The following is a 288,358-nucleotide window of genomic DNA, read 5'->3' as shown; positions in this document are numbered from 1 at the left end:
CTAGCACTACCTTTTAAAGGTCCAGTCCACCAAGCAGAGAGACACTGGACAGTGTTGTGTGATATTTTGATTGTGTTCTGACAAACAAAGTTTGCTTGGAGTCAGAGGGAGGAGCTAGCCACTAGCTGACCATAGAGGTTTGGAGGACTGTAGGGAGAGGAGACAGGAAATGGTAAGGTGGGGCTGAGAGAGGACCTTGGCCCTTTTGGTTGGAAGAACCAGAGAGGTAGGAAGTGACTGTGACTGCTCCCCTGCTTGCCGGATTTTTCAGGTTTTTACCCCAATGTCTGACTCCTGATTTTCTTAATTGATAAGATTAATTAGAATAATGCTTGAGGATAGCTTGCCTTTGGCCAATGACTTTAACAAGCTCCTTGGTTGGGTTATATGTCTATTTTTCTTCCTTAGCTTATTCCTGGAACCAATGGCTCACCACTCAAATGACTTCTACTTAGCACCTAACTGTATCCTAACAGCCAACCTCATTGAGCACTAACTGGGCTAGACATTTTAAAAGATCATCTCACTATTTATCACATAGATCCTATGGATTAGCTACACTTTCTGTCAATATTTTGTAGTAAAGAAACTGAAACAAAAATTGATGCACCTGTCCCAAAGTATACACATGATGTTTACAGTGATTTAAGCCAGGACTTTGAGCATCCTAAGCAAGCTCCCTAGCAATTAGCGGTGTCCAAAATCCAGATACAGATAATTAGAAATGTTCTCTTCTGAACCATCCTCAGTCTGTCTCCAGATTTACTCAGCCCAAACTCCTACTGGCAAGTGACCAAGGAACTGCACATGGCTCAGACTTGTGGTCAAAACTGCTCAGTTCGCCCATTTGATTTTATTAGCAGACTTTTATAACTGTGGTAGACTCCTGTTTTTAATACTCTTCAGTGGTCTCTCACAATTCTCAACTCTCCTAGTCATTGCTGGTCCCACTCAGACTCCTGACCAGCTTCTCATCTCTTCAATCCATAAATGCTGGATCATGTGGAACTCAATCCTTCACTTCATGTCTGTTCTTTCCCACACACTCTCTTGGAGAGTTTATCCATGCTCAGAGTTTGACTGTTTTGTGCCTTTTCAAAAATTCATTTTTAATCATTAAAAGCCTAACTGTGTCCTTTGTCCATTTCCAGTTTCCCACTAAGGTGCCAGAGCCATTTAACTGTGAAACCATGGACCAAGTTAAATCAGCTTGATTCAAAATCCTTCAGCACATGTGAGAGATTTAAAGAAATAGCTTGGTATTCTTCATAAACCAGCAGCCTCCACAAATGTGCAACAAATGTTTATGACATGAAAGATCCCTGAACACATTCTTCTCAGTTTATGGAGCTACTCTTCTAACTTCCACCTGCTCCACAGATTCCACACCGACAACTCAGTGATGGTTAATATCGATTGTTGAAATCCATAGAACCACAGAGATTAGCTATAGACTAAGGGACTAGGGGATACAGATCTCCTAAGGTCAGGGAAATAGAATAGATAGTTATGAATGGGTAGTACAGGGACTAGAATGGGAGGATCAAGTGGGGAGGGGGAGGGAGAAAGGGGACAAGGAAGGGAATATGGGGAGAGACAGCTAAAATTAAGGGTCATTTGAGGGGTAGTATGGAAACAACCAAATACAGTAGATAGAAGCTTCCAAAAAATATATACATATATGAATGTGATCTAAAGGAAATCACCAAATAATGGAGGAGATAGTCCCAGCTGGACATCTCATAATCAAATTAAGTTTCTAGTATCAAGAATTAGTTACATCCAATTGATTTGTTGGCCAAAGGAGTTCCATGGGGACCCCCAAAGAGCCTGGGCTGTTGCCGAGTACTCTCCACAAACTGACAACAAGACCTTTTGCTGAAGACAACACTTACAGAACTCACTGGATGTGGAGAAGTTGAGCTAGTGCCTACATAGAACCTTCACCCCTGTGGCTAGTATATTTGGTACAGGAAACTATTCTGCATGCTACCAAAGGAGAAATGTAAACACCAACCCAACTACAAACCATTTAATATACAATGATGTCTTACCTAGAAAATATGCTAGGGCAATGGTGGCACAGGCTTGTGGGAGTGATCAACCAATATCTGATTTGATTTAAGGCCCACTCCATGAGATGGAACACATACCAACACTGCTTGGATAACCAAGAACCTGAGACTAGATAGCCCATGGACTCAAGATAAAACAAACACTACTCTTGTACTAAAAAGAACATAGCAATAAAATGACTCCTAATGACATTCTGCTATATTCATAGATCAGTGCCCTTGCTCAATCACCATCAGAGAAGCTTCCTCCTATAGCAGATGCAAAGAAACACAGAGACACACAGACAGACATTATACAGAGTCAGAGATCTTGGGACACTCCATTGAAACCTTCCCCTCAGGGCTCAGGGAACCCTGTGGAAGAAGTGGCAGGAAGACTGTAAGAGCCAGAGGGGATAGAGGACCCCAAAGACCTCTAAATCAACAGGGTTGATGCATGCATGGACTCACAGAGACTGAGGAGCGTAAACGGGACCTTTATGGGTCATTTGGATGTATATTTGCTTCTAGTTTAATGTTTCTATGGGATTCCTGAGTGTACGAATAAGAAAATCTTCAACTCTATTTTTGTGCCTTTTCTTGGGTACTTTTCCTTCTATTGGCTTGTTCTGTATTATATATTATATTACATTATATTATTATTATATTATTATCCCATGGAAGCCTGTTTGTTTTCTAATGAGACAGAAATAAAGTGGGTCCAGATGGGAGGGGAGGGAGGGAGGAACTGAGGGGAGTAGAGGGGGAGGAAAGTGTAATCAGAATATATTATGTGAGAGAAAAATGTGTTTTCAATAAAAGGAAAAACTGTGGCATAGTATACAACACAGAAAAATCTACCATTTAATCCTATTTGAGTGGACATCTCGGTTACATCAAGTGTACTCACAGTGTATGTGATCATCACTATAGTCCCTTTCTAGAGATCTTCAGTGGTCTCACACAGCATGTCTGTACCACTGCATAGACAAATTTCTAAACAGTCTTATTAATAGAAAACATGGAGCCAGATGTAGGGGTGAGAACTTGAGAGAGATCAGAGGAATAGGAACAGAAACATGCTGTTCCTCACCTCACCAAATCCACAGCTTCCAAAAGCAAGATACTTCCTGTCTATCCATGCCTGTATGCCTTGCTGTTCTGCCATCTGATTTGCTCTTTCTGCCAGCTACATCACTTCCCCTTCCTGCTCAGCTCTGTCACTTCCTGTCTATCTGTACAGAACTCCAGACCTCCATGGTTAACTAGCATTGGAATTTAAAGCATGTGCCACCACACCTGGTTCTGTTCCCAGTGTAGCCTTGAACTCACATAGATCCAGACAGATCCCTGCCTCCCAAGTGATAGGATTAAAGGCTAACATTGCATGACTTTTGTGTTTACTTATAATGGCTGGCTTTTTCCTCTGATCTCCAGGCAAGCTTTATTTATTAGAGCACAAATAAAATATCACCACCACCACTAAACAACAGATCTCCACTTTCTTCTCTCCAGCTCCTGCAACCTCCATCCTACTTCCTATCTATATGAATTTGCTTATTCTAAGTGCCTCACATAAGAGTATGACAGTGTTTTAAATTCTTGCATTAAATTGTAATTTTAATATTCTAAAGAAGAACATAGCCAGGCGTTGGTGGCGCACGCCTTTAATCCCAGCACTCGGGAGGCAGAGCCAGGAGGATCTCTGTGAGTTCGAGGCCAGCCTGGGCTACCAAGTGAGTTTCAGGAAAGGCGCAAAGCTACACAGAGAAACCCTGTCTCGAAAAAAAACCAAAAAAAAAAAAAAAAAAAAAAAAAAAAGAAGAAGAACATAGAAGGGAAATTATTAAAAAGGAGGAAAGGAAAGGACGTTTCAGGGAAGAAGTGGAAATAAAAGCTAGAAGAGGTACACCGTGTTTTCAGAGGAGGAAAACAGAAGTTTGGGACACACACACACACACACACACACACACACACACACAAACCTAAACAGAAGGAAATCAAACACAAACAAGCATACTGGTGGAGACTCCCTCCCTTGCTGCCCCCGATGTGGCAACATGTGTTTTTATCAACAATATTTCAGTATTTTACATTTTGTATTTTCCAGGATGGAAGGCTTGCACATCTTTTATTAATATTTTCATTAGCATACAAAGTAATGGGTTTCATTGTGACATTTTTATATGTACATATCATTATACTTCACTCTTATTGCCCATCTCCATTGCCCTCCCCACCCCACCCCCTTTTCTTAATGGTCCTCTTCTGCTCCCGAGTTAATTTTCCTTCCTGCTTTCAAGCCCTACTCCATTTCCCTCCTCCATTCCCCTCTTTCTCTTCTGTCATAGTTCCCTATTGACTTTAATGTCTTTTGCACATTTATGTAAATTGAAATGTAGACTTCACCTACGAGAAAATGCATGCAATATTTGTCTTTCTTAGTACCATTTAGTTCACTAACTATAAGTATCCCCAGGGATTCCCATTTTCCTGCAAGTTAAATTATTTCATTCTTCTATGTGGCTGAATAAAACTCCATTGTTTATATATACAAAATATTGTTGATTTGATATCCTTTAGAATCACTTAGGAGCCAAAAACTCTAGACCATGTCTGTTAAAGGGGTTTTAGACTGGATTAATTGAGGCAGGAAGACTATCCTAAATGAAGGAAACACCATTTCTTTGTCTGGGGTACTAGAAAGAATAAAAAGGAGGCAGAAACTAAACACCAGCATTCATCACTCCCTGCATCCTGACCACTGATGTAATGTGACCAACGCCTCAAGCTCCTGTTGCCATGGCTTTCTTACCATGATGAACTGCACCCTGGGATTGTGAGCTACTTAGGTTACTTTGTCAGGTACTTGAAAAATTTCATTGTCAGGCAATGAAAAAGTAACTAAAATGTTCTTTCATTTCCATGCCAAGGACCACCTGAAATTCTTCTCTCACTCCTGTGACCTCATTCAAGTTTAAATGAAACATGTTCAATAGATTCACAACTGGGTGAATGGGTCTTGCTCTCAGGAAATCCATGATGCACAATATTAAATCATAACCTATAAATGTTCTTGGGATCCTGTTCTAGTTTGCTTCTATGTTGATGTGATAAAACACTGACCAAAAGTAACTTGGGGGAAAAAGGGGTTTATCTGTCTTACAGTCTAGTCATAGTCCATTATCAGGAGAAGCTAAGGCAGGAACTGAAACAGACCAGGAATGCTGCTTAGTGGTGTGTTTGTTCTAGCTTGTTCAGTTACCTTTCTCATATAGCCCAGACCCACCTGCCCAGAGATGGCACTACCCACAGTGGGCTGGGTTCTTCTACATCAATTACCAGCTAAGAAAATGCCCCAACAGACGTGCTCCCAGGCAAGTTCAATAGAGGCAATTCCTTAATTGAGGCTCCCTCTTCCTAGGTGTGTCAAGTTGACAACTGAAGCTATGATAGGTGGTGTGTAGGGTGTTTTAACAAACTAAAGGCATATGTGGGAACACAAATATTTGCATCACAACTGTGAATTGAAACTCCAATTTAAGTTATAATTCATTTTATTATAGCATATTAAGAATGAGTTTTAGAATCATTTTTCAAAGCGTGCTCAGAGGCAAGTCATTATTCTCTAGCTCCCTGCAAGCAAGCAGTCTAGTTCTCAAAGCTCACACAGGTCCTCTTAATGGAATTGTTTGCCTCCAAACACCGGAAATGTAAAAGGCACTAGCATCAGTGAAGATGAAAAGTCAATTTCACATCACAGCAAGAAAGTCATTTTCCAAGAAGTTACACAAGTCAGCAAATAGCAATCCTCAAGCCTTTGGCACTAGCCTTGTCCAGGGAAATAACTCTTGAATTTAAAGAGGGAAACAGCCTAGAGAAATTGGGATGAAGTCACCTGTCTAGACATTGACGAGCCCAGTGACAAAACGTTGAAGCTAAGTTCTCAAGCTGCACAAGGTTAACAAAAATGTCTGTAAAGATTGCACACGGCAGAACACAGAATGTCGTGACTTTTCCAAAATGCATAAAAATTTGTCAATTATAAGCTAGTGAGCTTGACTTCCCCCATAAAAATTCTCAGATGGAAATGAGAAACTGGTTTGTGAGCCTGATATCAAATATTATTTGTCAAATGATCTGTGTCTCAGGCTTGCCGATGTCAATGAACTTACTACAGCTTGACATGTGTCCGACGGGGCTACACGGTAGAAATGTGAAAATTCCACAGTAGAGAGCTGCAGTGAACGAAGGCTTCCTTTCCCTCTACCCTTCTCAGCTATGTGGTTTTCCCAGTACTGACCTACCTTAGAATCCATCAACAGCTTATAGCTTAGTCTAGCCAATCCATGGAGGCCAGAAATCCCCAGAAACAGAAGGGGCTTTGGTTGGATTTGATCATATGACAAGTCCTCCTAGTGAATTCAATACCAGGACATTTGCTGGAGCCACTGGGAAGGAAGGTCTGTCTTATCTCTGTAATTGCCACAATAACCTGGAGTTGGCTGCCTCAGTAGGAAGAAGCAACTGCAGGTGGATAAAGATAACCTGTTGACAGACAGAACTGAGAGATGGGGCAAGAGGTCCTGGGATTTGACACTGCCCTAACTCAACGTAAATCTATTACAGCTCTTTGCAATGAGATAGTAAATTCTCATTTTTGTCAGCCTGGTTGGACTGACATCCTGGCTAGTGTCCTTGTCACTCTCTCTGTTCTCTGAACATCACTCTCCCCTTGGAATTGAGTCATCAGGGTCTTCAACCTGGCCTTGGAACAAGCTTGCTCTTTCTTTCTTAAGCAGAAGTTAAGCAGCAAGAGTTCAAACACCTGATGACTTCACTCTACAAAGTGATGATCCCACTCTAGATCCCTGTTTTAATAACTGGGTTTTGCTTTGTTCTTGTAAATACAGTCTCTGGTTATATGGACAACGTTACTGCCTCAATCTCTGGTGCTTAAACTGTTGGCTTCAAGAAACTTCCATACAGACACAACCCAGCCAGTCATCTATGGGTCTAACTTGCCTAGGTTTGTACCCATAAGAGAGATTCATTAAGTGTCCACACAATGTAATATCAACCTAATTATTTGTAGAGCTGTTAGTGTCCTGTCCAGAGTCCTTACCAGTTGGTGCATTCATCCCTATCTGTGAGCATTGGTTGCAGCTGACTAAAGGATGTTCAACTGTGAGAATATAGTCCTCTCAAGACCTCTGGAGACTATAATTGCCTCATGTCAGTGAGCAGCTCAGAGACAATGACTGATGGCAGTATTCTTATTTCAGGTAAGACAAGGTCACATGCAATTCACACCCAGGAGCATGTGGTAAAACTAGGCTGAAATCAGGCTTGCCCAAAATTCTACCTTTCTCTCCAATCTTCTTTCCTTGGTGTCCCCTTTTTCTCACCCTAATGGGTCCCTCTTTGAGGAGATAATTCAAAAATCAGTTCACATTGACTTTGTAGATTCACTCTATGACACAGACTAAATAATATTTCTTAATACCGCCATTATGCAGAGCAGGGAGCACCTGCATCATATGCCCTGCCCAGGAGAATTGTAGACATTGATATTGGATGCTATTCCCATGGTTGAGGATAGGAAAAGGGAGCCATTGCAAAGTAAGCTGGGAGAGGAAAAGCCCAGATCTGTGAAGCAGGAACACTGAATGGACAAGAATGGTTGGGAAGCTGAGAGAAAAATAGTTCAATTCATTCACTATTTTCACCTTCAATACATGCTCATCTAGAATGTCATGGCTGGCCATCACTGCAGGATATATCAGAATCTGATTTCCTCATGTGATCCTCATGTCTGGGTTCCAGAAGTTCACACTGGTAAGCCAGTGGCAGGCTGAATATATACGGAGGGAAAGGATTGCACAGTATTAACTCAACAAAAAAGAGAAAGGAAAAATAATCAGCCCCAATGTGTTTTCATTCTCTGGAATGTTCCTACAGAGAAGGAATTTCAGGTGGGGACTAATTCCTAAGTAGAATCGAGTGACAAAAGCTTTAAAAGGGATGAGATAAATGAAGGTTGCATAGATAGCAGATTCAACCAATTGGAAGACTCCTAGATACATTTTTTGATCACTGTAATAGATAATCTGACCTATTAGTCACAGGAGTATTAAAGGAGTATTTCTCAGAAGCTAAGAATAAGACAGAAATGGTGTGATTGTGGCTAGGGCCTCAACCAAAGTGCCTAAGATATCACCAGAAAACTCCCAAGTTTATGTTTGTTCCTTTTGAATTTGTTCAAAATGAACATTCCTATACAAATAGGTATACTCCTTTGCCTTGGAAATGATAAAGAGTAGATCCTTGGAGCTGTGGCAGTCAAATAATTCTCAGAAAACAGACTGTTCAGAGGAAAGGCTATCTTCCTTATGCCTACAGTGGAAACTATGATAAAGTGGCTGCTTCTTTAAGAGGTGACCTTTTTCACAGCAACTCCATACTTCTGGGGGCTGAAGCCTCCCTCTGGCCCTAATTTGATGATGAGAGTTTTTGTTATAGCCAAACACCAAAATACCAAACACTGAACACCACTGGTAAAAAAAAAAAAAATTCAGTAAACATAAGGGGAACACGTAGTTTCAAAAATGGCATACAGTAGAGAAAGCCCAGGACAGTTTTATTGTACTTGATACCTGCTCATTGTCTACTATAGTAAAGTAAATGTTGGAAAGACACTTCAGTAAACAAACTTTATCCTTCCCTAGTCATTTACTCTTGCAGATTTACTATCTGCAAAATAGTGCTGATAGTAGCCACCATGCTTTGCTTCATAAGATTACATCAAATAATAAAATTGACATGAGACATTTTGGTTTAGGGGCGGTGTATTTTTTAAATTCCTGGGTACCATGAAAATATGCCTCTAAAAGGAGCCCCCCATATACTGAGATGTTAATTGGTTGAAAATGAAAGGAAAGTCCAAATAGTAGCATCCACATACTGCCAATAATACAAGAGACAAAGGAGATGTTCACTATGAGAGAGCACATTAACCTATGGCCATCGCTTTTTACTGTGTGCTTTGCACACTCTGCTCTAAGCTTGGGAGAATCCGTTTTCTGAGGAAGCAGATGGATGTTGGTGGATATGTGACCTGCCCACAGCAATTACACAGTTTTATGGAGCTTTAAATCATCCCAAAGATAAAAATCAAAAACAAAGTTTTGGAGCTTGTCAAAAGTAGTCTAATTAAAGCTGCAAATGTGCAAAGGAGCTAATGTGTTTCTAAGTGAGATAACTCAGTAACTGTTGGCTGCAAGGCATGCTGGGATCTTGTTGACATGGGTGGGTGAGGAGAATAAAATTGACATTTTGAAATGAGAGATGAGAAACTTGAGATTCTTGGTGAAGCAGTAAACAATGTAGGGGACTAGTTGGATGTGTCTTAGCTGGGCCTGGCTATCATAAGCAATAAAGTCTAAGATTATTGTGGGAGAGAAACCTTTGTCATTAAAGAACTTGTCTGCTAAGCATGAAGACCTAAATTTGATCCCCAGAGTTTATTAAAAAGCAAACAAATAAAAATGAGTATAGTGGCACATGCTTGTAATCCCAGTTCTGGAGAGGTAGAGACAGATTTCTGAAGACTACAGGAAAGTCAGCCTTCCCATCTGCAAGTTCCAGGCCAGTGCGAAACCTTGTCTTAAAAAAAAAAAAATGGACAGAAACAATAGTCAAGGTTGTCTTCCAGCCTCCACATAGACAAACATATGAACCAACATAAAAATCCAACCTAAATGAACATACTCATGTACACACACACAAACACACACACACACACACACACACAAAGTCTGAGGTTAAGGGCAAGGAAATGGAAGGTAATAGGTAATTCCAGAAAGGTGAAAAATCCTGACTATCATTGCTGTCAGAGGTTCTGAAACATCAGTGAACAAAGCTAAATCTCAGTAACCTGGAAACCAAACAGAAAGACAAAACACAAACAAGACATTGTGATGCTGTAACAATAATGGACATAGTTTATGGACCCCTCTATTCTGTGATATACATTGTGCTAGGTACTATTTGATACTATTACCTGCTAGTGGACTCTAACACAACCTTATATGCCAGCTCCCTGTCTACATCTCTAACTTTATTTATGTAAACACCTATGGAACAAACACCACATGTCAGAAATATTGTTGATAATTTTACATTAATTGCCTCATGAGTCATTTGATCACAAGCTTGATTTTTAGAACTTGCTCTACAGCCCTCTTAGCAACAGATTATTGGAGTAATCATTTTACTCAAATTGCTCTGATAATGCTTTTCCTTTGAATTTTGGTCTCATCTATTATCCCCACATCATCTTACATCTTAAAAAGAGAAGATATTAATGGGCCCATGGTGACCAAGAAGTAGCTGCATCTGCCTTCAGTAAGAATATTCAACACACATGCGGAGAGAAATAAGAAGTACAGGAAGAACATTCTTGATTTCATTTTTACAAATACTGGTTGGGGTTCTAATTAGGAGACGGACTGTCTATGTCCTGACATTAGTTTAGAATTCTTCAATAACTGTCCATCACCTCCCATAAGCCCTCTACAATCTACACAAGTGAATCTCTCTCACTTCATCTGGAGCCATGACCTCTGCTTGGTCTGTTTCAGAAACATGCACTTTCATTCCAAATTGCCAAGAAGTGTTTCTTCTCAGAGACATTGAATTAGTTTTGCTCCCAGTTGGAACAATCATCTCCCACATTTCCAGGTGGCTCAATCTTATTTCAAATAATACCTGTTATACAGCCCTTCCTGTCCTGATAGTATAACATAGCTTAACTGTATCCCTAGTATTGGCTATAAAAATAATCTTGCTTTTCTGTGGCATTCACACGCATCATCATCTTATTAATGGAGAATCTATGGGTTTGCACCTATATGTACTCTCTCTCTGTATCTCTCTCTCACACACAAATTGAACAAACTTCTCTCTCTTTCTAAAAATCAAAAAACAGAAGTAGAGCCGGGCAGTGGTAGCGCATGTCTTTAATCCCAGCACTTAGGAAGCAGAGCCAGGTGGATCTCAGTGAGTTCGAGGCTAGCCTGGTCTACAGAGCAAGATTTAAGATAGGCACCAAAACTACACAGAGAAACCCTGTCTCAGGAAAAAAAAAAAGAGAGGTAGAAGCATTTGTTTAGTGTTATTCCTCATGACCTAGAGTAGTTCTATGTGAACCCTGAGGGAAGTGGATGTTTACAGACTGGCTGTCCTTTGTTATTAGAAGTACCTTGGGGACCTTGGGGAAATCATTCATTTTCTGTACTTCTGTTTCTTTATCCATAAATATTAAGAACTCCAGCAAACAACCATATCTAGCTTTAAAATAGCATGCTTCCATGAAGCTAGTCCTTTGGTGGGTACTATAATAAAGAGAAATTACCCTGTGATCACTTTTTAAATGACAATCCCTCATACAAACACTAAAGTTACAAAATCTAAGGTCAAAGTTGATCAGCGAGAGCCCAGTTGAGTGTTTAGTCTGGGCAGACATGAAACCCTTTCATTCACTGCCTAACCAATTCAGGGGTTTTCTAGAATGTCCTTCCTGTCTACAGCCTTACATTTCATCATAAAATTCATATATCTGTATGATCTTCTTTTCAATTATCTCTGCTAGCCAGCTATATGGAGAGAAGGCAGCTAAGTTTATCAAACATAAATGATGGTCTGATGGTCTCAGCTCTTGGTGCCATGGCTCAGCAGCTTTCTGAGGTAAAGAGGATTAAAGTTTTCTCATAGGAAGACAATTTATCCTCTACTATCCTTTCCAAACAGTGAGTGGGACTTCCAGAGAAAATAACCATCAACACCCCAGTCCTCCCCAACACTTGCAGAGGCAGTATTAAAGATTAATGGACATTGCCGAAACTGCCCTGACCTTTCCTGTATGTTTCCTCATGCAATCTGCTTATTCTCTTTAAATCCAGTTTTCTAATACTGCACTGGAAATTATTTTTCTTGCAGCAGCTTGAAAGTATTTCTTCACTGCCTTCTTGTCTCTGTGTTACTGTGGGGATGTCTAAACCAAGACAACTTGCGTTCAGTGGTGTGATGGATGGGTGACGTACTTCTTCATTTGGAAGCTGTGAAAAAAAGAAACACATCCCACGGTGTAAGACTTCAGGACCTACAAGACAGTGAAGGACTCTATTCCCTCCTTCTCCATTTTCTTGTAATCTTGAGTAGTTATTTGAATTCACTGTAGTTCAGCATCCTCATGTGTAAAGTGGAGATAATAAGAACTCCAGTTGCTAGGACTTTGTAAGAGCTAATATACTCAGCCTATGAAGCACTTCAGACAGTGCCTGCCAGATACCAGAGCTGGGTAAATGTTGTCTGTGATCATCTTTGTATTTCCGTCTGTCCGTCTCTGTCTCTGTGCCTCCATGTCTTTGTGTCTCTATCTCTGTGTGTTTGTCTCTGTCTCTCTATCTCTGTCTCTCTGTGTGTGTCTGTCTCTGTGTGTGTATCTGTGTGTCTCTATGTCTCCCTCTCTCTCTGATAGACTTAAATTTTGCTTCGACTTGTAAAAATGTCTTTTTCTTTATCCAACATGCCTTATAGTCAATGAAGTCTTTCAACTAAGATTTCTTTTAAATCATTGTCTAAGCCCAGAAAATTTCAAGCCATTATTGCTTCATCTTTTGTCTTCCTATTTATTTTTGCATTTTCTTTCAGAGATGCAGCATAACACTACAAACATTTCTCCAACCCTGTATTCCCTTCTAATGCCTTCTGGGAGAGTCCCTCCAGCTGGCCTTCCAGCTAATTTGTCCTTAAACTATAGGCATTCTGCTCAGTCATCCGTTTATTGTTCTTTATTTTCACATCATATTTTCCAACCATGCATTTCAATTTGATTCTGTTTTATTAACTTCTTGCTCTTGCCTCCCATCACCAGTGTCCTCTTTCATCTTTGCAGGAAAATGTATCGTGCTTATTTTGAATTTATGACCTGTCTATGCCATTAATTTTTATTCTTATATGAGAGCCAAATCTCAGATTCTTGTCTTTCTTTTACAGCGACTGTGTCCCTCAAATATGTGGTTTGTCTTTCTGGTGACATTATTATTTTGCACTGCAGGATTTTAATAGTGTCAGATACTAGTTCATGTCACTCACAGTAAAAGTGCTTCCCACTTGGTGACAGTAACCACTGCAATGGGTAAACATACAACGTCAGTGTACTTTGCAGTACCGAATTGTGAATATCACCATCCTTTTCTGTGTCGGTCACTGTGCCTCCTCCTAGCATCATCTCTCTTCACAGAGACTACAATCCCAAGTTACCACAGGTCTAAGTTGTTGAAATCCAAAGAAAAATCTCTGCAAGTGATCTGTGAACATAGACACACCACATATCATTTCTGAAGTCATATATTCTGGCTGGGGAAAGAGAGGGGTATATAATTGCCCTGAATACAAAATTTATATTTTGTATTAATATACTTTTTTATAATTATATTTTATTCTGTAATAGAGGAGTCCAAAATCCCAAGGAGTTGTCTCCTCTCTCTCTCTCTCTCTCTCTCTCTCTCTCTCTCTCTCTCTCTCTCTATATATATATATATATATATATATATATATATATATATATATATATATCTTCAATAAGCCATTTCACATTTAATTAAGTCAGGGATTTCTGGGCTGATGAGGGCTGTGGTAATACCCGGTCATTCCATGGCCATGGAGCCACTGTTGCACATTGTATGATGTGAAAAGTGTTCCTTGGTCAGAAGCAATGGTGTGTGTAATAGCATGGCTGCACGTAAGGTCAATCTTAAGTGGAAGGATGGTGGTGCAAGCACTAGCATGAGCAATAAAAGACAATCTAAACTGAGAATGATAGTCTATTTGGACGAAAATAGACCTTGATGATGGAAGAAGTCCAATATAACCAGCATAGCAGCTAGTGGCTGACTGAGACCTCAGAGAATGGTACGGTATCAGAAGCACACTGCTCTGTTTACGTGGCAAAGTGGGTAGCTTATGACAGGGTAAGCCTGGTCATTCTTTTTGGGTTTTTTTTATTGTTGTTGTTGTTTTGGTTTTTTGAAACAGGGTTTCTCCATGTAGTTTTGGTGCCTGTCCTGGATCTCGCTCTGTAGACCAGGCTGGCCTTGCCTGGCTCTGCCTCCTGAGTGCTGGGATTAAAGGTGTGCGCTGCTGCTGCTGCTGCTGCTGCTGCTGCTGCCGCCACCACCGGGTTTAAGCCTGGTCATCCTTAATAGTAGCAGGTCAGATGCTAAGCCACTAGATCAAGGAGAAAGAAGCAATACAGCAGGAGTTGGTATTAAAGTAGTGTTAAATGCTCAGTACATTACTGAGGGCTCAGCCCATAAAGGCAGGCCTCCATTTTCTATAAAGCCCCAGCAACAAGCCTCTGCTCATCTCACAGGAAAAAAAATTACTTGAAGAAGATGGAAATATGTTTATTTCCAAGGTCTTGAAAATCTGAACAGTGATTTTTCTGCCATTGCTGTCTGGAGCTATCATACATTCTCCCTACTTCCATGGACCCCACCAGAACCAGGAATCAGATGGATTAGGAGACCCCAGAGATAGAGAAAATTGCCCTGTGACCAGAACTTGCTGCAGTTTTCTCTTGCTCTTTTTCCAGGTAAAAGAACTATGTACAGCCTTTCTGTCACATCCTAAATATGCTGTTTTTACTCCAGTCCTTCCCAAACTCTGACTCTTAGAATCTTTCTGCTCCACCTTCCATAATGATTCCTAAGCTCTGGGAGAAAGGGTTGTGATGTGGACGTCATTATGGCTGACACTTATTCTCTGTTCTTTCACCAGTTTTGAGCTTCTGCATTAAGTTCTGTCCACTGCACAAAGAAACTTCTTTAATGAAGTCTGAGAGTTGCACTAATCTATGGATATATGCAATATTAATATGCCAACCTTAGAGGCAATATCTCAACATTCTCAAAAACACTGAGCACCTAGAAACCTCACTGAAGAAGAAAGACTTAAATTTTGGTAGACTTTGTCTTCTACCCTGTAATTCATGTGTATCCTTTTAAGTTATCCAAAGTGCTTACTCCTGTCTCATCAGCTATGGCCAGCACAATGTCAACAACCTACCAAACCAGTGGTATATTTTATGAGATGTCAAGATCATCAAAAGCCCTGTAAGTTGTGCAATAACCAGAAGCAAGAGACTTGTGGCCTCTTAGCACACCTGTGGTGGGTTCATGCTGGGCCTGCAAGCTGCTGCCCATGGTCTTGAAAATTGATATGAAAAAAAAAGGTCATGTCAGTGGCTACATAATATATGATATGTTGTCATATTGACTCCTCCAGTTAAGATGGTACTTGGGACAGCGATGACAACCAAATCCCAATCTGATTAGCTCATGGATGTTCTCTAGTATCCATCTGACTTTTGAAAAGACCAAGCTGGAGAATTGAAGGAGACAGTGATAAAGATCACCATGTCTGTGGCTTTCAAAAGACTTTGATGGTGACATGGAACTCTGAAAATCTCTCCAGTAATGAGGCATTGCTCTGGTTACAATCTCGGCAGAATAAGGGTAAAAGTCCCAGGATCTCTACTCAGCCCCTCCTACCAGAAAGAACCTCACACCTTGGGTCCAAGATCAGCAAATGTATTCTTTAAGTTGCTGAGTGTAACTATTCCAGGCACACTAAGTAACTGAGCAAAACAATGGGGCAGGTCTTTGGAACAATGAGCTCACTGTGAGGTGGATATGAGCTAAGACTTTATCACCTGACCACTAAACACTTATTTTGACAGATGGCATTTGGGGGTTACCTTAAATGAAAACAGCATAAAGATATCTGAAGATTGAGAACAGAAAATCCCTCTATGACCAAGGTCACCAGGGCTGCCTGGGCACCAGGGAGCATTGCTGCATAGAGCTGATTGACAAAACATTGATATAGCTAGAGCTCCAAGTGCATAGGGAGGTCCTTATTAACTCTGCAAGGCTTAGATTTTTTCATTAACATTAGCATAGGTTTAAAACCCTGTTTGTCACTCTGTTAATGTGGTGGCCAACTAATATAACTGTTCTGCTTCGTCACTTCAGGTGACAGGGGGGCCTGATGGGAGCATCACACCCAATATCAACCATAAGTCAGTTGCTATTTGACAAACACCTGTTGTGACCCCTAAGGAGTTTACAGTGGCGCAAACACCCTACAGACCCACAATTACAATAAGGTAGTGATGTCTCTGGCTAGGGTAGATGTGGCTGCTTCACGAGTGTAGGGGTCACAGATGGCTTCTTCATAATCCTGCATTGCAATCTCTTTTCACATTGATCTCTCAGGCTGAAAATCAATTGCTAACTCAAGCTTTCAATAATCACGGCACAATGCTATTATAGCAGCTATTTTGGGAATGCAAGATTAAACTCAGAGATTTGCTCACAGACCATTTCTTTGTGCTCCACACAAAGAACTCTGGCCAGCAATCAAAGAACTGGCTCTTCCTTTCCTCTATATCCCAAGGATCTTCCTCTAACCTTAACTTCTAGCATAGACTCCAAAACTCTAGTGGGCTTGCTGAGCTCCTGGATCTAAGGTCCATAGACACAGGAAAGACTAGGGAAGAACAGATCAAGGCACACTATGACCCTGAAGAGTTGTACAAGGTTTAACGTTCACTAACAAAATCATTAACAGAGTGTTTAAAGGGTGTCCAATAATGAGAAATTGGCATGATACAAGATTCATGTTATGGGCATAGACTTCAGACCCTAGAAATGTCAGTGATAGGCAACCATAGAACACGATTTTCCCTAGAGAAGCTAAAAGTGAATATGGACACGTGCACGCCCACAAGTTACTGACAATCTAGAACTGAAGCAAAAGCATGGTTTGTGATGATTCTGCCATCTAGATGTGAATCTCCCGAGGCTTAGTGCAAGGATGTAAAACAGGAATCAGCCACCTCTGCTGATGATGGAGGAGTGAAGGAGTATGGTATTGGGAGTAGGTTCTCCCTCCCATTTGGCTCCTTCCTACAGGAACCTATTTTGTCTGGTGACTGAGATCCAGGTTGTTCTGCTAGATCATTCTGCTGGGGATATCCCTGTACCTCCAAGCATATTTGACTAGGAGCCCTTTAATATCTGATAAATATTTATTACCATCCTCTAAAATGAATGCTCCAAGAAAATATGTGGAGGAGCATGGCTTTTTGGGTATTTTCACATAATTGAGCACTTAATAAGCATAAACCTGTATTGATCACTAATGTCTTCAATTAATCAGGCATGGATTAATTGCTGAGGAGCCACTAGAAAGAAAAACACAACTATGCAGAACTGTGCCTATGTATAGAAATAATGAGACTGTCTCCTTCATAGGGAACCTGGAAACAATGATTACAATCTTTCTTAAGATGATGCTGGCCAGTGCAACTGGCTATAAGATAATCTTGGCAACATTGAAGGCTATAAAGAGTCCTAGCAGAGTCACTACATACTTACTGGAGCCCACCATAACCTCTCACCTGATTCATCTCATATTCACTAATCCATTATCCTTACCACCACCAAGAGTAATTGTTCTAAAGAATATGCCACATCATAATTTAATTCCTGTAGTATCTCTTCATCTTCTGATTCCCTGCCAACCCATAAAAGATACTTCACAAGCCTAGCCTCTCAAGTCCCCAGGAAGGAGGTTTTGCCTGAGTCAAATAAAGCTCATTGTCATACACACCTTGAACTTAATATGTCCTTACAAATATCCACATCCTTGTAAAGCCCACATGACCCAGCTTCTCCCTTTTCAAATCTCAGCTGATGTCTGTTCTTTGTGGGTTAGCTGGCTAGGTCAGATACCACTGCTCTGCTCCTGCAATGCATTGTGAGGCTTATGCTCAGCTCCTCTAATGATGCTCTCCATCCTGAAGAGGGTGTGAGCTCCTCAGCTAGCACTGAGAAAACTATGGCATCGTTGAAAGACATTGAATTTCTGGGACTAAACCAGCAAGCTGTATACAAGTCAAACCCAGGAGCCCAGGAAGTAGAGAGATCTGCCGTGGAATCCCAGCACAGCTAATGGCTAAGAGAGAGAGGTGTTGGCTAGTGCCTGAAGTAGTCTGAGTCTTAATTTTCTCATTTGCAAAGTAGAAATGAAAATATCCACCTTTTTTGGTTGCTGTGTCATGTGAAAAGTAGAATGGCATAAAAAGCATGTCATGCACAGAATGGCATAAGCAAAGCATGCCATGCACCTCAGCCACCATCCCACTAGTGAGACACAGATGCAAGAAAGAGCCACCCCAGTCTGGAACCACCACCTGCGCATAGCCTGACTCTGGGAGAGGTGTGCTACCGCTGTGGTGTCTGGAAGGCTCCAGAACATCCCATCTCTGGTGAATGTGCAAGTTGATGGACTGATATTTGCAATGACCAGCACATGTAGCAGGATTTCTCAGATTGCCAGCCCCCAAATGATGACACAGAGGCTTATTATTAGTTATGAATGCTCGGCCTTAGTTTGTCCCACTAGCTCTTATAATTTAATTTAACCTGTTTTTCTTCATCTACATTTTCCTCTGGACTTTTTACCTTTCTTTCGTTCTTTATGCCCTACTTTCCTGCTTCCTTCATGTCTGATGACTGGTGGCTGGCTGGCTGGCCCCAGGCGTCTCCCTCTCTTTCTCCCCCATTCTCTCTTGAGCTTAGATTCCTCTTGCTACTTATTCTCTCTGTCCACCAGCCCCACCTATCCCTCTACTGCCTAACTATTGGCCATTCAGCTTTTGATTCGACCCATCAGGTGCCTTAGTCAAGCAAGGTAAAACAAATGTAACACATCTTTACATAGTTAAACAATTATTCTATTCCATAACAAGCACAGAGCAATGTGAAGGAATTGCCTTTGAGATCTCATGGGCCTCTCACAAGAAACTGAAATGCACCTTTATGTTAAGGAAGGGAGTACTTCACCCACTGACATTGATGGGCTTTTACTCTGGTGTGAACTCAGCAAGACAAAATTGGGGAAGTTCATGCTCCACAGACAAATGGTTGTTCTGAAGTAGGACATCCCAAAGCATTTCTAGAGCTCAAGTGACAAATGATGATGCCATCTGCAAATGCTTAGAAGACAATGGGACCACATGAAGTCCCATTTGAAACAGAAGTGTGATTCCTCCATATCTAACCTTTACTAAATGCTCCATGAGCCATTTATTGGTATTTTAAGGACTATGAAATAAACAAATGTGATTGAGACATACTGGGCAGTTCAGAAAGGATATTCCAGTTGGCTTGGAATAGAATGCAGCACTTTACTACACCAGGGGTTTCTTTGAAAAGGGCTTTCAAAGCACTTCCGTACATTTAGCAAGATGAATAGACGTCTATGGAAACAGCTCCATAGTTCTACTTAAAGTGGGAAGTCATTTCTTGAATGCCCATTACAAAATAATTTCACAACTTGATTTGACCACTCATTAATTCATTGAATTAGGAAAAAGAGAAATCATTAAGCAGGCTCTGCACATGAGGAAACCATCTGTCATACTGCTAGATGGTGTGGCAAAATCTGTGGCATAGCCTATTAATTGATCATGACACAGAGGGAAGGGACAGAGCCTTCACTCGGGGCAGGCATGGGGTGAGTGCATCGTATCATTCTTGCTGTGCACATCAGTTGTGCGTCACAGCCACTTCGGAGGCAGACAGAATGAAACTCACTCCACAAAGGTGAAAAGTAGGGTCCCAGGAGTTAAGTCAACTGCTCAAGAAGGTGGCACACAGGGCAGGTGGCAGATGACAGTTTGAGCAATAAATTAGTCTTCAGAGAGGATCGCCACTCTCCAATGCGGAAAGGGAGGCACAACCCAGTCTGGATCCCTTTCTGCACCTGGATGTGTGTGCACCTGAATGAATTACAGAGTGAATAACTGCTGTGCCCTGGAAAAGCATGGGCCCTCATCTCACTGTCCCGGTGTTTGATTGTAACTCAAGAGACTAGGGAACCTGAGCTCCCAGAGGCTAGTGGAGTTAAAAGTGAACGGAGGCATCATGGCCTCCAGCATGAACACTGAGTTGGCAGATCAGCTTCCCAGAACAAAATTTAATTTACTCCTTTCTTCCTTCGCTTGATGCTCAGAAAATTGTGCCCTTTCTCTAAAAACTGCCTGAGGGAATAAATACAATTAATTTCTTGATTAAAATTATTAAATCAAGTGCCATGTGCAATAAAGACATGGAAGAAGGGAAAATGCACAGTAAAAATTGGATGAGTGGCTCTCTCATGTTCCATCTGAAGAGATCACAGTGGAGTCAGAAGGCCAAAGAAAGGCCAGACAGGGCCACAGCCAGATGGTCAAAGAGTGGAATTTGGGATGTAGCCTCTGTTGGGAGAAAGTAATAAGAATTCCAAAGTCTTAATGTCCAGATAGATACAAAATCTAGATCCGCCCACTACTAACTGCAATGTCAGCAAGCCACCTGTTTGTCTTTCCTTTCTTCCTCCCTTTCTTTTCTTTGTAAACTTTTATTTCAGTAAATATTTACTGATAACTTACCATGTGCCACCTCCTTGCAAACGCTGGAAGAGATTCATGAGCAACAGTCCATGCCAGAATCGGTAGGCACACATCTGAAGCAGAAATAGCAGATGAATGCAACATTACATCCCTGGTAAGCTTAGTGAAGAATCAAAACACCAATAAGGTGTATCAATGAAGTATCTGGTGCAGGCATTAAGGTAATGGAATGTTGACATAAGCTGAGATTCAAGAAACAATAGCAGTTAACCTGAGCATGACCATAAGAAAAACCATTGCAGGCAGAGGTAACAGGTCAGGCAAATGCTTGCCTCCAGAGGCAGCATGATGCTTCCTTGACCTTTGGGAGAAATAAAGAATGCCAGTGTGCCTGACCTAGAGATGTGCATAGGAGAATGGTACATGACAAGGCTGGGGGCAAGTACAGCAGGATGCCTTGGCATGTGCTAAGAACATAAGCTTTCTAATCCTAAAATTATGATTCAGTTAAAACTCCTGCTTCCAGAATGGGTGCAAAGGCTGCAGAGGTGAGCAGACATGGATGGGGGAGGCTGAAAAGATATCACAGCCTCAGATCCCAAACAAGCCTGTAAAAACACACTTTCTAAGGCTGACAGCCCCTCTGTGTAGTGTCAAACTTTTCGTCTAAAATGCATTGGGATCACCTTCACAAACCACAGCAGAGATTTCACCAAGAAGCACACAGAAGATGTACTTGTAGGAAGCACTCGGCCTGTGCAGCAGTTAGCAGTGAAGAGAGGCTTTGCCATGTCATAGAACAGCTGGACAGAGTAACACTGGCTGTCTTCCTCAGCACCAAAAGCCAGATGATCATGCACGCACCACACACAGCACCCACTCTCTGGGGAAAATCCTCAGCACAGCCTGGAGTTCAGTTCTGATCTTCTTCCCTGCATGCATGCCTTGTGAATTGCTAGTCTATGGGGGGTTTAAAACTCAAGCCTTCAGTCTCCCACTGATCACTACTGTGAAGGAGAGCAACACACAGGGCCTATAAATACAGCGTGAGAAAAGAAAGAAGGAAAGACTCAGGAAAGCCAAGGATGGACAAGATTTATTTGTGACCCCCCCACCACCTACCCACACCCACCCACCCCCACCACACACACACACACACACACACACACACACACACACACACACACACAAAGCCATTATTGGTCACAAAGGTTCATGTTCCTGTGATGCAGCTTCTCCGACTTCATTCACTGTCAGAATCACATAGGAGTTTGGTGAAAACTCAGAGAGCCGAGGCTCACTATCCAGTTAACCCAAGCCTGCGCGCCTTGTGAGCTGTTGCAGAGTCAGGCTTGGTGTGATCCCGGCTCTAGAGAAGCAGAGACAGGTGGATTGTTGAGGCTTGCTGGCCAGACAATGGAGCTTACTGGATGAGTTCAGATCAGTGAGGAACTATCTTTATAAACATCCAAGTAGACAGAGACGGAGTAATGACAGCTGGGCTTGTTCTCAGGTCTCCACCTGCAGTTGTGCATACATGCATATGAGTACATACATACACACACACACACACACACACACACACGCACACACACGTACACGCCACACTCACACCATACACAAACATGCATGCACACACACATACCATACACACACCACACATACACACCATACACACACACGCTTGCACACATGCTACATACACACACACCATACACACATACAACACACACACCATACATACACACACCCCACACACACATGCATGCACACCACACACACACACACACACACACACCACCACCACCACCACCACCACACACACATACACACACACAATCATGAGCAAAGACTGAAGAGCCTCCATTTAGGAGAATCCAACTTTTTCTGGGAGTGGCATGGGCTCAGAAGCACATCAGCTGGAGGAGGCAGGATCGGAGGCAACAGAGTTCTCAGATGCTGTGACCCCAGTTCTCCTGGGGTGCACCTGCTCCCTTCCAGCTGGCTGAGCACAGATCCCTTGTCTCCTCTGTGTTTATTTTGGTGATTTCACTTTAAAATGAGCCTAGTAGGGAAAAGCACCACATAAAACACAGCCAAAAAAAGGTCACAGGCTTCTGCCTATGGACTCGCTTCTGCCTGACTACTTCCCATGGAGACACACATGAGGTCTGGATGAGCCAGAGAGCCAGGCTTCCCAGGGAGCTAGAACTACCTGAGGACAAGAAGAGCGAGGACAGGCTACTTACTCTGCTTCTCCAGACCCCAGGAAGCCCAGGCCACCCACTGCTTCAGTACCTTCCATGTTAGGGGAGACCCTTACACTCATCAGCAGCCCCTGCAGGAGCACCCACTTGCACCCCTCTGTCTTCCATAATGAACAAGCAATCATTTGTACCCTCACACCCATCACCCATCCTTGGGGGTTATGTTTCTGCACTCAGCAGGGGGGAAAGGGAAAGTCAGGAAGCCGCACCACTCTGAGACTACCTCCAGCCTGTTCAGAGCTCAGCAGTGTAGAAAGCAATTCCCATGAACATTTCACAAAAGCCATAGAGAATCACATTATTTTATATATGCCTCAAATTTTATATAATACATATACATGTATATATCTCTATATCTATATCTATATATACATACATTAAATGAAGTTACTGTTTTAGTTGGGGTTTCAATTGCTATGAAGAGACACCACGACAATAGCAACTTTTATAAAGGAAAACATTTAATTGGGGTTGGCTTAGAGTTTCAGAAGTTTAGTCCATTGTCATCATGGTGGGACATGGCAGCATGCAAGCAGACATGGTGCTGGAGAAGGAGCTGAGAGTTCTACATCTTGATACACAGGCAACAGGAAATGAACTGTATCCACACTGAGCATAGCTTAAGCAAAGAAGTACTCAAAGCCCACCCCCACAGTGACACACTTCTTCTACCAAGGCCACACCTACTCCAACCAAGCCATATCTCCTAATAGTGCCACTTCCTGTGAACTTATAGGGGCCAATTACATTCAGACTACCACAGTTACATACCATGAAGTTGTACCACTCACTTATGGTGATAATGCTCCTCTTAAGAACCATAGACTATCTAACAAAACCCTAGTATCAGGCATGAGAAACCTCTTTTCTAGTTGTTGGTTAGGGGAGCCCAAGAAACCCCCAAAACAATATAGGTTATTGATGCTGCCTTTGTTTGCTTCCCAGAATTGGAACGTAAGTCCCAAAAGGAGACTTGAGGACATCACACACTTTGGACACAATACTTGGAGGACATGATCTGGAACTGACCTGGAACCCTCCTTTCTGTAAACTAACTCTCATAGTTCTAGAAGATGCCAAGACAAAAATCCAATCAATAGTTCTAACCAGCTATAATGTGTATGAACAGCAACAACGGACAACATGGTAAGATATCCCCAAAGGTGCAATAGTGGCACTTATGTCTTGGGGCAACCAACAATTGTTTAATTGGGCTTGGGGCCCTCTCAGTAGGAGGGGATTCATGCCTGGTACTGTAATCCTAGCTACATACTCATAACTAATGAAGTCATGGGACCTTGAGGAGAACCTACTACTGCAACTTTTTTTAAGCCAGCATAACTCCCAACTACATTCTAAATAGTTACCTTTATATTCATAGATCAGTAGTAGCTCTTATCTATCATTAAATAGTTTTGTTTTTTTTACAGCAGACAGAGACCATTACAGAAAGCCACAGCTGTTCAAAATACAGAGAACAACTGACTGTGGGGTGCCCAGCTCTAATTGATACATCAACAACACAATCCATACACCTAAGACTCGGGGAACAACACAGAAGAGAGGATGGAAAAATGGTAAGAGCCATAGGACCAAGATGTCTGCAGTGAGACTATGTCTTCTATATATAGAGAAGCATCACCATGAAGTCTCAACAACATGATAGCTTAAACAAGACCTGAACAACACCACCAGTTGCTATTATATTAATGGAGGACATCTCACAAGGCACCACCTTTCGATGAAGAACTACAGGCAGCTAACAACTTCTGAGAAAGGGACAATCAGTCTCCCCCTAGAGATGAACCCCTAAGTAGTTAGATCAAGTGGTCAGCTCTAAAAACATGCAAACAGCACTAAAAGGACTTAGCAAGTTGTATTTATATGTATGTATGCATGTAACAATAAAAATTAAATAAAAAGATAAAAATACACACAAAAGAAAGAAATGCTTCATGAAAGTAGGAGAGTTTGGAGATAGAGAAAGGGGTATAGTTGGAGGGGAGCCAGACATGAAAATAGGAGACTGAAGAATATCAAAGTATATTATATACATCCCTGAAATGTCATAATGAAACCCATTGTTTTAAATAACTAATAAATGATAATAAAATGAAAACAAAACCCATCTCTCAGAGTAAGGAAGGAACACTTCAGTCAAGTTAAATGTTCCAAAGCCACACAGCTAGCTATGAAGTCATGCTAGCCAGACTTCAAAGCCCAGGCTCTCTCCAGAATGTTCTACCACTTGATGCTTCCCCTTTGAGAATTTTCCAGGGATCCTCAACATTGTGGTGTGACCAAGCCCAAGCACCTGTGACTGAGTTCCCAGACAGATACACAGTAGAGGTAATGTCAGAGGACAGAAATCCAGCTTGAGGTCCACACTTCCTCCACCAGCTCAGGCCACAGAGAGCCTCCCACTGTCTTAAATCTTTAGCTAGCACTTGTGCTGTGGGAAGTTCTGTATGCTGTGAATGTGTTGCTCTGATTGGTTAATAAATAAAGTACTGATTGTCCAGTAGCCAGGCAGGAAGTATAGGCGGGACAAAAAGAGAGGAGAATTCTGGGAAGTGGAAGGCTGAGTCAGGAGACACTGCCAGCTGCCACCATGAGAAACGATGTAATGTACCAGTAAGCCACAAGCCATGTGGCAACTTATAGATTAATAGAAATGGGTTAATTTAAGATGTAAGAACTAGATAACAAGAAGCCTGCCACAGCCATACAGTTTGTAAGTAATATAAGTTTCTGTGTGTTTAATCGGGTCTGAGTGGCTGTGGGAGCCGAGTGGACACAGGAATACTCCAGCTACACACTTGGACCAAAGCCTACCTCTGCCCCTTACCAAATGGGGAATACTGGTCCAGTGGTTTGAATTCTGCTACTGGTTCTTCATCTGTGTGTGGGAGGTCAGTATAGGTGCTCATCTCATAGGGATAATATAAGACTTTGGCAAGGACTGAAATTGCCATGTGTTCTTGATGGGACATATTACCTCCAAGGGGCTTGACTCTTGAAAGGTGAAAAATATGACAGTATAATAATCTGTGGCATAGCAAAGCTAAATCCTGTTCAACCAAGTTGTATCTCTTACTAATTAATGTGTTTCATTAGGAAGAAATGAAATCTAAACTGAATTTTTCTCCTTAAAGGAACAATAACAACATAAAGATTGGAAAACCTACAATAAGGCTTAGCTCTTAGCCCTTAGCCCTCAGCACTCACCTGCCATGTACCTCAGCTCCGCAGATCGGCACCATCCCCAACGCAACACGAGGACCCCTGCAGATGTGGATGCTGTCCCTGGTGCCCCACATGCCAAGGCTCCTCCCCACTTTTGACCCTGTGGTCTCCTTGTTTATCTTTCACATTTCAACTTCCATCCCACTGCTCTATCTGTGAAATCCTGCTCTACCCTCCTAGGAGGAAGCAATCTCTTTTTCAAAGCCTGCTGATTATGCCTCTATTAAAGCAGTAATTCAATTTATGCCCTGATGGAGTGAGTTGTTTACATAGATGACTGTGAAACGGGAAGATATTAAATTGCGTTCCCCTCCCCCGCATGGCACCAGCACTTCTGTATTGCAGGGAGGAAGTTGGCCTGCGGTGCTAGCCTTGGGACTCTAGGATGCGCTGGCTCTGAGAGAAGGAAAAGAGGGCAAGAAAATCCAGTGGCCCTTGCTTATAGAGTCCCTCCTCTCCTTCTTCGATTGGACTCCTGAAGCTCGGCCTGGTGCCCGGCTGTGGATCTCTGCAACTGCTTCCATCAGTAACTGGATGAAGGCTCTATGACGACAGTTAGGGTATTCACTAATCTGGTTACAGTTAGGGTATTCACTAATCTGGTTACCGGAGGAGACCAGTTCAGGCACCCTCTTGACTATGGAAAACCATACAGAGACGACCAGCCACACTAGTGGAAACCCATGAACTGTGTACCAATAGTGTGGAGCCCCCATGGGACTGGACTAGGCCCTCTGGAGATGCGAGATAGTTGTTTAGCTTGAATTGTTTGTGGGGCCCCCAAGCAGAGGATAGGGTTCGACCCTGGTACATGAGTGGGCTTTTTGGAGCCCAGTGCCTAAGATATGACACCTTATGCAGCCTTGGTGCTGGGGGAAGGGCTTGGACTTGCCTCAACTGAATGTACCAGGCTCTGCTGACTCCCTATGGGAGACCTTGACTTGGAGGAAGTGGGAACAGGGGGTGAGTTGAGGGGGAGGCTGTGGGGTGGGAAGAGGGAGGGGGGATCTTTGGTTGGTATGTAAAATGAATAGAAAAATTTCTTAATAATAATTTTTTTAAAAAAAGAAAGAAAAGAAAATCCAGTGGTTGTGATGCTTGACAACAGTGACTAGAGCTAAACTCCCAGCAGAAAGTCTAGGGGGACAGAAAGCAGATCCATGGATGTCTAGAACTGTGGGGGTGTTTGGGGAAGTAGGGGATTCATAGCCAATGGGGTTGATGGAACTGTTCTAAAAAAAACTTGCAGTTAAACCTATCTAATTGTATATGTCTCCTGGGTGAAATGTCATCTCTAATTCAAAAGTTTGTTTACATTACAAAAGAAAGTATTGTGCCCAAAGAGCAGAGGAGAACAGGCAGGAGGTGGCATTATGCCTGTGAGAGCTTTGAGGAGGGCCACAGATGTTTGGGGAACAGTGGCACCTATCTGAGATTAATGCAAGAGAGATGGTGACAATCCTGCCATTTGCTGGTTTTTTGTTTTGTTTTGTTTTGTTTTTCCTGAGACAGGGTTTCTCTGTGTAGTTTTGGTGCCTGTCCTGGATTTTGCTCTGCAGACCAGGCTGGCCTCAAACTCACAGAGATCCATCAGGCTCTGGCATGCACTACCACCACCTGGCTTTTGCTGGGTTTTATAAGTGTGTTAGCTCTTCTAAAAGAGATTCAAAAGCTTGAACACCAACTACCATGGCCTGGATGAAGAGTCAAAACAAGGCGTGTGTTTGTTGATCTTCACTGTGAACCTGAAGGGCTTTAGAATCACGTAGACAAACACCTTCTCGTGTCTGTGCCAGCACTTCCAGAGGGGTTTATCTGAGAAGACCCACTCTGGATGTGGGTTACACTGACCCATGAGCTGAGGTCTTAGACCGAATAAAGAGAAGGCTGGCCGAGGACCAGCATTCATCTCTCTCTACTTCTTGATGTGGGAACAGTGTGACTATCTGCTTCCTGCCCCTGCCACCATGCCTCCTTGGCTGTGATAATGAACAGCTCGCTAATCTTAATCCAAAATAAGCCCTACCTTCCCTAAAATGCCTTTGTCAGGTGCTTCGTTACACCAGTGAGAAAAGTCATTAATACAGGCCACATGTGGCAAGTTCAAAGCTGCAGGAGTTAAATTCTAAATGGCCCACAGAAAAGACAGACTATTCTAGTTCATGTGCCACCAGCGTCCGTGTGTGTGTGTGTGTGTGTGTGTGTGTGTGTGTGTGTGTGTTTGGAATTTTACAGCTTGAATCCTGTCTTCAATTCTGTACCTTCCTGGCCACATTATACAGTCCATCCAGACCTCAGTAATCTCCTCTTTGAAATACTGTTGAAAATATTGCAGAGAAATGATAGAAAATTTCTTGCAGTATGTCAGACATGCCACAAATGTCCAGGAAATGATTCAGCTAAATTTTAGTAATAAATAACAACAAATGTTAGTATAGAGTTCATAGGTACCAGGTACTCTGCTAGACACCTAAGATACAAGCTTGTAATGCATGTGTCATGGTAACAATCCCTAAAAGGAAAGTAATACCACTACTACTAATCACTTGATTACTAATAACTCAACAGTCTGTAGTTAATGACACAGCTGAGAGCTAAATGCAGGCCCCACTGAACTTTGTACCATGCTGCTCATGCAGAGTGAGTAGGAGGTGGGAGAAAATCATCAGTTAGGAGCATGCGCTTTTAAGAAGAAAAGGAAAGAAAGCCTAAGATTTTTGTTTATTCAATGCACATTTATCAAGAATATTCTCTATGGCAGGCACAGGGCCTGAACATGAAAAGAAAAGGGATGCATTTTCCTGATACTTGTTATCTCTAGAAACTGCTAACCACAAAAGACAAGGGAAGAGGTCCTAATGTTGCACTGAAGCCAGCTCACACAAGCTCCCAAAAGCCAATTAACATATTTTCTGAAATTATGCATGCTGGCTGTTAAACCCGGTCATTATTGAAATTAAATTGCATAAACATATGACAAATTATATGAAAAACAAAGATACAAAATACTGAAAACTTGCCACATCCCGATTAGTCTACAATGTCTATGTTCTTGAGGTACTTGGCTCGGTATGGTACCTGTGGGATGAGAATACCACACAGTGGGCACTGCTGTATTTCTACCCTGCCCCACATCCAGAGTATCACAACCTGCTCTAGCTGAGGGGACATTTTCACTCAGGAATCTGCCAGCTCTACAAAGGATCACTTGGATTATGGTTTTACTGACTGTCCAGATTTAAGAAAGTGATGGAGAAAATGTCAGAGATGCAGAGTAAATGTGAAAGGCATCTTGTCTCTTTCCCCTAATATTGCAAGTGGCATAAAAAAAGCTAATCAAATTATCTGCTATTTAAAAATTCCTGACTCAGCAAAGAAGGCACTCACTACCCCCTCTTAAAAATGAGCAAAGTTCTGACACACAGCTTTATTTGTTTTGCATTCATCTTGCTCTTTGGTGAAAGCCATCAACCCATATCCATAGTGAAGCTGTACAATTCTCAGTTGCAGCTACAGGTTTCTTACAGATACCAGAAGACATTGGTTGAACCTTATGTAAGATTCCATTGACTATATGGCACAGATAATAATGAATATTGTATGTTTTATTATCATCTATAAATTATGTGCCCCCATTCTTTACATAATTAAAGCTTATAATAAGCTCATTGAGTGTACATGTGCCCCGACCTTCATTTTTCCTACACAAGGCAAATACAAAAAAAAAATTCAAATTCTCTGCCTCTTCCCATATCCAAGTCTTCAACGATGTGATTCTCCATGTTCTCCATCTAGCATTGTGGCTTCCATCAGTCAGAAGAATGTAATAGAAGGTCAGAGTGTCAGTTCTGAACCTGGACGTCAAGAAGCCTCATACCACCCACTCTCTCTCTTTTTCCAGCCTTACCCATCCTGGTTGACATGAGATAGAATGTGACACTTTGAACAAAGGCAAATCAACACTGTGGCCCAAGTTGAAGGTCAGGCATGTGAGAGTCCAGCCAATAGCCACCTAATCACATTTCAACTCCCCACATACCTGTGAGTGAGCCAGTCAGCTGACCTGTGTGACACATAACTACAACCGTGTGTTGTTGTATGCTATCAAGACTAATTTATGATTTCTTAGTACTCATGCTTAGAACTCTAAATTAGACCTGGTACATTGTAAATTCTATACTAGACAAGTTCCCCTCAAGTTTACAATTTGCATTTTAGCAACCATTAATTGGCCGGATACAAACTTCAAATCCTGTCTTCTCTCCAATAGCCACTAGTGAAATGTCTACCCCCTTCTTACCATTTTATCTGAACAACTTGTAATTTGCCCTAAGCTTAAATAAGTTGTGCCAGAGATTTGGAAAGAATTTATTCACAGAACTTGAGCCAGCTCCTTGTACAGCTCTCATTTGTAAGTTTTTTTTTCCCCATCGCTGTAGAGACATGATAATCATTTCAGTCCAGTCATCTTGATCCCTTAACCAGTAAGAGATACTTGGAGTAGCTCTTTAAATATTTAATCATCCTGATGCTCAAGATTGGAACCTGACCTGAAGGGCAAAGTTGTAGGAAGGAGAGATGCTCAGGTTTGATTTTCTTCTTCCAGGTTTCTGGGCTCTCCGTTCTACCTGTTTTATCCCTATATGAAGTTCACTTTTATTTTACTTTAATATTTTGTCCAGAGATTGTAATTATTTTTGACTCCATGGCCACCAGAAGCAAACTTTCAGCTGCAGGTAGCTGTGACCTCTTCACAGAACCTTGGCCTTTTCTCTCATGGTAACCTCAGCTCAAATAATCAAACTCCCAAACGTCAGCGAAGGACCACTGGCGGTCTCTACTGTTTGCTTAACTGAGGGGCTGAATCAATGAACTGTGCTGAGTGACAAATGTTAGGATCTCAGGAACTGATTGGTACAACTGTAACATGGCTCTAATCGACATATTATTGACTGTTGTCCAGCCTGGTGCTGTAGTAAATGTCTATGGAGACTGGCTGAAGGAGCCAGAGGCTGGCGATCTACAAGGGTTATACACTTCTGCTCAGAATCAGATTGGGAAAACCTCTCCCCACCCACAGGAAGTTGGCACTACGCGAATGTCATTATAGGCTCTGGGAAAGTTCACAGACCTTGCAGCAGGGCTGAAGGCGCCATTAAGAAATATTGTTACCTAGAGCCTCTGGGTACTAGAAGATATGTTCCTACAGGGAAAGCATTCTAGTACATTTGATTAGGACTATAGGACAAGACAATTTATCATCTGAAACAAGGCACTTCTGAGAATTAAGAAGATCCTAGCATAATTTATCCTAGGAAAAACAGTATAGAAATGTTATTGTCCCAAGCAAACTGGCATGTTTTAAACATTGAGTGGTGTTCGGCATGCCTGTTCTTCTACACACATTTGACGGGTAATTTATTCCTTGTGCCCTGTAAGTAATAAAGTCATGGGTGGCACAGTAGTCTCTAACTATCCTGTGTACATGTAAGAAAGTTTTGTTCAAAGGCTTGGATAGCCTGGAATGGTGGCCACAAGCACTGGGAGAAGTAAGAGCTGGAAATGAACACAGTGATCCCAGTTTAAAGCTGGCTGGTAAAGAGAGGCATAACCAAATGTTAGTGTCAATGGATCTAGGAAAATGAGGGCTTGATTCAGATAGAAGCTGACGTCCTGTGAATGTTGAGTGGAACAAGGCTGATGCTGTACAATGGCAATTCCAGAAACTGTGGTATTCTAATTGCTGTAATTCGTCCATTCAACAAACACGTGTTGAGCAAAGTGTGAAGCATACAGAGGCAGCTTGGCGGTACCCGTTTTTTGAGATCAGGGCCTCATCTAAGGCCCTAGAATATCATGAACCAGTCAGAAGTCAGAGCCCCACAGAAGTTGCTAAAGTTCAGCTCTTTAAGCAGAAAACTGACAAATAAACAGGAACTGGGAAAAACCTGGGTTATAATAAAAAATGTGCAGGGTAACTATAGAAAGCATGTGCAGATACAATAGAAAGCATATGTGGCCATAATAGAAAGCACACACAATCACTGCAGAAATCGTGCAAGGTACTAGAGCCCGCCCAAGGCTTCCTTTGCTATCTCACAGTTTTGTTTTGATTTTCCCTGAAGGCCAAACCTCATTAATTCTGAGGGTCCAGAACCTTTGTCTCAGGCTCTGACTTCACAGTCACCACTCAGAGAACATCACAGAAGAGCTGGAACAAGGATTGTAAGACCCCAAGGACACAGCTACATGTTAGTGTCTGAATGGGACCAAGATGCTCCATGAATTCCCAACAATATGGTTGCCTTCACAAGACCTGCCCAAACCACACCAGTTGACATGCCAACATGGATAAAAGAAAATTTGGCAAGGCTTCGCCCTAGGTGAAGAACAGCAGGTAGTCAATGGCTGCTGAGGGAGAGAGAACCAGTTTTGTCTATTTTGTTTGTTTGTTTGTTTGTTGTTTTGGTGTGTGTGGGGTCATTAATTGAAGTAGGGGTTGTTGGGGGGACACAGGAGGAATTAGAGAGGGGAGGTTGGAATGATACAAATGTACTGTACTCATGTGTGAAATCCTCAAAAAAATGAAGAAAAAAGAAAAATGAATTATCCGCAATGGCCCACTAGTTTCTCAGCTCCTGACTACTAATCTTGTCTTGAGTGATTAATTAGATGATTTGGACAAACCAGTTATCCCTATCTAGAGAGCAATTGCATTTTACTGAATAACATTGAAAAGGAAAAGGGCTTCAGCACCCAAAAGAACCTCATTGCTGCTAAGGCTTGGCTTAGAGTCTTCCCTCTCTACTGGAGCAAATGTTGGAGCCACAATCCTTAGCTTAAATGTGTGGTCATTGATTTGCTCTAAAAACAAGAATAGGGCAGGTATGATGATGCCTACCTAATCAAAAGCTCTTGAATGGAAAGGCTGTGGTGACCTCTGCATACAGAGTCTTGAATTATGATGAAAAAAGAACCACCTGGACAGGCACTCCCACTGTACCAGGAGCTTTCACACAGCTATGGCCAAAATACTTGAGTGTAGACGAATATCTAAATGGTCTTATTAAATAAAAAAACACAGAGCCAAATATAGGGGTGAAAGCTTTAGAGAAAGATCAGGGAAATATGGGAAGCCACATCTAACCTTACCTCACCAACTCGGCAGCTTCCAAATGCGAGTTACTTCCTGTCTACCCACACCTTTATTGCCTTGCTGTTCTGCCCTCTCATTGGCTCTCTTAGCCCAGCTACCTTACTTCCTCTTCCTACACAGCTCTGTCACTTTCTGTCTATCTGTACAGACCTCCAGGTCTCTGGTTGGTACAGGGATTAAAGGCGTGTGTCACCATGCTTGGCTCTGTTCCCTAGTGTGGCCTTGAACACACAGAGATCCTGCCTGATAAGTGATAGGATTAAGGGTATGTGCTACCACTGCCTGACTTCTTTGTTTACTTATAATGGTTAGCTATTTCCTCTGATCTCCAGGCAAACTTTATTTATGAAAGCACAAATAAAATATCACATTTCAGCACAAATAAAATATCGCCACACTTGAGAGAACAATTTAAAGGAAGGAGAATTCGCTGTGGTTCTCCTGCTTAGTGATTCACTCCATCATGATATTGAGGGTCAGGTGGAGCAGCTCACACCATGGCACACAGGAAGCAGACAAATGGGAAGAAGCAGGGTATGTTGATGCCCCTAAGGTATACTACCAATAACGCCATCTTATTATGAACCCATCGTATTAATTTATTCATTAGGCCCGAGCTTCCTCGCACTAATGGAAAACACCATGTCCTCAGAGACACACTCAGAAGTGTACTCTTCAAATCTAGGTCACTCTCAATCAAGTTGATAATTAAAATTAACTATCACGTCCACCTTCTTTAGGCTGACAAGAAAGATGCTACACTCTCCAACCAAAGACCCAACCAACATAGCCTAGGGCTTTCTTTTCTCACATTTGTTCACTTGACCAAGTCCTGGTTACCTCTAAATTGCAATACCATCACTGACCCCTTAAGTAAGCTCATCCAACTTCTTAGTATGATCCAGGTGTGTTATTATTGTGCTCTACACCCCTACTTTAACCCAGGAGAGCTTGTCCCATTCAATGTCTTAGTCTTTGAGCCTGGACCCAGAGTGGTCTCAATTCTGGGGCTTGGAGAATGGCAGGCACATAGGGCTTAGTGAACAGGTGCTACAAAGCAGGATTCCATGCTGGTGGGTTGGAGTACCCTGCTCACAGCATCGCTGCCTTTGGGAGAAAACAGAAACATGCTCATTCCATTTGGAGCTCATTATAACAGTAAAGTTTCTCAAATAACATAAAGGAGTTGATTCTGAGTGCATAACTTCAAGAAGGCATCCTAGCTAGCTTAATTATAAACCCAATACTGACATGCTCACAGGACAGGCATTGCTCTTAGTGCTCAGAGTGACATGGTATCTGAGAGGAGAAAGGCATCAACATGGGGACCCTAGATCTGGTTCCATGAACCCTCCCACCAATATCTGCACCATCCATCCACCAATCAGACCCAGTGAAATAGCAAAGGCATTATCCAGCTAGTGTGAGTTGATGCTGAGGCCCAGCCTGGATTTACAGTGACACACATTGATTTTGGCTCTTGGAGGGTGTCAGCTCACTGTAAATTAGAAGAGTTATCTGCAGGAGCTGCAGAGATAAGTGGCTTTGCACATAAATACCTTTCTTTTCTTTTTTTTAAACAAAGAATGCTAATGTGCTGAGAATATTCCCAGGGAGAGAATTTAGGGAACTCCTTGTGACCTACTCTGGACAGCATATAGGGACAGCCAAGGGTGGCCTGAATGTATCCAGCTCTGGGGCTTCCAGCTCTTGGAACTTTGCTCTCCTCCCTATTCCTTGCCTACTATAATCTAAGGGATGGTATATTAGCCCTGTGCATGTTTCTTTGCTTTAAAGGAACCACTCATTAACTTATCATATCTGGACTGAAGATCTGGGACGCTGACCTCAGGAATAAGGACTGTAAGCAGACAGAGGTGAATGCATGGAGCTCAATGACAGAGAACCTAGCCAAAATTAATGGTATGTCATCAGGGATAATCCGTGCTCTGATGAAAGTAAACTGGCTGATGTGAAAGATACTGTCAGGTTCAAAGCTACTCAAACAAGGCAATCAGGGAAGACTTCTTGGACAGTAACATCTAAGTAGAGTGCTACCTGAAGATGACAGTGAGATACTGTCACAAGGAAGTGGGAAGAGGGCACTCTAAGAATTCAGGGAAGAAGTTGAATCAATGCAGAAACAGGAGTAAGACAAAGGTGGCTGATACGAAATGAGATAGGAAGAGAGAGTGGGGTTGGATCCCCTGTGTGGTGATATATCGTGTACCCTAATAAAATTGGCCTGAAGATCAGAAGACAGAACAAGCCACTAGATGCCAGGGAGTGGTGGCACACACCTTTAATCCTAGCACTCTGGAGGCAGAGATCCATTTGGATCTCTGTGAGTTCAAAGCCACCCTGAAGCACATGAGATTGACTCAGTCTAGGAGAGAAAACAGAGCCAGGCAGTGGTGGCACACACCTTTAATCCCAATACTGAGAAGCACACATGCCTTTAATCCCAGGAAGTGATGGCTAGGCGGAGAAAGGTATTTAAGGCTTGAGGAGACAGGAACTAAAGGCTTTTCATCAGAAGCATCCCTTTCAATTAGAGGCTTTTCAGGCTGAGGAGTCCTAGAGGTAAGAGGTAGCTGTGGCTCATTCCTTTGTGTCTCTGATCTTTCAGCAATTACCCAATATCAGGCAATGGATTTTATTATTATTATTATTATTATTATTATTATTATTATTATTATTATTATTGTCACCATTTAGGAATTTGCATTAGACCCCTGAGTCAGTGGAGAAGTTTAGATTTGGTCATAAGCTTTGGGGAAAGCCATCAAGTGGTTTTAAGGAGAGAAGTGACTTCTCTAAAATCACAGATGGCTCTGGTGCTCCTGGGGATTGGATCGGAAGGGCCCACAGCAGAAGAGGAAGAAGCATCTGGAGAGCTACCGTAATCATCAAGGAAGAAGCAAGGGTGGCATGCTGAGAGGAAGTGGAGGTGGCAGGAAGTAGATATAAATTGAGCTTCAATCTGAAGGACTGTCAGTCCTAAGTGCTGAGATACCCAGGCAGCCATGCTTCCCTGGGCTATTTCTCAAGTCATTGACAGCCACTTAGAAAGAATTCAGCAGCAGGCCACTCCACCACCTGGAGGCCTTGTCCTCAGACTTCTGGGCTCCTTGCCACTTCTGGGTGGAGTTTTCTGGACCCTGAGCTGCTGCAGCACCGGAGCACCTTGGCTCAGGCACTGGATCTGCATTCACACAGAATCCAAAATGCTTCGTAGAAAAGACCAACTAACTCACAGTCCCATGTGTCAAATGAATGCCTTGTTTGAAATTCTTCCCCTCAGGGTCTTGTCCTTTTGTCTGGTTATCTTCTTATTCTGCCTCCTTTTAAATTTTCGAAAGGAAAATTCTTCTTACGTTCTATGCGACATCCTTATTTAAAAGCTAATGTGTTTTGGATCCATGTGGGTTTGCTATTTACTTTCACTATTTGGCAAAATGATGTTAGACTTTAGACTGATTGGTCCCAACTGAATTGATTGGCTTGAACACTGGAAAGACTGCTATTGCTCTGAGTTGAGGATGGGCTGAATCATGGTTTGGATACAAAATGCTCCCCACAGGTTCATGTGCTTGAACAAGTTGGTCCCCAGATGGCAGTCCCATTTTTAGACTTTGTGGAACCTTTAAGAGGTGGCTAGTTGGAAGAAGGGTGCCAGGATATAGACATTAAGAGCTATAGCCAAATTCCTCATTCAGCCCAGTTTCTCTCTCTGCTTCTTAATCCCCCGGATATGAGTATGAGCAAGCAGCCCGAGCTTCCTATAGCTGTGGACTGAGCCAGTTCAGCGGTATGTGAAATCATGAACCCAAAAAAAAAAAAAAAAAAAAACAAACCCAAAAACCAAAAAAACTACTTCCTTCCTCGAGCTTCTTTTTATTGGGCATTTTGGCACAGCAATGAGATAAGGAATTGATACAGATTCAGAGTAGAATATCATAGACATCACATGTGGTCTTCAAATGCAGGCTCATTCCTACCTCATTTGTGCCCCCATTCCCTTCTCCTGGAAGTGACAACCCCATCACATCCTTTCTGATTAGTTCTACTGAGGACTCCCAAGCATATCTTGTATGAAACTGTGGCAAACATTGTTTGTTATTTCCTTGGTACCTGACTAGTTTGATTATTGGAGAAGGTTGTTCTCCCTCAGCTCCTGAGGTGAGTGATGATGGCCTTAAGCCTTACACAGCAACACATCCCCTTCACAGTGATTGGTTGAGCAAAGCCAACGAAAGAGGAACAGAAATCAGTCAAGGGTCTTCCAGAAAGATTTTCTTCATCCATAAAAAGAGATGTCAATTAGGAGGCACTCCTTTTTTTTCTCTATTGGATTTCTGGTCATGGGTGCCTGGATTAGGGTGTTCTTGCAAGATAATTTGATCAAAACAACAAAGTGAGATATCAAGGACAAAAATAAAGGAACCAAGTTAACAGACACTGGGCAATTCTAGGTCCACGCTTCTTTCTTCATATGAAATAAGAATGTTCTCTTTCCTGTAGTAGATTTTGAACTCTGTCTTTTGTATCTCCAAATCTCCAGACAGACCCTGTTCAGAGCTGCACCCACCAACAAACAGCCTATTCCCAAGCCAGACGGTCTCCACCATGTCAGGCCAAACAGGTCTGCTGCTACCAGGCAGGACCAGGAGAACTAAGTCAAAGTTGCCAAAGGAAACACTTTGATGAAACCTGGGCAAGAGAGGAAGATGATGGGCCTGGATGATGATCACTGTAGATGGAATCAGGGAAAGAAAGGGGTTCTACCTGAGTTATGGAGCCTGTATGAAGGAGCCATGTGAGGAGAGGAGGGTGCGAACTCTATAAATCCCCGGCGTTGGGGTGGGGAAGGCGTCACCACCAGTGTTAGGCTAACAGGAAGAGACAAATGGAATTATCAACAAAGAGAACTGTGGGGCATGGAGAAACCCCCAAGAAAGTGTGATAGATGGAGACTGGCAACCTGGTGGATAGTTACTACTCGAAAGCCTAACAAAGTACAAGGAAGAGTTGGCTGATGGCATTGGGAGTCTTTTAGTCTGGGAAGACATAAAGAAGTAGCAATTCATACCAGATGAGAGGGCATCCACAGACCAAGAAAGGATTCCACCCAAGTCCAGCCTGCTGAACCAATGAGTTTTGGGGGATTACCTACGGTAGCATGAGTGACCAAAAGGCAGCTATATCACAAGGATTCCCTTGGGCAAACTCATCACATGCCACCACATGCTATGAGTTGCCATGTGGCATCATGAGCTCATGATGCTGCCATACCCGGCAGAGAACACTTTGGGTTGTAGGTTCCTGGGTTCAACATAAACTCTTATTCACTCTGGGAAAGCCAAGCCTCTACTTCTCAGGAGTCTCATGGGCCAGAACTAATCAGAACTACATTGTCTATCATTTCACATGTTTTCCATCAATCCTGTCATCCAATTACATGTCACAGTCACCCATCAGGCCAGATCCCTTTGTCCAATTTCAGATAAGGAAATATCCCAAACTAACAATGGTAAGTAACTTGAAGCTTTCATTCTGTGCCAGGCCGTTGCCATGCACACTGAACTTCATGTTCACTACTGCCTTACAGTTTCCTGAGTGCTTCCAGGTGAGGGCATGAGCAACAGATCAATCAGTTCACAATGGTCAGGACCATGTGCCTGGAAGGAGGGACATTTTAGAGACCTTCAATGGATGCATGAGTGGAGGGCTACTATTTGAGCCCAGGGTAGCCAGCTACAGAACACATGTTCTGGTTCCACTATAGAGACAGCATCAGGGACTCACACCCGTGTTCTCAGATCCTAGGAAATGTGTCTACTCTCCCTGCAGCCCAGATAAAGAACCTGACCAAAGTAATTCATCCTGTAGAGGAGGGGGCAAAGGGAAGCTCTTCTCTCTGGTCAGCAGTTATGGAAGGATGTCAGAGAGTAAGGTTAGAGGCAGGCAGGGGTCATAATCCAGAGTCCTCTCCTTTCTCATCCCTATGCATGTCATGGTTCCTGAAGGGGAACTGTGAAAATCTAGAGGGGCATGGGAAATGCTCAGAACAATAAGGTAAGTGGTCACCTCTCCAAAAGAAGCTCAGTGCCATGAAGCTCATGACAAACTTCATCAGAATAGGACAGGAATCTGTGATCAGCACTCTACATAGATTCCCCACCTGCCTTGTCATCATAGGCTCAAAAGACATTACACACTGGAAGCTGGCCCAGGAAAGGAGAGGCTGGAAGGGGAGGGGTCTGAGTCTTACACATGTTACACTAGAGGGGCAGAATAGATAATGAAGAGATGCATTTAAACCATATAATGCAAGATACTCTGTTAACCGACAACTCAGAAGTCCAATGCCTTGTACCTCATAGGGTGTGGGCTAGAGAGGAGGTTAGAAGCAGTCACAGAGGGCACGTTCCCTTACATATCTAAGTCTAGTCTCATTTGTCTACTTGTGATGGTATCTCAGCAGCTAAGTGCTCTCCATGATTATACTATAAAAGCCACAATGTAGGAAATAGTGCTGAGGTCAGATGGGGTTTAAGACATGTTTCCCTCCAAGTGCAGGATCTGCCACTGAAAGAGGAATACCCCTGTTCGGAAGGTAAGCGTCAGTAGGAGGGGAGGGCTGGATCCACCAAGACCTTATGAATAAGGTGACCTTATGAAAAGAAAATAGAGTTGTAAGTGGAGAGAACCTGGAGGCCAGGAAAGCTGGACAGACCTGGTGACCACAGTGTCTATCTCTTGGAAATGTATCAGCATATTGAAGACAGAAGGAGAGCAGGTATGTATGAGACCCAACCTCAAATTGGAAATTTTCAGTTTCTGGTGTTCCATCTACAGGGACATCCCTACATTCATGAGAACTTTCTATAATGTTCATCTACAGAACAGACTGTTCCTTCCATTGCTGGTTTATTTGGTTGAGGATGGGGGCTGTCTGAGAAACAAAAGAAACAAAACCAATCTGTTTTCTCTTCCTGTTCTGTTTTACCAACAGCACAGCATATCAAGAGATCAGAGTTGTGAATGTAATTCTTGGCACAGAGGCAGTGAGATTAAAGGCTACATTTCAAGCTCTGGAAAACCTTGATGCCAGACAGCTCCAGGTACAGGGACTGGCAAGAGGCAGGCAGACATTAGCCAAGGGGCAAAGCTTGTCCTTCAGGCATTGAGAATAGCTGGAAGTAAGATGCATGGCACAGAAATGATGGAGAGGTGGGAAAGAGCCATTCTATCCCATCGGAGTGCAGGGCAGCTAAGAACCCAATACAGACAGTGCCTGTCTTATCCCTGGAGATGATTAAGAGGAAATGCAAGTCATCTTGGTACCACTCCCATCTTCAGCCAAATGCAGCTTTTATTATCACAGTGCAAAGAAGAGTCAGGAGCTGAATGGTGCTGAACTCAATGGCTGGGCTCCATGTGTGTTTTGCAGCCATCCATTAATATTCATGTTGTGACTAAATGACCCGAGTTCAGCATCCTCCCACACTCCCTGCTTCCAGCACCTGGTCCCTACTGTGACCTCTTGGAAGGGTGCCAGTCTGTCCTCCTCTCTGCCTGGAACCAAAAGTGACTGCCTACCTCGTCATGCAGCGCCTGACAGGCTCATGACAGATACCGACACCCTGCATCAAGCCTTTCCTTCCATCCATCCAAAATCAAATGAGCTACAATGTGACAATTTATCCTCCCTCCCATTGTCCTCCCGGGGCTGGTTCTGCCTCAGGGGAGGAGGGACAGCTGGAGCCATCCCCTGGGATACAGAGAGATTGGCTCCTGCCCTGCCTAGAGCAGCCTTGTCATCTCCCTAGGATAGCTTTCAGTGGAGCCCAGGTGCTGTGATGTGCAGGGTGTACCATAAGAACAATGGGTACATGTGTGTCGTTCCCATCTTCCAACCCCTATTCTTAGGACAGTTTGTCCCACTAAACTCTGGGCAGACTTCCCACCCCTTGGGTGAAAAGAGGTACAGCACATATACCCTGTCTCTGTTGCATTCTTCTCAAATGGCAACTGGCACACTGGCACTCTGGCACTCTGGCACTCTGGCATGGTGGTGGCCATGTGGTCCCCATGGGGCAGAGTGTAGAGACCTGATCTCTGACCCTACTGTGCAGTGGATAAGGTGACTCAGCCTAAGGGAAGCCTGTCTTGTCCGCACTCATTTCATGATAGGACTTAAAAACTCAGAGCAGCGTACAACTTATAAAGCTCAGACCACAAGGTGGTGAGATGGGTGTGCTACAGAAGATCTCATGAAAAGGTCAGGGAATACAGTGGGCAGTACATATCAGACCAGGTCTCATAAATTATTTTAATGCCTTCATCTTTTCTCTATTTAACTACATGGGAAATGTAGGTCACACACACACACACACACACACACACACACACACACACACACATACATATATATCAAGCTAGGTGCTGTGCTAGCTTGAGTAGTGAGCAAAACAGAGCCCTCTTGGTCTCTACAGTCTATTCATGTGACAATTACACTATAGAGAGACAGGTAAAAAGGTAAGGGCAGGCAGAGGTAAAGGTTGATGGAAATAGAGGCAGCAAGAGGTGGTCAGCATTGCTATTCTGCTACAGAGTGATCAGAGATAACCTGTGGTCAAAGAGTGTCTCCAGGAGCAAGACAGCTTCAGGATTCTGTGCTCCTCAGAAAGAGGTGAGCCACGAGACAGTGTTGGATGGAGAAGCCATCCGACCTGGTTGGGCTTTCACAGGCCCCTTTGACTGCTGCATTGAGATGACTGGCAAAGGACAAGGCAAAAACAGAGAAGCCTAACAGCTAAGGGAATAATGCTAAGGGATAGGGCTAAGGAAATAGCGCTAAGGGAATAGGGCTAAGGGAATAGCAAGGTGATGTTGGCAGCTGTGAAGATGTAGTGATACCTCTGCAGGGTTTGCAAAGGGCTGAGTGATGGAGACTACAGAATGTCTTTCTGGACAGAACCATACTCTCCTATATTATGGACGAATAGTACTATATTATGGAAGACCAATACTCCAGCTCACCACCTGTGGCTCACTCCCACTGAAGAAGTAAGGGGAGCAAGCCCTTGGTCCTAGTGAAGGTGACAAACTTGGGCATGGGTGAGATGTTATTTCATTCTTCCTGGCAGAGAATGTGAAGAAGACAAGGATATTAAACCTTCCTATCCTGGCAGCAGTCAGCCAACCCTGGAGTACAACACTCTAGGAGGCCTCACCTTGACCCTGTGAGCAGAACTGCCAGACTTGCTCCACAGACCAGGCACATGGACAAGCTAGACAACTCCAGTGAGCAGGCGCCCCAGGTCCAGAGTCCTGGCAGTAGTGAAGGCACACACCTATACCAGGGCTGTTGGACTCCTAACCACTTCCTTTCCCACCAAGACATTTCTATGCTTCCCTTTCTTGGCCTTGTGTAGAAGGGCCTGTCTACCACCAATCAGCAGCCTCAGCTTTCCCAGGGGAACAGACAGTCTCCTCTGCTCTTCCTTCCTGGCTTCTTCTTCCCTCAGGTTTGAGTCTTGAGCAGGAATGACTGAATGAAAATTCATATTGGTAAGTAAAGCCACTTATAAACTGTTTGTACTTAATGCATTGAAAATAAACCCACCCAACTTACAAAAGATAGAATTCTCAAGAACTTTGTGTGTCCTTCTTTATTCTTTACTTTCTGAGTTGCCTACAACTTCTAGGAGAAAGGACCTGTCCTTAAGCTGCATGGTGATGAGTTCAGATGGACCACAGATTCACATGCCAGGACAGCGAGCAGAGTGAACAACAGTTCTCCCACCAAGCTGTACTGCTCCCAGGAGTCACAGGGAACAGAACATTCATGAGGGATAATTAAAACATAATCCAGCGTTGCGAGGAGAATTAAAATGTGTTCCAATCTTCAAAGTGTGCAGATCTCAGGCTTCTGCATTTGGAACGTTTCAAAGCATCCTGGAATCTATCTTCATTTGGTGCCCAAGCTCTGGAGAAAGATGATAAACAGGCCTGCAGCGAGACAGCCAATTAACAAGCCAGGGTTTGTAGAAAAACAGGCAGGCTTCTCCCTCTTTCCTGTGCATGTGTCAAACTATCTGGAGTGTGTGGGTGTATGGCGTGTGTTTGGTATATGATGTGATGTGTGTATACATTTTGTGTGATGTGTGGTCTATGTGCATGGTCTATGTGTGGTCTATGTGCATGGTCTATGTGCATGGTGTGGCATGTGTTCTGGGAGAGGAGTGCATGGGTATTGTGTACATAGTGTGTGTTTTAACTATGATATTCAGGCCTGACATGGAACCCACCCGCTTGAAATCAGAGCGAGTATGAGTGCTTGAATGAGGTTGTAACAAGATTGTGCCCATGACAATTCTGCCTGGATGGGCATGGCAAGTGTCATGAGGTGCCCTGGGCTGCATAGGAGGCACACATGGCTCCTTTTCTCCTCAAGGATATAGACAGTCAACAGTCAGTGGAGGAAGAGAGACTGTCAAGTGCTGCAGCTCCCCACACGCCTCACCATTGCTTCTGTAACCCCAGTAAACCCACGGAGTCGCGGTGTTAGACTTGGCTGGAACTGTTTCTTTGTTCCAGCTTCACTGCCTCATTAGGGGTGAATAGAAATTTGTTTATGTCTCCCCAGGAAAAACCACACAACCTGACGTTACATGGCTTTGTGCAGTGTGGACATATCTGTGGGGTGTGTGACATCAGTGGACGTAACTAGATTATAATGTTTTGTATTTTTGATGTGTGGAGCGTGGTGTTTGTGATGAGGTGTGTGTTTTCTAGGTAGTGTGCATAGGGGGCATGGCAGGACATATATATAGAAGGGGGTCGAGGCATTATATGTGAAGTGCATATGGGTGTTTTATATGTGTGGTACACAGCATGTGTACAAGTGCTGTGTGTAGGGTTTGTGGGGATGGAGTAAAGTTGTGGGTGTGCACTGTGATGTTTTTTTTTGTGTATGTGAATGTGGACTATACTCATTATTTAATTGGGTGTGTGTTCAGTGTGGGGGTAGGTCATGGTGTGGTATGTATGGTGTGAAGATAGAGTGTGTATGTGCAGTATTGGTGTAGTATGGCTGTGGTATGGAATCCTGACCACTCTGAGAGCTCTCCTTCCCAGTTGCTTTCCTCTCTTTCCACTTTTCTGCTCCAGAGCACTCATCATCCAACATGTTTTTTCTTTCCACTGCAGCTCTAGTGTGTGAGTTCTGTGAGGCTTATGAAAGATCTTATGCACAGCTGACTGGGAATATTTCTTGTACCAGTGGGTCCTCCATAATTACTTATGAATTGATTGGATGAATGATGAACACCAAGCCATACTCAGCAGATGGCTCTTGAGAATGGGATAGGGCTGTCCTGGAAGGTAGCCCAGAAAACCCATAGCTTATCTACATGGTTTTGGTGCTCACCATGTGAGGTCTTTGTGAACAGCTTGTGAAGTTATACATCAACAAGCATTTAGAGAGAAACCATCATAGTTCATCGGGATGGGCTCCATGTGGTTGTGTTGTGGAACTCGTGGCAATCAAATTGGGGTGATGGAGAACGTGAGATGGGGGGAGAACAGTAAGATGGTTTCCAGCAGAGGGAATAACACAATTAGAGGCCATGTCAAGGTTAAACCCCTAAGAGCCTCACAAAGAGACCCAGGGACCACTGAGCAAGAAGTCAGGCTGTGTGGAACCCTCTCACATGCTCCATGGCAATGCTACCCAGACAACCAGGCCATGCAGACCTCAGGAACTCGTGACAAAAGCAGAGTCACAAGTCTATACACTGCTTCCCTGTTTCCTTCATCAGGGAACTCAGAACACAAAACAAACCCCACTGTGCCCAGAGAGAAAGGCAGTGCTTACATTCTAGCCTAGAACAGTTTCCTCTCAATATGAGGAAACCAGTTTATTCTCCAAGATGAGTAACCCTGCTCAGGCTCCTCTCCAAGTCCACCTTAAGTCATGGGGCAAGGAAGAAGAGGGCTGTGAAGGATGGTGTCTAGTGATGAAGGGAGGGAAGAGACAGACTTGGACTTTCTGCATGTAGGGCCAGTGCAGTACTTCTTGACATGCCAGGAGACACCAAGTCCTAAATTTCCTAGGCATTCTACTCTCCCCTTCTCTCCCATCTCCTTCCTCCTTCTTTCTTTTCCCCTTGGGCATGGGGTGGTTCTTTTCTTATGTTCTTCTGCTCTGCACCCTTGCTGACCACAGGTCTCTGTGCATGTCATGTCCTTCATCTAGCTCAATCATCGACTACCTCTTCAAGGGGGTGCCTTTGGACTACTCAGCATCCTGAGAACATTTCAACTCACTTTCCAGGACAAGTTGGGCTCCTTGTTTGCACCCCTATAACCCTTGATACCTTGTATGCAGCACTTGGCTTTGCCATTTCCCAGCAATCCATCTGCCCTGAAAATCTAGAGTTAGGTGGAGGCTTATCTCCTGTGCATGCTGAAGCTTCAGGACAGAAGGGGTTCTTGGTAAATCCTGCAAGGGGCTGTATGTGCTTGTCTGGATAGGAGGGTATGCCACCCCCAGACTCAGGGAGCAGGCAATGCCTTATCTTTGGAAAACCACTACTGCACAGCTAGGAGAAGACAAGGTCGGGGTCCTTTGTGCCAGTGATAGGAAGGAGATAGCCCCAGCAGACCAGAGTCAGGGAAGGTTTCCAGGAGAAAGGCTTTGCAGTGGTGCAGGACACCTGATGTGGGAACACACCCCTGGTTGGAGTCGAATCTGAAGCCTGAGTCATGATTCATCCTCCACTCCAATGGCACCAGAGGTTGAATGGATCTATTGGTGAGCACCAGACACGGACTAACTGGGCTCAGGGCAGCAACACAGGGCCTGGAATTTAGCATATTTCTCCACTTCCTTCAAGAGGGACAGCTGAGCCAAACAGAGCCCCCATCCCTGGCTGGGGCGGAAAGAATTAATTGCATTTTGCATGCTCAAGGAAGATCATCCAACTTAATTAAGATTGGCCCATCAAGGGAACATCCATCAGCGACTGGTGAAGCAGGGAGGGAGGGAAGCTTAGCGGGGAGAGAGGAAGGAAACAGTGGGGAGAAGCAGCTGTATGGAGGAAGAATCCTCCATGGCAGGGTGTCCTAGAGGGGCACGGACCCCCAAATCTGTGATCACGAGCAGCAGGGAACAGGGGTGCCTCTTCATCCACAGACAGTGCCTCCACCTCACCTTGTTTCAATCACTGAGTCCTTCTCATGTTCCAGCACTTTAATTAAAGGATATTCTCCTTTCAATGCTGTCTTATTTTTCTCAGAGCACCGTTAAAGGAATTAGAAACCACTAAAGCAGATATGACTAACTCTTCCGAACAATAAGGAGTCATCAGGGTGACTGTCTACCCCGCTTTCCTGTACCTCAAGCAGGAAATGGAGACCTAAGGGGGAACCCTCAGGGGTCTAGGCAGCTCCAGATTACAGGGCTTCCCTCGCATCCATCAAGCAGGAAGGGCTGCCATCTTCAACCAATGGCACCAGTGTGTTCCTCTTGAAAATAACACGTGTGCGAAAACTGGGTTAGGTTTTGACCGTAAAAGTGCTTGGCTGTTGGAAATAAAAATGAAACATAAATATATCCCTGTAGACCCAAGTGCCTAGGAACAGGGTCAGTCAACTATGGTCTGTAGGTTGAAGCTGGGCCATCTCATATTTTTATGAATAAAGTTTTATTGGAATGCAATTGCACTTACTCCTGCATTCGGCCATTTTCACAATAGAATCGCACAGGAGAGGAGTTGCAGCAAAGACTGTGTTGCTTACAGAATTTAACATTCATCTAGTTCCTTACAGAAAAGCATTTGTTGACCTCTATAGGGCTCCAGTAACTGATGACTCCATCAGGAATCCTGCCAGGTCTAGAAGACCCAAAATACTATCTTAGAGCAGACCAGATGAACACACCAACTAGCAAGCATACATGGATATATAGCAATAGCCTGTATACTAGTTGGTAAGTTTTACAATACTGCTATACTTTATCATTGCCTTGGCCCAACAGAATGAGAAAAAAAAATCATCATTTGCGAGCAAGCTAACTAAGGTCTATGAGGTAAAGTAACATGCCTCAGGCTACAAAGTTGTGACCTGTGAAGAGGATCCTCACTCTGCCTCAGCCTCCATGCCAGCCATGTTCTCTGACCCAAACTGTTGCCTTTCTCTAGACACAATCCAAAGCAAATGCCATCCTGAAGTGTTGAAAGCTACGTGCAGAGACCCTGTGGTACCAACTTCTTACTGTGGCAGGGAAACTGAGGCCCAACGAGATGAGACTTTCAGGGTCACTTAGAGACCATGGAATAGTTGGGGTAAAGATTCAAGCCTTCTGGCTTGAATTCTTAGTCCATCCCAGTAGGGTGGCCTTCAGTATTCACAGTGGGATTCATTAAGCATGCTCTCTGAGTCATATGAGGCCATAGAAAGATGTGAGATCTTATCTCCATCTATATGACAGCCACAGATGCCCGACTGCTTCCATTTTCCAGAGGAAGACACTGAAGCCTAGCAATCCAAAGGCATGTGTCCCAGGGCTCACTGCCAGGAAAGCTAAGGCAGGAATGAAAGACATCTTGGATCGCAAATGGCTTTCTTCCACACCACGCTGCAGGGTAAAACGGACTTGCCATGGAGGCAAAGAAGGGTCCCATATCCCTCACTCTGCAGCACACTCCAGAGGTTCTCCACACTTGCTGTCTGCAGACACCAGCTTGGGGTCAGCTTGGACCAAAAAGGGGAAGCCCAACTCCCCCTAGTGGTGGTTCATTGCCTTAGCTGATAGCATGCCTCCTTTTTCATTCTCTCTCTGACAACATTCCCCTCCAGATTGCATCTGCAGATAGATGCTAGAGGAGTATGGAAGGGGAGCTGGAACTGGACACACAAGTGTGAAAATCATCGCTTGGTTCTACACTGCCACAGCTCATGCATGCTGCAACTGGGAAGTCGGTGCCATGACTAGAAGGTAGCATACGCAGACTCGACAAATATTCTCACTGTCAGCGGGAAGAAAACTGAGGCACAGACAACTTAAAACTTGCCTAAAGCTGTACAGCTTTAGATCAAAGATCCTTAACTTAGGGACCATGATGACCCCCTGCAAGCACAGTCCCATTTGCGTGTATGCACTTTCCTGGCAGCAGGTCTGTGCCTTTCATCAGGACTCCCAAAGGACTGGCTCACTGCTCAGGTGTGTGAGGGGACTTCTTGGCAGAGGTGCCAGCACACTGGCTGCCACAAGTGGGATGTTCTTCCCTTCCGTCAGCCTGTAACACCCCTCATGGATAGAGGGGCATGATGGTGGGTACAAATTTCACCTTCAGCTCATCCAGAACCCTGTCCTCTGGAGAGCAGCTTAAGACATTGTCTAGGTGAACTGGATGTGGAGAGCAGAGTACACACTGCGTTCTGATCATCTTTCTGGCCAGCCTCCCATAGATAAGGGCTGGGTGCAAGTACAAGACACTTAACGCTCTTCCCACCCAAGGGTTTCTGATTCACAGCCTCCTACTCACACAAGTTCGCCTACCTGAAATTACTTTCACTAAATGTGTACAGTTCGAGAGTATAAAACAGTCACTGAGGGAGCCAGATCATTTGGAGTGTTCCCTTCTGTGGACAGCAGTCCCTCTGGGTATCACATGATCAGCTCCTATGAGAACGGAAGTCTGGCACTGGAGAACATAAAAGCATGGAGGGAACAACAGCCTTAGGTTTGCGAATATTCCAATAAAACTGTTGCTCACTGCAAAGAAACAAGGCACTTTGGGGTTAGTAGTGACATCTTACAGGGTCAGGAACAGACATCCAGATCAACAGTGTCTACGGCTCTGGATGTTTTCCTTCTGGAGGCTCCTGATGCCCAATGTATACCAAAGGAAGAACAGCTGTACCTCTGTGGAGCCCCACAGTGGGAAGGTCTGGTCCCTGCAGCGGGGGGGGGGGGGGGGGGGGGGCTTTCTAAAGCCCTCTTCCAAGTCTCCCTTGTCCTGTTCTGACAAAAGGTGGTAAGGTCAGCAGCAGCAAGAACTAAAGGCAGCATGAGAACGAAATGGCAGGGACAAGGCTTCCCCAGACCCTCACTGGGATGCACAGCTCTTCAATGGGTCCAAAGGGGGACATCTGCACACACGCTGATCTTGTGTCTGCTGTCCTCTGAGCCTGCTTGCACACACAGAACACACTTGGATGCGATGTGTTCATTCACATTTCCCTCACATGGTCTCTCATCTCTATACGTGTGTGTGTGTGTGTGTGTGTGTGTGTGTGTGTGTGTGTGTGTGTGGTGAGAGATGTGACGTGATGAACTTTCCATGTACTCTCATCTCTGGAACTGGTTTGGTAGTGTAACAGCTCACTGCTGTGATTGAATTCCAGCTTGAAATCCTGACTCTTAAAGTGATACTATTAGGACGTGGTGATAAGGCCATAAAGCCTGTGCCCACATGGACAGTGAGGGCCAGTGTTCTCTAGAAAAGACTTAAAAGGAGCCTATTCATCCTCTTGCCACGAAGGACACAATTTGAAGGTACTACCTATGAAAGTGGGGGCTTTATGTCATCAAATGGGTTAGCTTTCTGTCACTATAGCACAATACTTGAGATAAGAGCTCGGAAGGTTTATTTGGCTCCCAGCTTTGTGTGTGTGTGTGTGTGTGTGTGTGTGTGTGGCGGGGGGTGTTCCAGCACCTGATGAATTGGCCCGTGGCTTTGTGCCTGTGGTGAGACAGTACATCATGGTAAGAGCACAGAGCACAGGAAAATTGTGTATGTCATGGTTGGGGAGAAAAACAGAAAGCAAGGAGTAAGTTGGGTAGTTTCCTCACTAGGGGCCCCTTGAGAGGTGGCTCACCCTTACCAGCCCCCTCAGGGTAGGGCTACTGTCCAAGTGTCTGTGCCTTTCAGATATGACTGAAAGCACTTAGGAGAGAGGTGTGGGCAGAAGAATCAAGACCAAGAGCTGTGTGGCAAGCACGACTGTCCTGGACCCAGTTCCCCCAGGCGACTCTGGCCTGTCACAGCCTCCTCTGTCCCCATAGACCTTACTTTTCTCTTTTGTCTGTTTTGTGGTAGTTTAATATACCAAACTGTCGTTGCCTTCTTAGCCTGCAGGAAGTGTAACAACTGTTATCTACCACAAGCCACCGAAGCTTTAAATTACGGCCAGAATGGTGACAGTGATAGACGAGCACTTTTTTAAATCAAACCCAAACATGTCCTTGTCATGGCGAAGAAGGGGGCTGGGTTTACTCCAAAATAATTTACTTAGAAAATTTTGTGGTACATGGTAAGTTAAGTTCCCTCAGAAGAGCCCCCTCCTTTTTTTTCTTCTCCAGCAAAAGTATTAGTTGATCGATTCCCAAAGACATCCCTGTAGGACTTAAAATTATTACCATTTGGGAAAGACTGATGTAGCACTAGGGTGCTTCCAGGGATGGCATGGACAATTCACTGGGAACTTTTCAAAGGGACATGGCAGGGAGAGGGCTTAGCACCACATGGTCTTTTTGCTCCAGCCTTTTTGAAAGACAGATCCAAATAGCAAGGAGAAAGTCGTCAGCCACAAAAGCTAATGAATTTTAAATAGCTGGTACAAGAGAAATTAATTTGCTAAATTAGTCTTGTAGATACAGGTTGAAAAAATGAGTCACTGTCACCTCCAAGCATGAAATGCAGATCAATGCAGCTCAGAGTCCTCAGCCAGGTGGGAGACCATGTCCACCGCTAAGCAGGGTTGCCCTCTGCCCAACACTTGCTGAGCACATCAAGCATTACTCAGTGGGTTTCCTCTGTTCTTTTTAAAAATTATTTTTTTGAAATTAAAATATAGTTATGTAATTTTCCCCTTTCCCTTCCTCTCTCCAATCTTTCCCAGGTATGCCCCATTTGTTCTCTCTGAAATTCATGGTCCCTATTTCCTTAATTGTGTTCATGTTATTGTTGTTGTTGTGCGTGTTTCTAAATATACAAATGTAACCGGCTCAGTTCATATAATGCTGCTTGTATGTATATGATTTTAGGGCTGACCACTCGTTAACAGAGAAGCAATTTGGGAGCTCTTCCCTGGAGACTATTCCTCATGCTCTCATTCTATGGACATCTTTGTCTGCACACCATGTGAGGAAGCAAGCACACCCACCCTTCCCAGTGCCATCACGAGGACTGACCTCAGGATAGTGAGCATCTCACAGGCTGGCATGCAACAGGAGCTGTGTGTGCCTCAGGACACTCTCTAGTTCATCACCCCTAAGCACCAATGAGGGAGTGAAAGGGCTCGCCCAACCAAAGTCATATGCCTGCTGAGAAGGGAAATTGGGCTGTGCCTGTCTGGCCCAAACGCCAGCTTAGGTGGGCCTGGCAAACAAGTCCTGGCTGCGGAGTGACAGGCAGTGTAGATGACATCAGAAGAGTTTTGGGGCATCTGAGAACAGAGCTAGTAGCTTCCAGGCTTGCCCAACACTACACTGTTCCTGTGGCCCAGTCCCAGGTACCACAGACAGTCTTGACTGATTTGTCTGCGTCTGGTCTCAGACTGGTCATGGGCTTCTTCTCTTCTTCCACTGGCTCTTGTTCACACTCATTATGAGCACCATGTAGCAGATTCAGACTCGGAGTAATTTCTCGGTTCTAGCATTCCCCATCACTAAAATTCTACTGCTGGCCCCAATTCACTGGGCTGCTGCTGAGACAAAGCCCAGCTGTGCCACTGGCACCGGTGAGCACCATGGAAGCACCTATGGTCTGACCTTACAGAGTCACAGGAAGTGGGCAGACAAAATGCCGTAACGCATCAAGATCTGGCCAAGCACACAGCTAACAGAAAAGGAAGCCTGAAGGCAGGGTCCAGTCAGCCTTCCAAAGTTATTTATTTTTATTTAATGTCCATTGGTGTTTTGTCTGCATGTATGTCTGTGTGAGGGTGTCAGACGCCCTGGAACGAGTTACAGACAGGTGTGAGTTGCCATGTGGGTGCTGGGAATTGAAACCAGGTCCTCTACAAGAGCAGTCGGTGTGCTTAACTGCTAAGCCATCTCTCCAGCCCCCGTACTTATATCTTAAACAGACATAAAATACAAGTTGGGCCAAAAAACTATCTAACACAGCCATGGTGGTGAGGAGGTCCAAAGGGAGAGGTAGGAAAAAGCTGTATTTTATTACCACTGGCATGTTCCACCTGTCTTACAAAATCAGTCCAGGAAGGAAGTTGTGAGGCATCCACCCTTCTGTCCTTCCTGGATGTCCACAAAGATATAGACAGCCGGGAACACCAAGACCTCAGTGTTTCTACCCGGCCAGCACTGTGGAAAGTCTGCTTGGAATGGGGGTGGGGGGGTGGGGGGGTGGCTCCTACAGCATGGAATGCCCCAGAGCCTCCTGTTACATCCACATCTCTCTCTTTCTCATCAAACCCTTCTCAGGGAAGAGCTGAAGGATGTCTGATATTCCTCCTATCCCTAGGAATATAAACAACAATGGATGCTTCCTGTGTGAGCCAAGGTCTCTGCCTTGGTCAAAGCCTCTCAAGGTTCAGCAGCCACTTGAGTCTGTCCGTAATCATAGAGCTTGGCAATCATCCTCGTTCAGAGGTAACTGAACCTGGTGGACAGCTCTAGTAACTTGCTGAGGACACTTGTGAGGTGACAGGATCAGAGTGGGGACAGATTCTCTGCCTCCACTTTGGTCGCTGGCCATATCTAGAGACCTTGTTTGGACAGGAGGCTCCTAGAACATTGGCTGACCCTGCCACCTCAGTCTATCAAATGGCCAACTCCAGTCTCTTCAGGGAACTCCCCCCACTTCGTGGAGCTGGTTTATGGATAATCTTTCCCACCTTCCCTTTGCAGCTACCCCCACTCTGGATCAAAGTGGAAATTTTCTTTGTCCACTGTCCAGTGTACACCGGGTGACAGGGGTCAGCCCAGCTGCTCTCCCACCATAACCCCACAGCAAGGCTCATGGCTCTTTCACAGGCCACTGCTTCTAACTAACTCATGCAAACAGAGGGTCCTTTGTTCCTCTGAGGCCAGGCCTCTCTCATCTGCTGGTGCCAAGACATTGTTTGACCTCCTGCTGAAGCGCTAGAGGGTCCTGTGGGGTGAGGTGAGAGGTACCAGGATGCCAGCAGGAAGTGCCACTGTCTGTGTATCTGTCTCTGCACCCCTGTACACAGCTCCACTGGGAAGAGGGGACTTGGGTGGAGGGAGTGCAAACTACCCCCTAAGAAGGATGAGGAATAGGCACAAAAGGCTTTTATTTCCCCCACCTCCCTGAATGAGAGGTGAAGAGAGAAAATGCATTTATTTTAAAAGCATACAGAATTCCAAGCTGGGCCCTTGTGATAGAGGAGTGAGGGGTCAGTCATTTGTTCCCAGCGCTCCTGCACTGAGGAAGGTGGGGCTCAGTGGAGCTCTTGGATGGTCCCTCCCTCCCTACCCAGTGGTTAACTTCAAATACGTAAGGCCACTTGCTGTGTGGTGTCTGTCTCCCTTTCACAGACAGCACAGAGGGCCCAGAGGAGGAGGAGCACCTGGGGTGAGGCTGGGGGGCAAAGGGCTGGGGCGGTAACCAAAGAAGATGCTGATGGGGATGGGATTCTCTGGATCCTGAAGCAAGGAAGGGGCAGGGCAGGACAGTTGATGTAAAAGTCTTCCGGAAACAGAGGATGCTGGGACAGGGGTGTGATTTGTGCTGAGGATGGGGGTTCTGTATTGCTGGTGATGCACTGGCCTTGCTCACACAAGGACAGTGTAGAGAACACCATCTGGGCCAGTAGGCAAGGTTAGGTGGTCCCCAGTGCCCACAAAGTCAAGGCTGCTGAAGGAGACGAGGGTCCTCTAGAGTTCTGGGGCCGGCTGCTCCCCAACCTGCTCCTCCACGGGCTGAACAGCCTCTTGTACATACACGATGAACTCTGAGGCCTCCCCGCCTTGTGTGTACACGGTCACTGTCTCAATGCCCTCCACGTCATCAGAGGACACCACCAGATGGTGCTGCTCGGCTAGCTCCACGGAGGCCTGCTGCAGAGTCTCCTGGATCATGACAGTGTGGTTGGAACTGGGCTCCTCATCGGTGACCTGGGAGGGAAAGAGAAAGGTGACACAGGTCCAACAGTAATGTCGGGATCACAAAGGTGGCATTGGAAGCTGCACACAATCCTCTCATCAATGCTGCATTGACTTGGGCCCTTTCCATGGAAGAGGAGAATGAGACTCCGTGACATGTAGTGACATGGTCAGGGTCTTTTCCATGATGCAAATGGAAGAATCCACACCCCAAATCCAAACTCCCATCCTGATGTCAAGCTGCCTCCTCTGACTTCCACAAGGTGTGGAGCCACTAAAGCATGGTGGTTAGAAGGCACCATGGGGTTCCTGAGTGCACAAACACTCAATATAGGGTAAAAGGCTCCTAAAAATATATAGCTGGTTCATTTGATGTTGACAAAGTGGCTAGGTTCTTCCTGGACTCTCCATTTTTACCACTCTGGGAATCGTACTTTGACTGCTACAGTTCCCAAAGGCTGTCTATCAGTGTGGATGCCTGTCCATTCTTTGGAGGCCTGCCAATAGATACATGCTGCTACAGAGCTGAGCAGGGGTGGCCAAGGAGCACTGACAGAGGAGAGAACCAGCTGACTCCTACAGCCAGGACTTTCTCGGTAGCTCTAAGATGGCAGAGTCCAGTTAAGGCTAAGTTCTTACCAATGCTAAGGTATCATGTCTCTGACCATCAGCTCTGGGCTGTTTTAAATTTAATACTAACTATCTTTAACCTAAGAAGAGGAATAGGAGACAAATTTAGGAAGAGTTGAGAGCCTGGATTGTAACTAAGGGAAGGACTGCAAAACAAGCCAGGGGCTGGTGGGTACGCCCACTGGCCCATGGGGGATGTTGGAGTAGCTATCCTTTCTGGGGTCTGAGTGGCAAGGGGGTGTGCCCTGCACTGCACTGAGAAGGTGTGAATGTCAGCTCCAGGACTTCTGGGAAGCTTGGGCAAGACCCTCTACAACCTTTGGCCTACCTTTCAGTGAAAGAGGAACCAGCATGTCCACCTCAGGACACCACCGAGGGAATCATATGTTGTAGAAAATTATTTTAACTATGTAAAGATGTGTTACATTTGTTTATGCTGAGAAGTATTATTTTAACTGTGTAAAGGTATGTTACTTTTGTCTATACTGCATTTGTTTAATGATATAAGGATGTGATTAATTATGTGAAGATGTGTTGCATCAGTATCACCTTGCCTGCCTAAGCAACTTGATTGGCCTAATAAAAAGCTGAATGGCCAATAGCAGGGCAGAGAAAGGCTAGGCAGGGCTGGCAGGCAGAGAGAATAAATAGGAGGGGAAATCTAAGCTCAAGAGGAGGGAGAGGAGAATGAGAGGCACACACCAGGGCAAGAGGCCAGGCAGCCACTAGTGAGGCAGCAGACACGAGAAGCCGTGAAGGTAAAATACACAGAAGAAAGAAGAGCAAGAAACCCCTCAGCAAGAGATAGATAAAGAGAAACAGGTTAATTTAAGTTAAAAGAGCTACCCAGAAATGTGCCTAAGCTAGGCCAAGCACTCAAAACTAATAAGTCTCTGTGTCATGATTCGGGAGCTGGTTGGTGGCCCCATAGAAAAAAGCTTATTGTACATTTTGGCATTCCATTGTGGGGCCCACGTTTCCACATAGGACCTGAGAAAGCTGGGGGGCAGGGGGAGGAAAAGAAAAGAAAAAAACAAAAAGAAAAACAAAAAATGGATATGGCTCCTTTCAGAGTCTCTGCCATGCAGCAAGCCCTTGGGCAGCCAGTACACTAAGTAGAAACAAAAGGCTAAGTAAAAAAGTCAACTTCTTAGAGCTGGTGTGATTGAACTCAGTTCCTGGTTAGACACAACTTGGGACCAGGCCAGGAGCTTAAGGCTCAGCTCTCACAGACCCGAGGAGGGGGCAGAACCAGCTACCAAAGCTGCAGCAGTTTAAGATTTTGCTCATGCAGACAGGAAAGGCAACTGTTTACAAAGCGGGCACTACCTAGCACCACTGTCTTCTGAATAATTCATTTCTTCATCCATTTAAGAAAACATTTTCTTCAATACCTTCTGATGGCCTGTACTGACTGCCTGTCATTTGACAAAACTGTTACTTTTACCGATAGACATAAACCATGGGAGGGTAGGGACAGTGTCTGTCTTGTCACAGTGATTTCCCAAGATCCAAGGTCAATGCACGGAACAGAGCAAGTGTCCAATAGTTGTTAAATGATGGTCTACTGGATCCCGGGTGCTGTGATGTGTGGTAAGATAGCACCACAAGGAGATGAGAATGGATGGGGGCGGCACAAAACAAGTCATGACCACATCACAGATGACTTCTGGGTCCCATGCAGGTGTGGGGTGCGTTTCCAGGAGGGTGGGGACAGGGAAAAGGACACCCAGGAGATGAGGAAAACTTGCTAAGGCAGTCACACAAGCTCCCACTCATGACACTTCAGACTCTTCTGGCTTGTGACCGACAGCACCATAGTGGCCTCCTGCCCATCCATGACTCTAGCTTGGAGGGTCTCAGCTCAGCCCCTTAATTACTGAAGTCGACTGAGCAGGAACAAGTAGGGCAGGTTCAGTTCCTAGAGACTCAGGGGAAAAGAAACCTGTGCGGGGAGTCTGGGCATTCTGATCACAGATACTAAAAGGAGACTGGGAGAATTCAGAAGCTGCAAAGCTATTCTGAGGGAAAACTATCTAGCCGTTTCTTTATTTTTATTTATTCAAATAAACCAAAACACTATTCCCCTTCTTTTACTGTTTATATCCATTTTGTTTATCTTGGAAGATGCACCAGGAACCAAGACTGTAGAAGTAAATACCGACTTCTGTCACTTTGAAAGACAGTACCTGACAGGAGATTGGGAAGGGGGAAGGATCATGCTAAAAATCTCTTCCCTTACCTGTTGGTAAATTACAGAGGAAGGAAGGGACGGGTGATAAACACTAAGGTCCTCAGGACTGCACTTATGTAAAAAAGACAGCATGCTCCAGGTAAGTGTGACAGGATCATGTATCACGACATAGTGAGATCACGTGATACACAGGGCTGTGCACAGGACGGCAGTGTGATGCCTGGGGAAAAGGGCAGCTGCGGTCTAAAGCAATGTCTACAATGAGCTCTGAAGATCTAAGAGCCTTAGCCATCAACACATAGACGGAGCCTCTATTTCACAGGGCAAGGCAGAGGTTTCTGAGAAGGCCAGGCCTCACCCCATCTAAACTTCCCCTCTTACCACCTTGCTGAACATTTACATCGATTTATCTGCTACCTTTTGTAAGTGTTAAAGTCCTCTTAACTCTTAGAGAGCTCTCTCTCTCCATCTGTTTATCTTCTTCAGTTTCCAGCCCCAGGTTGGTTTTGTCCAGCAATACCAGTACTATATTCATACATTGATTCTCATGCACAGTACATCACATTTGGTTGGATTAAGTCACCAGACAAGGTGGTGGATGATGCTGACTGTGCATTTCCCTGAAGTCCTAGCACAGACACGTGTTTGGTCAGCACAGGTCAAGCTCACTTGGGGCTCCCTGAGTTCACCTGCTGCCTGTTGGTGTACCTGCCGCACACACTCAGCTCCATAACGAGCCGGGGGAAAGGAAGGCTTTACAAAAGGGGCTCGTGAGCCTTTCTCGGTGTGTGCTCCTCAAGCATTCTAAGAGTCACCTGACCTATGGGCTCTTCTGCCATTGCTGTAAGCCATGCACTTCCTGCCCTGTTCCCAGAGAAGTTAACAGCTGCCAGTGTCAGCGGTTTACTGCATACTCTCCCAAGCCTCACCCCAACTGCTCATACATACTATCTGTTCCCTCTTCACAAATGGGGTCATGAAGCTCCTGGGGGTCCAGGGACCTCTAAGGTCGAGCAGTTCACAAGTAGCAAAAGCTGGACCTGGTCTGTATGAATGAGTCTAGAGCTCTTCCTCGGCTGGCGCAGCGTGGCAGTGACTAATGGTATCACATGTCACAGATTGATAGGATAGAATTATTGCTCCTTAGCCACCCGAGGCAGACAAAGGTTGGCTGTACAGCTCTAACCATTCTCTTTGTTCAAAATGATCACTCTAGCAGCTTAATCTATTAGCACAGGCTTAAAATTGTGCTCTGCAGCAGAAATAATATAGGTTTCACAGTGTCATTACCCCCTGAGATGGATACTCCATTTTCCTCAAATGCTGTATCTAACATGTCCTTCAGCTAAATTATTAGCAGCACAGATAGCTTAATAGAAAACCGTAACCCACAGGACTATACAGATTATTCACTAAATCAGGTCCTGCGTTCTGTCTCAAGTGTTTTAGGATCAGGACTGAAGCCTGCTAATGCCCCACACTTGGCGGCTCTCTTGATGCTGGAGAGCAGCTTCCTGTGGGGACCCTGTCTGTTCACCTTCATCTCATGGTCCACTCTGCAGCATGGATGGGGATTCTGCGGGATGCCATGTCATCCAGGGCCTTCTAATCACTTCATGGTCTATTTCCATATTCCTCACCTGTTTTTTCTTCTCCCCCTTCTTCAGCTCCTTTCTATATTTTTTCTTTTCTTTTTTTTTTTTTTTTTTTTTTTTTTTTTTTTTTTTTTTTTTTTTTTTGGCTGTTCAAGACAGGTGTAGCTTTGCGCCTTTTCTGGAACTCACCCAGGCTGGCCTCGAACTCACATAGATTCGCCTGACTCTGCCTCCCGAGTGCTGGGATAAAGGGGTGCACCACCACTGTCCGGCTCTTTCTATACTTTCAATCCATCCTCACAAGTTTAAATGTTCTCTTTCCCAACTTCCAAGAAAGTCCTAGAAATCCCTCCTGCTCACAGATCCTCAAGGAAGAAGCACCACGTCACTCCCTCAGGCCTCCATGGACCTGAATGGGTTTTGTGTTACAATCCACCTCCAAGTTCTCCTTGTAGACCTGTAGCATCTGGTGAGAACAGCAATACTTGCTGTGCAGATGCTAGCTTAAACAGCAGTGTTTGTCCTGATGATCTAGCAGTCACTCCTGCAACACCCAAAGGAACTTCGCACCAAGCCTCAGAGGGTGTGGGACTCAGGGAAGATGAAAAGCAGGGCCCTCCCTACCACAGCCATGGATGGTCCAGTGCATGATAAGGCTACATCCAGGGCCCTGGGCTTCTGGTACTTAAAATAACACAAGATTGAGCCAAGTGAGCAACAGTGTGTTGGGACCACTGCACAGCCTCTTCCTGAGTCTCCTATCAGTTTCTTGGGCTGGACTGAAGCACAATCTCATTACTGTCTCTTTGATAAGAATACACTGAGAGGCTCCTCTGCCAGAGTGTTTCATGCCTCAAGGTCATAAACAGGGAGCAGAACCATCCTTCAGAGCATGGTCCCATGGACTGGGCACACTCCACCTTACATCCTCAGCACCCAACACTGGCCAGGAGAAAAATGTGAGGAGGCACCTTGTCCAACAAAATACCACAGAAAAGCGGCAGTCCATGGGAAGCCTGCAGAGTACTTCTTCCTCAAGGCAGCTCTTGACCTTCAGCTCACAGCCCCCAACACTTTCTGAGTCTCAACCTGAGCACATGTCCTTCTGTTTGAGACTGCAGCAACCACAACCTCCTGGGACATCAAAACAACCCAGAGACTCAGCCAAGGACACGGAAATATGATAAACAAAGATAATTAAGGGAAGACAAAGCTGTAGCTCACGGCTGAATCTCACAGAGGCGGCGATGAGGAAAGGAGGAAATGTTCTTACTAGCTGCCACTGAAAGGAGCACTCTCTAAAGCTACCAGGGAACAGAATGAACAGGACACAGCTGCAGCACACCTTCACCCAGACATCTCCAAACCGTCTGCAAACAACTCCCTGGCACCAGATGCCCACACACCTGTGCGGGGCTCCTGGCCACATCCTCATCAACCATCTACTAAAACAAGTTTGAGCTCAGTTCCAATGGGCATTGAACTGCCAGTCTTCAGACAGGGAAAGCTGGATCCAGCGTGGCACATAAATAAATGATGGTTAAGGGAAGATGAACATTGATCAGTTGCCCACAATGAAAAGAAACCAGAAGCATAGAGTGGGAAGGCCTTAAGCGTGTGACAATCGCCTTGTCACATATATCGTTTACCACTGAATGAACACAACCAGCAGCACCCTGCCATTACATGCTGCCCATGTGCCCAAGCCCGAGGGCCCTTGCAGGCTTGCAAGCAGACAAGTGGTTTCACTTCAAGGGTCATCGTTGGAGGGTCTTGTCAGGATAGGGACTCTCATGTATGCCTTTCAAGAGACACAAGGTCAAGTCCACCATCGTGTCCGTCACTGTTGCTGCCATTACCAGGAAATCACACAACTTCAGGCATCCTTCACACTGCAAATCCATTTTAAATAACCTGAGCCAGGTTCCTTTTTATTAAACCATGCCTTGGAGAACAGCTCTCTCTAGATGTCATTAGTGTCCAGGGTAAGGAAGGCACCTAGGGCTGCAGCTCAGCCAATGAACAAAGCCACTACTTACTCTCTCCTCTCTGGCACTCCTGTTGCTCAGGACTGGTGCTCAAAACCGGCTGGGAACTCTGTGATAGGGAGACGGTCACAGGGCTCAGAATGTCAGCAGGAGGACTAACCATGCTCAAGACAATTCACAGAGCATCATGAATGGGCATCACGGGCAGGGCTATTAATGAGACCAGGCACAGATGACACAAGAATCCAAGAGTCAAACTCTCATGTGTGGGGTGTGTGTGTGTGTGTGTGTGTGTGTGTGTGTGTATGGTGGTGGTGGTGGGGTGACTCTATGTGAGAAAATATGGGAAGAAAGATGGATTTACACACATGTACATGAATATATATATATACATATATGGAATTGTGTATATGTGTGCCTGTGCTAGCTCATTTTATGTCAACTTGACATAAACTATAGTCATCTGAGAAGGGGAAACCTCAATTAAGAAAATGCCTTCAGATTTGGCTGTAAGCAGACAAGCCTGTTGGGCATTTCCTTAATTAGGGATGGATGGCAAAGGGCCCAGCCCATTGTGGGCATGGCCACCCCAGGCTGGTGGTCCTGGATTCTATAAGAAAGCAGGCTGAAGCAAGCAACGAGGAACAAGTCAGTAAGCAGCATTCTTCCATGGCCTCTGTTTCAGCTCCTGTTTCGAGATTCCTGCCCTGCCTGAGTTCTTGTCCTGCTGTCCTTCAATGATTCCCCTCACACTTTGTGGACAGGGGTGGCTCACCTGAGCTGATGAGGTCCTCAGCTAGACAGAGGTCATCCATCATTTAAAGCCAAGAACTGAGCCTCCAGTGCCATGGTCTCTCTAGTGAATATCCTTTACTAGTCACAGCAACCACATCACGGAGCCTAGGTTCCCCTTTGGAACTGGCAAGGTCCTTTCTGTCCTGGCCCTTTCCTCTCCCCCCCCTCCACACTCAGCTCTGGTACACACACACACACATTTACTTGTCTCCAAACATCCACCCATATTGTTCTTCTCGCCTCCCTTACCCATTCCCCAAAGATTCTATTTTGACTTTGGGAGCTCCAATCTGTGTCCTGTCTTCTAAGAAGTCTCCAGGCTTCTTCAATTTATGTTTCCATATAATCTTGTATTAATACTGACCAGGTTTTCACTCAATGGGGTCACAGCATTGATTGAACTATCTCTGAGAAACACAGCATATGTTGCTACCCCTATCTGCCAGAGCCCAGGCTCACCTAGCAAATGGTGAAGAGCAACTCAGTTTCTTGAATGGGTCATGGAACATGCTGCCTAGGGAATGTGCTCAGCTTCTCCAAAGAGCACCAAATAAGGCCCAGTTTATTATAAGAGATAAAGGAAGGGGCCTTGGCCAAGAGAGCATCTCTGCACTGAGATCTCAGAGGAATCAAAGAGCAGTACTTAGACAGTCCATGTACCAAACTCCTCAGTTGGAGATGGGATTTCTAGGGACAACTATGGCTCTCATTTCCAAGGATGCCCACAGCACAGAATGCTGTTAATAGAACCTCAGGGTTTTCTTGGCTACTCTCCTAGCAACATCAACGGATGGGCAAGCTGTCAAGTCTGCCGAGTTCTGAAGTGACCAAGGAGCCAGAGAGCAAGAAAGCTTCCAAGTCAGAGTCATGTCTAGAGGGACAGGCTAGCACTGGGCTGCTGGGGGGGGGGGGTGTCACTCTCTGAACCTGGGCCTGTAACATACTAACAATTGTTCGTAAGACAAATAAAGAATGACCTTGGTGCCGACACACCTGTAAATGGTGAAGCAGATAATGAATGCACTGTTTATGACAAGTCATCCACTTTCCACATTTCTCCCGGGTGGAATTCCCATATGTCACAGGTAGCTTATAGGCCTCTTTCTGTTGGAGTATTAATACATGCCAAATACTCTCCTGACAGAGCCACAAGTCCAGACTGGTCCCTGCTGGTACTAGATTTGTCCTACAGCAGGGCACTGGGAGGTTTGATCTTGGACGGTCAGGGTGGAGTAAAGCAGAAGGGAAGCAGTCTGTGGTCAGGAATCCTGGAAATGATGACCCTGGTCTGGAATACCAAGGAGGGCAGGGGTCTGAAGAACGGTGAGAAGTACAGAGCGGTGGGAAAATAAGCAGGCAGGGGAACATAGCCCCCTGGCAGGCCTGGCAGGCCACTTACAATCTCACACAGTTCAGTACAAACGGAGCGGAGTGCCAGGGAAAGAAATGGACAAAGGGGGAAATGACCAGACAGCACACCAGGACACCAGAGCATTAAGAAGACCCTTACAGGGATCTTCATGGTATTAAAATTAGTGGGTGCCTCTCTCCAACAGACAGAAGAGACACTTAATCAGATTAGGATCTACTCCTGCTATGTTCAGAGTGTGATGAAGAACAGGAGACAGGAAAAGGCTAGAGGTCAGTGACAGGCTAGAATTCATGAAAGGCAAATGGGGCCGCAATGCACAAATGGGTATGGGAGGGAGGAGGCCACGGTGAATGTTTCTCCATTGTCCAACTCCATTTCTTCCCCACCCACTCCAGTCAGGCTCCCATGGCCTGCCCGGGACCTCCACCCTCTTTGTTTTCCTCAGTCTGCATCCTATCCAGATGCTGGCAGAACCGGATCTCCCTGGTCTCTTTTCTCTGACCCTTTCCTCACTGGGTCCTCTATTAGCTCTCATTTCCTTCTACCAATGTCCCTCTCGGTCTTTACTGTCCCTTTCTTCTCCTCTAGACATGGTGCTGTGGTGCCCAGCACCCAGCTTGTGAATGGGCTCTGTCCCCATCTATCCTATATCTTCTTGGTCCCATGACTTCAGATACTGTCTTTAGGCTCAGGAACCTCCCATGTATACGTCTAGTCCAGACATCTCACATGAAATCCAAATATGACAGCTTATTCCTTACTAGACACATCCATTTGGATGTCAACTAGTCACTTGGAATCTAAGAGAGTAGAAACTGTCCTATGCACTTCCCAAATATAGGTGCTTTTCCTCTCTCATTAGCACAGTGCTCAGGGTGTATACACTGGCCCCAGACCTCACCTTTTCCCAGTCTTGCTGGAAGCTGGTGTACCCATGGTGGACTCTGCTCCAATGGCAAGAAAGCAACTTAAAACAACTCAGATCCATCATCCTTCTACACTGGAGCTCAGAGGTCTGGAGTTGGTCTCAGTGAGCTGACAACCACATATCAACACTTCCTTGGGTTCTCAAGGCCACCTAGCCTGTTTGGCTCGAAGTTTCAGATTTTGGATTGTGGGGGAGGGGTGTCTTTCTCATGATATCATCTCTCACGCTCTGGCCTCATTCTCCATCCCTCTTACACAGGTTAAGGACAAGATGGCCAGCTGCCCATCTTAAATTTAGTCATGTTAGCATTGTTTTTAAGTAGAAGCAGACACACACATACAGGTTCTGTATCTATGGGGAAATTATTATTCTGTTGACCTCTGTATCTCTGTGTAGTTGTGGCTGAGAACTTCTCACTGTTTTATGATGAATGAGTCAATTTACTTTGCCTTGGTATAGTTAGAACACTAGACTGTTTTTGTTTCTTTTTGTCATGTATGTATGGGTATCTGGGGTAGTAAAATTGATGTGTGAAAGCATCTACTATTCAATGAGAGTTCTAGATCCATGGGCTAGTGACCCTGTGAGCTGTCAATCCCCTGCCCTCCTAGCAGCCCGCTAGATCTGCTGGTCACTAGGCAGCTCTGCTTGTCACCAGAAGAACCAACAGCCTGGGGCTGATGTCCTCAGAGCCACTCTCTTATCATCACCTCACTCCTGCCTGACTTATGTCCCGGTGCCCAGTTGTTCCTACATACTCTTCAAGACAGGAGGAAAAGACGGGATGAACGATTTCATCCAAAGAGCTAGCTAGCATCTTCTAAGGTCCTTCATCTCCAAAATGCCCTGACTCCCAGGACAGTCAGAACTATTTCCCAGACAGAACCCGACAGAACCAAACGGCAAGAATGAGAAAGAATCCTGCAGTTATCCTTGTATGTGGTATACATTTCATGTACATTTCAGCTGTGGAAAGGAGCACACCCCTCCAGCAGTTAGGTTTTTCCCACTGCTTGTGTTATCACTACGCCATTTCTTCCCCCGTACTCTCAGAAGAGAGGTAGATCTGTTTCAAGGGAGTCACAGCAGGCACATTCCCAGTCACAACCTGGCTTAGGAGTGAGGTCCCATGCATTGGAAACAGAGAAATTATAAATGCAATCCCAAATTTATTGAGGCAAGAGAAAGGATAAATGCATGGGCTCTGTGGGAAAACATCATAAATTTCTAACTCTAGAACTATATATTTATATACAAGAACTAAATGGGGTGATGCTATCTGCAAGAAACTTGTAGAAATACCAAAAATATTCACAGGCAGGAAGAAGCCATTCCAGGCGTCACTGAAGATTGAAAGCCTTTTAAAAGGGAAAGAATGCAAGGATCGGGGAAGGTCGTGACTCAGCCTACACCAGGCAACCATCTTTCATGGGGGAGATGGCACATTACCTCTGCTGTTTGCCATTTTTCTCTTGATTGTATGCAGGCAGCTGATACTTCTTTTTTCTGGGAACACATATCTCAGCTCTAGTCCCAAGGCAAGTTGGCGCAGCCGCTCACTAACATATGTTCCCAGTCCCTACAGTAATCTCCAAGGTCTGAGATGCTGGACCTCATGGTGAGTATGGAACCACAATTGTATCCTGTCTGTGGAGCACAGGGCTGGCAGCTCTGATGCAGAGGATGTCATTTCTTACACAAGTTTGTCAACTCAGGTTTCCTGACCCAATCTGAATGGGAAGGGCCAATTGTCTTTTGAGAAAGAGTTTGCTCAAAGGAAGAGAAAATGGTAGGCAGGCTTCTTGGCCTCTGAGTCATAAGGTAAGGACCAACGGTTTCCATATGAACAGATCAACTTACTGCATAGTGAACAGAAGTTTCATTAACTAGACATCTCACCCTTCTCTATGTTTTGGGACTCTACGTCCCATTTAGTCTACCCTGAACAATCATTTGCTTGAGAGGGAAAAAAAAGGAGACCCATGTCTGGTAAACTATAAGCAATAGGGAGAGCAGCATGGTGTCTCAGAGAGAGTAAATGAAGAACAAGACTCACAGTTGAGTGCCATTCCTTTAGGAGAAAGAGCACACATCTGGTCCCATCCCCAAAAGTTAGGCTTCCAACACGTGACTCAACCCTGTACACCTGGCACATGCCTCTCTACAGGATGAGTACACGGTACCTGCTTCACAATGGGTGCCCAATAAATACTGAAATGTGCTAGCAGAGTGCACCAGGCGATACTTAAAGGCCCCACTGAAACAGATAATAGAGTGGTCACAGTCAGGGGGAGAGGCTTGTGCCTTTTTGCTAACTGACCATCTTTTCATATGTAGACAACCTTACCAAACCTATCATGTTGCTCTCCTTTCTGCTCAGTACATTCAAGAGTGCACATGACAGCCAGGCCCCTCTCACAGGGCCTCTCCAAGTTAAAGATTCCATACATACAGCCCAGGAAGTCTCTGCCTGTAACAGCAACCCTTAGCAATGGTTTCATACATCTCTGCACATTCCTCAAGAGAAAAGATCTCTGCCCTACCCACCTAAACTTCCAGGGTCTTCCAAACTCTGTCCTTTCTCATTGCCCACCATTTTCTCAACCTGGTGGCTAGGGGCCAGAAGAAGGCCTTGACCAAGATTGTCCCTGACTTTTGTTTCACATCCTGAGGATGCTTCTCTGTCAGCAGGTGTATCAGTTACTTTTCTGTTGTTGTGATAACACATCATGGCGAAGAGCCACTCAAGAAATAGTTTCTTTTGGCTCCCATTCACCAAATGCACAGTCCCACCTCTCGGCTATTTCTAGTAGAGAAGAGTACTCTAGGTCTTAGATCAATGTGCCCTCTTGCTCACATTCCCCTACCCACTCCTTTTTACTTTGGTTTATTCCCCTCAGCATTGGTCACATCAAATCAGCCTCTTCTTATCTTGGGCTGCCCTAACAAAGCATATTAGACCAAGTGGCTTATGAACAGTAGGAGTATAGTTTTCTCAGTTCTAAGAAATGTGATTATCAATGTCCCAATATGGCTGGGGTCTAGGGAGGACTCTGTTCACCACACAGTGCTGACTTCATGTAATTTTAGGGGTAAAGGAGTGTGAACTAGTTTTTGGGCCTCATTGAATGACATTTGTCTCATTCATGAGTATTCCATCTCTATGAACCGGTCTCTTCCCAAAGCCCTACTTTCTAATGCCATGATCACATTTGGGGTGAAAATGTAACATATGCATTCTGAGAGATACAAATATTCATTCTATAATGGCCTCTCTCAGGGAGGGCTGACTTTGTGGAAATAACTCAAATTGACTCAGCATGAGATTGTACAGGGGCCCACAGGCATGTGTTAATTTAGGTAATGTAATTGTTTATCTTCCAGGATGAGCCACACAACAAGCTCTCCTAAGAAAAAGGTGGGACTTGAGAGGTAGCTCTGGGATAGCACACTTGCCTAGCCTGGGCTAGGCTCTTGGATCAATACCTAACACAACAAAAGATAAAAAGGAAAAAGTGTCCCTTTTATCATTTTACCTTTCTGGAATCCCAGTATGGAGCCTAGATAATGCTTGCTGCCTGCTGAACAGAATCATCTAAAGAGAAGCATTCACTGTTGATCTCCACACGAATCGTAAGGAGTGAAGGAGCTATGCTGTGTCTATAGTGCCAAGGGCAAAGATACTGCAGTCTTAACATACACTAGCACAGGGCCAACTGTTTCATTTACATAATCTATTCAATGGCCCCACTGGGGAGATTCTATTATTTTAACATATTACAGAGAAGGAAACTGAACTTCAATGAGAAGTACTTTGTCCAAGGTCATGGGCTATGAAGTGACAGATCTGAGGTTCAAATCAAGCAGTTTAGACCTCCCGTCTAGGCTGCACTGATGGTTGTACCAAGGGAGACCTATCCACTGTGCAACCCCCTAGGTTGACACCCATGTCATAGACTTTGTGGGAGGCATGCCTTTGTATTTTACATATAGCAAGGCACCCACAGCCTGCCTGGAGATAAGGCTGCTCCGTGAAGGCACTATAGCCCGGTTAGCTCAGTACCCTTGGGTCTGAGCTCACATTCATGATTACAAATACTTCGATGTCTGGGAAACGTACTAGGCCCTGAGTCGCCTGCTTGACAACCCAGGAGACCAAACCTCCACCTACCCTTATAAATCTTCAGTGTGGTAAGAACTAGCAGGCACACAACCATACTAGGTTATGGTTTGGACAAAGTCTCTAAGAACTTGGTAGGGGAGAGGATCCTGTTGCCTTCCTACACTTCACTACCGCCCAGAAAGGGAGGATAGCTTCTTGCCGGGTGGGTCTTCTTGTAGGGAGACCGCCACTCTCCTTCTCTCTTGTTAGAGTTATGGGACAGGGATAGAGAGAAAAACAAAGGCTCTTCCATCCTGAAGCTCTTCCCTGGAGAAGAAGGAAGTCCACAAGCACCTGTAGACTATTCTCTGACCTAACCCTATATGGCAGAGTACTGTAGAGGTCTGATGTTAGCATGGGGTATTTGGTTCTCATTTGACTACTCAGTGACTGTATCCATCATCCATATTGCCTAAGAAATTAACAGAAAGGTGGTAGCTTAAAACAATCCCAGCCCCTCTGTTTCAAATTGTACAGGTGACTGTCACTAAGTGGAGATGTTCTGTGCTTTATGGATCATAGATCTGATTAGGCCTCATGGACCGAACTTCCTTCTTTAGAATTTACAATGTCACCTAATAAAAAGAAGTAGGATCACTCACATTCTCAGGCTCTAGAGGACAGCACCTTGTGGATCAGGAGGCCTACTAAGGGCTTACTGAAAGCTCACTGCCAAGAGGAGGCCAGGACATGCCTATACCCAGGGGCCATGCCTACATCTGATGCACAAGCCTCAAGGTGGGAATCAGTTCTACAGAAGAGGAAGAGAAGGCACCCAAATAGGATGGTGCACACTAAGCAAGGAATGGGGAATGGGGGCATGAGGGCAGGTGGCCATGGGGTCAGCAGGAGCACAGTGAGGGTCCACTCTAAGTTGATGGGCAGTCAGTCCTAGGTTATTAGAAGAGTTATAAGAGTTGGAGAGGTGCCGAGTCTAACTCAGAAGGTCTGTGGCAAGACCAGTGACTACAAATCTAATAATGCCAATGCAACAAGCCCTGGAGAGCACATTTTGAAGAGTGAGGACAGATAAAGACAGCAGCTATAGACCAAGGGAGTTTTTAAGGTGTCTTGTACAGGTGGAACTTGAAGAACATGCTGGTAGGTGACATACAGAGAGTAAGAGAAGCAAGGTGGTTCCCAGGCTCCAAAATAAAAGCCCAAGAGACACGTTCACTGGCTAGAGAACTAGAGAAGAGGAGGAAGGGGTAAGAAGTAGATGGTTTCCACTGAGGAGAACTCCTATGGCCAGGAGGGAAGCTACCAGCTCAGTGGGAATGTGGAGCAAGGGCTAACTCAGAGTTGTACCATGCGGGGACAAATCCAAGGAAGGCCACACCACATCTTATCTCTTGTTTCCTCCTTTCAGGGTAGAACAGCTCTGGCCTTAGCCCTACACGTGAAATAGACTGAGTGACTTCAACCACCCACATGCTTTCCCAGAGTGAAGTTGCAGAGAGGAAAGATGGAACTGAACAAAACTCATCAGCAGGACTGAGGATGAGGAGCAGGAAATAGTATCACACAAACTGGAATGAATGGCAGTATCAAAACTTGAGTAGGACCCTGTAGCTTGTAGGGGACAACAGTAGGAAAATTGGGGCTGAGAAAAAGGAAGAAAGAGGCGATTCTCAGTGGACGGCATCCTCAGCTCTAAAGGTAGGATATGTGGGGGACTGGCACCACAATGAAAAAACTGAAGCCTTTATTTGATTTCTGCAGACTGCGTCTCATATATCCAGAAATGTATCACAGGACTTATTTTTACTTCTAAGATCCACAAAGAAATGGACTTTTCAGCATCTACCAAGGCATGAGAGGGCTCAGCAAGTAATAAAAGAGCTTTGAGAGGAAGTCATTTGGAATATCAGCCATCTGATATTATGCCAGGGGCAGAACGCTCTGAAAGAAATTTCATTCAGGAAGGAGAAAAAGAAAAAGTTGAAAAGGCTGGGGGAGAGCTAAGGAGGGTCTACAGAGGACAAAGGCAGTACTAAATGACAAGGGAGGGTAAGATGCAGAGTGCTCTTCTGTCTCTCCATATTCCTGCTTAAGTCCATGGGTCAGCAACAGAAGAACAAATGCTCTGTAGAGAAGGTGCAGCAGGAGTGTGTCCTGGGAGGCGACCTGCTTGAATACTAGGAACAGGACAGAATCGAAGTTGGCAGGGGCTTGTGATCAAGTCAATTTTATGGCAAAGTTTCTGAGGCAGGGTCCAAAGCCGATCAACCAACACAAACCAAAACCTGAGGTGAGAAGTCTGTCACAGAGAGGGCTATGATGGCCTGAGGTGAGAAGTCTGTCACAGAGAGAGCTATGAGGGCCTGAGGTGAGAAGTCTGTCACAGAGAGGGCTATGAGGGCCTGAGGTGAGAAGTCTGTCACAGAGAGGGCTATGATGGCCTGAGGTGAGAAGTCTGTCACAGAGAGAACCCCCCCCACACACACACACAAATATACACGTGCATGTTTCCTTAACCTGCTATGAAGAATCCCTTAGACGAACCACAGCAATGACAGAAGCCATGATGGACTGAGAGTCACACAACTGAGACACCACGTTTCTGTTCGCTGTGGTACACACGGCAGACCAACATGAAGTCAACCCAGCCTAGGAAGGGGAAAAGGAAAAGAGAGCAGACCCAGGCCTGCTAGGTCTTTATCTTCCATCTCTAGGCCTTGAACCTCAGAGGAAACTGTTTCCAATATATATCAAAAAGTGCCCTGCACAAACAAAACCATGAAATCTCATTATTTCCTGGTATTTGCACTTAAAGGGACAACACACAAAAGGAAAGTGGGTGGGCCTTGCTTAGCTTGTTCTGAGGTCAAGAGGAGAGACCTCACCTTGGGCCACCTTAAGGCACTTCAGTGGGCAGATAGCCTCTATACTGTGTTGGGTTCTCAGGTCAGGCTGCATGACATGTAATTATAATAGGAGAGAAGAGAATGATTTCTTTAAAACAGTCACAGGAATAGACTTTGAAGCTTCATCTAAAGCCTTTCCCATATGCCTCAAGCCTCATTTGGCTACAGTCTCACGTCATGTTCAACTTCATAAGGCAGGGGAAGAAGCCAGGCTGGCTCTCTTTGCAAGAGCCTTCCGGAGCACCAGGCTCTCAGGCCAGGGGCTGCACTTGGAAGGGCCTCTGCAGGGCAGCTTCTCTTCGCACACACAGGCCAGATAGATGGTGACGGCAGGCTCAGCACGCTTGAAAACTGGGGATTCGTTACTTTTAATTATTGCTATTCTGTGGAAGGTCTCCAAAGACTCATGCCATGAAGACTTGGTCCACGGGGAGGCACTGGTGGAAGAAAGGGGAACCTTTGGGAAATAGGGCCTTGCAGGAGGAAGTAAGATCATGGAGGCAGGTCCTGAAATGGACTATTTGGATCCCCAGCCCCTCCCTCTCTCATGTTGTGTCTCAAGTGCCACGAGGTGAGCAGCTTTGCTTCATCATGCACTTTTGGCCCAAGTGGTGTGGCTAAAACTACACAGAGTCAAACCTTTGAAACCATGAGTCACCATAAATACCACCTTATAAGTACCATGTAGAAAGCAGGAAATGGTGGTGCATACCTGGAATCCCAGTGCTGGGGGTGGATACAAGAGGATCCCAGGGCCTGGCTGGTCAACCAGTCAAGCCAATCACAGAATTTAGATTTGGTGAGTGACCCAGTCTCAAAAAGGTGGAGAGTGATGGAGGAACACATTCAGTATCTACCTCTAGCCTCCATAGATTCATGCATGGGCACACCCACCCACACAAACACACATGCATGCACATACATAGACCATACACACATAAAAAAATGAATGCATAAAAAAACGTAGAATCCACTTGGGCCCCATATAATATGCACATAAAACAGACAATTCTGTTTTAAAATGCAGCCAATCAATATTCTTCATAAAAAGAATATATAGATGATAATAAGCTACAACTTCTGAATTCTCCAACATTTACATGTATGAACCAAGCAAAGTCCTCCCAATACTGCCCTAGTTAGACCCTGTACCAGTTAGTACCAGACCTTCTTCAAGATTCCACATATCAGGATACAAGTGAGAAGTTCCCGAAGATATACAGAAACAATCTGGAGTCTGCAACCTAGCAAACACCAAGTAAAAAGCTGGAATGTATATTTTCAATCAGGACAATGCAGACATAAGCATCCATCTTTCTGGTATCCGACTTCTGTCTAAGACCTGGAGGGAAACTTCACTGTGGAGGAAGAGTTTCAGGACATACACTCCTGTAGCAGGAATCTCAAAAGTTCTTATTAATAAAATCAAACCTGAGGCCAGTTATTGGGGTGAACACTGGAGGATCAGAGAGACAGAACAAGCCACAGCTAACCTCACGTGGCCAACTTCTCAGCTGGTCTTGTTTCCTCAGACTGGAAGCTTCTGTGTCCTCATATCCGAATGGCTCTCAGCTGAACTGTGCTCCTCAAAACCTAAAAGCTTAACCAGCCAAATGCTTAACCAGCCAAATGCTTAACCAGCCAAATGCTTAACCAGCCAAATGCTTCTAGTTTCTGGTCCTCACGCCTTATATACCTTTCTGCTTTCTGCCATCACTCCCTGGTATTAAAGGCTCGTTTTCTGGTATTAAAGGCGTGAGTTACCATGCTTGGCTGTATCCTTGAACAGATGGATTTCTGCCTCTGGAATGCTAGGATTAAAGGCGTGTACTACCACTGCCTATCCTAAGTATCTAGTGGCTTTTCTGTTCTCTGACCCCAGATAAGTTTATTAGGGTACACAATATTTGGGGGAACACAATACCACCACACACTCCACTACACGGCACGTCTTGTCTATGGATCAAGAAATCGGTGTTACATCACCAGGGAGGCTACCTGGAAAACAGGACCCCAAGAAGGACACAGGGATCGCCTAATGACAGAGAAATGGATTGAGATCTACATGAACAGCTTGGACATGAGTGGGGGTAGTGAAGGGCGAGGGTCGAGGGAAAGAGAGCTTGGGTGAGCGGGAGATCCCAGCTGGATCAACAACAGAGAGGGAGAACAAGGAATAGGAGACCATGGTAAATGAAGAGCACATGAGAATAGGAAGAAACAAAGTGCTAGAGAGGCCCACAGAAATCCACAAAGATACACCCACAACAGACTGCTGGCAATGGTCGAGAGACAGTCCGAACTGACCTACTCTGGTGATGGGATGGCCAAACACCCTAATTGTCGAGCTAGAAACCTCATCCAACTACTGAGGGATCTGGATGCAGAGATCCATGACTAGGCCCCGGGTGGATCTCTGGGAGTCCAATTAGTGAGAATGAGGAGGGTTTATATGAGCGAGAATTGTTGAGACCAAGGTTGGATAAAGCACAGAGACAAATAGCCAAATGAACGGAAACACATGAAATATGAACCAATGACTGAGGGGTCACCAACTGGATCAGGCCCTCTGAGTGGGTGAGACAGTTGATTGGCCTGATCTGTTTGGGAGGCATCCAGGCAGTGGGACCGGGTCCTGTGCTCATTGCATGAGTCGGCTGTTTGAAACCTGGGGCCTATGCGGGGTCCCTTGGCTCGGCCTGGGAGGAGGGGACTGGACCTGCCTGGACTAAGTCTACCAGGTTGATCTCAGTCTGTGGGGAAGGCTTTGCCCTGGAGGAGATTGGAGTGGGGAGCAGGCTGGGGGGATGGTGAGGGGGGCGGGAGGGGGGAGAACAAGGGAATCTGTGGCTGATATGTAGAACTGAATTGTATTGCAAAATAAAAATTAAAAAAAAAAAAAAAGAAATCGGTGTTAAACCAGAAGTTCCTATTGCCCCAGAGAGCTTCATGGCATGAACTTTTCATGCTTTGCATCATATACTGAGTACCTACTGTAGAGTACAGTCATAGAGACAACAGTGAGATCTCCACTCTTAACTTCAAAGGCAGGGAGCCTGGACACACGACTCAGGAGAGCATACATGACAGCCATTCTAAGAACTGTCTTCGTTAGTGTAAAGAAAACTTACTTCTTCCCCTTGAAGTCACATGGCTCATGTTTCGTTCTTATCTGCAGTACTAACTTCACAATAAAGTTTGGGTATCACTAGTAGCCCACACCTCTTCCAAGTTTCTCCTCAAATTTCAGAGACATCTTCCCCAACAACCCTTCGTCACAACAGCCTTCAGCCCCATGATGTAAACGTTGGCTCTGTGTTTATTCACCATTTTCTTCGTGGCATACCACTTTATTCCTGTTTGATTCCTTTCCACAGACAGTAGCCACCCTTGAGGGCAGGCATTGGTTCCTTCCTGGAACTCCAGCACCACAAAACTGACTGACAACAGCAAGTGCTCACTAAACACCCAGTGACTCATAAAAGAGCACATAGCCACGCCAACTTCTATAATCTATATTTAAACTGTCTTCAGGAACTTGAACTTGAAGTAGATAGTTTTCTGGTTCTGGTGTGCTTACTGGCTTTGTTTTCTGCCTTTAAAAGTAGCTGTGTAAACTAGTTCCAATCTTTGAAACCCTGAAGCAGGTACTAAAGAGACAGGTACAAGTAAACAGATGAAACTCTGATTACCACATGTGTTATATTCTAACAGACTGGCGAAGTCTCTACTGAGGACAGGGGAGGAAGGGAGTCAAGCACCATGAACTTGGTAGAAAACTTTTTCTTTCCAAACTTATCATTTTCTTCCTTCCCTGTATGGGTCTAAAGCAATGATGTTTCTTTTAAAAGGACAGTCCATGAAGAAATGCTCCTGGGCATCTCTGGCTATTCCCACACTTCCTCCTAGTTTACTTCCTGGTAGGTTCTCATTATGTTTATTTGCATTCTATGATTCTCTGAAAGGAAATTAAGAGTCTCCTGGGTGTTTCTAAAATATCCTAACCTTTCTCCAACACATCTGCACAAACAGAGCCACTGAAGATACGATCCCTTAATAATCCAAGGAGACGAGACCAACTTCATTTCAAATTCTACCTTAGGCAAGCTAAAGTTCTGAAAACAAAAGGGGGAAGATGGGCAATGGTTTGAAGAGAGAAATACTTCTGAGCAGAGGGACCTCACCTGTTTCACAACAGTTACTGTCCCAGGAGCCATAGCAACCACCGAGGCCACAGCAGTGGCATCGTGGGTCTCCGAACCCAACTCAATGATCTGCTGCAGGATGTTCACAGCTGTGGGGTCAAGTCGATCACCTACAGGAAAGAAGCGAAAGGACGCCATTAAGCTCTGCACTGAATGGCATCTAATGCCAACTGGCCCCTAGATGGGAAGACTATGGGGTGATGCCTATTCCAGACAGTTCATGGGTTCTCAGAAATAACTAACTCAGACAGAGAAATAACTTGTTTGGTACTTCATAGTTTACTAAACATTTCCTACAAGAAGTTTTCAAGGCCTGACTGGAACCATAAGGGATGGCATGATCATATGATCCCCATTTTTTTTTTTTTTTTGATGTGTCAGTCACTTGGGTATGAAAAGCAGGGATTTGCCTCAGGTCACTGGGGCAATGGCATCCCAAACATTCAACTAAAACCCAGATGAACTGAATCTTGATGTTATACAAACTGCCCTTCAGTGTCACAGCTGAGGATTACCAGATGACACGTTCAAATGCAGAACTGGCTCCTTCTGAGGTTAGAGGGTCAGGGAAAGCATGCCAAGTGGCAGGCAGAACACCCAAAAATGCCTTACTTATCTAGCCAGTGGGCTTGTGAACTACAAACCAATTTAAGCCTGCTTTCATTTTAATCTTGTCAAAAGACAGGGGCCCACACCATCAGGGCAGCAGCTTGGCATACCCTTCCTGCTCTCTCTCACCATCTGCTGCCCATCTGTAATCCTCCTGAGCACACCCTCACCCAGATCACTAACTCACTACAATGGAAATTACTGTTTGGTCTCTGTGCTTCATCATGTCATGAAGTCTTTGCCAATGTTTACACCCTCACAGGCAAGCTTTCTGCAGGCCACGAGCCAACATGAATCAACCAGTAAGAGACTGGGGAAAGAGACTCTGACATGATTAGTGTAGTGGGTAGAACATGGCCGAAGATGGAGGGGGTGACCTATATATACTCACAATATACCAACAGCATCCCCCTTTCCCACAATACACCTGTACCTGGGAGATGACTCAGATGTGCCTGCTGCTAACCACTCTAAATTCCAAAGACTAAAATGTTTACTTTGGTGAGTCACTGAGGTTAGATTTTAATTTCTCCTCCACTCCCTCCCTCCCTGATCATTACCCAGCCCAACCATTAGTCAGCCAGGAGCTACGGTTCCCACTGGGAATACGGATGAAATATAATCTCCCTCACCCCCCTCCCCTGTCCTTCTTGGGCTGACAGGCTGCTGAGACTGATGTGTAAGCAAATCATCATAACACATGGTATTGGAGGGCAGTTAGGGGACAGAATAGGAAAGTCTAGTGGGATCCCAGCAGATGACATGCAATCTAAGTGCTGAAGGTGGGGGTGAGCTAGGCAGAAAAGTTCCATGATGGGGGCCACACCATATTCCAGGGCATACTGGAGTATACAGATGAGAAATGCAACCTATGCTGATACCTGCAGAATCTGGCCTGGACAACACAGCCTAGAGGCAGGAAGCAAGACAAGTGGGCAGCCGGCAGGGAAAGTAGAAGGTCTGGTCTGCTGAGCTACAAAGGTGGAGCAGTATCTGAAGCTCCATGGGAAGACACTGGTGGGCACATGGGCTTGTGCTCGTGGACTCTCTAAGGAGAGAGACACTAGTGGAAAAATGGGCATACGCTCATGGATTCTCCAAGGAAAGACACTGGTAGGCAAGTAGGCATGTGCGCACGGACGCTCCATGGGAAGACATTGGTGGGCACATGGGCATATGTTCATGGGAGATGAAGACATCATTGACCATTGAGACAGAAACCCAAATTCAAATAAGGACTCAGCTGGGAGTCTTGCCTCACAGCGTGGCCTTGACTCTGCAGAAGTGGAGGTGCTGTGGCCCCCGGTTCTCTCTAGCCTGTCAGGAAGCAGTAGTTAATTGCTTGGAAATGGATGCCCACAGGAGTTGGGATGGAGCTTTCTTAAGACTGGAAATTAAGGATTTCAAGTCAGGACAGGAGCAGTTTCCTCCGCTTATCCCAGTACTATTTGTTCTCACCTAATGCTTTCCCATTAATCCTGCTTACTTGTTTCAGCGTCCCATATGCATGTGCTCCGGCATTTCCAGAGCTGTGGGAAAACGGCTTCCAAGTACAGTGCTCAGTTTGTAAACTGATCAAAAATACAAGATCATCACATTTGATTTAAAAATATGATCTGACTTTTTGGAAACAATGGAGACAGATAAGTGAGCCTGAGCATGTATATATATATATATATATATATATATATATATATATATATATATATATATATATATACATATAAACCTAGTCACAGTTATCACCTACCTGGACACTCTGGACCCTGGGATAAGCCCTATAGAATAGATGGCCATGAGGAAGTATGAGGCAGTGGTAGGGACTGCCCGAGGAAAGACAGGAGAACCAGACTCCAATTCTGCTACCTAAGTGGAAGACTCTCACCAGCTATGCGCAGTGGACAGCCACCTTCACATCAGTTAAGTAAGAATGTCAAGGCTACCCCCAAAGAAAGCTGCTCTGGAACTAAGTGTGATCCACGTAGGCCCCACTCTGTCTGGGTTTATTCTGAAGCATTTACGGAGACAGACATCCTGATTTGTTCATTACGTAATAAGCAGCAGCTCTGAAGTGAGGAAGGAAGCCAGGTGTGCCCTCACCATTGTCGGAGGTGTATCTCAAGTCCTGAAGGGCAGCCACCGCGGCCTGTGTCCCCTGAACATCTTCTTCAGCTTCGGTGATGTAGAGGTACTGGGTGGAAGGCTCCTCTGGAGTCTCTGTTGCCGGCTAAAGAAAAACATCATGTCTCAGCATCCTTCCAAGAGATTAACAGCAACCTCCAAATTCCAGAATGAGATAAACACATACAGAAGAATAGAACTTCACATCCCACTGGCATAGCTCTCCTGAAAAGCCATCTGCTCCGATACATGCATTTCCAAAGAGAACATTTTCTCTGGAGGGTCAAGACTTTATCAAGCCGCTTTGAGTGGAAGCCTGCTGCTCCTCATGCTCTCGGTACAAAGTGAAGCATGCTGTTCACAATGAACACATTTGAGTGTGTACTTCTACAGGCTTCTGTCTCCTCCCACTGCTACCAACACTGTCTTTAATCTGCCCCTTACATGGAGGCCTCTGGCCATGCCGCTAACAGAGGCAAAGGAACAGCCATGGGAGAAAGTAGAAAACACTGCATTGTTACTTAGCATGTAAAGCACGCACAGATCCTACCACACAGTAAGAGCCCACTGAACCATAGGTATCAACACCCATCGAATTATTACACAAAGACTATGGAAGGACATTCTGCAATATCAAGTGATAGCTGAGGGTAGAAGGGGCTGTAGTGATGTTCAAAGGGATCTCCTACCTCAAGGGGAGAAGCAGAGAGAGCACACAGTCACAGGATGAGTATTAATAAAGATATCTTTCTGAGAAGGAACACAACCAATACTGTAAGGTGTGGGCCATGAATCTCATCAATAAAGAACAAAAGGAAGACTTTGGCCAAAGTTTATAGGAGTCAACGTTATGCTCTATCAACATCCATCAGTCACTGACACAGAGTTTCAGAGGAGCATGTAACTGTCCTTTCACAGACAACTGGCCAAACTCAGTTAGGTTATGCCTGCCTGACATAAAGGAGACACCTAATAAATATCCAATGAATGCAGAAATTAATAAAAAAAAAAAAAAGACCATTTCTCCTTTAGAGTAGTATTAAGCAGTATACCAGGCAACTGTGGATCCATGTGTCTTAGCTTGTGAAAGAGCTGCTCTTCTGGGGGACCTACGTATCAGTGACATTTAGTAATGTTTCTTCTGTGCATTCCTAGGAGATAAGTGACAACTCAAACTGCCAGGAAGCCAGTGTGCTATTCTACTGGTGGCCACCCTATGCCCAGCTCCCTCGCTGCTTAACTGCCTAACACAGAGAGGCAAGGGCCTATTTTTGTGTGTACTATTTCAAGAGGGTCATAGCTCTGCTAATAGTTTTAGAATCTGCTGGAGGTAACTGACTGAGATGGGATGGTTTTCCGGCATGAATTAGTATTCCAATGACTGTTTCTTTAGACAGCAAATTCTGTAGTCCAAACTTGAGAGTTCAGGAGAATAATCATGTCACCATCTATGGTGATGGGACACTGAGGCTGCCATCACCACCACTACCACCACAAAGGGCTTATCTGTCACACACAAACTCCAGCATTTTAACAGTATTCCCCCTCTCAGCTTTCCAATCTACCAGCCTACTTTATGGCTGGAAACACTAAGGCTACAATGAGTCAAGAGTGGCTCAAGGTCTAACAGCTTATAGAAGCAGAGACAAGTTCAAAACCTGTCACAACAAACCTCACTCTTTTTCAGTCTTAATTTATAAAAAAAAAAAAAAAAAAAGTTTCAAATACGTAAGTAAAAAGAGAGGTATTATAAAGTCCCACATACTTGTCACTCAATTGCTGGATTTAAACAATTTTCAACTCATGATCAGTTGTTTCACATATGGCCCCACATCCTCCACGACTTGCTCTTGGATTTGTGTGAGTGTGTGTGTGCACATACGTGCATGTGGGCACGTGTGCATGCCATAGTGCACCTTTTGAGGTCAGAGGACAATTTTGCAAAGTTGGTTCTTTCCTTCCCCTTTATATGGGTTCCAGGGATCCAACTACAGAAAATGAATTACACATTGTGCCATCTTGCTGTGGCTCTACCCCTGGCAGCTTTAAAGCAAGTCAGAACCATTGTTACCTCCACAAGTATTACAAATGATGTTAGATGTGGAGTTTTCCATGTGTGGGTAGTACACTGATATTCAAAAGCTTTTGGAATTGACAGCATTGTGGATTCTGAATTTTTTTGTTTTAATTAGGGATTTTCATCATATAGATGATACTGATAATGCTGCTGCTACTGCTGCTGCTACTGCTGCTGCTGCTGAAGATGATGATAACAACAGTAAACCACAGAAATTCCTAGTGATTTTTGACTCCCAAGTTGGCACTAAGGCTCCATCTAGCTTTGGCCTCTGCTTATTGTAACATCTTCCAACAGTAAAAACACAGTTCCCTTTATAAACAGAACATTGCCACACTTGCTCAATTATAATCCACACAGGAAATAGTTTCAGAGCTTAAGCATAGTACTGTGATAAGCGCTTTCACCAGACTGCAGCACTCACCAGCTCTTTGTCTTTGGCCTTAAAGTATCCGGCAATATACTGTTTCCATAGTTACTTGTTTCTGAGTTTAGTGGAAACCCTCTAGTATTTCCAAATGAAACCAGACACTGGCTTATGGCCAAGACACAGACATTTTTGTCATCTTAAGGAGCACCCACTAAGTTCTTCTAAAGGTGTATAATAGGTGAGCAACGCTTCCTGTCAAAAGCCTTTTTGCATCTATGGCAATGATTCCATTTTTCCCCTAGTTCATGGTGAGCTATATAAGGATATGTTCTAATATGGAGTCATGATTTCCTTACATTCCAAAGTAGTTTCCACATTGCCACAGTGTTTCATTGTTTTCATGTGCTATGAATTGTTTCAAAGACCTTATTCCTGCCCGGTTATAAGGAGGTATGCTGTGAGTCCACATGTCAGCTGGAGGTGACTGTGACTGCCAGAGAGTGATAACCTGGGCAGTATCTAGAAACAGCTGACTGTCTCACTGAGGTCCAGAGAGGCAGGGTGATGCTACTGCTTGGCACCTGGTAGGAAAATGCCAAAAATGTAGCTAAACTTCCTATAAGGTCCAGGATAGCCCTCCACAACAAAGAATTATGCAGATCAAAACATCAACAGTGCTGAGCTTGAAAAGCTCTGCTTTGAGTGACTGCAATCTGTCCATGATAGTGGCATCTGGTATTTGAAAATATGGGTGGCTATTGGCTATTGTAATGGTGACAGATTCAAATTTCTGAGAGAAGTAGACAGTGGGTAGGACCAGGAGCATTTGGTAGAGGAAAAGAAGGACCAGGAGCCAGGAAATGGGGCCTTTCCAGTTCTCTCAGTGAAGACAGCAACAGGCCATTTGCCTTCCACTCTGTTGGGTAAAAACATCTAAAAATGGGTTTGTGAGCTGGAGAAGGCAAGACACTGACAGAAAAGCCCAAATTCAAGCCGGAATAAGCTTCACATAGGTGGCTGAGATCTCACTCAGAGTGACCCAGAGCTGTGATCTGAAGTGGCTGCAGATTTCCATGGAACACATCCAGTGCTCTCCAAGGCAGACTGTGCCCAGCACCTGGGCTCACCTGACTTGTCACCTGTGTTTTGACATGTTGAAATCATACCACACTTAAAGTGTTACCTCCAATTTGGGGTCTCCATCAATCTCCACTACCTTCAAGCCATGCTTGTTCTTTAAGTGCCTGTTGTACTCCCATTTGGTGCCGTACACAAAGCTGCAAACAGGACACTTCAGGCCACCTGCAAGCACAGACAGGTAAAAAAAAAGTGTTTAGAGACAGTAAGCACGCTGCTGGGTCTCCTTCTGTCCAAATGTGTGGGATCTACAAAGTGCCTTATTTAGTCTCCAGCACCTACAGTCACTCAAGCTTACCACAGCACTGAAATAAAACAGCAACGGTAAAGCAGCTTTTAGGGTAGAGATTCGAGAACTTAATATACTTTTCTTATTTATTGAATAGGCCTTTGCAGAGAGCCTAATACCTGCTTGATATTTTAAATGCCAGGGAGAAACGAGGAATATAATCCCCTTGACCAACTGGATTGTGGCTAAAATCAATCTTTCATGTTGTTATCTGTAAATAACATTTTTTAAAGTCACTGAAGAGCAGTGATTGATTTGTCAATCTCCTTTGCCTCCAAATGCTTCAAATCAGATGCTCAGTTCTCAACTGCCTTCCCAGAGAAGCTAAGTCACGAGTATAAATTCTCCTGTGGGTTTCCCAGGAAAGAATAAATTAAAAGGCTGGTCACATCCTGAAGTGTCACTCTTTATTGAACCAATTATATTTTGCACATGTTCCAGGAAGTGTTTAGATGCCTTAATTGGGATAATGTAAAACTCAAGGTAGAGAAAAACAAAACACTAAGGTCACAGAAGAGACTCTTTCTAAAATGCTATCAGAAGCAGCACTACATTGGAGACCGGACACTAATCTCTTAGCAAAAGATGCCAGCTCTAGCCAGAGGAGCCCGAAAGCAGTCCTGGCATTAGGTGATCAGCACTCCAGACCAGAGTTGGGCCTCCACATGGGGCTGGGCCCAGACAGTGGGTGTCCTCACCAAAGTTCCCCTGCTGGAGTTTTTGCAGCCAGCTGACTATGCAGTTCCAGCAGCTCATGCCCCAGTGGGGAGCTGTTGGGTCTCACTTTCTCTTGCTCCATGTTTTCCCTATGGATAGCCTTTCCTCCCTAATATCATCCATAGACTGCATCCTGAGAGCAATGAAACTCAACATTAACTTCATAAGGAAGGCTTGCTCCTCCCCTCCTCTTTAACCAGTTCTCTCTGTGTCAAACAGAACGCAGAGAGAACTAGTTAAAGAGTTTGAAAGTCACAATGTTCATTTAATACTATCTTGCTTGCTCTTTGAATCCTGCCTCCTTCCGTGGCAAGCTGTTCCCCTGCCCAGTCCCACGGCTGCCACAGCACATGTCCGAATCAGTTACTAAGCAAATGAACACTTTCTGTTTTCCTCCTATAACAATACCAATAGCCGTTAACAGTCACATATAACTACTCTCCAAGTGCACATGTCAAATACCACAGGCATAAGCTACACTCACTCTCCAAAAGTACTGGCATGATTACCTCATTTTAAACAGAGGCTTTGGACTATGAAGTAGTATTTGCCTTAAGCCAAGACTGTAACCAGCTTGAGTTCGGTGCAGTAAACAATAGTGATCACAATTTCCATCAAATTCTTCCTGGGCAGTATGATGCACTCACTCTCAAGATCTCTTTGACTCAAACACCTGGGCCAGTTTCTTACCTTTATTCTCAATCCTGAAGCCTCACGAACAATCATTTTCACATCCCTGATATGAACATCAAGTGATGCCCAAAGCCGCCCATTTCTCCAGTGCCTCTGTGAGCTGAGCGAATCACAGGGATGCTTATGTTTAGGCAGCCAGAAGCTGAACTGAGGAGTATGTCTTAGGCTATTATCTTCATTTATTTATTGCGCATTCCTAGGAATTCTGTCCAGATGTTGAGTTTGACTGAATAACTTTTGTTAGAGCTGGGCAATCTCAGGGGCATGCACTACTCAAATCCATCCTCGTTCACATGCAGCTCCAATGCATGCCCTCTCCTGAACCAATTGCATGTCAGTGGACTCTGCACAGAGCATTGCCTACAGCTGGAGTTTCTTGTCTACTGCAGAACTGGAAGCTAATAGTACTTCCCTTCCCACCTTTCGCTCACTGCTCCCCAGTCTCCTGATCCTGGGTATGTTTAAGAGCATAAAGCAGAAGCAAGACGGAGGAGAGACAAAGCCAGGTGACACTAGTCACCATCAGAAAGATCGGAAAGAAATGGACATCAAATTCTTAAGTTACAAAACATCCTACAAAATAAAAAAGGCAAAGTGAATGGCTATTTTCAGAATCTCAAAGACACTATTCTTTTATAGACAAGATCAAATGCATTGTTGTTTCTTAGTCAGGAGCATAAGTAAACTTCCTTTTAACCTCCCATGGTGGTTTGATTGAGAAATGTTCCCATAGGCTTGGGTATTGGAATACCTCATCACCCAGTTGGTGGTGCTGTTTGGAGAGGTTAGGGAACTCTTAGGATGTGAAGCCTTGCTGGAGGAAGTGCATCATTGGGGGCCAGCTTTGCAAATGTACAGCCCTGTCCCACTTTCACTTCTCAGCTTCCTGCCTGTAGTTGAGAATGTGATTTCTCAGTTTCCTGCTCCAGCCACCTGCTGCCATGCCTCTCCCACCATTATGTATGCTCCCTCTAAAACTGTAAGCCAAAATAAACTCTTTCTTCTGTAAGTTGCTCTTGGTTGTGGTGTCTTATCACAGCAACATAAAGGGAACTAATATACATTCCCTGTTATCATGTACTAGTCATCTACCCTGATGTCTTTCCTCATGAGCATCTTTGCAAAACCTCTCTCAGAGAGTCATGTCTTCCACCTTTGCTCATGGCTAGACCAATCCTGCTTCTCCATGAAAGAGTTAAACACAGCAACAACCAACAGCAAACTTCCTGAGGTCAAATGGAGGCTTCACAGTGAAACTAGAATACTGTTTTAGGGAAACTAATTCAGGGAGAAAAAACAACCTCATATTATGTTTAAATTGTACTTAATATGATAATGCCCGGCATTAATTAAAACTTCAATCTTTGCCATAGCAACTTTAATTAAAGAACAACAAATAGAAATATGTAATCTCACCTGAATGTATAACTATGCCATTTAATTGACATCAGAGCAGAGAGAAATAATTTCTCTTAATTAATTAATTTCTTAGTGTGCACAGTGAAGGTCAACAGAAGGCCTGGTGAGCTACTCACAACCCTGGCATTAAGTGCTCGGTAAAGTTGCAAATGGCCAACCACAATTTCCTCATATGGACTGCTTAACCAAAAGAAAAGGTAGGGGGTTCAGGAACAACTTTAAAAGCTCACCATGGCAGCCTTTCTCTTTACAGACTGTAACCTATTGGAAATCTAGAGGATTTCCAGGCATTAAAACATTTGCCCTTCTTTGTGGTTCCTGATGTTATGGAAGACTCCATTTCATGTTCAATAACATCAGTCTGGGAACAGCACAGAACATGAGGCAGGCAGGCAGATCATACTTGTGTGAGCCTGGTGAACCTCCTTACACTCTTAAAGTCTGAGCTTTCTCTTCTACTAAGGTAAAGACAGCAGTCCTCATATCCTCATTGTAGCTACAGCACAACAGGCAGAATATAGGGTCCCCAAAATGGATACATGAACCCTTGGAACATGTGAACACATAGCTTGCATGGGAAAGGGACTTGGCAGATGTGATTCAGCTAAGGACTCTATGATGAAGATCATTCCGGAACATGGAATGTATCTAATATAATCAAAGGGAAGACTGTCATCATAATGGCATGATAGGAGAAAAACTCCTCTGACCATTCTTGGCTTCAAAGGTAGAAGGGCGGCCCATGGGGTAACTTCTAGAAGCTGGACAAGGTCAGAAAGCAGATATTTCCCTCACAGATGTAGATTTATTAACATCTCTATTTTAGCTTAGTGAGCCTCAGTGTGCATATCTGAACTTTGTAAAGTAACAAATCTGCATAGGTTTAAGTCATTTGCTATAGTGGCTTTGGGAAACTAGTACAGGCACTCAGGGACTGGAGCAGAAGCATTAAGGAACGTGGATACTGAATAGTTTAAATTCACAAGATGAGTAAGTGAAATGTGGACACCAGTTCTTGTGGATATTCTCATTTCCTGTTGAATAAGAAAGTGTTACCCCTAGTGACCTAAAGTGCTGTTAGATCACACCTGGCCATAGGACTCAGGGTTATCTGAATCCTGTGTCAAACCCTAGCCTCTCTTCCCATAGGATCCTTGAGAATAACAGCATAGGAGAACGACAGCAGAGGAAAACAAGCCTATTTTATCATTAGCTGGCTGATATCCTGGACTCTAATGAGGAGTCCCTGGGTAAATACATCTCAGGTAAGGTCTTCTCCACTTCTCTCTGGGCCCTGACCATTGGGAAGGGCTGAGCAAAAGAAACAGGTCGCATAGTCAACCTTGAGCCAAATTAGTGACTAGCCTTGGGAATGAAGATAAGAGGGGAAAAAAAGAGCACCTCCCATGAGACTTCAAAAGTGAAATCTAATCAATATCGCAGTGTGAGACCACGCCTGCTCCTCGCCCTCATCCCCCTCTTCTGGTTCACCAAATACTGAATCAGGAGACTGGATTAGCCTGGTCACGTCGTCATTGCCCTCTGCCAGCTTCTAATTTGAAAACAGGTGAATAAGCATACCAAACTTTAGGACTATATCATAGGAAAAATTAACCCATTCAATAATAATCAATAATAAGGCATACCATCACACCACTAGAAGCCTCTACCAACAACTCATTGAATCTTGATTTTAGATATTTTAAACATGTCCATAAATTAAATTGATGACTTTTGAGCTACTTCACAGTTTCTGGATTTTCTGCTACACTATTTCCTGAGATTAGCATGAATAATATGATATGCATGTGCTCCCATGGATACAGATTTACATTTTCCTAATTCAGTAGTTCAAAATAACAAAGACTTCAGCAGAAGCCAAAAATGAAGCCTTCGTGACATACCTCCTGTCATTTCTCCTCTGGTCGTGACTATCTATTGTCACTTCAGGGACTCTCAAACAGGGGCTCCACAGAAGGCTCAGCCACTGTGAGAAGCAGCTGATGGTACTCCCAGACAGGACCTTCTCTCATGTGGAAGGGAAGAATCCTTTAGCCACACCATCAGAACATGAGGCCCTGAAAGGAGCTGCCTAGTCCCAGTGCTACTGAACAAACGAGACAAGCAGGTTCCAACTCAGGAAGGAATGCCAATGAGTGCCACCATAAAGTCACCTAGTTTAGTACAGAGTTTCAGTGGCTAGCATTGGGCTGGCCATACAGAAGAGGCTGAAAAGACATGTGCATGAGGAAACATGTAGACAAATGTCATAGCTTAGGGTTTTCATCAAGCATTTACTTCACGTCAGGAAATAGCTGGAAGTACTAGAGAATAAGATCTAATTTTTGCAACTACTGTTGAGGGCAGGTATTAGCTTCCCCTGTGATGATTCTGAATGCAAGATCAAGTTCAGGGAAGATAAGTACCTGGTCCAAAGGCCACGATGTGCAGAGACCCCAGTTCAGGTCTGTGTGGCCCCCAACCCTGTGCGTGTTCCAGAGAATCTAAAGAAATCTGACAGGGTACTTTGTGGTACTGGGAAAGTGACCTTTGCTAAGTCCCATCTTCATCATATCACACACCACTTAGAAAGGAGTTATGACTTCATGAAGCCTGGCACCAAAGCACCTTACACACCTCAGTGCCTATGACTGCTAACCTAGCTCTCAAGCAAGCTTTAATCAGGCATTGGTGAAGGGGCAGGAGTAGGGGGGCTTGCTAAGTATGTCTTCCTTAAACAGCACAATATATACATTTGTATAGGAGAATGCTTCAAATCCATATTGATGATCAAGTGATGACTTAGAGAAATCTACCCTCAGAATATGAGATGCACATACATTACAAGCCAGGAATAAACTGCTTCATGTAATGCTTAGGAGAAGTCTAATGTCTAAATAGTACCAAAGTAATGAAGACACATTTAGGTGTCTGCTTCTTCAACAAGGCCCTAGAATGGGACTGGGAGGTGGGGATGGAGACACATGAAAGAAAATGATCAAGCACTGATCTTCAAAGCTTAAATATGAAACCCAGGTCCTGTTAGAAAATGCCAATTGATTAGAAAGTGAACAGAAAACTTGGGGCATAAAACAGTTCAAGTTCAGCACAGTTTTGGCAAGGCAGTGATGAAAGTCTAAAAGCAGTGATAGCTTCATCAATCAGATCCATGGGCCTGTCCCACCAGCCACACTGAACATCTATTTTCTGCCAATCAAATCCAAGAGTGTGAAGGATGTGAAAACTAAGCCCCAGCTTCCCATTCATTATTTACGGTGACTCTAAGTCAAATCCATTCTCCCTCATGACTCCTGGACATGACGAATGTCGTAAAAAAAATAATGCAGTGGTGGCTAGTGGTGCAACTCAATGGGAAGGCGCTGGCCTAGCATGTGCAGGGCCTTGAGTTCCATCCTCAGCACAGAAAAGGAAGACCCCAAGCAATGGTCCCAGAAGTTTTAAATATTTTCAGGGGGAAAAAAGCAAATCTAGGAATGAAATGGTCTTTTGTGCCCGATGCCCCTGAACAGCATCCTCTCTACCCTCATGGATGATGGTGCTCTGTAGTCAAGGAATCCAACAAGGACAGGCTAGGTGACTGCCTAAGACAGCGCAGCTCAGGGAGAGGAAACCCAGACTTGAGCCAAGACCCTCCCCCTCTGCTGCACCATCCTGCTCCTGGCATCATCAAACTTCTCCTGAAGAAAACAAACAGCCCATTTTCCCTCTTGCACTCTGATAAATTCCTGATGGATAGCTCGGAAAGGATCCTGAGAGTCTTAGCTGCTCATCTATTCCTGTTCTGCTCTGTCACTGAATGCTGCTGGATATAGACAATCCATTTGTGTTACATGGAGATGCATCTCTAGGCAACCCAGCAAGGGATGCTTTGTGCTGAATCAGAAAAGTAAGTATCCCTGGCTGCAACACAGCTCTCGGTCCTCCATCGGGTAGCCAGACAGGTTTGTAAAACCTCCCTCAGCTCCACAGAGTCACCAGCTAATAAGAAGCGGTGACTAAAGCTACTCACTGCAGTCAGTCCTAGCTGAATTATTAGAATGGAGACATAAAGACAGCCATATTTCTCTGTGTGGTAACAGCACGTGTGTTATGCCCTCTTCGGTGGTAATGTGTGGTTATGTATTTTCAATAAAACCTCAAAAAGAAAAACTCTGAAATTTTTCAATATTTACAGGGGTTTTCATTAATTCTCAATAAATGTTCAAATTATTTTTCAGGATAGCTAAAGTACCTGTGTACTCAAAATATGTTTTTCTATAAATCTCCCCCCAAAGTTCAACTACTAAATATATCTATAGTAGCACTGGTTACAATTTTATTTTTAAATCTAATTAAAATATAATTACATCATTTTCCCTTCCCACTCTTTCCCTCCTACCTGCCCCATGTCTAGCCCCCTCCCTGGAGTTCATGGGGTCTTTAACATCAAGGAAGGGAGGGTATAAAGACTGTAAGAGCCAAAGGACCATGAAGTGTTCTGTGAGATCATACCTTCTAGATATGCTACAGAAGCTACACCCATGAAATCTCAACAACATGGCTTCAGACCCAAGACCTAAACAATTCCACCACCAGCTGACATCCCAAGATAGATGGGGGGAAATCTCACAGGGCCCAACGCATGGATGAAGAGCTAAAAGCAATTAACAACTCCTGAGAAAGGGAAAATTAGTCTTCCATGGAGAAGATCCCCCTAATTGATTATCCAATACCAAGTAGTCAACCCTAGAAACATACTCTAGAAACAATACCAAGTAGTCAATCCTAGTAACACTGAATGACTCTGCAGGTTACATTTATGCTTATTCTTTTATGTGTATATGTACTAGTAATAGTTAAAAAGAGAAAAAAAACCTTAGAAACTCCATATTTTTCAGCAACAGAACTTTTAAGCTCTTACATGCAATGCTGTATTACCAACAGCCCTCAGGAGTTATAATTACAAAGTCAAAGACTGTAGCAAAGAACAACAAAAATGTTCTTGTCGATAACACTGAATGAAGACAATAAGGCCTAAAATTTCTACCCTGCAAACAGTATGTGCAAACCAAGAGTAGACAACAGTATTGGTGAATACTGTTGCAGGTATCAGAGACTGAAACTTTTACCATACCCTTTTAGAGCACGACATTACAGGTGCAATTCTGACTCGTGCCTTCTGGTGAATAATGAGGGTGGCGATGACATACCAACAGAGAGGAAGAACTAGCATGATGCCAGGTCTGTGGGTTAGAACTGAGCTGTTAGCGTCTAGCAGTGCTTCTCAGCAGGCCTGGGCCCCTCACCTACCTTGCTGGATGAGTGCTTCGGCCGCAAGCTCCCCGCTGCCCACGTTGGCATACTCCTCGTTGGGGTGCTTCCTGTTGTAATGTCGTTTCAGAGATCCAGAGATGTTACACGAGTAATGACAATGGGCACAGCGGAAAGGCTGGGGGACAAGGAACAGAAATGGTGAGCCTCTGCCAACTTCCCCAAGTGTGCCTCCAGGTGAGTGTATGACACCAGCATATCTGCAAATGAGTGGGCCCAGTAGACCCTGTCGCTGGGGAATGGCTCGTCCCAGTTAGGGTTTCTAGTGCTGTGATAAAATACCATGACCAAAAGCAACTCAGGAGGAAAGGACTTATTGTAACTCACACGCCCTGGTCACAGTACATCTGGAAGGAAAGTCGGACAGGAACTCAAAGTAGGAACCTGGAGGCAGGAGCTGAAGCAGAGGCCATACAGAAGTGCTGCTTACTAGTGTATTCCCTATGGCTTGCTCAGCCTGCTTTCTTATACTATTCAGGACCATCACCCAGGGTGACACTGCCTCCTGTGGGATGAGTCCACCTACATCGGTCATTAATCAAGAAAATATACCACAAGCTTGCCCACAGGCCAATCTGGCAGGGGCATTTTCTCAACTGAGGTTCCCTCTTCCCACATGACTCTAGCTTATGTCAAGCTGACATCAAAACTAACCAACACATCCTGCTTCCATGCAGCCCCAAGTGGCCAGGGTAAGGTAGGTCCCAGGGATGCCACTAAACAAAACTGCACTCAGTTTTGTTTTTTTTAATGGATGTCATTAAAAGCAGTTCCTGTTACAACCTAATCCTTGATACTCTTGTTCCTTTGTCTAAACAACTTCCTTAGTGACAGTTCTCTGTCAGAATCTGTAACAACGCACAGTGCCAGGCTGTGGGGACGTGTAGCTGGCAAGAGCCACTGCAGCCTGACCTAGGCCAGAGGAAACACTTGCAGAATAAAGTCACAAATAGATCCACAGCCTTGTCTGGCCCCCTTGCATACTGCTTCTGGGAACTCAATGCAAGGAAGGGAAGGAGCACCCATCAGGTACCCTTAGGAAGACCTATGTATATGTACTAGTAATAGTTAAAAAGAGAAAAAAAACCTTAGAAACCCCATATTTTTCAGCAACAGAACTTTTAAGCTCTTACATGCAATGCTGTATTACCAACAGCCCTCAGGAGTTATAATTACAAAGTCAAAGACTGTAGCAAAGAACAACAAAAATGTTCTTGTCGATAACACTGAATGAAGACAATAAGGCCTAAAAAAAAGCTATGTACCTGAATCACTGCCATATGCTAGGCTCTTTCTCATACCAAAGTGTCCTCCTGTGTCACGGTGCCATGTAGCTCAGAGTGGCAGGAATCCTGTTTGGCATTTGGGCCCATCTATCAACACCAGCTTTCTGTCAAGGCAGTAAAAAGCAGCTCATGGGCTGTGGTGATGTGTTCCCCAAAATATTGTGCACCCTAATAAACTTATCTGGTTTCAGAGAACAGAACAGCCACTAGATATAGAGGCCAGAAAATGGTGGCACACACGCCTTTAATCCTAGCATTCCAGAGGCAGAGATCCGTCTGGATCTCTGTGAGTTCAAAGCCACACTGGAAACAGCCAGGTGTGGTAACAAGAGCCTTTAATCCCAGAAGTAATGGCAGAAAGCAGAAAGGTATATAAGGCATGAAAACCAGGAACTAGAGCTGGTTAAGCTTTTAGCCGCAGTTCAGCTGAGATTCATTCTGGATGAAGACTCAGAGACTTCCAGTCTGAGAAAACAGGATCAGCTGAGGAATTGGCAAGGTGAGGTAGCTGTGGCTTATTCTGCTTCTCTGATCTTCCAGCGTTCACCCCACTACCTGGTCCCAGGTTTGTTTTATTAATAAGTCCTTCTAAGATTCTTGCTACAATGGGCCCCCAAGATGACCTCAGTACTCTGGATGTTGCAGGAGGTGCTCAGATGAAGCATGTTTAACCTCACAGGTGGAACTCACCTGCAATGGAACCTCAGACAAGTAGCAAAATGTCTCTGAGCTCTTTCTTCATCAGAAACCTGAGGATAGTAGCTACCTTGTTAAGCCATGCTCTGGATGAAAGGGTGGAACACAACCAACAGCTGAGACACTGCGCTGAGAGCTCCCTATGATCTCCATCAGCAATTTTACAACAACTCTTGCACTCACAGAGGCTGACACATCACTGTGTCTATTATGACCACCTGGACTCTGTGACTGACAAATGCATCCATCTTTTCACCATTACTATGCAGAGGCACTAAAGCAGTAACAGCAATGACTGAGCATGGAGAGAACCAACCAGCAGGGGGGATGCCCTCCCTGACCCGAAGCTTCCACAGCCTCCAGCAATGGCTTCTAGTCTTCCCACAGAGAGGCAGAGCAGAGAGCCAGATGGGTAAACACAAGGAAGCCCTTTGCCTAAGTCTTCTCTCTCCTTACTGTATACCCAACACTCCTTCAAAGCAGCTTCTGCCCATGCCTTCCACTCCTCCCCTTCCCACTTAGGGCTCTATCATCTCCCGGGAAAACAGTTCCCAAAGGTTTGGCCAACACCGTCTTGTCAGACCCCATGTCCCATATCTGTCAGATGGTGCCACCTCCCCGTATAAAAGGACACGGCAGCACTGCTATTGCCAGCTTTTGCTGATGGCCTCAGCACTAACTGACAAGATCGGCTGTTCAGCCCTGATATTCAGAGTTGACTCTCTCTAAGGCACTGTCTTGAGGCCTGTTATGTCTGTCTGCTCTGGTTTCCATGATCATTTTTATACCATTGACGGCTGGATGTGAACATTCGGTATGACCCCTCCTCTCTTTCCCCAGGTAGGACTATCTAACTGCCTTCTAGTTTTCTCCACAGGGAAATGCTGCAAGCATAACTCCAAGCAACTTCAGATTCATATCGTGCTGCATAATCTGCTGATCATTCAGACAAAAAAGCTGGCTTTTTACCACTCAATCACTTCTGTTACCTAGCCCCAGAATCCGCCCCTGCCCCTCTCCGCATGTCACGCCAGTGGAGAGAAGGATGCCATTTCAACTGTATTGATTTTAGCACTGGAGATTGACACCTAGGTTTAACTGCATTGTTGCCTTGCACTGTTAGGTAAGCACTCTGCCACTGAACAATGTCTCCTGCCCAAATCCTCTTAAGAGAAATGTTGGGAGCTGGAAAGATGGCTCAGAGGTTAACAGCACTGGCTGTTCTTCCAGAGGTCCTGAGTTCAATTCCCAGCAGCCACATGGTGGCTCACAACCATCTATAATGAGATCGGGTGCCATCTTCAGGCAGATCACTGTATATATAATAAATAAATAAATGAGAGAGAGAGAGAGAGAGAGAGAGAGAGAGAGAGAGAGAGAGAGAGAGAGAGAGAGAGAGAAATGTCATACCTCAGGAAGGCCCAGGAATTTATTATTTTTCTACAAAAGAAAGACAAAGAAGCTTCAGGAAGTCCCCAGAGAACATCTACATCAAAAGCATCCTAGGACACAAAATATTTAGTGCTGTTCTATGCAGAGCTATATTTTTGCAATCAGTCCTTCACAGAACCCTTGTGGTTTGGACCACAGGCCTGGAACAATGGCAAAACTTGTAGGGGTTTCTCATCTATCCACCACACACACAGGGGCAAAAGGACTACACTACCAATAAAGGACTATTACAAAGTTAAAAGCCACACCACAGTCTAGTGCTTTCCTCTCTAAATAAGCAAACATTATGAATTTAATACTTTTGGAATGCTAGCATTTACACAGACATCAAAAAAAGAAACGGAGAATGTTATACTGCCCACATGGGGTGGTCAGCAAGTAACAGCCGAGAAAGAGAGGGGCAATCAAAGTAAGAAATGGTCCTACAAGCCAAATTCAGACAGTGGAGCCAAGTCCATCCTTCATGTGGCAAAGCAGATAAATTGCCACATGAGAATTTCAAAGCCTTTTAGTTCCCATGCAGACTCCTGCGAAGAATTTCTAATGAGAAGAAAAATGGCAAACAGGTATGCCACGAGGAAAGAGAAGGTACAGATGAGGCCAAACGAGAGCTCAGTCCCCAAGCGACAGATTTTTAGCCACATGTCAATTCTTGCCATTGGAAGGCTCAGGGGAGCACTCTGACAAACCCTCCCATGTAGAATGCGGTATCGGGCCAATGGATACTGTGAGCTCAGCACTAGGTTCAGCAGATGTCTTTCTGGTGAACTGTTCTGGGGCTTGAAAGATAATGACTCCTTTTCCTGGGCTCGACTCTGTTCCCTAAACCTTTTCCATCATTCCATGAAATCCCCTGCTGGGGTCCTCTGTCCTAAACTACATTCACTGAGCCACACCTGGACCTTTCTGGCAAACCAAGTTCTAAGTTGAGAAGCCTTGGTAGTGTCAATCGGAGAACTCTCCAGCAGCTATGGCAGGTGAGAAGGCAGGCGAACCATAGCTAACCCACTCTGGTTGTGTTACTGATTCAGATCTTAAAATTCATATCCGAAGCATGGATTTGCTGACCTCCTACTGTGAGTGAGACACTGTTCTCTGACCTGAAGATCCCATGATGAATGAAGGCAGGCTTGTAATTCCCTGAATATATATGAGTTTCCAAAGATTAAATGCTACCTAGGCAAACTAAATCATAAAACTTGGTTCATACACCAGATACTCTCAAATAGCAAATGGCACTGGACCTCATAAGGGAAGTTATTTATTCTGAACCTTCAGAACAGAATCCAGCCAAGAGTTAGGGAGACATAACTCATGGCATCCACATAGTTCACTTGGAAGAAAGCCTAAAGTTCTTACTGAGGTTCAAGAGAAAGGGAATAGAAAAAAGACAGGGAGCTGTCAGCCATAGCTTCTGTTCAGGAGCACTGGAGTTATTTAACCAGCTTTCTGAGCTCTAACATCATAACTAAGCTGTTTCATCTAATATTTCCTGAGCTACCATCTGTTGGGTAGTCAGGCTTTTCATGGACTCACTCTTCTAAGTCTCACAATTTTATACGGGTACAACTATTGTTCCCATTTTACTGATAAGAAAATGGAGGCACAGAGTGATTTAGGAACTTGTCCAAAGCCTCATAGTCTCCTAGTCTGCACTGTTTTGGAGCCCCAGGCAGAGCTAATCACAAGGAAATGATTTAGTTTTTCACTGGCCATCTGGGCATCTAACCTCCTCACAGCTCTTCTCGGGGGGATTACAGGCTGGCCTTCTAAGATATCATAGATACGGGCCAGCCCAGAGTTAACCATTAACCCATAACAACCATCAACTAACAGCCATGGTAGACTTGGAAAGACTAAGGCCACTGCTGATTTTCACTGTGGTGCACAAGTATGAGCATGTGCCTGCACGCACACATACTCACACACCAACTGTTAATGTGTGCTCTGTGGAAACACTAATGTTAGGCTTTAGGAGCGAGCATTAGGTGTCAAGCAAGAGAGTGACAGCCCCATGTGGGCAGTAAAGAATATCAGTGTCTTTCTTGATGCCTGTGCAAATGCTAGCATTCCAAAAATAATAACTTCATATTTGCTTAGAGAGGAAAGCACTAGAATATGATGTGGTTTTTAACTCCATCAAACTCCTGTGTTTGAACTGTAGACATTTTGTTCACATTTTATTGCTCTGGAAACTAAACAGAGGATGGACTGAAAGAAACAAGAGTGAGGCATGAACCAATCATCCTTTGCTTCAGTGGTATAGGCAGCAGGCACTGAGGGCCACAGTGAGTCAGGGGAACAAATACCCATGCAAGAATGTGAGCAGCTAGAGAGAAGAAGGGACGTCAGATGGACCCAATTGTTGAGATGGTGTGTGGGAAGAAAGAGGCTAAAAGCCTCAAGTAAAGGGGTCATCTAGATCACAGAACAGAAAGAAATGATACCAGTCTTATGGGGGTAAAAGTAGGAAGTCTAGACCACCAGCCCCCCCAAAACCAGAGATGAGTAGAGCCATAAATCTTTTTTTTTTTTTTTTTTTTTTTTTGGTTTTTCGAGACAGCGTTTCTCTGTGTAGCTTTGCGCCTCTCCTGCAACTCACTTGGTAGCCCAGGCTGGCCTCGAACTCACAGAGATCCGCCTGGCTCTGCCTCCCGAGTGCTGGGATTAAAGGCGTGCGCCACCACCGCCCGGCTAGAGCCATAAATCTTAAACACAAAAAACTCCTGTGGTATAGTTGTCTATCTGGGCATGGGAACTTGGAAGATGCTCTATGACTGAATGTGGCTGTAGCAAGAGACCTGGCAGTTCTGTATACACTGGTGGCCCAGAGTGATGGACAGGAAGGAGGGCTGCAGAGAGGGCACTCAGGCAGAGGAATCAGAAGCTTCTGGAGTTGTAGGGTCCAAGGCCGCTGTCCTCAGAGTGGGAGAGACGGTAGCGTCAAGTACACCGAGAATCCCAATTAGAAATGGCCTTACCAGTGTCCACAGGCCAGACACAGAGAGAACAGCTCTGGTGAGCTCACTGAAGAGTTCACTAACAGGGTGAAAACAAAAAGCTGAGTTCAGCAAGCTGCTGGGGTGACACGGGGCAGGAGTGAGTTCTGGGTCACGGGCCAATTCTCAGAAGATATCTACTCTTGACCCACAGTGCAGGCTGAAAAAAAGGTGCAATTGAATTTGTAAGGCAGTGGCTCCCTAAGTTCATGGATTTTTTATCAGAAAAAGTCTCATCAGTGCAAACAAGTACTACATTCCAGTTTCGGGTGTGTCCCCAAAGGCTCAGAGACCCAAATGTGAACCTCCCCTATGAGATGGACCTTTCCATGCAGAGGATGACAGTATCAGATGACTCTAGTGTGGGAAATCTGGGGATGTGGAGCACAATTTTATAAGCCTAAGTGTGATATCCTGGGTGAGATAGACCTAGAAAATTAAAACAGAAGATAAACCACTTACTTGATTGACATCCTGGTAAACACAGGAAAAGAAAATGTTGCTGTAGCAACCTGTACCAAGTGGACTAGTTGGTGGAAGATAGGTATTAGATGCAGCATTATTAGACCGCAAGTACCTTCACACCGGAATGATGGCATTATCATTGTTACATCAAGCAAGAGTAAGTACATGAAGTCAAACCATGAATGAACCAGAAACTAAGAGGTGCGCTCAGATATCGGATCCACCACTAGTCAACCATGACAACTCCAGTTGTTTTTGGGGGGAGGGGAGTGCATATGCCCACTCTCAAGTGTGTCCATATTCATTGGTATGGTGTGCGGGTGGAGGTCAGAGGTCAACCTCAGGTGTTGCTCCTCAGGAGCCACCATCTTGTTTTGTTTCTCATTGGCCTGGAGGTCACTACTTGAGCTAGAGATCCACAGATTTCCACCTCCCCACTACTGGGATTACAAACTCACACCTCCACACCCTGCCTAGCTTTACTCTCCTCCCCAACACTTTTAATTCCCTAATAAACCTCTGCTCACCTGCCAAGGTTGCAAAGAGGTCACAAAAACAGAACAGGACTGTAATTTGAGAAGTACAAAATTCAAAAGGTCTCAGGACGTTTGTGCTTAATCAGTTGCACAACACTGTCAGGCCTTTATAGTCACAAGCTCCATTTCTGGGGATTCAATCAAGAATCCAAAGTTCTTTTAAATTCTCAAAATTCTTTTAGGTTCTCAAAATGTGTCTGTTCTGAGCATGTGCAGATGTCTATAACAACTATTTTAATTGTAACATTGCTTTCGGTATGGAAAGTTAATCTGGAGACAAAGTATTTGTAATGCGCCTCAGTCATGTGCATACCCTAGGCCATCTTACAGAAAGGACTTGAGCATATGCAAATGCTGGTGTCTGTGGGGAATTGTGGAAGCAAGCTCCTCACATGCTGAGGCTGAACTATGCCTACATTTACCAACTTGGTCATCTGAGACTTGAAAAACCTCCTGGTAGATAGCCCTACCAACTCTCCATGAGAACATCCCTTCCCTTTCCACCCTAGAGAAGACCTCCTCTTCCTATAGCAGAGAGGCCTGTCTGCAGCCTGAGGCATGCAAAGCAAGGTCCACCCCCTCACCAAGCACCATGATCCTCCCACCATCGACAAAGGCTTCAAAGTATCCCTCCCACATCACCACAACTGCACTATCTCTGTACACACTGACGGTGACTCATGCCTGTGGCACACTCCTATAAACAGGAGTAAAGAGTTTGCTATTTTCCTGGTGCTGAGGGTCGAACCAATGAGGTACACCACAAGCCACTGAAGACATTTCCTTAGTGCTGCATTTTAAGTGAGTTAGCAAAGTGATCGGCAGTCAGAGAACAGCCGGTACACTTCTTTTTGATGGTGGGATAATCAGACCACAGAAGTTGTTTTCAAAGGTCACAGCACCTTCACAGTCTATTTAGCCATCAACTACGTTCAGCTTTGTCATGGAGACACCCAATTAAACATCCATCTTTTGTCTACAATCATACTTTTACGTTGATGAAAATATGCCTAGTACTAAACGATGCCAGAGAAGAGAGAGCCTGGCTCTTACAGGCTCCAGATTATACTCAAGCTTCGTGTGCTGACCAGGAGAAGCCACTTTGCCAGGACCTCTCCACAGTGCCCAGCAAGGAATCTCAGAGCTCAGATTTACATACAGCCAGTCACTAGGTAGTCTCCATCTCCCCCACAGCCAGCGGAGGCAAGAGAACAGTAGGAAGTAGGAAGAAACTAGGGAGATGCAAAGGGAAAAGAACAGATAAATTACTTCAGTGTGTGTGGGAGAGAGGGAGAGAGGGACTGTGAGAGAGGGGGGGGGGGAAGAGAGAGAGAGAATGGTAATATATCAGGCTCAGGGCCAGATCCGCTGTAAAATATATAATCAACTGAGGTAAAATATCCTTTCTAATAATGTGAGACCAAAATGAGCCATCTTAGAAATAAGACCAAAATGCTTTCACCCTAAAACTAAGGCCTAAGATTTCTCCTTTTAGGAATAGGCCATTAGTTACTGAAACCAGTCAGTCTAGATTCCAGAAACCAGGAAGTGTAAAAGTACAGAGTCACAAGGTAGTCACAAGGTAGTCACGAGGTAATGACTGCCTGAGTATGGAATGTCCTCTCCCTGGTTTCCAGGGTAACTGACCACAGAAATGTCCCCTGAGGGCAGCCAATGAGAAATGGTGGCGGGCAACCACCCCCTTAGAAGTAAGATTAAGCCATGATTTCTAGAAAGCCCCTAGAAGCGAGCCAATCAGAATTGTATCTGTACTAGCACCCCTAAATGATGTAACCTTGTGATTTTTCCCTTTAAAAACTGAGGTTGCAGAGAGGTGGGCACTTCCTCCAGCCTCCACTGCATTGGATGTATTGGACGAAGTCCCTGCCTAGGCTTGTACTGCTTTTGGATATCTAGAATTAAACCTTGCTTTTGCATTCCAGCATGCTCGTCTTTGGTGGTCTCTCTGGGGGTCGCGATCTGGGCACAACAAATAAAATGCTTATATATGTGCATAAACAAGCTATCACTTGCCCAGTGTTATGTTAGGAAGCAGAGGTAAGATTACAGCAGAGTTAGATCCATCGGGTCATTGCCACACCTACAGACGGCTTTTGCTCCCATACCTAGTTCTCTCCTCATTATCTGAGCTACCCTCTCCGCAGACTCTATACTTGGATTTATGAGATGTTTTACCACTGTGGTGACCTCAGGAGGTAATCCCTACTGCTACAGGAACATGCTCTTTGCATAAGCTTGAAGACCTGAACACATAAAGGACCACTCATACAATCCACATGTATACAATCCACGGCAAGAGATACTTTCCATGTACTTGCTTGGCCTCACAACAATCTTGTAAACTGGAAATGCTTGCTTGCTTGCTTGCTTGCTTGCTTGCTTGCTTCCTTCCTTCCTTTTCCTTCCTTCCTTCCTTCCTTCCCTTCCCACCTTCCTTCCTTTCTTTTCATTTAGACAGTTAACTGAATTTAACAATGATTATGTGACCTGCCTAAAGTAACACAGGAGGAAACAGATGCAAGAGCAAATGCTGACATAGACACATGTTGAGCTAAATCCAAAACCTTTGACCAAGTTCAAGTACAGCAATGAATTCAACTAAACATGCCCAAGGAATTTAGAGCACATATTCCTTGTACAGCCAAAACTACCTACAGGCAAGGAAAAAGAATGATGCTAGAATAATGTAAGAGTTTAAAAGATAATAAGAACAAAAAGACATTTGATGATGGTATATAGCTTTAATACCAGCAATCAGGAAGCTGAGGCAGGAGCATCATGATTTTGGGGCAAAACTGGGCTACACAGCAAGTCTCTTAAAACAAAACAATAACACACACACACACACACACACACACACACACACACACACACAAACGAGAGAGAGAGAGAGAGAGAGAGAGAGAGAGAGAGAGAGAGAGAGAGAGAGAGAGATATCTGTGTAAAGCCTGAGAAAAGCCTCTGAAGCCAATGCAGGCCCAAGTCTAAGCTGTATCATTTCATCACCAGGGAAAGCCTCTTGACCTTTTTTATGCCTCTCTTTTCTCATCTATCAAATGGATATAACATTGGCTCCTGCAAGGATGGAGTAAGATACTATAAATACAGCATATGACACATGATAAGTATTTCCTGTGTGAGCTGTCACCACCACTGTTATTTTCGAAGTCAACATGTTATAGAAGAAAATGACAGAAAAGAAATAGGAAATTAACAGCCGCAGCAAGAGAACAGTTTCACAGCAGTTACACAGATAGAACGGAGCCTCGTTTTTGTTGCATCAGGAAACACTGAAATGTCAAGAAGACAGCCACATTTTTACCTGTTCTAGCAAGACTGTGCAGAGCACAATTCATGATGTCCTACTGATTTCTTCAACTGCCTGCTCCCAATCAGAAATGACAAGCCCACAGCTACCAGGAAAGAAGCCCTGCAGAAATAGCGATGGGAGCAGAGAACGCAGCAGCAGGCACAGAGCAGAAGAGGAAGGAAGCCAGGATGGAGGTGGAATATACTGCTCAAGGATCTCAAAGTCCCTGCTAAAGACCCAACAAGGCCTTGGCCAAGGTGGGCTCCACCAACACTGAGCAAGTAGTTATGGTAAACAAGAGCTGGTGGCAGGACCGTGGAGTACCTGACCTTCTGTGTCCTTGTGCCCCCTTAGAGCTATGGATCAGGAGATGGTTCCCACCATCTCCTGTGAGCCATGGAACTTGGGCATTTTCCTCTAACCCCTGATGTGTTAGTTTCCTCCTCTGAAATCTGGAGGTTAAAAAATACTGTCAGACTGACTGAGTTCCAGGACCCAGAGGCTGGATGGCCCAAAGACCTAAGATAGAACCAAACACAAGAGAAAAAAAAAATGTCAATGTAATGATGCCTACCGATACTCTGCTATACTCACAGATTAGTGCCTACCCCAATTGTCATCAGAGAGGCTTCATCCAGCAACTGATGGAAACAGACGCAGACCCACAGCCAAACATTAGGCCAGGTCCAGGGAATCCTACTGAAAAGAGGGAAGAAGGATTGTACGAGCAGAGGGGTCAAGGAAATCAGAAGAAAACCCTCAGAATCAACTAACCTGGGCTGATAGGAACTCAGAGTCTGAATCGACAACCAGGGAGCCTGCATGGGATAGGACAGACCTGGGCCTTCTACATGTATGTGACAGTTGTGTAGCTTGGTTTACTTGTGGGACTCCTGACAGTGGGAGCAGGGGATATCTCCAACTCTCTTGCTGGCGTTTGGGGCCCTAGTCCTCATACTGGGTTGCCTTGCCCAGCCTTAATACAAGGGGAGTACTTAGTCTTACTGCAATTTGATATGTCATGTTTTGTTGATATCCATGGGAGACCTGCCCCTTTCTGAACAGAAACGGAGGAGGAGTGGATTGGAGAGGGTGGGCAGAAAGGAGGTAGGAGAGGGAATGGGAGGAGAGGAGGGAGGAGAAACTGTGGTCGAGATGTAAAATAAATAAATTTAATTAAAAAAAAACATAATGAAAAAAGAACAAAAAACTGTCAAAACACAGTTACTGTAAAAAGGCCAGGGAGTTTATTTGCCTGACAGTGCTGCTAAGTGCTCCAGGACCCCCCTCCATCACCACTGCCAGGCTGAGATGGCAGTGTGCTCCAGGACCCCCCTCCATCACCACTGCCAGGCTGAGATGGCAGTGTGATCCAGGACCCCTCTCCATCACCACTGCCAGCTGAGATGGCAGTGTGTTCCAGGACCCCCCTCCATCACCATTGCCAGGCTGAGATGGCAGTGTGCTCCAGGACCCCCCTCCATCACCACTGCCAGGCTGAGATGGCAGTGTGCTCCAGGACCCCCCTCCATCACCATTGCCGGGCTGAGATGGCAGTGTGCTCCAGGACCCCCCTCCATCACCATTGCCGGGCTGAGATGGCAGTGTGCTCCAGGACCCCCCCCCCCATCACCACTGCCGGGCTGAGATGGCAGTGTGCTCCAGGACCCCTCTCCATCACCACTGCCAGGCTGAGATGGCAGTGTGCTCCAGGACCCCCCTCCATCACCACTGCCAGGCTGAGATGGTAGTGTGCTCCAGGACCCTTCTCCATCACCACTGCCAGGCTGAGATGGCAGTGTGCTCCAGGACCCCTCTCCATCACCACTGCCAGGCTGAGATGGCAGTATTCAAATCCATGCCTGTCTATGCTCTTGTTCCATCCCGAGTTCTGATGGCAAGTGATGACTGCAGAAACTGGGGTGTTCTCCCTGGACCCCAGCTCTCCCAGACACACTTCTTTTAGAGTCTTGCTCCATGAGCTCAGCGATCATCCCCTCCTATCTCCCAACTGCTTTACTGAAATGACTCCCTGCTGTGGCTTTCACTATCCTGTACTATGACACACACTTTGCCTCTTACTCTCCCCATGAAAACATGCACTCCAAGGAGCTGAGTTCCTTTTGGCTATTTTCCAGTGTATGGACCTGATAGCACCAAGGACAGCACCCAAGGAAAGGAGAGAAGGCACTGACTGTACCTGTGACACATGAGCACTCCCTCCAGCCTACTTCTGCACTCCGAAGATACATTAGTCACCCAGGATCCTTTTTTTTTTTTTTTTTTCCAGAGCTGAGGACCAAACCCAGGGCCTTGGGCTTGCTAGGCAAGCGCTCTACCACTGAGCTAAATCCCCAACCCTGTCACCCGGGATTCTTGTAGGCATACGAAAAAAAATAAAATGGAATATAATATACCAAGAGATTAAGTAAGTACAACTCGGGTTATATTTACTTTAATTTTTTCTTCTTACATTGCTTCATTTCCCTGCTTTCTACAACTGAACGCATTGTCACGTAATCAGAAATATGTAGACATTATGTTAAATAGATTAACCAATCAAGACAGAAAACAGACCCAGACCCAGAGCTAAACTTCTGCAGCAGAGTGTCCAGAAGGGAAGAGGAGTTTAGACAGTCAGTGAGAGCCAGGTAAGAAATCTGACCCGCACCTGTACAGCACAAACCACCCTATTGCCCAGACTCCTTGCTCCTTCTGCATTGGACCTCCTGAGAATAATCTTTTCACACCATATATACCTCTGCTCAAGCTGTGGCTCCCTCTGCCCTCTGGGGGGATGGGGGAATGTGCTTTCTTTGCAGGCCTGCCTGTTCCATGTCTGTCCACAGCCTTGCCTGTACTACTCTCCACGGTCACCCCCAGTCACTGGGGTGGTTCAGTCACATCCTATCCTTCCTTACTACTGTCACTTTGACCTGATTCTCACGTACCATGTCCTGGGCCACACCCCTAACTGCTTCTCACCCATCATTCTCTTTATAAGTCCCCCCACTTTCTCCTGCTCAGTGGCTCCTGAGTCTGAGGAAGCCTACAGAGAGGTGGGCAGGCACAGCCTCAGATGACCTCCTCAGAGTTTCCTGTGATAAAGCAGTCACTGCATCTGGTGGGCAAGGCATGTATAAAGCCCCACATGACCTTGAGGCATGTGCTGTGAGAGCTGGGTGGATATGAGACAGGTGCACAATAGCTCACTCCATGCAGTATCACCCTGCAGCTCCACTCACATCTTTGAGTGTTCCTTCTTTTCTAAAGACACTCCACCTCACCCTGCTCTACCTTGTTAAACTCTAAGACAACTTCACGGGCCTGGGCAGATAGAACTGTCCCTCTGAGGTACCTCATGATCTACTTTGTAGGTATCTCTGTCATTCTGACCTTGCTCCTTTCTGCTTGAGCTGTCTAGGCCATATTATGTGGGTTTTTTTCTTAATATTCTCATTAATCAATTGATCCTAATACCACGTGACATGGAAGAAAAGAAAGGGATGTGATATCTTATATGCTATGTCTCTATGACAAAAAGCTGAAGCCATGTGAATGAAGAAGCCCAAAATGAATTCAGTGCTGACCCACTCACTACAGGCAAAGCATCAAACATCATCCACAAAGCATGGTTCATAGGATCTCGTTCTCTAAAGGCATTTCCCATCCCTACCGAAGTGAATGATTTCACTTACGCTGTGAAAGATTATGCTGTCACACTTCACAGATTTAAGCCAAAATTGATTGTTCCAGTATTTTTTTCATCCGTAAGTTACTAATAGTACACGTGCTATCTTGTGCCTGATATTGGACAGATTCATCACATATGTTCACACTCACTCCTTGAGCATGTTAACTCACCATATGACATGTCAAAAAACCTCCCAACTTTTCTCAGAAGAACCAGTTTCCTTCTCACTAGGAACCCCTGCAATCAGCATGTCCACCTGCCCCTACCCTAGGCCTCCAACTTTCTGCTAGCAGAGTCCACATCAGGACACCTATGTTTCTCTGCAGCCAGGGTTGGAGGGACTCAGCAGCCAGGCACCTGTCACGGTCTGTTAATGATTCATGTGATGCCCAGCCAACCAGCCTAAAATCAGTACCCTAAAACCTAAGAACCCATTTTAAATGTCTTCTTGAAAGTCATTAAAGACCTATAAAGACATTGTAAAGTGGAAGTCATAGAATGAGAGACTGAATTTACAACATATAACCAAAAACTGACGCACAGTTTTAAAATAAATAAGAAAAATGAAGAAACAGTTGAGCTGTTATTTACTAGGGAAGATGTAAGGAAGGCAGGGAGGGAGAGGAGGAAGAAAACTCATGGCCATGACAGCCATGGAAATGAAAGTGTACAGAGATCACAGCATGCCTAGCAGGGCAATGAAAAACTCTTCACACCAAACTACGGGCTGACATGGGCATCTATGCATTGCTACTGCTGCTGCTGCTGCTGCTGCTGCTGTTCCTGCTGCTGCTGCACACTTCTGCAACCACTCTGGAGTGCAACCAGGGATCACCTAATGAAGTTGCAGATCCCACAGCCAGCACACCCTGTGCATGTGTCACCCAGAGGAGCTGGAGGACACAGGCATCAGAGAACATGTGCTGACAGCTCATAAGAGCAGAGCTCATTACAGTCACAAACAGAAGAACCTGATCACTTCTGGGATACCCAACCAATATAAACACACACCCTAGGTTCACATACCAGAGTATAATGACATACAAGGAAAGTTCTGCTAGGCTTCAGAAACCTTTCCAGCTCTCTAGAAAGAGCAAGTTCTCCTCCTCACTGGGGTCTGTCACCCGGGAAAGTGGGAACAAAACCTGCATAGCTGTAGAGCAACTTCGATCAACATGTCCACCTTGACCCCCAACCCCCAGGCCTACAACCCTTTCCCAGAGTCCACATCAGAGCTTAATCATTTATGCTTCTGTATTGGCCAGGGCCGAACTCGGCAGCCAAAGGACTTGGCAACTGCAAAGAAATGAGAGGATTAGAACCAGGAGCAAGAACCCTGTTCTGTCTCATCAATATGCAGCTGAATAAAGAAGCAAAACTCAAAACAAACATTCCAAATGGCATGGACATTTATGTGGCATAAAAGCTGAACTGAAACTGTCTAGGGTGATGGAGGAGAATAATTGGGGGATGAGATAAAGGAAGCAGGGTGTGGAGGGAATAGGCTCCATGTACAATGTATACCTCTGTGAAACTTTTGAAAAAATGAATTATGCAACTGACTCTCACTGATGGCCCAGATGGATATCTTTGGTGCAAAAGGCCTCATCTAAAGCAAAAGAACACATGGCATCCCTTTTACCTGAAAACCTGCACTTGGACCACCCTGTTTATGTTTAAGTGAACAGAAGAGGAGATGAAGGGGACTCAAATCCACTGATGATAACAAAGAAAGCAGTCAGAGTGGCCACTAAGTCCCTCTTGCCTGCCTGCCACCTAGGGTGAAAAACATAATATGCACATTTTACAGATGAAGAAAGTAGAGGCTGCTGCAGAGGGTTCTCAGACAGTCACCATCAAACCAGGCTTTGACCTAGGGCCAGACTCCAAACCTCAGGCACCACTCCTCCTCTCCCCCACCCCACAACTGATACACAGATCAATCAAGGCTACTGCAAATAACTGTGACTTCAGCAACAATGTCTCCTGCTGCTGCATCAGCTGGGTGACTTCAGCAACCTTCCCACTCTAGTGTGCTTCATTTTACAGATGATTCTGGGTTTCAAAGGACAGCATCAATGTGATATCATTCTACAACGGCATTTCTAACACCTGGAGTGCTGGTGGCACAATCAGCCATTTCTTTCCCTTCCCTTCCCATTCCCACCTTGGTGACCCGGCTCTGTACAGCCCCTGTCTGGACTGCCTGTTAACCACCAGCATGCTCCCACTGACTCCAGACTGCAGATCAGACAAGATTAACACTGCTGCAAAACTGAAGATTGACAAGGAACTACATTTTCCTCGATTTCCAAAGAATACACCAGAATGGATTAGACATGTGCCTTCCACAGGAATCTCCTTTAATATTCCTTAACGCGATACAATGATGAAACAAGGCTTACAGGGCCCAACCAAAGAAAACAACTTTACAGATATCTAATTCCCTCTCTGCTGAAAAGCAGGCCCTTGCCTCATGCTATACTCCCTCTCTGGGCCTTGGCACTAACCAGGGCCTGCCTCACTGAAGCTAGGAGCAAGGCAAGTGCACAGCATCTCCCCTCCAAAGCACTCCCATATGCTACATCCACTTTTAATCTTGCAGGTCTCACTACTGTGAGAAGGACAAACCTAGGGCTCAAGCCTACACAGGAAAGGAGAATGAACCCAGCAATACAATAGAAGGTGTGTGGGATCCTGGCCCTTTGTGGTTCTGAGCTCTTAAAGCAGCTCAAAATCCCACACTCCACCTAGAAGCCTGCCAGGAAGAATCTATCAGCCTACAGACCTGTAACTAGGGCTAGAAATACAGTTTATCTGGCAGAGTGCTTGGCTATCATGGACAGAACCCTGGCTTCCATGCCGAGCACCACATAAACTGGGCATGATGCCCAGTACTTGTAATTCCATTACTCAGATGGTGGATGCAGGAGGATTAGGAGTTCAAGGTCATCCTCATCTATGTAACAAGTTTGAGACCAGCCAGGCCTAGGTGAGACCCTGTGTAAAAAAAATAATAATAAAAGATGAGCAGACAGTGTACCCATCATTCCCTACAAAGTGCTGCCTGAGTGTAGCAAGCAGAACAAAAAGTAAGCCCAATGCCTCACAGAACTTACGTCTTAGCATCAAAAGAAGTGACTATAGTATTTACCAGATGTCATTAAACCTACAGAAACACAGCATGAAGGTTGAGGCCTGAAGGAGATGAGACCAATGTGGCCCTCTGGAAGTATAACAGAGCAAGAGTGAGGCACAGGGACAAGCTGAGCAAGGGGGTGGGGACAGGTCACGTGGCTGCCCTGGGTCTGCCTAGAGCAGTGGAGGCTGAGGTTGAGGGGCTGGTAGCTGGTTGGCTGGTATTTGCAGCCATGGGGGAATCCACATTTTCCCTGTGAATACCGCACACACCGACACGTATACAGTTGTGATAGCACACAGAGCTTCAGAGAAGAAAGACAAGAAAAGAGCAGCAAGAGGGCAGAAGCAGACAGATGTAGCTTAAGTTTTCCTGCCTGGCCCACAGTCAGGGCAAATCTCTCTCACCTGCCAGTCCCACAGCCGCTCAGACCCGACCAAGTAAACACAGAGACTTATATTGTTTATAAACTGTATGGCCGTGGCAGGCTTCTTGCTAACTGTTCTTACAGCTTAAATTAATCCATTTCTATAAATCTATACCTTGCCAAGTAGCTCGTGGCTTACCAGCATCTTCACATGCTGTTTCTCATCGTGGAGGCTGGCAGTGTCTCTCTGACTCAGCCTTCCACTTCCCAGCCTTATTCTCCTCCTTGTCCTGCCTATACTTCCTGCCTGGCCACCGGCCAATCAGTGATTTATTTATTGACCAATCAGCAACACACTTGACATACAGACCATCCCACAGCAGACAGACACGGAGAGACATGCACATTACAGCGAGAAGCACAGGAAGGCCGGAGGTTTTCCCGGACTCTTGTTCCTGGTGACTAGCCTTCAGAGATATTTGTACCAAAGATGTCTAAGTAGCTCTGAGGCTCACAGGATACAGGCATGAATGAAAATGCAATTCCTTCCTTACAATGCAGGCAGATTTGGCATGGTAGAAGTTTTGTTGCTGCTGTTTTGTTTTCTTTCCTAGACATTCTGAAAGTTGGGAGTCTCAAAGACAAGTTTACCAAGCCAGGGGTGAAAAGTTGTTCTAATTTTCCTGTCTCTTTTAAGAATTCCATCATTCAAAGGTGGGACTCAGGTCTACCCAGGGTCAATTGTGGCAGGAACAAAACCAATCCCAGGGTAAAGATCCAAAGAACAAGAGTCAGATCTTCATATCAATTAAAAAGCACAGAGCTAGCTCAGTTTTCAAATAAGGCCAGAGACAAATTACACAATTTAAAAGAATAAATATTTTAAGGCCACGGGTACCACAAGTTCAAAGACAGCTTATCTTGAGGCAATTAACTCATCATGATAAGTAACAGTAAATCAATCCACACTAATTGCATTTGGTGCAAGAGCTTAGAAGAATCTTTAGCGTTGGCTGGTTATTGATTTTATTCTATTATTATTATTGTTATTATTTTGGTAATCACTTGTGAGGTCAAAAATGCAATGTTTCAAGAGAATATACTGCATACTCATAGATGGATAGGACTTTAATTTAACCGAAGACTATCCAGTTCCCATTTTTCCAGAGATGCTTTAAAGATCTAAAGCACAACGTAACTGAAGATGACACAGACGATCTTTAGCACAGGCTCGGTAGCTGGAGGCCAGTTAACAAGGGGCCCATGTGCCACCCAGGTGCACACCTCCCTTCTTCCTCCCACACCCTTCCCCACACTCATAGGAAATACGAGAAACAAATGTAGTACCAGAGCCCTGACTGTCCTTCAAATTCAGAACAGAAACGCAAAACAGAAACTGCCACAAAACCCCACATTAGTCCTACCTGCTGCCCATGAGTTCTGTGGTTTCCACTTACTTGGTAAGAGTTCTGGCTGCTAATTTGTACTCAGTCAGCATTCTGGGCTTGAACTTTGATAACTAAACATACACCCATGGGTGTACATCATCAAGGCAGTGAGTGGGAAAAGGACAAAGGGGTAAAAAGTCACCAAGCTCTGAAGGCATAGACTAACGGATGGAGTCATTATGTCAAAAGACATTGATCAAAACCCAAGTACCATTCCTTGAAAACTGTAGTCTTCCTAACTCATGCCCCTTTACTCAATTCTGGGCCTTGGTCTTCTGATCTATAACATGGAGATATTAATACTTGCCTAGAAGGGTTATCAGGGCAAAGTAAAGTATGCATATAAAACACTTTACATAGCAATGCCCGACAACTGGCATTGTGGGATCACTTGGGGGTACTAGTAACTGGAATTGCTTACAAATGTTTGTCTTCCATTCTAGTTACTGGAGATTATCTTCAATTCCAATCCCTTTGTCACAGGGGTTAGAAGGAAAGCCAGGAATAAACTATTTACATAACAACCTCCAAGGCTGACTTCATCCTAAATACTATCTCTGTCCAGTTTTGAATATCTGTTCTCATGTATTGTATGCTCACACACCCTTTACCTTCTCCAAGCATACCTCACTGCAGCTTGCTGTGATCATATTACAAAGGCCTTTGGCACTTATTTCGCTATCAGAATACAAGAGATTATGATACAGGTGCTTAGCAACTGCTTTTGCTAAAGGGAGTTAGTTGGCTCTGCAACTTGGACCTACAAGGTAATTGTTTGTAAATGCAGGATGAAAGCCTGACATTCCTGCCTTTGTTGTTCCTATCTGTCTCCTTTACTTTGGATGAAAACAGGTAAGTCATTATCCTTAAACTTTCTTCTTGAGTCACCTTAGATTCCTAAATGAGGAACTTCATAGGGCAGACCCTTTCCCATTAAGGGCAACTGTCCATGAGGCTGAGGTCACACCACAGAGCAAAGTAACCCTCTCCTGAGAGGCAACTGGCCTCTCAAGCAATAAGGGCTTCTTTGACCACCTTGTGCAGCACATCCAGAACATCCAGAGACAAGGATTAGCGGGAACACATCTGGACCAGGATTGCTTAATTATGCAAACCACATATGCTCCAATTCTCCCCACATATAAACATACAATTCATATCACTATACCACTGATGGGCTTGTGGACATTGAACCCTTGTTGTTCCTCTACTGAGTACTGCTCAAATTCCCTCTGACTTGTGGTTACCATCATGCTCCAGGTTTCTAAAAATATGAATTTTAATCAATAGAATAATATAATCTTAACTCAGCTGAAATAAAACTTTAAAAAAATGCAGTTGGAACAATTGTTGTGCTGGTCTTCTGAGTTCCCACAGCTCCTAGGCATAACTTTTTCCTAATACTCCACACAATGGCTATTATTTTTAATGCACATTTGGCTCTGCAGGGACCTATGAAACTGGCAGACAGAGGCCTGACTTCAGCCTAGAAGCCTGTGCACCCAGCACAGTGCCTGACAGAGAAGTGCCTGGTACCCAGATCATATCACTTACTTTGAATCAAATGATTCAATAAAAACTAGATTCTTTAGTTGTTCCTACTTTGTCTCTGAAAATTCTGGTTGTTGAGTTGTGGTATGATATACTCCATATGGAAGAGTTGGAAAAAGCTTGTCAATGACAATGAGTTTAGAGATCAAGGTCTCCTGTACCTCTATTCAGTTTTGTGACAATGCTGTGGCCAGGCAAATTTCAACTGCAATAACGCAAAAGACTCATGGCACTGGCTGTCAAGGATTCAACCTCTTTTAACACATATCAAATATAAATTTGACAGTGTGTTGTCGAGGTGATGGGTCAATTCTCAACCTCAGCTATATCTAAGAGCTCTCTGGCCCCCAAAAGGGAAGGACCAATGGCTAAGAAGGTCACATGCTGTGTCAGAAACAAAGGGAGCTAAATAAAGATGGCTCAGCATTCAGCCACCCTGAACAGTTTCCAAAAGGTACATATTTCAAAAGTGCTGATCTCAGACTGAATTTTTCTTTGCAGACTTGCACAACTCACACACCACTTTTTTTAAAACTTATGCTCCAGAGGCCAGGAGACTCCTGATGTCCTTGAAGCTCTATAGAGGGTAGAGCTAATGTGCAAAGTCTCTCCGATGCTGAGCCCTTGTGACATGTATCAGTGTGATGAAAAGCACTTGTGGGCAGCAGTGATGAGGAGAGAATGGCAGGGAAATACAGAGCATGATGACCCTTGCCAGGAAGCAGATTTGGAAAGCATGCCCAGTGGGTCTAGCAGGAAGGGGCGGGGCTGATGAGAAGGGCATGACTAGACGTTCACAAGAATGCCATATGGAAAACACACCTGGTAAAAGGTTCTCTCCGCCAAGTGGTATATTTATACGTTTGTGTTAGAGGACACCATTAAGGAAACTGTCACATCCGTGGAACATGTGACTATAACTCTAAGAACAGACGGAGCCCGCCTGAGATACCAAGAATGTTGAGCAATGGAACCATGATAGAAGAGAGTGTGCACAGTCAAGGTAAGTTCACCGTGACAAGGAAGATGGCAGAGAAAGGATGGAAACCAACATCTGAGAACCACGTGGTAAGTCCTTTTCACTTAGTTTCTTACTAGTGTCAATGGGTACAGAGGTAGCCAAGGTACTGCTTCTATTCCTAAGCAACAGGTAACTTAGAAAAAGGTTAAGGGACTTGCCCAAGATCACCCAGCAGTGACAGGTCTGGATTCTAAGACAGTTTAAAGCACATGAGGGCAGGCCTTGCTGTAAGACACAGGGCTTTCCTCCAACTGCACACTAGTGCTTCTCCCATGGGTGCATGTGAGGGGACATGACTCCAGGTCCTCCCTGCCCTACCTGTGGGTAACACAGTGTAGACAAAAATCTTTTCCAAAAAAAGCCACTAGAGCACGCTGTGGGTGACCTTGTGTCTGTCACTTCTGCCTGCAGCTGGCACTGCCTCAATCACCCTCCTTTCAGGGGAAATTACTGTGTGTCTAGCATGAGTGGGGGAGGGCCAACATGAACATGCAGTGGCCAGCCACTCTGTGAAGACCTGTCAAGCTGACAGCCTCATGCTTAGAGATCCAGCAGCCTAGTGATGTCCAGGAGTGTTGGTGCTCAAGAGCTTTGCCTCACTGGAAGCAAAGTCCTGACTGTGCTCCCAGAACATGTGAAGATGCTGATCTTAGTATTCCAGCATGTTAGCAGTTGCACTAACCATAAATGACTGGGCACTCTAGTTAAGACATTGTGATTGTCCGACTGGTTACACACAGGCTTCCATGGCTAGCACGCATGCCACGTAGGTGGACGCACACAGAAACAAATGTAGTGTAGGAGGTCTACAGGAATGTGCTCCAAACGGAACGGTTTTTCCTCCCAAAGCTCCAAACCCACTGTAGTGGCTTCGGAGCCCTGCAAGCTTCTACATCAGAACCATGTGGGAAAGCGCCAAGGTCAAGGTCAATGGCTGGGCTCTGGTTCACTGAGAGCACCCCTAGGGCTAGAAATTCACTCTCTACCCATTTCCACGATCCAATAATGATTACAGTGCTGACTACAGAGAAGCCAAATTGGTGTGGAAAGTGGAAATGAGCCTTAGAGAGAGCTCCTGGCGCCCCTTATGGAGAGAGAAAGCTGGTGCCCTCTCCAGCCTTCTGCACAACTATGGTCAGAGTGGACAGCTATGCAGAGTCATTCCATCCTATTTCCTCACAGCAGTCTCTGAAATAATCACATCATTGCTGAAAGTTTTCAAAGAGGGAAACAGTGGCTCACATGAACAAAGGAGCCCACAAGTGTCCACTAGATGGCAAGTAGTGGCACCAACGGAGTGGCCCTCATCTGCTCAATGCAGGTGACAATTCATACAACAAAGAAAAGAGCATCAGTGTCTAGAAATAAATTTTAAAAAATTATGAGAATATTAGAGTAAGTGCTTTATAAACAGAATTAAATCCAAACAAAAAGAATATGGGCATGATCAGCTGGTTTACACCCCTTCCTTTGGTTCTATTGTGAAACTGGACTCATTTTCAAGAGATACAGGAGGAAAAATAGAGCCAGCATCCTTTGATCACCCACCAGGTGCCATGTACTGGATGCCCTGCTCATAAAATTATACTGCTTTTAATATCTCCAACACCAGGAGACATATCACCATCAGCATTTTACAGGTAATAAGATTAACATAAAGAAGTTAAACGACACAACCTACAAATGGCATTGCTGGGAACTAACTCAACCTCTACCTGGTTCTAAAGCCTGCAGTTTCTAGGCTACCTCATTGTTCCGGGGTTTTCAAATACCAAAGGCAGTTCACCATCACGCATACAGGACAGCACAAAGACTAGAGACATACTCATACTCCGCTTTGATGTTAGTTTCGAAGCCCTCTTTTTTTTCTTATAGTGTTGTGGTTTTTGCTTACATATATCAAAGAGGTAACCCTTTTAACTCACATGGCTCAAAAATCAGGCATAGGTTGGGGAAATGGCTCCATGGACAAAGAGCTCCCCAGGCAGGTGTGAGGTCCAGAGCTTATATCCTCAGAACCCATGCAAAAGCCAGGTGGGCATGAACGATGATCTGCAATCTAAGTGCACAGGAGGCAGAGACAAGGATTCTTAGAGCAAGCTAGCCAGCCAAAACAGTAAGCTCCGGGTTCAGCAAAAGATCCTGCTTCAATATATAAGGGAAAGAGTATTTGAAGAAGACACTCAATGTCAGCTTTTGGTCTCTACTGATGTACTGTATGCCTGCACATGTACACATATATGAAGCCTGCATATATGTGCCCCACACATGCGAACATGCATATGTGTACACTCACCACACATGTCACTATAACCCTGTCTTTCCATGTACTCAGTCTGTATTCTCGCCCTCCCCAGTAGATAATGTGCCCGTTTATTTTGTGTATATTTTTACAGAAGCTTGAAAGTAAACATAAGAAATACAGTTTTATCATTTTTAATCTTCCTTTTGCAGTTTCTTATACAGATTAAACATCTTTCTATAGAAATGAGCAGAGAGATATTTTTAACTCTTTTGAAGCTACAGATTATTCTGCTGTTGTTTGATGATTTTTCACTTAATCCTTACGGTATACATGGATCTATTACCTATTTCTATTAGATAATCCTACAGTTACATTTCATATATCTGGAAGGATCTATGCACTAGAAAAATTCTGACAAGTGACTATTTTATATCATCTGTCACACACTTGCAGTGGTAACAGATTCTGCTGTATTCATCTCCTTGGGGCACGCACCATTTTCATTCCCATCAACAGCATATGAACAGGGTTATTCCCTCATGGCCTGCAGTGGGATGTGTACTTGAACTCTGATGTGAGTGAAAAATGACCTCAGCATGGTTTTGCTGATTTTTTTTTAATCGATGAAGCTGAACATTTATCATGTACCCAAGTTATTCCCTTGTTTGCGGCTAATTCTTTTTACATATACTTGCCTATGAGAAAAGTCTTCATAACAATAAGAGATAAATTTTAAAAAATACTATATGAAAACAATTTTAGCTGCTCAGAATTTTCCTTGAATTTTAAAATAATCTTAAAATTCCATTCTGTGGCTTTGATAACCCAAAAGCATGCTAAGAGAAATCTCTGTTTCCTTGAATGAGTACGCTAATCTATCAAGCTAGGAAATAATTCAAGGAAAGATGGAGAAAGGCTCAACTCAGCTACAATGGTAGATCTGAGCAACCATTTGTATATGTGGCTATAATTCATGCTTAACTAGACTTTGCTATGACACCCATCTAGTCATCTCCTTTCAGTTGCCCCTCAATCCTCTCTTCCCCTCATCTCCTGCACACCTAGAGCAGCACCACCCTCCACATCCCCCACATCTCTCATAAGAAAAAATACGGCACAGCCAAATTTTCAGAACTAGAAATCAGACCCAACATTACAGGATGCAGGATCAAAGGGAATCCAGCATCTAATTCTCAAACTTGGTATGCAATGATAGATATGATACCACCAAAATGAAGATCTTCTTTAGATGAAAAGACAAGACTTTGTTTAAAAAAGAGTGCATTTGAACTACAATCAAAGCCTGCCTGGAAAAATATACTCACTTGTCTAACACTGGCACAGATGTCGTGGAACTAACCATTACTGATTATATTGTGCAGCCGGACACAAAGAATAGCCCATTATTTAAGCCCTCCAGCTCAGTGGGTGCCCATCACTTCCAAGTGTCTTCTCTAGCACTCCTCTAAGGTCAACAGTGTTGACTGCTGTGGGAAGTAGAGGAAGCCCTCTACTTGTAAGAAGTGGTTAAGTCCTGAGTGAAGGAGTACTGTTGACATGAACACAACCATGTCAAGGACCCCAGTGTCTCAGATCCATAGGAATAGCAAAACCTTCCCCAGGTCAGGCTCAGGGAAATGTCAAAGCCTTCCCCTGGTCCATGTGTGGATGTTGACAGAGTGTGCAGGCAATACGGACTGTAACTTTCTCTTCCTAGGTGTTTACAGCCTGAGACTGCTCCCCTACAGAGACCACCCCCCCTGCACAGATTAGCTAAATCTGCCTCCTTGTTCAGTTCAGATGTATATAAATATACCCATCTCCTCGATTCAGATTTAGAAAATAAAAACACTATGTTTCGGAACTTCTGGTGTTTTCCTGTATCAATCCAGCTTTTCTGTATGGGTGCCCATTTCGTCATTCCCTCTTGCCCCATTTAGGTCAATCCCCAAACCCTGCAAGGCTGAGGCAGACTATGCCGTTGGGAATGCATTTTGATTGCATCTACTGTCTGTAATTTCTCAGTGTGATGAGCTGGGCTCTGAACTTCATCACCCATTAGATTTTAGGAGATATGAAATGCTTCCTGCATGAAGATGTCCACTATGCAGTTATTTATAACGGCCCAAACTGGGAGCAAGCAAAGGACTCAATTATGAGGGGAAGATCAAATAAAGCATGGAACTCAATACTTCTGCTGCAGTCACAAGGAGTTTGCAAGTCTATTTTCATGAAGTGTGAAATGACTGAAAATATTGAGGGGAAAGGCAATGCTTTTCTAACTGCATAAAGGGTCTTTGGCCCTGCCTTCAGCTAGGATGCTCCTCTACCCTGCCTTCAGCTAGGGGGCTCCTCTACCCTGCCTTCAGCTAGGATGCTCCTCTACCCTGCCTTCAGCTAGGATGCTCCTCTACCCTGCCTTCAGCTAGGGGGCTCCTCTACCCTGCCTTCAGCTAGGGGGCTCCTCTACCCTGCCTTCAGCTAGGGGGCTCCTCTACCCTGCCTTCAGCTAGGAGACTCCTCTACCCTGCCTTCAGCTAGGGGGCTCCTCTACCCTGCCTTCAGCTAGGGGGCTCCTCTACCCTGCCTTCAGCTAGGGGGCTCCTCTACCCTGCCTTCAGCTCCGACTCACACGTGGAGCATTTTCAGCAAACCACCAAGCCACTGAGCTATGTCATGGAACCCAACAAAGCTTTGTCAGTGCTAAAGCTGACGCAGTGACTTCCATTAAAAAAAAATCTCATTTACTGTTGGACTGCAAGCTCATCTTAAAAAAAAAAAAAAATGCATCAAAAGCATTCTTGATTCTATGAAGAAAGGAATTTACAAGCATTCTCAAATCTTATTTAGTGAACACTAAATAAATACATAAATAGAAAATATGCCATTTTAAAAAACAATCCAGGAATCTGTCTTATTTCAGTGTTTCCTGCCATAAGTCATACACGGTAAATTATTAAATCTACCTAAGGAAAAGCAAATTGTTTTCATTTTGCAAACCGGCTGCACAAGTTCCGTAATATCTGCCTGAGGATCCCAGGCCAAACAGAACACCAGTGAAGATGAGAAAGCTGAATGTTTAGCAGCATTGGCAGGTGAAACGTCCTTGCATACTGTGCATTTTCTGGTCTCCAGAGAAAAGCACCTCCATAGGCAGAAGTGAGAGGAAAAAATGTGGGGGAATATGAATGGCAGAACAGTGTCCCTCCCAAGACACCCATGTCCTAATCCATGAAAGTTGAAAAGGAAATAAGGCCATAGGATTAGACTGGGGATTAGCTTTCCTAGAATGCACGAGGCCTGGGTCCATCCCTGTCACTGAAGAAAACACAGTAACAACCAAAAACTAAAGGACAGGAATGAAGACAAAGGTCACTAATCACCTGACCATAGGCTAAGGGCTTTACCTGGGTTATAAGAGTATCATCACAGAGGCCTTTAAATATTTTATTATTTGAAACAAGGTGTCATACATCCCAAGATGGTCTTGAACTTGCTACATAGTCAAAGTTGACCTTGAACTCTGAACCTCTTGTGTCCAACTCCTGAGTGTTGGGATCACAGACATGTGCCACCATTTCAAATTTACATGGTGGGGACTGAAATAGAGAGTATGCTAGGCAAGCGTTCTATCACCTGAGCCACATCCTCAGCACACACAAGGTGTTCTCTCTCTCTCTCTCTCTCTCTCTCTCTCTCTCTCTCTCTCTCTCTCTCTCTCTCTCTCTCTCTGTGTGTGTGTGTGTGTGTGTGTGTGTGTGTGTGTACACATGTGGTGTGTGTATACATGCTTGTATACCCCTGCACATGTGGCCATGAGGGCACGTGAAGAGCAGAGGCTACTGCCATGCAGGTAATCTTCAATCTCCACCTTACGCTCTGAGAAAGGATTTCTCACTGAACCCAGAACTCGCTCTCTGACTTAGCTAAGGCTGGCAGGCATCCACATCCAGTGATCTGCCTGTCTCCACCTCCCCAGTGCTGTGTTTCCAGACATGCTTTATCCAGCTTTTCATGTGACTGCTGGGGAGTAAACTCGGGTGTTCATGGTTGTTCAACAGCCATCTCTCCAACATCATCCCCTCCCCAGACCCCAAAAGAAAGTCAGAGAAGATATGAAGGGACACAGTCTGTTGCTGGCCTTGAAACAGAGGAAGAATTACAAGCCAGGGACTGCAAGGGACTCCAGCAGTGGAGGAAGACCAGGGCGTGGCCTTCAACACTGGCCTTGCCAACATTCTCTTTTGATCTTAGTGGAGGCCATGCTAGACTTCTGAGTTATAAAATATGTATGTTGTTTTGACACAACATGGTGGCAATCCATTTTAGCAAGAGGAAACCGACACAGGGGTGAGAGGGGAGAAGATAGAAGAGGAATTGCTGTCTGGATGAGAGTGGCTGGTGGAGAACAATTCCATATTGCTGTATGAGCTAACTGAGAAATCTCACTTAGACAGACTGGCACAGGAAAGTTACGGGTCAGACAGGAAGGCTGGCTGTGGTGTTCCTCAACCTGTGAGAGCTTCATTCTCAGCTGTGGTACTACTTGATAAAGAGGATCCAGAATCTACTGGAAGCCTAAGGGGGACCAGCCATGGCTCAGGGACCAGCTCACGGCAGCAACACCAGGCCCTGCACTGGATGCCAAGGGCACCACAGAGGAAATAGGTGGTAACCACCGGTGGGGATGTTTAACAGGATGAATCCCACATTCATCCCCGACGCATCTACACCACAGTCCAGTCTTAGAAAAACGAGGATTTAGTTCAGGGCTAAAGGCTGCTTCAGCTGTTCCTGGTTAAGACAAGCTGAAAACCAAGGGTGAATGCAAAGCCCCCAGAGACTGCAGCAGCTAGAAGAACTACCCGTACGGGGCCTAATTTCTCACCTACAAAGACAGATGCTGGCTGCTTTGATGCACTGTGTGCTCTAGCATGGTGAATGCATGACTACAAGCGTCAACTGCTGATGAAACACCTTTGTGCACTGTGAGATGAGAAATGAAGTCCCCCCCATTTCAATTATATAAAACACAGGCATAGAATGGAAGACCTAAAAGATGCAGTCACGTGATGCTCCAGGTGATACATGGGTTCCACCTTAGCAACTCATGTTTACTGCAGACCCAGGATCAACTCCCTGAAAACAGTTTGCATGACGGTAGCTTTTCCAACTCCTCCCTTCTCCCCAAAGTCACTGAGAAAGACACAGCATGAACGGCATGGAACAAACCGGGGAGGATGTGGTTTAAGTGCCGGCTCCTTCGGTTTCTGGTTGCTCAGTGTACGTCCACCTTCAATCACATGAAGAGAAGTCCTAGGAACCCTCACAAGCTGTTCTAAGCACAGGATGAGGTTGCTGCTGGTGAAGGTTCTTCTCACCTCACCAACGACAGACACAGTCAATGTGATTACAGCAGCTGCCATCACACTGTATGTCAGAAAAGACTAGGGCTGATCAGCTACACTGTGAGGATCGGGTTCCTCATGCAATAAACAGGAGCAGCATATGTACTGTGGGAGGTCCAAGATGATAGGCGTGCACCTTGTTACACAAAGCCAGTACCTGAGACGTTCAGTCAGTGGGAGCTGTAAGTGTGGTGACCAACACCACTTCAGTATTAAATAATTCTATGGAATTTTACAGTAGGCATTTTCAAAAAACGTTTTAGAGCAACATAGTCAGGAATCTTAAAGATTCCATTACCCTGTGTACATACCAACAGAAATAGCATTGTCAAGAGTCAGGCTGCTTGAAGTGATACACAGAGTTTTGACTGAAAAGCATACTGGGTCACCTTTCCTCTTCTCCATAATTACATGAGAGACTGGTTAAGTACATACCACCACACACATTAAAGAAACATCACATACAAGTATTAGGAAAAGATAGAGAGACGCCATCCTCCAAGCTTGACCACATGCTAGGCGCTGCAGAGGGTACACCAGAGCACTCTCCCACTCTCCCATACATAAAAGGCCTGCTGGGTAGGCTTCATCACACCCGTTTGACCAGGCAATGCACCTGCAGGAGCCCAAGATCTGAAGGCATGGATACACGCCCCTAAACCTGGACTTTTCCTCCCAGCTCACCCCAGTTCAGAGTGGTAAATGCATGCCTTGTCTTCTGTCTGCATCCTCTAACACTGTTCCTTGAATTGGTCTCTAAAGCATAAAGAAAGACTATGCTTCTGGAAAGAAGGAGCACAAAATCGACTCCACCCATGACAGTCTGGAAAGCAAAGGCTGAAAGTGGCGTGTGTCCAGCTGGAATTCCCACGGCCACCTCCCAGGCCCCTTACCTTGAAGGAGGCATGCTGCTCCATGTGCCGCAGCAGCTGTGGCTTCTGGGCTGCTGTGTAGTCGCACACTGTGCACTTGAACTGTTTCCCTGGAAAGAAGCGGAGGACAAGGTGAGCGATGCCAGGCTGGCAGCTCCTGCATGTCATGGGGCCAGTACACAGAGGTGGCCCTTGCCAGGAGGAAGAGTAGATTCTCAGAGGGGATCAAGAGCAAGTATGATCAGTTGTCAGCAAGTAGGAGCAGGAAGGAGCCCACCACTGAAGGAAGAGAGGGGCCAGCTTCACCCAGGAAAGCTCTGAGTGGTAACTAACATTGGAGCACACTTCTACAGGAAGAGAAAAGGTATGGCCAGCCACCTAGAGAGAGAAGGGCACTGAGGAAAAAACAGAGGTGTTCAAGAGAGACAGAGATAGAGACAGAGACGGAGAGACACTGATCAGCAAAATGGGCCACAGCATGGTCAGAAACATGAAACAGCAGCATCTTCCTTCTGGAACCAGAAGTATTCAGTCTACAGGAAGTTCAGAGCTAACCTGAAGAAGAGGGAAGCCAGAACATTGAGGATCCAGGGCATCTCAATGAAGATGAGGTCCTGAGCATCAGAGGAATCTACAGAAAGATGCTCTACATGGAGAAAGATCACTGTGCAAACCTCCCATGCTGTGGGAGAGCCAACAGCATGCCTTCAGCAGTGCCACAGACAACTTCAGAGAAGATCATTGCCTTAGCAATGTATAAATATTCAACAATCGGGTGAATGGGTGTACATTTCAAAACAAAGAAATGGATACGAGGAACACATTACACTTCTCCGGATGAGAATAAACAAAATCTCCATTTGCCATCACACAAATATGTAACCAAACAGAAGTATGACCTACTATCTGCAGTAGTAAATGGTCCTAATAGTGCCAGCATTATGGGAACATAGCTACTGCCCCTGCAGTGTGGATCCCAAGAAATCCTTGCTCCTCTGGAAAGCGCCACACTGCTACTTCAGACCAGACAGGTAAGACTCTCTGTAGCTGCATCCCTATATTTCCCTGCTCTGCAACCCTGAAGTCAAAGCAAACCGGGGAAAGGCACAAGTGACCTTGACTCCTGTTCTTACAAAGGTAACCACTAGGTCGGGCCAATGACAGATGCTGTTCCTGGTTTTACTAGATGATTCTACTATCTGAGATTCTGTTGACATTCTATGACCTGAAAACCTTATTCTTTGGTACGACATCACTACCACCTTTGTATGTGTCTCTGACTAGTCACTGAGTATCTGGGTGACAGTACTCATGTCCATCATTCTCTATAAACTGATGCCCCACAGCCCACATTCTGACGCATCTGGCCCACATTCTGATGCATCATTGCACATGACTGTTCTCCACAGTTCTGGCACACACTTGATGTCCAAATCTACACCTCTGACTCAGTCCTCTTCCCTCAACCCAACATTTGAGAAGTCACCTATTGTCTTAGTCACTGTTCTAGTGCTGTGAAGAGACACCATGACTAAGGCAACTCTTATAAAGGAAAGCATTTAATTGGATGTGGCTTACAGTTTCAGAGCTTTAGTCCATTAACATGATGGTGGGGAGCACTGTGGTGTGCAGGCAGACATGGTGCTGGAGAAGTAGCTGAGAGTTCTATATCTGGACCCATAGGCAGCAGGAAGAGAGAGCAAAAAGACCTGGCATGGGCTTTTGAAACCTTAAAGCCCAGTCCTAGTGACACACTCCAACTAGGCCACACCTAATTCTCTTCAAATAGTACCCTTCCCTGAGGACTATGCATTCAAATATATAAATACTTGTTCAAATCACCACATTCCATTCCCTGGACACCATAGGCTTGTAGCAATATCATAATACAAAAATGCATTCGCAACAACTTCAAAAGTCCCCATCGTCTTTCACAGTCTCAATACACCTTCAAAGTCCAAAGTCCCTTCTGAGACTCATGGAAATCTAACTGTAATCCCCTGTAAAATCAAAATAAAAAGGAAGATCACATACTTCCAATATACAATGCCACAGGATATATATTACTATTCCAAAAAGGAGGTAAAGGAGCACAGTAAAGAAATGCTATAACACCAAAGCAAGAACGAAAACCACCAGGACAATCTACAAATTCTGCATCTCCATATCCAATGTCAGAACACTCTTCAGATCTCCAACTATTGCCAGCTTTGTTGACTGCAACCCACTTCTCTCTCTTGGGCTGGTTCCATTCCCTGTTAGCAGCTGTCTTTGGCAGGTACCCCACACCTCTGGCATCTCCAACATCTTGGGGTCTCCAACACAATCCAGGATTCACTCTCACAGCTTCACATAATGGCCTCTCTGGGCTTCCATGCAAGAACACTGCTGACATACAGCTGGCCTCAGTAGCTTTCCCTAGCCATGGTAGGAGGTGGGGGTAAGATTCAACAACCCTTTTCTTGTGTCCTTGACTCTAAAGACAGAACTACATGGCCAAAGCTGCCAAGTACTGCTGCTTGCTAGGGATGGAACTTGGTCCCCTCATTCAAATACATTTTTTATCAGCTTTCTGTTTTGATGGTTTCCTTCACTGCTTAAGCTTTTCCATAATTCTTTTTCACTTGCTGGAAGCTTAGCTGGATAGGGTCTTGCCCTGAGTTCACTGCCCCCTTTATTCCATCAGCATTAGGCTTCTCTTTAAATTTTTCACCTCCTTAAGCACTGGACTTGGCTCCAATGTTACATTTCCTGCTACTCCTTTTCTCCTTAAACTAAATATTTTGTATTTTCCCTTGCTCAGCTTCCTTGTTTTCATTATATATCTGCATAAGTATGATCACTAATGACTACACAACACAGTCAATATGAGTCTCACTTGAAATCTCTGTCAACGTCATTCATCAAAAACTCCTCAATTTAGCCTCAGGCAGACTTTTGGACAAGGGCAGAAAGCACCACATTCTTCACAAAAAAAATCACAAGAACAATCTCCAGGCCACTTGCTAATCTTCTTCCCCTCTGAAACCTCTTGAGCTGAGCCTTCATAATTTACACTGCTCTCAGCATGACTGTCTTCCATGTTCCTACTGGGATGACCCATTATGCCCCACTTAAAGCGTTCAACTGCTTTCTTAATCCAAAGTTCCAAAGTCCACATTCTACCAATAAGCAGCATGGTCAGGCCTAGTATAGCAATACCCCAGTCCCCGGCACCAACTTCTGTCTTAGGTGCTGTTCTATTACTGTGAAGAGACACCATAACTCTTATAAAAAAAAAAAAAAGCATTTAATTGGGGTTTTCTTACAGTTTCAGAAGTTTAGTCCACTATTCTCATTACGGAGAGCATGGTGGCATGAAGGGATACATAATGCTGGAGAAGTAGCTGAGAGTTCTACATCTGTATCTGCAAGAGAGTGACACTGGGCCTGGCATGGGCTTTTGATACCTCAAAGCCCACCCCCACTGACACACTTCCTACAACAAAGCCACACCTCTTAATCCCTTTCAAATAGTACCACTCCCTGATGACTAGACATTCAAATACATGAGCCTTTGGGAGCCATTCTTATTCAAACTACCATAACCATCTACTGGACTGACCACTTACCTGCCCCAGTGTCCTAAGCTGGACTAATTATCATCCTCAGCAAGTGGGTTCCATGTCTAGACATCCCAGCATTACCCATGTCACCCAAATCTAATGCCTGGTAGTTTCTTCAGATCTATGAACTTACATGTTGTGGTTTGGATGTGAAGTGCCCCCACAGACATACACATTCAAACATTTAACCCCCAACTGGTGGTGCTGTTTTAGAAGGTTACAGAATATTTGAAAGGTAGGGCTTAGCCATACGAAGTGGGGTCATACATGGAGGTTTGCACCTGGACTCTACTTCCTGTCTAGACTTTGCTTCCAGATCAACCCAGATGTGAACAGACTTCTTCTACCAAAGCCACAGGCCACTCCCACCACCACATCACTCCTTCCACCCACACCTTACAAAACATCATTTCACTGCAGTTCGCCTCCCGCTCTGCTCACTGTAACTGCCTGCTCACAAGCTAGGCTGCAATCACCTGCCATGTCTCTTTCATCTTAGCAACCCAGTGTCCGAGTGTATACATACTTGAACATATTTTGTGAATCTTATTAAGTGGAAATAGGCAAGAAACAAATAAGAAAGCTTTTATATTTTACACAGGCAACACCCCTGATGAGAGCAGCAAAAAGAAAACAAATGGTTCAAGAATATTAATGCTAGGTTATACCTCTCTTGATATGTACGAACTCTAAATCCTAGATTCATTCTCTCTCTCTCTCTCTCTCTCTTTCTCTCTCCCTCTCTCTCTCTCTCTCTCTGTGTGTGTGTGTGTGTGTGTGTGTGTGTGTGTGTGTGTGTGTGTGAGAGAGAGAGAGAGAGAGAGAGAGAGAGAGAGAGAGAGAGGAACCTCTATGCATCTGTGTATGTCATGTACATCTGGGTTCCCAGAGAGGATGGAAGAAGGAAGCAGATCAGGTAGACCTGGAACTGGAGTTCCAGGTAGTCATGCACCAATCAGTGTGGCTGCTGGAAACCAAACCGTTCCTTTAAAAGAGCAAGCAAGTGCTTTTAACTTTTGAGCCGTCTTTCCACCCTGATTTTACTAAATCTTAAAGTCCAAACTATAGAGATATTTTTACTTGTAAAGTATGCAAGCTACAGCTAGAGAATAACTAAAATGTTTTCTTAAATACATTGTCAACTTTTTCTCAAACATACAGCCACATAGTTCTACACATCACCAGCATAACCTCAGCCATGCATATCTTTCCACTAACCTATGACTCACGTGACTACATCAGCATGGCGCCAGTAGCAGAAGAAAATGCTTAGATTCTTTACTAACATACTGAGGGAGGAAAGTGGATAGAACTGTTCTCAGTATCAAACAACCAGATCAAAGAGTAAAGTATTAAGTGTTAAAAGGAAGCCATGAAGGGCCAGGCAGCTGATTCAGCAGTTAAGAACGCACACTACTCTTGCAGAGGACTAGAGTTTGGTTCCAGCATACATGGCAAGCTGCTCACAACCACTTGTAATTCTAGCTCCAGGGGATTTGACACTCTCTTCTAGACTGCATCAGCACTACACACAAACACATACACACAAAAAATAATAAACTTCTAAAAAATGAAACATTGGGGATCTTTCGGACTACCCTGACTAAAAACATGAAATGAGATTTTAAGTATTGGGGCTTTTATTAGATAGTCTATGGCCCCTGGAGGAAGCATTGCCAAGCTCAAGTGGGATAACTTCATAAACATATGTGTGTGCATGCGTGTGTGTGTGTGTGTGTGTGTGTGTGTGTGTGTGTGTGTTTCACACAAGCTAGAGTCATCAGAGGAAGGAGCCTCAGTTGAGGAAATGCCTCAATGAGATCCAGCTCTAAGGCATTTCCCCATTTAGTGATAAATGGGGGAGGGCCCAGCCCATGGTGGGTGGTGCTATCCCTGGGCTGCTGGCCCTGGGTTCTATAAGAAGGTGGGATAAGCAAGCCAGTAAGCAGCTCCCCTCCATGGCCTCTGGGATCCTGCTCTGTTTGAGTTCCTATCCTGACTTCCTTCAGTGATGAACAGCAACACTGAAGTATAAGCCTAATAACTCATCTCCTCCCCAACTTGCTTTTTGGTCATGGTGTTTTGTTGCAGCAATAAAAACCCTAACTAAGACAATATGTATGTATATATACATATACACATAGGCTTATATGTATTATGTGTAATTTTAGGCTTTGCTGTTGTTCATGCTTGCCTCCCAAAGTGTCTTAATTATTTTTCTATTGCTGTGATAAAACACCATGACTGAAAGCATTTATTTTGGCTTACGATTTCAGAGGATTAGAATCCACAATAGTGGAACAAAGGAATAGCTGAGACCTTATATCTTGACCCACAAACCATGAGGCAAAAAGAGAGAATACTAGGAATTGTGTGAGTCTTTTGAAACCTCAAACCCCACCCTCAGTGACACACCTCCTCCAAAGTCACACCTCTCAATCCTTCCCAAACAGCTCCACCAACTAGGGACCAACTATTTCAATATATGAGCCTAATGAGGGTCATTTTCATTCAAGCCATAACACAGAGGTTGAAGGCAAGTCTTCATTGCTGAAGACACCATGCACTTTAGACAAAAGAACTGGAGGACCCTAGCTGGATCAGATTTGAAGACCTTCACCCTAAGGACTAGCTTGCATAATATTGGAAGGTGCTATGCAAGTTTCCAAAAGATAGAAGCAACTACTGCTCCTAAGTAGCTATGAACAACAAGGATAATTATCATGCTGAGTAACACTTAAGGTGCAGCAGTGGTACCCACAGCTTGGAGGTAACCAACAGCTCTCCAATTGGACTGATGGCCCACTCGGCATAAGGAAATCATGTCTGATATTGAAAACCTAGTCAACTATCCACTAGTGAGGCCATGGATCTTACAGGAATGCTACTATTGCCACTTTATTAAAGCCAACATAATTCTTAACTACATTTTAAATATTGAGTATTATACCCACAGATAAAGTTTAGCTCGCGTTACTGATCAAAGAAACTTCAGTTTGCAACAGAAACCATTAAAGAAGTCTACAACAGATCAAAATGCAGAGAATAAGTGATTGTGGGGTGTCCAACTCCAATTGACACATCTACAACACAGTTCTTGCACCTAGGGTTCAGGGAACATTGAGGGAGAGTGCCTGGGCCAGGAAAGCTGCTATGAGAATATGTCTCCTAGAAATGATAGAGAAGTTTTACCCATGATACCTCAACAATATGGGCGCCTAAACAAGACCTGAATGAATACAATACCACCAGACATGCTAACATTGAAAAGGGAAATCTAATTAGGCCATAGCCATAAACAAAAAACTCCAGGCAACTGAGGACTGCTGAGAGAGGGAGAATTAGCCTTGCCCAGGGATGAGCCATCTAGTTGGTTATCCAATACCAAGCGGCCATCTCTGAAAGTGTATACATACAGGCAATACTAAACAAACTGAGCAGGTTGTATTTATATATTTAGGGATGGATGTGTGTGTGTGTGTGTGTGTGTGTGTGTGTGTGTGTGTGTGTGTGTAACAATAACAAAGAAAATGAGGCCATGATTTCAAGAGAAAGTAGGGATGGGGGCACCTTCATGGGAATGACTGGAGAGAAGAAAAAGAGGGAGAAAAGTGATATAACTATATTTTAATTTAAAAGACAAAAAGTACTATTAAAAGGAAAGAAAAAGAAGCTTTGAAAGAAAGAAATGGAATGACCTCCTAGCACCCAAGGCTCTGAATCATATAAAAAAAGTGAGTGGTTCCAAAAGACCATCCCTACCCAGGCAACCCAGCCAGGCAAAAGAAACAGCCCAATCCAACAGGCATGAGAGAGCACTTAACACAATTTTTTGTTGCCTAATTAAAACTACTGAATGCAGATTTAGGACTAGTCATAAAGAAGCAATTTCCAGACTTATCAGGCCACTTCCAGCAAGAGATTCCTAAGAATAACAAGGAAAGTGGACAGTAGCCTAGTGCTTCTCGGGGTTAAAATGACCTCACAGGGCTGGCCGATGACCATCACACAGCTGTATGTGCATACAAACCACACTACTATGTAGACAGCCTCACTTAGAATCCAAGCTTTGCATTGTCTTAGAGAATTCCAGGGAAGTGGACAGCAGGTGGACAGACAGAAGAGTCTCCCACTGGGTCCCCTGCATGTACCAGTCTCATCTCTCAGGGGCTTACTTTCAGGTGCTTATTAGTCCTATGCCTCAGCCATCCTCGTAGGGGACAGGAGTTAGTGTCTCATGTTTTCTATTGGGGCCTCTGATTAGCAGGGAAGAATGATCCCAGGACCACAGAGGGTGAACTGGTCACTTCTCCTGCCACCTTTTTCTTAGGTGGTCCTTTCTAATAGACAGCCATTCTGGGAAATAGGCCACATTCATGTGTGAGAGGTACTGACCACAATGGCTGATGTCACCTCTTTCAGCCCTCATTACATGAAATGATTCTCTGTGCTTGGAGACAGAATGCACCTGGGTCCAAGACAGGGCTTTCTTGCTCCAGTTCATGACCTAGAAAGCTATTTCGGTTGTGACTGGTTTGTCATCCATAATCTGATAATACTTCCTGCACCCCTGGTTTGAGTGCCCATGGGACCATACACACCCAGTCCTAGGGCTGCTAAAAGATGCCTAGGAATTCAGTGAATAGAACTAGAAGGAAAAGTGGATGTAAAGGAAAAATCGACCTTTCTTGGCTGAAAAAAGTGGCCAACTAGTCTGCACCAGGAGGGGGCAGAGGAGTAGGGACTAAGGGAGAAAACAACAAAGAGAGACAGAGAGACAGAGACAGAGACAGACAGAGAGAGATAGAGAGAAAGGGAATCAGAAGGAAATGAAGGAAGCAGAGAGGGGCAAGGTGGATAGTGCAGATAGCAATGTGGCAGCTGTGTTCGGTCACTCATCAAGCTTCATGAAACAGTCACTGTGTGCCAGAGACAAGAGAGAATAAGACAATGGCGCTGGTACCTTCTGGGGCACATCACATAAATGAACTAGCAGGGAGGCCAATAAATCACTGTAACATGTGACCAAGAACTATGATTGCCATAGAGTGCTAAGCACGAAAGGGGTCATCAGGAGGGGGGAGAGGCCTGGAGCTGCATTATCATGAAGGCCCCAGTGGTGATGTGATGTTAAGTTGATATGGATGTATGAGTGACTAAGGAGGAAGAAACAGCTTTGAGGAGAGAAATAGCCACTGTCTCTGTAGACCCAAAGAACTTTCACAATAAACCACTGTCTGTTTGGCTTCTCAAAAAAGTCGGTCAAAAGGCCAAGAGTTCTAGTACAGGCAGACACTGAACCAGTAAGGGAACACATGAATGCAAATCAACAAGAGTTCAGCAAGAGAGCGAACAAGAGAACATGATTACACACCTTCTCAAGAGCGGATGACGTCAGATTTAGCCCACCAATAGATATCCTTACAAAAGCAAAAATAAATCTCTTTAACAGATGCTACGTAAGCTTTATGAAGTGTAGGTCATTTACTCTGTACAGTACTTGCTCAATTTTATGAGTTGTCAGATAAATATAAATTATAACACAGAAGACTTGATATCTATTGCTAATCAATTTTCATAACACATATTGTTAAAAATAAAAGATTTAAGATATTATACTCCCAAATCTCTGGTAAAAGTATTTAATGAGTAAAACAGTGGTTAATACTCAGGTACAAAACAACATAACTGCTCTGGTGGCTGAAAGTGTCCTAAGAAGGGGTCAAATAAAGGAAAAGAAAGGCCCAACACAAAGGTTACAACAAGTGAAGGAAGGAAAAAGAACAGACTGTCCAAAGTTAAGGAGACGGTTCAGCAAGTCACCACGTTACTGCAACTGCTAAACTAGTTACCTATGGGCTGCACAACTACCAAGAGTGATTACAGTATCAAAGTGTCATCGTAACTATATAATAAAATCCATATGATCCAATTGCCTATAACAAATAGTGACTAGATAGTGACTAGAAGTCCCTCCCAGGGGGCAGAACTGTGGGACGACACTAAGGAGGTGGTTTCTGTGATTTAAGCTGTCTGTGTTCTAAGAGGAAAGAATCCTGGCATTTCAGCATCCTCCTAGGTAGGTTATAAAGACCTCCCCACCACACAAGGTACAAAGGCAGGTCTGACGCTGAGAAACAAAAAATGGTGCCAATGGCTCCTGAAGCTGAAGATTCGGAGAAGTTCCTATCTCTCTGAACTCCAGACTGGCTGTTTCCTGATTTGGCAACTTTGTCTGAGGGTGACAGTTTGAATGAAAATGAATACTCTACAGGCTTACAGGGAGTGGCACTATCGGGAGGTGTGGCCTTATTGGAGTAGGTGTGGTTTTGTTGTAGGAAGTGTGACACTGGGGGCGGGCTTTGAGGTTTCAGATGCTCAAGCTAGGCCCAGTGTGGTTCATTGTCTCTTCCTGCTCCCTGTGGATCCAGATGTAGAATTCTCAGCTATCTCTCCAGCACCATGTCTGCCTGCATGCCACCATGCTTCATACCATGACTATAACGGACTAAACCTCTGAAACTGTAAGCCGGCCCCAGTTAAATGTTTTTCTTTATAAGAGTTGCTGTGGCCATGGTGTCGTTTTACAGCAATAAAACCCTAAGACATCTGGTTAGGTGTGTTAGATACCTTATTCCCTAGAAAGAGACAGGAGCCCAATTTATGTTTAGTCTCAGTTATTGTCCTCTGAAGTGAGATTTAATTTTTATAAACAGTCAGAAATCTTCTGAGCATGTCTTTCCTAGAAGAAGGATGACAGAAAGCTAAGACAACCCTTCTTTGGAGGACCACACCACAGAAAGCCCTCGGGTTCTGCAGTACTGGACCCTTGAAGGATTGTGGCAACAAAGCCTTCCTAACTACAAACTGCAGGATTTATAATCTTATTACTTAGGAAATTTTCCTTCATTGACTTCATGGCCCAGATGTTAAAATGTCAAAACCATGACAACCTGGATGAATCTCACAAAGGACTAAGCCCCTCCAAAACACACACTGTATAAATCCAATGATAGAAAACTCAAAGACTGGTAAATGTCAAAGAAAGTGGGAGAAGTCAGAGGCAGTTGCCTTAAGACAGGGGGGCTTTGGGAAGGCTGCTAAATTCTGTTCCTTGTCCTTGACTGTGGTGACCTCTCATCTAATAGGAGCTCCTGGCTCAACCTTTGAATAATGGGTGGATGACTACTCATGGCTTCTGACCTATTAGACACAGCCTGGGAACCAGACACTGTCTACATTCAAGTGTTGCCAGACAGTGGGAGAAATAGAGTCCAGTGATCCTCAGCTCCACCCTTGCTCAGGCCATAACTGGAGACAATTAGTTGACCCAATGGTGATGGAACAGGGAGAGATTTACAGTAGGGGAAGATGAACCGGGGCCACCCATTGCCCTGCCCTGACTTATATAAAAAGGTCCAGTGGACCTCAAGGAGTCGCTGCCCATGGACTGTCTGTTGTAGAAAACACAGCAAGTATACAGGTAGTTGTGGGAAGCCAGCAGAGCATCCACCTCCAGGCTTTAGCAGGAAGTTATACTGAAGTAGATGCTGAAGCACAGAAACATATGGTGGTCCACAGGGGAGGGAAACTCTGAGCCCCAAGTCCTGCTCTTATGGATACTCACGGTCACCATGAAGAACGCCTGGTGCTGTCTTTGTTCTTTACCACCCCCACAGCTGCTCCATCAGTTTCTCTGGGCTAATTACAGCTGTTCAGCTACTTTAAATAGGGTTCTATATACAAATAATACAATGGCCAAAGAACCTTCAGCCATCTCATTTGGATTCCGGCATTTGGACTCAAACTGAACACAAAGCCACAGCAATGGGAGATTCCTTTGGATTGAAAACAACGTGTTTGCGATGTCTGTTAAGTAAACATCATTGCCAGACCAAACTTCACATAAACCTTAGACTTGAAGGGATATTGAAGTGCTTAGAGAAGGAATTTCCACAAACTTAAACTGTTATTAGCAAAACGTATCTACAGGCATAATGTAGAAATGTCTCATGACTGTTTATTGAGTCTTACTGAAAAAGGTGACTTTTGCATAAGTAAAGTTTTATCAGTTTTTGGACAAGTTACTTCATACTTCTTTCAGAAAAGTAGTGTTTGCCATTTTCCCACAGTGACACTGAGATCCTCCATGGCACTGTGCCCTATGGTCAAAATGCCCAAGAGACAGTGGATTTGGTTGTCCCTTGGTGATGTACACTCAACTACAAGAACTCACTCTTGCCGGGTACAGTTAAGGGGTACCGTGATTTTCAGAATGCTGGCATGTAGAGGAATAGGTACAAGGCCCACATACTTGGTATAAGCCCACTACCCCAGGGCAGCAGGCCAACAATGCCCCATACCCACCACAAAGGTAGCCAGTTCCCAATACCCGAAACCCACACATGATTTTATACTGAGAGAAAAGGAGTCTGCAGAAGTGGCTAGGTAAAGCATCTCAAGCTGGAGTCTGTCTTGGATTATGTAGAGTCTAAGGGCATCTGAAGAAGCAGGCATGAGGATCAGAGGCAGAAAACAGATGTGAGGAAGCAGGAACAGACTGAAGGACACTGGACTGCTGGTTCTCAAGACAGAGGGGCTCCTAAAACAAAGGGTACAAAGTCTGCGAACTACAAAGGAAGCAACAGACTGATGTCCTCCACCCCCCAAAGGTTTGACGAAGGAGTACATCTGTGCTGATACCAGGATCACAGACTGTGGGACTCCAGAGGCATGATGTCATCAGCCCAACATTGCTCTATGCCACAAAATCTTTAGCAATTTGTTATAGCAGCAGGGGAAATAAGACTCTCAGAATGTGCTAAAACACATCTGCTGCAGGCTGCATAGCAGGAAGTGTAGGGGACCTTTTCTCAGAGTGCATTTCTAGTCAACCTAAGACAAAAGATAAACAGAGAGAGAGAGAGAGAGAGAGAGAGAGAGAGAGAGAGAGAGAGAGAGAGAAACAGAGACAGAATCTAGTGAATCAGTGAGTTTAACTAGGGTTATCTATAATGGCATGGGTGGGCAGTTACTTACATGAATCTGGGCAATTATGGACAGATATACCCCAGAAGCTCTCCCTGAAATGGCTAACCATTTCATCATCCTCAGGGAGGGGCAGGGCTTAACACACTTTGTAAAACTTATGTGTTCTTACCCCATTTACCACAGAATGTCAGTGGGCCCAGTCTTGCAAGAGCTTCCTGCAGGTAATCACGGCTACTGCTTCAAAACACTAATAGTTGTGTCGTGCCAGAAGGATCGAGTGCTCCACGACCTTTCACCTGTTCTTCCTTCTTGCCTCCAGGAGGCCAGCCACACAAAGGATGCCACCTACAGCAAGGAGAGCATCCTGCAGGGAACATCACTGGCACTTTGCTGCTGGAGTCTTGCAGAGCCAGAGCTCATGGTTGAGCATCTGCAGTAACTTGTGCAATGGCAAACCAGAACAGAAATAGCTACAGCAACTGAACTACGGTGTAAGACATCTCTGTGCTTTAGGAGCTGAACCTCAAGCAACTGCAGACTTAGTCTGATGATGACTCTGTAATTAGTGCATCAGTTTTTATGCAAGGAGGACCAGTTTTGATGCAGGGAGGAACAGATCAGCAGGGGGCAATAGTGCAGAACCAAATAAAGGGACAGGAAAGAGCAGGGCACTAGGACTGTGCTGAAGTGGCAGACCCTGTGCCAAGTATCAATCTACACAAAAACCTACCTTACTTAATGTGAGACCTCAATCTGCATATCGGGCTGTCAAGTAAGCTCATGGGCACATACTGTGCAGTAGCCTCAATTATTCTTCAGAGCTGTGGGTCAGATAAATCTGACAGAAAAAGCTTCATATGGACTCAAACAGAGTGCACATATGAAATGATACTCTTGGGCCGTGGCATCAGACCCTTTGCCCCCCACCATGGAGGCACCAGCCCACAAAGACACAAGGGTCTTCGGTATCTATCGTCTGCCCCATTCCCACCTTTCCTCTTAGCCTTCTTCTAGAAGAAGAAGGATGGATGAGATCAGGATACGGTCCCACTGACGCAGACCGCTTGCTTAGGTGCCATGTTCTTGTGCCCTGCTTCTTGAATTTGACAGTTCTGAGAGCTCAGAGCCATGGATGGACTTGACCCCAGAGTGATTCTACCATTTTGCTTTCTCTTAGAGGACAGAAAAGAAAGGGAAGGGAGGGCAAAAAAAGGAAAAGAAAATCCTGGCATCGTCTGGAATATTCCAACCAATGAGCAGCTATGAGAGCTCTTATTATGAAGTGAAAGGGGGAGAAAAGTTACTTTCTGAACTCAGCCGATTCCCAAATTCAACTCAACTTGTCTAATTATTACACAGGGGCTTGAAGCCTGAAAAATGCCTCAATAAATCTTACTAGAAAAGTTCTTCCTGAGTGGGTAAGGCACGGATGAATTAAAGGAAGTAAAGACTCTAAGGAATCGACCCAGAATCTTAACAAACCACGTGTTTCATGATGAAAGGACTCTCGTTTGATTATGTAATAAAAAAGCACCATGGGATCCAAACTCCCGCATCAGCTGTGGGTGCACAGAATTAAGGGAGAACCTCCAGACTCTACATCATGTGTATCGTTGTAGAAGGCCGAAGTGTACGTGTGGTCCCAGAGTTTCCCCCTAAATTCTTATATCCTGTTGACTGATCAGGCCACTAACAGATCAATTTCTGACTTTGTACACACTGGCAGGCAAACCTTGAGAAGGAAAACCTTCACCCAGACTGGCCTATCCATTCTAAGTCACAGTAATAAGCTCCTGTGGGAAAGGGAAATGCAATAAACAGGGATGTATCACTTTAAATAAGCCAATAAATGTGAAAAATTAGATTCACACGCAGGTGGAAGGAAGGGTGATGACTCACTATCTTTTTTACTTCGTTAAAAGATGCCCAAGAAGATTCATTTAATAGTGAGTTCCTCGACCATGTTTTAAAATACCTAGTTCACAACCACCTGATTTAACACAATCATCTAAGATGAAATGGTGGGGACATAACTGGCATGTCTTGAGCAGGGCTGTAGCATACCCTCTCTATGCAAGGCACTTCACATTTTGTTGTTCATTTATTCGCACCACAAAAATTTACTGAGCATGAGTGAGGTTCTGGGGCTGCAGATACAAAACAAATGCACCATGTCCCAAGGCTCTGCTTGCTGAGCTAACTACCCAGAGCAGTGGTTCTCAACCTTCCTAATGCTGTGACTCTTTAATACGGTTCCTCTTGTTGCGGTGAATCCCAACCTCAAAATTATTTTGTTGCTGCTTTATAACTGTAATTTTTCTACTGCTTTGAATCGTATCTTTGAGATCTGAGATGCAGGGTATCTGATATGCAACCCCAGAGGGGTCATGACCCACAGATTGAGAACCACTGACCTAGAAGCAGACTCAGAGAACATAAAGAAGGGAATTCCACGGGACACTGGAGGATGATGGGCCTAAAGAGAACAGTGCCAACGTGCAGGAAGGGCATCGAGTCGCTGCAGGAGAGCTCCTCCAGCAGCAGAGACGACAAACAACTAGACCTAGACGGTGCTCCTGAGAAAGACAGCCAGGGAGAGAAGAAAGAAGCAGACAAGTGAGGACAACTGGGTGAGACTTCAGACACACAGTACTCAGGAAAGACTCACTCCGGAGTGCTCTTCAGGGAAGACCAAAATCTCTGCTATGGGGAGGGAGCACTCCAGTATGGGGAGGGCAGAATATACTTAATAGGCCTGACGATAAGAAGAACTACTTGTGTGTCTGGGAGACAGGAGTCAGGGAGGGCAAGAAGAGATGAGGGAGAGAAAAGATGGGTGAGCCCCAAGGGCCATACAGGCCCCACAAAGAACGGACTCAGAATGTGCACACCTGTATCAGAGGCAGGACTCTGGACCCCTGGGTACAGATCTGGCCTCTGTTTCAATAGGGTTACCGGCTGCTGGATGGAAAACAGACCCCAGGCCAAAGGGCAGAAGTGCATGAGCCGTGAAGAGGCCATGGCATGCCCTGAAAAATGAGGATGGCGAGGACAATTCTTCTCCCCTGGGCTCATGCTGACAATTAAATGAACTATGGTCTCTCATCGGCTCTGAGATACATATTTTTCACATCTTACCTGTGAAATTGAAATGTGTCTAAATCCAAGAATGATTTACAACAGCTTTTAGCCATCGAGACAGTCCACACTGCACATGCTGTACACATGGCCTACTGCTCATGTCATGGCTTCAGTTAGGTAACATGAGTTTTTGGTATGTGCATGCAGTTTGATAAGCAAAATGTCTTCAAAATACTCCGCTTGAGGCGGTGGGAATGCAGCTCAATAGCAGAATGCTTCTTCATTCCCCAGCACCACCAAAAACCTTTTATTTGGATTATCGTACACAGTCTTGGGTTTTAGTGTGGTATTTTCAAACAAAGTTTGGGTTTATTTTAATGGTTAATCTGAAGAAAAGTCATCAAAACTATTTCAAATCAACGTCTACTTTGTAATGGATGGTTTTTGTGCCCCACCATAATCAAAGACAGAACTGTGGGGCATAAACATGACAGAAGCACATTTTTACCTCTGAGGGAGGACCGCAATGCTGTGTCTTCCTGCAAAGTAACAAGCTGCATAGAGCAGCATGTAGCAGACAGAGCTGAGTCACTGCAGGCCACTGGCCCGTGAACAAAAGGGTGGACCACCACAACCCGAATGCTTCAGCTGAAAGCGGGACTCCCAAAGCCCGCAGATAAAAATGTCAGCACGTCCAGGTGATGAGGCCAATAAACAAACACCTTTCCAGAGGCCCAGAGAGCGTCAGGAACTAAACTAGCAGATTAAATGTGGCAGCTTTGGAGAACTTTCTGGAGATGGGGTTGGTTATCATCAGTGCACCTGAAGGTACGGGCAATGACCTGGGTGAACAGCAGCCTGGGATGCTATCTGCTTGAGACTCAAGCAGAGGAGTTGGGTTCAAACAGGAGCACATTTTAGGAAAATCACCAAATCTGTGCTCTATTTTCTTTTTACATATGCCTGAAAAAGTCCAATGAAACAAATATGTTGTATTTAAAAAAAAGAATGGAGACAAGACAGGACAGGGCTGTAGACAAAAAAGGGCGCTGTGAGCTGTGGAGTAATAGGTGAATTGTGGATCACATGGGGAAGAACATGACAACTTGCTAATGGATCTTTTCTGAGTGAGAGAACAAGGCTGTCCAAACTGAAAATGGGCAGCCACTCACTAACGCTGGGTATAACAGAGGTCGGCAGCCTAAGGCCCATAGCAACTCCACACTGCTTCCTGCTTTTACATATCTGGGTGTTAAGAACAGAGGTTTTGTTGTTGTTGTTGTTGTTTTGTTTTGGGTTATTTTTTAATGTTTTCAATTAGGTTTGTAAAAACAAAAACAGAAGATGAAAATGTGGCAGAAACTGTACGTGATACTAAAAACCTAAAATATTTACTATCTTATTACACTGGCCACCCCGGCTCACAGAAAACAGGGCATGCGGAGGAAGAGCAGGAACTGGTGTTGAACAGTGGAATGTGGGGGGCATCTAAGGGTCATCTAGACATCCACAAGCAGACATGCAATGGACAGGTAATCATGCCTGGGGCTTGGTAAGCAGAGTAGGACCTTCCTGCATGGAAAGCTTCATGTAAGGAGCATTCAGAGCTTGCAGGAAGAAGCATGTAAACATGAAGCACAGTGGCCTTACCAAAGCATGAGAAGTACTGCACAGCAGAGTATAAGGAGCCCCAGTTTAATAATACAGAAACAGAGAAGTCACCTGCTCTAGTCACCCTGCAAGGAATGGGCAAACAACATTCAAAGCTAGGCTCTCAGCTCTACCTACTTGGTGTGGTTTCTCAAGCAAAGAACTTAATTCTTCCTCATCAGATAATATGCTGTAGACTAAATAAATGGTCACTGCAGACTTTCAAGCAGTGTTGACTGCTAGATATGAAGTCCCTATATGGTTAAAAACTGACAGTTTTATCTGGACACTCAGGATACCGGTAAGGAGAACAGGTACTGGCCAGGTCAGAACTCACTACACTCTGGTCAAATGGCTCATGGAATGAGCCAGGGATGGAAGCAAGGATGCTTTCATGACTAACATACCATGATCAAGAGATAATAATCCAATGAAATACCCCAGAAATCTCTTACAAAACCAAAATAGAATGGAATAGTATGTGATAAATTAGATAAATTAAAACAGTATCTTTTAAAGCCATGACCTAAAACAAAACCCATCAAAGACAAACCAAAATCTCAGAATGAAACACAGCATCTTGGGGAATTCTGGCACAGCAAAATTAGATGGAAAAGATTGATTTCTATATAAATACGCTGAGTCAGTAGACAGCTGTGTGAAAATGAAGATTCCTAACATACCGCATACACCAAAACAAATTTTAAGAAACTGAAATTTCATAAATGTTATGAAATCATAAATAAAACTTAAGGCAAAATAATTTGTTCTGAAATGAGAGGTTTCTTTTATCATAGAGAACTCACAGAGGGTAAAAGCATAAAGGAAAATATTGATAAATTTAAATGAGCAAAGCTCTTTAACTGCTCTCTATAAAAAGAGATCGTAAGGTATAAAAGCAAATGATAACCTAGGGGGATATTTATAGAGCCCCACAAAGCACTGAGGTCCACAGAGCTCTATGAAAGCAAAGAGATACAAATATCAGGTAGGGACATGAACCCTTTCAGTTTCTCCCTTACACATGGTATCAGAGTGAGACATTTAAAGCTTTTGAAATAAATTAAAAAGGGAAGTAAGAGCATATAGTCTGGAGAGCGCTAAAGCAGGCAGACAGGCAGTGGAGCCGAGACAGCTAGCCCAAGCTCAGTTCTGCTTAGCAGCCGGCCCTCCAGGACAGGAGTCCACAGCAAGTGTCAAAGGGGGACACAGATGACAGGCACAGCAGCCCGGGGAGAAAGAGCCAGCTTAGGCACGCCACATGTCACATGCAGCTGACCCTCCTTGTCTGGCTGCCTAGACTCACAGCACACCAAAGCTAAGAGACCCAGGAAATGTTAAAGGCCTCGTCTCTTCATTTTTCAATATAACAAAGTTCTCAAAAATGTTAGGAAAAAAAAAATGAGTAAAAAACTGCAAATTTCTATAACTTTGCTGGGAGAGACTCCATGTTATTTGCTAGGCTATTCCCTTGTAGGGAGGCCATATTGCTGTTTTGACCAGAGTGCTCATACTGGTCCCCTCTTTCTATGTACAAAGCAGTTGCCCAGGGTCTATATGAGTAGATGGCTTTCCGTGGCCTCCACCCACATTTCAGAGTCCAACTTAAGACCACTGTGCCCTTTCCAAGTCTCCACGAATGCCCTCCTAATGCTGTTACCACAACCCAGGGGACAATGTGGCTCTGGGAATCGATGGCCTTCACGAATGTGGGCTTTAGAGAGAAACAGACTATCACATGAAAGAACTCGGCTCCTGCAAAAAGACTCGGGTAATGCAATGCAAGATCAGCAAGGCCATTGTTGAAAGAAGGTGAAAAACTCGTAAGTAGCTACCTGACACTAATACTTTCATTATCCCTGTGTGATGGCCTATATCATTGAGTTTATCTCTTTGTTTGTTTGCAATGCTGGGGCCTGAACCTAGAGTCTCATCCACAGTAGACAAGCACTCTACCATCGAGTACACCCAACCCCGTATATTTTTCATTTTGATTATGACTTTTTTTTTTTAAAGAAAGTACTGTTCACCAGTCATGGCTGTGCCATTGGTTCAGCATCCTACAAGACCCTGATTCTAATTCTAATGAATCGTATCAAAGAATTCAGCCTTTCCCACTAAGCCCCTGAAGCTCAGTCTGATTCTTACCAAGGAACTAGCTAGAGCACCCAGCAGGACTCACTCCCAGGATATATACACCGTGGAAACAGACACATCATCTCCTAAGCTCCAGAATTTAAAAACACCATGGAACTTACTTTGATCTGTACAGTAAACCCTAATTTTTATATCTAATTATGCTGAAATAACAATTTATCAGGAAATTTTATTAGTCATGTTACATGAAGCCTCCACAAGTCCCTCCCACAACTGAAGTTTCCAATTCAATCAAAACTTTGTAAGATATTGTATGGTTTGGAGGCCTGTTGCTCAATATCTTTCTCTCTGTGAAGCCCATAGCAGAAGGTTTATGAATGCTGTGTACCTACTACCCACCAGAAATTTGACCCTTGACCCACAGGCTTCTGAGCTCTCCACATCTGGGCACATACCTTCAAATGTATACCTGTTCTTGTATTATCCCATCTAGATGATAGCCCCTTGAAACAGGAACTGATCCTTATGGTTTTGTTGCCCCCGGAACCCACTTTCATGGCTCACACACTTAGCAACTCATATATTTATATTTTAGGCTAAGCCCTATTTTGAACTGAATAGTAGGAACCCTGAGGTAGCTTTGATGTAAATGCTTCAACTCAAACAATCAGGTGGGGCGCCACCACGGTCGTCTTTCCAATCAGGCTCCAGGTGAGAAGAAAGGCTGAAGAGGATAGAAACTTCCAGAACCAAGCATTAACAGTTTACTTCCTCCAGCAGCCTCCCTCTTCTGGCCTCAACAACGCATGCTCACATATCCCAAAAAGGTTTCTGCAGAACATATTGTAAGTGAAGCAGCAGTGGTCACAGATTGGAGAGCCAAAGGATAAGACCTTGTGACCTTTCAGAATGTGCATCCTACGAAACATAGTACTTTCCAGATACAAGGGTATGGACAGCCTATGTTGGCCTTGGCATACCAGTTTCCAGACATGCATTCACAGGTCACTGGGGCTCAGGAACTCACCGTCAGATGTGTGAAGGAGCTTATGACTTTTCAGTGTCCCTTTGGATTTGAATTTCTTGCCACACATGTCACAGAGGTGGGTCTTCTCAGTGCTGTGGCGATTCATATGAGCCTTGAGGTTGCTCTTGCTACGAGTTGCATATTCACATAAAGAACATTTGAAGGGCTTCACACCTACCAAGGAGAAATGTATAAATGTACATTTACATGTGTTTGTGCAGATATGTGTAGGGATCCAGATGAATAGTTCACACCATATAAAACATCCATTTGAATAAAGCAGTGTCCTTGCTTATCCCCAACATGTTCCACACTTCCCATGATTGGCTCATCTTACCTTGTTCCACCCTATAGAGACACTTCAGGGTCAGCCAAGGTCCCCTTCCTGTGCTTTCTGAGCTTTCTAGTTGCCCATCAACATTCCATAATCCTGCAGCTCTCTCCTGCTGAAATGCTCTTACACATCACAGTGAGCTGATCACTTCTGCTCTCTCTACAGTCTGGTAACTCCCTAAAGACAGACACCCTGCTCAACTTACAAAGTGGTCATTAAATCCAACTGAACTGAGTTGAACTAAATAAAATTAGAGGCCCCATCAGTCTTTGCAAATATCAATGTGATCAGGCACTCAGGGTCAAGTGCTGAGGATATTCCTATTCATAAAATAAACAGAGTCATACAACACTGGGTGCTGTTGTGTGTCAATGACTCACATTGAACTGTTCCCATGATATTGTGTCTGGCTTTTACCCACCAAGAGCCAGTATTAGAACAGCTCTTGTGCTTCATCTCAAACCATTTCTTGACCACTACGGAACTGTTATATCCTCTGAGCAACACAAGCCTGGTGTGTGACTAAAGTTCCACGTGCGTGGTCAATGTCGACAGTACCCAGGACTTATTTATCTTTATTTTTTCCCTTCTTGTTAGTCTTCATTTTCTCTTGGATTTGCCTATTGTTTTTCTTATCCCATGTCTTATTTTGGGACTGAGCTAGGAGAAAGAATACTTACAGTGCAATGCAATGATTAACTCCAAAGAATCCCAGCTACTGTAATGTAGGGAAGTAGGCTTTTAAAAAAAAATCTTTATAATTCCATCATTATAGAAAAATTCATACACAAGTGAAAAAAGAAAATACCATGACAATCCAACATAAAACAGCAGTCTTTAATTTTCTGAACCTTTATCAAAATTCTGAAGTTTTTAAAAGGAGTGGATTTCTCCCAAATGCTCAATATAGAATATTAACATTCTATCCCCTGTGAATGTAATAGCGTTGGCTGCACATTAAGCCTAGACACACACTGAGCCTTCTTCTGAAGAATTTAGGAAATGATCTCTCTGATTCCACAGCAAAATTCGAGGTACTTTATATTTGTGTTTCACAGGTAAGTGAACTGAAGGTCAGGAAGATGGAAGGCTTGCTTCATCCTGCATGTCATACGCAGTAAGGAAGACTACAGCGTGCCCTCCCATTCCAGCCCTACGGCTGCCATACAAGCACTACCACCCAGGAGAACAGACTTATGATCCCAGGCTCCTATCTCCCTGCATTTCCATCAGTGTCAGGTCCTTGGTTCTGTGTCTAGCCACTCCCAGATGATTCCCATGAGCACCATTCTGAACCAGTCTCCATGCAGACAGACAGAGGCTTCTGCCTCCTTCTCTGCGGAGAAGACCGCTATCGATGAACTCCTTCAATGCCCTCAGAAAATGACATGTGTGTGCACCTCACCACCACTGCCAACTCCTCCATTGCTGCCTCCACACAGGAAGCATCACTTTCTCCCAAGGCCAGTCAGTGGAGACGTGAAGAACAGAGCTTTAGAATCATTCCACAAGGATCCACATCCCAGTTCCATTCCTTGCTAGCTGTGCAGGATGAATATTTCACTTTGTGAGCCTTGTGTGTCCTCACTGGTAACACAATACTTGGCTCTCCGGTCCCTGAACACACTGACCAGGGTATCCTGGGCAAAGCGCTAAGCACACTGCCTGGGGCCCACAGTGTCCAGTAAGTGCTGGTGAATAAGGAAGCGCCCTGCAGCCTCAGCACTGGGCCTCAGTCCCATGCCTTCTCTCTTCACTGAAGTGGGAGTCACCCTCTTCCCAGCAGCTCCTCCCCTGGGACCTGCACCTGACAGTGTATTATGGGAAATACTTGAGGCTCCTGGCCAGCAGGAGGGAACTAATACACAGGACTAGCAGGGCACTCCTGCTACCTGAACCTTCCTAATGGGCAACATCCTCCTCTAGGGGCAAAGAATGAGGCTGATGGCAGGAGACTCCTGACTTCCAACCTGCCAGACTCTCAGCAAATGGCTCTCTAACACTTCCACACCTGGTCAAGCACCCCTGAGCACAGCCCCTATGCCTCTCTGGACTACCTCATTTCCACTCAAACCTTCCACCTTCCAGTCCTCTCTACAGTATAAACAATGGTGCTCCACACTGTCAAAATTGAAAGACTCCCACTGCCCTCTTTTCTTCTAGTCACTCACAGTTCCATTATTCTTCAGGGCTGGCTACATACAGTGCATGAGAGTGGGCACTGGAACTGCCCAGAGTAACGCACGGGCTTGCCTGTTCTCAGGACACTGGTTTCCCAGTAAGCAAAGTATGGTGATCTATTTCACTACAGTTATAGCCACAGCTAGGAAGAGGGAAACACAAATGTAACTATAGTCATGGTTTCAATCTCTGATCTCCACTGGCTGGCAGACACCACTCCATGTGCTAAAGAAATCCTAACAACAGGACAAGTGAAGATAAACTTCATCCTTATGTAGTCCCCAAATAAAGCACACAGCACAAAATTAAATAGATGCTCCAGATGGAAAGACGACTCACCCTCATGAGCCCAGATGTGCCGCTGAAGGTCTGAGCCGTTCTTCATGAAATAGAAATCACAATATGGACACTTCATGGCTCGCTTTCCAATTAGCCCTTTGAGCTGGACCCTTCTCCCAAGAACTTCAGAAATGGTATTCATGGAGACCTCTGACCAAAAAAAAAACAGGGTGGCAATCAGAGAGGACAAGGCACTGTGTTCTTCAGGTTAGAGGTAAATAAACTTCAGTGGCACCTGCATACGTATAAATATCCAGGAAGTGCCTCCTTGGTATCACAAAAGAGCCTTTTTACTGAAAAAGCTGAACCTGAATCTGATCAAGGTGTAGATCTAAGTACCTGTTAATGTACAATGTGAATAATGGAGAAACACTACAAAGCAATGAGCTCACAAGGGCAGAGCATGGGCTTTCTACAGGAAAAGTAACTCGGCTTCTCCCATAAATGACTGGTGTAGAAACCAGACAGGAGACTAGGGGCTCTACAGAATACAAGAAATGTAAGTAACACAATCACTAAAATACTGCAGCTCGATTCAACCTGTACAAAAAAAAATCATAGCTTGACTGGTGAAATTTTAAGTGGCCATACACAATACCCTAGGATGCAGTAAAAGTCATTGTCTGTTTTGGGTTTTTGTTTTTTTGAGACAGGGTTTCTCTTCGTAGCTTTGCGCCTTTCCTGGATCTTGCTCTGTAGAGTAGGCTGGCCTCAAACTCACAAAGATCCGCCTGCTTCTGCCTCCCGAGTGCTGGGATTAAAAGCGTGCGCCACCACCGCCTGGCAAGAGTCATTGTTAGCACTGTTTTTTACAGGCCACACAGAGGTCATGCTAAGCAAAACCATCATCCATTAGAGATAATCCGTAAAGTCTTTCACAGGAAAACTGAATGGGATAAACTTTGGAATATTTTACAGAGAAAAAGTCATGGGAAGCGTAGAAGCATGTGGAAGCTGAGGTGTGGACACACAGGGTCCCTTGTATACTTTTGTATTTATGAACAAAGGTCAGTGCTTTGAAGTGCAGTCTGCAGCTCACACTGGACCACCAGTAACCTAGGACAAAGTTTAACACCGGAAGAATGGAACGACATAACCCATGCATGGGTTCCCACACTGACGAAGGTTCCCAGGTCTGTGTGTCCCCAGCTAAAACCTAACTGTCAGAGCCCTTTACTTTGAACAGAGAAGTCAGCTCTCATCTTCCAAGGGTGGTACAAATGTTTAAACAAGAGGAGGCAGGGATGAAGAAGGTGGATTTTGCTGATACTCATCGGTGTAACCCAGGTCTACTCTGTCTGCTCTACTTAATATGACAATGGGGTCTGACGTTAAGGTAAGGTCCACCTCAAAGATCCCATGGTAGTAAAACTGACAAGTGTCTGGAGTACAAGTGGTCAGCATGCCACCGTACAGGGTGAAGCAAGGCAGATGCAAGGCTTCCCCAAGGGAAGAGCATTTTAAATACTGAATTCATTCACATCCTCCCTCTTTATTCCTAGCTGGTACAGCTTACATACACTATTATGTTTCAAAATAAACAGAAGTATTTAAAAATTAATCATCAATTCTAAAATTCATAACCTTACCGGGATGATTGGTCTTGATATGTGACTTTATCAATCGGTCTTCTGAAAAAGATTTTTCACATACAGGACAAGAATAACTCCTTTTGTCCTTAATAGAAAAAAAAAGCAATTAAGTATCTGAAGTGTAGGTTCTGTAGAAAGATAACCACTACCCTTACCATGATCATCACCAAACACCATCATCATCATCATCACCATCACTACAAACACACACCATTATCACTGCCATTAAACACCATCACCACCACTACCATCATCACCACCCCCATCAACACTGTTACCTCCACTATCAACATTGTCACCATCCCCGTCATCGTCACCATCACAACCATCATCAATACTATTATCACCACAACACCCAGCAGCAAAAACCTCATCAAAACTGGACCTACAGTGCATCCTTCCGAAGCACTTAACAGACAGCCCTCCCTCTACACAGCCTTGGGAAGACCAGGTGTGAGAGCTCTAGGAAGGCAGAAAGGGCAGCCAAGAGGCTCTATCATACATTCCGGGGCTACTCAATAACCCAACAGCATAGGATGTCCTCAGCACTCAAAACACTGCTTACACTAAGCTTTCACATGTGATTGAGATCCACAAGATTTGCAAATAAAAGTCATTCATGTTTACATTATAGATTAAGAAAAGAAAGGCCGGGGAGCAGGAAGATGAACACAAAATCAAGGCAGTCAACATTCTGGCAAAGGGTACATGCCTGGGGGCGGGCAGAACGGAGATGAACTCATGATCCCCCACCTCACTTGAGGAGCCATTTAAAGTCAACTGACTCTAAAGAGGAGGAGGGGGAGTGGTGGGGGGAGGGGGAGAACTCTTTAAGGATGTAGGCTCTGGTAGGCTGACCATGCTCTAGTGGAAGAACTCACACACTTGAGTATACAAACAGGACAAATTGGTTGTTATTTAAAAAGAAAGAAGATATGAAGTTAGGAGGAGGGGTAAATCTGGAAGGGCTTAGGGAGAAGAGTCTGGAGTGAATATGATCAAAATATATAAAAAAAGAAAGCTTTCTACAATCACACAGACACACACACACACACACACACACACACACACACACACACACAAGACCTTGTCATGAGCTTTCTGGCCAACCAATGCCATTGACTTTGGGGTTTCTCCACGTGCTCCCATTACTCCTTCCACTGTCCTTGACACTTGGCTCACAGCGCCATGTTAGAGAGAGTTTCAAGGCCCCTCTGGCATCCTGGTGGCACCCTCCCACGTTGTCGCAGCCGCCCTTGTCATCACAGCTGATGGAGGCATTCAGAAGAGCTTTGAAGGAGTTTACACTGATCTCCCCTGAGTCCTTGCTGTTTGATTTGTCTTCTTTTAATCCCTGATAGTCTGAAAGCAATTTATCTTAGAGCTTATCAGGGGCCCTGTTTCTTGATGTCTTTGAGGATTGTCAGGACACAGACGGTGGGAGAGGGGGCTGGGAGAAGGGTAGACTCTCAGGATTCATTTACTGCTTTTTCAAAAACTCAGTGTCTTGCTACAGATGAAACCTAAACACCAAACACTCAGCAAACTTGAAAAGGACTGTGGCTAAAAGAGCCCCTGACAAAGGCAGGGGACACAAGAAAGCTAGCCATAGGGTGGCCAAGAGCCCAGCCTTTGGAGTCCCTTTGCTCCAACAGAGATGCCTTCAAAGCCATTTGTGCCCAGAAAGAAGTGGGTGTCAGCAGGAGACTAGTAGGAGATGCAGAAAGAGCCCTTACCTGAGGCTAGGGCCTAGTTTATCACTCAGGTGACCTCATCTGGCCTGTGCCTCACTGGCAGGTATACTGGCCTCCAAAGAAGTGAAGAGTTCTGAGGCCCACACTCGTTGGAGAACATCAAGTTGAATCCCCCCACTAACTATAAATATGACACGTGAATCCCCCTATAAAATACTGACATCAAGCTCCAAAAGAAAGTTGGCACTCACTCGGAACAGTTTCTGAACAATTTCTCAGGATTAGGTCACAGTCACAATATCTGTCATGTGCCAGAAGCTGTTCTGGGGACAAAGGCAGCAGATTTTTGAGCTCTTACAAGTTATCTAAAGATGTGCCACCCAGAAAGCCCACCCATCAATGTGGGGGTTTCAGAAGCTACAGCAAGCACTAGGAAGGTGACACTTGTGTTATGACAGATTGGAATACAATACTGGATGTGCTGGATTTAGGGCTGCAGAGAGAAGGCTTTCCTTCTGCTAAAGACAGTTCTATTTCCCCAGGCCACGAGGAACCTGTTCTCCACACAGGAAGCTCTGGGAGCCTGAAGGCTGCTGCACAGAGGATAAAACACCCAAACTGGATAATCCAGAATCAAACATGTTTTGTGATTATATGTGACCACATTCTTATAGCCCTTGGTAAGGAAAAATGCTTTTCAGTCACCTACACTACGTTTTCCTCTGGTCACATGAACACACGCTGATCAGGCAGACCCATTTATTTCTGAAAAGATATGCAAAGTAGATTCTTTTACTTTCTCAGTGCTTTTAGGCAACTTATTATTTTAGTTTATCCAAAAAGTACATATTATTCAGCAAGCATCAAACAAAAGAAATTTGTGTGCTTCTCAAAGATCAAGGCCAAGTATTCTAAACACTTACCGAGAGGCCAGCAGACACTGGATGAATACACCACCCCTGTCACTGTTAATGACCTTAAACTCCAGCTAAAGGCACAAGGAGAAGGGGATTGAGGTGAAGAGTAGCAACAGCATCTATCATGGTGGCCCTACATGCATAAGACCATGCTTAGTCCTTAGCAGCATCACCACAGTATGTTCTCAGGGCAGTCCTGGAGGTGGATACCACTGACCTCATTTCCAGGTCATGGGCCTGAAGAGCTTGAAGGGCAAACTATGCCCCAGAAAGAGTTACTTTCTGGCTTGGACTGCAGACTCTGTGTGGGCACCTTTGAGGTCTCCTGAGAGGACACAAACAGAAGCACGGAGCCCTTCTTTGAGGAACAAATTCCCAGCGCCCATTTCCAGTTAAGATGACAGGAGGAGGCCATGGGTCTCATTCCTAACAAATTCTACTGTGACACTGGGGTTCAGGGAGGTCACCAATTAAATCACTTAGGTAACAGTTTACACACTTATTTAATAGGAATCCAGGAATCCAGCCACCTAACCGCATCCCCCAGCAATACTAATACACACTGGTATTTGAACACTTAATGCTGAAAGGAAACTTCAGAAAGCAATACCTGCCCTGCGTGTGGGTGAACTCTACTGACAGGCTCTGATTTGGTCTACTTAATCTCACTATTAAAAGAGCCAGGCATGACTCACTCAAATGTTTGCACAATCCTCTAATGGACCATGATCTATGGATGCTGCCATTCACTGACCTAATTTAATCCCCATAACCTTAAGGGATGAGGGAAGTGCTTTATCTCCAATTTACAAGCAAGATAACTGAGGCTCAAAGAGCCTAAGCAATTTGCCCAAAATCACAAAGACCGATGGATGTGGGGCCGGAAATGAACACAGCAGAATCCAAAGCTCCCTTGCATTTGACTAAAATCATGTTTTCCCAAGTCTCCTCTTCATGAAGTTTTAATAATTTTAAAGTTGCTTTTGTTAGTGTTCTATCCCAGCAACAGGAAGGGAACCAAGGCATACACCACTTTACATAAAGATTTTGAACATCCTCAGAATGCCCTATGAAGGAAGTTCTGGGGCTGATTCCCATGAGGGATGATTGCATTCCTTCACCACATATTGATGCCATGGGCTTAGTAATGAAAAGGAAGAGGCAGTGGGAAGAAACTACACTAGCCATCACTCTTTTATGTATTCTTAGATGTGAAATAGCGTCAGGGTCACAAAAACTGACAATTCGCCAGATTTTCTCTAAATCCTAATACAACCAGACTATGTCAGGATATGTAGGCTGATATGGAGGTGTAGGATGGTATTTTAACTTTGGTTGTGCATGGGAATCTGTGTTCAAAGCAGGAATGGTAAAAACAAAAGTGAAACCTCAGCCAGCATTATAACATACCCAAGGCCCTCTTCAAGTGCACGGGTAAGGAAAGCAAGCCCAGAAGAGACCAGGGCTCACACTTGTTCTCATGGTTTCCTAGTGAGAACAGTATCACCCTCTGTCCCAGCCAGATGCTGATGTGACCTAGGTCCTCAGCTGGACCACAGTAACATGACGAGATGCTTTTACATCATAGGCAAGTTTGTGCAATCTCCCTGGATCTCAGCAGCAGCTAGAGAAAGGCTGCCCACCATACTCTCTGAAAGACATGCAGTCAGAATGAGGTAGAGCGCTGGACTCTGTCCTCGGTGCCACATCCCCAGTGCTATCTCTTCCTTGGCCATGATGATGGGAGTATGTTACACTAGTGAAGGCAGGTGGCTGGTGAGGATAACACACTAAACACGGATGGGAGGTTTGGCAATGGAGAATAAGCAGCTTCTCCTTAGATGCTTTACAGTTTTACAAACTTTTTGAAGGGAAGATTAACATTTAAACTCCAAAAGTTAACATGCATGAGTTACTGAACTGATTTCACCAAGAATTAGCTCAAATCCTATGAATGTAAAGACAGTACAGCTGGAAGCTATATCCTGAGGTGATTACCGCTAAAAATGTACTTCAAATGCTCATCGATTCAAGGAGAGTGAGCAAACTCCATACAAAGGAGTATTGCCCAACTCTAAAAAGGAGCCAAGCATGAAGCCTGCTATCACATAGATGAAAAAAAAAAGATACTAGTCATCAAAAAACTTTATTTATAGCACACACATTTTATGTTCTTTTTATGTAAAAGGTTCAGGAGAGGCAAAACGCTGGACATACAGTGTCCAGGGACAAGGAAGTGAATGATGACCGCAAACAGGAATGCCTTCCTATGGGATAACAGAAATGCTCTAAAGTTGCCAACAGCTGCATAACTCTGTGTATGCACTAAATTCCACTGAACCTCACATTTTAAAAGAACAAATTATACTATATGCACATCACAAATCAATACAGAGCTTAAAAAACAACAACCTTCCTTGCAGATGTGGAATATTTTAGAGCTAACACCTTCATTATCAGGTCAACAGCATCTACATGAAGGGAACAGGACTTGTCCCTGTGTGGTCTCCTCAGCTGCATGACAGAAATAAGTTACAGCAAGGTCAAATGACAAATGTCACCCAGATTCAAAAGCTGGGAGTTTTCACAGAAGTGCTCTTCACTGCAATGGCATACAGTCCTTCACTTCAGGAACAAGTGTCCAGTGGATCAACTTCATGGCATGAAATCAAAGTCAAGGTTCGGCTGACCATTCCCTCCCTCCTCACCCTCTTTCTTAACCCAAATATCCTCAACCTCACAATCATACTCCACATCCCCTCAGAGCATATGGGGAAGCAGTTTGAGGACCTGCTAGCCTTCTCCTCTCATTGTTATCTATTTATCCCACACAAAGCAGAGTACACCTTGCAGACAAGAACAGCCTTACTTGTATCTAAAGTGTCTGGCATAAAAGCTTCCTGCTTTAGAAACAGCAACAAATTAGGTACCTTTAAGAGTATCTCAACTGAGCTGGGCAAGGTAACTCCAACCTGTAAACTAGGAGGCTAAGGCAAGAGGAGTAGTATGAGTCTGAAGCTGACCTGGCCTATAGACTGAGACCCAGTTTAAATATATATATAGAGAGAGAGATATATAGATATATATAGATAAATACATATAGATAAATACACTAAGATATATATATATAGATAGATATATATAGATAAATACATATCTATATATATCTATATATATCTTAGTGGGAAGGTGGGAAGATGTATAAATACCAACAAGGGCAAAGGTAGAAATGAAACACTAAGAACTTCTAAGAAAATGTGAGTACTGATGAGAAGCAGGACAGTATCTCTTGTGAGGTTAACTGAGCCATATTCCTTGCATCAGATTACTGTACTTCTCTAGCAACAATGTGCAGACATTAACTTGTGCAGCTTTAGGAATGGCTGCCACTTAGCAACACAGGAATATCTACCACATAGTCTCTGCCTACCTGGGCCAAAGTCCACCTCTGCCACATTCCTTCAGAAGATGTACAAATATCCAAGAGACTCACCAAGAAAAGCATGTCGAAGACTAATGACCTGCTACCACCAAATGAATAGAATGGGACAGTGATAAGGCCATGGAATGAATTCTATCTTCCCTCATTCGTGGCATAACCACAGACCAAGTTATTGCATGATAGAGACAGAGACACCAGATGCTGTGTGGTAGAGGAAATGATTCCTAACTCCTAGGGGTGACATGGGAATTAAGTTAAAAACCCAAGAAGTGGCTACAAGATCAAACCAGCAGCTTTCTGCCCCAAGGTTGACCTCCCTAGAACTTCTACATGTTACTAAAGGTGAGATGAGCACTCTGAAGGAAGTCACAACCATACTCATCACCCCAAAAGTAGAAGGGTGAAATGCCAGTGCTGTGTGCACATTCCCTGGGGAGAAGCAGTCAGATGCTTACCCACTCCTTACAGGGCTCCAATAGCAAACCAAAGTGTGCTTCCATCAAAGGCTAACCTGGGGAATCAATGAGTTTATTGAGCTTATTTATAGAACACAGATCAGAAGTTACTTACTGGAGTCTGGGTAACTCCAAAGACACACACACACACACACACACACACACACACACACACACACACACACACACAAAGTCTCACCCCAGAACTAATGACAAGTACTAAGCAGATGGAGTTCCAAGCATTTCAGTGAACACTCCCACAATCTACACACTCTAGCATCCCAGAGATCCCAAAGCCACATGCAATTAGGGTAGAATTATACACAGCTAGCTGTGGGGTACAAGAAAGAGTGAATAGGATCAGGTGAGCGTCCAATGACCCTCTCCATTCCCCTTTCTATGACAGACCATCAACAGTCAACGACACTGATCCTGGTGGTCCACTGCTGTTCTCAGGAAAGTCTTGACGGTTTTGCTCAGAGGATGGCATCTACAATAACCATTTATATACAAGAACTGAGGTACACAAAGTCAATACCAAAGACATCAGAGGCATATTCCTGATGCTCCCAATGATCCCAGCACTCAGTATGTGGTCAAAAGACTGAGAATCAGCATTTGAGGAAGAAAATAACCAGGCTAGACCAGCAGGCCCAGGACATTCACAAGCAACAGATAAATTCTGAACATGGAACAAGAGGCAGTGTAGGCTATACAGTCAATGTTTCTGTGAATAGTGGCTTAATTCCTGTCACCCATTTCAACTGGGTTTGAAAACTCAGTCCAGAGCAGCTAGCTTCAAAACAGTAAGATCAGTGGCACTAATAGTAGTTCACCAGGCAGGCACTACTGTCGACACTCACATGTACTCCTTCACCTCCTCTTCACCTGCACGAGTAAACTGAGCCATGCAGTAGTTCCATTACTCATGCCAAACATGGTAAACAGGGCAAGGGTTCAGTCCAGACTTCTGCTTTCCTAGGCTCCAGCACTACACGCCAAGGCTACTCCTAACAAGAGCCTATTCGAACACTGGACTCATTCCCTCAGCCTCAGTGCCAACCGGACAGTAAGGACAGAAAAGTTTACCAATCACATGCCTCCGTGCCCCACTGGAGAAAGAGAGGGAGTGAGGGGAAGGGAGGGAGGGAGGGAGGGAGGGAGGGAGAGAGGGAGGGTAAGGGAGGGAGGGAGGGAGGGAGAGAGGGAGAGAGAGAGGGAGGGAGAAAGAGGAGGGAGGGAGAAAATGGGGAAGGAGGAGAAGGGAAGAGCAAGATCAAGAACAAAAGCAAGCCTGCAACATGAGTAAGAGAGAGAGGAGAGAACAAGAAAGAAAATATGACAGGAAGCCAGTACAGTTGGCACTTATGCTCAACTACTTACCAGGCTCAGTTTCAGGGCCATTATATTTTAACATTGCAATAACAACAGAATAAAAACACACAAAATATACACAGATGTGTGTGTGTGTGTGTGTGTGTGTGTGTGTGTGTGTGTGTGTGTGTGTGTGTGTGCATGCAGGTATGTCTATGTACATATGTATGCATACATGCTTATATATATCACTGTACATGAGTGTGCATATATGTGTATATACATAATGGACTTTGTGGTAGTTTGAATAAGAATGGCCCCTATAGGCTCATAGATTTGACTGCTGGGACACCAGTGAGTGGCACTATTTGAAAGGATTAGGAGGTGTGGCCTTGTTGGAGGAAGTGTGTCACTGGGGGCAGGCTGTGAGGTTTTAGAAGCCCATGCCAAGCTTAGAGTCCTTCTCTCTGCCTACAGATCAGAATGTAGTTCTCAGCTGCTGCTCCAGTGTCTGCCTATATGCCCTCATGCTCCCTGCATGATGATAATGAATTAAGCCTGTGAAACTGTAAGCCAGCCCTCGGTTAAATGCTTTCTCTTCTAAGAGTTGCATTGGTCCTGGTTTCCTTCACAGCAATAGAACAGTGACCAAGACAGACTTTTAAGAGTATATTTTATATAAAAGTTGTCAGGTTTCAGAAATGACAAGTAAATTTTCTGATGCCCCAGAGCCTGTGGGAGTGTGGGAGCTGGTGCTGGAGTCTACGCCAACATGCTCTGATCTCATACCTCCAAAGCACCCCGACTGCACCTTCGTGATTCTTAGACCAGAAAAGTAGAGCAACACATCCAATTTCTGAAATCTCCTTTTATGTTCAATCTCCTTTTGTGCTGTCTTTAGCACAAACAGAGCCCCATGGGCCCCAGGTGTGGCTTCTTTTTTATGTTAAGAAGTCTTAAATCATTCTCAGGAGTGTCAGCCTCTTCCCATCAGACTAGATCTTGCAAAAACAAACATTCGCTCATTGCATCACTGTGTGATCAACCACCACAGAACCAGACATGCCCATCGTGCACGTTAATGGCACCTTGGATTAACATGTCACTTCTTAAATCCAAATGCTTCCTAGATGCCGTTGATGTTACAACAAACGCCCCGCTAATGTGACAACAGTGGTCATTAACATTCACCACACTTGCACTGCCTACTGAACACTGTTCCTGGTAATAATTACCTAATCCAATCCAATCATCCAACTTAATCCCCCAACAACACTTACAGGCAGCTATTATTATTCCCGTTATTAATAATTCCTTAAAATGTCATTTATGAAACCTCCGCTTCGTTTCTGCTCTGCAGATCTTTCCTCTGTAAACTTTCTCAAATGCTAAAAAAATTTGCAGAGAATGCAATCTGTTCAGTCTAGTCAGAGACTCACTGTGAAAGGGGCTGAGGGTGGAAGCTCTGTGAGGCATCAAGAGGCAGGAGAAGGGCCCCTCTGCGCTTGGAGGGGGCAGGGTGTTCACACACCTGCAGTAGGGATACCTCTCTCTCTCTCTCTGCATAAATGGGAAAGAGCACTGGGCACCCGCACCCGGGGAGGAGGTGGGGGCTGCCGTTTGGGCTTGCTACTTACCAGCTCTGTGTGAACTTTAAGATGGGCCTGTAGCTTATATTTATCTGGAGTCGAGTAGTCACAGCCGTCAGTGGGGCACTTCAGCAAGATGTTGCTGTGTTTCTGAATGACATGGCGTTTAAGGCAGTTTTTGGTGATGGAGGAATAGTGACACTGAGAGCAATAATACAGGTGTTCCCGGGTGTGGGTGCGGACATGCATGTCAAAATGCACTTGGTACCAAAAAAGTTTGCCTAAAAAAATATTGTCACATGAGAACAAGGAAGTTTCTTTTAGACTGAATTTGATTTTTTTTTAATTATCATCATTTTTTTAACTGCCATATTTATCTCCTTTATCTGGTACGCCCTTCACACTTTCCACCACACTTCTGTCGGGAAATCACTTTCCAAAAATGGCAGTTTTCAAGTATTAAGATACCACTACCTTGCACATGGTGTTAGGGCTAGGAAAAGAGAAAGGAGATGTTTATTGCGAGCCAATTATGTCACACATCACCCTGCCAATGTACCAATCCAAGAGCCTCCGAGTCCTCCTGACACTCTGGGCTATGAGACAGGCTCTAGACTACCTGCTTCCTGGACTACCTGCTGTCTGGGAGCTCCCAGAGCCAAGCTTTCAACACCAGCTAGAAGGGAGCTACTTGCATCACTGTGTGATCAACCACCACAGAACCAGACATGCCCATCGTGCACGTTAATGGCACCTTGGATTAACATGTCACTTCTTAAATCCAAATGCTTCCTAGATGCCGTTGATGTTTACAACAAATGCCCCTCTAATGTGACAACAGTGGTTGTCACAGAGCTGCAGCCGGTCTCCTACCCTCTCTAGCCAATTGGAGCCCCCACTGAAAACCAGAAGAATGATTCTTCTTGGTCAGGAGATGGGTGAGGCTGTGAGCAACCCTCAACATGACCCCCAACATGGTCAGCTATGCTGGGGAGGCTCCAAGTGTGACTTAGGACAAGGGCTCACTGCTCCTGTCTATCCCGGAGGAGGGTGGCTCATTTAGGAGGTGTTCTTTGCAAACAGACATTAGCTCCAATGGAACCCAAGGTGATGACAGAATGACATGAATGGGCAGGGCTGCTCGGAAGGACAGCTCCACTCCAAGGCACATGTGACCGCCACAGCCTTCCTTACCACAGTATTCACATTCCAGTTCTCCATAGACCTTCCGGATCCTCTCGCATAGACTGATGTTCATCTGCTTCTTCTGGAGACTGTCTAGGACCTTCATGAACGCTGTGCTGCCAGGGTGGTGCTCAGAGGAGGGTTTGCAAGAGTCAGGCTGGCACATTCCAAGGTCCCCTCCATCAGCCACTGTAGGAAGGAGGTCTGAGGCCTCCGCTGGGTTTGACCTGAGACACCTGTTGGAGTCAGATTCACTGGCTGGCAGAGTGACCGAATTCTGCCCTCCCCCTGGAGGGCCCTGGTCACTCTGGGTCTCTGGGTCTGGTTCGGCACTTTTGGCCTTGGCCAGCAGCAGTGTGACTTCTTCACCCTGAGTCTGGGCTGAGCCTCCATGCTGTGCATCCAAGGTTGTCTCGGCAGCATGAGCCTCAGCAGAGGAGGTATCATTTTTCAGTAAAAAATCATCGGAAACCACTCCAAGAGGGTTGAGGTCAGAGGAAACCACAGTGGTTCCTAGTTTGCTGGGGGATAGGGAAGCACTTTCAGTCTTGGAGGTGGTCAAGGGCACAGCCGGGGAAGTTGCTTCTCCAGGGGCCTCCAGCTCCCTCGGCCCTGCCTCAGGCTGAGCTTCCCCAGGACAAGTCTCCTCCTTGTGCACATCTATTTCCGGGCACACAAATTCCTCAGCTGCCAGCTGCAGCTGGTCCCCCAGGGCTTCTTGCTGGATGTCCCCACCAGGCTCCAGGAGGCAGAAGCTCTGGTTGATGGAGCTGGTAAAGACCAAGGTCTCCTGGGCTGTCCCATGCACCTCTCGGATATGGGAGCGCAGCCTGATGGAGCTGACAAACTTCTTGAGACATATAGCACAGACATACACAAAGGGGTGCTTTCTGACATGCAGCTCCAAGGCCTGGTACTTAGTGGCCCCGTGGCCACAGAGCTCACAAGCAAAGGGCCACTTGTCGCCATGGACCAGCATGTGGCGGTCCCGGTCTAGCTCGTTCTTGAACTTGCGCTCACAGATGTGGCAGTCATAGAGCAGCTGCCGCTTGCCCTCCCTCGTCATCAGGCGGAGCTCATCCAAGGCCTCCTTGACCTTCTTGTCCTGAGGGTCATGCATGTCCCGGATGTGCTTGATGAGGTTCTTGACGTCCGAGTACTTCTTCTTGCAGAAGCGGCAGTGCTGTTTGATCTTCTTGTGCACCCGCTCAATGTGCACCTTGAGGTGGCCCTTGCTGAGGCAGGTGAAGGAGCAGTAGTCGCAGGCGAACTTCTCACCCGTGTGCTTTCGCAGGTGCACGTTGAGGTTGGCCTTGATGGCGCTGGCGTAGCTGCACTGGGAGCACTGGTATGGCTTCTCGTTGGTGTGGATCCTCAGGTGGGCCTGCAGCGAGTGCTTGAACTTAAAGACCTTGTTGCAGTACTCACACGTGAAGATCTTCAGCTGGGTGGGACCTAACCTAGAGAGGGATAATAAATAGCACCATTAACTTCTGGAGACCTGGAAACGTTCCAAAGAACCACCTACCAAAGGCTGCGGAGTCAGCTACAGGGGAGTGGGCAAAGGTGGAACAATTATTTGTTCAACAAATAAGACTTAGGGGGAAGAACAGGATAGGCAAGGACAATGACAGAAGAGGGGGCTGGTCTTCGGGGAGCACCAACTCTAGCGGGAGAGAAGGGAGTCCTGCAGTGTCCCACAGCAGCATGGTAGTCATCGAAAGGAGTGTGTGAAGAGCAGAGAAAGACACCTCTAACTGAACAAAGGCTGCTGGGGAACACCAGCTATGGTAACATCTGGGTCAAAGCTTCCTGAACAGAAAAGGTGGTGGCAAGAGAAGGAAACAGGAACAGGGGGTGTGATTCACACAAACATGGTCACCCATGCATGCTCCGAAGCTTTGTTTGTTCTGGGATGCCTGAACAGAAGCAAATTCAGTCTCCATGAGACTAGACCTAGTGAGCTTATTTGACAAATTTGATTATCCACACCTGCCTATTCATTCCACTAACTGTCATGGCGGCTCTTGTCCTCTTTGCAAGCTGGCAGGGTGCTCCAGAGAGAAAGACTGACCCTTGTCTTTACCCATGCCCCCACTTCTTCCCAGAAAGGGAGAACACAGATGGATGGTAATGAGTTTGGAACAAGACCTACAGTTTGCTAGACAGCAGGGGTATGCCTGCCTGTGGTGAGCAAGAGCTAGCTAGAGCAGCATGTTCAAGCCCAGCCAGTGGTGATCCAGGTCTCAGGTAGGAGAAGCAGGTTTCTGGGCAAGCTCACAGCTGATATGAACCACACTCCTCTCTCCTGAAGCTCTTAGACACAGCTGAGGACTAACTACCAACTGTCTGCCTCCACTATCAGTGGGTTAGAGCTCAGATCGGGAAAACAGCACTACTATCTCCCTTAACTTCACACGCCATTGCATAAACAGTTTCCATTGATTAAACCAGGCAGCATGTCAGGGGCATGTGTCAGATTTTGCACATGGTGGGGAATAAAAGCATGATCTGCCTCCTGGAGCCTCTTCCAATGTGGCAAGGCTGCACTGAATGAAATAGCAGCAGTTCTGACTAGTTATCAGGCGGTCCTTACAACCAACCGTGTGCTGACTATTTAATCCCCTCTCTCATCAACCCATTTCACACGTAAGAAAACTAAGCATCTGCTCAACATAAACAATTGCTTAGTGACTTGAGCCCAGGAGCCCATGGCCTCTGGAGTACGCTCACCCTTCCTCAGCCTCTTTGCTGAAGGAAACCCCTGTTGCACACAGAAGCCCCTCCCAGTTCAACTGTGCACTTGGAGAAGGCTCTTAGAGAGGGGCTTCCTCTGCTACCAGAGTGGCAGGCCCTGAAGCATGTGACCACACAGCTGGAACAGGAACAGTGAGGGAGATCAAGGAAGCAGGAGAGAATGCACCTCTGGGAGGTATAGCTAGGCAAGCCAAGAAGGATTTATGGTGCGCTAATAACCATGCCATGGTATTAATTAGCACCATTAAACTGTGCCTACCACAGATACAAGGTCTGTGTTGATGAGACAGTTCATACAACTGTCTCTTTCAATTTAAAGCACTTAAGTGGACGGCAGTCCATAAATACTAGAGAGTACAACTCACGGTGAAATTAAAATATTCAGATGGGAAAGCTACTAGTACGCCTGCATGCTAAGCCCACGGCTTCTTTAAGGGAAGCCATTTGGATCTTTCCCAAATGACAAAGACATCCAGAAGGTGATACATTTTATAAAGAACACTGAAGAAAGAAGGCCTGGATTCATAACATTAATTAAATAAGCAAATCTCAGCATTTCCTCCTCTGTTGAGAGACCTAAATGGTCTTAAGAGAATCTTTTGTTCTTTGTTTTTATATTATTATCAGACAAGTATCTAGCAGAGCTCTGAGTGGCCTGCTTTTGGAGAAGATACTAAGTCTGGTGCTGATGCTGAGCAGGCTCCATTTGACTTTAAGCTTGAGCCACAAATGATGACTGTGAACTAGTGCACAGAGCTGTGATGGGTATAGAATGCTTTCTGAGGCATCGTACTGCCAGTGTTTCCTATTTGGTGAGGGAGGTACTGCCAAAGAATATCCAGAGGTCAGACACCCTACTACAGTGAGTCTACCTCTGGGAAGCTACCTGAAAGAAACAAGGGGACAGTCTGGCTGAAGGAACGAACACCTTCAATGCCCATGTTTACATGACAGTTAAGGGCAGCAATATCCTTGAAGGGTCTCACACAGACAAACACTTGGTGTTCAGACCCTGCTTATATGTTTGTCCATTGACTTCAACAGGGCCATATCCAGCTAACACACATCTAGAAAGCAATGACTACCCCAAGCCCTGGGAGGAGGGCCAGTTTTGGATGCCCATTAGAGTTCTAAGTACTCACTCCATGATGCAGCAATTTCACTTGGGGCAATTTATATTTCAGAAAGTCCTGAAGAAGCCTGGGAAGGTGGACATCCCAGAGTGTGAATCACTGCACTGCTATCACAGAAAGAATGTGCTGATTTGACTTGGCTGTGGTAGCACATGCCTGTAGTCCTCACACACAAGAGGCCAAGACAAGAAAACTGTGGGTTTAAGACCAGCTTAGGCTACATAAGTGGTTTCTTTTTTTTTTAAGCTGTTTAAATTATAATAGAAACACTTAAGAAGACAAATTATTTTTATATGTACTAAAATTGAAAGATTTTTCAAGGTGCGGTAAATTTTTTAAATCTAAAAAAAAATAATAGTACATTAAGTATTTTGTATTTGAAAAAAACAAAACAATATATATACACACATATATGTATATGTATATATACATATATATACATATGTATGTATGTATATGTATATATATATATATATATGTATATATATTAGTATACCATGAAAAACAACAAGTATATGCAGTGAACTAGCCAGGGAAGTGAAATCCAGAAGGAACTATGGGTTACCGTAGCTCTCGCCATAAGGGTTGTTTCAGTTTTTACAGTGCGCCTATGTCCCTACTGAAAGAGAGACTATCACAGGATGTGCAAACCAGGCCCTGTTTGCACCTCTTTTTATCGTTTAATGACACATTTGACTAGATAACATGCGTGCCCTGTGAAGACAAGTGAATGCTCAGTTCCTAGGGCACACTGGTCTGCCTTGGTCTCAGGAAGAACTAACTATACTAGGGCATAATGGAGGGGTGGACTCTTCCGCTAAGCTAATGAGTTAAGACCCTTTACAGATGTGGCCATGAACAGAATCCAGACCAGCAAATGTACAGATCTTCCCTGCTCTTTGTGAACATTACTGCAGCCCACCTCTGGTTTAAGCCCATGGAACAACTCACCTGCTTGACTTCATGGGCTGCTCATACGGGGTCTGCTGAATGGCATATTCTTGGTACCCTCTCCGTGGCACCAGGTCTGCTGCAGTGGTCTCGGGAGGGGCTGCTCCTGTTTCAGGGGGGCCAGCCTCCACTGGAATAATCTTGGTAGCACCTGAGATTGATACACAGTACACTACTTACTGAGAGGTGCTAGCAATAGCCCTGACCCTGTCCAGCAGAGTCAGCAGGTCCTGGGGGCACTTTACTGCAGGACTTCCATGCAACACACTGGTTCTCTTATTCAGATAACACATTTAATTGTGTGTGTGTGTGTGTGTGTGTGTGTGTGTGTGTGTGTAGATGCAGTTTTTCTAGTAGTGTGCCCAAATGTCTTCTTGAAGTTCAGTTTTACTTGATCTAATTATGAAACAGGCAAATATACACCTATCACTTGCAAGCATTTCTACAAAGCCACAGCTGTTAAACTTAAAGCAAGTAGAAAGCTACATCAAGGAAGCATAGGGTAGCAGAGCAGTCAACAAAACGGGAATGTGAGCACCCTAATATCTCTGATTCTCTTCCTATGAACAGAAATTGAAGGTACAAAGAGAAGAACCCCAGGGTCACCTTTGCTTTATTCTGTCATAGACTGACCCAAGACCATACAAAGCAGGGACACTTTGTGGGGGTGAATGTCTAGGTGCATATGTGTAGGTATGTGAACATGTATGTTTTGGTATGTGTGTGGACATGAGTGTATGTGTATGTGTGTATGAATATGAGTTTATGTGTGCGAAAGTGATTGTGTGTGTGAGTGTGTATGTGTGTTTGTGCATGAGTCTGTGTGAGTAGGTCATAAGTGTGTGAAGGTGCATGCATATGTGTGAGGATGAGTAGATGTGGGAGTTGGAGGGAGTGTGTGGGAGTGTATATTAGTGTGTGTGTGCATGTGAGTGTATGAGTGTGAATGCATGAATGTGAATGTATATATGTGTAAATTTGAATTGTCAGTGTGTAAGTGGAGTGGTGGTCAAGAGCAAGTGTGTAAAAGATTCCTCTTTAACCACTTGTGTTTCTAAAACCCCAAAGGAAATTGATCATGCTTTTACCCTCTTAGAATCTCAAAATACTACCACAATTTTTTTAAGAAAAATTGTGGAAATTTTCTCTAAGCAACCACTGAGAACAGGAAACTGTCCTCTGGGATTTTCCATATCCACAATAATATTTCTGTAAAGTTGAGTAGGGCAGGTGGGGTGACTTTCCAGAAAGTTCAAGTAGCCTAATTTTATATGGCCTTTTCTCTCCTGAACACCTTACTTTGTAGTCAAGTATAAAGGAGAAAAGGTGTTCAGAGTTTTGAATTTGAGTGGCTACTATCAGCCCTAAAATAGCTGCTTAAAGGGAGCAGCTCTTCTGAAAACCATGACACTGTCCTCACTGTATCTGAGCTAATACCCCCAATGCATAAAAAATTTAAAACATTCTGATAGCCTTGGATCTATCACAAACTGTTTGTGCTGGCTAGTTTTTATGTCAACTTTTATGATAGTGTGAAATCGATCACAAACTGCTTGTGCTGGCTAGTTTTTACATCAACTTGACACAAGCTGGAGTCATCTGGGAAGAGGGAACCTCAACTGAGAAAACGCTTCCATCACAGTGGCCTGTAAGCAAACTCTGGAGAACTTTCTTGACCAGGGATTGAAGTGGGACAGCCTGATTCATTGTGAACAGCGCCAACACTGGGCAGGTTTGTGTAAGAAAGCAGACTGAGCCGGACGTGGTAGCATATGCCTTTAATTCCAGCACTCAAGAGACAGAGGCAGAGGCAGGTGAATCTCTGAGTTCCAGGATAGCCTGGTCCTCAGATTGAGTTCCAGGACAACCAAGGCCATATAGGGAAAGACTGTCTCAAAAACAAAAAAAAAACAAAAAACAAAAAGAAAGTACGTAAGTAAGCAGACTGAGCAAGCCATGAGTGAGCAAGCCAGTAAGCAGCACTGCTCCATGGCTTCTGCTTCAGTTCCTGACTCCAGGTGTCTGCCTAGAGTTCCTGCCCTGACTTCCCTCTGAAATGGAGTGCCACCTGAGAGCAGCAAGCTGAAATAAATCCTTTCTTTCCCAAGCGCTTTTGTCCATGTTATCTTATCACAGAAATAGAAACTCCAAGGCACTGTTTTTTGTCTAAAATAGTCTTTCCTACAAGTGACCTTTTAAAAAAGAAAATATAGCATTATCTACCAGCTATGTTCAAGGAAAAGGAAAAATAAATAGAAACATCTAGTACTGAAAAATATTTAGTGAATACCATCAAAATGTGAAGGAGCTAGGCAGTGTCTGCCTGGGCCAGCTGAGCAGCTGTTGCACTTGTGTGGACTGAGCAGGCAGCTCCCATCAAGGAGGCAGTCACTGCAATATGACAGGGACACCACCAGCTGAGGGGCTGGGGAGAGGCACAGAAGAGTTGGCTGAGGAGACAGGCATGACAGCCCCCGGGGATAATGAGGTCTGGGATCACTGTACGTATAGGTGACTAAATGACGCTCCACTAGGACACCTAACACATAGGCTCTGACCCAGCCCTCCTTCCTCAGGCTGCTCCAAGGGCAGCTGAGCTCCAGGCTCTCACTGTATCATTTCCAGCCTGTCAGCAGTCACCTGGAATGGCTTCATGAGCAGTTAAGACCACGCTGATGATGGGTTTCTTGGCTCCAGAAAGCTGCCCTGCCTCCTTTCCTGAGATCTTCTGGACTTTCTCTGTTTTCTGAGCCCGTGGTCTTTTTGCAGCCTTTTCTCGATCATCTTCTTTGTACTTCTTTTCTAGCTCAAGGTCTGACTCGTTACCTAGGGAGCAAATATCAAGATGGATAAGCTATCCCTTCAGGCCAGCTGAGGAGGAAATACGACTCTCACTGGAGGTGATGGCAAAGGAGATGCCTCCCCTGCATCCTCATGCCCACCTCCATTTCGTCTCTATTCCTGGCCTACAATGCCTGCCAGGACATTATGCTAGCTCCTGCACCATTGTTGGCTCTTACAAACTCAATGCAAAGCATGCTCACTGTATCCAGGACACACCCGGGTACCAGGAATGCACTGCTGGACAAAGCAGCATAGACCCTGGGCTCATTTGCATGAAGCATTGTTGATATCAGCACTGCAGATAAAATGACCTGCGATTCACAGTCCAAGAAAGGCCTTCTCCTAATCAACTGACACTGGCCAGACACTTTCCCTGTGCCAGGCATGATGGACACAGGACAAGAACACACCAAGCCCTCAGGGGCCCTCTACGCCAGAACCCACAGAGTCAACAGGTGTGATCAAGAGCAGTCTCAGCTCTGTGTCCCATGAAACAAGAGTAAAGAACAGGACGGGAGAAGCTACCCGAGAGGTCAGAAAGGCTTTATGGAGACGTTAGCTATGGCTGAGTGAAAAGGCGAGGGTTAACGAACCACTGGATGGGAAAGATAGAGAACCAGTCATGAGGAAAAAGCTACACGGTCTAGGAATGTGTGTGATTAAAAATGGAAGTGCTCCTGTCTAACAAAGGATGACAAAGACAGGGGATAAATACTTGGCTGAGCATCACAGTGTCCACAACTTCGTGAGAAAGGAGAGGGTGACCAAAACGGGTTTCCTGAGTAAGAGGTAAGTCCCAGAAGTCCATGAACACTATAGAAACTTCCACTCTCCTTAGGAGAGAGCATGGAGCCCAATCAACCTGCATTAAATGAAATGTAGACTGTGCCTGGCCTGGCCCTGCTGGGGGCTCCTGGGAGGTGGGGTGGCTGTCACATCTTCCGATGGCTCAAAGGAAGATGGTAGGTCCAGGTTTTTACAGGAGCTGTTGTTTTTCAAGGCTGGTTGCTATCTGGCCTTTCTTAGGACAATGGGGAAGCCAAGAAAAACACTTAGGGCATCATAGGACCCGTTGTCTCCCATGTGCATCTCTGGAAGGCAATGGGGGGCCACTGAAGCCGTCTAATCCAAGGAAGAGCTGGGTTTGCATAACACTTTACATGTATGCCATGCTGTGGAGAATGAAATCAATGGGCTCCCAAACCACTCAGATGCTTGCAGAACAAATGCATCAGTCACAGACATACAACAGCAGGCATGACAGGTCGAACCTTGGCATGAGCCTAAGGAGAAAAAACAGCCTCCACACACCAGTGAAGAACAAAGGAGTTAACAACTAGACAGCAGCCCCAGTGAGATGAAACTCAGGGAAGAAGGGTAGAGAGAGCTTTATTAGAATCACCATGTCTGAAATGCCCCACCTGAGGACAGGGTCTTCACAATGTCTGGAGAGAACACTGGGAGAGATTCCACACATGAGTGTAGGGGATAGGCAAGGGATGTGGCACAGGCAAACAGACCAGAAGGTGTGAGGGTGGGTTTTAGAAAGTGTGGGAATATAAGGGGTTGTCAGGGAGGTGAGATTGAAACCCAGAAACAATGAGGCAGAGGCAGTGGCGGGGAGGGGAACACACAGGGAGACAGGCAGAAACCAACCATCAGTGCTTCCTATATCTACGTCAGCTCCAGCCATCCCAACACAAGGCACCAGTAAATGTGCAACAGATAACCTAGAGAGTGAATTCTTAGCAAGTCAGGCTGGCTGGGGTAAAGCCAAGGAAACAGAATGATCAAACCAAGCATTCACATTGTGTCCCATAAACCAACACAATGCATGCCTGGTTCCTGGATCGTCTCCAGACCTGAAGGAAACAGCCTTGGGTTAGTCTTTAATAGATTAGTACTAGTATTAAATATATTAACATGAAACAAAAGAGAAAGATGATAGGAGGCATCATGAATCAGAATTGCATGCTGCCCTCCAAGGTCCTAAGGCAAGGACCAACACCACACTAATATTGTCAGACCCTGAAAGCTACAGGACCTGGTCTCCAAGGTTGCTGGAAGAGCCTACATAGTATAAAGTCTACTATGCATGACACCTCACAGCAATTTTTGACTTGTTTTATTTTTTAGTAGCCATAACAAAAAACATTTCCAAAGGCCTAAAACTGTCTGAGTCACAGAAGTCTTTTCGTCACCTAGATATTGGTGATATGCGCACATAAATACTACAGCAAGATATTTCAGATGCTATAAAAAAAGGTAGAACAACATTTAATGGATTTTTTTTTTGCTTGTAAAATGATGTCTCGCTCTATAACAGAGTTCACCATGGGATACAATTCAATATGTGGGTGATATGCCAAGAATAAATATGTTGACATTAACAAAAAAGAGGACCTGAGAATCTGAGTTCACCATAAGCTTATCCTGGTTAACAACATAAATCCACAAGAAAACAAGGGCACACACTGTCAGCCAGGGTAAGAGATGAGGAGGTCCCACGTGCTGCAGAGGATGAATGACAGCAAGCTCTGCAGTAGACACCAAGGGTATACACTGCAGAAATGAGCGCCAGCAGTGGGTAGCTGGCAGTGGGTAAAGGTTGGGAAGCCACATCAGATTAAGAAAGAAGGGAGGGACCTGAGTTGACCTAGGTAGAGAAGACACAATGAAGCCACCTCTCATCTTAACTACTGCAGCCACTCCAACTCCCTTCTTCTGGCTGCTCTGTGGTCAAGCTGTCGGTATGCATATGGGTTGGTTGTTCTCCCCATCATTGTGGCAAAATCCCTGACAGGCAGCTAAAGTGGGGAGATTTTTGCTTTGGCTAATAGTTCAGATGGAACACTCTACCATAACAGGGAAAGTATGGTGACAGTGCTAGCTCCTGTACATGGCAATGGGCATGTGAGGTGGCTGGTCATATGACTGTGGCAGTCAGAAAGCAGAGGTCTGACCAAGAGCCATAACCATCAAAGATCACCGCCAACCAGTGTCTCGCCTCTGCCAGCCATGCCTCCACTCCAAGGGTCCCAGAGCTACATACTTTCAACTCCACCCTCTGTAGGAATACACCTTCCTTTGTAGGAACTGAGAATACACTGAAGTCAGAGCTGGTATGAAGAAGATAATGGCCATTATGCTCTGAGAATGATGTTCTATAACACTTGTCCTGGTAGGTCCCACTAGCCCAGCTCCAACTCCTGCTTCCTAGGATCACATCCAGATCAACTGCCAGCAGCAACAGCTACTTCCAAAGGAATACAAGCTAAGAGACCTCCCCCAGAACTATCTCAAATGAGCGCCCCTGAGTATCCTCTGTCTCCAGTTCTGTATAGCCTCAGAGGAAGCAGATCAATAGTCTGGAGTAGTCATACTCTACCTAAGAGCCTCCAGAACCCTAACACTAGGCTTTCCCATCGTTTGGGACATGATGGGCCAGGCAGTACCCTGAGCATCATGGGACACGGTTCTTGGAGATGATCACTGTATATCCCTTGAGGACACTAGAATTAATAAGGCTCTGCAGAGAACTGTCAGCACACGTGCTCCAAGGCAAGTGCCTGGGGCACTTAGTGAGTAGTGAAGAATTCAGAGTAAGACAAAAGCAAGACATGGGGGCTGGCATGGGGGCTGGCATGGAGAGCTGGATGTTACCAGACACACAGTCCCAAGTGTACAGGGATGCCCAGCTCTCTACCACATGATATGTTCCTTGCAGCCTTGCACCTAGCTCGGCTATGTGGATACCTACTTACACTCCCCCCACTTAGTATTTCTTTGTGGAAAGCCAACAGGGAGAAGAAAGAGAAGACATTTTGATAGCAGGGTTTGTTTTTTGTTTGTTTGTTTGTTTTGGTAGTTTTCTGCTTTATCCGTTTGGACAACATAATCCTTTTTCCATTTGTCATGGCTGGAATACAAGATGAGTTTGAACAACTGGTCTCCAGCAAGTGGCGCTATTTGGGGAGGCTGTGAAAGCTTCAGGACAGTGGCCTAACTAGCAGAAGTAGATCTCTGTGGGCAGGTCCTGAAGGTGACATGGGCTTTTGACTCCAGCCTGAGCTCTCTGCTTCTGCCCAGAAAGAGACATGGGCTTCTGCCTCCAGCCTGAGCTCTCTGTTTCCTGAATCTCACATGCCCAGCACTCCTGAGAGAACGCCATGCCTTTCCTGCCATGATGTACTGTATGCTCTGAAATACTGAGCCCAAACAAACCTCTCTTCCTTAGCTGCGTCTGTCAGCAGTGAGAAAAATCACCAGTACATCTCCTGACCCGGCTGTTCATGAATTTCCCAGTCCTCACTTCACCCATCTCTGTGCTTCTCAGAGTTGCCTCTTCCCACTGAAACACCTCCTGGACCTAAGCTGGCAGTCATGCTGCAGGTGCTTCTTCAAGAGCCCAGCATTTCCCACCTCCAGCTTATAGGCTTCAAGGCCTTTCATTCGAGTGTTTTCAATGGTCTCCTGCTTCCTCTGAGTTATTGACTTCGGAAACTTTTCTACGTTCTCTCCCAGCCAATGCCTATATTCGCTGTACCTTCCTTTTCTTTGGAAAATTCAGTAGCTCTGTAATGGATCTGTTTCTTTGGTTCTCTCCTTCTCAGCACATAGTTGTTGGATTTAGTCCTACTGTGTGCACACTGCCAATGGGCTGGCATGCATAGCCAATGGTCTGCTAATAGTGGAGGAATGTCAGCAGGCAAATACCACACTGTGTCTCCAGTCAGGATCATCCATGGCAGGGGGAGACTGAATATGGATGTGAGCACAAGAAATAAGTCAGTCACCCATAGAAGGTCATCATCCACCGGAGGCAGCTAAGTGCAGGCCTTGGCAGGCAGTGGAGGTGAGCATTTCTAAGTGTGGGCTGTGCTCTGGGTTCTGAGGTAGGCAACACATCTCACACCAACATCCTTACTAGTAGTAGGTCAGGAAAGCTGCTGAGACTAGTCCTGTCATTGGTTTATCTCTTTCTCATCTGCCTCCCTAGTTAACAGAAGCTCAGTGAGGTTGATAGAGTTCAGCTCATTCCATAGGGCAACTTCCACAGTGTCCAATACTCAGCAAAGTAGAAAGAGATAGTCGACAAAGTGGAGAGAGATAGAAAAGGCTGCAAATCTCAGATGAGGAAAATCATCCATCCATTCCTTAAGCAAATAACAAGGCGGGTTCTCCAGGTGTCCGGTGCTACACAGGGTACTAGGGACCCAGAAAAAAAAAGCCAGATCTGTCGCCTATCCTCCGGCAGCTCAGAATCAACCATGGGTGACTCCAGTCCTGAAGCACACTGGACCCGCCATGTGTCTGTCCCCTCTGCCCTTGAGGACGACTGCCAATGCCTTAGAAAGATCAGGAAACCACGGTGCAGCAGAGGAAGAAGTGATAAAGCTGACACTCTCCCTGATGCATCAGACAAGCACCATGTGTAAGTCTGTCTGACTGCAAAGTAAGACTGTCCACTGTCCTCTCCTGCCTCTGAAATATGCAAAGGGGACAGTTAGACAAAGCGCATGGGAAGGAGTCAACTGCACGGGTAGTTCCAGGGTGGGCCAAGACCGTGGTCAAACAGCAAAGCCTATATAATAAAGACCTAACAGAATGCATCCCAGAGACAACAGAGGGGCCTAGCGGATGCACTGGAACAGTGGTTCTCAACCTTCCTAGTGCTGCAACCCTTAATACAGTTCTTCATGTGACCTCCAACCATGAAATTATTTCGTTGCTACTTCATAACTGTAATTTTACTGCTGTTATGAACTGTAATGTAAGTATTGGATATGTAACCCCCCCCCAAGGGGGCCACGACCCACTGGCTGAGAATCGCTGCACTGGGAGGCGATTGCCACAACCATCACTGCTGTGTCTAGAAAGCTGGCCAGCTTACGAGCAGGTCATAGACTGCAGCTGCTGAGCAGCCCCCTCCCCAGCCTAGTTCACTCAGACAGGCCCAGGCCATCTGTGCCTAAGGCTAATTTGGCCAGAAGAAAGACTGGCATTGGCTCTCTGTGCCTTCAGCTGAGTCTCCACAAGCAGCAAGAGGCCATTTGTTCCTAATCACTTTATGCAGATGAGCAGGCCCACTCGAGCCTGGGCAAAAGCCTGCCATGTACTCAACTGCACAGCTGGCTCCGAGAGTGACAGATGCAGTGCCAGGGCCAGGCATTTGCAATACCACGAAGGCTGTCTAGGGTGTGCCAATTCTTCCGGCTGGGCAGCCATGTTCCTTGCTATGAAGTAGCAATTCTCTGTTCAGCAGACACGTGTTTGTTTCCCCAGCACAGAGGAAGATTGAACACTTAGTACTAAAGACACTGCTAAAGGTGCCCCCCTCACTGAGATGGTGAGACACGGGGCAGAGTGAGGGACTCCCCAGCTGCAATTCAGGCTCCCTAGCTAGTGCCAACAAGAAATTTGGGACAATTACTCTTGTTCAAGAGAATGGCTAGGCCGGGCGGTGGTGGCGCACACCTTTAATCCCAGCACTTGGGAGGCAGAGCTAGGCGGATCTCTGTGAGTTCGAGGCCAGCCTGGTCTACCAAGTGAGTTCCAGGAAAGGCGCAAAGCTACACGGAGAAACCCTGTCTCGAAAAACCAAAAAAAAAAAAAAAAAAAGAGAATGGCTGATTGACACCCTTCTCTCTCAGTATAGGATAAGTGCCTGATGAGGAATGGCTGAAGAGATGGCAAGCTGGTGTTTGTTTATTTGTTTGTTTTTATGAGTATGGGTGTTTTTCCTTGCATGTATGTCTGTGAACCACGAGCATGCAATGCCTGCAGAAGGCAGAAGGCAGTGGATATCCCAATACAAGAGTTACAGATGGTTGTGAGGCCGCCATGTAGGTGCTGGGAAAAGGACCAAGGTCCTCTGGAAGAACAGCCACTGCTCTTAATGGCTAAGCCATCACTTCAGCCCCAAGCTGATGGCCTTTAAGAAACACAACCAAGTTCTAAAAGTAAATACAGCATGGGTAGATGGGGTGTGGGGTGCAGATCAAATTCCAGGTCCTCCCAGTGCTCTGCTGCAGATGCGTGTGTAGTTACACAATGCTGTTGGATGCTGCAGTGCTTTGAAAGGTCAACACCTGAAAAGCTTAGTCTCCAGCCTGTGGCACAGCAGAGGAGGAGGGACCTCTGAGAGGAGAGAGAGGTCTAGTGAAAAGTGAGGTCAGCGGGATGAGACCCAGCCCATTCTGAGTCCCTTTGCTTGCCAACACCATGAGTTAAGTAGTTTGCTCTACCAAATTCCCCTCCCCCAGCCACATAGGGTACTGTCTCATGATAGGCCCAAAAAGAGCAGAGTCAAATGACCAGATTAAAACTCCTGAGACTATGACAAAATAAACTTTTCCTCTTTACAATCAGTTAGCACAAGTGACAGAAAGTCAGTTATCATAGTGACAGGAAAAAAACCACATTGCATATACAATTAATCCTAAGGGAGGATCATTTTCAAACTATTAAATGTTTAAAACTACTTTTCCAACAAGTTCTAGACAAGATTCCCATCAATAGCTGAAATACATCTGAGATCCTTAAGATTTAGGACCAACTTGGGGATGTCAACCCCTACAACCTTTTGCTGGTCCCAACTGATGAGCTGTGGCATCAGGAAGGGGCATCAGGCAGTATCAACCTCATCGGCAGCTGTGAGGTTCACAAAAAACACCTGGCAACGATGGTCTCTGCCATTTGGTCCTTTTCCTGTACTCCATGTCACAGGAGAGACAAAGTCACACTGCTGTGCTGATGCCTTGGTCTCTGCAGGCAGAGCACTGTCAAGAGCTGTGACCAGAACTCAACTTTATTCCTACACACCTGCATGCGCCTTTCTAAGCCAATCATTTCATATATCTTTCCCCCCAAGGCTTTTATAAATCCATGCTTTCAAAGAACAAGGTCCTTTGCCAAAGTCCCCTTGTCCATCAAATCCTATATCATATTTTCAGCATTGTGTGACTCCAGCTGTGTCTGTCAGCACACTGGGATGGTGACTTTTCAAATGCTTTTCAGTAGTAGGACCTTTTAAAGTGACCTCCTCAGGCAATTTCGGTGCCATCAATCAATTCAGACATGCCAACTAAAGTAGATGAAGTGGGTGGGGTTCCAGTATCACCCTATCACTGCCTCGAACATCTGTCCTTGGTCTCTGCAACTTCATCCTCTGAGCACTGCTGAAGGGCCCTGATAATGGTGTCAAAACTGCTGGTATAGGCTGCGCCGGGTACTTGGCGAAATGTCACTGGATGTAAAAGTCATCTTTGAGAAGGCATGGCAGAGATCACCAGATACAATGTCAAGGGCATCACAGCTGAGATCCTGTTCTGCCTTTCCGCTGGAGACATTCAGAACTCTCTAAAGCTACAAGCAGCATCTGCAGAATGAGTCACGGTGAGACTCACTAGAGAACGTTCACAGTGCCCTCTCCCAGGGAAACAAGCACACAGGAGAGGTTCTCAGGAAGTGTCTGCCACACTGCAAGTCCAGCTCAAGTCTGTGCTGAAACTCAGTCATTCCCCCCACCTTGTCTAGTTCCACTTATACATGGTCAAACACAATCTGAAAATTATAGAAATAAAGAATTCAGAAGTTTAAGCCACTTTTATTATAATATTATCATGATCAGTTTATTAGTAGTGATTGTTATTAATCTTCCTGTGTCAGATTTTCTTTATTTATTTAGTTAGTTAGCTTATATCCCAACCTCAGCCTCTTCTCCATCCTCTCCTCCCACTCCCTCCCCCCTCCTCCCCTTCCCCCGCCCCCAATCCACCTCTCCTCCTTACTCAGAAGGGGCAGGCCTCCCATGGGCTTCAGCAAAGCACAGCATATCAAGCTGCCATAAGACCAAGCAGCTCCCCTTGGACTCAGGCTGGGCAAGGCCATCCAGCATGAGGAATAGGTTCCCAAGAGCCAGTCAAAGCACCAGGGACAGCCCTGCTCCCATGCTAGGAGTCCCACATAGAGACCAAGCTACACAACTGTCATATACATGCAGAGGGCCTAAGTCGGTCCCATGCAGGCTCCTTGGTTGTTGGTTCCTATGAGCCAGGCTAGTGGTTTCTGTGGGTTTTCCTGCCATGTTCCTGACCCCCCTGTTTCCTACAATCCCTCCTCCCTCTCCTCAGTAGGCCTCCCCAAGTGCAGTCCAATGTTTGGCCATGGGTCTCCTGTGTCAGATTTCTAAATCAACCCTTATCATAGCCATCTATGTTAAGGAAAAAACATCATCATAACTGTGATCGGTACGGAACGGGCAGAGTTCAGCACCATGCGAGGTAGGTTTCAGGCATCCTCTGAGGGCCTTGCAAGGTATCCCATTTGGGTAATCACTGAGTCACATCATGCCTTAATTTGCCTTGTGTTAGTGAAAGCTGTGACCCCTATGGGTCAGCTCTGGGAGTGGGAATTGGGTAGAGATTGGGTAGTACCTGTCTCACCCTGCTACCTAGTCTCGTGTATTCCCAAGATTCTGTCAATGGTAACATTTAATTTCTTGACATCTGTGCAAAGTCGCTCTTCAACCCTAGCAAATTAACATAATTCTCTCTATTTCATTTCCTTTGGAGACGAAAGCATTTTCAAAAGTGATGACACTGCACAGGAGAGAGCAGACCTTAGAAAGGGAAGCAGATGTTCATGGGTGGCGTGCACACTGTGCTCCAGCCTCCCCTGCACCAGGGCCGAACACCCCTGCATACAGTGATGTGTTCTGGCAGAACACTACAGGCAGCCTTTGCAAAGAAGCAAAGCCTGACATGTCCTTTAAGGGTAGATATGAAGAAAAGGACCCACGTACCCTGGGATCTGCAGCAGTCCCACTGGCCTCTCTGAGCCACCCTCCACTCTTCTTTATCCAATTCCCATGCCCAGGGCTGACCCAAGGGGTCACACAACAGACACCAGAGCCGTCTGGTTTCAAACTGGGTCTGGCCACTGGAAGCACCAACAGGATATAAAAGGCAAAAAAAAGAGTAGGGTGAATATTTATTTCTACACTCCCTTGCTGCCAACTGATCACTGAGTAACTTCATCTCTAAGCCCAATTTTAACAAGATCCTAGACCTTAGTAGGCTCCTAGACCTTAGCACAACTGACTCCATGATGGAAGTACCACTGAGGCCAAAAAACTCAGCATGCCAAAACCACCACCTGCCAAAATGAAAACAAAGGCCTAATCCATCAAAGTCCATAGTTCTGAGAAAGTCTCTAAATGTATTAACCTTGCTTTTTTGCTTCTGTAGTTCTGTTTCTGGCTAACTGTTCTTGTTAACTTAAGTATGTCAACCCAGAGCATGGCTTCTGTGCTTAAGAGCTCACGCTAAGAAAGGTTCAGGGCTACACTGGGATCTGGGACACCCATGGTAGTTGCTGGCCTAGCTAATAAAGACTTTCTATTGGTTTAAACCTGTGTCCAAGTAGTCTCCTCTGGTGATACCCCATCACATAATCCCACGGAGTCCTGAGATCTCTCAACCCTAGCCCTTTACCTATTTGGGTAACACGACCTAGTGGCTCCTCTATCCCAGCCTCATCTGGAGCTTCACTACACACCCACTTCTCCACAAAGGCAAGCTTTTCTACTACATGCCTCTAGTGATCTCAGGTCCTGAGGACCTGGACCATCTTTTCACATCCTGAGCTGCTAAGAACACTGATGTTGGAGCCCTGTACCAGCATGCTGGCTCCATGCTCTGACAGAAAGCATCCTCTTGCACATTTTCAGTCTACCAAAATTGATCCTCAACCAAAATTAACTCATCCTTTCTATCAAACCTGTTTATCATTCCTGGCATCTGAGATTGGCAAAGACGATGCCCCTGTCAACTCAAGCTCCCAGGCTAAGAACAACACAGCCTCCCATCTCCTTCCCTCAGCATCTCTAAAACAGGTCCCTTCTATCAATTTTCACTGCTGAATCAGACACCTCAGGATCCCACACCAGATCCTTGTGCCTACGGAGTGTTTGCTAGCTCCTCTGTAACCGAATTTACACTACATCCCTCTCCCATGCTCCCCACACCTCTTCAAGCTCCAAGTATTACTTCCATCTCCATACTTCAGAACTAGATCCTCAGCTGCAGGGCAGCTCCACACCATCCTTCCAGACCTCCTGCCATACCCTACCCACCATGTTAGTACAATATCTGTCCAGTTCTCTGAGAGCATTATGGCAAGGGCCTCTCTTTAGTGAACACCATGTAGTCATCAACTACCAGATATACACACAGCAGGCACTTGATAATTCTAGGTGACAACAGGGGTTCAAACCCTCCCATTCCACTTAGCTCCTGACCTGTAAGCATGCATATCCACACATTCACTTTCAACTCTACTGAGTGTCCCCTACTCTTGCCCAAAGGAAGCTGTGATAGTTACTCTTCATATTCTTTGTTGTTCACTTGATTGAATCACACAGGAAACCAATCCACCACCTCTCTCTCTCTCTCTCTCTCTCTCTCTCTCTCTCTCTCTCTCTCTCTCTCTCTCTCTCTCGTGTGTGTGTGTGTGTGTGTGTGTGTGTGTGTGTGTGTGTGTATGGTGTGTATGGTGTATGTTTCCAAAGAGGATTAATTAAGGAAGAAGACCCACCCTGAACGTGGGCCTTCTGTCTCACTGGCTTGGGACCTGTACTAAATAAAAAGGGGAGAAAGAGAGAAAGAGAGGGAGCTGAGCATCATCCCTGATCACTCAGCACCCTGATGTACCCAGATGTGAGCTGGCAGTTCATCAAGACACCACGACAGACCATATCCTTCCTTTCAAACTGAAGGCAAAATCAATCTTCCCCACCTTGAGCTGTTCCCCATAAGATGCTCTGTTACAGCAATGGGGTAACTAACACCGAAGGACGCTAGCTGCAACACTTCTTACCTGTGTTCCTCTTGCACAGATGTCTTCCAGCTCTTTGCTCGCCACCCCTCCGCTGCCACTGTGCTCCTTGTTCCCAACTCTCCACACACAGAGGGAAGGATTTGCACCCACACTTTCCATCCTTGAACTCCCCACAGCAAGTCACAGAGTGGTCTGCATGTCACATGTTTTCCAGACCAGGGAATCACAGTTTGTAGACATTAGTTTATGCGCATTCTTATATAGTTAGCATGGCACTTGTATTCTAAAGTGCCTATTCTAAATTGCCCCAGAACTAATTAAATCTCAGAATGCCCCAGAGAGTCAAATATTATCAGCCACATTAACGAAAGGCCCAGAACAGTTGTCAGAACAGCCGACTGATAAGGGATTATATTCTGGGACTCTGCCACCAATTTGTTCCACCCTGCTAATACAGCAGTTTAGGAAGCTTTGCAGCCTCGCAATCATTCTTGCTAACCTGCTGAATATGCATCATTCTTTCCCTCTTCCCTCGGGCTTTCTCACACCTCCCTGTCTCTCTGTGATGAGGGAAGGACAGGTGAGCCCTGCTTCCAACAGCTTCCACAGAGAGATTTCTTCAATGAAAATGAGCCCAGGGAGGGCAGGGGCCTCCGTGTGGCATGCTCCTTCCCCACATCACATACTCACTGAGTGGACCTCCCAGGCTTCCTCCTCTCAGGGTGTCCACGTCCTGCTTCACCTCTGGGTTCAGCACACACCATCAAGCAGCAAATGCCTATAGGCCACTTTCACTTTCTCCCCTCCTGCCACAGCATGCTGGCGATGGCAGGCACTCCCAGCCCACAAACTCCTCCTCCAGGAAACCTCCAAGATGTCGCATTAGCGGTGTGGTCCTGCCCTCCACCTGAGTTTCAATCCTCCATTGTAACATACGTGTCTGTGTCCCTGTTCTGCTCTCCAGACACTCAGCTGCTCCAAGGGTTGGGTTTGTCTAACTCAAGTTTGGTCCCCAAAGTCTGCCTTGGCACCCAGCAGCGTGAGCTCAGGGTAAACAGAGGTGAGAGTGTGTGCGCAGGGAGAGCTCACTGAATGAGCAACAGTGGACTCCCTCACCATCTTGGAAGCGCCAGGCTCAGGCATTTGCTAAAGGGTTGCCAGCCCCGGGCCATCCACTGCAGAACCACTCAGCCCTGAGAGATTGCCACAGCGACACCGAGCCGTCCTTCAGACCAGGCTTACAATGCACAGCCGTTGCTTGAGTCAGCTCCAAAGGAAACTCCACTCCCCCAAATTCTGGAGCCTGTTCCCCTCCACCAAAGGAGGTACTTCATCATCTCTGTCAGAAGGGACAAACGGCTATTTGTGGTACCTATTAGTATACGAAGTGCATGCTGGCCTTCAGGCTCACTGGGTATCCCAACTACCTGTGGTTCTCCTCAGCTCTTCTCACACCACCCCCTACCCTAAACTTCTCTAGCTCATTGGCTTCTCTTCCCCCAGCTCCTCATTTCCACACAACCCTGCCATTTGGGCCATGTGCACTCTCTCTTGTCCTCCTCTCTTGGTCCACTTCTCTCTTGGTAATCTCTTTCTCTTCCTCTCTTGCTCTCCACTCTCCTCTCTCTTCTCGTGGCCTACTCCAGTCTGCTGGCCATGTTCAGTTTACCACTTTCTCCCTCTGCTCTGGACTCATCCAGAGGCCGCTGGCTGCACTCTTCTTCATATCTACAATAAAAAGCTTCCCCTTCCCCATACTTTGGAGTGGCCATGTCCTCAGTCTATAATCTAGTGCTGAAACCCTGTTTATACACTTGCACCTCTGCTCAATAAAGCCTAATGACAGGAGCAGCATCACACCCACCCTAGTCCTGGTCTGTCCACACTGGGAGAGAGCAGGCAGCCCCCTGAAATCCAGACAGCAACATGGTCACTGAGCTGCTCCTGCTACCTCCAGCATGATCCAGCAGGCCTCCACCTCACAGAGTCCTCAGCCTGTAGCTAGTTCTGAGATACTGACAAAGCCTCCCTTTCAAAAGTGTTAGTACAGTCTTCTGGGGCAAGATTCAGTGAGTGTCCCAGACCCCTGAAAAGGTGCCCAAGTATCATCTGCTCCCTAAAGAGCCACAAGACACCAGCAACAGACAAGGAAGGTGGGATGCAATGTCAGCCCTGCTTCTCACTAGCTGGCACATCTATTACCAGGCTAAAATATCAACAGGCCTACAGGCAGGTTTTAACTTGTGGGACCCTGGGACTGCCAGGGAGGAGAATGAAGGTCAGCAATGCAGGACGCTGCCTCCCAGAGGCTGTGATCCTCATAGCAAGAGATGGATCCTGGGAGTCTCAGAGACCTAGACTCAAGTCTTCCCTTCCACATGCATTCTTCCTTCAACCGGCCTCTGCAAAGTTCTCTAGCCTAGCAGACCCTCCATTTCTTAACCTGAGGGAAGAGAAGGCCCTTGCCCTGGCATCCAGTGGCAGAAGGAAGCAGACACATAGTACCTAGCACAGCAGCTGGCTCAGGTGGGCATTTGAAGAAGGCAGCAGTACTGTAGAACCAGCTGCTACACTTCCTAACCCGCCCCCCACCTCTGACCTAGGTCTCTGGAATTGCACTCAAGTGTGGGAAGCTCAGGCCTCCATCACCTCTGGAACGTCCAGAAGTATGTAAATGGAAGCCTTCCCAGTCTGATCTTCCAGGCCCGTGTCTAACCCCCTAAAGCTTCCCACGTGCTCACAGCTCTAGGTGTCCAATTCCCTCCTTCTCCGAGCAACACCGAGGATGAATGTGAACTTTGTGCAAAGTCTCTGAATAATAAGCACACACTGTGTACCCACCGACCCTCACCCTCACCAGCACTGCCTATGCCACAGGCACCCTACTCCTCAGGAAGACAAGAAAAGGACAAAATAGCTGGCTAAGGGCGCTGAGAGAACTCTGCAGGAGGCAAACACTGAAATAATCTGGGGACAACTATTAGCAAGAGAGGCAAAGAGGAAGTGAGTGGCCTGAGACAAACAGCCCAGTCTCAGAACATGGTGAGACCGGGCAGGCTAAGCAATGGCCTAGATGGTGGGACATGGGAGAAACTTCAGCAAGAAGCACAGGTCCTCTGTGTTCTGCACAGTCTAGGAAGCACAGGTTCTTAGATCCAGAAGGAAAACCACAAAGACAGTGATTGGTTCAAAGTCAATGTGAACTCTACACGGAGATGACAAAAGATGGGGGGAGGGTGTGTCAAAGGTCAAGACTCCAGAACTTGCTGGAAGACCCGGTCAGCAGAACCAGGAGACTGGAAGATGTGGAAGTGAGTGAAAAGAAGAGGCTAAGTGGTGAGTCTGGAGTTTCTACCAGTGAGGAGTGGTAACCCTGGAAGCATGGGCTACTAGCTGACCCGTGAGACATGAAAAAGTGGGGTGAAGAATGAAAGAATGTACCATCTGTAGAGCCAACGGAAGCAGCTGTGGAGCACCCGGTGTCTGCATCAGGAACCTGGCCTTGCACAAGTTCCAAGCAACAGAGAGAAGGATGCACAAGAGCGGAGAGAAGGCAGGGGCTTCTGGGAAGCCCAGACTGGCCACAGGAAAGAGGATGTTGGGGCTGAGTACAGAAGATCCAGCATGGCCCTGTGATTTAGAGATGACCAGGAGCTGGCTGGTACAGAAGAGGGCAGATGTCCTAAAGAGAAGGCCTCAATGCTGTGTCCGTGCCCCACTGGTTTGAGGGCTGCTAGAGTTCCAGGACAACGGAAGGATGAGTGGTTATTCAGAGAGGAGGGAAAAGGAGCCCCTCACACAGGAGAACAGATGGTAGCTACGGAACACTCTGAGTGTCCCGCACAGCAGCAGCTTCAGCCTTAGGAAGATTGGTACATCCAAAAGATAAACACTGAACACCTGACACATGACATGGCCACCAAGCAAGCAAGCTGCAGTGCCTGCTTATGGCAAACCCATCAGGATACTGATGAAGAAAAGGAAGAGGAAAATCTTTTGACTTAGTCCCTGGGGAAGCAGGCCCCAGCAGAAGGGAAGTCCACCTATGACACCATAGGCGTATAGTAAACAAGCTCAGAAACTGGCCAGGGAACGCAGAGAGGAGTGTGCACAGAGGAGAGAACCCAGAAGCTTCGGGAGGCCTAGGTGGAGCACAGGAAAGGGGCACTGAGGCTGAGCCTTGTGACTCAGAAATGAGCAGGAGGTGGCTGGTATGGAAGAAGGCAGGTGTCCCAAAAAAAAGGCCCTAATGTTATGTCAGTGCCCCCATTGGTTTGGGGGTGCCAAGGGGGTAAAGCAGAGGGAGGAGAAGTGTAGCAGCCAGGCCTTAACTAACCAGGCAGGTAGTACAGAGTGAACAGTCGTGGGTGTGCTGCGGGGGCTACCTTCACAGTAGGGACTAGGTTGCTCCATGCTCTGGAAAGACACAGCTCATTCAGGGGGAGCAACCACATCAATAGAGGGGAGAGACACACTTGGAGACATCTGAACAACCCAACTCAAACTCGGGAAGAAAAGGGAACTCCGCTTTACCCTCTGACCTTTCTACATTTTTTGTCTATTTTACAATGCCTGTAACAGGCTACAGCAGTATACGCATCTGAGCCAAAGCTCTTGACTAATCACCTCGTCATATGAGATAGGCTGTTTGCCTAAGTTTTCTCCCTGTGAAACTGAAACAGAAACAGTAAACACCCCAAGAGCTTCTATGAAAAAGAAATGAACTGGTATTTGTAAAGCACTAAGTATAATAGCTGGGCCATAGTAGGGACTCTGTAAATGCTTATTAACTTTAAAATTACAACCTATTGGTAAATAAGCTGTAATTTACCATAATGTATCCTCAACATTTCTGCCAGCCACTGGTGTGTACAGAGCGTGGAGGGACTGGGAGGGCAGACCTGAGCTCTTACCAGAGGCTGTGGAGATAATGACGGGACCCAATCTACAAACACAACAGAGAATGAAGGCAAGTTCTAAAGGAGCATTCCACAGGAATAGTCAGCCTCCCATGGAGAGTGACAAGATGTGGCGGGTGAGGAAGGCTTGAGACATCAGGATGGTGGGGAGAGGTACCAAGATAGATGCGGAGAGAAGCTCCCCAAGAAGTTAGATGAGAGATTCTCACTACACACTGCAGAGCCCTGGTTGCCTGGACAACAGCCAAACTGAAGCAGGATATTCATAGGACATTGCCTCACAGATAAAGATGAACTATGGACATGAGTAGAAGCCCTGTGTGTGTGTGTGTTAGTAATGGTTACCAAGCAAGCATTTCTTGTTCTCTTCCACACTGGGATCATGGCTGCATACAGGCAATTTAAGATTAGTTAAGGCCATGTGATCCCTCTTGGCTGATAAACTATGTGGGAAGAAATGATACTCCTAGACCATGAAAAAAAAAAAAAAACCCTCCCATTTCTCTCTCTTCCCCTCTAGTTCAACATCAAATTCAAGATGGTGGCTGCTCACTCAACCAGAAGGCAGTTGGTGACATCAGAGCTCCTGCCATCTGGGAAGCACTGCTCAAGAGGTGTGGCCTGATCCACACCTATGGAGAGAATTAGGCACAGTTCTGTGATGGGCAGACGAGGAAGGGACTGGAGCAGACTGGGCAGGAACCGGGGGCAGGCAGCAGAGCTGAAGAAGCTGGATCACAGGGAACTTGAACTATGTTGGGCCATAGCTACCATGTCACTTTTGCTCTCAGATTGAAACATTCCATCCTCCAGGAAAGCTCCTTAAGTCAGAAAATACACAACTCAAAACAGCTTCAGGAAGTCCCTGAAATTGAGCAGATTCAATAGGCCCCTTCCCCTTCCAAGAGGAAACAATAAAGACCACTAGGAGTCACTCTTGGACAAGCCAAGGTACAAAGAAGACTCTCAGCAAGCCCATTTGCCAGTGGTTCTCAACCTTCCTGATGCTGCAACCCTTTAATATAGTTCCTCATGTTGTGGTGACCCCCAACCATTTTCATTGCTACTTCATAACTGCAATGTTGCTACTGTTCTGAATCTCAATGTACATATCTGTGTTTTCCAATGGTCTCAGGGGTCACCTGTGAAAGCGTCATTCGACCTCAAAGAGAATGAGACCCATAGGTTAAGAACCACTACCATATGCTGAAGAAGAAACCAGCCTGGAAGAGGTTTAGACCAACTGAGCCACCTGGAAAGGACACTCTTCAATCTGTTGGTTGAGTTAAGCTCCAAATTCCCTACTTTTATGAGTTGAGCTTTGGTGATACAGCTGTCTTTGAGTCATTTCTGCTTCTGTGACTAACCCCAATAAAACACATTGGTTCACCAAGTGGACTTTGTTGGTATCTATTACTCTGGTCTGTCGTGGGCTCTCTATCTAGGGTGAGTAGATATACGTGTGTTGTGTCTCCCTAGGAACGTCTGTCACACAACACACATCCTCACTCCAAGTGTACCCAAGGCTGAGCTCAGCTCGATGCCTACCATTGTCTGTTCCCTGAGTAGTGAAAACAAAAATCACAAATAGGCTGCAAAAAGAAACAGCCAGCATCAACAGGCATCTTCCCAAGGACAGAGGTGTGGCCCTCAGCAGGCTGCTGCACACATACCCTTTCCACTTGCAATCTCTCAACTGCAGCTCACAACCCTCTTCATCAGGTCAACAGCAGCTGTCACAATCACAGCAGAAGGTACAGGGTTGAGGTACAGCTCAGAATTCCAAGGAGAACACACGGGGTCTTTGGGATGACCTGGAAACCACGATGTGTTCTTACATGGGATACATCTCACATGAGCAATGGGGGATTTTGCAACTCTCTTTGCAGGGAATGACCTCAGAAATAACCAACTTCGGAGGCTCAGAAGCCACTTTCACAAACTTGACATATTGATTTCTGTAGGCTGAAAAATGTTTTTCAAAAACACCAGCTGTCTCTCATAACAGGGGAAAACCATTTCTTTTCCCAGTTCCTCTTACTATTGAAATGCAGAATAAAATAAATAAATGTTGAATACATATCCAAAATGTTATTTTAACTTGTCAGGGTTCAGAGGAGAAGGGGGGGGGGGAAGGCCACTTACTTTGTTTTTTTCTAATTGTTTTAACAAGCTGTAGAGTCAAGGTCAATTTCTGAAATGTCACAGAAGTGCTCTTTACAGTGAATGTACTGGAAGAATTATGTGACTGTTTTCCGACTGCAATGCTGTGCTTGGCAGAGGTGGGAGCACGGCACAGTGGGAGGAGCTCAGCCCCAGGCAGCCAGGCCTAAGGACACTTCTACATATTGGAGAGGCATCCACGGAGGCCAGAGAGGGAGAAAACCAACGAGGCCTCTACCTTCCCATGAGGTATCTGTGAAATTAAAGTCCTTTGAGGTCACCTGGATCAATGAAGGATGAAGCTATTTTCCACACGGCTTATTACTGTGTACACTGATAATCCTGTTAGGAGGACCGTGTCTGCCTGCCTTGCTGCAGTCACTGTCTAATTAGCACGGAGTGGACTGCAAACAGCGGGAAGCATGCAGAGGGACTCTCATTTCTCCCCAAGGTGGATAGAACCCTCCCTGCCAGAGGCACACGGAAGGAATGTGCTCTGCATCCCGGAGGCAGAGATAACACTGATGTGTAAGGAAGGAGTGTGGGAGCACAAGGCACAGCCAGGAAGAAAAGATCTTGCTCCTCACCTCTCCCCAAAAGAATGGGGGACTCTGGATAAACACCATGGCTAGACTTAAATTCCCCAGTGACTAAATTAGAAACGGAATTTAAACACAGGGCTGTTTTGTTTTGGTTTTTGGGGTTTTTTTTATCATTCTTACAGGATCACATACTGTGTTGTTCAATTTACACAGCATTCTCAAAATGACAAAATCACAGACTTGGAGACCAGATCAGTGGACGCCTGTTGGGAGTATGGTGTAAAGGGGCAGCAACAGGTGAGCTCCGAGGGAACAGCGCAATTCTGCCACCTACTGGCAGAACGGCTGATAAATCTATATGGGCGACAAGTGACCTGAACCACACCAGCACACTCAGAATCTGAATACTAGTTTTGTGTGAGGGTTTGGGGACAATGGGGCCATTGTGCACTGTCTTTGTAACTCCAAAGCACAATGTTTATTTATATGGGTTTTTCAGACTTTGAACTGCAAGACCCTTGTCTTCTCTGCAGATCTTATATTTTAATCTATTTCATTAACTAACATTTATTAAGAATTCCTTGACATGAATGTATTGATCATGTGTATATGTGTGTGCCTTACTTCCCAAGTTATGCAGAAATATAATTTCCAAATTATAATAATTTCCAAATATATAGATTGAATGAAAGCACATGAGTAGCTGTATTTGAGGGCATGATGACAGCTCTCTAAGTTAACAATAAAAAAGGGCAAGGAATTTAAATCAACGAAGAAATGCAAGAGACTTTAAAGGGTAAATGACCATCTGTAGGGACTATTTTAAGCACATAGGACAGTCCAGAGACACAGTGAGTTAATGATATGAATGATGACTACCCCAACCATATACAAACACAAATAGCCAGTTACCTAACCATACACAGAAAGAACCCATTAGTGATGAAAGCTGCAAATGAAAGGTGCTAGAGCTCGCTTTGCATGAGAGATCAAAGGGATAACAATTTACACAATGGAGGACAAAGAGGGCAAAGGAGGCTGCAGCCTGCAGCCTGAGCTGGAGGGGAGCTGGGACCTGCACTCACAGCTCAGTCTGACCATACCTGAATGTGCTGAAATGTAAAATATTCTCTCTCTAGCCAAAATTATGTGATGAGGCATTTACCTAAGTCAATAATGACATGCAAAGACTAGTGATAAAACTGCATGTTGAACTCACTCATAGGAGGATACTAGATGTGGAACAAGGATGACTGGACTGCTATTCACAACACCAGGGAGGCTACCTGGAAAACAGGACCCCAAGAAAGACACAGGGATCGCCCAATGACAGAGAAATGGAATGAGATCTACATGAACAGCCTGGACGTGAGTGGGGGTAATGAAGGGCGAGGGTCGAGGGAAAGAGAGCTTGGGGGAGTGGGAGATCCCAACTGGATCAAGAACAGAGAGGGAGAACAAGGAATAGGAGACCATGGTAAATGAAGACCACATGAGAATAGGAAGAAGCAAAGTGCTAGAGAGGCCCACAGAAATCCACAAAGATATCCCCACAACAGACTGCTGGCAATGGTCGAGAGACAGCCCGAACTGACCAACTCTGGTGATAGGAGGGCCAAACACCGTAATTGTTGTGCTAGAAACCCCATCCAATGACGGAGGGAACTGGATGCAGAGATCCACGGCCAGGCCCTGGGTGGAGCTCTGGTAGTCCAACTGGCGAAAGAGGAGGGTTTATATGAGCGAGAATTGTTGAGACCAAGGTTGGATAAAGCACAGGAACAAATAGCCAAACGAATGGAAACACATGAACTATGAACCAATGGCTGAGGGGCCCCCAACTGGATCAGGCCCTCTGAATAGGTGAGACAGTTGATTGGCTTGATCTGTTTGGGAGGCATCCAGGCGTGGGACCGGCTCCTGTGCTCAGTGCATGAGTTGGCTGTGTGAAACCTGGGGCTTATGCAGGGACGCTTGGCTCAGCCTGGGAGGAGGGGACTGGACCTGCCTGGACTGAGTCTACCAGGTTGATCTCAATCCTCGGGGGAGTCTTTGCCCTGGAGGAGATGGGAATGGGGGGGTGCACTAGGGGAGAGGGGAGAGGGCGGGAGGGGGGAGAACAAGGGAATCCATGGTTGATATGTAGAATTAAATTATATTGTAAAATAAAATAAAATAAAATAAATTGCATGTTGAAGACTATTTTGAAAGCCAGGTGGTGGTGGTGGTGGCACACGCCTTTAATCCCGGCACTCGGGAGGCAGAGCCAGGCGGATCTCTGTGAGTTCGAGGCTAACCTGGGCTACAGCGTAAGTTCCAGGAAAGGCACAAAACTACACAGAGAGACCCTGTCTCAAAAAAAACAAATTAAAAATAAATACATAAATAAATAAAAAGACTATTTTGAAACGATCCTAACGCCCACACCTACGAAGAGATGTTGTATGGTATTTGAAAATGACAACAGCTGGCATTTGCTCATTGTCTGCGGTTGGAACACCTAGCAAAACAGTCACAAGAACCAGTCAGGCTGTGAATCAATCTTTTTCAAGCTGGGAGTGGTGGCATATTCCTTTCATTCCAGCACTGCAGAGGCTGAGGCAGGCAGATCTCTTGGAGTTCAAGGGTAGCCTGGTCTACCTATCAAGCTCCAGGCCAGTCAGGGCTATCATCAAGGTGATCAATCTTCTCTTAAGGCAACATAACAATGCCTTCCTCTTGAGGTTTAGAACTAAATGAGGCATGCGCCATGAAACTCTGAGAACATCCCCTGCAACCTGAGAGGTATTAGAAAACAGTTTGTATAATAATTAAAAAAAAAAATTCTTAAAAAGTATACCTGGGAACATAGTTTTTTATAAGCTCACTTAACATACACACACACACATACACATTTTAATAGAATTATGCCACACAAGGTGATAATGCTCCCCTAGGAGCCATAGGGCACCTAACAAATACCCCAGAGCCAGACAAGGGAAACCTCACTTCATGTTGTGGGTCAGAGGTCCGAGAGATCCTCTCCAAACAATAGAGGGCGCTGCCATTGCCTTTGGCTGCCCCTCAGAACTTGAAGGTAAGTCCCTATAGATGAAGATATCACATACTTCAGACACAGGACTTGGAGGGAGGGAGCCGGATCTGACCTGGAAGCCTCCCTCCTGAGGACTGGTTCTCATTATCAGAAGGAGCTACATAGGCTGCCAAGGGAAAAAAAAAAATCAACAGTTCTACCCAGATGTTAAGCCTATGCACCACAACAATGGCTGGTCTAACAAATGTTCCAATAGTGCAATAGAGGCACCTGGATCTTGGTAATAACCACAGCTGTCTAATTGGACTTAACGCCATTCAATAAGAGGAAATGCTTGATACTGTATACCTGGCCCATTATCCCTGGCTGGAGAGGTCGCAGACTCTAGAGGAGAAACAACTACCATTTCCCTAAATCAATATGGTTTCTAACTATATTCTAAACACTAATCTTTATACCACAGATAAGTGTGGCTCTCACCCCTCATCAAAGAAGCTTCATTTTGCAGCAGTTGGAGGCTACTATAGAGATAGAGAACTGATCAAAATGCAGAGTAAGTAAACGTAGAGGAGCATAAGGTGCTTACCCTCAGAGTTGATATTTACAGTACAAATGTAGAAGATGGGAGGGAATACTGTAAGAGTCAAAGGGCCAGGATGCCTGCTGCAAGATAGTATCTTCTAGACATGATAGGGATGCTGCACCATGAAATCTCAAAAATATGGCTGCCTAAAAAGACATGCATAACGTCCAGACTAGTTGATGTGCCAAGAGGATGGAGGAAATGTCCCAAGGCCTCACTCCTAGATGAAGAACTACAGGCAGTCAAGGGCTGCTAAGAGAGAGGATCAACTTTCTCCAGGGACCTTCTCCCAATAGGTTATCCAATCTCAAGTGATCTGCCCTACACCCATGAATATATGAGTAACACTAAATGAACTTGATAGGTCACACACACACACACACACACACACACAGAGAGAGAGAGAGAGAGAGAGGAATAAAATTTCTAAAAACAGTGTATCTGCTAGACTGGAGAATGCAAAGAGATCACAGAAGAGTCCTGGAAAGATGTATGGGGGCCAAGAATGGAATAAAGTATTCCCTTATGGGCAGTGTAATAGGCACTTCACCTATACTCTAAGATTCTGAGTTATATTTGCCTTCTTCTTAGAATCCCCTGTATTATGAAAGGAAACAATGGGGTGAGGAAATGTCTGTCAATGAAGTGTTTACCTTGCAAGCACATGGATCTAAGTTTATCCCAGACTCCACCTTAAGAATTTTTTTAAACCACAGGCATGATAGCACATTCTTACAATCTCAGCACTAGAAGGCCAAGACAAGCAGATACCTGGGGCTTACTGGCCAGGCAGCTTAAAAGCCACTGAGAGAACCTGTCTAGTAGACAGGAACCGAGGAACAATAACTGAGGATACCTTTGGCCTGTGCATGCCATTCTCACACACATAACATACTTACACAAAAAGACAACAGAACTTATAACATTTAATGGTGCTCCCAGACAGTTTGGGACCATAAGTTGGTGGGAGCTATCTACGGAGAAATGTAGTAGCACATACTTTCTGACTAGGCAGATCTGCAGCCAGGAATTTAACCACACACACAGATAAATACTTAAGGAGATTTTACTAAGTCCTTGTTTATAATTATACACAAGAAAAAATAATAACACAACTGTGCCATGGCTGACCTCAACACTGGAACATGGAAACCGTGGAAGATGATGCCACAATGCCACATAACAAGGTCATCTGGAGTGGAAAAAGGTGAAGAACTAACATGAAGAGATAGATTTTATGCCAGCTTGATGAGAATACACTACTTTGCATCAAAATTAAACCTAGATCTGGGAGGCAGGAAGGAAAATTCAGTACCACAAAAGAGTTGAAATCCCTAACACCAGGCATCTTCAGAAATGTCAGAGGCATCTCAGCCATGACAGAAGGCGGCTGTGGAGAAACAGCAACCAGAACCTAATGGCAGAGAACCAGTCTGTAGAAGGACCAGGCAGAAATCAGAAAGGCTGCCTTAGTGGCCAGAGCGGCTGAAGAGGCAACAAGTATTAAGAAGGATGCCAGAGGAGAGAAGGGGTAGGGGTGTGTGTGTGTGTCTGTACAAACCTGCATGTGGGTGTAAAAGGGACAGTGAGACAGAAAAGCAGAGACACAGCGAACAGTAATGCCCATAACCCACATCAATGAATTACAGAGCCAGGGCTGTCTGGCTTTCAGGGTCAGAGACAGTACGGCCTTGATCCTAAGCAACTGCTCTCTAAAACCCATCTTCAATTTTCCAAAATGACTTTTGTTTCCAAGCTGAGATACGGACCCCCACTGCAATCTCACACCTCTCACATTGTGGGACAGCTGCCAGCCCACTGCCATGTCAGGATTCTGTTAGCACACGAAGTAGCAAGGGTCCCATGATCACCTTTACAGCTCTTTAGGAGATTGGAAGCATGTCTTAATCAGCTGCCACAGATGCTGGCAGTGAGCCTCGGCCACCCACCTGGACGCTTGTTAAGTATAAATTGATGAATTACTTAATAATTCATCCAATCTGTGCAGGGATTTTGCATACCAAGCATCCTGCTTCATCACTGGGAGACATTTACAGTAAATAAATTATAACAGCCATTCAGAGGATGGCCTGGGGTCAAAGGCCAGGTGCTCTTGTTACCTAACAGACACCAGGCACGTGTCTCCCCTTTTCAGTGTTCAAGGGTGCTGTCCTTAGAACAGCTAGGGTGGCCAAAGTGCTGTGGCCACCTGGATACACCAGCTAACAGAGCAGTTAGTGAACACGGGGTCTTCCGATACGGCTAGTGCTATGCCAAGCTCTGTGGAGGCCCTGTCTCACATAACACTCCAGGCCCTCACACAAAATAGCAGTTTTCATTCCTGTGTTACAGATGAAGAAACTGAAGCTAAAGCCAGCTAGCAAGGCTGGAACAGATTCAAACCCTGACCACAGGCTGGGCTCCCACGGGGCACACTTTGCACAGCCTGGCTCACCAAGAACTCCCTGACATGGGTGAGTCTTAAAGAGAGAAAAGAGTGCAAGGCCCGGGCACCCTTGGTGTAGTGCTGCATCTCCTTCCAGAGGGTCATCTATGGATCTGCGATGCTACAGCCACTTCACGCCATGCTTGTGGTCACCCTCAGGCCCACTCCAGGTGCTTCAGTGTTGCAGTCTAGCCAGGAACACAGCCAGAGGAAGTACATGATGTTTCTTCTTCAAGAACGCCCACCACAGTCTAGCCATCAGTCACCAGTGACCAACGAGCCTGCCACCCTTGACTCCATCTGTCCACTTCAGTGTCCCCCGACCCACACTCAAGCATTATCTCATATTAGAATGGCTGCTCTTGATGACCGCCCTTCAACGTTTTGCTTCCAAAAGCTCCCTGTCCTCCCAACACATGAATTCACCAAGGTGGAGATAGAGCTTTACCACTGATGCAGTCCAACCCCACAGCTCCTCTCCAAGCAAGCACCTCTAACCAGTGGGTCTCACCTACCGCATGACATCGTCACCTCGAGGACTATTCTCAGGAACAGTAAACAACCCTCTTGAACCAGATGGAGAGACCTGCGCAGGCACACATTACCTCCAAGCAACAAGCCTGAAAGCAGGTATTGGCTGGTACTGCTCTTGATAAGAACCTGGCATGCAGCACTAACCTGCATCTGCTTCCTCCTCACCCAGATTTAGCACAATGATGCAGATGTGCTTGCGCAGCTGGCGTGTGTTGGAGAACTTCCGACAGCACTTGCTACACTCCAAGCTGCTAGGCGCCAGGTCACTCCCTTCCTCCGGAGCCAGGGGACCATCCTCACTGGGGTTCACGAGGCTTTCAACCATCTCCTCTTCAGTGCTGGGCTTCTTTGTGGAACCCTTAGGCCTGCCTCTCTTTCTCTTCATAACCAAAAACTCTGTAAAAGAAACAACAGAGCAGGAGGAAGTCATATGAGGAGGCAGAGCAGGGCAGTTACTCAACTTCTTGGTCTAAGTATGGTCATGTTCTGTGTTTTATTAAAAATGAAAAGTCTGAGGTGGTTCCCCAAATTACCAGCTGCAAATATCTTTAATGCTAATGCTACTGCATCTACTACTAATGGTAATTGATTTTGCAATATCCTGTGTCATGACTACCAACTGGTCAGAACCTTTGCACACACTCCTTCAATAAAGCTGGAAGGGGGCACAAGTTCATGCTGTGGTGACGGCTGGCAGTACACAAATCCTGCCCCTTATTAATCCTCACTTCCACTTAAATCCATTGCTCAGAAAGTGCTCCAGGACTCCTTTGCAAATGGTTTTCAGGAACTGCTGAGAGTATCACATTCCTAATGGGTTACACAACTATTCTGATTGTGTCAAAGACTCACACTGTCTGGGTAAAAAGGAGGGGGGAAAGCTATTACAATGTAAAGCCACAAATTAGAGGGCGAACAATAATAGTTACATTTTTCAAGTTGCCTAGTGACTTAGAGATTTTTAAACAGCATGATCAGAACTGTTTCCGAGTGAGTTCCAAACCACATTACAACAGCATTCTCATCCATTGGTGCTCATCATGAAAATACCTCCAGAATGAAGGTGGGATTAAGCAGGAAGCAGGAGCAGTAGGCAGAACTGCACATACAGTCATGTGAACTGGGACTGATGTAGCTGTATGGATTGTGATATGCCTGGGAGGGACCCTAAGACGGTCTAAGCAGGGTTATAGCCCCAGCTTGGCAACACCCCAATGTCAGAGCTGGCATTGGACAACCCCTCAGGGTTGAGAGGAGGGGTCCAAGGGCTTGGCACCATCTTAGGTGAAGGCTTGGCTGTAGAATGAGCAGGACTCTTCCTGCTCTTTAAAGAGGTGAGGCTCACATAGGAAACACCAGCCACTCTATTCAGGGCTAGCATTTTAGGACATTTTAATTATGAGGTCCCCCAAGGCACCCAAGGCAGGGAGATCAGAACACAGTCTGCGGGGCAGAGCAGCAGGACTGGGGTTCTCTTGGCCAACACAACCCACCTCAACCCAGGCTCCTCAAGCATTCAGAGACACGGGGGTCCAGAACAGGACAGGAAAGTTCCTGGGAAGGGAGCACCCTACGGGATGGAACCTCTGCAGAGCTACAATGCCAAGCACAGGTCAGTACTGCCTGAGGATCTAGGCCACAGCCTTCTCTGGCCTGGGTAGGCAGCACTATTTCAGACTTTGAATGATCTCACTAGGGCATCTCGGGTGGGTAAAAATGGGAGGAAATGGTGCTTACAGACATAAAAACACACTAAGGGACCAGACAAAGTGCCCTTTGGGCCTTTTGCCAGGATCAGATACCACCAAGGACAGAGGCTGGGTTCCAGGAGGCACTGAAGTTGCTGGGCACTGAAGGTTCAATCCAGTAATGGAATAAGAACAAAGCCTTTACGTCAAAGTCTTGAAAACTTTCTAGTACTATTCTTTACAGCAACAAATGCAACCTGAAGGAATGGTGATTAATATCCAAGAAGCAGCCTTAGCAGAATCTACAGAACACCCACTTCACAGCCATCAGCTGAGCTGCACAACCCAACACACAGCAGCTGACTGAAGTCTGTGGCCCAGTTCTAAGCCCATGGTGAACAATGCCCTGCTGTGCGGACAGAAGCTGCTCTCTGGATGCTCTGAGCATGAAGCTGTGTAGTCAAGATGAATTTAACCTACAGAGAGGTCTGGTCCTTGCCCTGGGGGACCTTCAGGACCTGATAGGTGTGTCTGGGTCTGCCTGAAGGCTTTGGCCTAGGTGACATGTGATGGGAACTTTGCAACATGACATAGCACCTCTGACCTCCAGGGGGACCAGAGGGGAAGGGATCGGAAGCCCCAGGAGGATGGAGATCACACATGGGCAGTATGTCTTCCAGAACCCGGCAACAGCTGTATACAGTGAAAGCTGGAGAGACTCCCTGGGTCAAGCTTGCTCTCATCATACACGAAGGATAGGAGGAAGTGTTGACATCTAGTACCGTGTGGGAAACCCAAAGCTCCACAGAAAGCCATCCTAATCCCAGCTACTGTCATACATGTAGGACTTTGCTGAGTTCTGTAAGTTCCTCTAGCAAATTACTGAACCTGAGGAAGACCATAACAATCCCCCAAATTGCAGCTAGCCATTCAAAGAGGATGATCCTTGTGGCTAGCGTCTTGTGGAGAATTGTGCCCTTACCTGAAGGCCTAGGAAATTCAGTGTAAAGGGTGCCCTCTGCTTTGTCCAGAGACGTACTGTGCTGGGCTGGGCTGGGCTGATGACACACAGTGGTAGCCCACCACAGTGAGCAGCAGGACAAACTGTCCGTGAGTCTCTGCCAATAAACTGGGGGCTCTCTGCAGGAAGAGTTCTCCCGATTATGCTTTATATCCCTTAGCATCTAACCCAGTGGCCTGACCCCACAAAGAAGCCAGACGAAGTAAACTAATGAGCAGTGTGGAATCCGGTGGTTAAGGAAGAAATAAAATCAGCCCCGAAAGCTTCCAACACAACAGCGACAAAACTAATCTTCCATCCTCTACATCCATAATTCAGATCCTCGAAACCAATTAGTTAGCAAAAAATGAAATATTCATAAATGAGCTTGGAATAATTTAAGTTCTGAAAACAAGTTGCTGCTGTCAACTACCCACATTTCATGAAGAGCTGAGAATTCTGGGACTGGGAGGAGAACTAGGCAGCCTCAAGTCAAAGCATCAGGACAGGCAGGGCTAGGCTTCCTCCTCTGCTCCTCCCTGAATCCCTTACCTCAGTCTGTCACTGAGCTCTGGCCATTTGTCCTCAAGTCTGTCTAGTAAGCACTCTTTCCGGTCTCAGACAACTCTGTCCACTCCTGTCTGTACAAGCCTTCTCTTCCAGGGTTTTTCTGCCACTAGCCCTTGTCTCTTCATCATTTCCTGGCTCTGGAATGTTCCATTGTTCTGGGTAAATCTGCCCCACAATCCTCAGGCAAGGTATTGGGGAACACTGTGCACCAGGCCTGATGTATCTTTTGTCTTCTCAGAAGTGAAGCAGCTCTGATTGGTCACACTATCCAAACCCTCCTAAGATTGGGGCTGTTACCTACCGTCCCTCACAGAAGGAGGCCTGGCAAGGGCCATCAACCCTGTCTTAAGATTCTGGCCTCCCATCCTACACCAGCCTCCCAGTGCACACGTCTCAGGAGGTACTAGAGTCCAAGGAAGGCAGCAGGTCAGGGGAAGGGTAGGCTCCGTCTATGCAACTGTAAGGAGGTTGTCACCCGTGCAATGGGGCACTTTTTGGTGAAGCAGCTGTTTTTACGTCATACATGCTCCTGTAAGTAATCCTTCCTTTGAGCTCCTGTAAGTGAGCCCAATAAACTCACTGGGTCACCAAGACAGACCTGGATGAAATCAATTCTCTGGTCTGTCATTATTGCTTAATTTGGGGGAAACAGACATTGTTCATGTCTCCCTTGGAAAAGTAACACAACCCCGGGCTTTCTCTAAGCCCCTTAGCACATGGTCCAAACACACACACACACACACACACACACACACACACACACACACACACACAGAGAGAGAGAGAGAGAGAGAGAGAGAGAGAGAGAGAGAGAGAGAGAACAAAGCTCCACTCTCCTCTGCTTCCCCTTACACCATCCAGTACAGTTGCTCAGTTTACTGAACATGCACATACATCCTGCCTTCTTCCCCTCACCTATGTTCACTTCCTTCCCTGCAGTCAGACCCAAACGCACATCCTAGAATATGGTCCAGTCCAAATCTTAGCACCACCTCCTTGATGCTGCCAACAGCTACTGACGCAGGACCAGCCATGTCCTCACTTGACTTGCGTCCCACCCATACACACACACACACACACACACACACACACACACACACACACACACACAGAATGTGCACTCAACCACCGCTTCGTACGTCTTTTTCCTGTCCTCCTAATATAAACCCTGATGCTTGAGCTGCCTTTTAATTCCTGGGTCTCACTGGATCGTAAACAGACTGGGGAGAAGTAAGCAGGTAACGAAAAAATGATCACTGCATGATGGTAGCAGAAGAGGCTTTTGGAGAATGAGCTGTGTCTTCTGTTCTAAGTTGCCAACAAACGAAAGGAGCAGAAACAGCCCTTGAAGTCAACTCTCTTTGTCATAAAATCACCCTTGGAGATTCAAGGCCAAAAACCCTGTCAAAGAATCAGGTGGAGGTTTTTACATTCAACCAAAAAAAAAAAAAAAAAAGCCCAACAAAATAAAAAATTTAATAATGTAAGCCTTTCCTTTGTACATCACTCATTTGTGAGGCTCTTTCCCAGTTATCATCTCATCTTATTGTTATAAAAACTTTGAGATGTGTACACCAAACACAATTCACTCTGCAGGAAACAAACAAAAGACCCAGAGGTTCCCAAGGCTTGGCACTTTTTCCAGAGCCATTTGCTGAGCATGCAGGGCTGGAATGTGGGTATCCTTATTCTCTACCACAGACCTCCCTGATGAAGCCCCTCAGCGCTGGCTAATGATGGTCAGCTGTAAACATCTGGATGGAGCCAGTGTGCATAGCAGAGAAAATGTCTTTGAGTTGGACAGCCCTGGATTCAATCCTCTCTACAGCTCAAGGTTCTAAGCACAGAACAGTCTCTACTTTCCGGAGCCCCTGTTATAAATATGGCCACTGTCACAGCGGGCAGTGTACTCAAGAATGACTGACAGGATGGCAACTGTTTGTTATTCCACCATAGCCTACTCATTCTGAGGTGCAATAGCCTAGTTAAGAATTACTACCTTCCCACCCAGGCCATCATTCGGTCACGTGACTTCTAGATGTGCATGCATTCCTGTTCACTCTGACTCAATGTGTGCTCTTCCTTGATTTTGTTGTTTTAAAATAGCTCACACACCAAGAAACCAATGTAGAATTAAGGTCACACTGATTTTATTATAGCTGCACCACAGACAACCAGCTTCCCAGCGCTCTTTCATGGCCGCTTGGTCTCCAGTTACAACAGCTCCAGATCTTGGAAAATCTGGAAAGACTAACATTGTGGGACCCTGACAGTCAATCTTCCTGACATTTATTTCCAAAGCCCAGGAAGCAACAGAGGAGACAATGAATTATTTATCAGAACCCAGGCAGTGTAAGCCTTTTAGGTGTCTGAACAATGGCATACCCCTCTGTGGGGAAAGACTGCATCCTGTTCTACAGCACAGCTGAGGCACCAGAGGCCAAAGGCCAAAGCTGTTCTCTCCCCGCAGTTTTATCCGCCCGCCGTACCATGGAAATGACAGCCACGGTTAATGATGCCGATGCACGTACACCACGGCCCCATGCTGAGCACTTGGCAGGCACTCCTTCATCTAATCCCCAGCTCTTCATCAGCACTATCCCAATTACGGTCAAGAGCACCCAGACAGGGTGGAGAGATGGCGCAGTGGTTAAGAGCATTCATTTGCAACTTCCTGCAGAGAACCCAAGTCTGTTTCCTAGCACCCCCCACATCAGGTGGCTCACAACAACTTGTAACTCTAGTTCCATGGAATCTGATGTCCTTTTCTGGCTTCTGCTGGTACCAGCACACATGTGGTGTATAGATATACATACAAGCAATCTCGCACAAATTTATGACAAAACAGATAAAATTCATGGGTTTAAAAAAAAAATAACATGGACACTTGCAACAATTAGTTAATATGACCCAAGGTCACAGAACTAGTCAATGGCAAAGGTAAGATTTGAACAGAACTGTCTTAGTCAGTGAATTTCACAACCACGTTAGAGCAAAACACTTATACATCATTCAAAACGGCCTTATCTGTTTAAAATGTCCAGAAGAGACAACAAAACAGGTCTAAAGTTTTTGACATCAACTTCCCTAGAAAGCCTCCTTTTACCCTCAAGCCAGAGCATAGAACACCCGCCCTCTGAGCAGACCAGGCTTAGCACCCCAAAAGCTTCCAGCCACTGCATTCACAGTAGTTCTCCTCATCCACCAGCGAGGCACAGCTGACAGGCAGGGCACCTGGGAGCCCTCAGCTCCGATCATAGCCTCCAGGCACAAAGCAGACCCACGGCCAACGGGGAGTGGATGCAGAAGTAGAAACGAAGGAAAAGATGAAAAGGAAAAGGAACAAGAGCCTACTGAGGGTCTACAAAGGAGGAGAAAATGAAACAGCCTAAACAGGGCTCTTGGAAGACCTGTAAATTCTTCCTCACTAAATGAGCACAATGACCCAGCTCTCTCTCCATGCACACATGTACCAACACACATGTGTACACACACAACAAACCATATATCACAGTCATGCTCACACGCATGCACACACACACACACACACACACACACCCCACGGAGAATGAACTTGATCCATTTGGCAATTTTGTTTTCTGGATCACAGCCAGAGACTTGATTTGCAAGAGGGAGAAAGTGAAAGGTCATTCTGCAGACCACATCCTCTGTGAGCAAAGAAGATTAGAGGGCTATCAAATAAACCAAAGGATTTAGGAACCTTCATGTTATAAAGGGAGAGAAAAACAATAAATCAATTACTACTCAGTTAAAATTTTAATTAAACTAGTTCAAGTATCTCTCAAGTTAAAATGAATTGTGAAGGTTAAACCTGAGTGGAAGCCATTAGACAGAAACTAAGGCTGGACAAGCTTCTGACTTTTTGGACCTTCACAATGAGAAACAGAACATGGGGCCCCTAATGAAAGACTGGAAGACATTTTCTCATTGTAAGAACCTGGTTTTAATTAAAGCCTTAGGAAATACTTTTTAAAACTAAACCATACATGCACTTAATCTTCTACTAGATACAAAAGAAAAGGACAAAATGTAGCAGAGAGTAATTTATACATAAATTATATATAAATATATCTGCATATTCATGCATGAAATGACACAGAAAAGCAGCTCAGTGGTGAGACTCTCCGCCTGTGCTGCTGACCTACCTCAGCACAACAAAGTTTCACTTTTCAGGATCACCATTATCCATGATCAACTCTGCTCCAAACATACCAAATGAGCAACTCCAGAACCAAACAAATCCATAGCCTAATGAAATCTCCAGACATCAACATTTCCTCCAGCATAGACATACTGTACATACTACCTACCTGTTAGTCATTCCGTGGCCATCTTGGTCATGAGAGTAACTACCCAGGAATCACAGTGCTTATGTTTATTATTTTACTTAATAAAGGCCCCAAGTATAAGATTAGCCATGTTGACAACTCTACGAGAGACTATCGTCTTAATTGTTCTGTATTATGTTATTGTTGCTAACTTCTCACAATACTACATACGTAATAAAAGGTGGATCCTTAGAGTTTGCTGGCCAGCCAGCCTAACCAAAATGTTGAGCTCACAATGAGAGGCGTGTCTCAAAATAATAAAACAGAGTGAGAGAGGAACAAATACCATCCTGCTGTGGCCTCCACATGCACACACAGAGACATGCACACACATATACACACACACACACACACACACACACACACACACACACACACACACAGACTCAAAAAGTTTAAACACATAATTACATAACCCACCCATTCCATTCCTAGGCATATACTCCAAAGAAATGAAAACATGTATTTATGTGCAAATCTGTGTATTAATGTTCATAGAATCATTATTCACAGTAGCCAAAAAGTGGAAACAAGCTGGATGTCCATTAACAATGAATGAACTAATAAAGTATAATATATCCATGCACTGAAATGCCATTCATTCATGAAAAAGAGTGACTAGAACATGCTACCACATGGATAAATCATGAAAAAAGCACATTAAGTGAAATGAGCCAGACACAGAAGGCCATGCTTTATGACTCCCGTTTATATGAAGCATACAGAGCATGGATATCCACAGGGACACAAAGGTCAGTCAGTGAGCTCCATGGCATAAGAGGAAAGGAAAGTATGATTGCTTAGTGGGTACAAGTGTTGGTTTAGTTTTGCTTTACAGTGATGAGAATGGTCTAGAATTAGGTAACTATAATAGTGTACACATTTTGACCATGCTTAAAACCATGGAAATTTATGCTCCACAGTTGTTAATACGGTGAAATTTTATGTCAGTTTTATCTCAAAAAAGGTAGGTAAAAATACAATCAGCGGGTTGAAAAATAGGTCATAAAAAAACTTGAACTGCATAGAAAGGGACCAAAGCATAGGAAACACTAAAGTGGATATAAAGGCACAGAGAAAAGCTCACGCACGCTCAGCTTTGCAAACTTCAAGCATACACTAACGTATTATTAGCATTTCTCTGGTTCTTTTTATGTCTGTGTGGTATTTCCTTCTACGGAAAATATACAATTCACTTAACTTTTCTTGACAGCCCATCTCTTCTCTCCAGGTTAAAGACAATGCACCATGAACACTATATACTGTGTATTTATGCAGGCTCTGCTTGGGCAGACAGAGGGTGTGCTCATTTAGAATTGTAAAGGGTTCTATCAGGATGCTCTCTGAAACAGTTTGGTCTAGACGCTTCTATTTTTCCATACTCACATCAACCAAGAATACTATTATATGCTTAAGAGCTTTCACCAATTTGATAATAAAAAATTTCAATTGTGTGTCATTTTAATTTATATTCTGTTGGTCACTAGTGATGTTTCCTGAGAAGTGAAAGATGGAATGGAGCAGGTCCTCTAAGAGACAAGAGAAGGCAGCAAAGCCAACATCAAGAAAACGGAAGACGACCATGTCAAATGGGAACACATTCATCTGACACTTGGGTAGGAGGATTCACGGTGGACCAGGCCCTGTGCTGGGGCTCTGACCCCAAGAGAGGAATGACTCAAAGCCATCCTTGGGATAAGTGAGAAAAAGCACCATAAGACGCAGAGAACACACAGCCAGGGCAGGCTGATTTGAGACTCGGAGTGGGGTTCTAGAGCCCAGAGGGAGATGCTCTGGCCTGACACATGCTTAGTGCCAAGTCCCTCCAGGTCAACCCAAGCTGATTAAGGCCAAGGGATACGTAGGAGTGAGCAGGACAAAGCCATCCTTGAGGAGCTAGCTTCCCAGGCAGAAGGATGACCTCAGGTGATAAAGGGGAAAGACAGACATGAGGGAGCAGTTGTGGGGGTCCAGGGTCAAAGACAGGTCATATCATCAGGAAGGGGAGGAGGTCCTGAGTGGATAATGACATCTTTTTGGTAAAGAGGTGAAGGAAGGGCAGAAGTCAGACTATACATCTCACAAAACACCCACCCACAGAACTCCCTGTAAGCACACATGGGCTTTACTACCATTTTTCTAGCTCTTGTTTATAAAAGAAACAAAAATGTAAAATTGTTCTCTGTCTGACTCATGCTCCATTTCACACTGATGAAAAAGAACTAAACTTTGAAAAAGCCACCCCCACATGCTGGCCATGTTAACCCACTGACTCCTACCAGGCAGGTGAGTTTGCTAAAGAAACCACCCATTTTCCTGAGTTCAAACCACAGAGTCAAGGTGTTTCTTAACTGGAGCCTCTCCTGGGAGGCCTCACTCAGCATGCTCAGCTGCAAAGTGCTCCTGCAGATGGTCTCTTTCCTACTGGCTCCTCCCCAGAGTCAGGACTCCTCACCTGGCAGGGAAAAGGTGGGAACTGAGGCTCCCTGTGCTAGGGAGAAACTGATCCCAGAGCCCAGGAAAGCTTTTCTCTCTTTCTTCAGAGTACCAACCGTTCCCTGCAGGTTGAGAGGTGACTGTGGATGACTTCCCACTGACGTGCTATTCTGTGGGGGAGAGGACAGTTTGTCCTAGAGCCCTCAGGGTGGAGGCAGGTGCGGCACAGGCACCCACACACCAGCCGCAATGGTGATGCTGACCCGGGAGAATTCCTTCTCCTCCTCTGCCATGTCAGGGGCTGTATTTTCTTAGTTTCTCGTCATGCCACGCAAACAGCAATTAGCAAAACTTTCTAGCTTCTCAACAACTTAATCATCTGTCAGACATGTTTCTCCAGCACCCTAGGCCTTAGCCAGAGGGACTTATTAACCAAATGGTTTTTGTCTGGAGTCTCCTTGTTAACAATGTCCGACAGATGATCAATGGGCCAGACTGTTTTGAATGCCAGTCTGAATGTTCCCAGGAAGGAACAACTGTATGAGGAGAGCGGTTAATGAAGCCCTCGATGGGACATTTATCACCCAGCCTGGGCTTCTACTCAGGAGACTGGCTGCTGTCCCTCACCATATATAAAGGGTTTGGTGGGGAATTTCTCTAAGCCTTGTTTGCAGCCATTCCCCCTGCACTATATCTTTTCCTTATCGTCTGCAGGGACCTAATTACAGTGCCTGGATGGCTCCTCTAATCCATGGCACCTGCTGCAGCTGATCTCATTCAGGGATAGGGATACAGCAGCTGCAGACAGATGGATCTCACTTTCCCACTGACTGTGAACCTGAAGGATGCTGTGTGACGCCAAGATTCACGATCTGAACCTTCCTCTAGGTTTATAATATGGCTTTGGAGACACTGTTTCGAAGATTACAGACAGTAATTTATTGATAGTGTATAACAGCCCCTCCCTTCCTCCTCACCTGTGCAGAACCTAGGTACAGGAGGTACCTTCTCTGACTTGATATGAATATTTGTCTCCATTTCTCAGAGAAGTGTGGTGGTACTGTGTTCCCCAAAATGTTGTGTACCTTAATAAACTTATCTGGGGTCAGAGAACAGAACAGCCACAAGATACTTAGGCTAGAAAATGTTAGCACACGCCTTTAATCCTAGCATTCCAGAGACAGAAATCCCTCTGGATCTCTGGCCGCATTGGAAACAGCCAGGCATGGTGACTCACGCCTTTAATCCCAGAAAGCAGCCTTTAATCCCAGGGAGTGGTGGTAGAAAGCAGAAAGGTTTATAAGGGGTTGAGGACCAGAAACTAGAAGCATTAGGCTGGTTAAGCATTTGGGCTTCTAGCAGCAGTTCAGCTGAGAGCCATTGGGATATGAGGACACAGAAGCTTCCAGTCTGAGGAAACAAGACCAGCTGAGAAGTTGGCCAGGTGAGGTTAGCTGTGGTTTGTTCTGTCTCTCTGACCTTCCAGTGTTCACCCCATTACCTGGCTCGGGTTTGATTTTATTAATAAGAACTGTTAAAGATTCCTGCTACAGAGAAGTAAAGTGAGCATTAGAAAAGAAACTTCATTTGCTTTATATAAGTCAGCTGGTGGGTGCCAAAGCTGAACTCACCCCACACTTGTCTGGGGTCAGTTTCCTGTTTTTATTCCATCAGAGTCTGACTCATAAATATATATATATATATATATATATATATATATATACATACACACACACATACATATATACACATGCGCGCGCGCGCGCGCACACACACACACACACACACACACACACACATCACTGACCAGGTATTAGAGGGACACCTATAGAGCAACTAGGTAGGAAATTCAAAGATTTGACCTTCCACAAGATCTACATTCAGACAATTACGTGGCTCCAGGAAGATTTTCTAAGTGTCTGCTGTATCCATGAACCAGAGAGCTGGCCTCACAGTAATCTAGAGTGCTCCTGTATCACAAGTCCCTGCCCAGCACACCTGCTGTCCTTACCATCTCCGCTCTTGCTTGGGTTGGGGGTTTCAGGAGTATTCAGAGGCCTGAGGGGAATGATGACATCATCCACATTGACCCCTTCTTCACCATGCTTCTCAGAAACATGAGTCAGGAGTTCTGACTGATTTGGTGAGAAAAGATTACAACATTTACACATGAAGATGGCTGTATTTTCTGTAAGAAAAAAAAAAAACATAAAATATTGTTATTTCTCTGTCACATCAACAATGATTACTCCAAAGAGCCAAAAAACCAAACCAAACAAACAAGAAAACCAGAGAGAGAATCCATGTATTCACTGTCATCAGCCTCCTGCAGACTATGTTCACCTTTGCCTCAGGGGGCCACGACAAGAAGAAAATTCTTTTTTCAGTAGTTCAAGTCTTTCTCTGGAAGAAAGTAGCATGGACCTCCCTGTGACCCAAACTGACCCAAATCCATGCAGCAGCCCAGACTTCAGGAAAGCAGAGTCAATGGAAAGACAGCCTTGGTCTAGAAGTTGAACCCTGGCCCATCTCTGCTGAAGGCAGCAGCACATTGGGAATGGCTCAGCATTCCAGCCAAATTCTCTCCGACCAGATGCAGGCAAAGGTCGGCCAGGGCAACACTTGCCAAGAGCTGAGACCCTTGCCATGACTGAGCACCTGGCTCCAACACTGATGAGACACAACAGCTAGGAATGTGTTGCTTCATGCCAGTTAATTCCTACCTAAAACATGATCACTTTTTGCAACAAAACTAATAATTCCTCTTGTTCCTAACATTATATTAGGTAAAAAGACAGAATGAGGCGAAAGAACTCATTTTTCATTGATAAAATAATTACAAATATATATCAAATATTATATTTAGGATCCAAAAGCCATTAAGAGGCAGATTTTGTTGTTGTTGTTATTGTTGTTGTTGTTGACATTTTACATGTTTACTGAAGTGGACTGGTATGATATAAAAGACCATGGTTTGCAACCAAGCAGACCCAGGTTAAGTTTCCAACTCCCATCCCTAAACACTATAAAGCGGCGTGACCACGGAGAAGTTCAAGTACTCTCTGGGTGATTGAAGCCAGTGGGCAGAGGAGGTCAACAGCCTCCTTGGCAACAGACACCAGGTTATCCCACCATGCTCCAAGGCCTTGTCTCACAGTTTAAGGGGCTCACAGTTCATCATGGAGGAAAACACAGGGTGGCAGGAACTTGAGGTCACACTGCCAATCAGGAAGCTGAGAGAGATGAATACTTAGTTTACTTTCTCCTTTTCATTCATTCTGGACCCCAGCCCATGGAATGGTTATCTCTTATAGTTAGAAGAGGTCTTCCCACTTAGATTACCAGAATCTAGATTATCCATCTGAGGCATGATCAGGTGATCCCAGGGACTGTCAAATGAAGAGTATTAATCACCACAGCCTGATACCTGGTTTTGACATGGATATGTGTGGCTAGAAACTGTGAGCAGAACTCTACCAAGTTACAGTAAAAATACTCAGGATACCTACAGGACTAAAGCCATTCCTGTCTAAAACAAATTTAAAGACACAATGCTGAACTAACATATCACCTACAGGCCATGGACAAGCCCTGATCTGATTTGGGCAGACAAAGTTGAATCTAGACGCAGACCTGCCAAGAGGTGACCCTCGTACCACCACGACAAGACAACACAGAACCACTGTTTCTTAGAGTTTGCAATGGTGTAACTTCCCAGCCGGCCTCTATCAGTCTAATATTCTAATATTATTTCACAGATGTTCTCTGGGGACTGAGAACTTTGTGACATTTAGCAGGGGAGAAAGTCTAGGGGCCGCAGAATTATTATAAGGCCTCTCTTAGTTCAAAGGCACAGTAAACATGTAGAGATTAAATAAACTTGATGACATTTTGTATGACAGCACCAGAGAGGGCCCTGGTACCCCAGGGTGAGACCTACCTCAGCCATCTGCTATTAATTACATGAGCTTCCCAGGTACCCACTGCATGTTTGGCTGTTGGGCAGTGGACTGTGCCTGCGATTCGGAGTGACGACAAAAATAAGCCCTGGTTTGTGACCCAGGGCCACTCACATAAATGTGGGCTCAGCCAAGCAGCGTGGCCATGAGACAGGGTTCAGAGAGGAAAACTGGACCAGGGAAGGCTGACAGGGACAGAAGCTTCTCAGCGTGGACTGCTGGGAGTCAGAGCTGCAGGAGAGCAAGAGGCAGATCCCAGAAGACACCAAATAGGAAGAGAATGCCCAGAAATTGAGGGGTTGAAGAGGAGAGCCAGGACAGGAACTAATATGGCTGAAAGGTCCAGTGTGATGGCTTCGTTCTCAGAGCTGGTCCCCAGTCCCTCACTGCCAAGCTGCACCCGCTCCCTGAAGTGCTGCCCTGCTGAGCTCCACCTGGCCCATCACCCCAGTCCTCTGAGGGGGGTTTGTTCACCTACTGTACCAGAAAATAGCAACAACCTGAGTTGCATGAGGAGACAGAGAAATTGGGGGGAGGGGTTATGGTATGATAGAGGAGGCCACTAGAGGGGTCTGTCAGGAACAGAGAAGCGATATGAGGGCCTGAGATGCAGGGCTGCGGAGGAGAAACACACACCAGGCAGGGCATTGCTGCTGACTGGAAATGAGCAGCAGAGGGCAGGCAGGTGAGAGCCTCTGCTCTGCTACTAACAACCTAATTGTGTCTTCAATAACTGCCTGCCCCAGACACCCAGGACGAAGCACAGGGCATGCCCTCTTGAACACAGGCCTCCAACACAGACAGTGACAGGGCACTTCCTGGAGATGTTTTTAAAGCCATGCACGAACAGCCAAATGTCAAAGCACATAAAAGGGGGTGCTGTACCATGCTGTACCCACCAAGTGTTAAGGATTATTAATACACCAAAATAATAACAGGAGAGCCAGATATGAAAAAGCATATCTTATATCCTGACATATAGTCGTAATTATGTTGTCAGCTAGCTCTGATGAAGATGTGATAATGTGGGTGCATCTTGGGGTCCAATTACTATGCTCTCTTCCTTAACAAAAGAACTCAGAGAAAAATGACATGCTCAGCACAAGGAGACCCACAGCAGTCTGGGTTATGAGCATGCAATTCCCCGGAATTATCTGCTGGCTGGAGGCAGCTACTCTGCACTGATGCAGAGGAAACCCTTAAGATGCTGGCAAAAATAGTTCCTTGTTTCTAAACTCTAAGCTAAGGAGCCGCCAGGTCCTTGTGGACCTCTGGCTTACCTGCCCTAGGGACCCTAAGATAAACAGGGGCTCTGCCCCAGCGCCCCCCAGAATGTGACCATGAACCAAACTATGAGTCTGGGGTCCCAGGGAATGATGGAGCATTAGTGGAGCTGTGGGCTGAAGTAGCAGGTTGTAGTCAATGGGAAGAATATTCTGGCACCTAGCACAGCATCTAACACTTGGTGCTGTTGCTCCTTGTAAGTCCGTTCAGCATGACTAGAACAAAACAGGGTTCTGGCATCTGTGGTCTCGGCCCTTATACGAGCCCCTATCCTACAGAGGTCATTTACTGCTGAAGTAACAATAGGAGTTCCTGCTCATTGGGAAACAGTCACAAACAGAATTAGAACCGCTAGAATCGCTGTGTGCCTGGTCCATCTCCTTTAGACCTACTGTGTATCAGAGACAGAGTCAGACAGAGACCAAGGGAGGGTCCACCTCAGATCAGTAAGAGCCTTTCCCATCCTTTCAGGGCCCCCATGCTCACTCCAACTCCAGACACGGCATGGGGAAAGGCAGAAGAGACTGGCTTTCAGTGACACCAACAGTGGGGTTCAGGAACTCTGGTTCAAATCGCACAACACTCTTCCTTACAGAAACAGCCTTAGAGAGACTGTGACAGTCTAAGCCAGTGGTTCTCAAGCTGTGTGGGTCATGACCCCTATGCAGCACAGGACTCACATATCAGGTATTTTTACATTACGATTCATAACACTAGCCAAATTACAGTTACCAAGTAGCAACAAAATCATTTTATGGCTGGGGGTCAGCACAACATGAGGAACTGTAGTAAAGGGCCTCAGCTTGGGAAGGTTGAGAACCACTGCTCTAAGCTATTTGGGGACATTGCTCAGGACTGGGTGGCAGGATTCCTGGGTACCCTCTGACCGCCTACGCATCTCCGGGCAGAACTTAAATCTTTCTAACTCAACACATGAAAGGCAGGTGGCCCAGACTACCTCTGAGTCTGTTTCATCTGGCCAGAAAGCGAAGCCTGGGTAGACCAGGAGTCAGGATTTTCAGGAGGCAGACATACACATGTGCCTGGGGCAACACAAAGTACATGGCCAATTTCTAAATCCTACACTCTCCTGCAGGGCACTACAAGGCTGACATGCTCCTCAGCTAGAGCCTACCAGCCTAATGAAGCCAGACTCTGACAACCCAGACCAGGAGGAGAGGGCAACGGCTACAGGCACCCTCTCAACACCCTGGATTCCGAACTCTCCTAAAATTGATTATATCCACATGAAACTGACTGAAAGCCAGCTGGGGGCAAGACAGGACATGGCAGGTGAGGGGCCAGGCACACTGAGGAGATGCAGAGCCTGGGGTCAGAATATGGGGAGTGGTCAAGCCAGGCATCCTGCACAGACATACACCCTTGGCCAGAGGCAGCCCAGTGCATTCCTGCCGTTCCAAATGGCCCCAGACAGATGGGGTAGATGAACTTTTTCTTCTCACTAAGACCAGATAAAAGCTCAGGGCACTTCAGATGAGACAAACACGGAAATGCAAACTCGAAACAGGCCAGCTCGAAACCACGGGACCTGGGAAGCAGCAGAGTAGTGACATGCTTTGGGTTTCATCCTGCCTCCTGCAACTAGCCTGGAGCCAAAGAAGTCACAGAACTGGAAACTACAGCCAAAGCCTGTTTTCCACCCAAAGGACAAGTGAGGGCTATCAAGCCAGACAGGAACCCTCTATCCCACCACAACCAAACGCCTCAGCAAACACTGGCCCGAGCCCCGTCCCACAGTCAAAGGTTGAGAGGGAACCAGGGCTCTCACAAGCATCCGGCCATAATGCACATGCCAGCTCTCCGCTACAGTGCCCCTAGAGGAGAAGCACTGAGATCCATCAGCCCTTTTAGCCCTGACAGGCCTTGACACAGCAACAGAGAGGTACTAGACAGCTGGACTCCACTGTCCTACCCAGTGTTATCAGAGTCAGTATGGGTCTAGAGTCTACCAATTCACCCCAGAGTCAATGGGGGTAATGTAGAGCCTGGACTCCATCACCTAGTCTAGTGGGAGTCTAGACTCCACCACCCAGCCATACTGGGAGCCTGGACTCCACCACACAGCCCAGTGGGAGCGTGAACTCCAGCACCCAGCACACTGGGAGCCTGAGCTCCAGCAACCAGCCCAGTGGGAGCCTGGACTCCAATATTCAGCACACTGGGAGCCTAGACTCCAACACCCAGCCCAGAGAACCTGGACTCCAACACCCAGCACACTGGGAGCCTAGACTGTAGCATCCAGTCCAGTGTCAAAAGAAGCAGCAGGAAAGAGGAATTCAAGCCCACTGGAAGTAAGATGACATCACTCTCAACCACAACAGAGTCAAGGGAGCCAGTCAAGGCAGAAGAGCTAAATAAGACCCAGGATTTCACAGCTCAAACAGCCATGACTCAGTCACCATTCACTCCCCATGACTCTTCAAGAAGCACGAAAACGGCATGTGGAAGGAGAGAAGGCCATGAACAGACATCAGCAAGGTGACATGACAGCAGGATGATTTGATGAGGACAAAAGCAACCACCACAAAAAATGTCTTCAAAAGCAAAGCCAAGTAACACAGGAGATGGGAGCTAGAGTTCCTCATCTAGGAGATAGACAAGGTAACGGAATACCTACTGGAAAGTCTAGAACAGAAAACTAAAGCAACTACCACCAAAAAAGGGACAGACAAAAGCCTTCAATGGCAGGTTCAAAACAAGATGAACAGAACAGGAAGGTTGGCGATGCCGAGGACAGAGGAGCAGGACACATCAGAGGCCCAGCAATGACACTGAGTGGAGTGCAGGGACCCAGGGGCCACAGTAAAACAGCTAAAACTATGTCATCAGAGCCCAGGGATGAGAAGGAGATGTTGAAACTGGGGGAAAAAATGTGGTAAGAAATGACAACTGAAAGCTCCTAAATTTTTAGAAAAATAAACCAATGTACTCAAGAAGCTGAGCAAATCGCAAACAGGATAAACTCCAATAAACTTATTCCAAGAAATATAATCAAACATTTGAGAACTAAAAATAAATACGTAAGAGTAGCAATGGAGGAACAAAACTATTTCCTATCAGAAAACTCATTCAGGAGACAGCAGATTTCTCCCCAGACAATGGAGGCTAGGAGGAAGCGGCACAAGACATCTAATTTCAAGCACACTGCTGGGACTTGCAGGTAGGGAGGAACACAGCTCACAGAGGTGTTGTTTGCTGTTTTTTACTCTTTGCTCTTTTACTGTTTTGGCTCTTTACTCTTTGGGGGCCCACCACCCAGCTCTCAAATAAATCATGCATGGAGGCTTATTCTTAATTATAAATACCCGGCCTTAGCTTGGCTTGTTTCTTGCCAGCTTTTCTTAAATTATCCCACTACCTTTTGCCTCTGGGCTTTTTCCTTTTCTTTCTTCTGTATATCTTACTTTAACTCTTACTCTGTAGCTGGCCCCTGATGGCCTCCACCTTGATCCCTCTTGTTCTTCTCTTCTCCTCCCAGATTTCTCTTTCTATTTATTTTCTCTGCCTGCCAGCCCCACCTATCCTTTCTCCTGCCTCACTATCGGCTGTTCAGCTCTTTATTAGACCATCGGGTGTTTTAGACAAGCAAAGTAACACAGCTTCACAAAGTTAAACAAATGCAACATAAAAGAATGCAACACATCTTTGCATTATTAAAGAAATGTTCCACAGCATAAACAAATGTAACACATCTTAAAATAATATTCTACAACCCAGAGGCACAGCCAAGGTACAGTCCATGCTAAACCCCCATCTCTGGGAACTGGTGTAGAAACTCAGATTCTGAACTCCTAGCTGCCTATCCCATACTTCCCAGTACATTTCATGCTGCCTTCACTCGTGAGCTATTACCACAGCCTCAATGGCCCAGCATCTTCCTCTTAGTAATAATACCAATGGAGATCCATTAAGACCCCATCAGTTAGATGAATTAATGATAGCAAAATGCTTAAGTATTAATCAATAAACACAAGAAGACAAAATGCTACACTGCTAGGTTATTAAATCACTCCATATAAAGACTGTACTTTAAAAACATCTCTCACTTCTGCTCCTTGATGAGCATAAATCACCCTCTCTACTCTCCAACTAGCTTCTATTTGGATGTATTAACTGCCAGAGAGTTCAACAGCCAGAGCCAAGTCCCTATTGAACTGTTTGTCTTCTGAGACAAGACGGCAAGAACACTCTTATACTTTTTGTTTTCCTGCTTTTCACTTGTCTTGAAGTTATTAAATTCATAGAAGCTAGGAGCTCCCAAATAGGAGTGGAAATATTTTAACAACATAGAGCCAGACTTCTGTCACAGCCAACATAACGAATGAGGTCTCAGATTGTGCAGCTTTGTGCACTATCACGGTCCCTCCCACCTACCGTCCTGGTGCAGCAGGCAGTGTGGCAGGCTCAGAAAGTACTACCTTCCTTTACTCTTTTTTATGTGTAGGAGTGTTTTGCCTATATGTACACATGTATGTGTACCACCTGCATACAGTGCCCTTGTAGGATGGAAGAGGGCATCAGGTCCTCTGGAACTGGAGTTACAGATAGTTTTGAGCCACCACATTGGTCCTGGGAACAGAACGTAGGCCCTCTGAAAGAGCATCAAGCACTATAAACACTGGGCTGTCTCTCCAGTCCTTACCCTTCCTTTATCTTTAAGGGAAGAAAATCAGGTTAGAATGTTTTCCTTCACTCCCTTTCCTCTGAAGAGCCTTGAACCGCCTGTGGATATGTCCCATGCTATCATTATCATCACCACTATCACCAATGTCACTATCATCACAAACACCATTGCTGTGGGATGGTCTGTATGTCAAGTGTGTTGCTGATTGGTCAGTAAATAAATCACTGATTGGCCATTGGCTAGGCAGGAAGTATAGGCGGGACAAGGAAAAGAATTCTGGGAAGTGGAAGGCTGAGTGAGGGAGACACGGCGAGCCGCCATCAGGACAAGGAAGATGTAAGGTACCAGTAAGCCATGAGCCATGTGGCAAAGTAAAGATTAATAGAAATGGGCTAAATATAAGAGTAAGAGCTAGACAATGACAGGCCTGAGCTAATGGCCAAGCAGTTTAAATAATGTAAGAGTCTGTGTGTTTATTTTATAAGTGGGCTCTGAGACTGGCGGGACTTGGTGGCGGGAGCTGGAGAGAAATTCTCCAGCAACACACCATCACCATCACCATGGCCACTATCGCCGTCATCATTGCTACCATGACCATCATCATCGACACCATCATCACCATTGCTGCTATCAGTACTATCAGGAACACCACCTTCACCACTTCCATCACCACCACTGTCACCATTATCACCACCACCATCATGACTACCTGTGGTGGTTTGGAAGAAAACGGCCCCCACAGGGAATGACACTAGTAGGAAGTGTGGCTTTGTTAGAGTGGGTGTGGCCTTGATGGAGGAAGGGTGTCACTGTGGGGGTGGGCTCTGAGATCTGCTGTGCTCAAGCTACACTCAGTGTGGCACACAGTTCCTTCGCCCCTGCAGGGTGAGATGCAGAACTCTCAGTTCCTTCTCCAGCACCATACCTGCCTTCACACTGACATGAAGATAATGGACTAAACCTCTGAAACTGTAAGCCAGCCTCAATTAAACGGTTTTCTTTATAAAAGTTGCCATGGTCTCTTCACAGCAAGAGAAATGCTAAGACACCATCACATGTATTAAAACTTGCTGGAACTAAAATCTTAAAGGATGAAATAAACAAGAAGGAGGCTCAAATTCACCAAGCTCTCACCATCGACAAGTACCATACAAGGCTCACACTAAGTGCACTTAATCTTCAAAGCAATTCTCTGAAATGGGTTTTATTATGGTATTTCTCCACTGTAGGACAGCACCTATTTCAAGAAGTACTAACACCTTACATGTCACTAAAAAGACAAAAACACAGATAAATAGACTAGGATATGCTGGCTTCTCATCACACCATTGAAAGATATTCTCAGTGTTCGAGCTGCCTGCATCAATAACCAACTGTAATGTTTTCACAATTCAATGGGAGCAATGTAGGCCCAGCACAGAGCAAGTACTGGGCAGCCTGGCTGTGAACTCAGGAAAGCTTGACTCCTGCTCTTTCTTCGCCCTGTACAACGTCACTTCCCACTCTGCACACACCAGGCTGCAAGCCACTCCTTCAAGACAAGAATGGAGACAGCTGAATAAAACAGCAGGAATTTGTCGCACTACCTTGCCAAGATGCTGCCAGCCCAAAAGACACCTCTACCTTCCGGTAAGACACTAGCACCTCATCAGAAAGTCGTAAGAGACATTGTAACAAGTCACATTCCCTACCGTGTGTAGGACTTTCATAATACAAAATGAACCTATTGTGTGAAATGAGCTGTCTTCCTTAAACAAGGCACTATCATCACCATCATCATCATCACTACCTTCCAGACAATCACCATCATCATCATCATCATCATCATCATCCCATTACTACTATCACCTTCATCCACATTATCTCCCTCAAGACCATCAGCACATGAATATTCGCACCAGCATCAGCACCATCGCCATCATCACTGTCACCCCCAGGACCATAAACATCAGCATCATCACTGTCACCCCCAAGACCATAAACATCACCATCACCATCATCACTGTCGCCCTCAGGACCATAAACATCACCATCATCACTGTCACCCTCAGGACCATAAACACCAGCATCATCACTGTCACCCTCAGGACCATAAACACCAGCATCACCATCATCACTGTCACCCTCAGGACCATAAACATCACCATCATCACTGTCACCCCCAAGACCATAAACATCACCATCATCACTGCCACCCTCAGGACCATAAACATCACCATCATCACTGTCACCCTCAGGACCATAAACATCACCATCATCACTGTCACCCTCAGGACCATAAACATCAGCATCACCATCATCACTGTCACCCTCAGGACCATAAACATCAGCATCACCATCATCACTGTCACCCCCAGGACCATAAACATCACCATCATCACTGTCACCCTCAGGACCATAAACACCAGCATCATCACTGTCACCCTCAGGACCATAAACACCAGCATCATCACTGTCACCCTCAGGACCATAAACATCACCATCATCACTGTCACCCCCAGGACCATAAACATCACCATCATCACTGTCACCCTCAGGACCATAAACACCAGCACTACCATCATCACACTGTCACCATAATCATCACCACCAACATTACCCCCATTCACAAAAGAGAAGCCTGGGGCTGATAGACACTAATGAGCAGCCAAGGAGCTCCCATGCAGATAAGTAATAATAACAGCAAAGCTTCACCAAGACCTTCCAAGTTGACTGCCACATAGGCGACCTGAAGTGCCGGTGTGTTGTTTGATGAAATACTCACGGCGTTTGCTGTGAGGAATGCTAGTCTTGTGCCCCTAACTCATAATCAAAACGAAAAATTACAACTTGGAAGAGACAGTAGATTAGAAAAGGAACTTTGTTCCTTGTGTGTTATTACTTATTACTGCAATTTATTTACTTAAGTAGCAATAAGATGGAAAACAGGAAAAATCTCGTTGTGAATTCACCCAGACCATATATACTTACTAATCTCACCCACTGCCCAGCTTGAGAACAGACCCAAAGCACAGACAACAGTGAACCGCCATTCCAGGTGGACAACCTTATAAGCAAATAGTGTGCTAACATCACCCTCTGGTGGCCATCTATGGCAGTACAACAAAATCAAAACAAAGCAACCACTGACTTTGCTAGACACCATTCGGCCTATTACCCTACTTAATTAACCTTTACATTCACCTCACCAACGAGAGGCTTTTGTGTCCATTTGACAATGAGAAGAGTAGGCCATGGAAGGGATTACTGGGTCGAGCAGCAGGTGGGCACACGGCAGGAACACAATCTGAAGTCACCATTTGATTAGGCTGTTTTTCCACAGCCCTAATGGACTTGTTCTGGCAACCGAGGTGTACCTAGTCAAACTTGGCTGGTGAGTCAGGCCAGACTTAACTCTAACAGACTGTCCTCATAGCCAGCCGCTGCCTGGCCCATTCTTAATCTTCCTAAAAGTCACTTTCAAATCTCGACACACGCAGCAGCAATGATGCTAAGAAGGAAACTCAGCAGAGGCGCATGCGTGCACTGATGTGAGGGACAGTCTGGTGGTTTGAATAAGAATGGCCTCTACAGGCTCAGACATTTGAATGTTTAGTCAGCAGGGGTGGCACTATTGGAAAGGTTTAGAAGGTTTATGATGAAGTGTGGTCTTGTTGGAGGAAGTGTGTCACTTGGGCTGAGCTTTGAGGTATCAAAAGCCCATGCCAGGCCCAGGCTCTCTCTCTGCCTGCTGGATGTAGCTCTCAGCTCTGCTCCAGAGCCTCCCTGCATGCCACCATGATGATAATAAACTAAACCTCTGAAATGCAAGCAAGGCCCCAGTTAAACACTTTCTTTCCTAAGAGTTGCCTTGGTCAGGGTGTCTCTTCACAGCCCTAGAACTCTGATCAAGACAGCCAGTGACTGAGGCATGCACTGTGGAAAACAGAGCAGACTTCCCCAACGTGACTGGGGCCTCCTGGGGGAGGAGTAGATTTCCATCTCCTGATCTGCTACATGTCACTCAGCAGGTCATGTGACATCCATTCAGCTGCTCACTACTGTATATCCTGAGTGGGAACAGGTTCACACGTGTACCATGAGTTTCTGTGTGAAGAAATACAGAGGCATCTCGAGGATGAACTTTTAGCCTTTTCAGCTGCAGGGTGGATTCCTCTAGGGACTGAACTGCCCCCACAGAGCAAAGGACTCTTTTATCATTTTACAAATCACACCTTTAGCCAAAAGTCTTTGATCTAAGTCCCCAAAAGGGATAATGCCAAATGCAAATTCTCAGTACAAATACCAGTTTTCTGGGTTGTTTATACTAAGTTTGCATAGGCTTTGATCCCCTGGGAAAACTCTCAGATAAGACTTTAAACAGGAGGTACAGAGATGGGGGTAACAATTACAAAAAGCAGATTACGGCCAGGTTTAACACTCCAGTGTCAAATCGGAGACAGCTGGTGGGAATTCTTCCTTCAGCTCACCTATGTGACCTATGCTCTACCAACATGGTATGCTTTAGTCTAAGAAGACTTACAGCTAATGTTAAAGGAAAGGATGGAGGGATAAATGGATATGCTGACTCAAAACAGCATAGATCTGACCCCAGCTTTGATCCACATAGCTGTTGTGACCCAGGGCATGTGTATGTAGTCTCTGTGAACTCATTTCTTTCTCCCTCTGTCCAGAGCTGTGGAGGACAGCAGGATGCTGAGAATACAATGCACCAACCTCAGTGCTGTAGCCAAGAGACACTACCCTACACCATACAGGAGAAAGGGCATCACTTAGGCCGGAGTCAGAGCCTCTCAGCTCACAGATGGCCCTGGTTTCTCCAGTGGGACATAAAACAGAAGTCTCGAAATCTCTTCAGGTCTCACTTTCTCATCTGAATGACAAACAGCTCAAGCTGTTGTTTGGAAATGTTTGGAAGTGAAAGACGGTCTTAGGCTGGCCCTATCCAAAGCCTGAGAAAACAAAGCTAAAGACTCTAGCCTCCTCACCCACAGAGAATCCCCACGGCACCTGCCAGCTCTGTCCTACTGATATCTCAACAAATGCACACCTTTACTGTGTAGAATTACCAGGCATCTCATAAGATGCTGATGTGCACGCCAACCTCTATAGCTCACAAAGTTAACGTGTTTATTAAATGCTAGGGAGAAATCCCAGAGGGGTTTCTCTGCTGAAGCTGAATTAACAAAATAAAATGAGGAATGTTCAATATCAGCTATAATTATGGCTGGGACAACAGCTGCATTATAATTTTATGCATACACATTTCTTCCACGCTAAAACTTGGCATGAAATTTTTAAAGTTATTTTTCATCTCTCTCAAAGTGAGAGTCCTGGGTAATGACGTATGTTTACAATGAACAGGGTAATCATACTGGTGGAAAACGTGGCTCTTCCCAAAGGAAACCACCAAAAACACCGATAGAGACAGGAACAGTCCCTGAACCCAGCAGACCAGTGGGAACACGGGACCATGAGGTCCTAACACAGAAACTAATAGCACAATCCATCAGAAAATGGTTGAGGCCACCACCCATAACTCACCTGATGCCCCTGAAGCAACCAAGTCTCTGCCACCATTCACATGCTGAACGTAAAAGCAGCCAAACCTCCATTTTGCTGGTTTCTGAGAGAGAAAGAGTCATGCCCACAGATGACAGCACAATGTTCCTAAGTGCCTAGCTTTGGTTTTCTGGTTTTGCTCATCTTTCTTCTGAAATAATGGGCTGCTTTCAAGCCATTGGCAACTGTGTCCCAAAGACACCACAGACCACACTTCATCGGCCAGCAACATACCTGGAGCCATCTTCCCCTTTCTGAATATGCAGACTTGGCCTGGATACAGTAACTACAACTGCCCTCACTGACCCGGCAGGGATGGCAGGGAGGGTAATGGGAGAGCCACCATATGGGTGATGAGGAGCCATCAAATGGGTGATGGAGAGCCATCATATGGGTGATGGAGAGCCATCATATGGGTGATGGAGAGCCATCATATGGGTGATGGGGAGCCATCATATGGGTGATGGGGAGCCATCATTATATGGGTGATGGAGAGCCATCATTATATGGGTGATGGGGGAGCCATCATATGGGTGATGGAGGAGCCATCATCATATAGGTGATGGGGGAGCCATTATTATATGGGTGATGGGGGAGCCATCATTATATGGGTGATGAGGGAGCCATCATATAAGTGATGGAGGAGCCATCATATATGGGTGATAGAGGAGCCATCATCATATGGGTGATGGGGAGCCATCATATGGGTAATAGAGAGCCATCATTATATGGGTGATGGAGAGCCATCATTATATGGGTGATGGGGAGCCATCATTATATGGGTGATGGGGAGCCATCATTATATGGGTGATGGGGAGCCATCATTATATGGGTGATGGGGAGCCATCATTATATGGGTGATGGGGAGCCATCATTATATGGGTGATGGGGAGCCATCATTATATGGGTGATGGGAGAGCCATCATATGGGTGATGAAGGAGCCATCATCATATAGGTGATGGGGGAGCCATCATCATATGGGTGATGGGGGAGCCATCATTATATGGGTGATGGGGGAGCCATCATAAAAGTGATGGAGGAGCCATCATATATGGGTGATAGGGGAGCCATCATCATATGGGTGATGGGGAGCCATCATTATATGGGTCATGGGAGAGCCATCATATGGGTGATGGGGAGCCATCATATGGGTGATGGGGGCATTGCAGGTTAACAAAGTACTGATGCTGAAGCAAGCAGGCAGCATTTTAGATCCTAAAGTCTAGCTTGCTAGGTAATACTACGGACTCCTCCACTTGCATTCTCAGTCCTCTGAGACACATACGCACACATGTAAAGCACAAACGTGTGTGCACATGCATATCCATGCATACATACATACAAGCAAAAATGCATGCACAGACACATGGGCAAACAATACACACACACACACACACACACACACACACACACACACACGTGCGCGCTCTCTTTAGGAAAACAAAAGGCATAGGCAATTCAGAAACCAGTAAAACAAAAGAGCATCATGGTGAAACCAAGCAGAAATGGAGGCTATGACTCTCGAGGAACTGAGAAGAAGCAGGAAGAAGGGAAGAAAAGAGGTCAGGAAATGAAGGGAAGAAGAACAAGATGGCAGGTACTAGGACCACTTGTAAGATGCCAGGGTACAGGTGAGAGAAGAAAGTGGACCCAGCTCTGGAAGGTGAGCCCAGCCTCTCCACATAGGTCCAAGTTCTGCTCACATAATCTACACCCTGCACGCTCAACTCAGCAGGACAAGGAACAAATGTTACAGAAGGCCAACAAAGCATGGAAGAAGGGCAGGACCGAAGGAGGGGCAGCCAGGCCACACAGTCTCACTGTCCTGTTTAGCTGCTGTTCTCTCATCTGGCTTGATGCTCAAGATTGAAGCAGTTTGCTCCCAAGAGGCACAGGCACTCTGGTTGCCACAGGACAGTGCTCTTGTCCCCTCCCCATGGATGCAGTCTGTAGACACACTGCTGTTTGGGAGAGGGATCCAACCAAGCAAAGCCAAGCCCTTGGAAATTCGGGCCTGACTCAACCCACTTCAATGGAGGCAACATTTCCAATCAACGAACCTAAACTTGGCATGAGTCAGGGGTAAGCTGAGTAGGAGCTGTGCAGCTTGAAAGTTAAAGAGCCCACTGAGTAAACTCAGACTTGTAAGTGACCACCAGCCAGGCAGGGTGGACTCCATAGATCCTTCGTTCCTCTAGTGTCCTGGGAACTGTCTCTGAAGATGGTCCTGCCTGCAGGACACTGGCAGGGGCGGAGTCAAAGGTGCACATGGCCTATACGTGAGGAGCCACACCCATTCCAGCGCAGGCCCAAATAAAGGGCCCAGGGCTTTGTCTGGACAAGCACTGCCAAATGAAATAGGAGTAGCCACAGATGGGATTTTAAACTTCTAGAAGCCACATTAAAATAAGATGAAGCACCCAAGATGACTTTTAACAGCAGCACTCTTTATTTAACCGAGTAGACCTACAACAGCATCTACCCTGTAGTCCATTTCCCAGAGCTCCATGAGAAACTCCATCCTTTCTGTACCACCTCTTCACACTCGAGAATCTTTGCCATTTACAGCACATCCTGGTCTGGGCTATAATACACCCAGGACCCACTCATACTGTTTCCAGAATACCTGGAATGTCTGTCACTGTACATCAGAGTCATGGCAGACATGTTCCCCTCCCTGACCCCCAGGAGGCTGGGACACAGCCTCTACCCCTTAAAAACCTTGGCAACTCAGTAAATCTAAAAAATGGAGACACAGAGTTAGCAAGGTGGAAATACAGGCCATTAAATGACTACAGCGCTGGTCACACTCTGCAGGAAAAGGCAAGAGACAGAGGGACGTGTTCATTTACTACTGTCGCAGGTTTAAATGCCGACTGTGTGCTCAGGGCTCCAGAGGTCACAATCAAAACAGATAATAACCTGGGTAGAAGCTAGAGGCAGATGTGGGAAACATGCTAATTCAAATTCAAATTGTAAATGTCTGCTTTACTTATTATAAAAGCCTGAGATCAGTCTGTCTTATTAAGAGTCCAGGGTCTCACAATTAATTCCAGGAATAAGAACTTCCCTTTAATATTCAGACATCACTGGGGTCTTTTGCAACTCCAGAGGAGAACATTAATTTAAGGAAAACAAGTAGAGAAAGAAGTTTCCAAGCCACCACCCACCCACCTACCCTCAGCTCACCCAAACCATCCAGCTCCTTTTCCCGAAGACAAAATACGAACTAAGTTTTAGAGCTAGTCTCTAAATAACTGTGCTCTGTGCCTACCTTATACAGTGGCTTCATATTTCAGTAGTTAATGAATGCCCAGTATGTGTCACATCCTCTGCCAGGCACAATTAGAAATGAGGGAGATACAGGCCTCCCTCCAGGAACACAAATGAGCCACTCCATTTGGCACGCCAGGGCTGCTCTCTGGGGCTGGACTTCGTGGACACTTGCCACTGGTGGGAGAGAAGTGCTCAACTCAACTACAGGCCAGAGTCTTGCAGGGTCAGATAGCCCTGCCTGCCCCACACACACCCCAGTGTCACTCTGCAGGGCAGCTGTCACCTATGTTTATACCAGCGGGAACCTCAGAGAGTCAGGCCAGCTGCCCTGGCCCCAAGGGCTCCTGGGAGTCCTGCCCCAGGAAGACACTGGCAGCCCAGCAGCCCTCTCCCAGTCCAGGGCTGTGAGGACACAAGCGGGCACATGAGAACTCTGGCAGGGGCAGCTAACTCCAGCTCAGGCACCTCCACAGAGAGGGAGACATGGCAGCACCTGCTCCCTGTCTCTCCAGCTTGTTCATGAATTCAGGATCTATTCTTGAAGTCTCAGACCCAGCTTTGTTCTCACAGAGAGGCTTCTGTAAGCATTTTCATCTGGGTGTCCAGAGTGCTTTATCCCTTACATACTGCCTTGGAGTATGACCACAACTTATAACAGCAGATTTAGTGGTAAGCTTATCTGATTTCCCTAATATAGTATAAGCTCTTAAAACACAAAGAGCATGCAATTAAAAAAAAATAAAGTCCTGAAAATAGAAATGCTGAACATTACCAAAGAAGTTCCCTCTGCTTGGAGCAAGCTGCACTTCCTTTGTGGTAAGGCCAGGACACTTCCAGTCTTCACCTGAGGACCCTGAGACCGTGAACCAAGGCTCTCCTAACTCCCACTTCCTAGCAATACAAGCAGGACCCTGAACTGAGTAAGAAGTTGAGGCTCGGGGAGAGACAGCCACCCCTAGTCCCAGCAGTGAAAACAGTGACAGGTGGCCCCATCCATAATAGGAATATATGCAGTGTCTAAATGGTGGATTAAAGGGATTCATAGGAGATGGAGGCCAAGTGCCTGGAAAGGAGATGCTCACTGAAGGCCAGCAGAACCTAGGCAGCACAGGCCAGCTCAAACATACAGCCTTAGCTCAATTCCAATGCCATTCAGGGTGTCTATGGCTTTCCTTAGAGATGCACCCCATCCCTAACTCTCTGCAAGTCTCCATGTTTACAACTCACACTTAGAAGAGGAAAAAGTAAAAAGAAAATTCTGCTCTCTCGCTGAAATACAAGAAATACACTGCTCCAGAAATTCATATATTCAATACAAATAAATAAAATAAACAAGTGTAGGGACCCTAAAGTGAAATCGAGGAGATGCAGTCAACTGTTCACATTTTAAAGAAATGTGTGTAATTGCACTGAACAAGAGGAGAGGCAAGATGGTCCCGAGAGACTTTGGAGGGTGGAATCTGCACCTCAGATTAAGGAAGGAGCTCTGGTCAGCAGACATCTTTCACAGAGACACCGGTTTGGGAGTCAGAAAGTACTTAGCATATTCTAGGAAGGAGCAAGCAGCCAGGCATGCTGTGGGTTCAGAAAGGCTTTCTTTCTACCAGGAAAGGGACTTATGAATGTGCCGAGTAGGGAGGAGAAAACAAGCCCTGTGGTGTTAAATTAGAATTGCAAAGTTCTATATAAAACTAACAGCCTTGCAGAGTGTGGATGAGCATAGATGCATTATATACCATATATATAAAGAGACACCCATTTCCTAGCTGTGTTTACAGAGAGGGTTGAGACACAAAGGCCCACCAGTGACATCCCCAGTCTTCAGGTCTCCTAGAAAAAGCATCAGGTCCCAGACCTGGAAGAAGGAAGAAACAGAATAGACCCAGAACATCTTGGACCAGAAAGCAATGAGGTGCTCAAGAAAAAGCAGGCATATCAGGACACAAGGCTTTAGGAGCTTCAAATAGCCCAGTCAATGTGAGCATCAGAAGAAACAATGAGAAAGGAGTATAAATCACTGGCTAAAATAAAGAGTCCTTGAGTCTCCAGTAACATGAACCAATTGACAAAAAGAAGACTTTCTTGCCTGTGGAGAATGAATGCCCACTACTGTGGTGATCCCTAGACAACACATGCCTACATGCAAACACCATGTGTGCAGGGTACAAGTATATAGGAATAAGACAGGAATATAGGAATAAGATAGGAATACAGGAATAAGACAGAAACATAGGAATATGGAAATAAACTTAAGGGACAGAAGCTGACATCCATCAGTTTGGCCAGCAAAAACAGATTAACCCTTTACTGGGCCCCTCCATGTTTTACGATGGGCAGCTCTTGTCAGCAACCCAAATGTTAGTTTTCTTTTACTAAAGATTGTCCTTTGTAGCCGTGGGGTTAGCTATTCTTCGATAACCCCCTACCACTCACTACCGAAACCAAAGTTACCTGTTAATGAATTCTACCTGACAACCTGCCTTGTGTTGTTTCGTCGTCCCCGTCCCGCCCCCTGTCCCCCATGAGAACCCAGCTATGTCAGAAGTTACAAGTTTGGGCAAGCATCAATTAACTGAGTCAGAGAGGGCTGCAGATATAGATATATATAAAATTTAGCTGAACCCCCTCCAAAACCTTGTTAATGGAAAATTGTAAAAACAATTTGTCTCTAAAAGTTTAACTTCAGAATTGTAAAAATTCCTTTGTCCATGCCTAGAGTGTCCCCCTTTCTATAAAAAGGGGCTCATACTCCCCCTCCAGCTGCCATAGCCTCAGAATCCCGAACACTGGCCTTGGTCTCAGCTAGCTGATAAGCTTTTGTGCCCACGGTGATACTTCCTTTTTTTCTTTTTGGTTTTTGGAATAAAGTCTGCTTCTGGTTTAATGGACTTTGGTGGTCTGTCCCCCATTATTGCATCACCAGAGACCCAACATCCCTAAATTCACACAGTGTTTTTTGTTTGTTTGTTTGGTTTGGTTTGGTTTTGGTTTTATGAGACAGGGTTTCTCTGTGTAGCTTTGCGCCTTTCCTGGAACTCGCTCTGTAGACCAGGCTGGACTCAAACTCACAGAGATCTGCCTGTCTCTGCTTCCCGAGTGCTGGGATTAAAGACATGTGCCACCACTGCCCGGCTCACACATTGTTTATACCTTGGTGTAGTTCATACTACAGTGGGGGAGGGGCGCTCTGTAAGAGCAAAAGAAAACATCGAGCAGGCATGTGAATGGCAGGCAGAGTTTGGCAACAATCATCCATGAAAACAGGGCAGAGAAAGGCGGTTTGAGGAGAAGATGTAGCATGACAAACAAAATCTCAAAGCACTTGCCCTGGGGCATTTAATGACAAAGGGAAAACCAGTAGCCTCAAGACAATGAGCCTGACCCCCTCAAGTATGTAGCATCAGTGGCAAGGAGAGGACTAGAAATCATGGGCCCACTGCAAGCAGTGCTGAGAACTCCACATCATTCCTGTGGTAATTCCAAAAAGTGCACAACCAGGACCCGATGGTAAGGAAGCACTGTACAGAGTAAAGGAAGGGGAACCTGCCAAACCAACCGCCACACACCTCAACTACCGATGCCATAAAACAGAGGCAGAGGAAGAGCTCCAGCCCAGAGAGCAAAGAGATCCGATGCTGGAATGCTGTACATACACAGTATTTCCCTTTGTTATACAGGCCGGACAGTTGATGAAATGTGAATCGTAACTGCACTGATGGGATTCTCACATTGTGACTACAATGCCGTTAATGCAGGAAGGTATTCCTGTTTATAGGAAATTAAACACTGACTAGAGTTAGAAGGAGGTAAAGGGGTGTTCTGTCCATGGCTTTATCTCAAAGGGTGCAGAGACACAGGCAAGTGGGAAAGACAAAGAACGTAATAAAATGCTACCACTGTCCAGGCTTGGAAGAGAGGGTATATGGGGGGTTTGATGCTCTCGGTTTCTCTGCAAGAGAATTGTATGCAAAAATAAAAGACAAAAACGGAACATATTCCGCAGGCCCAATGTTTCCCTCTGAGCATCTCAAGAGGTCAGTTCAAAACAGTCTCCCCCTGGCCTCTCTGGCTCTTTCCCTCTCCACTGTCCACTCCTCCCCAGGCCACCAGATTGTCTTTTACAAGCTCTCATAGCTACAGCAACCCTCACACACTTGAATTCTCACATCAAATTGGTAAAGAATAAAAGCATCAGATAGCATGAAAGAGGATAAAGTAAAAGTCTATTACTCTAGGTCCCTCCTGTCCTGAAATTTGTATAAATGTTTCCATGTTCTGTATCTCAGGTTCCAAACAGTTTGAAAGTTAGTTCTCAGGAACTCTCTTTAGTATTGAAAACAAGCAAAATGAAGTTGCCCGAGGAAAGGAAGCTTGTGCCAACAAGAGCTGCCTACAGAAAACACCACAGGCAGAGAGGCTGCAATCTAACCCGTCAGGTATCAGGGGAGGAATCTGGGTGGGAAGCCTAGGGAGGTAGTGCTGGTTGAGAAGAATGGACTTGACATAGCCCAAGGCATCCTTGTAGAAACTGCCCCAAGGCTAGCGGGTAAAGGAGGCATTCTCACAGCTGGCAGTACCAAAGGTGGGCCACAAGGGGATAAGGCACCATGTACCTCATAGTGCACCTGCTCTTAGCTTGTCTGCAGGAGGCCTCCCACTGACATGCTGGATACCCAGGGCACCTGCTTCTTCCTACAGCCAGTCCCTACTGCCACGGTCTCTGACACTTGAAAAAGCCCTCGGCTGGTTTTTCGAAGTGGCTGCAGACACTGCAAACACTCTTGCAGTGGTCCCTGCTCTGTAGACTGTGGGGGTGACGAGTGGCAGGGCTATCCCTAGAGTCGGTAAGAAAGCCCTCCTGCAGTAGGAGGAAAGTTAATGCAGATGCCTTAGCAGCATCTAAGAAACCAGCAAGTCCCAGAGAGATTGAGTAGAAAACCCACCGGTCTGAAGGGACACTGTTTCCTAAAATGGACTTGTAAATTTAAAGGAGGTGGGGGTGGGGTGGGGAGAAGAAGTCCTAAACCCATACACCAAGCTCTTCTATAGAGAAGAGAACAGAAAGATGGCGGGAGCCAGCACCCTTCCCACCATGCGCGAGGATACTGCTTCTCCACCTACATTTCCCTGGTGCTGCTCCTGAAACGTGGAGGCTCGATTCTACAGTCTGAATAGGTCACAGGATGTGGTTTGGGGTCGACAAGTAATATGCAAATCCCGGCTTGGTCACTGGCACTGGTACCAGCCTGTGACCCAAACTCCGTCCTTCAGGCTGTCAATCAAAGACAATGTCCTATTAATAGAATTGCAGTTACAGTTGGGGAAAGCAATAGCTGCAGGGGTTACTCACGCATGCACGTGCGTGTGCTCACACTCACACATACACACACACACACACACACACACACATGCACACACATTTTTAAAATGTAAAAAATAAAGCCTCTTTGCTGGTGACGAGCATGGGTGCTGCAGCCTTGAGGCAGGGGGAGGGCCTTGGCCCTTCCTCTACTGAACGTACCAGGCTCTGCTGACTCCCCATGGGAGGCCTTACCTTCTTGTAGGAGGGAATGGGGGGTGGGGGGGAGGCTGGAGGGGCAGGAGGAGGGAAGAGGGGGATCTGATTGGTATGTAAAATGAATAAAAAATATTCTTAATTAAAAAAAAAAGAAAAAGAAAAAATTCACACCAAGTGGGGGGAAAAAGAAGAACATGGGTGCTGGAAGGTTCATGCTTGATAGGGTGTAGAGGCCAGAGCAGGAGCAACACCAGGAAAGGCCGGTGCCCCACTGTGAGAGCCCAGCAGCCTATGGGCTGCTCTGGGCCCTCATGGCTGAACACAACAGAGCAAACACAACAGTGGACTCTGGCATGTGTAGGGAGTAACATTCCAGGGCAGATCAAGCACCCACAGGCTGTCTGGGGGAAGTCTCAGGCACAAGAGCTTTCAAGGCCGCAGCAAAACACTTCCACGAGCAGCGGCCACTAAGTACCAACGGGCACTCCACCTGATTGCATTCCTCAGAGAACAGAGTTCTCCAAGACCGCTGCCAGCTCCAAATTTACAGCAGCGCAAAGTGGGGCTCCAGAGAGTTCCCTGTCACCCAGAGAGGCCGGGTCACAGAGCTAGGTCTCCTGGCCCGTAAGACACTGCTCTCTCCCAAGGTCTAGACCCCTCAATACTCAACCCAGCAAGAAGCAAAACTCAGGAGACAGCCAGAAGCTGCCTGAGTACATGGGGGCAAGGACTATAAACAGAACACAGCTCAGGCCATCTTGACAGGCTAAAGGCTGCCCAGTAACTCTGCCAACAGATGGCGGCTGGAGCCAGGGCAGGGACAGGCACCGCGCACCGACTCACCAGGACTGAGGTGGTACAAAGACAACACATGGAGGCTAAGGTTCAACTCCTGACTGTCGCTGTTCCACCCCCAGAGAAGCACTGGTCAAGCAGGTGGACATGCAGAGGCCACCCCATGCCCTTCCCCTGCTAGGTCCTTCTAGATTGGTTTTTCAGCTCAAACATCACCTAGAGGCTTTCCTGAGCCCCTCTCCAACCCAGTAGGCAGTGATCACCTTCTGTTGTCTCCACCTTACCCTATGCACTCCAGCACACCTGTGGACCACTGCACTATTCACTAAACTTCAACCCAGGACAGGAAAGTGAAGCTATCGGGACCAGTCAAGACGCTGATCGCTTCCATTGCCCTACCCAGTCCCTTCTCCTGCCAGCTTCTGCCAGAGTCTGATATCTTGACCTCACTCATGATCTTCTGGGCTATAAAGGGCTTGGGCAGACCTACATCTCTTGCTCTGCCATCTTCAGTAAGCAAATCTTAGCAAAGCAACCACAGGTTTTTGTTTTCATTTTCTTCTTTTTTTTTTTTTTAATGTGCATGGTATAATACACATAACATAAACCTTAGCATTTTAAACACTTTTAACTCTCCAGGTCAGGGCACTAGGTACATTCATCTTGGTGTGCAGCCATCACCACCAGACATCTCCAGAAATGTTTCTTCCCAAACAGAACCTCTGTTCCCATCAGACACCATTCCTCCTGCTCCCTCCTCCCAATCCTAACAGCTACCACTAACCATTCACCAATCAGAAATCAAAAGTCTTTGGGGGAAAAAAAATGTATCTGTTCTAAACACACATAGACTTTTTTCATGTTATTAGTCCCCAAATAAACATTGAGTGATTGATCTAGTTTGCTTCAATGTTACTGTAATAAAACATTGACCAAAGCAAGTTGTGACTTACAGGATACAGTCTATTCATCATCAGGAGACCCAAGACAGAAACCTGTAACAAGAACTGAGGTAAAGATCATGGAAGAGGGCTGCTTACTGGCTTGCTTCCACAACTTGCTCAACTGTTGTTATACAACCCAGGATCACCTGCCCAGGAGTTGAACTGCTCACAGTGTCCTGGATTCTCCCACATCAATCACTAATCAAGAAAATGCCCCCATAGAGAGACCAATCGGATGGAGGCAGTTCCTCAATTAAGGTTCCCTCTTCCTAGGTGACTCTAGTCTGTGTCAAGTTGACAAAGACTCACCAGTATGCTGTGGATATCGCTCTGTATGCTATGAATGTGTTGCTCTGATTTGGTTGATAAATAAAATGCTGACTGGCCAGTAGCCAGGGAGGAAGTATAGTATAGGCGGGATAAGCAGAGAGGAGAATTCTGGGCACAGGAAGGCTGAGTCAGAGATGCTGCCAGCCACTGCCATGAGAAGCAAGATGTAAAGATACTGGTAAGCCACGAGCCACATGGCAAGGTATAGATTTATAGAAATGGGTTAATTTAAGATGTAAGATCTAGCTAGCAAAAAGCCTGAGCCATTAGGCCATACAGTTCATAATTACTCTGTGTTTACTTGGGTCTGAGCAGCTGCGGGCCCAGGTGGGACTGGAGAAAACTTCAGCTACATCAGTGTACTACTTAATAGCATTAACATTGTGTTGATTGGTATTAAATAATACAAGCGATCTACACATAATACAAAGCTTACAAAAGAATGTTTCTACAGTACATGCAAGTATTCCACCATTTTATATCTGGGACTCTAGCATCCACAGATCTTGGTATCACTGGAGGGTCTGGGAACCAATCTCGTTCATTGATACCAAAGGACAACTTTGTTTTCATAATCTTCCTATTTAGAAAGTGTTTGTCTATATTCTATATGTTGTGAGTCCCTTGAACACAGGCCCCTTGGCCACATGCACGCATACACAGCTCCAGGGAGAATCATCCCCACAGAGTACTATGGAAGTAAAACTATGGGTTACCCAGAAGCTCAGGCCTCAGGTGCACTTACAGCAGTCACTGGATACTGGTATGACAATTTGGCAGGCTCCATGGACAGCCTTTAGTAGACTGGGCAGCCTTCATGCAATTGTCCCTTCCTGCTCAAGCCTCTCCGGGTCACCAGGCCTAAAGAACTAAAGCCAAGACTGATCTGGACCAGGCCTAGATTCTAGAACTTGACAAGATTTTAGGAGAATATCTAAGATGAGCCTCTTAAGGGGGTTAATGACCTGATATGGACCTCACCCTGCTGGGTACCCTGTTCCGAAGCCCACCCTGGAACCAGCTTAATGCCTCTAACTCCGGCTTCTCCTTCAACTGCAGGGCAGAGACAATAAACCCACTGTTCCTGTTCTGAGCTTTTGTGAAAAGATGTGAAACACCTGGCTGAGCAGGTCTACAGAATGGTGGTTATTACCAGGTCCCATTTCACTTGCCATGACGGCATGATTTAATAAAGGGCCAGGCCACTGTACCATGCACAATGATTTACAATTTCAAACCACTTTCATGACACATCAAATTTCCAAGGATACTGTCAAAATCCACAAGATGGGGAGAGGAAAGGAAGGGAAGCAAAGGACGAAGATGGCAGAGAACAAAGGGAACACACTGAGTGCCTGATTCTTCCCCATGGAACTTCTATGCCACACGGCCCAGTGCTCTGCCCAGACCGTTTTCACATGCTGTTGTGACAGGACTTTAATATGAAATGTCCCCATAGGCTCATGTGTTTGAACAGTGCCCCAGCTGGTGGCGCTGTTCAGAGAGGTTAGGGAACCTTTTGGATACAGGGACCAGATGATAGATATAAGACCACAGGGCCGGGAGTTATGATTGATAATGGAGGCCCCGTTTAGGCAAGGTGTGTTTGCTTCCTGACCCACTGAGATGTAACAGGTAATACGCAAGCTCCTGTAACCATGGACAGAAGCCCAGCTACCATGTCTCCCTGCCAGAAACCATGAACTAAAATAAATCCTTCCCTGAGTTCCTTCTGTCAGTTAATTAGTCACAGCAGCAGCAGCAACAACAACAACAACAAAGTCACAGAAATGAGGGGATGATGTTCAGCAGGACTTCTCCTCTACTGGCCCCCGCCCTGGCTTTCTCCTGCTCACTGTATTACCCGAGCCTGGCTCACCACTGAGTCCAAGAGCCGCTGAAAGCTCTTAACCAAGGAGTCACGGGTCCAAAATCATTGAACATGGCTTTCTGGCCCAGCATGTAGGAATACTAAATGCAGTTTTATTCACAGTAATCAAAAACTGGACACAGGCTCTGGTGTCATAGAGTCCCATGCACTCCATGTCCCCAAACACGTTCCATGTTGGCATCTTAAAGCAAGAGCACACACAGTGCTACCTCATTTAACCTACACGCATGAGCAGCAATGCTGAACACATGCTTATATCTGTTGTCTCCAGACAGAAGTCTGTCTCTTCCGGTTTTTTCCTGTCCTAAAGACTTGCATAGCTTTCTAGCAGTTGTCTCTTCTAGCTGTACACTATGATCATGTGAACAGGTGTGACTGGCTATGTCAGGCTTCCCCCACATTAAAGGAGCTGCCTCTTTAATGTGGTAATATAACATGCAGGACCATTGGCAAGGAATCTGTGTCTTTAAAAAGCCAAACATGTCTGTAGCTGACTATGATGGTTTGAAAAGGTTATGGCCCCCATAGACTCAAGTGTTTGAATGCTTGGCCCATAGGAAGTGGCACTATTAGGAAGTGTGGCGTTGTTGGAGGAAGTGCAGCCTTATTGGAAGAAGTGTGCCACAGGCTGTGAGATCTCATACACGCTCAAGGTAGGCCCAGTACACAGTTTTTCCTTCTGTTGCTTGTGGATCAAGATGTAGGACTCTCAGCCCCTTCTCTAGCACCATCTGCCTGCACACCCCGGCCACGATGACAATGGACCAAACCTCTGAAACTGTAAGCCAGCCCAATTAAATGTTTTCCTCTATAAGAGTTACCATGGTCATGGTGTCTCTTCACAGCAATAGAAACCCTAACTAAGACACCAACAAACTAGCAACTCCACAATCACCAGGTACTTACTGCCCAGGAGAAATGGAGATAAACACCACAAAAGGCTTCCAAGACTATTGAATGCAGCTTTGTTCGCAGAAATAAAAATATGGAAACACGCACTTGGCTGCACACTTTAATCCTAGCACTTAAGAGGGCAGAGGCAGAGGGATCCCTGAGTTCAAGGCCAGACAAACCTACATAGCAAGACCCTTCTCAAAAAATAAAAACCAGCAGACAAAAGAACCCAAAACTAGAAACGTGAGAACAGCTCAGGTATTTATTAAGAAAGAAGCATGCAAACAAACTGTGGTAGTTTCCAGGCACTGGAATAACATTAAGCAATAAAAACAAACAAATAAAAAAAAACAAAAAACTAGATTTCTGAAACTTCATGCTGAGTAAAAAAAAAAAAAAAAAGCTAGCACAAAAGAATTATGTGACATCTTACAAAAGGCAAATGTAATTTATGAAGACAGCAAAACTAGAGGTTGTCTGGGCTAACAGATAAAGACTGGATGGGAAAGGGCAAAAAAAGAATTTTTCTGGGGTAATTTAAAAAAATCCTATATATCATTAGGGCTGAGGCTTACCTGGGTACTGTCTATAAGAAAGATCTGCACGATTCTGTGTATTAAACCACAACTACAAAATGCCTCCTGCAAGGCACCAAAGAGCTCTTTCCCAAGGGCAGGTCAGCAGGCACTGTTCTCCCGATTCTCAACGTTTTCATGCCAAACTCCCAACAGTTCCCACTCCTCAGTCTCAGTGTACAGGCCTTCAGCCCTAATGCCCCTGCCCCAAGCACAATGCACAGGACACATCTGCTGTGATGCGAACAAAAACTTCTCAAAAGAAGTTGCATTTGGCTATTAATTAAAACTCACAAAAGATATGTTGTCTGCAGAGACTGACTGACTGATTAGAATTTCAGCACCGCGGACAGATTGGAATGTTGCAGGTCCAGAAACTAATTACTTTATCTTGGGCTAAGTTCTGGCCCTCCCCTCCCGAACAGCCATTCATTGGCCTCCTACGTATGCACCTGACATTCCCACCCCTCTCATGTGCCCACCCATGTATTCTAAACTTGCTTTGACTTACGACTTTCTCTGTTCTGCAACTATAAAAACTTCCTGAAACTGCTTCCACATTGGAAGATGGAATTTGGAGTGACCTAAATCTGTGCTCCCAGGCCAGGGTCACTCAAAATAACTCCAGAATAAACTATCTCTTATTCCTTTGAAGATGAGAGCTTTGGTTTTTGCGTCACACCTGTCCTGGCACCCACCTTTCCATTTTTGATGGGTGGCTATTCACTCGGCAAGACTCAACTCCAGTACCGCATGCTTCAAGAAGTCTCCCCAGAACCCCTACACGGAGCCCACTGACATCTTCAATATTCGGTGCTCACATCTATCATGGCTCCTTACACCTTTCCCTAAGGGAATTGGCTTTCCACTGCTAGGTCTATGTGACACCCTCAAGAGGGAAGGTCCCAGTCCAGAGTTTGGCAAACATCTGAGTGCTAGTGATCCTGCTGCTAAAGAGTAAGAACAGCCTTAAAGTCATGAGAAATGGTGGCAGCTCATGAAGGCCCATCGGCAGCAATGAAGCAATAAGAACACCAAGAATCTGACCAGCTGGAGACCGCAGGAAACTGGGGTCTGAGTTGTGCCAGACACCCCAAGTTCCTTACGTTCCTTGGCTCCAGGTCCCTCATCTCATTGTGGGATGCCAAGCCCCCACCTACCCATCTTGTCTCTGTCCAGACAGGTTGGAACACAAAGGCACCAGATTCCAGAGGCCAGTGTGTTGCAGCGCCAGTTGTCACCAAGATAAAGGAATGAGAATATTCTAAAGCAATGGGCAAAGAGACATCTGCACCGCCACGTTTGTTGAAAAACTAGTAAAGACAGCCAAAGTAGAGTTAACCAGAGTGTCTGTCAGCAGGTGAATGAAGACAATGCGTAATGTAAGCAGATACAATGGAGTATGACTCCACCTTCAAAGGGGAAGAAATGCCTTTGCGATTATACAAGTGGGACTGAAACAACAATGGATCTTGAAGATGTATAGAGAACAGAGTGGGGTTCCCAGAAGCCGCAGGGAGATATGGGAGGTGGGGCATGAGCCAAGGGGGAAAGCCTCTATTAGCAGGAGTAACCGTTAGGATTCGGCCACCACTCCAGCTGCATGACCGCACATGCAGCTAAGCAGGGGGTCTTACGTCTTATGTCATCCGTGTGCTGCGTGATTGTGCAAATCCTCTCTCCTCTCCTCCCCCCACTATCTCTATCCCTCTCTCTGTTCTCTGCCCGTGCTTCTTCCCCAGGCCTGGTTCTTTTGTCATCCCCCCGCACCCACTTCCTCCTAATAAAGCTGATACTGGGTTTTGTCGTGGTTCATGCCTCATGACCTTTCTGCACTATAACCAGCGCCGCTTATCATTTTTAAAACAACATTGGTGCTGTGACTCGACAGGCTCTCTCTGTGCTCTACATCCGGGGCTCTGTGTCCGGGACCCTGTACAGAGGTTTATTGGACCTACAACTGCCTGCTCCGCTTTTTTCATTTACCCAGCCTCCGGGACCACTACGTACAACACATCAGCCACCAAGATTGGTAAGTTTTTCCCTTTCCGATCCCCTGCCATTTCCCACGACTATAGCCTGAGATATATTTCTCATGCCAGACCCCCGGGGGTACGACGACGACACATTCTCTCTTGACGAAGTACTGAATGCTGTCTGGACTCCCAGGGAGTCCTCCGGTATGTACGCCTCCACAGCCCTTGCCCTTCTAGTGATGAGGATTGGGGTAACTTGTGCTGTTAATTTATGCTGGTCCACAACTACCTATCCTCAGGGACACTTGAGATGGAGGTCTGGGATCACTTTTGTTATTTTAATTTTTTACTTTTTTCTCTCGGCTGCAGTCATGGGACATGGAGGCATTCTCTTCTTGGTTCCACTCCTCCTTTGAAAAATGCCTTAAATATCCCCAGATACCAGTAAATTTGGCCATGTAACGGCTGCTTGAATCCCAATATTTCATGAGAATTATGTAACTTCTGCCAGCAAACAGGCAAATGAAAAGAGTTACCTTATCCCCACACTTTTACCTAAGCTCTGAACCCTCCTTTTCTGAATCTTTCTCTCCTGCCCACTCGCATTCCCAAATCTGAGGAATCTCTCACTCCAAAGAACCTTATCTTATCTGTTCTCTGCTCTGTTCTCTGGTACTGGCCGGGCCGCTAAGCATGGACAAGTCTGGAAGCAGGCTAGGATGCATGCAAATAAGTTTACGATCAGGACCCACATTGGGATCATAATAATCCAGATGGCTCTCTAACCAGAGATCGGTTTACAGCCTGCCTCCTGGAGGGTCTTCCTAAAGCTGTCTTCAAACCATCAAACTATCAAAAAAAAAAAAAAATCAAGACATGGAATAAAATCCATCTCTTGTCTCCCAGAGTTCCCTGACATTAGGGCTAAAACTTAAGCATCTGGAGAGCAAGGCTTCTGACCCCACAGGTGGAAGTTTCAGCTGTGGCATTTAAGGTACCGTGGGAGAGATGAGAAAGCCTATGAACAGAATTGCCAAATGCTGGCACACGCCATCCAAGCAGCTGCATAAGGGCTTCCAGGTCCCTGTTTTAAATATGTGCTACAAAAGGCCATGCGGACTAGTGCATGCCCTGCCGGGCCATCAACTGAGCCTTGTTCAAAGTGCCACCTAGAGAGATAACTGGTCAGCTGACTGCCCCGTGAACCTCGTGGCATGGGGACATCAAACTAAGACCTCTAGTAGACCTCCTAGGCTTGGCCATGGGCTCACTGGGAACCCAGGATGCAGCATGGGGTGATCCATTTCCTTCCTGTTGGACATGGAACCACTTAATAAGTTTGGAGGGAGTTTTGGGGTCCCACCTCTCCTCATTTCCCTATTGTCGGGGTAGGGGGGACAGCCTTAACCACCTCGCCAGACTTAATTGTACTTTCAGCGTTAGTTAATGGGAAGAGATTTTCCAGCTAAGGTAGGAGCTTTCACTTCATTTGCTCCCTCCATGTGCCTCACTCCAGACCGGTCAGCAGTGCTTCTCCTTCTCATGCACAAGAACACAGACAGGGCCCTGCTCTCTCTCTCTCTCTCTCTCTCTCTCTCTCTCTCAAGTTCCAGAGGACATCAGGATCTACTGCCTTGTCACCAATTCCAGAAGAATGAGGTCTTACCCCACAAGCTTTTCTCTTCCTGGTTCCCTCTTCTAATTAACTACTCAGCTAATTGTTACAGGATCACCATAGAGATGGAGTCCAAGGACCATCCAAGTCCAAGATATGCCCAGGTGTTACGGAACAGTAACAATTAAAAGGTGTTTACACCCCTAGACCGAAAAGGGTCTGGGCTCTGCAAAAAACAGACCTTAATATAACAATCTATTACTGTTAGATGCTCTCAACAATTGATCACCTGTGTATCCTCGATGCTAAACTAATAAAGGAAACAGGGGCCTTAAAATAATCTGACTCTGATAAGGCTTATCTCAGGTAAAAATTAAAAACATATCCTAAATCTCTCTCGCTCTCACTAACATTAACCAGCAGAGTACTAAATACTACAATGGTCACTAGCTCAAGACTTTAATTTTCTCATGGCTGCTTCTTAATATGTTCAAAATTTTTCTGAGCTCCAGAAAATCCATCTGGATAGGTCAGCGAGCTCCAGGACCGGCTTGAATCCACCTAGATAGCACCTTGTCAGATGATTTCCAAGGCAGCAGATGACCCCAGAACACCTGTCTACCTCAGAAGTCCCCTTTCTTACCCCCTCCCCCAGCAAGAGTCAACCAACACCCACCAAGTCAGCTGGAAGCAGTTTTTCCAGTAAAAACGATGCCCCTATTCCTGTTTACCCGCTTTTTATAATAAACAAAAATACTGGAATGTTAGGATTCTGCCACCACTCCAGCTGCATGACCGTACATGTGCAGTTCAGCAGTTAAGTAAAGGGTCTTAAGTCTTACATCATCTGTGAGCTGTGTGTTTGCACAGTCATGCAATCAGCGCATGCGTGGCGTAGCTCCAGTAAGCCTACCTGCGCATGTGCACGGAAATCCTTAAAAAGCCAGACACAGACTCCTCTCTCCTCTCTGTTCTCTCCTCCGCCCTCTCTCTCTCTCTGCTCTCTGCACATGCTTCTTCCCCAGGCCTGGTTCTTTTTTCCCCCTTCCTCCTAATAAAGCTGTGATACTGGGTTTTGTCATGGCTCATGCTTCATGACCTTTCTGCACCATAACCAGCACCGCTTATCATTTTTAAAACAACAGTAACTATGCTCTCACTCTGTGTGTGATATGCTACATATCATAGTGGCTGGGATAAGTAATATATTTTTTACTTCAAAATCACTAAAAGAATACATTCCAAATGTTCTCATCTCATCACTTGGGGTGACATACTGGAATAAGTATGCACAACTATAATTTTCAGCTTATGCTTTTTAAAACTTCAAAAAGAACAAAGACAATTCTACTCAACGTTAAGGCCCTGTTGTACATTAATATGCTAAGCATTATCTTCTCATAAGCAAATTCATTGTTCTTTATATTTTACATTCTTTTTGTAGAAGCCAACTTTGAATCTACAATAGATGTCTAACATGTTCACTTTTCTTCACTCAAAAATTACTTTTTTCCCTTCTTTAGGAAAAAATCATAATCGTGCTGGGTGTGGTGGCACATGCCTTTTGGAAAACTTGGTCTCAAAAAAAAAATCAAATTCTACCCTACCTTTCCATCCACAAACACTTCCCAAAACACATGGACAGTGACAGTGTGTTAGGTAATAAACACCATGTGGAGTGCCACCAACATGCACAACGTAGAGGCACACCTTGTGGCACTGAGCAAGTACAAGGGCTGGGACCCCTGACCTCAGGAATCCCAGGAACACATCTCCCTAGCAAAGCCTGTGCTCTTACAATCCTATGCACAGTGACAGCCCCTGAAGGAAATACCTTCTCTTGCAAAGTTTCACACTCTGAAAGCTGAACAGCCAAAGAGGTAACAAGGGGCAAACGTTACTCTAGGCTAAATCCTCCTCAATTAAATTGGCCCATCTTGATACAGAGCTTTTCAGGGGCAGCATTCATGAAACATCTATAAAAGGAAATGTAATTAAGGGAATCTGTTTAATACACCAAAGTTTGACTGGGCCTGGCCAGGGCAGCCACTAAATTCTACTTAGGAACAGTGATAGCTGAAAGGCTGTCACATAAATCACAAGGTGTGTGTGGGTGGGGGAGGGCTAAAAACTTTGCACCAGAAGAGGCAAATGAGATACCATGAAAAGGAGAACGAGACAGAACAGAGCTCTAACTGGGCCAATGACCACCCCAGTTTGTTTACCACCCAACGCTGCCCCTTCCATCTCCTTATCTATGGCTCTGCCTCTCCTAAGTTAACGACACCGAAACGGGAAATTTCCCAGAAGTTAAGCTGCCCATGAGTTGACAGAAGTACATTTTGTTCAAACTGTGACCCTTCTTGGTCTGTCATGGCTGCACACGGGGAGATAACACATGCTCAGGGCTTGCTTTTGTGTCTCTTTGACCTATATCCATTCTGCAGCAGCACCAACAGACACACTGATTCTAGATGCTTCCACAGATACAGTGACAGGTTCTGAAGATAAAGGCTGAAGAGAGGCAGTGGTGGAGGGTAAGCCCCAGGGACAAGATGTTTCTGTTCCCTATGGACACGGGCTCCAGCACTGAACAGGCTGGAGTGAGCACACAGCACCTTCACTCTGCTGTTCAATATACAGTGGCCCCCCCTAAGAGCCTGTCGGAGTTCACAATTTATCCCAAGCTGGAAGACGTCTAATTTCTTTAAACCTCAGCTGTTAGGAATCTGACCTCTCTCAACTTTTCTGTTCTTCAGTAAATGACCAGCAATTAAGAGCAATCGGGAGAACTGAGCAGCGACCTTGGAAGTGTCCAAGTAGAAATTGGTGTCAACCATAGCCAGGGGCCCCCAAGCTTAAGGTTATAAGGTTAGATAGGGGCATCGGGGTTAAGTGGGAAGTCCACCCTTCCAATCAGTCCAGCCAAAAAAGCTGCTTCCAGCTAGAGAGCCAGAAAGACTGCCCGGAGGAGGTGGCCCTGGAGCCATTTCATTTAAGAGCACGCGGGCAATGGCCTAGAGAGCTGGACTAAAGGCAGAAGGTAAATTATTACTCGCACGGGGCAGGGTCATCCAATCTCTCTCGTTTACTGCTCCCTCCCAGGGTGACTAGGAAACTTCCCCTCAGAAGGCTAGACCTTCAAAACGTCCTGGCCAAGAACGCGGACTTGATAACTGGTGGAGGGGAGGAAGACATCTACTTTACAAAGCCTCAAAGGAAGCTCACCCAGCCAAGCGGCTGGAGACACCGGGATTCGAACACCTGCCCAACCAGACCTCCACGGCTCGTCACTGGCTGGCGCCCGAGCACCGCCCACTGCCCTGGAAAGGGCTCGCACGCGCAGGCACTGCACTCCCCCCGATCGCCCTCCCCTCGTTTCCTTTTTTTTTTTTTTTTTTTTTCTCTCTCTGCGGCAGGATAAAGCCAGCGACCGAACGTGGACCGCAGGACGCCGCGACGTCCGCGCTCCGCCCGCCCGCCCGCCCGCGGATCCCTCCGCCGCCCCGAGCCTGCGCGCGCGGCCTCCCTCCCGACCAGCACACCACGAGCGGTTTCCCGCGCCGCGCCGCGCCGCGCCCCACCCCCCACCCCCACCCCGTCGCGCCCCAACCCCCACCCCAGCTCACCTGCCGCCTGCGTCTCCATGGCAACGCCCCCACGGCGGAGGGGGGCGGCCAAAAAAAAAAAGCTTCGGGTTCCTCCTGGGCTCCCTCCCGCGCCCAGCGAGAAGGCCGGACACCCTGAGGAAACTTCGCTCTTAATTTTTATTTTTTTAGGGAAAGAGCCGGAGAGGTTATGGCGAATCTGCGGCATCCAACATGGCGGATGGAGTCTTCGACCTTCCTCCCCACCGGGGATCCGACGCCTGCGTAGCGACGTCCGCCGCGGGGAACCGCCCTCGGCTCCCAAGACACACTGCGCATGCTCGCGGCTAGCGCCCCCGCCCGCCCGCCCCCCCCTTTTGGTCCCGGCATGCCGCGCGCTGTTTTGAGCCACGCCCGGGAAGGGACGCGGTGATCCCGGGACGTGGGTGCGGGGATTGGGAGTGTCCTGCGTCCGTCCCCTTTGGGGGGGGGAACGACCTGGCAGGCTGGTTAGTGCACTCTTTTGCGCACTGACTTTCCCTGGCCTCAGTTTCCTAACTTGCCCATCGGGCTGGTTGGCAGCAGCTTGTAGCGGCGATGCCGTCCCCGGGACGCCCTGCCGAGGTGTGGTTGGCACCCCCCCCCCCCCCCCCCAGTTCTCTAGCAGAGCCCGGTTGGATGTGAGCGTGCGTTGCACACCGTTTCCCTGGAAGCGCAGTGAACCACCTTTCGGTTTTTCCTCTTGGGAGGTTAGAGCCCCCTCGGCACCCTGTTAGTGTCTGTTCCAAGTAACTTTAGTAGAATCTGTTCCTGCTAACGTCGAAGTCGCTCATCTCCAGCAGTCTTGGTCACCCCGTTAGCATTCGAAACTGGGAATGAGTTTAAATGGGCGAATAAACGTGTATATAATCGTAACAATCGCATTTGTGCTAATAAAGCTGGCTTTTTTTTTTAATAGAATTCCTTTTTAATTAACCATTGTAAAGAAAACGCCACACATGCAGAAACAAAACAAAATTTAAAAAAAAAAAAAGCAGAACGGAAATGACCGGAGTCTGGGGAACACAGATTTGTTTTTACGGCACCCCTGAAATACTGTTTTTCGGGAATAACCCTTGCGTTCTGTCGAACCTGAAATATTCATCAGACAGCCCTGGGCTCCTGCCTGTACCCACAGAGGTCAGGGTCATGTGTTCCTTACTCCCTCCCCACATCCAGGTTCATCTACCTGTTTGCACAGCCCTCTCTGCCATGGACTGAGTTTGCTGAGCAGAGAGAAGTCATGTAGCAAAGGCCTCTGGGTCTTTCAAATCTTTATCTCCCCACGGCAGGTTGCATAGTAATACCACTGAATGGACTCATTCATTTTGGTCATCACTTTTTTTTTCTTTTTTTTAACCATTGAAGTGTCTTTGGGCAGTGAGCCTTAGCATGATGACTGGTCGAATGCTCTGTTCTTTCTTCAATTAAGCACTGTTCCAAAACATCCCTCTCCTTTATTTCAAAGGACAGGTGAGAGAAGGACAGGTAGGTGTTCGGGAGGGTTCTATAGCTTTCTGAGGTCAAACAGCCAGCCTGTGGCGTGTGTGGACCCACCTCTCCATGCCCCTTGCCTTTCCCACTTGACCACATGGCCTTCCAGACTGTACCCAATAGGTGCATTGTGAGGAGAACCATGGATTTGTTACCTCATGCGCCCCCCCCCCCAAATTCTGCATCTCAGGTGGCTGGGAGGTTGGGGGGGGCGGTCATGACAATGACATCTTTGATTTGAAAATGAACTGTCCAAAGGCTGCATTGGTGTGCTTTCCTTCTTAGAGCTACAAATATTTACAATCACTTCTGTCGGGAATCAATTTCTGTCAGGAAATGAGAGTTGTTCTGCCTGCTGACGATATTGGTTTTCTGCTGGGCTGCCTTTCTTAAAGCAGCATGGAAATGTTATTTATTGATTAACAGGTGGTTCGATGGCTCCTGAATGTTGTGACCAAAACAAGTTTGGAAATGAAGCAATTTAAAATATATCTCAAAACTCAATTGCTTCAGAAGATTAAAGCCAAATTTAAAAAGGAAACTGGACTGTAGATGATAGTCTTGGGGTTTGGGGGCGGGTAGCTATGACTATCTCCATTATTTCTTCTTTAAATCTATTCATCATTCAGAAAAGACTTTCTGGACATCTGTTCCTCAGAACTGGGTTGGCCCCAGGCAGCTAGAAATTAATAAGGGAAGGTAGGGAACCCAGTTTTGTGAGTGGAGACATGAGTCCACATCTGGCTTCTAGCCTTCCTGGGTGATTTACACACTTCGTGTGTGGTGGGGGTCCATGAGTGTGTACACTGAAGTCAGAGGCTGGCTTTAGGTCACTTCCTCTATTACTGACTACCTCATTTTTTGAGAGTCTTTTGATGAACCTAAAGCTCGTTTGGCTAGCCTGGCTGGCCAGTGAACCCCTAGAATCCCCCTGACTCTCTCAACACTAAGATTACAAGCCCATCACACCTAGCTTTATATGTAGGTGCTGAGGATCCACACTCAGGGCCTCACCTCATGCTTATGCAGCAAGCCACTGAGCCTTCTCCTCAGCCCTGACTGACATTTCGGTCTTTATATTTACAGATGCCTTCAATTAATAGAGAAACATCAGTGGAATTAAATGTTAATCACTGAGAATTTCATAATGATTAGTGTCCTGCTCCAATGGTTCCTAGAGGAGATCCGTCCCAGCCTGCCCACTGGTGGCGTTCTACCTTACAGGGTAGCTCGGGAAGGAATTTCTGTCACATCTATGGACATGAGATGGTATTTAGCTACATGAGAAATGCAGTTGACTTGCATAATTAAATATATTTGTGTCAGTTTAATAACTATATCAGTGGCTGGCAAATGCATTTGTATGAAAACACAGTTTAGGCACTTAATTTTATAAGGTGCTGATTGAAAGTTTTGATGAAGGATATATAGGGCCTTAACATATAGGTTTTGAGACACACGACTATTAAAAGCCAAGGAAAGAAAAAGAGTTTTAGTTAACATGTTAAAAACCTAAATAAGGGTGTTGTCAAAATGCATTTAAAATTACATAAAAGGGACTGAGGCTTAGCTTGATGTATGCAAGGCTCTGGTTTGGCTCCCCAGTACCACCGAGACAGTCACACCAGAACAGGATGAGCATTAGTATCAACATGATTGTGACCTTGGAAAGCAGTAAGGCCACGGAATGCCATTTCCTCATATCTCCACGTCTTATTCACCTGTGTGTGCCGAGTACCTAGATGTTAGTGTAATTTTCTTTACAGGCCATAGTCAGGGACCAGTCAAGAAGCTGATTCCAATGTGGGCAAGAAAGGAAAGTCAGGATGGCCTGGAAGTTCTGTCATCCTCCTAAACCAGGATGCTGTGAAAATTCCAGGCCTGTAGGAAAGACAAAGGAGCCAGCTGAAAAAGAAATTGGTCCCTCTTTGAGGTGCTGATTTGCATGCTACAAGTACAACTGCTATCAATAGTTGTTGGTCTTTTAAGTACAAGATGTCTCTGGAAAGCCATGAGTTCTTGAAAATTGGTGGGGGTAGGGGGGGCTTGTGTGCCCACATGTGTACATGTGAAGGCTAGAGGTTGATGTGGAGTATCTTCCCCTATCACTTACTCTCCACCGTATTTTTTGAGACAGGGTCTCACTGAACCTGAAGCTTGCCCTTGAAGCCATACCAGCTGGTCAGTGAGCCTCAGTGTTCCTTCTGTCATCCACCTCATTCCACCTCTCAGGGCTGACTGTCAACACAGGCTGTTGAGCCTAACTTTTCCGTTAGGCCTGGGGAATCTTAACTCAGGTCCTTCAGCTTGTACATCCAGTTCTTTACTCACTGAGCCATCTTGATGATAGGGCTGATGGTGTAGGTGCCCTGGTAGATTACATGCTTACCATGAATAATGCCCTAGACTTGATCCCCAGCGTGCACAGGTACACACACACACACACACACACATACACACACACACACACACACACACACACACACACACAAAAGTCCTATAGACAAAAACTGCACGTGCTACTTTAATTACTTAGCTAATCATATGTAACAGATAGAAATTAGATGTTTTAGCCAAGAGGTAAGTTTGGTATATGTGAGGTTTAGTTCTTGAAGTTCTGTGTGTCCCTCTACAAAATAGTAGATGTATAGACATTGAGGATGGTAGTTATGATTATTATTAAGAGATTTCCAGAAAATCTTGGAACTGGGAAAACAAGGAATGCAGGTTGGGGCCATAAATAACCAAGTGGGAAAGGTTTGGAAATTTGTGTTACAAGTGAATGGGTTAGGAGAATAGCTGAGAGATCAAATCATATGCCCCAAATGCATAAATGTGGGTGGTGGAGGAGATTTGAGTGTTGTAGTACCTTTGCAGCCCTTTTGTGCGTGTCCCAGGAACCTAAGATGCTGGGCACTCACAGACATCAAAGACTGACCTTAGACAGTGACTCCAAGTTTGTTGCTAAGGAAGATTAATGATGCTGACTCCTGTGGGAATCTGGAAAGTAGAATGAGCAATTAAGGAAAGTGAGAGACCCTCCAAGAATGGGAAAGGTGTTCAATATTGGAAAAAAAATGCTGTTGGATTTACTTTGTCTAGGGTTATTTTTGTTTTTGTTTTAACATTCATTTACTTGGAGGGGGGCTGGACCAGGCCTGTATGTGGAGGATAGTAGACCACTTGAAGTTTTCTCCTTCTACGATGTGGATTCTGGGACTCAAACGTCAGATCATTAGGTTCAGCAGCAAGCACCTTCAACCCCTGAGGCATCCCACCAGCCTTGGCTAGGTGTTTTATAGCACAATAGCAAAATCTGGACAAAGACTGAGAGGAATTCTCAGAGTGGTTAATTCTCCAAGCTATAATGGACTACACCAACGGAGGTCCCATATGCTCTGTATATGTCCCCTTGACCCAACCAGGCAGTTGATCACACACTGCTCACCAGTTAGGAGTGGTTAGAGCCCTTCTCTGTCGGTCTCTGATTCCATCTTTGACCTTGACTGGCTGCTAGCTGTTAGTCACTAGCCAGTGTCGCTGCCCTCCAACTTTGCAGGTGTCTCAAGTACTGTTAGTTATACTGAGCTCTCTTTTCTTACATTTGAGCGGTCAGTTTGTAGCTTCTCCATGGCAGGGAGTTAGCTCTATCCCAGCTACCAGATGCATGTGCAGTCTTTCTTGGTTGCCTCATATTTAGCTCCTTGTGTGTCTGCAGTTGCTCCTGAAGTTGGTACAGACTTGCTAGTAGATATCATTATCATTCGGTCTGTTAGAATTAGCTGTATTAGAAACAAGGACATGTGAAAAGACAACAGTGCCTTCCATGTGTTCCTCAAGGGTTTGGAGTGACCTGCTGTCACTGGCCCTGAGCCCTATTCCTCTTCTTATCTAGCTTGGTTATCTCTTACCCAGTTACAAGCCCTCTTACCTTCAATGCTCCAAACTGTCATTTTAACCCTTAATCTTCCTTTCTCCCCAGCCTGTTCACACTGCAACATGTATGAGCAACATGGGATTGTCACAGTGGGCCCTTTTCCCTCAGTACCTAACCGAGAGCAACTCCTACCTCAAGAGCATTGGAAGAACTTGTCCTGAATCATGTTGACATAGTGATTGAACTTGGTCTGAAGTAGAACCAGTCAGCAAATGGAAGCTTCCATTTAAGTCACCTTGGAGCTGGGTGGAGTAGTACAAGCCTATAATCCCAACTACTCAGGAGGCTGAAGCAATAGTATCAAAAGTGGACCGCTGTCCTGGGCAGTGTAGGAAAACACCATCTCAAAAGGAAGAGGGAGTGGGGAGAGTAGCTGGGACTGTAGTCTAGTGTTCCAGCATTGTCCTGACAAGTACAAGGTCCCAGATTCAATCCCCAGTTCAAGAGAGCAGGAGTCACCTTGAAGGACTCTGTTCTAGGAATCTATCAGCCAGTGGCCCAGAGGCTATGAATTTAACTCACCTGGGAAGAAGATAATCCTCTTTGGGGTCTAATAAGTGCACTTCTGGAGAAGTACAAAAATGAGTTTTGCAGAGATAAAGAAATTGGACAGATCAACAGCAGTGCTTCTTACAAATTTAGGTATACACAGGGGAAAAACTTGTGCTCTTAACATGCCCAAAGCATGTAGGAGCAGTTACATTAGACTTGGTTGAAACTGGATTATTTGACTGTTAATGTTTAAGACATTCTGATTTAAAAGGTTTTAAGTTTTGTCTCATCAGTTGTATTTAATTAAAGGAATATGACAACACCTATAGTTGTTAAATTTATTTCAGGAGCAAGTGAACCATGGAAAGAAAGCGGGGAATGGTCCTGGATCCCAGCAACAAGGAAGGAAATAGACCTCCCAGGGCCTGGAAGGATGCCAGGCCCATAGCAAGGACCCAGTAAACACTTGCTGAAGAAAGGGATAGGTAAGATTTATTTCAAGAGTGAAGCCAGTAAGAGAAGGAAAGGGGAAAGCAACATGATTAGACATTTATTTTATAATGTGTAAACAGTTTTAGGTGTCAGACTAGAGAACAGATGGGGAGGGGCTTCATCGTGTGGTATCTAGGCACATTTAATGAGCAGTTTGGCCCCCCATGGAAATAACCATGCAGCTATTGGAAAGATTTAGATGACCCATGTGGAGATGAGTCGCCCATCCACCTCTCTAGGGCATGGGCAGGGTTAAGCACTGTTCAAAATCACTGTCAGAGTGAATGGTGAGCTCTTTACATTCTTATTCTAAGCCCCGTTCATGTTTGTTCATATTTATGTAAATAAGCAAGAGTGACAAGCGATGGAGCAGCTTGACTCCCTGATTGGCATGTGTTTGCCTCGCCTGTGTTGCCCTAGCTGCCTTAAGCCACAAGACTGTCCGTCATATGGCCAGCTAAGTCTACCCTTAGGCCCACACCAGCCACCTCGAGTCTCTAGGAATCTCTTTAAGAAAGCTCCAGGAAGATTGTGGTGGATGGCTCTGCCTCCTGAGACCGCAGCCTCAGCCAGGGCCGGTGAAGCAGTGTGTGCCGCTGCATTTACCTGTCTGAGGCTTCAGTGAACTCCTAATTATTCTGCAGCCATTTCTACCTGGCCAGAGCAGGAGCACTTACCCAAAGGCCTACTGTGATGGGTGCTAGAGGCCAGGGCTGTGACAAGCCAGTTGTCCAAGCTCTTTTGAGGCGTCCACTAGGAGACACTCCTGGGCTGCCTTCCCTGGTGTTGCGATAAAAGCTGTACTCTCTCAGGCGGTCATTTCTTTTTCCCACCATCTTTCAGTAGTACAGCCAAGCTGGTGACATGAGAAAAAAAAGGCGGAAGGGCAGCAAATTGGTAATAAGAGCAACAGCTGAGTGGTAGACAAGCCAAGCTGCAGGCATGGCAAGCCATTCGATACATTGGCAGGCAGAGAAGCAGCTGAACAGGTCAAGTGACCAGGGCCGGGAGAAGTGCCTGTTAACGGAGGGAGCAGAGAAGGTGGAGAGCTGAGAGCAAAGCAGGACAAAAAGCTCTAATGAGCCAGAGGAGAGAAATCACAAGCCATAGTCAACCAGGAGGGCACCAGATTGCCGAGAGGTCTTCAGAACCTGTGGTCTTCTCAGCCCCGTCCAAGAGCTATAAAACTGACCAGTTGTAAGGGCTGAGACGTACTGGCCTTCTGGGCCTGGACAATAGTTAGAACACTGGCTGGTGTTAAAGGCTGAGGAGACCTAGCTTCCAAGGCCTACACAAGAGCAGCAATACTCTGCAACCAATAGTCCTGATACCAGAGGTCTGTCACACTAGAGAGCGAATACCTTCTAGAGCTGCTCAGACCTGCCTCTTGCTGCAAACCATGGAAGGAAACCAAGTCTGTGCATCAGCATCTTGCCTACCCACCATCCCTATTTCAGTAAAGCAAAAGAAACAACAACCAGTGAGTTGATAACAGATGTAGGGCATGTGTCAGGCTCCATGTGTGAATGGAAAATCAGGGTGCAACTAATTGTGTGAAACACTCTTCTATTGGCGAACTGTGTTTATAGGAATTTCATGAATGGGGGTTCTAGGTGCACAAGGAACCTGGAAATTTAGGGACAGTCAAGGTCTTCTAGAAGACTCAGGGTCAACTACTCTGTTCCACTTAATTCATTTGTACAACTCTCACACCACATAGAGCATTTGGAGCACTGGAGACCACTGGGGTGTGAGGGAGCCTTGTTACTGCCAAAGTGGGGAGAAATGACATGGGATAAAATAACCAACCAAGGTCTTGTCAGCCAAGTTCCTGGGGTTTCCTGTACTGTTTGGTATCTAACAGCCTTCACACTACTGTGAGGTAAGGACATACAGACCAAAGAGTTGACCTAACGGTCACAGGTGACAGTAAAGTCATCTCTACCAGAATACAAGCCTCAGGAAAACAATCCCTATGCATTTTTCCATCCCCTGTATCACCTGATTGTCTGGAGAATGACCTCAAAGAAAGCTTAGTGGTGAGAGGGCATTCTCTGGTCACATGCCAAATGACCATCCTTCCTAGCTTCTATAGATGTAAGGTGGGGGAGAAGACTTTCTATCATAAAAATTTTCACACATTCTTTTCTAGCCAAGGAGCTTACAGCATAGTGGGAGATGCAGACAGAGGTAAGAAGACATGAATGTTCAACTCCACTCAGTTGTTTATAGGATATACACACCCAGGCTTCATCTGAAACCAGACAAGTTGGAGTCACCTGACAGCTCACCATCTCTCAAAGATACCAGACTGTGGGGGCCCACAGGGGCTCCCTAGTAAGACCTTACTCAAGGACAGAGAATCTGAGCTTGCTTTACCCAGCAGGGCTGCATAATTGGATGATTTGACCACCGGAATGGTTACCGGGTGTTTTGAAGGGTCTACACTTGGCTGTATATTGTGCTTTGATCTTGAAAGGGGAAGGTCTTTTGCCTTGCCCCTTAACATTGGATGAAAAGCCCTTTGGAATAAACCTCAAGGTGACTGGGTATTGACCCAGGACCCTCCCGGAGCTATCCTGTGTCTCTGTCTTTCTTAACATCTCCATCTATATTTCTATCTAATTCTTCTTCATTCCTTTCTCCTCCTCCCAAGAACCCTTTGATAGGTCAGAGCTGGACTCTCAGACCAGACACTTTTATACCTGAAGATGTCCCCACCACTTTTCTGATTGACGGACTCCTTCACCATCCTTTAAAACCCCAGACCAAGTGACTCCCACTCTGAAGTTCTGACCTCCCAGGCAGTTAATGACTCTCACAGCCCCTTTTACTATTTTTACATCTGTGCCATACCTGTTAACATACCTCTCTCTTTCTGCTTAACAGGAGGGTTCTGTGGGCCAGCAACAGAACCAGCTCCCTTCTCTATGACCTCCCCCCAGATGATCGGAATCTGATGGCTCAAGAACTTGCTAGACAACTGCTACCTTGGTGTAAGGAAGAAAAACAACCATTGTTCTGAAAACTGAATAACTCTGGGGAGCAATTCATTATGAAGAGGGAGCCAACTTGCTCAATCATTCCTTCAGCGTTTATGGAAGGTCGACCATGGGTCAAAACCATTCTAAAGATACAGGCCCCAGGATCTGTATTTTTTAACCTATGTGCTCAAATGAAAATGAGGCCTAAAATGATGAGTGTGGGACAATGTACCATGAATGAGAGAGAAAAGCAAGAAAGACGCATCCATCCTGAAGAGTCAGGAGGACAGCTGGAGGCTAACTCAAGGGGGCTGGTGGTCCTACAGAACAGGACACATTGGTACAAGATCCAGAAGCAGGACAGAGAAAACCAGGCTCAGGTTTGTGTAGTCATCAGAGGAGGCAGAAACAAAAGGATCATCCTAGCATTGAAAGGAACATTCAAAGGCTGCTTTCCTTGGCCAACAGCATTTAAGTGGCTCTTTGGTATCATTCCCAGAGTCCAGACCTACAACAAATGAAGCCTAATTCAATATGACTTGTCTTTCTAGGACACAAGTTTAGGACACAGACATGAAAAAAGGCCATGGGTGGACACAAGAGATGAGATGGCCATTTACAATCTAAAACAAGGCCTCAGAGTAAAACCAAGCCTGCAGACTCCCTGGGCTTTGGCTTTTAGACTTGGACTTCTTGACCTTTGGAGTAATGGAGGCCTGCTAGTTAAAACAGCCATTTTGATATCTGCTATGTTGCCCCTAGCCAACTGATAAATAAGCTTTGAGAAACAGACATGAATGCTACTTGTGAGAATGTAGAATAATGTAAATTCTAATAAGCTAACTGGTCAACCCTCCATGGGTCACATTTCATCTCCATTCCTCCAAAGAACACCTTGAATATTCCTTGTATCATGTTGCTAAATGGCATGGCTCCTTGGCTGATAGACCTCTGGCAGGAAGCAGATGGCACCTCAAACTAGGCAATCTAGGCAGAATAAAGAGACTAGGCAAAGATGTATTTGATTTAAAGAAGCAGAAAAGAGCTAATGTAGTACCTACCAGCTTTCCCCCTCACTCTAGACCTGCAGGGAAGGAACTATGTCCTGTGACATGGAGCCTGGAAAGCAGCGTGCTACCAGCCCTTATACTTAGCCAAGGGCACTGGGGAACAAATGTCCAGATAGTGCAGTCTTCCCAAATCCTTGGCCTCCTTCCCTAACCTCCCTTTGAGCTGAGGCCAATCTATACACAAGTCTTGGCTGCCTTGCATTGCACTGGGAGGGCCATGGGCCATGGAGCCGCCCCTTGGGATCAACTGTCTCCTATGCTTCACACATAAGGGACAGTCCCAACAAAAGCATATTTCAACCTGGGAGAGTAGACAGTCAAGGCCTGTCATCAGAAGCACCTGCACATTCAGGTTCTACAGGATCTAGCTCAGAGAGAAATACTGTAGCGGCCGAAAGAACGTGTGTGAGAAACCTTGAGAGAGGTTTCCACAGACATTGCATTCATCACCAAGTGTTTAAAAAACAGAGGCAGGTGCATCTTTGTGAGTTCGAGGCCCGCCTGGTCTACAGAGCCAGATCCAGGAAAGGTGCAAAGCTACACAGAGAAACCCTGTCTCGAAAAATCAAAAAAAAAAAACAGTTTGGCAGAGAAGAAGGACCTGCTTTGTCTTTTACCATCTCCTCCCGATGTCCAAGGAGATTTAAGGGCTTTTGCCATTTGCTCCTTGACTTTATTTACTTACTTCCTGGGAGTTGTAGAATCGCTTTTGGTGTATCTTGGTTGGTACAGAATCTTCTGCAAGTTGGCATAAGTAGTCTCATGTCACCATTCGCAATACAAGAGTTCAGGAGAGTGACTGGGGTAACTTTAGTGTGTTCAACTCTCTGCAGCTGCCACACCTCCCACCTGTCCCTAGAAAGTGATGGCAGCCCTCCTGCTAATTCTTGGGTAGCCACCTGGAGGCGGGAGATGGAGTGAGCTCTAAACCAAGTATGGTAGTCATTTTTCCCAGTACTGTTGCAAAACACATAACAAAAGCAGCCTAGGAAGAACTGACTTTGGCTCCTGGACAGAGCGCATATAGCCAGTCACAGTAGAGAAAGTGTGATGGCAGGTGGTTCCTTGACAACAGGAGTGTGGGGCTGGGTGTCCTCGACATATATCTCTGTGGAGCAGGAAGCAGAGACTGGAATACCAGCACAGCTTTCCTCCTTTTTAGGTTTATTTAGGGCGTATCTTCAGCTTGCAGGATGCTGCCACTCATATTCATAATTGTGGATCTTTCTAGAAATGCCCTCCCAAGCATACCCAGATTATATCTGCCAGTGATTCTAAATTCTGTCACACTGATAAGATGATTACATCCACTCTCCAGTCTAAGACAACAAAAGGACACTGAGAATGGTAACCAAGGGGCCTTTTGTTAATAAGTGCAGCACAGATGCTGACTGAGCAGAATCCTCTGTTGGATCAAGCAAGACCCTGGGCCAGTGGCTGGACTGGAAAGGGGTGGTCCGTGTCACTGGGATCTCATCCTGGCTTAACTTTGACTCGCTGGTATTTGTCATCTCCTTTGAAAGGATTAAGACACAGAGAATGTAGTGTAGAATATAGAAAGAATTTATTAGAGTAAAATGTGGCAACCTCAAAAAGTAAGAGTAGACAATGGCCGGGGAGGCCATAATGCAGGGCACACTCTTTAGAAGTGAGAATGGACAATGGCCAAGGGAGTCCTTGTGCCAAGTTATATTTTAAAGCAGCCTTTGTACTGCTTTTTGATTTTTTTTTTTTTTGAACAGACAACTTCCTGAGGAGTGATTTTCTGCACAGGTGATTGACAGGCCCATTTGGACTGACTCTTCAGAGAGAGGAAAATGGTACGTCTTTGTGCGGTTTTGTTGTTGATGTTGTTTTCTTTCCAGAAAGCCCCTGTCTAGATAGTGATCTTTTGATCTTTTGGGGCAGTTTAGGATGTTACTTCTCTACCCAGGACCAGAGTAGGACCCAGAGCCCATTCTTCTGACCAGTTGTCAAAGTCCTGCGGATTTAGTTTCTGATATCATAAGCTGCTGGTTATGAGGGAGGGGGTTTCATCCTCACTGACTTTCCTACTAATAGCTGACTAACTACCTGTGGTGCTTTGAATAGTTATGGCCCCCAGAAACTCATGTGTTTATTCATAGGGAATAGCACTATTAGGAAGTATGGCCTTGTTGGAGGAAGTGTGTCACTGTGGGGGTGGACTTTGAAATCTCCTATGCTCAGGCTACACCCAGTGTGGTTCACAGTTCACTTCCTATTGCCTGTAGAACAAGATTTAGAACTCTCAGCTCCTTCTCCAGCACCATGTCTGCCTGCATGCTGCCATGCTTCTCGCCATGATGATAACGGACTAAACCTCTGAAACTGTAAGCTAGCCCCAATTAAATACTTTCCTTTATAAGAGTTGCTGTAGTCGTGGTGTCTCTTCACAGCAACAGAAACCCAAACTACCTCAGAACACAGGGAAGGGACTGCGGCAACCACTGTTATTAAAGCAGTAAATATGTAAATATCTTGCTATTGTAGTTAATACTGTGATCATACCTGTGTCTACAGATTGACTGGCAGTCTTCTTGTCATGGTACCTACTTTGGTCCCATATAGTTTGGGACATTGTTTTAGGTCTAGGTTTTAGTGCTGCATATCCCAGGTTCCAAGATTCTTATTAGTACTACCCACAATATTATTATAGTAGCTGTGGTGTCTACAGGTGAGGTCACTTTTGTCTGTTTTTTTTGTTCTGTTTCTTTGTTTTTTGTTTTTTGAGACAGGATTTCTCTGTGTAGTTTTGTCCTGGATCTTGCTCTGTAACCAGGCTGGCCTCGAACTCACAGAGATCTGCCTGGCTCTGCCTCCCAAGTGCTGGGATTAAAGGCGTTCGCCGCCACCACCACCCGGCTTGTCTGGTTATTTTTAATCTCATCATTCATGTCTGTGTATGGTGTTCACCTATTCAGAGAAGATTTTCTGACCTAAGCAGGTGGATAAAGGCTAATGTCCTGCATCTTTCCTGGGCATGCATTGCTGAATATCCCAAATACTGTCATCATCTGCCTGATTATTTTCTCCCTAGAACTGTAAATGTCCTCAGGGCACAAGTTCCAGTGACTGACAGAGAATGGGCATTCCACCGATTTGAAAGGAATCAAATAGCTAGACAGAAGCCAACGGATATAGGTAAGCTTGGCCCTTCTGATGTGCTAAGAAAACTACATATCACTTCCAGCTTGGTATTTGTCCCTCCATCCTGTGTGAAGAGAAAAGCCCTATTTTTAGTTTTCCACTGTGAGGCAAGGCCTATTGCTGAGACAAGCGGAAGCCTAAAACTCAGTAATTACCATGTGGCTGCTAATTATGCATTTATTCATTCCTTTATTTAATTAATGGAATTACTTAATTAATTAATTTTATTCATTCCATTAGCCAATCATTCCATTAATACCCTGTTTTCCTTTGAGACCGATAATGTGCCTGGACCAGTCCAGCCACTGGGGATACATACCATGAAAAATGAGATGGACAAGGGCCCACTTCTCCTAGGGTCTAGGATGACACTCACTAACCAAGCATAGAGAACTTCATCTCAGGATCGAGTGGCACATTGGCCAAAAAAAAAAAAAAAAGGATAGTGTTTCTAGAGTATGTGTGGAGGATGAAGGGAAACGAGTCTTTGGAATGAGTGGTCTGGAAAAATCTCTGCATGGAGGTGATAACCAAAGCTGAAGTCTGAGTGACTAAAAAAAAAAAAAAATACAGCGAGTTGGAAATTTCCACACAGAGGAAATGGCTGGTACAGAAGTCCTGAGGCCAGAAGAAGGCTTCTGTGCTTGAGGAGCAGAAGGCAGGGGGCTCTGCAGGAAGTGGAGGAATGGGCCTACTGATGTCTTTATTCCTCTCCTCTCCGTGTTGGTGTTATCAGAGACATTTGCTCCTCTTCTTTTATGGAAATATCCTCTTTCGGACTCTATACCCCCTGAAATATAAACCCCAAATTTCCAAAAACCACAAAGAAAACTTTTCTTTTAATGTTCTACTTATTTAAAAACATGAGCCAACTTTGTAACTACAAACTAAACCTATCTAATGATCTCAAAGGTCAGCCATCTATTTTTTTTTTCTATGAAAAGCCAGATAGTGTAAATATTTTTCATTTTGCAGACCACAAGATACCTGCTGAAAATACTCCACTCTTCCTTGTGGAAGTAGTCAAAGGTACCTTGTGAATGAATGGATTATGGCTGTGTCCCAATAAAACTTTATTTACAAAAACAGACAGCAAGTAGAATTTGGCCCCTAGACTGGAGTTGGTCACTCATAACCAACTTCTAATGATAATTATTATTTTTAAAGATTTTATTTTTGTTAATTTAGTACTTACCAGGGCCAAGAAAAACAAGGCCTTTGAGGAGTATTCCTGTGTCTGGAATTGAGCGGATGCACTGAACCAGGCATTGCCATGAGGGTGCCCCTGAATGGAACTTCAGTGACTATGTGTGATACTATTCTATTGAGATGTTTTTCAGACTGCGGTATCATTATTGTTCTGTTTGTTATTTTAAGACAGAGTCTCAAGACGTATTCTGCTCTGGCCTGGAACTCACTGTGTATCCCATCTGGCTTCAAACTTGCAGCCTTTTTCCTGTCGCTGCCTCCCAAGTTCTGTGGACCACCACAACCAGCTCAGTTATTTAAATTATCACATTTTTTTTTCTACTGCCAAGCCAAATCCATTTTTTTTTACCCTTTGCAGTGGACTGGTAGCCATCTACCGTGATAAGTAGCTAGCTGTACGACGTACCATGAAAGGGAGCGCAAACCTCAGATGGAATTATGCAAAACATGTATAAGCCAGCAAGTGTAGGCATGGGCATGCAAGCTTTTCCTGAAAGTCTGCAAGATCCTGCTTTTAACTCTTGTGAAGGTCAGTCGTGATTGTCAGTTTGATTGGCTCCGTAAACACCTAGGGAACTGCTGGAGAGGTGGCTTGGCAGCTAAAAGCACTGGCTGTTCTTCCAGAGGACCCAACTCTAATCCGAAAAACATGGTAGCACACAACTATCTGTAACTCCAGTTCCAAGGGATCTGGCGCCCTCTTCTGGCCTCCATGATCACTGCACACAGGTTGTGTATAGACATATATACAGACAAAATATCCATACCTATAACATAACATAAACTTTGCAAAAAAATATTCAAAAGAAGCATCTAGGAAAATAGTTAAACATGCTGTGGGTGTTACCTGTTAAGCATTCTCAAAGAGAACTAAATAGAGGAGACATACCTGTCCTGAATGGGAATGCTACTATTCCATAGGCTGGGAGCCTGGAATCAAAGGAAGAGGAGAAATCCAGTAAGGATGGGCATTCTGTGTGTCTGTTTCCTGGCTTCCAAATATTGACTGCTCTGCTTTACCATGTTTCATACCATAGTAGTTTGAAACCACAAGCCCAAATAAATCTTCTCCTAAGTTGTTCATTTAGGTATTTTCCACAAGTTGATGTCTAAGTCACTTAGACTAGACAGCAGCTCAAGAAAAGTTCCTATGAAGCAGATTCCCAGTGATCCCACAGTAGGGCTTAGCTTTTTCTGTCTAGAGTAGCAGCAAAGCCCTGCAGTGAGCCCAGGGCACCATGATAAAATGGGTAAGGATTCATGCTCACTGACTTCCTGCGTCCACTACACAGGGCAAGTAGGTCTGCATAAAATGCATGCCCATTCCAAGGTTCTCAAATGCCTTCTACTAGTGAAAATATAAGGCCATGACTTAATAAAAAGTTTCATAGCTTATAGCAGCATTCCTGAAGTTTGCATTCCTGAACAGAGCTTTTGCATGTTGACATTTTAGTGCTGTGCTAAAAGCAACCTACATGTATACATTAGAGTGTGTGTTGAGATATTTTAAATTACACAAAGTACAATGCACTTCTCTTCTTTTGTAATTAATCCCATTTTTTTTTTCAGTTTCTTGTTCTGGACCTCTTAAGTTGAGAGATGTAGTAAATTCTGTGACTTTATTTTTAATTTGGATATTGTGTCAATATATTATAAGTAATTATTATATTCCAAAGTCTAAAACAATCCTTAACTGTTCTTCTTCTTACAACTATATTATTAAAAAAAAAAACAAAAAACCTCTACCTCAGTAAGTAGTTCCACCAAACTAATTCTATATGACAGGTGATGGTCTGTAACACAGGCATGCCCAAGCCAAACACAGGAGATGCACTGACCTCATAAAATCTTTCAAGCATGAAAATTTGGGACGTGGCTTTCATCCAAATGTAGGACATGTGAAAATTAAAAATAAAAAAAATTAAAAAATTAAAAAAAAACTTCCTGTTTCAAACTCAGCAGGTGAAGGTGCTTGCTGCCAAGGCTGATGATCTGAGTTCAATCCCTGGGACCCACATGGTTAAAGGAGACAGCTGACTGACTCCTTTAAGTTATCCCTGGCCCTCCACACAGAGTGTACATGAACCCTACACACACACACACACACACACACACAAATCAATATGTAATGAGACAACCTAAAAGAACAGCCAAGACACGAATGTTAATTTATTTAACTGGACAGGTTCTAAAAGTACTCAGCAAAAGAGACGTAAAGTTAGCTCTGCTGCATACAAACTGCCAACACTGTCTTTCAACAACCGTTCGATTATAATAGCTCCATGGGGGTTGGCTGTGAGTCAGCTGATCTGGGTTGGGTTCAGCCAAGCTTGCCTCCAGTGCAGGTTGAATGGGGACTCTGTTACAGGCTGAGCTCAGCTGGGCTGTTTTTGCTGTGGCAAACTCTGCTCCATGTAGCTTTCATCTTCCTGCTTGGGGGGAGGGAGAGTTAGACTTGGTTTGCCCTTCTTTTCGGGATGGCAGGCACAAAAGGGAGCAAAGGGAAGTCCCCAGTGCTCCCCAAGTCTCTCCTAATACATCGGCCAAAGCAGCATTAGTCTGGCCACCTCAGAACCAAGGGGCTGGGAAATGTGTGTGTTCTGCTTTTGACAGGGAGAAGCTCCAAAGTGATAGACCTGTAGGGCAGTGAAAATGTGGGATCATCGGTGCCTTGTACTGTGTTTACCATCATTTGTCTTCCACTCAGCCGCTGGGGTCCTATCTGTCTGGAAAAAGAATTGCGGACCTTGCACCGGTTCAGCAGAAAGAAGAGTCCAAGGAGTCACAGACTCTGTTGTAAACTAGACGTGAGTCCACATTTGATTCCCACTCCCCATATCGACCGTTTGGGAGACTTAGATGCCCTCCAGAGTGAATGCCCATTCTTCTCTCCTACTTAGCATCCTTTGCCCCTCCTGACGACAGCAAAGTGCTGTAAGGGAATCTCCCCTCCCTCATGGAATGGTTATCCATACCCCTATTGGTAGCACTGCCAGGAAGTCCCATGGCCTTGGGACCACCCCGCCCCCGGTCTCTAAAATCAGGGGATGGCTAGATTTGTTCCCACTGCATTTCACCCGGCTCACTATTCTAGCACAGACAGACAACTGGCCCCTGCCCAATTCTGACCTGTAGTCGATAGTCTCCTCGAAACATGAAGCTTTCTGGTATCACACCTCCAGTGGCATCATGCATCCAGGCGGGGACTCTGCAGTTTGGAGGCCTGAGTATGAAGCACAGCTCCAACCTCGCCAGTCTCAAACCTCCCAGCAGTAGAATAAGGATGATAGTATCCACTGTATGGAGCAGCCGTATGGCTTACATTAATCAACACTTAAGAGCTGTGTTTTCTTTGAAGATATTCAAAGTTTTATTCCTCTGTGGAATTGAATAGCTTACAGGCCTAGTCATTCCTTTTTCTGAATCCACCCCACTTTTGCATTTTGGCACAGTCTGGGTCAGTTAAGCAAGACCTGTCTCTGTCCAGCTCAGACATCAGAGGAGCATCTGTCACCTAGACTTGGTGACCTGTCTCCTGGTCATACACACTGCTCACACTTGTGCCAGAGGAAAGCCAAAGGTGAAGTCTATCCTGGGAATTACTTTTTTATAAATGCAGTGTATCCTGAAAATGTTCAGGCTAAAGCTGGCACTCGCTTGTCATCAAAGGGAGCAACACGCCAGGCCAGAGCCCCGACGACAGGACAAAAGCTAAGCCCACCCCTCCCTTCCCCTAGCTGGCCACTTAGCCTGCGGCCTCCTGTGATGTTCATTGGCCTCGACATTTCCCATAACTCTTGCCCTTTTAAGATGCATTTGGCACAGTTACAGCTTCCCATGGATGCCGCAGCATCCCCCAGGCACACAATCCACTTCCTCTCCTGCTTCCTGCCAGCCCAGTGCAGTGTCTCTCATCAGAGAGACCTATAGCAGGCTGATCGTCTTGAGCTAAGGGCTGCTCCAGGAACATCCTGGTCACACAGGAACTGTTGATGAAGGAGTGTGTCTGTTCTCCACTGTCAGTGGACAGCAAAGAGAGTGACAGGAAAGCTTTAGGGATGCAGCCGTCCCCTGTTTAGAGATATATGGGGAATGTCTTCAAGAGTTCCCTATGCTAACATTTACACAGAATGATGGAATTTAAGTGACCCTAAGGTTCTTTGCACTGAAACCCCTCACTTCACACAGAGGGACCTGAAGTCCAGAAATGCTACCTATGTTCGTTTGCCTGCCAGGATGACAAAGATGTGTGAGTCTGTGTAATTGAGCAACGTTGAAGAAGCTGGGACTACTTAGGCTTCATTCCCTAGGGATGGAGGTATTAAGTCTCAAAATAAGCACTAAGTTTTAAATATCTGAAGGGTTACTGTATTTTTTTTTTTAAAGAGCTTTCTAAGAGATTAGCAAGATCCAGGATGAAACGGTTGCCTCTAGAAGCTTGAACACCATCTCTGGAGTATCCAGTCACAATCAGATACGAGGAGGAAGCAGAAACATGAAGGCAGAGGAAACGACTAGAATAATAAACACTGAAAATGGCAAGTATTAAAGAACAGGAGTAACTGGAAGTGTCCCTGACCCCTGCTGGGAGCGGGACAGTAGAGCCAGCATGGAGATGGGCAGTTACAGTAGGGTTGGCCTAGGTCTTCCCTGTCTTCAAGCAATTCTGTTCCTAGGATCAGACACAGAATTGCATACACAGGCTTTGCCAAGGACATTCATGAGTTATTTCTACTGACTATTCCTAGCAGCCCAAAGGGGAGACCCAGGGCCCAAGAGCAGAATGGATAAAGAAAGGCAAGTATATTCACACAGTGGCATACTACTCAGGATTCAAGGTTTTCTTTGTGAAGACCACATAGCATTTTCAGCCTCGCACACCATATGTCTCCACTTGAGCTGCTCAGTTCTGTCAGTGTTGGGCAAGAGCAGCTACAGACAGACATATACAGAAATACATGGGCATAGATCTTTCAGGAAAACTTTTCAAAGCAGATGGCATACATGGTGTTTCCCTTTTTTGAAAAGTCTTTAAGGTGCAGGGTTATAATGTATGTGAATATGAAAAGATTTACAGTTGTTTAAAGCAGATCTTTAAAGCTGAGCATGGTGGTATACAGCTACAGTCTGAGCCTTTGGGAGGCTTAGGTAAGAAGATCGTGAGTTTGAGGCCAGCCTAGGCTATACACTGAGCTCCAGGCTAGTCTAGTTCATAGCTATTCTAGGCTGTAGGGCAAACCCTGTCTCAAAAAATTCAAACAAGCCAAAAATAGTTCATAACAAGTTTTTAAATAAATAAGGACTGAGAATTTGCCTGAGAGATTACTATGGTTTAATGACTAGTCTCAAATCAAAGATAACATCATACTGGAGCTGAGCCTCCTTCTGGTAAGAAAATTTGTAACTAGTGAGCAGTTCCTGTGTGCAAGGCACTCCCAATACCTACTCCTAATAAGAACCAAGAGAAGTAATTGTTATCTGCATTTTTATAGATTAGAAGTGGAGGCCAAGAGAAGGAACTTAGCCAGGATCACTAGTCAGCAGGAACAGTGCTATTGTTTGAGCCCAGATCAGTCTGATATTGACCCGATTCTCAAGCTGCCTCCGCAGCTGGCTTTAAATGCAAACATGGGATCTTATATCAACGGTATAAAAATAAACCATAAGCTCCACCCCAAGAAATACTATCCATCTATCACTGGGTTCTCCTGCTAGCAGCCAAATCGCCCTAGGCTCTGCCTACTGCCTGTGGTAAACACTGGCACAGCTCGGACACAGTCTAGTCACTGACTTTACTCTTTGAAGCAAGCATGGGAAGGGTCTGGAGAGAGCAGAATAGAACAGGATCCTGAGGAATGCCATTTCCACAGTTGGTCAGAGCAGAAAGGCAGGTATGCTGAAGTGGAGGAGCCTGTCATAGGAGGCCAGTCCAGAAGGAGCCCCCAAACACATCCCTTTGGGAGTCACCTGCCATTCAGTAACATTACCCCTTGGACTCACTCCGTCACTTCCTCTTCTTGCTCCCAACACCTCTCTCCTTATAAGATAGAAGTATCTTCCTCATTGAAGGGGACCCCCAAACAGTGGGGCTTCCTCCTGGACCCTGGATGAAAAAACAAACACACCCAAACACCTGTTTTCACAGAGAGATTCTTTATTAAGTGGGAAAGAAAAGATAAAGTGACTGCTTTCTGACTCACCCGAAATAACGTTGCAAGTGTAATGTTTAAGAAGAGGAGAAGGGGAAGTCTGTGTTAGAATGAGCTAGGATGTAGTAGTAACGGAGATAGCGGGTGAGGGAGAAGGGGACAAGAGAAAGGGGGAAAGGGTATTTGTCCCAGAGGAACAAAGGACTGCCTCTGGACACAGGGGAGGCAGACGTGGCACATAGGCAAATGGAGGTTTATAAAGGTAAAGAGGGAAACCTGTGTTACAACGAGATTTTTTTTATTTTAATTGGGGATGTTAATTAAGTGAACCAAAAGGGGTTTTTGATTGCTGGACTTTGGCAGTCAGCCTCAGAAGGAGGTAGTGGCCAAATAAGGGAATAGACCTTGATGGCTAGCTTTAGGAATGTAATAGTTTTTGTTTTGTTTTGTTTTTGTTTGTTTGTTTGTTTGTTTGTTTTTGTTTTTGTTTTTTTTTAGTGTTCTGCTTGCATGTATGCCTGCAGGCCAGAAGAGGGCACCAGATCTCATTACAGATGGTTGTGAGCTACCATGTGGTTGCTGGGAATTGAACTCAGGACCTTTGGAAGAGGAGCCAGTGCTCTTAACCTCTGAGCCATCTCTCCAGCTGTAATCCAATAGTTTTTAGCAAGGGAGAGGGAATGGGGGAGAAGGGCAAGGCCTGCCAAAGCTACATGCTTGAGTGGGCTAGTGTCCCTTCGCCCATGTAATTTAGAGAACTGCATAGGTTGAAGGTCTGCCTTGTTGGGTCTGGGGACTATTGTGTGACAAAATTTTTCCTGGGGAGACACCTTACACACACCTGCTCACCCCAGATAGAGAACCCATGACAGATACTACCAAAGTCCAACTTGGTGAACCAATGAGTTTTACTGGGGTCACTTAGAGGAGTATGGGTGAGGGGTTACTTACAGGAGCAGAAATGACTCAGGCATCTGCATCAACAAAGGCCACCCCAGCTTTAGTGACAGCTCACAAAACTGGAAACCTGGAGCGCACTGCACAACTAGCAGGCAACTCAGTAGGTTGGAGAGTGTCCTTTCAAGTGAGTATTCAGCTTGACTGCTCTCTGCTAATTCCAGGCAGCTGTTCTGGTTTCAGACTCTTTTTCACAGCTTAGCTTGGTGGAGAGTGACTCCCAGCAGCTTGGCTTGCTTACTCTGGGAAGGCGGGGGCCTAGTGAATCTGGTCAGTTTCAGTCAGGGACTTCCTGAAGCTATTTTGAGTATTTTGCCTTCCCTGCAGGAGGAAATGTTTCAAGCTTGGAGGAAACTGTTATACAACAGGGCAAATTTCAGTGAGTTATCAGTGGTTTAAAACCAGGAGATTTGTTCATCATAGTGGTGCATGCCTTTGACCCCAGCACTAGGGAGGCAGAGGCAGGAGAATCTCTGAGTTCTAGGTCAGCCTGGTCTGCAGAACAAGTTCCAGAACAGCAAGGGCTGCACAGAGAAACCCAGTCTCAACCCCCCTCCTCTGAAACAGGAGATTTACATTAATACATGTATACTACTAAGTGAAAAAAGCTAGTCTGAAAGACTACATGTTATGTGGCTCAAACTACATCTGATTTTCTCAATCCTATGGTGGTACAAAGTGGTAGATATTCAGTAGATCTCTATTTCCAATTCTGATCTTTTCCTAGACTGGTAAGATATGGTTTAACGCTTCTGATACTTGGCAGTAGCAGCAAGCCATGGTGGTTGTGTGATTCTAAGAGTGAACAATCTATACTCAGTGTTGGGGAGATGGCTCTACTGGTAAAGTCTTCGCTGTATAACGTGAAGACATGATTTCCACTCCCCAAGCCCCTTTTTAAAAGCTGGGCACATGTGTAATCCAAGAATTAGGAGACAGGAGGATCCCTCAAACTTATCCAGCTAGATTCAATGAGAGATCCTGTCTCAGAAGAGAAGACAGAAAGTCAACACTGACCTGAGACCTCTGTATGTACAACTGTATACACAGTCACACACCCACATACACCTACACAAACAGCTACAGACACCACACACACATGGGGGTGGGGGACTGGAAAATATTAATGCTAAGCTAGGGAATATGGAAGCTTGGATTATTAAATGAACTTTCTAATTACAATGCTTTTTAACTTATGACAGATTTGCTGCATCATAAATTAAGGTGTATAGATAACACTGTAGAGAGGCAAAAATATACAACAGGCAAGATATCAGGGCAGTCAAGTATTTGTAGCTGGTAGAGGCTACAGAGAGAATAGGTAGAATCCGATGCAGTGAAACCTTCTATATGATATTGTTATAGGTATATGTTCTCCCACATTTTTAAAAGTCTTATAAAAACACAATCCAAAGAATAAAACCAAATGTGAACCATGGACTTCCACTAGTACCACACTAACTTTTCAATAACAGGAAACTCTGGGGCAGAGAAGGAATATCTAAGAACTTCCTTATTTATTTTTAATTTTTCTGGAATCCTAAAGCTATTCTTTAAAGTAGTCATATCTGTATATATGTATATACTTATACATACTAATTATATATATGTATAAATATATAATTTGAATTCACCAAAAACAAACAAACAAAAACTTGATCTCTGGTTTCATTGGAAAAGTCTAACTATGAATTTGGGTTCATGTTCCTAGACTATCTGGAATTCAACAGACTCACTTTACCCCTCTGTAAGTATATCTTTTCCTACGAGGCTCCCTCCAGTAGAACAATCCTGTTTTGTCATTGCCCACATGACCCAGTGTTACTCTCAAGTGTCTCCATCTAGCCTTTGGAGTTTGGGATCCTGAGGGTAAAGTATGTAATTCACTGTGGTGGTCTTCAAGGGATCTAGCAGCTCTCAATGTTCCTTAGCGATCTCCCTGCTCCTGGGGTGTCACCGGGGCCTGAACATGGGCAGAGCTGTGGGACCCTGCAGGTCACATCTGGACTTCCTGGATATGATTTATTTCAGTAATGTGGTCTGTGGGTGACATACCTGTACAAATTAGTCTAATGCCTTCCTCTAACAGAGATGGAAACTGAGGCTCAGAAAGCAAGCAAAGGAGGTAGCTGTGAGGTGGAGCTTGTGCTGTTTCTTACCCTTCTGAAGTTCTACCAGACACCTGACGTTCCTTTATTTCTAGTCCTTAGTCCAGAGAATTCCCATTTCCAATGCAATGACCGTGTGAAAGAGGTTCCTGTTATGGAACACCCTTTTCTTTTCTTTTTTTTTTTAATTTAATGTGCATTGTTTTGACTGCATGTATTTCTGTGTGAGGGCGTTGGATCCCCTGGAACTAGAGTTACAGACAGTTGTGAGCTGCCCCGTGGTTGCTGGGAACTGAACCCAGGTCCTCTGAAGAGCAGCCAGTTCTCTTGATCACTGAGCCATCTCTCCAGCCCCAGAACACCCCTTTTCATCTGCTCAGGATTACCTGTCCTTCTACCCTGCTTCTCCAAGAGGCCATTGATTCTCATTCAAGGCCACGAGTTCTAATTAAAAGGAAGGGCTAATGAGTAGCATTAGTCCATGGATGCCACTGCATAACATTCCACTTTCAGAGTGCTCAGCCTTGCCGTGGATGTGAGGCGCTCTTCCTGTTCTGAAATGCCATGGAGGGCTCTTGCCATGGAGCCATGTTCAGTGCTTAGCCTGTGGTGCAGAGCATCCAGTCTGTCAGAGGTGTCACCCCCTCTAAGCTCTCCAGGTACTTCTGATCCCAACTCACCAGCAGCCATCTCCTCTTCAGTTTCTCCTGTCAGATCAGGCTCCTCCCACTTCCGGCTGCTCCTAAACTCTGACTAGGATGTCTTCTATCATCTCAGTCCCTTTACTCTTTAATTGGTTATTTTTTGAGAGTGTCATGCATGAGTACCATATTTACATCATTTCTTCTCTTCCTCTCCTCCCTCTAACTCCTCCCATGTCCCCTCCACCACTTCCCAATTCATGGACTCATGTAGGTATGTGTATACGTATATACGTGTGTGTGCGTGTATTGCATGCATGCATGTATTTGGAGCTGACTGAATGGGATTAAATAACCTATCAGGTAGCTCACCCCAGAGAAGACTGGTTCTCCCTCTCCCAACAGCCATTAATTACTTTCTTCATGAGACTTCTCCCACCCGCAGTGGCATATCAACTGATAAGGTCATTATTCATGTCTGGTTCAAGTAACCGTATGGTTGCAGTTTCATGGTGGAGCTTTCCTGTCCATTTCTAGGAGACATTCTTAGAGCACACAAGGGATTATACTCCCAGAACCTTAGGTGGAGGACTTACGTTGCAGATGGACAATTGGGGCTGGGCACTCCACAGCCAGTTCTCTGTATTCTGACCAGGTGTGGCTTTCTGGAACGGTTTCCATCTGCTGCAAAAAGAAGCTTCCTTGACGAGGGGTGAGAGCTGTACTCTTGGGTGGGTATAAGGCTATGTATATAGAATGCAGTTAGGGATTATGTGGGTTTAGGAAAGTGGCAGTACTTGGTTCTCCTCTAAGCTGAACTATACCACAGAGCCCTCAGCATCCCACAAAGGTTTATAATCAGTCATATCCAAACGCTGCAGGGAGCTGGCCTTCATCTTGGTAGGGGAAAAAAATGCTAAGACAGGCAGGCATAGTGCCAGGCCACACAGGAAGGAGCAGCAAAAGCTACCCCAGAATTAGGTTGACAATTCAAAGGAGCTATCACTTGACCCCAGTCTTGCATATCTTGTTGGGAGGGGCATGATCTCCATGGAGGGCACAGCATGGCACAGGCAGAGTATGACAGAACACTGTGTGTTCGCGGGAAGACTGCCGGCTGAAGGGTGCTGGCGGGCAGCTATGCCCTGGACAGAGAGACATTTTCTAACTGAGAAAGAACAAGCTCATGCAGCTGCTCGGTGGAAGGCATCAGGAAGGGGGAGGGCAGCCTAGTAACCCAATCCTCTTAGCAGATCAGCCAGCTCTGTGCCACCTCCACTTCTCTGTCCCCAAGTCAGTAGCAACTCAGCAGTCAGGTCATGTGAAACACACCTGCCATTTGTCCTGTGCTCAGTTCATGCTGGCAGTCGTGAGATCACATGGGTGCAAGTGTCTGCTTGTCACCTGCTCTTACTGATGCTTGATTAGGATGGGCTGTCTGACTTCCGAGCCTTATATACAACCCCATGTGGCTTGGGCTCTTATGATCATTCCGAGTTAGCGGCAGGGTTGGAAAGACTTTAGAGCAGGCTTTGGGGTGTTGTTTATTTCTGTTTTATTTTTAACCAAGGCCCATGGCCTGAGGAATCTGTGAGCCTCTCAAAAACTATGTACAAACTCTTGCTTCTATGGGTGTTTTCTGAGGAAAAGGCTCCCTAGCTTTCCTCCAATCCCCCCAAGTACATATAACCCTTTAAAATAGAGAAATTGCCAAACAGTTCTCTCCCACAATGAGACACGGTATCTTTGGCCAAAGAGCAACCATGCAGTGGGCAGCTATCAACCTGTGTCAGTAGGCCAAGACTCACTTAGAAACAGACAAGACCTACTGTGGGCTACAGCATAGGATGGAACCAAGCCTTGATCCTTGGCAGAACAGAAATATTTAGTTTAGCCATTATGATAAGGAATCTAATGGGCTTTTCTCAAGCATTCCGTGTGTGTGTGTGTGTGTGTGTGTGTGTGTGTGTGTGTGTGAGTGTGTGTGTGTGTGTTGATTTTATTATCCCTTTTATTTACCAATGGTTTTTCTCTAGTCCTAGAGTCTGGAAATGAAATACTAAGAAACTAGGGTAACCTGAGGAGTTGTTATAAAGTGAAATCAATAAATCACTCACAGTGCCTCTGGTGGAGATTAGATGCATATTGTGCCATTCCTATCAAAGTAAAGCTAACCCCAGGATCTCAAGAAGGAAGAACATGTTTTCCACAGAAGCCATGGTTATGCCAAATAAAGCACAGATTGGGATCTTTAAAAGTAAACTAAAACTATGCCTAACATTACTGAATAGGCTACATGTAAGTCCCTCAATGATAAACACACTTTATGACCATTTCAGACATTCATTCATTCTAAAGAGGCCATCAGACAAGATCAGGACCCAGTCACCCATCTTAGAAGGAAACTGGAGTCCCAGGTAACCTTAACACAAGGCAGAGGAGAAGAGACTGAGGTCCAGCAGTTCCCAAATGTGGAAACTGAAATCCATGGAAAAGGTTGTCATGTGATTGGAATGTTGGGGATAAGAGGGTCTCATGAGGCTCTCTTGAGGGCCTTATAGTCCCATGAGCTCCGTGGATACATTCACACAAAGGAACACTACTCTAGCCAAGCTTGGACAGGTCTCCTACTGGTCATCATACCCACTCTGCTCCAAGAAAACAAGTAGTCAGGTCTCACCTGAAGGGAACAGCTATGTGATCTGATCAACAGTTTCATCCTTTGATGAAATTATTTGATGACATTATTGTGTGTGATGTCGACTAAGTTAGGAAGGAAGTGGGTCAGTACAGGACTGCTTTTGAAGGGTCCCCAGCCCTTCCTTCTGTCTCTGTGCTTCTGGATTGTGTAAGGCAAGCAGGCTTGCTCCACCACATGCTTCCAGCCATGACAGTTTAGTTTTGCTTCAGATCCACAGGAATGGAGCCAGCCAGCCATGGACTAAGATGTGAATCCAAAGAAATCCTCCTTCCCTTGTTTTCTCAGGTACTTTGTCACAGTGACAGAAAATTGACCAAGAGGAAACATAAATCCTTGAGGAACACATGCCAGCTATATGGAGCATGAGATAATAAGGAAGTGCTGGGCTTCATGGGATTATAGATGGAGGCAAACTGTAGCAGATGCTCTACCTCCAGACTCCTAGTTCATCCAGCTGCAGACAACACATGTCCTTGCCTGCAGTTTGCTCTACTAATAGAGCCAACTCTGCCTTGAAGGCTGGGAAAGAAGAGGAGTGTATGTCCTCCTAAATGGCTGTCAACCATGGGTGGAGGGATACATCAACGCCCAGGTTCTCCATGCTTTGGGTAGGGAACTCTGAGCTGAGTGTCCACCTTCTTTCTCAGAATCCTCCTTGCCTGTCTTCCAGATGCCCACATGATGAGGTGCTCAGTCACACTTCTTGACAAAGCTCTACTCCTTGATCTTTCTCTCTGCTAGTCCCTCACCAGCACTTCCTCAGATGATTTGCTAATGACCTCAGGAATCGAGCTCATAGAAACACTGGACAATCACAGGTTCCTAATCCCTCCAAGGGTAGTGGATGAGAAAGAATCTCTGGCAAGAGTGGAACATGGATGGAGCTCGGGGGAGCCTGAATTTATACATGCCTGTGGGGTTTTATGCTGGCCACCTGGTAAGAAGCAACATGAGCATTATCACTACAAGGAGGATGACACTGTGACTCAGATCATGGCCCTGAAACCAGTGTGCAAATCACTCAACAGTATCAGAGAATGTTAGTGTCAATCTACATGTTCGAAATTAAACAGACAAAGCTGTAGTAAAGATGACTGGAAGTGCTCCTGACAAACACCTAGTTCTTAACTGACTGCTTCCTGCTTCTTGTATCCAAAAGCTAAATAAACTTTTGCATTGTCTCCAGACTTTTCCAGGATAAGTCAGCTCGGCCAAAGTACCAGGGCTCCACATGTAGAATCCAACTTCAGGCCTATAGAATTGCAATGTTCTAGCCTCTGGAAGATCCCTTCTCTCAGTTATCCAAGGCCTCAAGATTCAGATATTGGCCACTCATTGCGGCTGGGAGCCACATCAAAAACTCCTCACTGCCTTCAGTATAGTCAACAGCAAGCTCAGGGGAGCTAATTAGTTAAACAGCATCAGATGAAAGGGCTAGGGTACATCATCTACCAGATCTGATTTAACACAGCTCGGAATACATTTCTAAGAGTAAGCTGGAAAGTCATTAAACTTGATGTACATCTTGTCTTCCCTTCTCCCTCCTTCCGTTATAAGAATCAGCTTAGTCCGCATCTTACAAATCATCAGTACATCAGAAGGTTGTTTTTTTTTTAAATGACTAAATGAAAAAAATAGGACTTAGTATGTAACCCCACTGATAGGGTTACAAATCAGGCATGCATAAGTCCATGGGTTCAACCCTCATCACTGCATAAGTAGGGTGTGGTGGCACAGGTCTCCACTCCCAGCCATCAAGAGGTAGAAGCAATGGGATCAGAAGTTCAAGGTCATCCTTGGCTACATAACAAGTTTGAGGCAAACCTAGGATATATGATAACCTATTCGGAGAGTGGAGGGAGGGAGGGGCAAAGGGCACTATTAGGTGTTGTGTCCATGTTCAGCTCCTATCTTCTCCACGGTTGGCTGTTCTTCATCCCAAGCTCCTTTGGAAACACTGTTAACAGACACAACCAAAAGTGAACTGCTAATTTTCCAGGTATCCTTTAACCCAGTCAAGTGGAAAACCAAAATTAACCATCCATTTCTCCTATTCAGTCCAGCCTTTCTTCCTAGCTCTGGATAATAAGCCATGCCTACTGGTCTATTCCACCAGCAGCTCCAAAATGAATAGGCCAAATAATAATGAAGTATCTTCTCCAGCCTTGCTTTTCATGCTCTGGCTCCAAAGCCAGTGGATAGAAGCACAATGTACCAGATACTCGAGAAATAAATAAGAGTAGTATATTTTGTCTCTCTCTGCTTCGTCAACCCCCTCTTCTCACCCAGTCATTCGACATAAGCAATTCATTGGGATAAGAAGCCAAATTCTGCCCCCATGGTTTGATGCCTCATAGGTCTTAGATTCAAGGTCTCATTGAATGAATTGAGTTCCTTAATGGTGACTTGTCAGAAAATGCTCCAAATATGGAGTCATATGAGGAGATTTCTGAGTACTTGTGCTAAAACTCCAGGAAACCAAGACGAGAGTCGTGTGACCTCACTTTTTTCAAAACCATGGAATTGTCCTTGGATCATGCTTTTGTGCCCCTCCCAGGTATAGTAGTTCGGAGTGAGTTTACTTCAGATTATTAATTACAACTGGCTATTGTTATTTGTTTATATGCCTCTATGGCAAACACATTTCTGCCACATGAAGCTTGTCTGCCAATGTGAGGGGTGCCCTTGTGATTGTATACCATTTTACTCATGTGACTCTTCTTAATCTTCAGAGTATAACCTCACTGATGCTTTGAACAAAGTTGACTATTGATGAGACTTTAGGCTAGCTCATTTGTGGGCTCCATTCTTCCAGGCTTTCGTGCCTCTGGAGCAGTAAATAGTTACCAATAACAGCTTTACTTCATTTGTCACAAAAATGTCCTGTGAGGCTGGGGGTGCAGTTCAGTTGGTAGATTGTTGGCCTAGAATGCAAGATATTATGGGTCCAATCCCCAGCATTACATGAAATAGGCATGATGGTGTAGGCCTCTCATCTCAGAATTTGGAAGATGGAGACAAGAGGATCAAAAGTTCAAGCTCATCATTAGCTATATATTGAATTTGAGGCTAGTCTGCATTATATAAAACTGTATCTCAAACAAACAGATTACCAACAACAACAGCAAAAAGGCCTTTGGGATGCACATATTACCATTATTTTTCCTACTTTACACATAAGGAAACTAAAACTCAGAGAGGTTACATAACTCATAACTTCCCCAAGTCATAGACCTATGTAGTGCTGGAAAGTACACTGAAGGATTTGGCTGCAGGACTGGCTGCCTCCAAGGCCTCTGCTGGGTTCCATTTGGGATGATCCACCATTTCCTTACCCCAACCCCTTTGCATGCAATCTTCCTTCTCTTTGAAAGTCTTTTGTCTGCTATTTTAAGTGGAAGACTATTCCAGATTTCATTGACTTTGATAGAAATTTCTTAATCTGAAATTTATCACTCTAAATTTCGTCTTAATTCTGCTTCTTTAGAAAATACAGAAGTGATCTGCCAGCCAGTCAATGAAAAAATCTTCTTCTGGTATCCATTCAAATATACAACAACAACTCTCTTATTCTAAGAGTGTCTTTCTTTCTTTTCTTTCTTTCTTTCTTTCTTTCTTTCTTTCTTTCTTTCTTTCTTTCTTTCTTTCTTTCTTTAAGATTGAATTTATTCTGTAACTAAATATGAGCAACCATAGCTCAGCCCAGGAATACAGGTTCAGGTTATCTCAAATATCATATTACAATGTGGTACAGCTTTATGAAGTTGTTATAGTAGCAGAACTTAGAAAGTCCTGAATCAAAAGGCCTTAAAAATATATTGGAAAATCAGATAGGCTACATAGAGTAGATCAGAGACATCTCAGATACTATCTGATGGCATTCTTAGCCTTTGGGTTAGAAGCTATGGGTCTGTTTGTACATTCCTAAAGGATTTATCTAATAATCAAAGGGATGTTAGTTAGGTCATGCCTGTAAAGAGGCACCATGACCATAGCAACTCTTCTTTTTCCCATCTATTTATTTTACATCCCAGCATCAGCCTCCCCCATTCTTCCCTATCACCCCCTAATCCCCTTCTCTTCCATCTCCATCCAAGAAAGGGTAGGTCTTCTATGAGTATCAATAAAACATGGCATATCAAGTTGCAGTAAGACTAAGCACCTTCCATGTATTAAGGGCAGGAAAGGTGACCCAGTATCAGAAGTAGGGTCCCAAAAGCCAGTAAAATAATCAGAGACAGCCCCTGTACCCTCTGATGGGAGTCCAATGAGAGGACCAAGCTATATATGCAGAGTGTCTAGGTCAGTCTCATGCAGGCTCCCTGGTTGTTGATTCAGTCTCTGTGAGGCCCCATGAGTCCAGGTTAGTTGATTGTATGAGCCTTCCCATGGTGTTCTTGATCCCTTTGGCTCCTACACTCCTTTGCTCCTCCACAGATTCCCAAACTCTGCCTAATATTTGGCTGTGGGTCCCTGTATCTGCCTCCATCAGTTGCTGGATGATGCCTCTCTGATGACAATTGGGCCAGGTACTAATCTGGTCACAGGAGATGGCCAGATCAGGCTACTTATCCACTATTGCTAGGAGTCTAAGCTGGGGTCCTCTCCATAGATTCCTGAGAGATTCTCCTGCACCAAGCTTCTACCCAAACCTGAAATGCAACAACCCAGCAGTCTCCCTCAGCACTCTCCCCGTCTGTGCCCCCCAAACCCTATCACTCATATTCCCATCCCCACCTACCTTCAATCCACTCACAAAATCTCTTCTACATCCCCTTCCCAGGGAAATCTGAATGTCCCCCACTCCTTGTTACATAGTCTCTTAGGGTCTGTGGATTGTAGCATAATTATCAATTATTTTACAGCTAATATCTACTTATGAGTGAGTACATACCATGCTTTTCTTTCTCAGTTTGGATTACCTCACTCAGGATGATTTTTTTTTCTAGTTCCATCCATTTCACAGCAACTCTTATAAAGGAAAACATTTAATTGAGGTGATGGCTTAGTTTCAGAGGTTCAGTCCATTATCATCATGGTGGGACATGGCAGCATGCAGGCAGACATGTGCTGGAGAAGTACCTGAGAGTTCTATATCTTGCAGGCAACAGGAAGTGAACTGAGACACTGGGTGTGTCTTGAGCATATATGAAATCTCAAAGCCTACCCCCTCACAGAGATACACTTCCTCCAACAAGGTCACACCCACTCCAACAAAACCATACCTTCTAGTAGTGCTTTTATCTTTTTTCTTTCTCTTACAAGTCTAATTGGTGCTGTCCATATACTCATGGGTATGAGACCATCCACTGAACCTACCACAGCCTCACTCTTAAAGAAAACTGACTCTCCCTCACTCCAGATCCACCACTTTGTAGGGCCCTGGTCTCCTCCCATATTGAGTAAAGCCGTTGCCTGCTTGCCGACCTTGACCAGATGTCCTCCCTATTCTAATTCCCTGCCGGTATCCACCCTCCTGAATGCTTTAGGGAAGTTCCTTGTTTGTGTATCCTGCATATTGGGCGTTAACAGCTTAGATGCAAGAATGTAGAACATTCAGTAGCAAACTTCTGCCCTCTGGGGATCCGCCATTGTGCTGTAAGCCTGTATTTAAGGTTTCCTCCCTCTTTCAATAAACGGCATTTGGCATTTGGCATTTGGCATTCAGCTGAGGCAAATGACCCGCTGTCTCTTGTCCCTTATTTTTTAATCCACAGCCCCTCGCTCGGACATGGTGAACGGGTGACAGTAACGCGGGCGTTACCGTTACAAATGGAGGTCCCACCGAGATTCTACCAAGACGTTACCGAGATCCAAGAAAGAAGGGACAAGCTGATGGACACCCGAAAGGTAAGGCTGGCCAGCAATTTAAAGAAAAAAAGAAAAGATAAGGGTGAATTGAAATGGGTGCAGCTAGCTCACAGTCAGTTGATTGGACTGTTGAAGCAGGAAGGCACCGAAGTTAAGAAAGGGCAAGACAGCTAAAGATTTTAAATAAAAAAGGAAATCTTCCCAAAAGAGAAGAAGGAAAGAAAGGAAATTTCCTGTTAGAAAAGGGAGGAAAATTTTAATCAAGAAAAAAGGATTTTCCCGGTAAAAAGGGGAAAAATTTTTTGAAACTAGGCCTAAAGATTGGGGCCCTGTAGAGGAAGAATGAAGGAAAGAGAGAAGCCTCTTCCCAGTGATAATGGAGGAAGAAAAGACTCTTTCCAATTGTAGAATTTTCAGGATAGCTGAAACTCTGAGCTCTTTCTGCAGTGCAGCATCTGAATTACAAAGAATCCGCAGGTAGGCCTCATTGCTGCTGGCTGAACAGCAAGCGAGCCCAGAGGTTAGAAGTTCTGCTGTCTGTTTGCTTATTTTGGTTCAAATGCTTTTTATTTCTCCCTCAGAGTGGGAACAATTCAATATTTAGGATCCCTTCATGGGAAATGTTTTTCTGTTTTTCCCTTATGGTGGGAATAACTCATTAGGTAGTCCCTTCATGGGAGTAGGAAGTTTAAACATGAGTTTGTGTGTGCGGGGCGCGCGCGCCCAGCGTCGGCAGTGGTGGACATGCACAAGATAGCTCGGAGCGGCGGGCGGACAGGTACAGGCCAGTGAGAGGTGGAGCTGCAATGGAGCGCGGCCCAGGCGGGCACCAGCACTAGAGCCTGGGCACTGGACGGAGCCAAAGCTAAGCCACAGCTTCAGCTCGCTCCAAGTGAGCAGAGGCCCAGGAAGGGACTAACGCTAAAAGTTTAAACAGAAATGTGTGTGTGTGTGTGTGTTGCATGTCCAGTATGGCTGTGGTCAAAGGCACATGCTGCAGCAGCAGTGTGTGAGATAGCCCAGAGCAATGGGTGGGCAGGTATGCCAAAGCAGGAGGTGGAGCCACAAGGCCAACAGAATGGACCAAGCCAGCAGAGTCCGGGAGAGGGACTAGCGCCTAAAAGTTTAAACGGGCCTAACTTCTGGTGAAAAATGGTTTCGGTCAGGACATAGAATGCTAAGTCAATGCTGTTTGAATAAAGGATGTTCTGTTCTTTTGACTGTCTTAATAAATGTTTGGATGAATATTTGATTCTCATGGTAGATAAACTAAAGGAACAGAATTCATAATTTTAAACTATATATTAGGTATGCTCTTGTCTGTTGATCATTACTGAAAATTTGGCCCTGCAATTTAAGTTGCTTTCTGGAAATTCTTGGTTTAATTCTATAGAAATATAACACCTGATATGGATTGGGTTGTCAGCTTATTAAATAATGTTGCTAAGATAAACCCATAAATAATAATCTCTTACTGATAAAGAGGTTACAAAATTATTTTTCCAGTAAATAAAATACAAGTAAATTGTTTGGTCCACATTGTTAATATTTGGCAATTTACATTAATGTTACTTGGAATCTATAAAAAAGGATCCTCTTTTTAAGATTTTATAAAAATACTCAGAAGTATTACCTAAAGTTACCTCTTAATCCTGTAGAGATTGTATTTAATGCTTTTATAATTGGTATATGTAAAAAGGACCATGAAAATAGAAGCTGGTGATAAAATTGCTCGATTAATATTGCTTTCATATTTTAATTGCAAAATGGCACCTATATGTAGAACTGGAGGCTTTGAAAGTATAGGAAAAAGGTGTTTTGACAAACAGTTATCAATGATAAACAGCCTAAATTAAAAATAAAATTATATGGGATTGAGATTAAAAGATTACTGGATTCTGGTGCTGGGCATATCTATAATTTCACAAGAATCCTGAGATCCCAACTGGCCTCTACAAGAAGTCAGGAAAATGGCGGCTATTACAGGATCTTAGAGCTGTAAATAAAACCATGCTTCTCATGGGAGCAACACAACCTGGCTTGCCTGTTCCTGTGGCAATTCCTAAACATTGGCATTTAATTGTGATTGACTCATATGGATGATATTTTATTGGCTGCTAAAGATAAAAAACTTGTTTTTGATGCCTTTTCTAAATTACAAGAGGTTCTTAGCCTGGCTAATTTACAGATTGCCCCAGAAAAGGTACAGGTATCTTAACCCTATCATTATTTAGGTCATGAATATTTTGTTTTTCTCATTCACCTACTGGAGCGTTTTGCCAAACAGGTTCTATTCTATGGGTTCATTCCCCAGCTTCTCCAGCAAAAAACATCACTCCTTATCCACAGGCTAATACTCAGATTATATTTAAGGGAATCAAGATCAATGTTCAAACTTTTGGTAAGGAGCCAGATATTGTGGTGACCCCATACACCCAGTCTTAAATAGCATGGTTGCAAGCTAATGATAATGATTGGACCATATTGACATGCTCCATGCAGGGTCGGTTTGATACTCACTACCCCTCCAATGATGTGTGTAAATTTTTTTTAAATTGCATCCTGTTATATTTCCCAAGATAGTACAGATGACTCCTATTCCTCAGGCCCGTGTGGTATTTACTGATGGCACTTCACATGGTTTTGCTGTGGTAGTTTCTGGTAACATAGTAAAGAGAATGAAAGTCCAGGGCACTTCTGCCCAAATGGCAGACGTACAGGCGCTGTTGCTTGCTTTACAGATGTTTTCTGATGAGAGTGTAAATATTTATACTGATAGTCAATATGTGGCACATGCCATTATGCCTTTGGAGACAACAGCCTACATACCATCCATTTCTCCCATTCATGAATATTTATTGCAAGTGCAAGGACTCATATGGTCCCGCTCACATAACCTTTATGTGGGCCATATTAGAGCTCACAATCAATTGCCTGGACCTCTAAGTGAAGGTAATCAGAGGGCTGACGCCATTACTCGTGTGGCTGTCACATTAGTTTGTTCTGCCTTTGATAAGGCTACTCAGTTGCATCAACGTTATCATCTTAATGCTGGATCTCTTCGTCATCATACAGGCATAACCCGGGAACAAGCCATCCAGATAGTTAAATCATGTCCTATTTGTGTTGGATTTTTACCTGTTCCTCATTTGGGAATTAATCCCCGAGGACTTTTACCTAATCATGTGTGGCAGATGAACGTCACACACGTACTTTCCTTTGGAAAATTACAATATGTCCATATGTCTATTGATACATATTCTTCTCTAATTTTTGCTTCTGCCCATTCAGGGGAAATGGTTAAGGATGTAAAGAATCATTGCATTCATGCTTTTGCTTACATGGGCGTGCCAAAATGCATAAAGACTGATAATGGTCCCGCCTACAGCAGTACGGGATTTTCAAAATTCTGCCAAGACTTTTCTATTGTTAATAAGACTGGTATTCCTTATAATCCTCAAGGACAGGCTATAGTAGAACGCTGCCATCGTACCTTAAAAACATATATTTCTAAAGTAAAAAGGGGGGAGCTAGGGGCTCATCTCTCCTCTCCACATTCTACTCTTTCCCTTGTTTTATATATTTTAAATTTTTTATCGGTGGATTCTGCTGGAGTATCCGCTGCAGATAAGCACTGGAGGGCTCCTGTTGCAAATCATCCTCTGGTGCGATGGAAGGATCTTTCTACTGGCACTTAGAGGGGACCCGATCCGGTGTTGGTGTGGGCCCGGGGATCTGTTTGTGTCTTTCCACAGGACAATGAAGTTCCTCTTCGGGTTCCTGAGCACTGTGTGCGCCCTGTGGCTGCTGCTGAATCCCGACATGGCAGAGACCTATTGGGCCTTCGTAAAAAACTCTCCCCTTCTGATGTCAATGGGGATTGAGAGCCCAATACGGCCAGCCTTGGCAAACATTATTGTAAGCCTAGGGACTGTAGCCATGTGGTTGGATTCTTCAGAAGGTAATGTATGGTAACTTTTTTCAAAAATGTTAAGAATGTGTCACACCTTGGAGATTAAGGATAACCCCGAAGGTCAATGACCTTCATTTGTTAACAGTAACATGCCAGCTAAGCCTTTTCACATTTTGCAACCCTCTTCAAGCTGGTGTAGTACCTACTTTTCAGGAATGGCTCTGTGCAACATCTATTGGCCTCCTGAAATTCTTCTAGCCTCTTTTGAAGACACCTTAAAATTTGTGAGCCTGAATGTAGCCATTAATGAGACCATTAGTTCTGCTCCTTGTTTGCTGTTTTTGTTTTTGTTTTCTTTATGGTTCTTAGTTCTTTTGCAGACCTGCCAGCCTAAGTAGTGCTGGGATCAAGAAAAATGGGCCTTGGTGGTTCGTGTTCCTGGAGCTGCGTCCATGCCAGTGGACCATGGCAGTTAGACACAGATGATGCTAACACGCTCCAGAAGAGACTGACATCACTGTTGCCGTTGTTGCTGTTATAGCGGTGGTGGCCACTGCTGCTACTATTTCTGGGATGGCTATTTCATAATTGGGTTCTACAGCTAGCACAATGGAGATCCTGGCAGCAAAAGTAGCTACCACAGTTAGTTAATCTTTTATTGGGCATGATAAATTTAATTCAACAGTTATATACATTTAAATTGGCTTTGAAAGTTGCAAAAATTATTTAAACTCAAGTTCCATTTGTTTATGGGATACCACTTTACAAGGACTCCAATTTGCAGTAAGGCTCGTTTAAGAAGGGAATGGCTCAATCGCCTTTAGCCTCCTGGCTATGGGTGGGTTAGGACTACTGTTGGTCTTTTCTGGGTCACACAGATTGCAAGCCCAGCGCCACTTTGAGATCTTTGGCAACAGTTTACTCTACAGCTCACGTGGTTGAGCCTGTATGATAATGAGTATTCAGAGACGGGTAATGTTTGGGGGGCGCTCACCAACCTAAGACAGAGCACTTGCGGGGCCTGGGCAGGTGTCTCCATGACGGGTAAGGTGACCTGCTGACGTCCCACGCAACCTAAGTCAGAAGCTCATTTTTTTTTAGTAAAAAGGGGGGACCTGTAGGGCCCTGGTCTCCTCCCATATTGAGTAAAGCCGTTGCCTGCTTGCCGACCTTGACCAGATGTCCTCCCTATTCTAATTCCCTGCCGGTATCCACCCTCCTGAATGCTTTAGGGAAGTTCCTTGTTTGTGTATCCTGCATATTGGGCGTTAACAGCTTAGATGCAAGAATGTAGAACATTCAGTAGCAAACTTCTGCCCTCTGGGGATCCGCCATTGTGCTGTAAGCCTGTATTTAAGGTTTCCTCCCTCTTTCAATAAACGGCATTTGGCATTTGGCATTTGGCATTCAGCTGAGGCAAATGACCCGCTGTCTCTTGTCCCTTATTTTTTAATCCACAGCCCCTCGCTCGGACATGGTGAACGGGTGACAGTAACGCGGGCGTTACCGTTACACACTTGCCAATGGTTCCTCCAGTAGTTGAGGAGGCTCACAAGCCCCTGCCTTTTCCATGCCAGAATGTTGATTGGCTTGATTTTATGCAGGTCTTGTACAGGCAGACACAGCTACTGTGAGTTCATTCATACAGTGGGCCTGTCCTCCATGACCACTGGCTCTTACAATCTTTCTAGCCCCTCTTACCTGACGGTCACAGAGCCTTATGGGTGGGACAAGGTGATACAGAAGTTTGGGGCTAAGTACTCCAAAGACACTCATTCTCTGTCCTTTGATCAGTTGTTTCTGTGTTGAACACCATTCCCTGCATAAGGAAACTTCTCAGATGAGATCTGAGAGTTGTTCTAATCTATGGATAGAGTGATACAGATTTAGAGGGCAGTTTCATCCTATGTCCGTTTAGCAGAATTGTTGGAGTAGTTTCACCCCAGGGACCCATGAGCTCTCCAGCTATGAGTTCTTGACCAGATCTGCAATCCTAGGCATGTGTTTCCTTCTGTGGACCTTAAGTCCCACCAGAAAGTGACTGGTCCCCCTATAACATTCATGCCACCATTGCACTCGTGATATATTTTATCACTGTGGTTAGTGTTGTAGTTCACAGGTGGATAAGACTATTAATGACTTCCCCACCCAGCAGCCTGTATAGGACTTTCCAATATGAAAAGTAGTCTCCATTTCTCTACGTCCTCTGACCAAAGTGCGTGGTATCTTTAGCAGTAGATCATATAGTTCTGGGGAAAAAAGAGCTATAACAAGAGCCTGTGCTATTTTCAGGAGGGTCTCCAGAACACCCCTGCCTGTGGTCCATCTTTAACTCCTTTATCGGTGAAATACCCCCAAATTGAGGAGGGTTCTACCATCTTTGACAGGTACAGAATACTGAAAGACCAACATTTACTGATATGAACACTAGGTTTGCGGTAGGTACCCTAAAAATCCTATTAGTTTTTAAAGGGCTATATCACACTACTGTTTCATATTCATGTTGGACTTAGCTAAATTATAGGTCTTTCACAACTGCATTAATGCCAGGATGAGCCTTACAATATTGTTTAACTTCTTTTAGTTCATTCATTGTTTCATCCTTATTTTAGAACATCTTTTAATCCTAGAAAGTCAGAGTCTGTGATGCAATATATCAGCTGTTTGTCCAGTTATCCCTTTCTTTATCTACACATCAATCAAGGCTTATAATGCACAAGCTAAAGATTAGAGATCTTTTGTAGGTTGATTTACCAAGTTCAATAACCTTAGAGTTTAAAAAAAAAATCATTAAGCCCTTAACTGCACCAGTATCTAGACTTTATAAAAAATAGGATATGACACCTATAGCATTTTCTGTATTTATTAAACTCAACAATTCTCTTTAAATGGAAATGAGATTAATGATAATCTTTTCCTAGAAAAGCCACTCTGATTCTAAGTCATTATGAATGACCACAATCATCTGCTACAAATCATTGTCTACTATTTTGACAGGGGTTGAAGCATATGTACTTTATGTTACTATAACAAGATTCCTGAAACTGGATATTTTATAAAGAAAAGAGGTTTATTAGCTCAAGTTCTTGATGTAGTTCAGGAAAACAAAGGGCTATTACCAGCAAAAATTTTTGTAAGGGCCTCATGATGAGGGGGGATTAAGGGAGAGAAGAAGAGAGGAAGGGATATAGGTAGGTGGGTAGGTGGAGAGAGAGAGAGAGAGAGAGAGAGAGAGAGAGAGAGAGAGAGAGAGAGAGAATAGGTAGGTAGGTAGGTAGATAGATAGATAGATAGATAGATAGATAGATAGATAGATAGATAGATAGATCGCCCCCATAGATTCATATTTGGATGCTTAGGGAGTAGCATTAAGAGATATGTCCTTGTTGGAGTAGGTATGGCCTTGTTGGAGGAAGTGTGTCACTGAGGTAGGATTTGGGATTTCAAATGTCCAAGTCAGGCCCAGTGGCTCTCCATTTTCCTTCTATATTGCTGCCTCAGGGACCAGCCTCTAAGGCAGCACTCAGGGTTCGAAGAGAAATACACAGAATTGGTGCCTGAGGGGGTTAGGAAAAAGATACTCACACATCCTCTTGATCATTTCCTTCTTTATTCATCAGCTTCTTCTGATGGACTGACTGGGCTGGACTCAGCTGTCTTGGGTTTGGCTGGCTTGGGGGAACAGCCGTAAAAAGGCATATTTATAGATTGTTACATAAAGTATTTCCTCATACCAAGGTCCCTAACCTTAATTTACATGTCTTACTGAAGGGGAGCATCACATGCTTTCATGACTCTAGTCCTTCATTATGCATTGTGTGTAATACACAATAATACAAGAGCCCCAGGTGTGTCTGAAGTGTCTTGTGACCAAGGTCATGGGATGGCCACAAGGCTCCCTCAGCAAAACAATCATTGTTTTTCCACAAGGATTCTTTAAGGTCAATGTACTTCTAAAAAAGATCAGTTTATTCTAATCTCTAAAGTGATTTTGCTAAATTCCTACAGAGTACAGGTAACATGTTTTTCATCTCCCTTACATGATTAGAAACAAAGCCATCCCAATATCCCATATACATTTATGTCTAAGTAACTTTATTGCAGATCAACAGAGCGTAAGCAGACAGAAAGCATCTTTTCACAGACAACTCCCTTGCTGGCAGGGCGTATACCAGGCTACCAAGAAAGAATTCAGTCCATATTGAAAGTTAATCCTACAAGGAATCCTAAAGGAATCACAAACCTAAACTTTTGTACATAAAAGACAGTCAACTGTGCTTTATATCCTCAGGGTGTATACCCATCTATCACTAGTTTCTTATATCAGTGGTTTGACAGCAGGAATGGGTACAAGGAGTTAATCACCACCTTTGATCAACAACCAACCTTAACAGTTGGGCTGCCTTGTATTTTGTAACCTCAGCTATGTATCCTTATGGACATTAGGTTGTTCTCTGTGGTTTTTTCATCTTAAAGTTATTGTCAAAACATCTGATCTAACCTGAACTTATTACAAAGCTTGTTTCAGCCAAATGATGCATACAGAGACCTGTGACTGTATCTTTCTAGCATTAAGAGAGCTAGGGCCAGTCTGGCTTCCAGAGAATTCAATTGTTCTCCTTTGATCACTAAGCTGAGCTGTTATCTAAAGCAGCTTCTAAGGTGGAACTGAAAGGTCTTGGTGAGATAAACACATTACCTGACAGCCAGTGGGGAATTTCCCCATACCCAATTCAACCACGCCTGATATCAGAGAGAGACAGCAATGGCAAGTATGCAAAGACACAGCAGGAGCAAAAGACAGTCCTGCCCTGCCCCCCCCACCTGTCTCCGGGGGCCTTGCCTACCAGAAAACCATCCACCAAGGGGTTGCTTCCTGGTGGGCCAACACCCTGAACCTCAATTGTCACTTGCTGCTCCCCCCACCCTGACATAGCTACCTGCACTTCTGCCTGTGGATCTGGATGTAGAACTCTCAGGCTCTTCTCCAGCACCATGTCTGCCTGTGTGCCACCATGCTTCCAACTACAATGACAATAGACTAAGTCTCTGAAATGTAATCCAGCCCCAGTGAAACGTTTTCCTTTATAAAAGTTGTCATGGTCATGGGTGTCCCTTCACAGCAATAGAAACTCCAACCAAGACAAGACTGACTGACAGACAGACGAGAAAGAGAGAGAGAGAGAGAGAGAGAGAGAGAGAGAGAGAGAGAGAGAGAGAGAGAGAGAGAGAACATTAGGTAAGAGAAAAAAGGAGCTGAGGACCTGAACTTCTTTAACAATAACCCACTCTTGAAATAACAAATCCCATAACAAGGGACAAAACACACTTCTAAAAGATGGACATCAATCCTTTCCAAGGATGGTTCCCCCAATGACCTAATCAGTTTCCATTCCTAAATGGTCCTACCACGTAGAGATATCATTATAATGGGACCAAGATTGAAGCACATGAGCCTTGGGGGAAAACCATATTTATGACACAGCATGTTATAATTTCCTCCTGAAATGTACAGTATCTTCTTTCTAGAGATCTTTGGAATGGTGAGAAGCCTTGTTGAGATACCTATCTGTCTGTCTATCTATTGATCTATCTATCTATCTATCTATCGATACATTTGCATTTATAGTGTTTCCAAGAGTGCGTGTGTTTCTAGGGTGGCATCATAGGAAAGTGGTGTGATCTTTATGATTTAGAACACTGTAGGAGATCCTCATGTCACTCAGGGTATTCTCTTGAAGCAAAGAGTTGGACTGTGCTAGCTAGTTTTATGTCAACTTGACACAAGCTAGAGTCATTTGGGAAGAGGGGACCTCAATTATGAAAATAATCCCATCAGATTGGCCTATTAGCAATCTTGTGGATCATTTTCTTAATTAGTGACTGATGTGGGAGGGCCCAGGCCACTGTGGATTATGCCACTCCTAGGCAGTTGATCCCAGGATGTATAAGAAAGTAGGATGAGCAAGCCTTGGGAAGCAAGCCAGTAAGCAGCACTCCTCCATATCCTCTTCTTCACTCCCTACCTCCAGGTTCCTGCCTTAATTTCCCATCTTGACTACCCTGTGATAGAGTATGACTAACACGGAAATCATGAGCCATTTTTTTTCTGTTTCTTTCTTTGCTACCTAGCCAACCAGTTATGGTTTGTGACTTCCAAAACTGTGAATTAAAAGAAAGCTTTTTTCATTGTAAGTTACTATCTTCAGTATTTTGGTATAGCAATGGGCCCAGGGATAGTGAGATGGATGGATGAAGGACCTTGCTATCAAGACTGACAATCTGAGTTCAATCCCTAGAACCCACATGATGGAAGGAGAGAACCCATGCCTGAAAGTTGTCCTCTGAACTACACACACACACACACACACACACACACACACACACACACACATAAAGCATGTGTGCATATACACATAGAATATGATAAAATAAAGCACACCTTTTTAAATATCCTGCATGAGTGGTTATATATACATATCTTAATAGATTTTAAAACACAATACTATTCTATTAATTCAAAACAATAAATCCACAAGGTCCTGAGGATGTTTTGAACCACTATTAATTGTAACTTACATGCTGTCTTAGTGTTTCTGTTGCTTTGATTATACACCATGACCAAAAGCAACATGGGAATGAAAGGATTTATTTCAGTGTACAACTCTCATCATACACCATCAATGAAGGAAACCAGGAAGGAACTCAAAGCAGGATCCAAGAGGCAGGAACTGATATAGAGGTCATTGTCTTAGTGAGGGTTTCTATTGCTGTGAAGAGACACCTTGACCATAGCAACTCTTATAAAGAAAACATTTAATTGAGGTGGTGGCTTACAGTTCAGAGATTTAGTCCATTATCATCATGGTGGGGAGCATGGCAGTGTGCAGGCAGATACCTTGCTGGCTACATCTCGATCAGAAGGCAACAGGAAGTGAACTCTCAGTGTCACACTGAGTGAAGCTTGAGCAAAGGAGACCTCAAAGTCTGCCCCACAGTGACACACTTCCTCCAACAAGGCCACTCTTCCTAACAGTGCCACTCCCTTTGGGTGTCATTTTCTTTCAAACTACCACAAATCGTGGAAAAGTGTTGCTTACTGGCTTACTCGGTTTGCTTTCTTATACACCCTACTCCTGGTACCAATTTCTGTCTTAGAGTTTCTACTGCTGTGATAAAATATCATGACCAAAAGCAACTTGTGAAGGAATGGCTTACAGTTCCACAGCACAGTCCACCATTGAAGGACAGCAGGGCAGCAACTCAAGGCATGAATCTGAAAGCAGGGACTGAAGCAGAAGCCAGGGAGGAATTCTGCTAACTGGCTTGTTTCTCATGGCTTGCTCAGCCTTCTTTCTTATACAATTCAGGACCATATACCTAGGGGTGGCATCATCCACAATGGACCAAGCCCTCCCACATCAATAATTAATCGAGAAAATGTACAACAGGCTTATCTACAGGGCAGTCTGGTGGGTTCATTTTTCTCAACTGAGGTTCCCTTCTCCATAGCTTGAATCAAACTGACATAAAACTAGCTAGCACACACACTTTCAGATTTATTTGTTTTAAGTGTATGAGTGTTTTGCCTGCATGTACTTATGTATAATATGTATATTCATACCCGGTGTCCTCAGAGGCTTGAAGAAGGCATCAGATTCCCTGGGACTGAGTTACAAATAGTTTTCAGCCACCATGTGGGTGCTGGGAACCAAATCCAGGTCCTCTGCAAGAGTAGCAAGTGCTCTTAACTGGTGAGCCATTTCTCTATCCCCTGAACACGTACTTTCAAAATATACCCAGATACACCAATCTTTGAAAGACAGGAATGAAGGTTAAAATTATGAAAAACAAATTTGGGTAGATTATGAATTGTCAACTTCCATTACGGAATCTAGTCCACTTGATTTTCGTAAGTTTCCCTCAAAGTTTTTGAGGTGCTGTAATTTTGTTTTGGATCCATTCTTTTTTATAATGAAGGCATTGTCATTATATTGAGGTCTAGGTGGACCACTGGAGATGTGAATTTATTCTATTTTCAGATGCTGGCTGATGGCCACCTAGGCTTTGGTATGATGAAGTTCAGAGCTAATGACATGTGAATAACAAGAGTCAAAGCCTATTTCTTATTATAAATATCCAGAATCTGTTCAGCAGGATCTCTCTGTTCCCTCATCAATATATCCACTCTGTCTCAGAAACGCCTGGAGTTTGAGTAGTTTTTTTTTTTAATATTTTAAATTAAAAAATCTGTTATGCAGATAAATGCATAGAATGTGTCTTTCCAGTTTGATGTGTGGTTATTAAGTTAATATGCATGCTATCTAGAGAAGTCCCCTCTTACCCCTCACCTATAACACTCACTGTCCCCAGAAGTGACCAGTGTCATTTTATGGTAATAATTTCCTTGCTTTGCATTGTAAACTTATTGTCTGTAGATGAACTCCTAAACCACACATATCAGTTTTAACCTGCTTCTGGATTATTGAAATAGAACTCTGCTGTACTACATTTATGATGCATTTCCTCTCGACATTGTAAAATTCATCACATTGCTGCATGGAACTGAATATTTATTTCCTTGCTGTATAGTGATGCATACCATAAATATTCCATACACTGAGCCTCTCACTTATTTCTGGGTCTTGGTAATTATAAAAAATGTTGCTGCAGGCATTATTGTTCATTGTCTTAATCTATATAAAAAAGTATATCTCAAAGATCAATGGAATGTCCACCTAAATTCAGTAATAAGACAGCAATACTTTGTTGTCTCACATTCTTATCATCAAGCATTTATATCTATCTATGGCCTGTCCCATATGTGATATTGCTTGGTGTTTTGATTTTTGCCAAACATTTGAGAATATTCTTGTATCTAATTCTGATTCTGATTGAATTTCTCTCATTGACTAAAAGGCTGTGCACTTTTCATATGTATATTAGTCCTCTGGACATCACTTTCTGTGGGGAATATTCATTTTTTTTCTATCATGATGTATTTGAAAGGAAGATCAAGTGGTGTACCAGGAGTGGGTGCTTAGAAAACTTGGATCCCTAGAAGAGACTTAGGCATGGTTTGAAGCTCAGAAGGAGAGATACCGAGTGTGGCTCCATCAGAGTGGCTCCATCAGAGTACCTATGTCTTCCCAGAAAAAAAAAGTTGCATTCTTCCAAAGTCCAGTGCTAGACAATATTATGGCCCACAGAGACCCACACGGAAGTCTGGAGCTGGCCAGTTTTCTAACATATCCAATTATGCATCACCTCATCTCTCACCTCCTCTTATTTACATAACTTCATCCTACACCTTCAGTACATAATTTAAAAAATACATTGAGCATCTGCCACTGTATCATCCACAGTGGCTACAAAGCTGATCCTTAGAATACCTCTCTTTCTTCAGTGAAGTCCCCTCTCTCCCTTTGTGGACAATCATTTGCCAGGGTAGCACAGCTTTATCTATATCTGGAGCTGGTCTAGCTTCTGCAGATCTCATGTTCAGTGTCAGAAAAGCTGTACTAAGCTTTGAGTCAACTTCTTCTATCCAAAGTCGCTCCACTGAAGATGCCTTTCTTTCTCTTCCGTCCAAAAGGAGGATTTGAGGAGGGTTTGGAGAGAAGATGGGAAAATATCTTAAGTGACCCCTGCCATACTCTGTCAAAAATGACAGTGAAATGCAGAAAGGTGATTAGACACCTGGTCTCCATGGTGAATCGGTGCCTCCTTTTGGTTCTCATTTACATTGGCTTCTGTGTCTTTGGAAGTGGTGCGCTACGCCATACAATCCCATGCAAGTAAGAAGCACTCAACAACTACAGAGAATTCAGAATTAGCTTCCCAACTTCAAACTGTAGCTCCAACTTCTAACACACGTGTTACTGTGGGCTTCTCCAGAGTCCAAGCGCCCTGCCATCCACTTTGGTAAAGACTAATGTAACGGCACAAAGAAAGAATGGTTTGTCCATTTCCTACAGGATCTTCTCTCTTCCCCTTTAAGTTCTTCACAGAAATCTTGACTAGATAGAGATGGTGACATGGGGACTGTGTGGTGTAATCAGGATACTTAACTAAATAACTGATGAAGCAGCCAGGCATTGTGGTGTGAGACTCTAATCCCCACACAGAGGAACATTGAAAAGTCAAAGCTCCCCTTGGCAAGACCTTGTCTAAAAACAAGAATGGAGAAACCAATTTGACCATACATCAGTCAGGGCACACACACAGTCCAGCCTTCATCCTTGCCAAGACATTGTGTATTGGAAGACAGTTTTTTTTTCATACTTTCAAAATTAATTAAGCTATCTATAGTGTTGGCTGATTTGTTTTTTTGTGGAGCTGGGGATGAAACCCAGGGCCTTGTGTATGGTACATAATGGATCTACCACTGAGGTATACCCTCAGCCTATGGAGGTATTTTATAAGAGAATTTACTGTTTATTGTTATAATATACTAACATAAAGTACTTAATGAGAAAAATGTTACTGTTGATATAGTCATTTGATAGCAATTAAGCTATCAGATTGTGTACACAGAGTTACAGATGGTAGGCCTGCCCCATGGGAGTCTGTTCTGATAAACAAATTGGCAAACAGTGACCAGATAACCCTGCTATGCCTCGAGGCAGACATCAGAGGCAGCCCTGGCAGATGGATGGATGCCCTATGCCTAAGCCTTGGTCTACCAGTTAGCAGCACTTTGACCTCAGTGAGCTCTGAGCATCACCTCCTCTGCAGCACAGGGAAGTGACTGTAGTTAATTTGAAAATATCCATCTTGCTTAATAGACTATGAACACCAAACCAGTTCCTTGCACACTAGCAAATCTACCCCTGCTGCTTTACAGTGCGCTTGGTTCACAGGGAGTACATTGTTGAAGGATCTGAAGTGCTGTGGACATTTCTTTACATTCTCTGATCCTTTGCTTAATCTCTGAAGCCCTCCTTTAACTTCCTCATTCTTCATGCCTATGCCTTGCATTCCTGCATTCCATTGACACGCACTTTGGTAAGTCTCCTAGCTGGGATTCCTACTTCCAGCCCCCACATTCCTGTCAGAGTTATCTCTAGAATGTGAATTTGATTGCATTCCTCCCCCACTCCCTGAAGCTTTCCAACCAGGAGCCTCAGTAGGCTAAAGGCCAAGCCCATGAACTTGGCACCGAAGGCTCTTAACTCTTTGGCCTCCAGAGTCCTCTTATCTATCCAGTGACTTCCTTCACACTGCACCAATCATTTTCAGGTCATCTTGAGTTCTCCAAATGTCTCACTAGATGTTTATTATTTTAGATAATGGGCATATTTCTAAGGCTGTCATAAAAAGTAAAACTACAGCTGGGCAGTGGTGGTGTATGTATGCCTTTAATCCCACCACTCAGGAGGCAGAGGCAGGCAGATCTCTGTGAGTTCAAGGCCAGCCTAGTCTGCAAAATGAGTTCCAAGAAAGGCTCCGAAGCTACGCTGAGAAACTCTGTCTTGAAAAAAACCAAAAAAAAAAAAAAAAAAAAGAGAGAGAGAGAGAGACTTTCTCAACCTATACATAACTGATCAGTAACTGTTACCATTATTATGAACACCTGAGCATTGCCAGAGTAATCCACAAAACTTTTTTTTAAAAAGTAAAAATACAGTGAAAAATACAGAAACATAGTAAATTATAAATCAATCTATTAGCTATTCAGTTATCTACTTATATTATAAATGTTAGATCCTGCTTGTATAATCAGTTTGAGTTGCCCTAACAATGACATAGACTGAGTAGCTTAAAAACAATGACTCAGTGCCAGCCCTACATCATTATTTAAGGCCAATGTGACATATCACTAGAAGCTAATGTGACACATTTCCACTATGGCGGTGGTCAGTTGTGTGTATGTTCTGTACTCCCCTATAAAGTCTGAGCCATCACAGCCCTCTCTCTCTTATCCCTCACTCAGAGGTGGCCTTTGGTGTTCTCATCCCCAATAAATCTCTTGCTGTGAGGTCTGTTGCATGGTGTGATCTTTTCAGCATTCCTTGGCCCAGCAATCACTGCAAAAACACACTCCCCCTAAGATGAGTTCAAGAGGTCAGCATTGGACATGGGGAAGAAAAGGTTTTTGTAGTTTGGGGTAGGGGATTTCCAAATGTGGGATTTGGCTGGCAAATTGGCAGGGTTACAGAAGCAGAATTTAACAAAGTGGTCATAACAACAGGTGGTCATAACAACTTTCTGAAAGAAAGGCAGGGTTGCAAGATGGTCATAACAACTTTTTTGTTTGTTTGTTTTTGTTTTTTTTTTGTTTGTTTTTTGAGACAGGGTTTCTCTGCATAGCTTTGTGCCTTTCCTGGAACTCACTCTATAGCCCAGGCTAGCCTCAAACTCACAGAGATCCGCCTGTCTCTGCTTCCCGAGTGCTGGGGTTAAAGGCGTGTGCCACCACCGTCCAGCCATAACAACTTTTTGAAACAAAGACATGATTGCTGTTTCCTGCAACAGGCAGTACAGAACCATTTGTTGTTAAGGTTATGGTGGGGCATAGCCCAATCTTTAAGAAACAGAGATTTAATCACAAACAAGAATGAACCCAGTTTGCCTTTAGTATAAGATGGCTTTCAAGTCAAAGATGGAAGCAGGCTGGTTCATCACCTCCTGTGGTCCTGTCTCTAAAAGTCATCTGTACATTGGGCTAGAGGACATAATCCAATCCATAGCACTCAGTAGGGTTTGTCAACAGTTTTGTGACTTGTTATGGTGTATCCAACATCTTGCTTAGTACAGCAGGATAACAGGAATTTCACGTTCAAGGAAGGCATTCTACATTTAAAAAAATAACTACATTTAATTAGAGTAGAAATCAAAAAAGTGGAAAGTTGAGAAGTGATGAGAAATTAGAAAGAAAAGACAGTCAAAAGTTTATTTTGGGGGTGGCTCTGTATTTACCAATGAAAAAAGAATTTTATCTCACAAATGATGAAGATGGTATGGGAACTGATATTCACCCACAGGGTTGGTTATTAGTTTTTGGAGCTACCAAGATATTCATTTTAATGATCTTATGTATGAGAATTCATGTTAAGAGAATGATCCAAAAGTCAAGAGAGGTAAGTGTATACAGATAAGGTTTATATTATGATAATCATAGTATCTGTACATTATTTATAATCAATATTACTGACTATATTTAGTATGTTATTTAATATAATTATAATACTATTTATGATAAACCTGGAAGTAATTCACAGAGAAATAATCAAATAGATGATAAGTAAGGTTTGTTAGATGGACCAACATTTGTTTTTATAATTTAAAGCAATTAAAAGTAATTGGAAAGATGGCTCAGTAGTTAAGAGCATGTACTGGTCTGGCAGAAGATCCAAGTTCAGTTCCCAGTGCCCCTGTTAAGTGGCTCACATGTAACTACAGCTGCAGAGGTTTTGTTATCCTCTTCTGGACTCCATGGGCCCCTGCACTTATGTATGTATACATACTCACACACATACATATACAAATAATGTCAAAAAATAGTAAAAAATAAGTCTTAAGTCCATGGTGATGATAACTGAAAAATCTTTGAATAAACAAAACATAAAGCTACAGTCTGCTACACACAGCCTTGTAATCATATAAACACAACGCCAAAGTTACACAGAGCTAGAGGACAGTAAGAATTAAAGAGATCACAGACTATGTGTCAGGTAATGAAATGATATGTCACCAGCATATTCTATTTAAAAGACACTGGCAGTTTCAAAATCAAAAACCAGGCCAATCAAAGGTAATCTAGCTGCAGCTACGGCTTCACAACACAGCCTTTGTCTGGTGTTGGCCTGAATAAACACTTGGTTTTCAGTGACAGAAGTAAATGGACAAAATATTTGGGTCAATATGGTGGAAGGACGTGTTGGTTTCATAATCGAGTGGAGAACAATGGTGGCTAGGAGAAGAGGTCGAAGGAGGAAGCAGACCTGAGCTGTTAACTGAACTAAATGCTCCAGCCAAAGGGACCCTTTCTAGTGTGAGGCAGCAAAGCTGAAGGGACCTTCAGCAGGGAGGACAGCATTCATACCCAGCTTCTTCTCACTTGCAGCACATGCAGAAAGGCATGCGAACTAGATGTTGACAAGTTTTGACATTACCGGAGTTCACTCGGATACACTTTGTTTAGCAGTGAGTTTGTGGAAGGCTCAGGGACAGAAGAGGTGATAAAGGTAAAAAGGTGTCAGTGTCCAGGTCAAGGACATGCACTCGCCTTCTGACATAATGAAGCCCCAGTCTTGAGAGTCTTGCAGACGCGCTATCGAACACAGACAAAACTCTGCGTCTTGGTTGTGCACAGAGTTTGTGTCCTGAGTAAGTCACTCAGTCTTGCTCTGTACCAGCTTTCTCCTATCCAAAGTGTGTGCTAGGGCTCAAATGAGTTGCCTGTGGTGGTTGCTGCCCACTGTCTGTCCCTTTACCATTCCTCTTCACAGCAGCCTCAGAATGCTGTCTCTGTCTAACCCTCAGACCACACTCCAGGACATGGGCCTTTCTTCAGAGAAGAAGATTGCAACGGAACCCCTATTTTGGTCAACACAAGTAGACTGAGAGCAAGGCCAGAGCCATGGGAAAGAGAGAATGGGAAACTGAGGTCTTAAGAGACATCCAGGGAAGCCAAGAATCAAACAACGCCTATTGATGGTCAGCCAATCAATAAAACCTATTGATTATTAT

General features: G+C 45.1%; 1 protein-coding gene across 4 annotated transcripts; it reads right to left on the bottom strand.

Annotated features, from left to right (window-relative positions):
* Nucleotides 1–53,541: 53,541 nt before the first annotated feature.
* Zfat (zinc finger and AT-hook domain containing) lies at nucleotides 53,542–236,787 on the bottom strand. Of its 4 annotated transcripts, none has more exons than XM_059246900.1 (16): nucleotides 236,542–236,787; nucleotides 201,659–201,835; nucleotides 189,749–190,000; nucleotides 163,339–163,524; nucleotides 160,699–160,849; nucleotides 155,867–157,317; nucleotides 154,721–154,953; nucleotides 145,259–145,346; nucleotides 143,670–143,819; nucleotides 140,816–140,989; nucleotides 120,386–120,474; nucleotides 89,834–89,972; nucleotides 81,485–81,570; nucleotides 77,801–77,927; nucleotides 75,071–75,201; nucleotides 53,542–54,367 (listed from the first exon to the last, which is right to left on the bottom strand). In XM_059246900.1, the coding sequence occupies exons 1-16, from the start codon at nucleotides 236,726–236,728 to the stop codon at nucleotides 54,128–54,130; spliced, it is 3,861 nt and encodes a 1,286-aa protein (XP_059102883.1). In that variant the 5' UTR covers nucleotides 236,729–236,787; the 3' UTR covers nucleotides 53,542–54,127. The 4 variants fall into 4 exon arrangements, with proteins under 4 accessions (XP_059102883.1, XP_059102882.1, XP_059102884.1 ...); XM_059246899.1 differs by having other exon boundaries at nucleotides 81,452–81,570; nucleotides 236,542–236,785; XM_059246901.1 differs by lacking the exon at nucleotides 236,542–236,787 and adding an exon at nucleotides 233,485–233,545 and having other exon boundaries at nucleotides 81,452–81,570.
* Between the last annotated feature and the right edge of the window lie 51,571 nt (nucleotides 236,788–288,358).

The sequence above is a fragment of the Peromyscus eremicus genome, chromosome 20 (genome assembly GCF_949786415.1).
Source record: "Peromyscus eremicus chromosome 20, PerEre_H2_v1, whole genome shotgun sequence".
NCBI classification, from domain to species: domain Eukaryota; kingdom Metazoa; phylum Chordata; class Mammalia; order Rodentia; family Cricetidae; genus Peromyscus; species Peromyscus eremicus.
The sequence above is the reverse complement of the archived record's forward strand: the minus strand, read 5'-3'. Positions and strand labels throughout refer to the sequence as shown.

Excerpts from the sequence above, each read along its gene's own strand:
- Zfat (XM_059246899.1), bottom strand. The coding sequence starts at position 236,728 with ATGCCGCAGATTCGCCATAACCTCTCCGGCTCTTTCCCTAAAAAAATA. Across the intron at positions 157,318-160,698 it reads CAGCCCATGAAGTCAAGCAG|GTTAGGTCCCACCCAGCTGA; the intron begins GTGAGTTGTTCC and ends ATCCCTCTCTAG. Across the intron at positions 75,202-77,800 it reads GAGATACACCTCCGACAATG|GTGATCGACTTGACCCCACA; the intron begins GTGAGGGCACAC and ends TCTTTCCTGTAG.